Below are 288,358 nucleotides of genomic sequence, written 5' to 3' on the forward strand. Positions count from 1 at the left end.
AGAACCTGCTATCCTCCCCCACCAATGCCGAGATGGTTCAGCCTGTAGCCAGGCATTCTAGGCCCAAAGCTGCTCGAGATTGTCCTCCAAGGCCATCTGCAGTCTCGCTCGCTTAAAGTCAGCAGCCTTTCATCAGCCATGCTGCAGCCACTGAGGGAGCACTGCGTAGGAGCACTAGGTCAGGCAAAGGCACACGGAAACAGGCACCAAGGGAATTCACAAGAGTGATTCGTTGACTTTTGTACATCATTTTGGATGGTTTGATTTATAAATTTGGTTTGCAATGTTTGTTTTGTGGTGGCTTTTATTGTAGTATTGTGGCCAAGAGGATGTTGTAATGGTCAATAACAGAGGGAAGGTAAGGTTTGCTGAATGTGGAATTGGAGTTGCGTTCACTGGTATCGCAGTTGGATGAGTCGATCATGGTCAGCCTGGTCAGACGGGGCTGCGTTGGTTACCACCTCCCTTCCTCCTTATCCTCCTCCTCTTCCTCCTCCTCCTCTTCCACCTCCTCTTCCTCCACCTCCTTTTCCTCCTCATCATCCTCCTCCTCTTCCTCCTCCTCACTTCTCCTTTTCATCTTCCTCCTCATCCTCCTCTTCCTCATCTGTTCCTCCTCCTCTTCATCCTCCTCCTCCTCCTCTTTCCCTCCTCCTCCTCCTCCTCCTCACTTCCTCCTCATCCTGTTCTTCCTCATCTGTTCCTCCTCCTCTTCATCCTCATCCTCCTCCTCCTCATCCCTTCCTCCTCCCTCCTCCTCCTCTTCCTCCTCCTCACTTCCTCCTCATCCTTTTCTTCCTCATCTGTTCCTCCTCCTCTTCATCCTCCTCCTCTTCCCTTCCTCCTCCCTCCTCCTCCTCTTCATCCTCCTCACCGTCATCATCATCTTCCTCTTCCTCGTCTTCCTCCTCCTCTTCCCCCTCCTCCTTGTCTTCCTCCTCTTCATCCTCCTCGTCCTCCTTCTCCCTTCCTCCTCCTCCCTTCCTCCTGAACAACAACTTGTATTTATATCACACCTTTAACGTAGTAAAACGTCCCAAGGTGCTTCACAGGGGTGTTTTAAGAAAAAAACAAATACATTTGACACCTTGCCAGGTAAGAGGAAATTTGCGCAGGAGGCCAAAAGCTTGGTCAAAGTGGCAGGTTTAAAGGAGCATCTTAAAGGGGAAAGAGAGGTAGAGAAGTGGAGAGGTTTAGGCAGGAAGTTCCAGAGCTTGGGGCCTAGGCAGCTGAAGGCACGACCACCAATGGTTGAACAGTTATAATCAGGGATGCTCAAGAGGGCAGAATCTGAGGAGCGCAGATATCTTGTGGGGTTGTGAGGCTGAAGGAGATTACAGAGATAGGGAGGGGCGAGGCAATGGAGGGATTTGTAAACAAGGATGAGAATTTGGAGCCAATGTAGGTCGACGAGCACAGGGGCGATGGGTGAGGGGTCTTGGTGTGAGCTAGGACACAGCAGCCGAGTTTTGGATGGTCTCATGTGTACGTAGGTTAGAATGTGGCAGGCCAGCCAGGAATGCTTTGGAATAGTCAAGTCCAGAGGTAACAAAGGCATGGATGATGGTTTCAGCAGCAGATGAGCTCAGGCAGGGACGGAGACAAGCGACGTTACAGAGGTGGAAATAGGCAATTTTAGCTATGCCGCGGATATCCTCCTCCCTTCCTCCTCTTCATCTCCTCTTCCTCCTAGTCTTCATCCTTCTCCTCCTCTTCTTCCTCAATTCTTCCTCCTCCTCCTCTTCCTCCTCCTCCTTTCCTGCTCCTCTTACCCCTCCTCCTCTCCCTCCTCCCTTCCTCCTCCCTCCTCCTCCTCCTCTTCATCCTCCTTCTCTTCCTACTCCTCCACTTCCTCTTCCTCCTCAGCTCTGCACCATATATCTGGTGGCAAGGGCTGTGCCCTCATGATGGCGAGGTCCAGCATGCAGCAGACCATGACAACTCTTGAGACACGCTCTGGTGCGTACTGCAGGGGTATTCTCTGCAGCTCCCCAGCACTGTGTCGGCCGACTCGAGACTGCCAGTGGTGGTGAAAGTAGTGTTGGTTGAATCGCCATTTTTTTGAACCAAACTTTTCCGGACTTGTAAAAGCTTTTGCAGACTTGTGAAAAGTTTCCCACTCGTCATTTTGACATCAGTGTTGAGTAGTAATGGCCTGGAGGCCTCATTCTGTACTCCACGGAAGCCTCATAGTGAGGGTTGAGCCTGCAGACGCAATGCGCTCAATGTTAGCAGGGCAATGCCTTGTGCACATTGTGTGCGGCAGGGAGACATGCTGGAGAAGGCAGCACCATCAGCAATGGGTCCAGAGGCAGCGGGCAAGGAAGGCCGGACATGACTGCCCAACATAGAGAAGGGCCTGGAAATGGCGACAGACCTCAAGGCAGAGAGATTGGCCAGGAAGGAGCTGGCGTGAGGAGGAGTGTGAGGTAGTGGGCGAGGAGCCAGATGCTTGCCAGCAGCAGCCTGCAGAGGCTGAGGAGCATCAAGAGGATGAGGGAGAAGGCAATCAGCCAGCTGCCATTGGTGGGGCCCAGCACAGACCTGGGAGAAGGAGGCCCTACCGTGCAAGGGTGTACCAACATCAGTTTTCTTTCATGGAGCGCATAGATGAACAATGTCTGCGAAGGCGCCGATTCAGGAAGGACATCCTCAGGGAGCTGTGCAATCTCCTGTGCCCAGATTTGCAGCCTCAGACCAGGCTGAGGACAGCTCTGAGCATTGAAACCAAACTGACCATTTGTTGTGCATGTATAACATAAGTATACTCCTTGTACACTCCATGCACAGTTACATAAGGCTACTGGATGTACCTTCACACTGTACACACTGTGCTTGTACCACCAAAGGATGCAACTGGTGGAGACCTAGGGGTCGCCTGTACATGACAGGTAACCAGGTATAAAAGGGAACTCACCATACTGTACCCTCACTCAGGAGCTGTAATAAATGGACTAAGGTCACCATAGTTGAAGTACAATACCTTACCTCATGGAGTCATTACTAGAGTGCTTACAAACACAACAATTGGCGACGAGATTATGAATTTCAACGCGAAAATGGCTAACCTTGGCACGTTTCAACAATTTGCCGATGGGGAAGATTGGGAGGCCTTTGTGGAAAGGCTCAAGCACTTCTTTATTGCGAACGACCTGGCGGGAGACAACCCGGCCTCGCTGGCTGCTAAGTGCAGAGCTATCCTGCTCAGCAATTGTGGGCCCACCGTCTATGGCCTCGTCAGGGACTTGCTAGCCCCAGAGAAGACAACAACCAAAACATATGTGGAGCTCGCAACGATAATACAGGAACAACTCAAACCTAACGAGAGCATCCTCACAGCCAGACATCGGTTCTATACCCACCGGCGGCCCCAAGGCCAAGAAATCGCAAAATATGCTGCAGACCTCAGACGATTGGCTGCACCGTGTGATTTTTGCGACCACGTCACCGAAGCGCTGAGGGACAGCTTTGTTATTGGAATCGGCCACAAGGGTCTTCTCCACAAGCTGCTCTCTGCGGATACCACGGTCACCCTGCAGAAGGCAATTAACATGAGCCAGGCATTCATGGTCTCGGCCTGTGATTCCAAGCGGATGTCTCACCCCCAGGACTCAAACCCGGCAAGCACTGTGAACCGGCTGGTGCCTTTTAGAGGCAAGGCTGCTGCATGCAGTCTCTCTTAGGGAAGAGAGAAAGAATCCCGAGTCCCGCAATCCTGAGTCCGCCACATGGACCAACCGGCCAACCCCATGCTGGCGCTGTGGAGGAAATCACAGGGCTCACCAGTGCCGCTACAAAGACTATATTGCAAAGGCTGTAACACAAAGGGCCACCTCCAGTAAATGTTCAAGAGATGTAGTACTCACCGAGTCAATGAAGAGTCTGCTGCAATGCCTAGCGAGACACTCATGGAAGTTCCAGAAAAATGGTGTAAACAGCATTTACACCATATTTCTGGGGTTACCTGGGCCTTCTACCAAACTTACAGCAGACAATCAGGAGAATTCACCTCCTAACTATTTGATTATCCTCTTGTGGGAGGTAGGAAGGAACGAAGGCAGAACGTGCAGTTATATATCGCCTTCCACCACCTCAGGATGTCCCAAAGCGCTTTACAGCCCATGAATTATTTTTGAAGTGTAGTCACTGTTGGAAGGTAGAGGTATTGGAGAAGTAATTGGGTCTCTTTGGGTTGTTCTCACTGGTAATGGAAGTGTTGAACAAGTCAACTGGAGACTGCAGTCTTGACAATCTGATACCTGAGCCAGACTGATCCACAGTACGTCAAGGCACAGTTAATGATTGACCAGCCAACTTGGCTCATGAGTGGAATCTGGTGGGATAGACCTGTCACTGAGGGGCTCGCATTCTTTCTACTTGGCTCTGAATCTGCATTGTTGCCTAATTTTGGTCTACACTAATAAAAAAAATCTTTTCTGCAATCATAGCATTGTTTTCTTTGTGTGGCTGATACCATCTTTCAGAAGCGATTTGGAGTGAGTCCCTCAAACAGAAAGTGCAAAAACATTTTATGTTTTAAAGTTTCAAACTCACACACAGAGGACTCATCTGGAGGTTGCAAGTGTCTCATCGTAACTGCTTACTCTAGTTGCAGCAAGACTAGGTCAAAGTCCCTAGGAGCTCCAGTGTGTCATCGAGGGTTAATCACATCCTCTCACATGATGCTATTATGTCCAATGCGTTCTACCTATGTCTGGTTAATATGTGAATACACTCGTCTACTATCTCCTCGCAAAATGACTTTCATTCGGTAATCCCTCTCAATATGTCTGTGCAACGCCAACTGTTCCTTCTTTATTGTTCCCTCTATCCAAGTAACCATGGATATAATTTAAAGCCTTCCCCTCGTATCTCTTCCCTCTGCACATTTTACGAACCGTTAATGAGGGTCCAATGTACTCCTAGCCCAACCTCGTACATTTTGCTATTACTGCAGAATTAGGCCTAGATTGGACAAGACCCAAAAATTAGTGCAGGGATCATGATACACAATTAACCCATGCCCATTCCTTCTGATGCAGACAGGATGTAAACTTCCTGCTAATTTAAATGATAGTAGCATGCAGCCCAGCATTTAATGCACTGTTGACTGGCTTCAGGCCTCAGCAGGGGATCCAAGTTTGTGCAAGGCTAGCAAGACTTAAAGCTAGTCTGCACTTCTTAAAGCCAGCCTGCACCTCTTAAAGGGGAGGTGCATTCTGGCTGGAGCAGGTGCTGGATGTTGCTGGGGAAGACATTCTGAGCAAGAGGAACACTGATTAAAGGCACAAAAGGGCAGAGAGCATGCTCCAAGGTTCTTGGTCGCAGCACTGGAGGGCTTGGTGCAGCAGGTGGATAGGAGGAGACAGGTCCACTATCCACAAGGGGCCAGGAAGCCCTCCATTACAAACTGTGAGAAGGCAATGGGAGAAGATAGCCATCACGGTGAATGCCAGCGGTGTAGCCCCTAGGACCTAGATACAGAGCCGCAAGAAGTGTAATGACCTCACACGAGTGGTCAAGGTCAGTGAATTCATCTTCAAAAGCTATATCCTTACAACCGATTCACGAGCCTCACACACTGCTCAATGCACCGCACCCCCATCGCTGAGCTACCAGCAATTTCTATCAAGCACGATTCATACCTCACATTCATAGCTTCACCTCACCTCACACTGCTGCAAGCCTCACACCCACACCTCACAGCTTTCACACACTGCCAGCTATTTAACCATGACAGGCATATCACCCAAACACATTGCACCACACTCACTGACACACCTCTCGCTCTTTTGCAGGACACGCCAGCTCATAACCGGAGGCAGCCGGGGCTACCCACAGGGACACAGGCGTGCCAGCATCTCCTCAGCCCCATGGAGGAGACGGAGTTAGAGATTATTGAAGCAGTCATCACTGAGCCCTTGTCCAGCGGCAGGGCTGAAACAATCGAAGGTGATGGTATTGTGATATCTAATTCTCACATCCCACTTCCCCCTCATACCACAATCTCTTCGGATTTACAAGCTGCAGTTGGTGTAAGCATGCACCTCTTACTTTCCGACCCTCTCCTCACCACAACCCTTCCCCACAACCTTTCTCCTTTCAGATCACCGAGAACTGCACCCTGGCCAGGCAGTGGTGGAGAAGCAAGAACTGGAAGAGGAAGAAGGCAGTGAGGAAGAAGACACAGCACCGTCATTCGATTTCACACTCACAGCCACCAGCTCAGACACTGACACTCTGCCTACTTTAAAGGATAAGTTAGACGCAGGAACTGAACGTGGTGAGTCACCGGGCATGAGTGGACTGCATCCAGGGCGGGGGGAAAGGGAGGTGCGGGTGGCAGCTTGCTGGATGGCACGGTCAGACACGAGTTCTGCTGAAGAGGACTCAGATGAGGACTTCAATGGGGCGGCCTACAAAAGAAGGCTGATGGGAATGCACAATGAAATGCTTGGTGCATTGGCAAGCCTGCCAGAAACCTGCGTGCAATGTCAAGGAGCATGGAGGAGTCTGGAACCAACCTTGCACAGGGCTTTGCGCAGAGCTTGGAGCCCATCGTTTGCAACATGGAAGTGATGGTCAACTCCATTAGCGTATTTGTGGACCCAACCATGATGCAGCATCTGATGGCCGAAGTTTCAGCTTCCATTGCAGTACAAGCAGAAGCCACCCAACGTCTGGGTGCTGCAGTGGAAGCTCAGATATCTATCCTGCAAGCTCAGACTGCTGCCAGCGTGGCTGTGAACACCAGTGTTGAAAGGGGCTTGCAGGGTGTCACAGACGTCCAGCAAACTGTCCTCCAACAGATTACCAGGATTGCTGAGGAACTGCCCCAGGGAAGTAGCAGTGGCTAAGTGGAGCAAGAACCTGCTATCCTCCCCCACCAATGCCGAGATGGTTCAGCCTGTAGCCAGGCATTCTAGGCCCAAAGCTGCTCGAGATTGTCCTCCAAGGCCATCTGCAGTCTCGCTCGCTTAAAGTCAGCAGCCTTTCATCAGCCATGCTGCAGCCACTGAGGGAGCACTGCGTAGGAGCACTAGGTCAGGCAAAGGCACACGGAAACAGGCACCAAGGGAATTCACAAGAGTGATTCGTTGACTTTTGTACATCATTTTGGATGGTTTGATTTATAAATTTGGTTTGCAATGTTTGTTTTGTGGTGGCTTTTATTGTAGTATTGTGGCCAAGAGGATGTTGTAATGGTCAATAACAGAGGGAAGGTAAGGTTTGCTGAATGTGGAATTGGAGTTGCGTTCACTGGTATCGCAGTTGGATGAGTCGATCATGGTCAGCCTGGTCAGACGGGGCTGCGTTGGTTACCACCTCCCTTCCTCCTTATCCTCCTCCTCTTCCTCCTCCTCCTCTTCCACCTCCTCTTCCTCCACCTCCTTTTCCTCCTCATCATCCTCCTCCTCTTCCTCCTCCTCACATCTCCTCCTTTTCATCTTCCTCCTCATCCTCCTCTTCCTCATCTGTTCCTCCTCCTCTTCATCCTCCTCCTCCTCCTCCTCTTCCCTTCCTCCTCCCTCCTCCTCCTCTTCCTCCTCCTCACTTCCTCCTCATCCTGTTCTTCCTCATCTGTTCCTCCTCCTCTTCATCCTCCTCCTCCTCCTCCTCTTCCCTTCCTCCTCCCTCCTCCTCCTCTTCATCCTCCTCACCGTCCTCATCATCTTCCTCTTCCTCGTCTTCCTCCTCCTCTTCCCCCTCCTCCTTGTCTTCCTCCTCTTCATCCTCCTTGTCCTCCTTCTCCCTTCCTCCTCCTCCCTTCCTCCTCAACAACAACTTGTATTTATATCACACCTTTAACGTAGTAAAATGTCCCAAGGTGCTTCACAGGGGTGTTTTAAGAAAAAAACAAATACATTTGACACCTTGCCAGGTAAGAGGAAATTTGCGCAGGAGGCCAAAAGCTTGGTCAAAGTGGCAGGTTTAAAGGAGCATCTTAAAGGGGAAAGAGAGGTAGAGAGGTGGAGAGGTTTAGGCAGGGAGTTCCAGAGCTTGGGGCCTAGGCAGCTGAAGGCACGACCACCAATGGTTGAACAGTTATAATCGGGGATGCTCAAGAGGGCAGAATCTGAGGAGCGCAGATATCTTGTGGGGTTGTGAGGCTGAAGGAGATTACAGAGATAGGGAGGGGCGAGGCAATGGAGGGATTTGTAAACAAGGATGAGAATTTGGAGCCAATGTAGGTCGGCGAGCACAGGGGCAATGGGTGAGGGGTCTTGGTGTGAGTTAGGACACGGCAGCCGAGTTTTGGATGGTCTCAGATGTACGTAGGTTAGAATGTGGCAGGCCAGCCAGGAATGCTTTGGAATAGTCAAGTCTAGAGGAAACAAAGGCATGGATGATGGTTTCAGCAACAGATGAGCTCAGGCAGGGACAGAGACAAGCGACGTTACAGAGGTGGAAATAGGCAATTTTAGTTATGCCGCAGATATCCTCCTCCCTTCCTCCTCTTCATCTCCTCTTCCTCCTCCTTTACATCCTCCTCCTCTGCTTCTTCCTCAATTCTTCCTCCTCCTCCTCTTCCTCCTCCACCTTTCCTGCTCCTCTTACCCCTCCTCCTCTTTTCCTTCTCCTCCCTCCTCCTCCTCCTCTTCATCCTCCTTCTCTTCCTACTCCTCCACTTCCTCTTCCTCCTCAGCTCTGCACCATATATCTGGTGGCAAGGGCTGTGCCCTCATGATGGCGAGGTCCAGCATGCAGCAGACCATGACAACTCTTGAGACACGCTCTGGTGCATACTGCAGGGGTCTTCTCTGTAGCTCCCCAGCACTGTGTCGGCCGACTCGAGACTGCCAGTGGTGGTGAAAGTAGTGTTGGTTGAATCGCCATTTTTTTGAACCAAACTTTTCCGGACTTGTAAAAACTTTTGCAGACTTGTGAAAAGTTTCCCACTCGTCATTTTGACATCAGTGTTGAGTAGTAATGGCCTGGAGGCCTCATTCTGTACTCCACGGAAGCCTCATAGTGAGGGTTGAGCCTGCAGACGCAATGCGCTCAATGTTAGCAGGGCAATGCCTTGTGCACATTGTGTGCGGCAGGGAGACATGCTGGAGAAGGCAGCACCATCAGCAATGGGTCCAGAGGCAGCGGGCAAGGAAGGCCGGACATGACTGCCCAACATAGAGAAGGGCCTGGAAATGGCGACAGACCTCAAGGCAGAGAGATTGGCCAGGAAGGAGCTGGCGTGAGGAGGTGGGTGAGATAGTGGGCGAGGAGCCAGATGCTTGCCAGCAGCAGCCTGCAGAGGCTGAGGAGCATCAAGAGGATGAGGGAGAAGGCAATCAGCCAGCTGCCATTGGTGGGGCCCAGCACAGACCTGGGGGAAGGAGGCCCTACCGTGCAAGGGTGTACCAACATCAGTTTTCTTTCATGGAGCGCATAGATGAACAATGTCTGCGAAGGCGCCGATTCAGGAAGGACATCCTCAGGGAGCTGTGCAATCTCCTGTGCCCAGATCTGCAGCCTCAGACCAGGCTGAGGACAGCCCTGAGCATTGAAACCAAACTGACCATTTGTTGTGCATGTATAACATAAGTATACTCCTTGTACACTCCATGTACAGTTACATAAGGCTACTGGATATGTCTTCACACTGTACACACTGTGCTTGTACCACCAGAGGGTGCAACTGGTGGAGGCCTAGGGGTCGCCTGTACATGACAGGCAACCAGGTATAAAAGGGAGCTCACCATGCTGTACCCTCACTCAGGAGCTGTAATAAAGGACTAAGGTCACCACAGTTCAAGTACAATACCTTACCTCATGGAGTCATTACTAGAGTGCTTACAGACACAACAACTGGCGACGAGATTACGAATTTCCACACGAAAATGGCTAACCTTGGCACGTTTCAACAATTCGCCGATGGGGAAGGTTGGGAGGCCTTGGTGGAAAGGCTCAAGCACTTCTTTATTGCGAACGACCTGGCGGGAGACAACCCGGCCTCGCTGGCTGCTAAGTGCAGAGTTATCCTGCTCAGCGGTTGTGGGCCCACCGTCTATGGCCTCGTCAGGGACTTGCTAGCCCCAGAGAAGACAACAACCAAAACATACGTGGAGCTCGCAACAATAATACAGGAACAACTCAAACCTAACGAGAGCATCCTCACAGCCAGACATCGGTTCTATACCCACCGGCGGCCCCAAGGCCAAGAAATTGCAAAATATGCTGCAGACGTCAGACGATTGGCTGCACCATGTGATTTTTGCGACCACGTCACCGTGGGACAGCTTCGTTATTGGAATCGGCCAAAAGGGCCTTCTCCACAAGCTGCTCTCTGCGGATACCACGGTCACCATGCAGAAGGCAATTAACAAGAGCCAGGCGTTCATGGTCTCGGCCTGTGATTCCAAGCGGATGTCTCACTCCCAGGACTCAAACCCGGCAAGCACTGTGAACCGGCTGGTGCCTTTTAGAGGCAAGGCTGCTGCAAGCAGTCTCTCTCAGGGAAGAGAGAACAGAACCCCGAGTCCCGCAACCCTGAGTCCGCCACATGGGCCAACCGGCCAACCCCATGCTGGCGCTGTGGAGGAAATCACAGGGCTCACCAGTGCCGCTACAAAGACTATATTGCAAAGGCTGTAACACAAAGGGTCACCTCCAGTAAATGTTCAAGAGATGTAGTACTCACCGAGTCAATGAACAGTCTGCTGCAATGCCTAGCGAGACACTCATGGAAGTTCCAGAAAAATGGTGTAAACAGCATTTACACCATATTTCCGGGGTTTCCTGGGCCTTCTACCAAACTTACAGCAGACAATCAGGAGAATTCACCTCCTAACTATTTGATTATCCTCTTGTGGGAGGTAGGAAGGAACGAAGGCAGGACGTGCCGTTATATATCGCCTTCCACCACCTCAGGATGTCCCAAAGCGCTTTACAGCCCATGAAGTACTTTTGAAGTGTAGTCACTGTTGGAAGGTAGAGGTATTGGAGAAGTAATTGGGTCTCTTTGGGTTGTTCTCACTGGTAATGGAAGTGTTGAACAAGTCAACCGGAGACTGCAGTCTTGACAATCTGATACCTGAGCCAGACTGATCCACAGTACGTCAAGGCACAGTTAATGATTGACCAGCCAACTTGGCTCATGAGTGGAATCTGGTGGGATAGACCTGTCACTGAGGGGCTCGCATTCTTTCTACTTGGCTCTGAATCTGTATTGTTGCCTAATTTTGGTCTACACTAATAAAAAAAATGTTTTCTGCAATCATAGCATTGTTTTCTTTGTGTGGCTGATACCATCTTTCAGAAGCGATTTGGAGTGAGTCCCTCAAACAGAAAGTGCAAAAACATTTTATGTTTTAAAGTTTCAAACTCACACACAGAGGACTCATCTGGAGGTTGCAAGTGTCTCATCTTAACTGCTTACTCTAGTTGCAGCAAGATTGGGTCAAAGTCCCTAGGAGCTCCAGTGTGTCATAGAGGGTTAATCACATCCTCTCACATGATGCTATTATGTCCAATGCGTTCTACCTATATCTGGTTAATATGTGAATACACTCGTCTACTATCTCCTCGCAAAATGACTTTCATTAGGTAATCCCTCTCAATATGTCTGTGCAACGCCAACTGTTTCTTCTTTATTGTTCCCTCTATTCAAGAAACCATGGATATAATTTAAAGCCTTCCCCTCGTATCTCTTCCCTCTGCACATTTTACTAACCGTTAATGAGGGCTCAATGTTCTCCTAGCCCGACTTCGTACATTTTGCTACTACTGCAGAATTAGGCCTAGATTGGACAAGACCCAAAAATGAGTGCAGGGATCATGATACACAATTAACCCATGCCCATTCCTTCTGATGCAGACAGGATGTAAACTTCCTGCTAATTTAAATGATAGTAGCATGCAGCCCAGCATTTAATGCGTTGTTGACTGGCTTCAGGCCTCAGCAGGGGATCTAAGTTTGTGCAAGGCGAGCAAGACGTAAAGCTAGCCTGCACTTCTTAAAGCCAGCCTGCACCTCTTAAAGGGGAGGTGCATTCTGGCTGGAGCAGGTGCTGGATGTTGCTGGGGAAGACATTCTGAGCAGGAGGAACACTGATTAAAGGCACAAAAGGGCAGAGAGCATGCTCCAAGGTTCGTGGTCGCAGCACTGGAGGGCTTGGTGCAGCAGGTGGATAGGAGGAGACAGGTCCACTATCCACAAGGGGCCAGGAAGCCCTCCATTACAAACTGTGAGAAGGCAATGGGAGAAGATAGCCATCACGGTGAATGCCAGCGGTGTAGCCCCTAGGACCTAGATACAGAGCCGCAAGAAGTGTAATGACCTCACACGAGTGGTCAAGGTCAGTGAATTCATCTACAAAAGCTATATCCTTACAACCGAATCACTAGCCTCACACACTGCTCAATGCACCGCACCCCCATCGCTGAGCTACCAGCAATTTCCATCAAGCACGATTCATACCTCACATTCATAGCTTCACCTCACCTCACACTGCTGCAAGCCTCACACCCACACCTCACAGCTTTCACACACTGCCAGCTATTTAACCATGACAGGCATATCACCCAAACACATTGCACCACACTCACTGACACACCTCTCGCTCTTTTGAAGGACACGCCAGCTCATAACCGGAGGCAGCAGGGGCTACCCACAGGGACACAGGTGTGCCAGCATCTCCTCAGCCCCATGGAGGAGACGGTGTTAGAGATTATTGAAGCAGTCATCACTGAGCCCTTGTCCAGCGGCAGGGCTGAAACAATCGAAGGTGATGGTATTGTGATATCTAATTCTCACATCCCACTTCCCCCTCATACCACAATCTCTTCGGATTTACAAGCTGCAGTTGGTGTAAGCATGCACCTCTTACTTTCTGACCCTCTCCTCACCACAACCCTTCCCCACAACCTTTCTCCTTTCAGATCACCAAGAACTGCACCCTGGCCAGGCAGTGGTGGAGGAGCAAGAACTGGAAGAGGAAGAAGGCAGTGAGGAAGAAGACACAGCACCGTCATTCGATTTCACACTCACAGCCACCAGCTCAGACACTGACACTCTGCCTACTTTAAAGGATAAGTTAGACGCAGGAACTGAACGTGGTGAGTCACCGGGCATGAGTGGACTGCATCCAGGGCGGGGGGAAAGGGAGGTGCGGGTGGCAGCTTGCTGGATGCCATGGTCAGACACGAGTTCTGCTGAAGAGGACTCAGATGAGGACTTCAATGGGGCGGCATACAAAAGAAGGCTGATGGGAATGCACAATGAAATGCTTGGTGCATTGGCAGGGCTGCCAGAAACCTGTGTGCAATGTCAAGGAGCATGGAGGAGTCTGGAACCAACCTTGCACAGGGCTTTGTGCAGAGCTTGGAGCCCATCGTTTGCAACATGGAAGTGATGGTCAACTCCATTAGCGTATTTGTGGACCCAACCATGATGCAGCATCTGATGGCCGAAGTTTCAGCTTCCATTGCAGTACAAGCAGAAGCCACCCAACGTCTGGGTGCTGCAGTGGAAGCTCAGATATCTATCCTGCAAGCTCAGACTGCTGCCAGCGTGGCTGTGAACACCAGTGTTGAAAGGGGCTTGCAGGGTGTCACAGAAGTCCAGCAAACTGTTCCTCCCAACAGATTACCAGGATTGCTGAGGAACTGCCCCAGGGAAGTAGCAGTGGCTAAGTGGAGCAAGAACCTGCTATCCTCCCGCACCCGCAATGCTGAGATGGTGCAGTCTGTAGCCAGGCATTCTAGGCCCAAAGCTGCTCGAGATTGTCCTCCAAGGCCATCTGCAGTCTCGCTCGCTTAAAGTCAGCAGCCTTTCACCAGCCATGCTGCAGCCACTCAGGGAGCACTGCGTAGGAGCACTAGGTCAGGCAAAGGCACACGGAAACAGGCACCAAGGGAATTCACAAGAGTGATTCGTTGACTTTTGTACATCATTTTGGATGTTGATTTATAAATTTGATTTGCAATGTTTGTTTTGTGGTGGCTTTTATTGTAGTATTGTGACCAAGAGGATGTTGTAATGGTCAATAACAGAGGGAAGGTAAGGTTTGCTGAATGTGGAATTGGAGTTGCGTTCACTGGTATCGCAGTTGGATGAGTCGATCATGGTCAGCCTGGTCAGACAGGGGCTGCGTTGGTTACCACCTCCCTTCCTCCTTATCCTCCTCCTCTTCCTCCTCCTCCTCTTCCACCTCCTCTTCCTCCACCTCCTTTTCCTCCTCATCATCCTCCTCCTCTTCCTCCTCCTCACTTCTCCTCCTTTTCATCTTCCTCCTCATCCTCCTCTTCCTCATCTGTTCCTCCTCCTCTTCATCCTCCTCCTCCTCCTCCTCTTCCCTTCCTCCTCCCTCCTCCTCCTCTTCCTCCTCCTCACTTCCCCCTCATCCTGTTCTTCCTCATCTGTTCCTCCTCCTCTTCATCCTCCTCCTCCTCCTCCTCTTCCCTTCCTCCTCCCTCCTCCTCCTCTTCATCCTCCTCACCGTCCTCATCATCTTCCTCTTCCTCGTCTTCCTCCTCCTCTTCCCCCTCCTCCTTGTCTTCCTCCTCTTCATCCTCCTCGTCCTCCTTCTCCCTTCCTCCTCCTCCCTTCCTCCTGAACAACAACTTGTATTTATATCACACCTTTAACGTAGTAAAACGTCCCAAGGTGCTTCACAGGGGTGTTTTAAGAAAAAAACAAATACATTTGACACCTTGCCAGGTAAGAGGAAATTTGCGCAGGAGGCCAAAAGCTTGGTCAAAGTGGCAGGTTTAAAGGAGCATCTTAAAGGGGAAAGAGAGGTAGAGAAGTGGAGAGGTTTAGGCAGGAAGTTCCAGAGCTTGGGGCCTAGGCAGCTGAAGGCACGACCACCAATGGTTGAACAGTTATAATCGGGGATGCTCAAGAGGGCAGAATCTGAGGAGCGCAGATATCTTGTGGGGTTGTGAGGCTGAAGGAAATTACAGAGATAGGGAGGGGCGAGACCATGGAGCGATTTGTAAACAAGGATGAGAATTTGGAGCCAATGTAGGTCGGCGAGCACAGGGGCGATGGGTGAGGGGTCTTGGTGTGAGTTAGGACACGGCAGCCGAGTTTTGGATGGTCTCATATGTACGTAGGTTAGAATGTGGCAGGCCAGCCAGGAATGCTTTGGAATAGTCAAGTCCAGAGGTAACAAAGGCATGGATGATGGTTTCAGCAGCAGATGAGCTCAGGCAGGGACGGAGACAAGCGACGTTACAGAGGTGGAAATAGGCAATTTTAGTTATGCCGCGGATATCCTCCTCCCTTCCTCCTCTTCATCTCCTCTTCCTCCTCCTCTTCATCCTCCTCCTCCGCTTCTTCCTCAATTCTTCCTCCTCCTCCTCTTCCTCCTCCTCCTTTCCTGCTCCTCTTCCCCCTCCTCCTCCCTTCCTTCTCCTCCCTCCTCCTCCTCCTCTTCAACCTCCTTCTCTTCCTACTCCTCCACTTCCTCTTCCTCCTCAGCTCTGCACCATATATCTGGTGGCAAGGGCTGTGCCCTCATGATGGCGAGGTCCAGCATGCAGCAGACCATGATAACTCTTGAGACACGCTCTGGTGCGTACTGCAGGGGTATTCTCTGTAGCTCCCCAGCACTGTGTCGGCCGACTCAAGATTGCCAGTGGTGGTGAAAGTAGTGTTGGTTGAATCGCCATTTTTTTGAACCAAACTTTTCCGGACTTGTAAAAACTTTTGCAGACTTGTGAAAAGTTTCCCACTCGTCATTTTGACATCAGTGTTGAGTAGTAATGGCCTGGAGGCCTCATTCTGTACTCCACGGAAGCCTCATAGTGAGGGTTGAGCCTGCAGACGCAATGCGCTCAATGTTAGCAGGGCAATGCCTTGTGCACATTGTGTGCGGCAGGGAGACATGCTGGAGAAGGCAGCACCATCAGCAATGGGTCCAGAGGCAGCGGGCAAGGAAGGCCGGACATGACTGCCCAACATAGAGAAGGGCCTGGAAATGGCGACAGACCTCAAGGCAGAGAGATTGGCCAGGAAGGAGCTGGCGTGAGGAGGTGGGTGAGATAGTGGGCGAGGAGCCAGATGCTTGCCAGCAGCAGCCTGCAGAGGCTGAGGAGCATCAAGAGGATGAGGGAGAAGGCAATCAGCCAGCTGCCATTGGTGGGGCCCAGCACAGACCTGGGGGAAGGAGGCCCTACCGTGCAAGGGTGTACCAACATCAGTTTTCTTTCATGGAGCGCATAGATGAACAATGTCTGCGAAGGCGCCGATTCAGGAAGGACATCCTCAGGGAGCTGTGCAATCTCCTGTGCCCAGATCTGCAGCCTCAGACCAGGCTGAGGACAGCCCTGAGCATTGAAACCAAACTGACCATTTGTTGTGCATGTATAACATAAGTATACTCCTTGTACACTCCATGTACAGTTACATAAGGCTACTGGATATGTCTTCACACTGTATACACTGTGCTTGTACCACCAGAGGGTGCAACTGGTGGAGACCTAGGGGTCACCTGTACATGACAGGTAACCAGGTATAAAAGGGAGCTCACCATGCTGTACCCTCACTCAGGAGCTGTAATAAAGGACTAAGGTCACCACAGTTCAAGTACAATACCTTACCTCATGGAGTCATTACTAGAGTGCTTACAGACACAACAACTGGCGACGAGATTACGAATTTCCACACGAAAATGGCTAACCTTGGCACGTTTCAACAATTCGCCGATGGGGAAGATTGGGAGGCCTTGGTGGAAAGGCTCAAGCACTTCTTTATTGCGAACGACCTGGCGGGAGACAACCCGGCCTCGCTGGCTGCTAAGTGAAGAGCTATCCTGCTCAGCGGTTGTGGGCCCACCGTCTATGGCCTCGTCAGAGACTTGCTAGCCCCAGAGAAGACAACAACCAAAACATACGTGGAGCTCGCAACAATAATACAGGAACAACTCAAACCTAACGAGAGCATCCTCACAGCCAGACATCGGTTCTATACCCACCGGCGGCCCCAAGGCCAAGAAATCGCAAAATATGCTGCAGACCTCAGACGATTGGCTGCACCGTGTGATTTTTGCGACCACGTCACCGTGGGACAGCTTCGTTATTGGAATCGGCCACAAGGGCCTTCTCCACAAGCTGCTCTCTGTGGATACCATGGTCACCCTGCAGAAGGCAATTAACATGAGCCAGGCGTTCATGGTCTCGGCCTGTGATTCCAAGCGGATGTCTCACCCCCAGGACTCAAACCCGGCAAGTACTGTGAACCGGCTGGTGCCTTTTAGAGGCAAGGCTGCTGCAAGCAGGGAAGAGAGAACAGAACCCTGAGTCCCGCAACCCTGACTCCGCCACATGGGCCAACCGGCCAACCGCATGCTGGCGCTGTGGAGGAAATCACAGGGCTCACCAGTGCAGCTGCAAAGACTCTTTTGCAAAGGCTGTAACACAAAGGGCCACCTCCAGTAAATGTTCAAGAGATGTAGTACTCACCGAGTCAATGAAGAGTCTGCTGCAATGCCTAGCGAGACACTCATGGAAGTTCCAGAAAAATGGTGTAAACAGCATTTATACCATATTTCCGGGGTTACCTGGGCCTTCTACCAAACGTACAGCAGACAATCAGGAGAATTGACCTCCTAACTATTTGATTATCCTCTTGTGGGAGGTAGGAAGGAACGAAGGCAGAACGTGCAGTTATATATCGCCTTCCACCACCTCAGGATGTCCCAAAGCACTTTACAGCCCATGAAGTACTTTTGAAGTGGAGTCACTGTTGGAAGGTAGAGGTATTGGAGAAGTAATTGGGTCTCTTTGGGTTGTTCTCCATGGTAATGGAAGTGTTGAACAAGTCAACTGGAGACTGCAGTCTTGACAATCTGATACCTGAGCCAGACTGATCCACAGTAAGTCAAGGCACAGTTAATGATTGACCAGCCAACTTGGCTCATGAGTGGAATCTGGTGGGATAGACCTGTCACTGAGGGGCTCGCATTCTTTCTACTTGGCTCTGAATCTGCATTGTTGCCTAATTTTGGTCTACACTAATAAAAAAAATGTTTTCTGCAATCATAGCATTGTTTTCTTTGTGTGGCTGATACCATCTTTCAGAAGCGATTTGGAGTGAGTCCCTCAAACAGAAAGTGCAAAAACATTTTATGTTTTAAAGTTTCAAACTCACACACAGAAGACTCATCTGGAGGTTGCAAGTGTCTCATCTTAACTGCTTACTCTAGTTGCAGCAAGACTAGGTCAAAGTCCCTAGGAGCTCCAGTGTGTCATAGAGGGTTAATCACATCCTCTCACATGATGCTATTATGTCCAATGCGTTCTACCTATGTCTGGTTAATATGTGAATACACTCGTCTACTATCTCCTCGCAAAATGACTTTCATTAGGTAATCCCTCTCAATATGTCTGTGCAACACCAACTGTTTCTTCTTTATTGTTCCCTCTATCCAAGAAACCATGGATATAATTTAAAGCCTTCCCCTCGTATCTCTTCCCTCTGCACATTTTGCTAACCGTTAATGAGGGCCCAATGTTCTCCTAGCCCAACTTCATACATTTTGCTACTACTGCAGAATTAGGCCTAGATTGGACAAGACCCAAAAATGAGTGCAGGGATCATGATACACAATTAACCCATGCCCATTCCTTCTGATGCAGACAGGATGTAAACTTCCTGCTAATTTAAATGATAGTAGCATGCAGCCTAGCATTTAATGCGTTGTTGACTGGCTTCAGGCCTCAGCAGGGGATCCAAGTTTGTGCAAGGCGAGCAAGAATTAAAGCTAGCCTGCACTTCTTAAAGCCAGCCTGCAGCTCTTAAAGGGGAGTTGCATTCTGGCTGGAGCAGATGCTGGATGTTGCTGGGGAAGACATTCTGAGCAGGAGGAACACTGATTAAAGGCACAAAAGGGCAGAGAGCATGCTCCAAGGTTCTTGGTCGCAGCACTGGAGGGCTTGGTGCAGCAGGTGGATAGGAGGAGACAGGTCCACTATCCACAAGGGGCCAGGAAGCCCTCCATTACAAACTGTGAGAAGGCAATGGGAGAAGATAGCCATCACGGTGAATGCCAGCGGTGTAGCCCCTAGGACCTAGATACAGAGCCGCAAGAAGTGTAATGACCTCACACGAGTGGTCAAGGTCAGTGATTTCATCTTCAAAAGCTATATCCTTACAACCGAATCACGAGCCTCACACACTGCTCAATGCACCGCACCCCCATAGCTGAGCTACCAGCAATTTCTATCAAGCACGATTCATACCTCACATTCATAGCTTCACCTCACCTCACACTGCTGCAAGCCTCACACCCACGCCTCACAGCTTTCACACACTGCCAGCTATTTAGCCATGACAGGCATATCACCCAAACACATTACACCACACTCACTGACACACCTCTCGCTTTTTGCAGGACACGCCAGCTCATAACCGGAGGCAGCAGGGGCTACCCACAGGGACACAGGCGTGCCGGCATGTCCTCAGCCCCATGGAGGAGACGGTGTTAGAGATTATTGAAGCAGTCATCACTGAGCCCTTGTCCAGCGGCAGGGCTGAAACAATCGAAGGTGATGGTAGTGTGATATCTAATTCTCACATCCCACTTCCCCCTCATACCACAATCTCTTCGGATTTACAAGCTGCAGTTGGTGTAAGCATGCACCTCTTACTTTCCGACCCTCTCTTCACCACAACCCTTCCCCACAACCTTTCTCCTTTCAGATCACCAAGAACTGCACCCTGGCCAGGCAGTGGTGGAGGAGCAAGAACTGGAAGAGGAAGAAGGCAGTGAGGAAGAAGACACAGCACCGTCATTCGATTTCACACTCACAGCCACCAGCTCAGACACTGACACTCTGCGTACTTTAAAGGTTAAGTTAGACGCAGGAACTGAACGTGGTGAGTCACCGGGCATGAGTGGACTGCATCCAGGGCTGGGGGAAAGGGAGGTGCGGGTGGCAGCTTGCTAGATGGCACGGTCAGACACGAGTTCTGCTGAAGAGGACTCAGATGAGGACTTCAATGGGGCGGCCTACAAAAGAAGGCTGATGGGAATGCACAATGAAATGCTTGGTGCATTGGCAAGCCTGCCAGAAACCTGCGTGCAATGTCAAGGAGCATGGAGGAGTCTGGAACCAACCTTGCACAGGGCTTTGTGCAGAGCTTGGAGCCCATCGTTTGCAACATGGAAGTGATAGTCAACTCCATTAGCGTATTTGTGGACCCAACCATGATGCAGCATCTGATGGCCGAAGTTTCAGCTTCCATTGCAGTACAAGCAGAAGCCACCCAACGTCTGGGTGCTGCAGTGGAAGCTCAGATATCTATCCTGCAAGCTCAGACTGCTGCCAGCGTGGCTGTGAACACCAGTGTTGAAAGGGGCTTGCAGTGTGTCACAGAAGTCCAGCAAACTGTCCTCCAACAGATTACCAGGATTGCTGAGGAACTGCCCCAGGGAAGTAGCAGTGGCTAAGTGGAGCAAGAACCTGCTATCCTCCCCCCCGCAATGCTGAGATGGTGCAGCCTGTAGCCAGGCATTCTAGGCCCAAAGCTGCTCGAGATTGTCCTCCAAGGCCATCTGCAGTCTCGCTCGCTTAAAGTCAGCAGCCTTTCACCAGCCATGCTGCAGCAACTCAGGGAGCACTGCGTAGGAGCACTAGGTCAGGCAAAGGCACACGGAAACAGGCACCAAGGGAATTCACAAGAGTGATTCATTGACTTTTGTACATCATTTTGGATGGTTTGATTTATAAATTTGGTTTGCAATGTTTGTTTTGTGGTGGCTTTTATTGTAGTATTGTGACCAAGAGGATGTTGTAATGGTCAATAACAGAGGGAAGGTAAGGTTTGCTGAATGTGGAATTGGAGTTGCGTTCACTGGTATCGCAGTTGGATGAGTCGATCATGGTCAGCCTGGTCAGACAGGGGCTGCGTTGCTTACCACCTCCCTTCCTCCTTATCCTCCTCCTCTTCCTCCTCCTCCTCTTCCACCTCCTCTTCCTCCACCTCCTTTTCCTCCTCATCATCCTCCTCCTCTTCCTCCTCCTCACTCCCTCCTCCTTTTCATCTTCCTCCTCATCCTACTCTTCCTCATCTGTTCCTCTTCCTCTTCATCCTCATCCTCCTTCTCCTCTTCCCTTCCTCCTCCCTCCTCCTCCTCTTCATCCTCCTCACCATCCTCATCATCTTCCTCTTCCTCGTCTTCCTCCTCCTCTTCCCCCTCCTCCTTGTCTTCCTCCTCTTCATCCTCCTCGTTCTCCTTCTCCCTTCCTCCTCCTCCCTTCCTCCTGAACAACAACTTGTATTTATATCACACCTTTAACGTAGTAAAACGTCCCAAGTTGCTTCACAGGGGTGTTTTAAGAAAAAAACAAATACATTTGACACCTTGCCAGGTAAGAGGAAATTTGCGCAGGAGGCCAAAAGCCTCCTCTCCCTCCTCCCTTCCTTCTCCTCCCTCCTCCTCCTCCTCTTCATCCTCCTTCTCTTCCTACTCCTCCACTTCCTCTTCCTTAACAGCTCTGCACCATATATCTGGTGGCAAGGGCTGTGCCCTCATGATGGCGAGGTCCAGCATGCAGCAGACCATGACAACTCTTGAGACACGCTCTGGTGCGTACTGCAGGGGTATTCTCTTTAGCTCCCCAGCACTGTGTCGGCCGACTCGAGACTGCCAGTGGTGGTGAAAGTAGTGTTGGTTGAATCGCCATTTTTTTGAACCAAACTTTTCCGGACTTGTAAAAACATTTGCAGACTTGTGAAAAGTTTCCCACTCGTCATTTTAACATCAGTGTTGAGTAGTAATGGCCTGGAGGCCTCATTCTGTACTCCACGGAAGCCTCATAGTGAGGGTTGAGCCTGCAGACGCAATGCGCTCAATGTTAGCAGGGCAATGCCTTGTGCACATTGTGTGCGGCAGGGAGACATGCTGGAGAAGGCAGCACCATCAGCAATGGGTCCAGAGGCAGCGGGCAAGGAAGGCCGGACATGACTGCCCAACATAGAGAAGGGCCTGGCAATGGCGACAGACCTCAAGGCAGAGAGATTGGCCAGGAAGGAGCTGGCGTGAGGAGGAGGGTGAGATAGTGGGCGAGGAGCCAGATGCTTGCCAGCAGCAGCCTGCAGAGGCTGAGGAGCATCAAGAGGATGAGGGAGAAGGCAATCAGCCAGCTGCCATTGGTGGGGCCCAGCACAGACCTTGGGGAAGAAGGCCCTACCGTGCAAGGGTGTACCAACATCAGTTTTCTTTCATGGAGCGCATAGATGAACAATGTCTGCGAAGGCGCCGACTCAGGAAGGACATCCTCAGGGAGCTGTGCAATCTCCTGTGCCCAGATCTGCAGCCTCAGACCAGGCTGAGGATAGCTCTGAGCATTGAAACCAAACTGACCATTTGTTGTGCATGTATAACATAAGTATACTCCTTGTACACTCCATGTACAGTTACATAAGGCTACTGGATATGTCTTCACACTGTACACACTGTGCTTGTACCACCAGAGGGTGCAACTGGTGGAGGCCTAGGGGTCACCTGTACATGACAGGTAACCAGGTATAAAAGGGAGCTCACTATGCTGTACCCTCACTCAGGAGCTGTAATAAAGGACTAAGGTCACCATAGTTCAAGTACAATACCTTACCTCATGGAGTTATTACTAGAGTGCTTACAGGCACAACAACTGGCGACGAGATTACGAATTTCCACGCGAAAATGGCTAACCTTGGCACGTTTCAACAATTCGCCGATGGGGAAGATTGGGAGGCCTTTGTGGAAAGGCTCAAGCACTTCTTTATTGTGAACGACCTGGCGGGAGACAACCCGACCTCGCTGGCTGCTAAGTGCAGAGCTATCCTGCTCAGCGGTTGTGGGTCCACTGTCTATGGCCTCGTCAGGGACTTGCTAGCCCCAGAGAAGACAACAACCAAAACATATGTGGAGCTCGCAACGATAATACAGGAACAACTCAAACCTAACGAGAGCATCCTCACAGCCAGACATCGGTTCTATACCCACCGGCGGCCCCAAGGCCAAGAAATCGCAAAATATGCTGCAGACCTCAGACGATTGGCTGCACCGTGTGATTTTTGCGACCATGTCACCGAAGCGCTGAGGGACAGCTTCGTTATTGGAATCGGCCACAAGGGCCTTCTCCACAAGCTGCTCTCTGCGGATACCACGGTCACCCTGCAGAAGGCAATTAACATGAGCCAGGCGTTCATGGTCTCAGCCTGTGATTCCAAGCGGATGTCTCACCCCCAGGACTCAAACCCGGCAAGTACTGTGAACCGGCTGTGCCTTTTAGAGGCAAGGCTGCTGCAAGCAGTCTCTCTCAGGGAAGAGAGAACAGAACCCCGAGTCCCGCAACCCTGAGTCCGCCACATGGGCCAACCGGCCAACCCCATGCTGGCGCTGTGGAGGAAATCACAGAGCTCACCAGTGCCGCTACAAAGACTATATTGCAAAGGCTGTAACACAAAGGGTCACCTCCAGTAAATGTTCAAGAGATGTAGTACTCACCGAGTCAATGAAGAGTCTGCTGTAATGCCGAGCGAGACACTCATGGAAGTTCCAGAAAAATGGTGTAAACAGCATTTACACCATATTTCTGGGGTTTCCTGGGCCTTCTACCAAACTTACAGCAGACAATCAGGAGAATTCACCTCCTAACTATTTGCTTATCCTCTTGTGGGAGGTAGGAAGGAACGAAGGAAGAACGTGCAGTTATATATCGCCTTCCACCACCTCAGGATGTCCCAAAGCGCTTTACAGCCCATTAATTATTTTTGAAGTGGAGTCACTGTTGGAAGGTAGAGGTATTGGAGAAGTAATTGGGTTGTTTGGGTTGTTCTCACTGGTAATGGAAGTGTTGAACAAGTCAACTGGAGACTGCAGTCTTGACAATCTGATACCTGAGCCAGACTGATCCACAGTACGTCAAGGCACAGTTAATGATTGACCAGCCAACTTGGCTCATGAGTGGAATCTGGTGGGATAGACCTGTCACTGAGGGGCTCGCATTCTTTCTACTTGGCTCTGAATCTGCATTGTTGCCTAATTTTGGTCTACACTAATAAAAAAAATGTTTTCTGCAATCATAGCATTGTTTTCTTTGTGTGGCTGATACCATCTTTCAGAAGCGATTTGGAGTGAGTCCCTCAAACAGAAAGTGCAAAAACATTTTATGTTTTAAAGTTTCAAACTCACACACAGAAGACTCATCTGGAGGTTGCAAGTGTCTCATCTTAACTGCTTACTCTAGTTGCAGCAAGACTAGGTCAAAGTCCCTAGGAGCTCCAGTGTGTCATAGAGGGTTAATCACATCCTCTCACATGATGCTATTATGTCCAATGCGTTCTACCTATGTCTGGTTAATATGTGAATACACTCATCTACTATCTCCTCGCAAAATGACTTTCATTAGGTAATCCCTCTCAATATGTCTGTGCAACGCCAACTGTTTCTTCTTTATTGTTCCCTCTATCCAAGAAACCATGGATATAATTTAAAGCCTTCCCCTCGTATCTCTTCCCTCTGCACATTTTACGAACCGTTAATGAGGGTCCAATGTACTCCTAGCCGAACCTCGTACATTTTGCTACTACTGCAGAATTAGGCCTAGATTGGACAAGACCCAAAAATGAGTGCAGGGATCATGATACACAATTAACCCATGCCCATTCCTTCTGATGCAGACAGGATGTAAACTTCCTGCTAATTTAAATGATAGTAGCATGCAGCCCAGCATTTAATGCGTTGTTGACTGGCTTCAGGCCTCAGCAGGGGATCCAAGTTTGTGCAAGGCGAGCAAGACTTAAAGCTAGCCTGCACTTCTTAAAGCCAGCCTGCACCTCTTAAAGGGGAGGTGCATTCTGGCTGGAGCAGGTGCTGCATGTTGCTGGGGAAGACATTCTGAGCAGGAGGAACACTGATTAAAGGCACAAAAGGGCAGAGAGCATGCTCCAAGGTTCTTGGTCGCAGCACTGGAGGGCTTGGTGCAGCAGGTGGATAGGAGGAGACAGGGACACTATCCACAAGGGGCCAGGAAGCCCTCCATTACAAACTGTGAGAAGGCAATGGGAGAAGATAGCCATCACGGTGAATGCCAGCGGTGTAGCCCCTAGGCCCTAGATACAGAGCCGCAAGAAGTGTAATGACCTCACACGAGTGGTCAAGGTCAGTGAATTCATCTTCAAAAGCTATATCCTTACAACCGAATCACGAGCCTCACACACTGCTCAATGCACCGCACCCCCATCGCTGAGCTACCAGCAATTTCTATCAAGCACGATTCATACCTCACATTCATAGCTTCACCTCACCTCACACTGCTGCAAGCCTCACACCCACGCCTCACAGCTTTCACACACTGCCAGCTATTTAGCCATGACAGGCATATCACCCAAACACATTACTCCACACTCACTGACACACCTCTCGCTTTTTGCAGGACACGCCAGCTCATAACCGGAGGCAGCCGGGGCTACCCACAGGGACACAGGCGTGCCGGCATGTCCTCAGCCCCATGGAGGAGACGGTGTTAGAGATTATTGAAGCAGTCATCACTGAGCCCTTGTATAGCGGCAGGGCTGAAACAATCGAAGGTGACGGTATTGTGATATCTAATTCTCACATCCCACTTCCCCCTCATACCACAATCTCTTCGGATTTACAAGCTGCAGTTGGTGTAAGCATGCACCTCTTACTTTCCGACCCTCTCCTCACCACAACCCTACCCTTGCACCTTTCCCCTTTCAGATCACCAAGAACTGCACCCTGGCCAGGCAGTGGTGGAGGAGCAAGAACTGGAAGAGGAAGAAGGCAGTGAGGGAAGAAGACACAGCACCGTCATTCGATTTCACACTCACAGCCACCAGCTCAGACACTGACACTCTGCCTACTTTAAAGGATGAGTTAGACGCAGGAACTGAACGTGGTGAGTCACCGGGCATGAGTGGACTGCATCCAGGGCGGGGGGAAAGGGAGGTGCGGGTGGCAGCATGCTGGATGGCACGGTCAGACACGAGTTCTGCCGCAGAGGACTCAGATGAGGACTTCAATGGGGCAGCCTACAAAAGAAGGCTGATGGGAATGCACAATGAAATGCTTGGTGCATTGGCAAGCCTGCCAGAAACCTGCGTGCAATGTCAAGGAGCATGGAGGAGTCTGGAACCAACCTTGCACAGGGCTTTGTGCAGAGCTTGGAGCCCATCGTTTGCAACATGGAAGTGATAGTCAACTCCATTAGCGTATTTGTGGACCCAACCATGATGCAGCATCTGATGGCCGAAGTTTCAGCTTCCATTGCAGTACAAGCAGAAGCCACCCAATGTCTGGGTGCTGCAGTGGAAGCTCAGATATCTATCCTGCAAGCTCAGACTGCTGCCAGCGTGGCTGTGAACACCAGTGTTGAAAGGGGCTTGCAGGCTGTCACAGAAGTCCAGCAAACTGTCCTCCAACAGATTACCAGGATTGCTGAGGAACTGCCCCAGGGAAGTAGCAGTGGCTAAGTGGAGCAAGAACCTGCTATCCTCCCCCCCACAATGCCGAGATGATGCAGTCTGTAGCCAGGCATTCTAGGCCCAAAGGTGCTCGAGATTGTCCTCCAAGGCCATCTGCAGTCTCGCTCGCTTAAAGTCAGCAGCCTTTCACCAGCCATGCTGCAGCCACTGAGGGAGCACTGCGTAGGAGCACTAGGTCAGGCAAAGGCACACGGAAACAGGCACCAAGGGAATTCACAAGAGTGATTCGATGACTTTTGTACATCATTTTGGATGGTTTGATTTATAAATTTGGTTTGCAATGTTTGTTTTGTGGTGGCTTTTATTGTAGTATTGTGACCAAGAGGATGTTGTAATGGTCAATAACAGAGGGAAGGTAAGGTTTGCTGAATGTGGAATTGGAGTTGCGTTCACTGGTATCGCAGTTGGATGAGTCGATCATGGTCAGCCTGGTCAGACAGGGGCTGCGTTGGTTACCACCTCCCTTCCTCCTTATCCTCCTCCTCTTCCACCTCCTCTTCCTCCACCTCCTTTTCCTCCTCATCATCCTCCTCCTCTTCCTCCTCCTCACTTCTCCTTTTCATCTTCCTCCTCATCCTCCTCTTCCTCATCTGTTCCTCCTCCTCTTCATCCTCCTCCTCCTCCTCTTCCCTTCCTCCTCCCTCCTCCTCCTCCTCCTCCTCACTTCCTCCTCATCCTGTTCTTCCTCATCTGTTCCTCCTCCTCTTCATCCTCATCCTCCTCCTCCTCATCCCTTCCTCCTCCCTCCTCCTCCTCTTCCTCCTCCTCACTTCCTCCTCATCCTTTTCTTCCTCATCTGTTCCTCCTCCTCTTCATCCTCCTCCTCTTCCCTTCCTCCTCCCTCCTCCTCCTCTTCATCCTCCTCACCGTCATCATCATCTTCCTCTTCCTCGTCTTCCTCCTCCTCTTCCCCCTCCTCCTTGTCTTCCTCCTCTTCATCCTCCTCGTCCTCCTTCTCCCTTCCTCCTCCTCCCTTCCTCCTGAACAACAACTTGTATTTATATCACACCTTTAACGTAGTAAAACGTCCCAAGGTGCTTCACAGGGGTGTTTTAAGAAAAAAACAAATACATTTGACACCTTGCCAGGTAAGAGGAAATTTGCGCAGGAGGCCAAAAGCTTGGTCAAAGTGGCAGGTTTAAAGGAGCATCTTAAAGGGGAAAGAGAGGTAGAGAAGTGGAGAGGTTTAGGCAGGAAGTTCCAGAGCTTGGGGCCTAGGCAGCTGAAGGCACGACCACCAATGGTTGAACAGTTATAATCAGGGATGCTCAAGAGGGCAGAATCTGAGGAGCGCAGATATCTTGTGGGGTTGTGAGGCTGAAGGAGATTACAGAGATAGGGAGGGGCGAGGCAATGGAGGGATTTGTAAACAAGGATGAGAATTTGGAGCCAATGTAGGTCGACGAGCACAGGGGCGATGGGTGAGGGGTCTTGGTGTGAGTTAGGACACAGCAGCCGAGTTTTGGATGGTCTCATGTGTACGTAGGTTAGAATGTGGCAGGCCAGCCAGGAATGCTTTGGAATAGTCAAGTCCAGAGGTAACAAAGGCATGGATGATGGTTTCAGCAGCAGATGAGCTCAGGCAGGGACGGAGACAAGCGACGATACAGAGGTGGAAATAGGCAATTTTAGCTATGCCGCGGATATCCTCCTCCCTTCCTCCTCTTCATCTCCTCTTCCTCCTCCTCTTCATCCTCCTCCTCCTCTTCTTCCTCAATTCTTCCTCCTCCTCCTCTTCCTCCTCCTCCTTTCCTGCTCCTCTTACCCCTCCTCCTCTCCCTCCTCCCTTCCTCCTCCCTCCTCCTCCTCCTCTTCATCCTCCTTCTCTTCCTACTCCTCCACTTCCTCTTCCTCCTCAGCTCTGCACCATATATCTGGTGGCAAGGGCTGTGCCCTCATGATGGCGAGGTCCAGCATGCAGCAGACCATGACAACTCTTGAGACACGCTCTGGTGCGTACTGCAGGGGTATTCTCTGTAGCTCCCCAGCACTGTGTCGGCCGACTCGAGACTGCCAGTGGTGGTGAAAGTAGTGTTGGTTGAATCGCCATTTTTTTGAACCAAACTTTTCCGGACTTGTAAAAACTTTTGCAGACTTGTGAAAAGTTTCCCACTCGTCATTTTGACATCAGTGTTGAGTAGTAATGGCCTGGAGGCCTCATTCTGTACTCCACGGAAGCCTCATAGTGAGGGTTGAGCCTGCAGACGCAATGCGCTCAATGTTAGCAGGGCAATGCCTTGTGCACATTGTGTGCGGCAGGGAGACATGCTGGAGAAGGCAGCACCATCAGCAATGGGTCCAGAGGCAGCGGGCAAGGAAGGCCGGACATGACTGCCCAACATAGAGAAGGGCCTGGAAATGGCGACAGACCTCAAGGCAGAGAGATTGGCCAGGAAGGAGCTGGCGTGAGGAGGTGGGTGAGATAGTGGGCGAGGAGCCAGATGCTTGCCAGCAGCAGCCTGCAGAGGCTGAGGAGCATCAAGAGGATGAGGGAGAAGGCAATCAGCCAGCTGCCATTGGTGGGGCCCAGCACAGACCTGGGGGAAGGAGGCCCTACCGTGCAAGGGTGTACCAACATCAGTTTTCTTTCATGGAGCGCATAGATGAACAATGTCTGCGAAGGCGCCGATTCAGGAAGGACATCCTCAGGGAGCTGTGCAATCTCCTGTGCCCAGATCTGCAGCCTCAGACCAGGCTGAGGACAGCCCTGAGCATTGAAACCAAACTGACCATTTGTTGTGCATGTATAACATAAGTATACTCCTTGTACACTCCATGTACAGTTACATAAGGCTACTGGATATGTCTTCACACTGTACACACTGTGCTTGTACCACCAGAGGGTGCAACTGGTGGAGGCCTATGGGTCGCCTGTACATGACAGGTAACCAGGTATAAAAGGGAGCTCACCATGCTGTACCCTCACTCAGGAGCTGTAATAAAGGACTAAGGTCACCACAGTTCAAGTACAATACCTTACCTCATGGAGTCATTACTAGAGTGCTTACAGACACAACAACTGGCGACGAGATTACGAATTTCCACACGAAAATGGCTAACCTTGGCACGTTTCAACAATTCGCCGATGGGGAATGTTGGGAGGCCTTGGTGGAAAGGCTCAAGCACTTCTTTATTGCGAACGACCTGGCGGGAGACAACCCGGCCTCGCTGGCTGCTAAGTGCAGAGCTATCCTGCTCAGCGGTTGTGGGCCCACCGTCTATGGCCTCGTCAGGGACTTGCTAGCCCCAGAGAAGACAACAACCAAAACATACGTGGAGCTCGCAACAATAATACAGGAACAACTCAAACCTAACGAGAGCATCCTCACAGCCAGACATCGGTTCTATACCCACCGGCGGCCCCAAGGCCAAGAAATTGCAAAATATGCTGCAGACCTCAGACGATTGGCTGCACCGTGTGATTTTTGCGACCACGTCACCGTGGGACAGCTTCGTTATTGGAATCGGCCACAAAGGCCTTCTCCACAAGCTGCTCTCTGTGGATACCATGGTCACCCTGCAGAAGGCAATTAACATGAGCCAGGCGTTCATGGTCTCGGCCTGTGATTCCAAGCGGATGTCTCACCCCAAGGACTCAAACCCGGCAAGTACTGTGAACCGGCTGGTGCCTTTTAGAGGCAAGGCTGCTGCAAGCAGGGAAGAGAGAACAGAACCCTGAGTCCCGCAACCCTGACTCCGCCACATGGGCCAACCGGCCAACCGCATGCTGGCGCTGTGGAGGAAATCACAGGGCTCACCAGTGCCGCTGCAAAGACTATATTGCAAAGGCTGTAACACAAAGGGCCACCTCCAGTAAATGTTCAAGAGATGTAGTACTCACCGAGTCAATGAAGAGTCTGCTGTAATGCCTAGCGAGACACTCATGGAAGTTCCAGAAAAATGGTGTAAACAGCATTTACACCATATTTCTGGGGTTTCCTGGGACTTCTACCAAACTTACAGCAGACAATCAGGAGAATTCACCTCCTAACTATTTGATTATCCACTTGTGGGAGGTAGGAAGGAACGAAGGCAGAACGTGCAGTTATATATCGCCTTCCACCACCTCAGGATGTCCCAAAGCGCTTTACAGCCCATGAACTATTTTTGAAGTGGAGTCACTGTTGGAAGGTAGAGGTATTGGAGAAGTAATTGGGTCTCTTTGGGTTGTTCTCACTGGTAATGGAAGTGTTGAACAAGTCAACTGGAGACTGCAGTCTTGACAATCTGATACCTGAGCCAGACTGATCCACAGTACGTCAAGGCACAGTTAATGATTGACCAGCCAACTTGGCTCATGAGTGGAATCTGGTGGGATAGACCTGTCACTGAGGGGCTCGCATTCTTTCTACTTGGCTCTGAATCTGCATTGTTGCCTAATTTTGGTCTACACTAATAAAAAAAATGTTTTCTGCAATCATAGCATTGTTTTCTTTGTGTGGCTGATACCATCTTTCAGAAGCGATTTGGAGTGAGTCCCTCAAACAGAAAGTGCAAAAACATTTTATGTTTTAAAGTTTCAAACTCACACACAGAGGACTCATTTGGAGGTTGCAAGTGTCTCATCTTAACTGCTTACTCTAGTTGCAGCAAGACTAGGTCAAAGTCCCGAGGAGCTCCAGTGTGTCATAGAGGGTTAATCACATCCTCTCACATGATGCTATTATGTCCAATGCGTTCTACCTATGTCTGGTTAATATGTGAATACACTCGTCTACTATCTCCTCGCAAAATGACTTTCATTAGGTAATCCCTCTCAATATGTCTGTGCAACGCCAACTGTTACTTCTTTATTGTTCCCTCTATCCAAGAAACCATGGATATAATTTAAAGCCTTCCCCTCGTATCTCTTCCCTCTGCACATTTTACGAACCGTTAATGAGGGCCCAATGTTCTCCTAGCCCGACTTCGTACATTTTGCTACTACTGCAGAATTAGGCCTAGATTGGACAAGACCCAAAAATGAGTGCAGGGATCATGATACACAATTAACCCATGCCCATTCCTTCTGATGCAGACAGGATGTAAACTTCCTGCTAATTTAAATGATAGTAGCATGCAGCCCAGCATTTAATGCGTTGTTGACTGGCTTCAGGCCTCAGCAGGGGATCCAAGTTTGTGCAAGGCGAGCAAGACTTAAAGCTAGCCTGCACTTCTTAAAGCCAGCCTGCACCTCTTAAAGGGGAGGTGCATTCTGGCTGGAGCAGGTGCTGGATGTTGCTGGGGAAGATATTCTGAGCAGGAGGAACACTGATTAAAGGCACAAAAGGGCAGAGAGCATGCTCCAAGGTTCGTGGTCGCAGCACTGGAGGGCTTGGTGCAGCAGGTGGATAGGAGGAGACAGGTCCACTATCCACAAGGGGCCAGGAAGCCCTCCATTACAAACTGTGAGAAGGCAATGGGAGAAGATAGCCATCACGGTGAATGCCAGCGGTGTAGCCCCTAGGACCTAGATACAGAGCCGCAAGAAGTGTAATGACCTCACACGAGTGGTCAAGGTCAGTGAATTCATCTTCAAAAGCTATATCCTTACAGCCGAATCACGAGCCTCACACACTGCTCAATGCACCGCACCCCCATCGCTGAGCTACCAGCAATTTCCATCAAGCACGATTCATACCTCACATTCATAGCTTCACCTCACCTCACACTGCTGCAAACCTCACACCCACACCTCACAGCTTTCACACACTGCCAGCTATTTAACCATGACAGGCATATCACCCAAACACATTACACCACACTCACTGACACACCTCTCGCTCTTTTGCAGGACACGCCAGCTCATAACCGGAGGCAGCAGGGGCTACCCACAGGGACACAGGCGTGCCGGCATCTCCTCAGCCCCATGGAGGAGACGGTGTTAGAGATTATTGAAGCAGTCATCACTGAGCCCTTGTCCAGCGGCAGGGCTGAAACAATCGAAGGTGATGGTATTGTGATATCTAATTCTCACATCCCACTTCCCCCTCATACCACAATCTCTTCGGATTTACAAGCTGCAGTTGGTGTAAGCATGCACCTCTTACTTTCCGACCCTCTCCTCACCACAACCCTACCCCACAACCTTTCTCCTTTCAGATCACCAAGAACTGCACCCTGGCCAGGCAGTGGTGGAGGAGCAAGAACTGGAAGAGGAAGAAGGCAGTGAGGAAGAAGACACAGCACCGTCATTCGATTTCACATTCACAGCCACCAGCTCAGACACTGACACTCTGCCTACTTTAAAGGATAAGTTAGACACAGGAACTGAACGTGGTGAGTCACCGGGCATGAGTGGACTGCATCCAGGGCTGGGGGAAAGGGAGGTGCGGGTGGCAGCTTGCTGGATGGCACGGTCAGACACGAGTTCTGCTGAAGAGGACTCAGATGAGGACTTCAATGGGGCGGCCTACAAAAGAAGGCTGATGGGAATGCACAATGAAATGCTTGGTGCATTGGCAAGCCTGCCAGAAACCTGCGTGCAATGTCAAGGAGCATGGAGGAGTCTGGAACCAACCTTGCACAGGGCTTTGTGCAGAGCTTGGAGCCCATCGTTTGCAACATGGAAGTGATGGTCAACTCCATTAGCGTATTTGTGGACCCAACCATGATGCAGCATCTGATGGCCGAAGTTTCAGCTTCCATTGCAGTACAAGCAGAAGCCACCCAACGTCTGGGTGCTGCAGTGGAAGCTCAGATATCTATCCTGCAAGCTCAGACTGCTGCCAGCGTGGCTGTGAACACCAGTGTTGAAAGGGGCTTGCAGGCTGTCACAGAAGTCCAGCAAACTGTCCTCCAACAGATTACCAGGATTGCTGAGGAACTGCCCCAGGGAAGTAGCAGTAGCTAAGTGGAGCAAGAACCTGCTATCCTCCCCCCCGACAATGCCGAGATGGTGCAGCCTGTAGCCAGGCATTCTAGGCCCAAAGCTGCTCGAGATTGTCCTCCAAGGCCATCTGCAGTCTCGCTCGCTTAAAGTCAGCAGCCTTTCACCAGCCATGCTGCAGCCACTGAGGGAGCACTGCGTAGGAGCACTAGGTCAGGCAAAGGCACACGGAAACAGGCACCAAGGGAATTCACAAGAGTGATTCGATGACTTTTGTACATCATTTTGGATGGTTTGATTTATAAATTTGGTTTGCAATGTTTGTTTTGTGGTGGCTTTTATTGTAGTATTGTGGCCAAGAGGATGTTGTAATGGTCAATAACAGAGGGAAGGTAAGGTTTGCTGAATGTGGAATTGGAGTTGCGTTCACTGGTATCGCAGTTGGATGAGTCGATCATGGTCAGCCTGGTCAGACAGGGGCTGCGTTGGTTACTACCTCCCTTCCTCCTTATCCTCCTCCTCTTCCTTCTCCTCCTCTTCCACCTCCTCTTCCTCCACCTCCTTTGCCTCCTCATCATCCTCCTCCTCTTCCTCCTCCTCACTTCTCCTCCTTTTCATCTTCCTCCTCATCCTCCTCTTCCTCATCTGTTCCTCCTCCTCTTCATCCTCCTCCTCCTCCTCCTCTTCCCTTCCTCCTCCCTCCTCCTCCTCTTCCTCCTCCTCACTTCCTCCTCATCCTGTTCTTCCTCATCTGTTCCTCCTCCTCTTCATCCTCCTCCTCCTCCTCTTCCCTTCCTCCTCCCTCCTCCTCCTCTTCATCCTCCTCACCGTCCTCATCATCTTCCTCTTCCTCGTCTTCCTCCTCCTCTTCCCCCTTCTCCTTGTCTTCCTCCTCTTCATCCTCCTCGTCCTCCTTCTCCCTTCCTCCTCCTCCCTTCCTCCTGAACAACAACTTGTATTTATATCACACCTTTAACGTAGTAAAACGTCCCAAGGTGCTTCACAGGGGTGTTTTAAGAAATAAACAAATACATTTGACACCTTGCCAGGTAAGAGGAAATTTGCGCAGGAGGCCAAAAGCTTGGTCAAAGTGGCAGGTTTAAAGGAGCATTTTAAAGGGGAAAGAGAGGTAGAGAAGTGGAGAGGTTTAGGCAGGAAGTTCCAGAGCTTGGGGCCTAGGCAGCTGAAGGCACGACCACCAATGGTTGAACAGTTATAATCGGGGATGCTCAAGAGGGCAGAATCTGAGGAGCGCAGATATCTTGTGGGGTTGTGAGGCTGAAGGAGATTACAGAGATAGGGAGGGGCGAGGCAATGGAGGGATTTGTAAACAAGGATGAGAATTTGGAGCCAATGTAGGTCGGTGAGCACAGGGGCGATGGGTGAGGGGTCTTGGTGTGAGTTAGGACACGGCAGCCGAGTTTTGGATGGTCTCATATGTACGTAGGTTAGAATGTGGCAGGCCAGCCAGGAATGCTTTGGAATAGTCAAGTCCAGAGGTAACAAAGGCATGGATGATGGTTTCAGCAACAGATGAGCTCAGGCAGGGACAGAGACAAGCGACGTTACAGAGGTGGAAATAGGCAATTTTAGTTATGCCGCAGATATCCTCCTCCCTTCCTCCTCTTCATCTCCTCTTCCTCCTCCTCTTCATCCTCCTCCTCCGCTTCTTCCTCAATTCTTCCTCCTCCTCCTCTTCCTCCTCCACCTTTCCTGCTCCTCTTACCCCTCCTCCTCCCTTCCTTCTCCTCCCTCCTCCTCCTCCTCTTCATCCTCCTTCTCTTCCTACTCCTCCACTTCCTCTTCCTCCTCAGCTCTGCACCATATATCTGGTGGCAAGGGCTGTGCCCTCATGATGGCGAGGTCCAGCATGCAGCAGACCATGACAACTCTTGAGATACGCTCTGGTGCGTACTGCAGGGGTATTCTCTGTAGCTCCCCAGCACTGTGTCGGCCGACTCGAGATTGCCAGTGGTGGTGAAAGTAGTGTTGGTTGAATCGCCATTTTTTTGAACCAAACTTTTCCGGACTTGTAAAAACTTTTGCAGACTTGTGAAAAGTTTCCCACTCGTCATTTTGACATCAGTGTTGAGTAGTAATGGCCTGGAGGCCTCATTCTGTACTCCACGGAAGCCTCATAGTGAGGGTTGAGCCTGCAGACGCAATGCGCTCAATGTTAGCAGGGCAATGCCTTGTGCACATTGTGTGCGGCAGGGAGACATGCTGGAGAAGGCAGCACCATCAGCAATGGGTCCAGAGGCAGCGGGCAAGGAAGGCCGGACATGACTGCCCAACATAGAGAAGGGCCTGGAAATGGCGACAGACCTCAAGGCAGAGAGATTGGCCAGGAAGGAGCTGGCGTGAGGAGGTGGGTGAGATAGTGGGCGAGGAGCCAGATGCTTGCCAGCAGCAGCCTGCAGAGGCTGAGGAGCATCAAGAGGATGAGGGAGAAGGCAATCAGCCAGCTGCCATTGGTGGGGCCCAGCACAGACCTGGGGGAAGGAGGCCCTACCGTGCAAGGGTGTACCAACATCAGTGTCCTTTCATGGAGCGCATAGTTGAACAATGTCTGCGAAGGCGCCGATTCAGGAAGGACATCCTCAGGGAGCTGTGCAATCTCCTGTGCCCAGATCTGCAGCCTCAGACCAGGCTGAGGACAGCCCTGAGCATTGAAACCAAACTGACCATTTGTTGTGCATGTATAACATAAGTATACTCCTTGTACACTCCATGTACAGTTACATAAGGCTACTGGATATGTCTTCACACTGTACACACTGTGCTTGTACCACCAGAGGGTGCAACTGGTGGAGGCCTAGGGGTCGCCTGTACATGACAGGTAACCAGGTATAAAAGGCAGCTCACCATGCTGTACCCTCACTCAGGAGCTGTAATAAAGGACTAAGGTCACCACAGTTCAAATACAATACCTTACCTCATGGAGTCATTACTAGAGTGCTTACAGACACAACAACTGGCGACGAGATTACGAATTTCCACACGAAAATGGCTAACCTTGGCACGTTTCAACAATTCGCCGATGGGGAAGATTGGGAGGCCTTTGTGGAAAGGCTCAAGCACTTCTTTATTGCGAACGACCTGGCGGGAGACAACCCGGCCTCGCTGGCTGCTAAGTGAAGAGCTATCCTGCTCAGCGGTTGTGGGCCCACCGTCTATGGCCTCGTCAGGGACTTGCTAGCCCCAGAGAAGACAACAACCAAAACATACGTGGAGCTCGCAACGATAATACAGGTACAACTCAAACCTAACGAGAGCATCCTCACAGCCAGACATCGGTTCTATACCCACCGGCGGCCCCAAGGCCAAGAAATTGCAAAATATGCTGCAGACCTCAGACGATTGGCTGCACCGTGTGATTTTTGCGACCACGTCACCGTGGGACAGCTTCGTTATTGGAATCGGCCACAAAGGTCTTCTCCACAAGCTGCTCTCTGCGGATACCATGGTCACCCTGCAGAAGGCAATTAACATGAGCCAGGCATTCATGGTCTCGGCCTGTGATTCCAAGCGGATGTCTCACTCCCAGGACTCAAACCCGGCAAGTACTGTGAACCGGCTGGTGCCTTTTAGAGGCAAGGCTGCTGCAAGCAGTCTCTCTCAGGGAAGAGAGAACAGAACCCTGAGTCCCGCAACCCTGACTCCGCCACATGGGCCAACCGGCCAACCCCATGCTGGCGCTGTGGAGGAAATCACAGGGCTCACCAGTGCCACTACAAAGACTATATTGCAAAGGCTGTAACACAAAGGGTCACCTCCAGTAAATGTTCAAGAGATGTAGTACTCACCGAGTCAATGAGGAGTATGCTGTAATGCCTAGCGAGACACTCATGGAAGTTCCAGAAAAATGGTGTAAACAGCATTTACACCATATTTCCGGGGTTTCCTGGGCCTTCTACCAAACTTACAGCAGACAATCAGGAGAATTCGCCTCCTAACTATTTGCTTATCCTCTTGTGGGAGGTAGGAAGGAACGAAGGAAGAACGTGCAGTTATATATCGCCTTCCACCACCTCAGGATGTCCCAAAGCGCTTTACAGCCCATGAATTATTTTTGAAGTGGAGTCACTGTTGGAAGGTAGAGGTATTGGAGAAGTAATTGGGTTGTTTGGGTTGTTCTCACTGGTAATGGAAGTGTTGAACAAGTCAACTGGAGACTGCAGTCTTGACAATCTGATACCTGAGCCAGACTGATCCACAGTAAGTCAAGGCACAGTTAATGATTGACCAGCCAACTTGGCTCATGAGTGGAATCTGGTGGGATAGACCTGTCACTGAGGGGCTCGCATTCTTTCTACTTGGCTCTGAATCTGTATTGTTGCCGAATTTTGGTCTACACTAATAAAAAAAATGTTTTCTGCAATCATAGCATTGTTTTCTTTGTGTGGCTGATACCATCTTTCAGAAGCGATTTGGAGTGAGTCCCTCAAACAGAAAGTGCAAAAACATTTTATGTTTTAAACTTTCAAACTCACACACAGAGGACTCATCTGGAGGTTGCAAGTGTCTCATCTTAACTGCTTACTCTAGTTGCAGCAAGACTAGGTCAAAGTCCCGAGGAGCTCCAGTGTGTCATAGAGGGTTAATCACATCATCTCACATGATGCTGTTATGTCCAATGCGTTCTACCTATGTCTGGTTAATATGTGAATACACTCATCTACTATCTCCTGGCAAAATGACTTTCATTAGGTAATCCCTCTCAATATGTCTGTGCAACGCCAACTGTTTCTTCTTTATTGTTCCCTCTATCCAAGAAACCATGGATATAATTTAAAGCCTTCCCCTCTTATCTCTTCCCTCTGCACATTTTACTAACCGTTAATGAGGGCCCAATGTACTCCTAGCCCGACTTCATACATTTTGCTACTACTGCAGAATTAGGCCTAGATTGGACAAGACCCAAAAATGAGTGCAGGGATCATGATACACAATTAACCCATGCCCATTCCTTCTGATGCAGACAGGATGTAAACTTCCTGCTAATTTAAATGATAGTAGCATGCAGCCCAGCATTTAATGCGTTGTTGACTGGCTTCAGGCCTCAGCAGGGGATCCAAGTTTGTGCAAGGCGAGCAAGACGTAAAGCTAGCCTGCACTTCTTAAAGCCAGCCTGCACCTCTTAAAGGGGAGGTGCATTCTGGCTGGAGCAGGTGCTGGATGTTGCTGGGGAAGACATTCTGAGCAGGAGGAACACTGATTAAAGGCACAAAAGGGCAGAGAGCATGCTCCAAGGTTCGTGGTCGCAGCACTGGAGGGCTTGGTGCAGCAGGTGGATCGGAGGAGACAGGTCCACTATCCACAAGGGGCCAGGAAGCCCTCCATTACAAACTGTGAGAAGGCAATGGGAGAAGATAGCCATCACGGTGAATGCCAGCGGTGTAGTCCCTAGGACCTAGATACAGAGCCGCAAGAAGTGTAATGACCTCACACGAGTGGTCAAGGTCAGTGAATTCATCTACAAAAGCTATATCCTTACAACCGAATCACTAGCCTCACACACTGCTCAATGCACCGCACCCCCATCGCTGAGCTACCAGCAATTTCCATCAAGCACGATTCATACCTCACATTCATAGCTTCACCTCACCTCACACTGCTGCAAGCCTCACACCCACACCTCACAGCTTTCACACACTGCCAGCTATTTAACCATGACAGGCATATCACCCAAACACATTGCACCACACTCACTGACACACCTCTCGCTCTTTTGCAGGACACGCCAGCTCATAACCGGAGGCAGCAGGGGCTACCCACAGTGACACAGGCGTGCCAGCATCTCCTCAGCCCCATGGAGGAGACGGTGTTAGAGATTATTGAAGCAGTCATCACTGAGCCCTTGTCCAGCGGCAGGGCTGAAACAATCGAAGGTGATGGTTGTGTGATATCTAATTCTCACATCCCACTTCCCCCTCATACCACAATCTCTTCGGATTTACAAGCTGCAGTTGGTGTAAGCATGCACCTCTTACTTTCCGACCCTCTCCTCACCACAACCCTACCCCATAACCTTTCTCCTTTCAGATCACCAAGAACTGCACCCTGGCCAGGCAGTGGTGGAGGAGCAAGAACTGGAAGAGGAAGAAGGCAGTGAGGAAGAAGACACAGCACCGTCATTCGATTTCACACTCACAGCCACCAGCTCAGACACTGACACTCTGCCTACTTTAAAGGTTAAGTTAGATGCAGGAACTGAACGTGGTGAGTCACCGGGCATGAGTGGACTGCATCCAGGGCTGGGGGAAAGGGAGGTGCGGGTGGCAGCTTGCTAGATGCCACGGTCAGACACGAGTTCTGCTGAAGAGGACTCAGATGAGGACTTCAATGGGGTGGCCTACAAAAGAAGGCTGATGGGAGTGCACAATGAAATGCTTGGTGCAATGGCAAGCCTGCCAGAAACCTGCGTGCAATGTCAAGGAGCATGGAGGAGTCTGGAACCAACCTTGCACAGGGCTTTGCGCAGAGCTTGGAGCCCATCGTTTGCAACATGGAAGTGATGGTCAACTCCATTAGCGTATTTGTGGACCCAACCATGATGCAGCATCTGATGGCCGAAGTTTCAGCTTCCATTGCAGTACAAGCAGAAGCCACCCAACGTCTGGGTGCTGCAGTGGAAGCTCAGATATCTATCCTGCAAGCTCAGACTGCTGCCAGCGTGGCTGCGAATACCAGTGTTGAAAGGGGCTTGCAGGGTGTCACAGAAGTCCAGCAAACTGTCCTCCAACAGATTACTAGGATTGCTGAGGAATTGCCCCAGGGAAGTAGCAGTGGCTAAGTGGAGCAAGAACCTGCTATCCTCCCCCCCGCAATGCCGAGATGATGCAGTCTGTAGCCAGGCATTCTAGGCCCAAAGCTGCTCGAGATTGTCCTCCAAGGCCATCTGCAGTCTCCCTCACTGAAAGTCAGCAGCCTTTCACCAGCCATGCTGCAGCCACTCAGGGAGCACTGCGTAGGAGCACTAGGTCAGGCAAAGTCACACGGAAACAGGCACCAAGGGAATTCACAAGAGTGATTCGTTGACTTTTGTACATCATTTTGGATGGTTTGATTTATAAATTTGGTTTGCAATGTTTGTTTTGTGGTGGCTTTTATTGTAGTATTGTGGCCAAGAGGATGTTGTAATGGTCAATAACAGAGGGAAGGTAAGGTTTGCTGAATGTGGAATTGGAGTTGCGTTCACTGGTATCGCAGTTGGATGAGTCGATCATGGTCAGCCTGGTCAGACAGGGGCTGCGTTGCTTACCACCTCCCTTCCTCCTTATCCTCCTCCTCTTCCTCCTCCTCCTCTTCCACCTCCTCTTCCTCCACCTCCTTTTCCTCCTCATCATCCTCCTCCTCTTCCTCCTCCTCACTCCCTCCTCCTTTTCATCTTCCTCCTCATCCTACTCTTCCTCATCTGTTCCTCTTCCTCTTCATCCTCATCCTCCTTCTCCTCTTCCCTTCCTCCTCCCTCCTCCTCCTCTTCATCCTCCTCACCGTCCTCATCATCTTCCTCTTCCTCGTCTTCCTCCTCCTCTTCCCCCTCCTCCTTGTCTTCCTCCTCTTCATCCTCCTCGTCCTCCTTCTCCCTTCCTCCTCCTCCCTTCCTCCTGAACAACAACTTGTATTTATATCACACCTTTAATGTAGTAAAACGTCCCAAGTTGCTTCACAGGGGTGTTTTAAGAAAAAAACAAATACATTTGACACCTTGCCAGGTAAGAGGAAATTTGCGCAGGAGGCCAAAAGCCTCCTCTCCCTCCTCCCTTCCTTCTCCTCCCTCCTCCTCCTCCTCTTCATCCTCCTTCTCTTCCTACTCCTCCACTTCCTCTTCCTCCTCAGCTCTGCACCATATATCTGGTGGCAAGAGCTGTGCCCTCATGATGGCGAGGTCCAGCATGCAGCAGACCATGACAACTCTTGAGACACGCTCTGGTGCGTACTGCAGGGGTATTCTCTGTAGCTCCCCAGCACTGTGTCGGCCGACTCGAGACTGCCTGTGGTGGTGAAAGTAGTGTTGGTTGAATCGCCATTTTTTTGAACCAAACTTTTCCGGACTTGTAAAAACATTTGCAGACTTGTGAAAAGTTTCCCACTCGTCATTTTAACATCAGTGTTGAGTAGTAATGGCCATGAGGCCTCATTCTGTACTCCACGGAAGCCTCATAGTGAGGGTTGAGCCTGCAGACGCAAGGCGCTCAATGTTAGCAGGGCAATGCCTTGTGCACATTGTGTGTGGCAGGGAGACATGCTGGAGAAGGCAGCACCATCAGCAATGGGTCCAGAGGCAGCGGGCAAGGAAGGCCGGACATGACTGCCCAACATAGAGAAGGGCCTGGCAATGGCGACAGACCTCAAGGCAGAGAGATTGGCCAGGAAGGAGCTGGCGTGAGGAGGAGGGTGAGATAGTGGGCGAGGAGCCAGATGCTTGCCAGCAGCAGCCTGCAGAGGCTGAGGAGCATCAAGAGGATGAGGGAGAAGGCAATCAGCCAGCTGCCATTGGTGGGGCCCAGCACAGACCTTGGGGAAGAAGGCCCTACCGTGCAAGGGTGTACCAACATCAGTTTTCTTTCATGGAGTACATAGATGAACAATGTCTGCGAAGGCGCCGACTCAGGAAGGACATCCTCAGGGAGCTGTGCAATCTCCTGTGCCCAGATCTGCAGCCTCAGACCAGGCTGAGGATAGCTCTGAGCATTGAAACCAAACTGACCATTTGTTGTGCATGTATAACATAAGTATACTCCTTTTACACTCCATGTACAGTTACATAAGGCTACTGGATGTACCTTCACACTGTACACACTGTGCTTGTACCACCAGAGGGTGCAACTGGTGGAGGCCTAGGGGTCACCTGTACATGACAGGTAACCAGGTATAAAAGGGAGCTCACCATGCTGTACCCTCACTCAGGAGCTGTAATAAAGGACTAAGGTCACCATAGTTCAAGTACAATACCTTACCTCATGGAGTTATTACTAGAGTGCTTACAGGCACAACAACTGGCGACGAGATTACGAATTTCCACGCGAAAATGGCTAACCTTGGCACGTTTCAACAATTCGCCGATGGGGAAGATTGGGAGGCCTTTGTGGAAAGGCTCAAGCACTTCTTTATTGTGAACGACCTGGCGGGAGACAACCCGACCTCGCTGGCTGTTAAGTGCAGAGCTATCCTGCTCAGCGGTTGTGGGTCCACTGTCTATGGCCTCATCAGGGACTTGCTAGCCCCAGAGAAGACAACAACCAAAACATATGTGGAGCTCGCAACGATAATACAGGAACAACTCAAACCTAACGAGAGCATCCTCACAGCCAGACATCGGTTCTATACCCACCGGCGGCCCCAAGGCCAAGAAATCGTAAAATATGCTGCAGACCTCAGACGATTGGCTGCACCGTGTGATTTTTGCGACCACGTCACCGAAGCTCTGCGGGACAGCTTTGTTATTGGAATCGGCCACAAGGGCCTTCTCCACAAGCTGCTCTCTGCGGATACCACGGTCACCCTGCAGAAGGCAATTAACATGAGCCAGGCGTTCATGGTCTCGGCCTGTGATTCCAAGCGGATGTCTCACCCCCAGGACTCAAACCCGGCAAGTACTGTGAACCGGCTGGTGCCTCTTAGAGGCAAGGCTGCTGCAAGCAGTCTCTCTCAGAGAAGAGAGAACAGAACCCCGAGTCCCGCAACCCTGAGTCCGCCACATGGGCCAACCGGCCAACCCCATGCTGGCGCTGTGGAGGAAATCACAGAGCTCACCAGTGCCGCTACAAAGACTATATTGCAAAGGCTGTAACACAAAGGGTCACCTCCAGTAAATGTTCAAGAGATGTAGTACTCACCGAGTCAATGAAGAGTCTGCTGCAATGCCTAGCGAGACACTCATGGAAGTTCCAGAAAAATGGTGTAAACAGCATTTACATCATATTTCCGGGATTTCCTGGGCCTTCTACCAAACTTACAGCAGACAATCAGGAGAATTCACCTCCTAACTATTTGATTATCCTCTTGTGGGAGGTAGGAAGGAACGAAGGCAGGACGTTCCGTTATATATCGCCTTCCACCACCTCAGGATGTCCCAAAGCGCTTTACAGCCCATGAAGTACTTTTGAAGTGTAGTCACTGTTGGAAGGTAGAGGTATTGGAGAAGTAATTGGGTCTCTTTGGGTTGTTCTCACTGGTAATTGAAGTGTTGAACAAGTCAACCGGAGACTGCAGTCTTGACAATCTGATACCTGAGCCAGACTGATCCACAGTACGTCAAGGCACAGTTAATGATTGACCAGCCAACTTGGCTCATGAGTGGAATCTGGTGGGATAGACCTGTCACTGAGGGGCTCGCATTCTTTCTACTTGGCTCTGAATCTGCATTGTTGCCTAATTTTGGTCTACACTAATAAAAAAAATGTTTTCTGCAATCATAGCATTGTTTTCTTTGTGTGGCTGATACCATCTTTCAGAAGCGATTTGGAGTGAGTCCCTCAAACAGAAAGTGCATAAACATTTTATGTTTTAAACTTTCAAACTCACACACAGAGGACTCATCTGGAGGTTGCAAGTGTCTCATCTTAACTGCTTACTCTAGTTGCAGCAAGACCAGGTCAAAGTCCCGAGGAGCTCCAGTGTGTCATAGAGGGTTAATCATATCCTCTCACATGATGCTATTATGTCCAATGCATTCTACCTATGTCTGGTTAATATGTGAATACACTCATCTACTATCTCCTCGCAAAATGACTTTCATTAGGTAATCCCTCTCAATATGTCTGTGCAACGCCAACTGTTTCTTCTTTATTGTTCCCTCTATTCAAGAAACCATGGATATAATTTAAAGCCTTCCCCTCGTATCTCTTCCCTCTGCACATTTTACTAACCGTTAATGAGGGTCCAATGTACTCCTAGCCCAACCTCGTACATTTTGCTACTACTGCAGAATTAGGCCTAGATTGGACAAGACCCAAAAATGAGTGCAGGGATCATGATACACAATTAACCCATGCCCATTCCTTCTGATGCAGACAGGATGTAAACTTCCTGCTAATTTAAATGATAGTAGCATGCAGCCCAGCATTTAATGTGCTGTTGACTGGCTTCAGGCCTCAGCAGGAGATCCAAGTTTGTGCAAGGCAAGCAAGACTTAAAGCTAGCCTGCACTTCTTAAAGCCAGCCTGCACCTCTTAAAGGGGAGGTGCATTCTGGCTGGAGCAGGTGCTGGATGTTGCTGGGGAAGACATTCTGAGCAAGAGGAACACTGATTAAAGGCACAAAAGGGCAGAGAGCATGCTCCAAGGTTCTTGGTCGCAGCACTGGAGGGCTTGGTGCAGCAGGTGGATAGGAGGAGACAGGTCCACTATCCACAAGGGGCCAGGAAGCCCCCCATTACAAACTGTGAGAAGGCAATGGGAGAAGATAGCCATCACGGTGAATGCCAGCGGTGTAGCCCCTAGGACCTAGATACAGAGCCGCAAGAAGTGTAATGACCTCACACGAGTGGTCAAGGTCAGTGAATTCATCTTCAAAAGCTATATCCTTACAACTGAATCACGAGCCTCACACACTGCTCAATGCACCGCACCCCCATCGCTGAGCTACCAGCAATTTCTATCAAGCACGATTCATACCTCACATTCATAGCTTCACCTCACCTCACACTGCTGCAAGCCTCACACCCACACCTCACAGCTTTCACACACTGCCAGCTATTTTACCATGACAGGCATATCACTCAAACACATTACACCACACTCACTGACACACCTCTCGCTCTTTTGCAGGACACGCCAGCTCATAACCGGAGGCAGCCGGGGCTACCCACAGGGACACAGGCGTGCCGGCATCTCCTCAGCCCCATGGAGGAGATGGAGTTAGAGATTATTGAAGCAGTCATCACTGAGCCCTTGTCCAGCGGCAGGGCTGAAACAATCGAAGGTGATGGTAGTGTGATATCTAATTCTCACATCCCACTTCCCCCTCATACCACAATCTCTTCGGATTTACAAGCTGCAGTTGGTGTAAGCATGCACCTCTTACTTTCCGACCCTCTCCTCACCACAACCCTACCCTTGCACCTTTCTCCTTTCAGATCACCAAGAACTGCACCCTGGCCAGGCAGTGGTGGAGGAGCAAGAACTGGAAAAGGAAGAAGGCAGTGAGGAAGAAGACACAGCACCGTCATTCGATTTCACACTCACAGCCACCAGCTCAGACACTGACACTCTGCTGACTTTAAAGGATGAGTTAGACGCAGGAACTGAACGTGGAGAGTCACCGGGCATGAGTGGACTGCATCCAGGGCGGGGGGAAAGGGAGGTGCGGGTGGCAGCTTGCTGGATGGCACGGTCAGACACGAGTTCTGCCGCAGAGGACTCAGATGAGGACTTCAATGGGATGGCCTACAAAAGAAGGCTGATGGGAATGCACAATGAAATGCTTGGTGCATTGGCAGGACTGCCAGAAACCTGCGTGCAATGTCAAGGAGCATGGAGGAGTCTGGAACCAACCTTGCACAGGGCTATGCGCAGAGCTTGGAGCCCATCGTTTGCAACATGGAAGTGATAGTCAACTCCATTAGCGTATTTGTGGACCCAACCATGATGCAGCATCTGATGGCCGAAGTTTCAGCTTCCATTGCAGTACAAGCAGAAGCCACCCAACATCTGGGTGCTGCAGTGGAAGCTCAGATATCTATCCTGCAAGCTCAGACTGCTGCCAGCGTGGCTGTGAACACCAGTGTTGAAAGGGGCTTGCAGGGTGTCACAGAAGTCCAGCAAACTGTCCTCCAACAGATTACCAGGATTGCTGAGGAATTGCCCCAGGGAAGTAGCAGTGGCTAAGTGGAGCAAGAACTTGCTATCCTCCCCCCCCAATGCCGAGATGGTGCAGCCTGTAGCCAGGCATTCTAGGCCCAAAGCTGCTCGAGATTGTCCTCCAAGGCCATCTGCAGTCTCGCTCACTTAAAGTCAGCAGCCTTTCACCAGCCATGCTGCAGCCACTGAGGGAGCACTGCGTAGGAGCACTAGGTCAGGCAAAGGCACACGGAAACAGGCACCAAGGGAATTCACAAGAGTGATTCGTTGACTTTTGTACATCATTTTGGATGGTTTGATTTATAAATTTGGTTTGCAATGTTTGTTTTGTGGTGGCTTTTATTGTAGTATTGTGGCCAAGAGGATGTTGTAATGGTCAATAACAGAGGGAAGGTAAGGTTTGCTGAATGTGGAATTGGAGTTGCGTTCACTGGTATCGCAGTTGGATGAGTCGATCATGGTCAGCCTGGTCAGACAGGGGCTGCGTTGGTTACCACCTCCCTTCCTCCTTATCCTCCTCCTCTTCCTCCTCCTCCTCTTCCACCTCCTCTTCCTCCACCTCCTTTTCCTCCTCATCATCCTCCTCCTCTTCCTCCTCCTCACTTCTCCTCCTTTTCATCTTCCTCCCTCCTCCTCCTCTTCCTCATCTGTTCCTCCTCCTCTTCATCCTCCTCCTCCTCCTCCTCTTCCCTTCCTCCTCCCTCCTCCTCCTCTTCCTCCTCCTCACTTCCTCCTCATCCTGTTCTTCCTCATCTGTTCCTCCTCCTCTTCATCCTCCTCCTCCTCCTCCTCTTCCCTTCCTCCTCCCTCCTCCTCCTCTTCATCCTCCTCACCGTCCTCATCAGCTTCCTCTTCCTCGTCTTCCTCCTCCTCTTCCCCCTCCTCCTTGTCTTCCTCCTCTTCATCCTCCTCGTCCTCCTTCTCCCTTCCTCCTCCTCCCTTCCTCCTGAACAACAACTTGTATTTATATCACACCTTTAACGTAGTAAAACGTCCCAAGGTGCTTCACAGGGGTGTTTTAAGAAAAAAACAAATACATTTGACACCTTGCCAGGTAAGAGGAAATTTGCGCAGGAGGCCAAAAGCTTGGTCAAAGTGGCAGGTTTAAAGGAGCATCTTAAAGGGGAAAGAGAGGTAGAGAAGTGGAGAGGTTTAGGCAGGGAGTTCCAGAGCTTGGGGCCTAGGCAGCTGAAGGCATGACCACCAATGGTTGAACAGTTATAATCGGGGATGCTCAAGAGGGCAGAATCTGAGGAGCGCAGATATCTTGTGGGGTTGTGAGGCTGAAGGAGATTACAGAGATAGGGAGGGGCGAGGCAATGGAGGGATTTGTAAACAAGGATGAGAATTTGGAGCCAATGTAGGTCGGCGAGCACAGGGGCGATGGGTGAGGGGTCTTGGTGTGAGTTAGGACACGGCAGCCGAGTTTTGGATGGTCTCATATGTACGTAGGTTAGAATGTGGCAGGCCAGCCAGGAATGCTTTGGAATAGTCAAGTCCAGAGGTGACAAAGGCATGGATGATGGTTTCAGCAGCAGATGAGCTCAGGCAGGGACGGAGACAAGCGACGTTACAGAGGTGGAAATAGGCAATTTTAGTTATGCCGCGGATATCCTCCTCCCTTCCTCCTCTTCATCTCCTCTTCCTCCTCCTCTTCATCCTCCTCCTCCGCTTCTTCCTCAATTCTTCCTCCTCCTCCTCTTCCTCCTCCTCCTTTCCTGCTCCTCTTCCCCCTCCTCCTCCCTTCCTTCTCCTCCCTCCTCCTCCTCCTCTTCATCCTCCTTCTCTTCCTACTCCTCCACTTCCTCTTCCTCCTCAGCTCTGCACCATATATCTGGTGGCAAGGGCTGTGCCCTCATGATGGCGAGGTCCAGCATGGAGCAGACCATGATAACTCTTGAGACACGCTCTGGTGCGTACTGCAGGGGTATTCTCTGTAGCTCCCCAGCACTGTGTCAGCCGACTCGAGATTGCAAGTGGTGGTGAAAGTAGTGTTGGTTGAATCGCCATTTTATTGAACCAAACTTTTCCGGACTTGTAAAAACTTTTGCAGACTTGTGAAAAGTTTCCCACTCGTCATTTTGACATCAGTGTTGAGTAGTAATGGCCTGGAGGCCTCATTCTGTACTCCACGGAAGCCTCATAGTGAGGGTTGAGCCTGCAGACGCAATGCGCTCAATGTTAGCAGGGCAATGCCTTGTGCACATTGTGTGCGGCAGGGAGACATGCTGGAGAAGGCAGCACCATCAGCAATGGGTCCAGAGGCAGCGGGCAAGGAAGGCCGGACATGACTGCCCAACATAGAGAAGGGCCTGGAAATGGCGACAGACCTCAAGGCAGAGAGATTGGCCAGGAAGGAGCTGGCGTGAGGAGGTGGGTGAGATAGTGGGCGAGGAGCCAGATGCTTGCCAGCAGCAGCCTGCAGAGGCTGAGGAGCATCAAGAGGATGAGGGAGAAGGCAATCAGCCAGCTGCCATTGGTGGGGCCCAGCACAGATCTGGGAGAAGGAGGCCCTACCGTGCAAGGGTGTACCAACATCAGTTTTCTTTCATGGAGCGCATAGATGAACAATGTCTGCGAAGGCGCCGATTCAGGAAGGACATCCTCAGGGAGCTGTGCAATCTCCTGTGCCCAGATCTGCAGCCTCAGACCAGGCTGAGGACAGCCCTGAGCATTGAAACCAAACTGACCATTTGTTGTGCATGTATAACATAAGTATACTCCTTGTACACTCCATGTACAGTTACATAAGGCTACTGGATATGTCTTCACATTGTACACACTGTGCTTGTACCACCAGAGGGTGCAACTGGTGGAGGCCTAGGGGTCGCCTGTACATGACAGGTAATCAGGTATAAAAGGGAGCTCACCATGCTGTACCCTCACTCAGGAGCTGTAATAAAGGACTAAGGTCACCACAGTTCAAGTACAATACCTTACCTCATGGAGTCATTACTAGAGTGCTTACAGACACAACAACTGGCGACGAGATTACGAATTTCCACACGAAAATGGCTAACCTTGGCACGTTTCAACAATTCGCCGATGGGGAAGATTGGGAGGCCTTGGTGGAAAGGCTCAAGCACTTCTTTATTGCGAACGACCTGGCGGGAGACAACCCGGCCTCGCTGGCTGCTAAGTGAAGAGCTATCCTGCTCAGCGGTTGTGGGCCCACCGTCTATGGCCTCGTCAGGGACTTGCTAGCCCCAGAGAAGACAACAACCAAAACATACGTGGAGCTCGCAACAATAATACAGGAACAACTCAAACCTAACGAGAGCATCCTCACAGCCAGACATCGGTTCTATACCCACCGGCGGCCCCAAGGCCAAGAAATTGCAAAATATGCTGCAGACCTCAGACGATTGGTTGCACCGTGTGATATTTACGACCACGTCACCGTGGGACAGCTTCGTTATTGGAATCGGCCACAAAGGCCTTCTCCACAAGCTGCTCTCTGTGGATACCATGGTCACCCTGCAGAAGGCAATTAACATGAGCCAGGCGTTCATGGTCTCGGCCTGTGATTCCAAGCGGATGTCTCACCCCAAGGACTCAAACCCGGCAAGTACTGTGAACCGGCTGGTGCCTTTTAGAGGCAAGGCTGCTGCAAGCAGGGAAGAGAGAACAGAACCCTGAGTCCCGCAACCCTGACTCCGCCACATGGGCCAACCGGCCAACCGCATGCTGGCGCTGTGGAGGAAATCACAGGGCTCACCAGTGCCGCTACAAAGACTATATTGCAAAGGCTGTAACACAAAGGGCCACCTCCAGTAAATGTTCAAGAGATGTAGTACTCACCGAGTCAATGAAGAGTCTGCTGTAATGCCTAGCGAGACACTCATGGAAGTTCCAGAAAAATGGTGTAAACAGCATTTACACCATATTTCCGGGGTTTCCTGGGACTTCTACCAAACTTACAGCAGACAATCAGGAGAATTCACCTCCTAACTATTTGATTATCCTCTTGTGGGAGGTAGGAAGGAACGAAGGCAGAACGTGCAGTTATATATCGCCTTCCACCACCTCAGGATGTCCCAAAGCACTTTACAGCCCATGAAGTATTTTTGAAGTGCAGTCACTGTTGGAAGATAGCGGTATTGGAGAGTAATTGGGTCTCTTTGGGTTGTTCTCACTGGTAATGGAAGTGTTGAACAAGTCAACTGGAGACCGCAGTCTTGACAATCTGATACCTGAGCCAAACTGATCCACAGTACGTCAAGGCACAGTTAATGATTGACCAGCCAACTTGGCTCATGAGTGGAATCTGGTGGGATAGACCTGTCACTGAGGGGCTCGCATTCTTTCTACTTGGCTCTGAATCTGCATTGTTGCCTAATTTTGGTCTACACTAATAAAAAAAATGTTTTCTGCAATCATAGCATTGTTTTCTTTGTGTGGCTGATACCATCTTTCAGAAGCGATTTGGAGTGAGTCCCTCAAACAGAAAGTGCAAAAACATTTTGTTTTAAACTTTCAAACTCACACACAGTGGACTCATCTGGAGGTTGCAAGTGTCTCATCTTAACTGCTTACTCTAGTTGCAGCAAGCCTAGGTCAAAGTCCCGAGGAGCGTCATAGAGGATTAATCACATCCTCTCACATGATGCTATTATGTCCAATGCGTTCTACCTATGTCTGGTTAATATGTGAATACACTCATCTACTATCTCCTCGCAAAATGACTTTCATTAGGTAATCCCTCTCAATATGTCTGTGCAACGCCAACTGTTTCTTCTTTATTGTTCCCTCTATTCAAGAAACCATGGATATAATTTAAAGCCTTCCCCTCGTATCTCTTCCCTCTGCACATTTTACTAACCGTTAATGAGGGTCCAATGTACTCCTAGCCCGACTTCGTACATTTTGCTACTACTGCAGAATTAGGCCTAGATTGGACAAGACCCAAAAATGAGTGCAGGGATCATGATACACAATTAACCCATGCCCATTCCTTCTGATGCAGACAGGATGTAAACTTCCTGCTAATTTAAATGATAGTAGCATGCAGCCCAGCATTTAATGCACTGTTGACTGGCTTCAGGCCTCAGCAGGGGATCCAAGTTTGTGCAAGGCAAGCAAGACTTAAAGCTAGCCTGCACTTCTTAAAGCCAGCCTGCACCTCTTAAAGGGGAGGTGCATTCTGGCTGGAGCAGGTGCTGGATGTTGCTGGGGAAGACATTCTGAGCAAGAGGAACACTGATTAAAGGCACAAAAGGGCAGAGAGCATGCTCCAAGGTTCTTGGTCGCAGCACTGGAGGGCTTGGTGCAGCAGGTGGATAGGAGGAGACAGGTCCACTATCCACAAGGGGCCAGGAAGCCCCCCATTACAAACTGTGAGAAGGCAATGGGAGAAGATAGCCATCACGGTGAATGCCAGTGGTGTAGCCCCTAGGACCTAGATACAGAGCCGCAAGAAGTGTAATGACCTCACACGAGTGGTCAAGGTCAGTGAATTCATCTTCAAAAGCTATATCCTTACAATCGAATCACGAGCCTCACACACTGCTCAATGCACCGCACCCCCATCGCTGAGCTACCAGCAATTTCTATCAAGCACGATTCATACCTCACATTCATAGCTTCACCTCACCTCACACTGCTGCAAGCCTCACACCCACACCTCACAGCTTTCACACACTGCCAGCTATTTAACCATGACAGGCATATCACCCAAACACATTACACCACACTCACTGACACACCTCTCGCTCTTTTGCAGGACACGCCAGCTCATAACCGGAGGCAGCAGGGGCTACCCACAGGGACACAGACGTGCCGGCATCTCCTCAGCCCCATGGAGGAGACGGTGTTAGAGATTATTGAAGCAGTCATCACTGAGCCCTTGTCCAGCGGCAGGGCTGAAACAATCGAAGGTGATGGTAGTGTGATATCTAATTCTCACATCCCACTTCCCCCTCATACCACAATCTCTTCGGATTTACAAGCTGCAGTTGGTGTAAGCATGCACCTCTTACTTTCCGACCCTCTCCTCACCACAACCCTTCCCCACAACCTTTCTCCTTTCAGATCACCAAGAACTGCACCCTGGCCAGGCAGTGGTGGAGGAGCAAGAACTGGAAGAGGAAGAAGGCAGTGAGGAAGAAGACACAGCACCGTCATTCGATTTCACACTCACAGCCACCAGCTCAGACACTGACACTCTGCCTACTTTAAAGGATAAGTTAGACGCAGGAACTGAACGTGGTGAGTCACCGGGCATGAGTGGACTGCATCCAGGGCGGGGGGAAAGGGAGGTGCGGGTGGCAGCTTGCTGGATGCCACGGTCAGACACGAGTTCTGCTGAAGAGGACTCAGATGAGGACTTCAATGGGGCGGCCTACAAAAGAAGGCTGATGGGAATGCACAATGAAATGCTTGGTGCATTGGCAGGGCTGCCAGAAACCTGCGTGCAATGTCAAGGAGCATGGAGGAGTCTGGAACCAACCTTGCACAGGGCTTTGTGCAGAGCTTGGAGCCCATCGTTTGCAACATGGAAGTGATAGTCAACTCCATTAGCGTATTTGTGGACCCAACCATGATGCAGCATCTGATGGCCGAAGTTTCAGCTTCCATTGCAGTACAAGCAGAAGCCACCCAACGTCTGGGTGCTGCAGTGGAAGCTCAGATATCTATCCTGCAAGCTCAGACTGCTGCCAGCGTGGCTGTGAACACCAGTGTTGAAAGGGGCTTGCAGGGTGTCACAGAAGTCCAGCAAACTGTTCCTCCCAACAGATTACCAGGATTGCTGAGGAACTGCCCCAGGGAAGTAGCAGTGGCTAAGTGGAGCAAGAACCTGCTATCCTCCCCCACCAATGCCGAGATGGTGCTGTCTGAAGCCAGGCATTCTAGGCCCAAAGCTGCTCGAGATTGCCCTCCAAGGCCATCTGCAGTCTCCCTCACTGAAAGTCTGCAGCCTTTCACCAGCCATGCTGCAGCCACTGAGGGAGCACTGCGTAGGAGCACTAGGTCAGGCAAAGGCACACGGAAGCAGGCACCAAGGGAATTCACAAGAGTGATTCGTTGACTTTTGTACATCATTTTAGATGGTTTGATTTATAAATTTGGTTTGCAATGTTTGTTTTGTGGTGGCTTTTATTGTAGTATTGTGGCCAAGAGGATGTTGTAATGGTCAATAACAGAGGGAAGGTAAGGTTTGCTGAATGTGGAATTGGAGTTGCGTTCACTGGTATCGCAGTTGGATGAGTCGATCATGGTCAGCCTGGTCAGACAGGGGCTGCGTTGGTTACCACCTCCCTTCCTCCTTATCCTCCTCCTCTTCCTCCTCCTCCTCTTCCACCTCCTCTTCCTCCACCTCCTTTTCCTCCTCATCATCCTCCTCCTCTTCCTCCTCCTCTTCCTCCACCTCCTTTTCCTCCTCATCATCCTCCTCCTCTTCCTCCTCCTCACTTCTCCTCCTTTTCATCTTCCTCCTCATCCTCCTCCTCTTCATCCTCCTCCTCCTCCTCCTCCTCTTCCCTTCCTCCTCCCTCCTCCTCCTCTTCCTCCTCCTCACTTCCTCCTCATCCTGTTCTTCCTCATCTGTTCCTCCTCCTCTTCATCCTCCTCCTCCTCCTCTTCCCTTCCTCCTCCCTCCTCCTCCTCTTCATCCTCCTCACCGTCCTCATCAGCTTCCTCTTCCTCGTCTTCCTCCTCCTCTTCCCCCTCCTCCTTGTCTTCCTCCTCTTCATCCTCCTCGTCCTCCTTCTCCCTTCCTCCTCCTCCCTTCCTCCTGAACAACAACTTGTATTTATATCACACCTTTAACGTAGTAAAATGTCCCAAGGTGCTTCACAGGGGTGTTTTAAGAAAAAAACAAATACATTTGACACCTTGCCAGGTAAGAGGAAATTTGCGCAGGAGGCCAAAAGCTTGGTCAAAGTGGCAGGTTTAAAGGAGCATCTTAAAGGGGAAAGAGAGGTAGAGAATTGGAGAGGTTTAGGCAGGAAGTTCCAGAGCTTGGGGCCTAGGCAGCTGAAGGCATGACCACCAATGGTTGAACAGTTATAATCAGGGATGCTCAAGAGGGCAGAATCTGAAGAGCGCAGATATCTTGTGGGGTTGTGAGGCTGAAGGAGATTACAGAGATAGGGAGGGGCGAGGCAATGGAGGGATTTGTAAACAAGGATGAGAATTTGGAGCCAATGTAGGTCGGCGAGCACAGGGGCGATGGGTGAGGGGTCTTGGTGTGAGTTAGGACACAGCAGCCGAGTTTTGGATGGTCTCATGCGTACGTAGGTTAGAATGTGGCAGGCCAGCCAGGAATGCTTTGGAATAGTCAAGTCCAGAGGTAACAAAGGCATGGATGATGGTTTCAGCAACAGATGAGCTCAGGCAGGGATGGAGACAAGCGACATTACAGAGGTGGAAATAGGCAATTTTAGTTATGCCGCGGATATCCTCCTCCCTTCCTCCTCTTCATCTCCTCTTCCTCCTCCTCTTCATCCTCCTCCTCCGCTTCTTCCTCAATTCTTCCTCCTCCTCCTCTTCCTCCTCCTCCTTTCCTGCTCCTCTTCCCCCTCCTCCTCCCTTCCTTCTCCTCCCTCCTCCTCCTCATCTTCATCCTCCTTCTCTTCCTACTCCTCCACTTCCTCTTCCTCCTCAGCTCTGCACCATATATCTGGTGGCAAGGGCTGTGCCCTCATGATGGCGAGGTCCAGCATGGAGCAGACCATGATAACTCTTGAGACACGCTCTGGTGCGTACTGCAGGGGTATTCTCTGTAGCTCCCCAGCACTGTGTCGGCCGACTCGAGACTGCCAGTGGTGGTGAAAGTAGTGTTGGTTGAATCGCCATTTCTTTGAACCAAACTTTTCCGGACTTGTAAAAACTTTTGCAGACTTGTGAAAAGTTTCCCACTCGTCATTTTGACATCAGTGTTGAGTAGTAATGGCCTGGAGGCCTCATTCTGTACTCCACGGAAGCCTCATAGTGAGGGTTGAGCCTGCAGACGCAATGCGCTCAATGTTAGCAGGGCAATGCCTTGTGCACATTGTGTGCGGCAGGGAGACATGCTGGAGAAGGCAGCACCATCAGCAATGGGTCCAGAGGCAGCGGGCAAGGAAGGCCGGACATGACTGCCCAACATAGAGAAGGGCCTGGCAATGGCGACAGACCTCAAGGCAGAGAGATTGGCCAGGAAGGAGCTGGCGTGAGGAGGAGGGTGAGATAGTGGGCGAGGAGCCAGATGCTTGCCAGCAGCAGCCTGCAGAGGCTGAGGAGCATCAAGAGGATGAGGGAGAAGGCAATCAGCCAGCTGCCATTGGTGGGGCCCAGCACAGACCTGGGAGAAGGAGGCCCTACCGTGCAAGGGTGTACCAACATCAGTTTTCTTTCATGGAGCGCATAGATGAACAATGTCTGTGAAGGCGCCGACTCAGGAAGGACATCCTCAGGGAGCTGTGCAATCTCCTGTGCCCAGATCTGCAGCCTCAGACCAGACTGAGGACAGCTCTGAGCATTGAAACCAAACTGACCATTTGTTGTGCATTTATAACATAAGTATACTCCTTGTACACTCCATGTACAGTTACATAAGGCTACTGGATGTACCTTCACACTGTATACACTGTGCTTGTCCCACCAGAGGGTGCAACTGGTGGAGACCTAGGGGTCGCCTGTACATGACAGGTAACCAGGTATAAAAGGGAACTCACCATACTGTACCCTCACTCAGGAGCTGTAATAAATGGACTAAGGTCACCATAGTTCAAGTACAATACCTTACCTCATGGAGTCATTACTAGAGTGCTTACAGACACAACAATTGGCGACGAGATTATGAATTTCCACGCGAAAATGGCTAACCTTGGCACGTTTCAACAATTCGCCGATGGGGAAGATTGGGAGGCCTTTGTGGAAAGGCTCAAGCACTTCTTTATTGCGAACGACCTGGCGGGAGACAACCCGACCTCGCTGGCTGCTAAGTGCAGAGCTATCCTGCTCAGCAATTGTGGGCCCACCGTCTATGGCCTCATCAGGGACTTGCTAGCCCCAGAGAAGACAACAACCAAAACATACGTGGAGCTCGCAACAATAATACAGGAACAACTCAAACCTAACGAGAGCATCCTCACAGCCAGACATCGGTTCTATACCCACCGGCGGCCCCAAGGTCAAGAAATCGCAAAATATGCTGCAGACCTCAGACGATTGGCTGCACCGTGTGATTTTTGCGACCATGTCACCAAAGCGCTGAGGGGCAGCTTTGTTATTGGAATCGGCCACAAGGGCCTTCTCCACAAGCTGCTCTCTGTGGATACCATGGTCACCCTGCAGAAGGCAATTAACATGAGCCAGGCGTTCATGGTCTCGGCCTGTGATTCCAAGCGGATGTCTCACCCCCAGGACTCAAACCCGGCAAGTACTGTGAACCGGCTGGTGCCTTTTAGAGGCAAGGCTGCTGCAAGCAGTCTCTCTCAGGGAAGAGAGAACAGAACCCCGAGTCCCGCAACCCTGACTCCGCCACATGGACCAACCGGCCAACCCCATGCTGGCGCTGTGGAGGAAATCACAGGGCTCACCAGTGCCGCTACAAAGACTATATTGCAAAGGCTGTAACACAAAGGGCCACCTCCAGTAAATGTTCAAGAGATGTAGTACTCACCAAGTCAATGAAGAGTCTGCTGCAATGCCTAGTGAGACACTCATGGAAGTTCCAGAAAAATGGTGTAAACAGCATTTACACCATATTTCTGGGGTTTCCTGGGCCTTCTACCAAACTTACAGCAGACAATCAGGAGAATTCACCTCCTAACTATTTGATTATCCTCTTGTGGGAGGTAGGAAGGAACGAAGGCAGAACGTGCAGTTATATATCGCCTTCCACCACCTCAGGATGTCCCAAAGCACTTTACAGCCCATGAAGTATTTTTGAAGTGGAGTCACTGTTGGAAGGTAGAGGTATTGGAGAAGTAATTGGGTCTCTTTGGGTTGTTCTCACTGGTAATGGAAGTGTTGAACAAGTCAACTGGAGACTGCAGTCTTGACAATCTGATACCTGAGCCAGACTGATCCACAGTAAGTCAAGGCACAGTTAATGATTGACCAGCCAACTTGGCTCATGAGTGGAATCTGGTGGGATAGACCTGTCACTGAGGGGCTCGCATTCTTTCTACTTGGCTCTGAATCTGCATTGTTGCCTAATTTTGGTCTACACTAATAAAAAAAATGTTTTCTGCAATCATAGCATTGTTTTCTTTGTGTGGCTGATACCATCTTTCAGAAGCGATTTGGAGTGAGTCCCTCAAACAGAAAGTGCAAAAACATTTTATGTTTTAAACTTTCAAACTCACACACAGAAGACTCATCTGGAGTTTGCAAGTGTCTCATCTTAACTGCTTACTCTAGTTGCAGCAAGACTAGGTCAAAGTCCCTAGGAGCTCCAGTGTGTCATAGAGGGTTAATCACATCCTCTCACATGATGCTATTATGTCCAATGCGTTCTACCTATGTCTGGTTAATATGTGAATACACTCGTCTACTATCTCCTCGCAAAATGACTTTCATTAGGTAATCCCTCTCAATATGTCTGTGCAAAGCCAACTGTTTCTTCTTTATTGTTCCCTCCATCCAAGAAACCATGGATATAATTTAAAGCCTTCCCCTCGTATCTCTTCCCTCTGCACATTTTACTAACTGTTAATGAGGGCCCAATGTTCTCCTAGCCCGACTTCATACATTTTGCTACTACTGCAGAATTAGGCCTAGATTGGACAAGACCCAAAAATGAGTGCAGGGATCATGATACACAATTAACCCATGCCCATTCCTTCTGATGCAGACAGGATGTAAACTTCCTGCTAATTTAAATGATAGTAGCATGCAGCCCAGCATTTAATGCGTTGTTGACTGGCTTCAGGCCTCAGCAGGGGATCCAAGTTTGTGCAAGGCGAGCAAGACTTAAAGCTAGCCTGCACTTCTTAAAGCCAGCCTGCACCTCTTAAAGGGGAGGTGCATTCTGGCTGGAGCAGGTGCTGCATGTTGCTGGGGAAGACATTCTGAGCAGGAGGAACACTGATTAAAGGCACAAAAGGGCAGAGAGCATGCTCCAAGATTCTTGGTCGCAGCACTGGAGGGCTTGGTGCAGCAGGTGGATAGGAGGAGACAGGTCCACTATCCACAAGGGGCCAGGAAGCCCTCCATTACAAACTGTGAGAAGGCAATGGGAGAAGATAGCCATCACGGTGAATGCCAGCGGTGTAGCCCCTAGGACCTAGATACAGAGCCGCAAGAAGTGTAATGACCTCACACGAGTGGTCAAGGTCAGTGAATTCATCTTCAAAAGCTATATCCTTACAACCGAATCACTAGCCTCACACACTGCTCAATGCACCGCACCCCCATCGCTGAGCTACCAGCAATTTCTATCAAGCACTATTCATACCTCACATTCATAGCTTCACCTCACCTCACACTGCTGCAAGCCTCACACCCACACCTCACAGCTTTCACACACTGCCAGCTATTTAACCATGACAGGCATATCACCCAAACACATTGCACCACACTCACTGACACACCTCTCGCTCTTTTGCAGGACACGCCAGCTCATAACCGGAGGCAGCCGGGGCTACCCACAGGGACACAGTCGTGCCGGCATCTCCTCAGCCCCATGGAGGAGACGGTGTTAGAAATTATTGAAGCAGTCATCACTGAGCCCTTGTCCAGCGGCAGGGCTGAAACAATCGAAGGTGATGGTAGTGTGATATCTAATTCTCACATCCCACTTCCCCCTCATACCACAATCTCTTCGGATTTACAAGCTGCAGTTGGTGTAAGCATGCACCTCTTACTTTCTGACCCTCTCCTCACCACAACCCTTCCCCACAACCTTTCTCCTTTCAGATCACCAAGAACTGCACCCTGGCCAGGCAGTGGTGGAGGAGCAAGAACTGGAAGAGGAAGAAGGCAGTGAGGAAGAAGACACAGCACCGTCATTCGATTTCACACTCACAGCCACCAGCTCAGACACTGACACTCTGCCTACTTTAAAGGATAAGTTAGACGCAGGAACTGAACGTGGTGAGTCACCGGGCATGAGTGGACTGCATCCAGGGCTGGGGGAAAGGGAGGTGCGGGTGGCAGCTTGCTGGATGCCATGGTCAGACACGAGTTCTGCTGAAGAGGACTCAGATGAGAACTTCAATGGGGCGGCCTACAAAAGAAGGCTGATGGGAATGCACAATGAAATGCTTGGTGCATTGGCAGGGCTGCCAGAAACCTGCGTGCAATGTCAAGGAGCATGGAGGAGTCTGGAACCAACCTTGCACAGGGCTTTGTGCAGAGCTTGGAGCCCATCGTTTGCAACATGGAAGTGATGGTCAACTCCATTAGCGTATTTGTGGACCCAACCATGATGCAGCGTCTGATGGCCGAAGTTTCAGCTTCCATTGCAGTACAAGCAGAAGCCACCCAACGTCTGGGTGCTGCAGTGGAAGCTCAGATATCTATCCTGCAAGCTCAGACTGCTGCCAGCGTGGCTGTGAACACCAGTGTTGAAAGGGGCTTGCAGGGTGTCACAGAAGTCCAGCAAACTGTTCCTCCCAACAGATTACCAGGATTGCTGAGGAACTGCCCCAGGGAAGTAGCAGTGGCTAAGTGGAGCAAGAACCTGCTGTCCTCCCCCCTCCCAATGCCGAGATGGTGCAGTCTGTAGCCAGGCATTCTAGGCCCAAAGCTGCTCGAGATTGTCGTCCAAGGCCATCTGCAGTCTCGCTCGCTTAAAGTCAGCAGCCTTTCACCAGCCATGCTGCAGCCACTCAGGGAGCACTGCGTAGGAGCATGAGGTCAGGCAAAGGCACACGGAAGCAGGCACCAAGGGAATTCACAGAGTGATTCGTTGACTTTTGTACATCATTTTGGATGGTTTGATTTATAAATTTGGTTTGCAATGTTTGTTTTGTGGTGGCTTTTATTGTAGTATTGTGGCCAAGAGGATGTTGTAATGGTCAATAACAGAGGGAAGGTAAGGTTTGCTGAATGTGGAATTGGAGTTGCGTTCACTGGTATCGCAGTTGGATGAGTCGATCATGGTCAGCCTGGTCAGACAGGGGCTGCGTTGCTTACCACCTCCCTTCCTCCTTATCCTCCTCCTCTTCCTCCTCCTCCTCTTCCACCTCCTCTTCCTCCACCTCCTTTTCCTCCTCATCATCCTCCTCCTCTTCCTCCTCCTCACTCCCGCCTCCTTTTCATCTTCCTCCTCATCCTACTCTTCCTCATCTGTTCCTCTTCCTCTTCATCCTCATCCTCCTTCTCCTCTTCCCTTCCTCCTCCCTCCTCCTCCTCTTCATCCTCCTCACCGTCCTCATCATCTTCCTCTTCCTCGTCTTCCTCCTCCTCTTCCCCCTGCTCCTTGTCTTCCTCCTCTTCATCCTCCTCGTCCTCCTTCTCCCTTCCTCCTCCTCCCTTCCTCCTGAACAACAACTTGTATTTATATCACACCTTTAATGTAGTAAAACGTCCCAAGGTGCTTCACAGGGGTGTTTTAAGAAAAAAACAAATACATTTGACACCTTGCCAGGTAAGAGGAAATTTGCGCAGGAGGCCAAAAGCCTCCTCTCCCTCCTCCCTTCCTTCTCCTCCCTCCTCCTCCTCCTCTTCATCCTCCTTCTCTTCCTACTCCTCCACTTCCTCTTCCTCCTCAGCTCTGCACCATATATCTGGTGGCAAGAGCTGTGCCCTCATGATGGCGAGGTCCAGCATGCAGCAGACCATGACAACTCTTGAGACACGCTCTGGTGCGTACTGCAGGGGTATTCTCTGTAGCTCCCCAGCACTGTGTCGGCCGACTCGAGACTGCCAGTGGTGGTGAAAGTAGTGTTGGTTGAATCGCCATTTTTTTGAACCAAACTTTTCCGGACTTGTAAAGACATTTGCAGACTTGTGAAAAGTTTCCCACTCGTCATTTTAACATCAGTGTTGAGTAGTAATTGCCTGGAGGCCTCATTCTGTACTCCACGGAAGCCTCATAGTGAGGGTTGAGCCTGCAGACGCAAGGCGCTCAATGTTAGCAGGGCAATGCCTTGTGCACATTGTGTGCGGCAGGGAGACATGCTGGAGAAGGCAGCACCATCAGCAATGGGTCCAGAGGCAGCGGGCAAGGAAGGCCGGACATGACTGCCCAACATAGAGAAGGGCCTGGCAATGGCGACAGACCTCAAGGCAGAGAGATTGGCCAGGAAGGAGCTGGCGTGAGGAGGAGGGTGAGATAGTGGGCGAGGAGCCAGATGCTTGCCAGCAGCAGCCTGCAGAGGCTGAGGAGCATCAAGAGGATGAGGGAGAAGGCAATCAGCCAGCTGCCATTGGTGGGGCCCAGCACAGACCTTGGGGAAGAAGGCCCTACCGTGCAAGGGTGTACCAACATCAGTTTTCTTTCATGGAGCGCATAGATGAACAATGTCTGCGAAGGCGCCGACTCAGGAAGGACATCCTCAGGGAGCTGTGCAATCTCCTGTGCCCAGATCTGCAGCCTCAGACCAGGCTGAGGATAGCTCTGAGCATTGAAACCAAACTGACCATTTGTTGTGCATGTATAACATAAGTATACTCCTTGTACACTCCATGTACAGTTACATAAGGCTACTGGATGTACCTTCACACTGTACACATTGTGCTTGTACCACCAGAGGGTGCAACTGGTGGAGGCCTAGGGGTCACCTGTACATGACAGGTAACCAGGTATAAAAGGGAGCTCACCATGCTGTACCCTCACTCAGGAGCTGTAATAAAGGACTAAGGTCACCATAGTTCAAGTACAATACCTTACCTCATGGAGTTATTACTAGAGTGCTTACAGGCACAACAACTGGCGACGAGATTACGAATTTCCACGCGAAAATGGCTAACCTTGGCACGTTTCAACAATTCGCCGATGGGGAAGATTGGGAGGCCTTTGTGGAAAGGCTCAAGCACTTCTTTATTGTGAACGACTTGGCGGGAGACAACCCGACCTCGCTGGCTGCTAAGTGCAGAGCTATCCTGCTCAGCGGTTGTGGGTCCACTGTCTATGGCCTCGTCAGGGACTTGCTAGCCCCAGAGAAGACAACAACCAAAACATATGTGGAGCTCGCAACGATAATACAGGAACAACTCAAACCTAACGAGAGCATCCTCACAGCCAGACATCGGTTCTATACCCACCGGCGGCCCCAAGGCCAAGAAATCGCAAAATATGCTGCAGACCTCAGACGATTGGCTGCACCGTGTGATTTTTGCGACGACGTCACCGAAGCTCTGCGGGACAGCTTCGTTATTGGAATCGGCCACAAGGGCCTTCTCCACAAGCTGCTCTCTGCGGATACCATGGTCACCCTGCAGAAGGCAATTAACATGAGGCAGGCGTTCATGGTCTCAGCCTGTGATTCCAAGCGGATGTCTCACCCCCAGGACTCAAACCCGGCAAGTACTGTGAACCGGCTGGTGCCTTTTAGAGGCAAGGCTGCTGCAAGCAGTCTCTCTCAGGGAAGAGAGAACAGAACCCCGAGTCCCGCAACCCTGAGTCCGCCACATGGGCCAACCGGCCAACCCCATGCTGGCGCTGTGGAGGAAATCACAGAGCTCACCAGTGCCGCTACAAAGACTATATTGCAAAGGCTGTAACACAAAGGGTCACCTCCAGTAAATGTTCAAGAGATGTAGTACTCACTGAGTCAATGAAGAGTCTGCTGTAATGCCGAGCGAGACACTCATGGAAGTTCCAGAAAAATGGTGTAAACAGCATTTACACCATATTTCTGGGGTTTCCTGGGCCTTCTACCAAACTTACAGCAGACAATCAGGAGAATTCACCTCCTAACTATTTGATTATCCTCTTGTGGGAGGTAGGAAGGAACGAAGGAAGAACGTGCAGTTATATATCGCCTTCCACCACCTCAGGATGTCCCAAAGCGCTTTACAGCCCATGAATTATTTTTGAAGTGGAGTCACTGTTGGAAGGTAGAGGTATTGGAGAAGTAATTGGGTTGTTTGGGTTGTTCTCACTGGTAATGGAAGTGTTGAACAAGTCAACTGGAGACTGCAGTCTTGACAATCTGATACCTGAGCCAGACTGATCCACAGTAAGTCAAGGCACAGTTAATGATTGACCAGCCAACTTGGCTCATGAGTGGAATCTGGTGGGATAGACCTGTCACTGAGGGGCTCGCATTCTTTCTATTTGGCTCTGAATCTGCATTGTTGCCTAATTTTGGTCTACACTAATAAAAAAAATGTTTTCTGCAATCATAGCATTGTTTTCTTTGTGTGGCTGATACCATCTTTCAGAAGCGATTTGGAGTGAGTCCCTCAAACAGAAAGTGCAAAAACATTTTATGTTTTAAAGTTTCAAACTCACACACAGAGGACTCATCTGGAGGTTGCAAGTGTCTCATCTTAACTGCTTACTCTAGTTGCAGCAAGACTAGGTCAAAGTCCCTAGGAGCTCCAGTGTGTCATAGAGGGTTAATCACATCCTCTCACATGATGCTATTATGTCCAATGCGTTCTACCTATGTCTGGTTAATATGTGAATACACTCGTCTACTATCTCCTCGCAAAATGACTTTCATTAGGTAATCCCTCTCAATATGTCTGTGCAACGCCAACTGTTTCTTCTTTATTGTTCCCTCTATCCAAGAAACCATGGATATAATTTAAAGCCTTCCCCTCGTATCTCTTCCCTCTGCACATTTTACGAACCGTTAATGAGGGTCCAATGTACTCCTAGCCCGACTTCATACATTTTGCTACTACTGCAGAATTAGGCCTAGATTGGACAAGACCCAAAAATGAGTGCAGGGATCATGATACACAATTAACCCATGCCCATTCCTTCTGATGCAGACAGGATGTAAACTTCCTGCTAATTTAAATGATAGTAGCATGCAGCCTAGCATTTAATGCGTTGTTGACTGGCTTCAGGCCTCAGCAGGGGATCCAAGTTTGTGCAAGGCGAGCAAGAATTAAAGCTAGCCTGCACTTCTTAAAGCCAGCCTGCAGCTCTTAAAGGGGAGTTGCATTCTGGCTGGAGCAGATGCTGGATGTTGCTGGGGAAGACATTCTGAGCAGGAGGAACACTGATTAAAGGCACAAAAGGGCAGAGAGCATGCTCCAAGGTTCTTGGTCGCAGCACTGGAGGGCTTGGTGCAGCAGGTGGATAGGAGGAGACAGGTCCACTATCCACAAGGGGCCAGGAAGCCCTCCATTACAAACTGTGAGAAGGCAATGGGAGAAGATAGCCATCACGGTGAATGCCAGCGGTGTAGCCCCTAGGACCTAGATACAGAGCCGCAAGAAGTGTAATGACCTCACACGAGTGGTCAAGGTCAGTGATTTCATCTTCAAAAGCTATATCCTTACAACCGAATCACGAGCCTCACACACTGCTCAATGCACCGCACCCCCATAGCTGAGCTACCAGCAATTTCTATCAAGCACGATTCATACCTCACATTCATAGCTTCACCTCACCTCACACTGCTGCAAGCCTCACACCCACGCCTCACAGCTTTCACACACTGCCAGCTATTTAGCCATGACAGGCATATCACCCAAACACATTACACCACACTCACTGACACACCTCTCGCTTTTTGCAGGACACGCCAGCTCATAACCGGAGGCAGCCGGGGCTACCCACAGGGACACAGGCGTGCCGGCATGTCCTCAGCCCCATGGAGGAGACGGTGTTAGAGATTATTGAAGCAGTCATCACTGAGCCCTTGTCCAGCGGCAGGGCTGAAACAATCGAAGGTGATGGTAGTGTGATATCTAATTCTCACATCCCACTTCCCCCTCATACCACAATCTCTTCGGATTTCCAAGCTGCAGTTGGTGTAAGCATGCACCTCTTACTTTCCGACCCTCTCTTCACCACAACCCTTCCCCACAACCTTTCTCCTTTCAGATCACCAAGAACTGCACCCTGGCCAGGCAGTGGTGGAGGAGCAAGAACTGGAAGAGGAAGAAGGCAGTGAGGAAGAAGACACAGCACCGTCATTCGATTTCACACTCACAGCCACCAGCTCAGACACTGACACTCTGCATACTTTAAAGGTTAAGTTAGACGCAGGAACTGAACGTGGTGAGTCACCGGGCATGAGTGGACTGCATCCAGGGCTGGGGGAAAGGGAGGTGCGGGTGGCAGCTTGCTAGATGGCACGGTCAGACACGAGTTCTGCTGAAGAGGACTCAGATGAGGACTTCAATGGGGCGGCCTACAAAAGAAGGCTGATGGGAATGCACAATGAAATGCTTGGTGCATTGGCAAGCCTGCCAGAAACCTGCGTGCAATGTCAAGGAGCATGGAGGAGTCTGGAACCAACCTTGCACAGGGCTTTGCGCAGAGCTTGGAGCCCATCGTTTGCAACATGGAAGTGATGGTCAACTCCATTAGCGTATTTGTGGACCCAACCATGATGCAGCATCTGATGGCCGAAGTTTCAGCTTCCATTGCAGTACAAGCAGAAGCCACCCAACGTCTGGGTGCTGCAGTGGAAGCTCAGATATCTATCCTGCAAGCTCAGACTGCTGCCAGCGTGGCTGTGAACACCAGTGTTGAAAGGGGCTTGCAGTGTGTCACAGAAGTCCAGCAAACTGTCCTCCAACAGATTACCAGGATTGCTGAGGAACTGCCCCAGGGAAGTAGCAGTGGCTAAGTGGAGCAAGAACCTGCTATCCTCCCCCCCGCAATGCTGAGATGGTGCAGCCTGTAGCCAGGCATTCTAGGCCCAAAGCTGCTCGAGATTGTCCTCCAAGGCCATCTGCAGTCTCGCTCACTTAAAGTCAGCAGCCTTTCACCAGCCATGCTGCAGCCACTGAGGGAGCACTGCGTAGGAGCACTAGGTCAGGCAAAGGCACACGGAAACAGGCACCAAGGGAATTCACAAGAGTGATTCGATGACTTTTGTACATCATTTTGGATGGTTTGATTTATAAATTTGGTTTGCAATGTTTGTTTTGTGGTGGCTTTTATTGTAGTATTGTGGCCAAGAGGATGTTGTAATGGTCAATAACAGAGGGAAGGTAAGGTTTGCTGAATGTGGAATTGGAGTTGCGTTCACTGGTATCGCAGTTGGATGAGTCGATCATGGTCAGCCTGGTCAGACAGGGGCTGCGTTGGTTACCACCTCCCTTCCTCCTTATCCTCCTCCTCTTCCTCCTCCTCCTCTTCCACCTCCTCTTCCTCCACCTCCTTTTCCTCCTCATCATCCTCCTCCTCTTCCTCCTCCTCACTTCTCCTCCTTTTCATCTTCCTCCTCATCCTCCTCCTCTTCATCCTCCTCCTCCTCCTCCTCCTCTTCCCTTCCTCCTCCCTCCTCCTCCTCTTCCTCCTCCTCACTTCCTCCTCATCCTGTTCTTCCTCATCTGTTCCTCCTCCTCTTCATCCTCCTCCTCCTCCTCCTCTTCCCTTCCTCCTCCCTCCTCCTCCTCTTCATCCTCCTCACCGTCCTCATCAGCTTCCTCTTCCTCGTCTTCCTCCTCCTCTTCCCCCTCCTCTTTGTCTTCCTCCTCTTCATCCTCCTCGTCCTCCTTCTCCCTTCCTCCTCCTCCCTTCCTCCTGAACAACAACTTGTATTTATATCACACCTTTAACGTAGTAAAACGTCCCAAGGTGCTTCACAGGGGTGTTTTAAGAAAAAAACAAATACATTTGACACCTTGCCAGGTAAGAGGAAATTTGCGCAGGAGGCCAAAAGCTTGGTCAAAGTGGCAGGTTTAAAGGAGCATCTTAAAGGGGAAAGAGAGGTAGAGAAGTGGAGAGGTTTAGGCAGGAAGTTCCAGAGCTTGGAGCCTAGGCAGCTGAAGGCATGACCACCAATGGTTGAACAGTTATAATCGGGGATGCTCAAGAGGGCAGAATCTGAGGAGCGCAGATATCTTGTGGGGTTGTGAGGCTGAAGGAGATTACAGAGATAGGGAGGGGCGAGGCAATGGAGGGATTTGTAAACAAGGATGAGAATTTGGAGCCAATGTAGGTCGGCGAGCACAGGGGCAATGGGTGAGGGGTCTTGGTGTGAGTTAGGACACAGCAGCCGAGTTTTGGATGGTCTCATGCGTACGTAGGTTAGAATGTGGCAGGCCAGCCAGGAATGCTTTGGAATAGTCAAGTCCAGAGGTAACAAAGGCATGGATGATGGTTTCAGCAACAGATGAGCTCAGGCAGGGATGGAGATAAGCGACGTTACAGAGGTGGAAGTAGGCAATTTTAGTTATGCCGCGGATATCCTCCTCCCTTCCTCCTCTTCATCTCCTCTTCCTCCTCCTCTTCATCCTCCTCCTCCGCTTCTTCCTCAATTCTTCCTCCTCCTCCTCTTCCTCCTCCTCCTTTCCTGCTCCTCTTCCCCCTCCTCCTCCCTTCCTTCTCCTCCCTCCTCCTCCTCCTCTTCATCCTCCTTCTCTTCCTACTCCTCCACTTCCTCTTCCTCCTCAGCTCTGCACCATATATCTGGTGGCAAGGGCTGTGCCCTCATGATGGCGAGGTCCAGCATGCAGCAGACCATGATAACTCTTGAGACACACTCTGGTGCGTACTGCAGGGGTATTCTCTGTAGCTCCCCAGCACTGAGTCGGCCGACTCGAGACTGCCAGTGGTGGTGAAAGTAGTGTTGGTTGAATCGCCATTTCTTTGAACCAAACTTTTCCGGACTTGTAAAAACTTTTGCAGACTTGTGAAAAGTTTCCCACTCGTCATTTTGACATCAGTGTTGAGTAGTAATGGCCTGGAGGCCTCATTCTGTACTCCACGGAAGCCTCATAGTGAGGGTTGAGCCTGCAGACGCAATGCGCTCAATGTTAGCAGGGCAATGCCTTGTGCACATTGTGTGCGGCAGGGAGACATGCTGGAGAAGGCAGCATCATCAGCAATGGGTCCAGAGGCAGCGGGCAAGGAAGGCCGGACATGACTGCCCAACATAGAGAAGGGCCTGGAAATGGCGACAGACCTCAAGGCAGAGAGATTGGCCAGGAAGGAGCTGGCGTGAGGAGGAGGGTGAGGTAGTGGGCGAGGAGCCAGATGCTTGCCAGCAGCAGCCTGCAGAGGCTGAGTAGCATCAAGAGGATGAGGGAGAAGGCAATCAGCCAGCTGCCATTGGTGGGGCCCAGCACAGACCTGGGAGAAGGAGGCCCTACCGTGCAAGGGTGTACCAACATCAGTTTTCTTTCATGGAGCGCATAGATGAACAATGTCTGTGAAGGCGCCGACTCAGGAAGGACATCCTCAGGGAGCTGTGCAATCTCCTGTGCCCAGATCTGCAGCCTCAGACCAGACTGAGGACAGCTCTGAGCATTGAAACCAAACTGACCATTTGTTGTGCATTTATAACATAAGTATACTCCTTGTACACTCCATGTACAGTTACATAAGGCTACTGGATATACCTTCACACTGTATACACTGTGCTTGTCCCACCAGAGGGTGCAACTGGTGGAGACCTAGGGGTCGCCTGTACATGACAGGTAACCAGGTATAAAAGGGAACTCACCATACTGTACCCTCACTCAGGAGCTGTAATAAATGGACTAAGGTCACCATAGTTCAAGTACAATACCTTACCTCATGGAGTCATTACTAGAGTGCTTACAGACACAACAATTGGCGACGAGATTATGAATTTCCACGCGAAAATGGCTAACCTTGGCACGTCTCAACAATTCGCCGATGGGGAAGATTGGGAGGCCTTTGTGGAAAGGCTCAAGCACTTCTTTATTGCGAACGACCTGGCGGGAGACAACCCGACCTCGCTGGCTGCTAAGTGCAGAGCTATCCTGCTCAGCAATTGTGGGCCCACCGTCTATGGCCTCGTCAGGGACTTGCTAGCCCCAGAGAAGACAACAACCAAAACATACGTGGAGCTCGCAACGATAATACAGGAACAACTCAAACCTAACGAGAGCATCCTCACAGCCAGACATCGGTTCTATACCCACCGGCGGCCCCAAGGCCAAGAAATCGCAAAATATGCTGCAGACCTCAGACGATTGGCTGCACCGTGTGATTTTTGCGACCACGTCACCGAAGCGCTGAGGGGCAGCTTTGTTATTGGAATGGGCCACAAGGGCCTTCTCCACAAGCTGCTCTCTGTGGATACCATGGTCACCCTGCAGAAGGCAATTAACATGAGCCAGGCATTCATGGTCTCGGCCTGTGATTCCAAGCGGATGTCTCACCCCCAGGACTCAAACCCGGCAAGTACTGTGAACCGGCTGGTGCCTTTTAGAGGCAAGGCTGCTGCAAGCAGTCTCTCTCAGGGAAGAGAGAACAGAACCCCGAGTCCCGCAACCCTGAGTCCGCCACATGGACCAACCGGCCAACCCCATGCTGGCGCTGTGGAGGAAATCACAGGGCTCACCAGTGCCGCTACAAAGACTATATTGCAAAGGCTGTAACACAAAGGGCCACCTCCAGTAAATGTTCAAGAGATGTAGTACTCACCGAGTCAATGAAGAGTCTGCTGCAATGCCGAGCGAGACACTCATGGAAGTTCCAGAAAAATGGTGTAAACAGCATTTACACCATATTTCCGGGGTTTCCTGGGCCTTCTACCAAACTTACAGCAGACAATCAGGAGAATTCACCTCCTAACTATTTGATTATCCTCTTGTGGGAGGTAGGAAGGAACGAAGGCAGAACGTGCAGTTATATATCGCCTTCCACCACCTCAGGATGTCCCAAAGCACTTTACAGCCCATGAAGTATTTTTGAAGTGGAGTCACTGTTGGAAGGTAGAGGTATTGGAGAAGTAATTGGGTCTCTTTGGGTTGTTCTCACTGGTAATGGAAGTGTTGAACAAGTCAACTGGAGACTGCAGTCTTGACAATCTGATACCTGAGCCAGACTGATCCACAGTAAGTCAAGGCACAGTTAATGATTGACCAGCCAACTTGGCTCATGAGTGGAATCTGGTGGGATAGACCTGTCACTGAGGGGCTCGCATTCTTTCTACTTGGCTCTGAATCTGCATTGTTGCCTAATTTTGGTCTACACTAATAAAAAAAATGTTTTCTGCAATCATAGCATTGTTTTCTTTGTGTGGCTGATACCATCTTTCAGAAGCGATTTGGAGTGAGTCCCTCAAACAGAAAGTGCAAAAACATTTTATGTTTTAAACTTTCAAACTCACACACAGAAGACTCATCTGGAGGTTGCAAGTGTCTCATCTTAACTGCTTACTCTAGTTGCAGCAAGACTAGGTCAAAGTCCCTAGGAGCTCCAGTGTGTCATAGAGGGTTAATCACATCCTCTCACATGATGCTATTATGTCCAATGCGTTCTACCTATGTCTGGTTAATATGTGAATACACTCGTCTACTATCTCCTCGCAAAATGACTTTCATTACGTAATCCCTCTCAATATGTCTGTGCAACGCCAACTGTTTCTTCTTTATTGTTCCCTCTATCCAAGAAACCATGGATATAATTTAAAGCCTTCCCCTCGTATCTCTTCCCTCTGCACATTTTACTAACCGTTAATGAGGGCCCAATGTTCTCCTAGCCCGACTTCATACATTTTGCTACTACTGCAGAATTAGGCCTAGATTGGACAAGACCCAAAAATGAGTGCAGGGATCATGATATACAATTAACCCATGCCCATTCCTTCTGATGCAGACAGGATGTAAACTTCCTGCTAATTTAAATGATAGTAGCATGCAGCCCAGCATTTAATGCGTTGTTGACTGGCTTCAGGCCTCAGCAGGGGATCCAAGTTTGTGCAAGGCAAGCAAGACTTAAAGCTAGCCTGCACTTCTTAAAGCCAGCCTGCACCTCTTAAAGGGGAGGTGCATTCTGGCTGGAGCAGGTGCTGCATGTTGCTGGGGAAGACATTCTGAGCAGGAGGAACACTGATTAAAGGCACAAAAGGGCAGAGAGCATGCTCCAAGGTTCTTGGTCGCAGCACTGGAGGGCTTGGTGCAGCAGGTGGATAGGAGGAGACAGGTCCACTATCCACAAGGGGCCAGGAAGCCCTCCATTACAAACTGTGAGAAGGCAATGGGAGAAGATAGCCATCACGGTGAATGCCAGCGGTGTAGCCCCTAGGACCTAGATACAGAGCCGCAAGAAGTGTAATGACCTCACACGAGTGGTCAAGGTCAGTGAATTCATCTACAAAAGCTATATCCTTACAACCGAATCACTAGCCTCACACACTGCTCAATGCACCGCACCCCCATCGCTGAGCTACCAGCAATTTCTATCAAGCACGATTCATACCTCACATTCATAGCTTCACCTCACCTCACACTGCTGCAAGCCTCACACCCACACCTCACAGCTTTCACACACTGCCAGCTATTTAACCATGACAGGCATATCACCCAAACACATTACACCACACTCACTGACACACCTCTCGCTCTTTTGCAGGACACGCCAGCTCATAACCGGAGGCAGCAGGGGCTACCCACAGGGACACAGGCGTGCCGGCATCTCCTCAGCCCCATGGAGGAGACGGTGTTAGAGATTATTGAAGCAGTCATCACTGAGCCCTTGTCCAGCGGCAGGGCTGAAACAATCGAAGGTGATGGTAGTGTGATATCTAATTCTCACATCCCACTTCCCCCTCATACCACAATCTCTTCGGATTTACAAGCTGCAGTTGGTGTAAGCATGCACCTCTTACTTTCTGACCCTCTCCTCACCACAACCCTTCCCCACAACCTTTCTCCTTTCAGATCACCAAGAACTGCACTCTGGCCAGGCAGTGGTGGAGGAGCAAGAACTGGAAGAGGAAGAAGGCAGTGAGAAAGAAGACACAGCACCGTCATTCAATTTTACACTCACAGCCACCAGCTCAGACACTGACACTCTGCGTACTTTAAAGGTTAAGTTAGATGCAGGAACTGAACGTGGTGAGTCACCGGGCATGAGTGGACTGCATCCAGGGCTGGGGGAAAGGGAGGTGCGGGTGGCAGCTTGCTGGATGCCACGGTCAGACACGAGTTCTGCTGAAGAGGACTCAGATGAGGACTTCAATGGGGCGGCCTACAAAAGAAGGCTGATGGGAATGCACAATGAAATGCTTGGTGCATTGGCAAGCCTGCCAGAAACCTGCGTGCAATGTCAAGGAGCATGGAGGAGTCTGGAACCAACCTTGCACAGGGCTTTGTGCAGAGCTTGGAGCCCATCGTTTGCAACATGGAAGTGATAGTCAACTCCATTAGCGTATTTGTGGACCCAACCATGATGCAGCGTCTGATGGCCGAAGTTTCAGCTTCCATTGCAGTACAAGCAGAAGCCACCCAACGTCTGGGTGCTGCAGTGGAAGCTCAGATATCTATCCTGCAAGCTCAGACTGCTGCCAGCGTGGCTGTGAACACCAGTGTTGAAAGGGGCTTGCAGGGTGTCACAGAAGTCCAGCAAACTGTCCTCCAACAGATTACCAGGATTGCTGAGGAACTGCCCCAGGGAAGTAGCAGTGGCTAAGTGGAGCAAGAACCTGCTATCCTCCCCCCTCCCAATGCCGAGATGGTGCAGTCTGTAGCCAGGCATTCTAGGCCCAAAGCTGCTCGAGATTGTCCTCCAAGGCCATCTGCAGTCTCGCTCGCTTAAAGTCAGCAGCCTTTCACCAGCCATGCTGCAGCCACTCAGGGAGCACTGCGTAGGAGCACTAGGTCAGGCAAAGGCACACGGAAACAGGCACCAAGGGAATTCACAAGAGTGATTCGTTGACTTTTGTACATCATTTTGGATGGTTTGATTTATAAATTTGGTTTGCAATGTTTGTTTTGTGGTGGCTTTTATTGTAGTATTGTGGCCAAGAGGATGTTGTAATGGTCAATAACAGAGGGAAGGTAAGGTTTGCTGAATGTGGAATTGGAGTTGCGTTCACTGGTATCGCAGTTGGATGAGTCGATCATGGTCAGCCTGGTCAGACAGGGGCTGCGTTGGTTACCACCTCCCTTCCTCCTTATCCTCCTCCTCTTCCTCCTCCTCCTCTTCCACCTCCTCTTCCTCCACCTCCTTTTCCTCCTCATCATCCTCCTCCTCTTCCTCCTCCTCACTTCTCCTCCTTTTCATCTTCCTCCTCATCCTCCTCTTCCTCATCTGTTCCTCCTCCTCTTCATCCTCCTCCTCCTCCTCTTCCCTTCCTCCTCCCTCCTCCTCCTCTTCCTCCTCCTCACTTCCTCCTCATCCTGTTCTTCCTCATCTGTTCCTCCTCCTCTTCATCCTCATCCTCCTCCTCCTCTTCCCTTCCTCCTCCCTCCTCCTCCTCTTCATCCTCCTCACCGTCCTCATCATCTTCCTCTTCCTCGTCTTCGTCCTCCTCTTCCCCCTCCTCCTTGTCTTCCTCCTCTTCATCCTCCTCGTCCTCCTTCTCCCTTCCTCCTCCTCCCTTCCTCCTGAACAACAACTTGTATTTATATCACACCTTTAACGTAGTAAAACGTCCCAAGGTGCTTCACAGGGGTGTTTTAAGAAAAAAACAAATACATTTGACACCTTGCCAGGTAAGAGGAAATTTGCGCAGGAGGCCAAAAGCTTGGTCAAAGTGGCAGGTTTAAAGGAGCATCTTAAAGGGGAAAGAGAGGTAGAGAAGTGGAGAGGTTTAGGCAGGGAGTTCCAGAGCTTGGGGCCTAGGCAGCTGAAGGCACGACCACCAATGGTTGAACAGTTATAATCGGGGATGCTCAAGAGGGCAGAATCTGAGGAGCGCAGATATCTTGTGGGGTTGTGAGGCTGAAGGAGATTACAGAGCTAGGGAGGGGCGAGGCAATGGAGGGATTTGTAAACAAGGATGAGAATTTGGAGCCAATGTAAGTCGGCGAGCACAGGGGCGATGGGTGAGGGGTCTTGGTGTGAGTTAGGACACGGCAGCCGAGTTTTGGATGGTCTCATATGTACGTAGGTTAGAATGTGGCAGGCCAGCCAGGAATGCTTTGGAATAGTCAAGTCCAGAGGTAACAAAGGCATGGATGATGGTTTCAGCAACAGATGAGCTCAGGCAGGGACAGAGACAAGCGACGTTACAGAGGTGGAAATAGGCAATTTTAGTTATGCCGCAGATATCCTCCTCCCTTCCTCCTCTTCCTCCTCCTCTTCATCCTCCTCCTCCGCTTCTTCCTCAATTCTTCCTCCTCCTCCTCTTCCTCCTCCACCTTTCCTGCTCCTCTTACCCCTCCTCCTCCCTTCCTTCTCCTCCCTCCTCCTCCTCCTCTTCATCCTCCTTCTCTTCCGACTCCTCCACTTCCTCTTCCTCCTCAGCTCTGCACCATATATCTGGTGGCAAGGGCTGTGCCCTCATGATGGCGAGGTCCAGCATGCAGCAGACCATGACAACTCTTGAGATACGCTCTGGTGCGTACTGCAGGGGTATTCTCTGTAGCTCCCCAGCACTGTGTCGGCCGACTCGAGATTGCCAGTGGTGGTGAAAGTAGTGTTGGTTGAATCGCCATTTTTTTGAACCAAACTTTCCCGGACTTGTAAAAACTTTTGCAGACTTGTGAAAAGTTTCCCACTCGTCATTTTGACATCAGTGTTGAGTAGTAATGGCCTGGAGGCCTCATTCTGTACTCCACGGAAGCCTCATAGTGAGGGTTGAGCCTGCAGACGCAATGCGCTCAATGTTAGCAGGGCAATGCCTTGTGCACATTGTGTGCGGCAGGGAGACATGCTGGAGAAGGCAGCACCATCAGCAATGGGTCCAGAGGCAGCGGGCAAGGAAGGCCGGACATGACTGCCCAACATAAAGAAGGGCCTGGAAATGGCGACAGACCTCAAGGCAGAGAGATTGGCCAGGAAGGAGCTGGCGTGAGGAGGTGGGTGAGATAGTGGGCGAGGAGCCAGATGCTTGCCAGCAGCAGCCTGCAGAGGCTGAGGAGCATCAAGAGGATGAGGGAGAAGGCAATCAGCCAGCTGCCATTGGTGGGGCCCAGCACAGACCTGGGGGAAGGAGGCCCTACCGTGCAAGGGTGTACCAACATCAGTTTTCTTTCATGGAGCGCATAGATGAACAATGTCTGCAAAGGCGCCGATTCAGGAAGGACATCCTCAGGGAGCTGTGCAATCTCCTGTGCCCAGATCTGCAGCCTCAGACCAGGCTGAGGACAGCCCTGAGCATTGAAACCAAACTGACCATTTGTTGTGCATGTATAACATAAGTATACTCCTTGTACACTCCATGTACAGTTACATAAGGCTACTGGATATGTCTTCACACTGTACACACTGTGCTTGTACCACCAGAGGGTGCAACTGGTGGAGGCCTAGGGGTCGCCTGTACATGACAGGTAACCAGGTATAAAAGGCAGCTCACCATGCTGTACCCTCACTCAGGAGCTGTAATAAAGGACTAAGGTCACCACAGTTCAAGTACAATACCTTACCTCATGGAGTCATTACTAGAGTGCTTACAGACACAACAACTGGCGACGAGATTACGAATTTCCACACGAAAATGGCTAACCTTGGCACGTTTCAACAATTCGCCGATGGGGAAGGTTGGGAGGCCTTGGTGGAAAGGCTCAAGCACTTCTTTATTGCGAACGACCTGGCGGGAGACAACCCGGCCTCGCTGGCTGCTAAGTGCAGAGCTATCCTGCTCAGCGGTTGTGGGCCCACCGTCTATGGCCTCGTCAGGGACTTGCTAGCCCCAGAGAAGACAACAACCAAAACATACGTGGAGCTCGCAACAATAATACAGGAACAACTCAAACCTAACGAGAGCATCCTCACAGCCAGACATTGGTTCTATACCCACCGGCGGCCCCAAGGCCAAGAAATCGCAAAATATGCTGCAGATCTCAGACGATTGGCTGCACCGTGTGATATTTACGACCACGTCACCGTGGGACAGCTTCGTTATTGGAATCGGCCACAAGGGCCTTCTCCACAAGCTGCTCTCTGTGGATACCATGGTCACCCTGCAGAAGGCAATTAACATGAGCCAGGCGTTCATGGTCTCGGCCTGTGATTCCAAGCGGATGTCTCACCCCAAGGACTCAAACCCGGCAAGTACTGTGAACCGGCTGGTGCCTTTTAGAGGCAAGGCTGCTGCAAGCAGGGAAGAGAGAACAGAACCCTGAGTCCCGCAACCCTGAGTCCGCCACATGGGCCAACCGGCCAACCGCATGCTGGCGCTGTGGAGGAAATCACAGGGCTCACCAGTGCCGCTACAAAGACTATATTGCAAAGGCTGTAACACAAAGGGCCACCTCCAGTAAATGTTCAAGAGATGTAGTACTCACCGAGTCAATGAAGAGTCTGCTGTAATGCCTAGCGAGACACTCATGGAAGTTCCAGAAAAATGGTGTAAACAGCATTTACACCATATTTCCGGGGTTTCCTGGGACTTCTACCAAACTTACAGCAGACAATCAGGAGAATTCACCTCCTAACTATTTGATTATCCTCTTGTGGGAGGTAGGAAGGAACGAAGGCAGAACGTGCAGTTATATATCGCCTTCCACCACCTCAGGATGTCCCAAAGCACTTTACAGCCCATGAAGTATTTTTGAAGTGCAGTCACTGTTGGAAGATAGCGGTATTGGAGAGTAATTGGGTCTCTTTGGGTTGTTCTCACTGGTAATGGAAGTGTTGAACAAGTCAACTGGAGACCGCAGTCTTGACAATCTGATACCTGAGCCAGACTGATCCACAGTACGTCAAGGCACAGTTAATGATTGACCAGCCAACTTGGCTCATGAGTGGAATCTGGTGGGATAGACCTGTCACTGAGGGGCTCGCATTCTTTCTACTTGGCTCTGAATCTGCATTGTTGCCTAATTTTGGTCTACACTAATAAAAAAAATGTTTTCTGCAATCATAGCATTGTTTTCTTTGTGTGGCTGATACCATCTTTCAGAAGCGATTTGGAGTGAGTCCCTCAAACAGAAAGTGCAAAAACATTTTATGTTTTAAACTTTCAAACTCACACACAGAGGACTCATCTGGAGGTTGCAAGTGTCTCATCTTAACTGCTTACTCTAGTTGCAGCAAGCCTAGGTCAAAGTCCCGAGGAGCGTCATAGAGGATTAATCACATCCTCTCACATGATGCTATTATGTCCAATGCGTTCTACCTATGTCTGGTTAATATGTGAATACACTCATCTACTATCTCCTCGCAAAATGACTTTCATTAGGTAATCCCTCTCAATATGTCTGTGCAACGCCAACTGTTTCTTCTTTATTGTTCCCTCTATTCAAGAAACCATGGATATAATTTAAAGCCTTCCCCTCGTATCTCTTCCCTCTGCACATTTTACTAACCGTTAATGAGGGTCCAATGTACTCCTAGCCCGACTTCGTACATTTTGCTACTACTGCAGAATTAGGCCTAGATTGGACAAGACCCAAAAATGAGTGCAGGGATCATGATACACAATTAACCCATGCCCATTCCTTCTGATGCAGACAGGATGTAAACTTCCTGCTAATTTAAATGATAGTAGCATGCAGCCCAGCATTTAATGCACTGTTGACTGGCTTCAGGCCTCAGCAGGGGATCCAAGTTTGTGCAAGGCAAGCAAGACTTAAAGCTAGCCTGCACTTCTTAAAGCCAGCCTGCACCTCTTAAAGGGGAGGTGCATTCTGGCTGGAGCAGGTGCTGGATGTTGCTGGGGAAGACATTCTGAGCAAGAGGAACACTGATTAAAGGCACAAAAGGGCAGAGAGCATGCTCCAAGGTTCTTGGTCGCAGCACTGGAGGGCTTGGTGCAGCAGGTGGATAGGAGGAGACAGGTCCACTATCCACAAGGGGCCAGGAAGCCCCCCATTACAAACTGTGAGAAGGCAATGGGAGAAGATAGCCATCACGGTGAATGCCAGCGGTGTAGCCCCTAGGACCTAGATACAGAGCCGCAAGAAGTGTAATGACCTCACACGAGTGGTCAAGGTCAGTGAATTCATCTTCAAAAGCTATATCCTTACAACCGATTCACGAGCCTCACACACTGCTCAATGCACCGCACCCCCATCGCTGAGCTACCAGCAATTTCTATCAAGCACGATTCATACCTCACATTCATAGCTTCACCCTCACCTCACACTGCTGCAAGCCTCACACCCACACCTCACAGCTTTCACACACTGCCAGCTATTTAACCATGACAGGCATATCACCCAAACACATTGCACCACACTCACTGACACACCTCTCGCTCTTTTGCAGGACACGCCAGCTCATAACCGGAGGCAGCAGGGGCTACCCACAGGGACACAGGCGTGCCGGCATCTCCTCAGCCCCATGGAGGAGACGGTGTTAGAGATTATTGAAGCAGTCATCACTGAGCCCTTGTCCAGCGGCAGGGCTGAAACAATCGAAGGTGATGGTAGTGTGATATCTAATTCTCACATCCCACTTCCCCCTCATACCACAATCTCTTCGGATTTACAAGCTGCAGTTGGTGTAAGCATGCACCTCTTACTTTCCGACCCTCTCCTCACCACAACCCTTCCCCACAACCTTTCTCCTTTCAGATCACCAAGAACTGCACCCTGGCCAGGCAGTGGTGGAGGAGCAAGAACTGGAAGAGGAAGAAGGCAGTGAGGAAGAAGACACAGCACCGTCATTCGATTTCACACTCACAGCCACCAGCTCAGACACTGACACTCTGCCTACTTTAAAGGTTAAGTTAGACGCAGGAACTGAACGTGGTGAGTCACCGGGCATGAGTGGACTGCATCCAGGGCTGGGGGAAAGGGAGGTGCGGGTGGCAGCTTGCTGGATGGCACGGTCAGACACGAGTTCTGCTGAAGAGGACTCAGATGAGGACTTCAATGGGGCGGCCTACAAAAGAAGGCTGATGGGAATGCACAATGAAATGCTTGGTGCATTGGCAGGGCTGCCAGAAACGTGCGTGCAATGTCAAGGAGCATGGAGGAGTCTGGAACCAACCTTGCACAGGGCTTTGCGCAGAGCTTGGAGCCCATCGTTTGCAACATGGAAGTGATGGTCAACTCCATTAGCGTATTTGTGGACCCAACCATGATGCAGCATCTGATGGCCGAAGTTTCAGCTTCCATTGCAGTACAAGCAGAAGCCACCCAACGTCTGGGTGCTGCAGTGGAAGCTCAGATATCTATCCTGCAAGCTCAGACTGCTGCCAGCGTGGCTGTGAACACCAGTGTTGAAAGGGGCTTGCAGGGTGTCACAGACGTCCAGCAAACTGTCCTCCCAACAGATTACCAGGATTGCTGAGGAACTGCCCCAGGGAAGTAGCAGTGAATAAGTGGAGCAAGAACCTGCTATCCTCCCCCCCCCCACCAATGCCGAGATGGTGCAATCTGAAGCCAGGCATTCTAGGCCCAAAGCTGCTCGAGATTGCCCTCCAAGGCCATCTGCAGTCTCGCTCGCTTAAAGTCAGCAGCCTTTCACCAGCCATGCTGCAGCCACTGAGGGAGCACTGCGTAGGAGCACTAGGTCAGGCAAAGGCACACGGAAACAGGCACCAAGGGAATTCACAAGAGTGATTCGTTGACTTTTGTACATCATTTTGGATGGTTTTATTTATGAATTTAGTTTGCAATGTTTGTTTTGTGGTGGCTTTTATTGTAGTATTGTGGCCAAGAGGATGCTGTAATGGTCAATAACAGAGGGAAGGTAAGGTTTGCTGAATGTGGAATTGGAGTTGCGTTCACTGGTATCGCAGTTGGATGAGTCGATCATGGTCAGCCCGGCCAGAAAGGGGCTGCGTTGGTTACCACCTCCCTTCCTCCTCATCCTCCGCCTCCTCTTCCTCCTCCTCCTCTTCCTCCTCCTCCTCCTCCTCTTCCACCTCCTCCTCTTCCACTTCCTCCCTTCCTCCGCCACCTCTTCCTCCTCCTCCCTTCCCCCTCCTCTTCTGCCTGCTCCTCTTTCTCCTCCTCCTTTTCCTCCTCCTCTTCTACCTCCTCTTCCTCATCCCTTCCGCCTCCTCTTCATCCTCATCCTCCTCCTTCTCCTCCCTTCCTCCTCACACCTTCTCCTCCTCCTCTTCCTCTTCCTCTACCTCATCATCTTCCTCTTCCTCGTCTTCCTCCTTCTTCCTCCTCCCTTCTTCCTCCTCCTCTTCCTCCTCCTCCCTTCCTCTCTTCCTTCTTGTACCACCAGAGATAGAGAGGGTCGAGGCCATGGAGGGATTTGTAAACAAAGATGATAATTTTGAAATAGAGATGTTGCTTAACCGGGAGCCAATGTAAGTCGGCGAGCACAGGGGTGATGGGTGAGGGGGGGTTGGTGAGAGTTAGGACATGGGCAGCCAAGTTTTGGATGGCCTCACATTTACGTAGGTAGAATGTGGCAGGCCAGTCAGGAGTGGGTTGGAATAGTCAAGTCTAGAGGTAACAAAGGCATGGATGAGGGTTTCAGCAGCAGATGAGCTGTGGCAGGGACAGAGTCGGGCGATGTTACAGAGATGGAAATAAGCGATCTTAGTTATGCCACGGATATCCTCCTCCTCTTCCTCCTCCTCCCTCCCTCCCTCCTCCACCTCTTCATCCTCCCTTCCTCCTCTTCATCTCCTCTTCCTCCTCCTCTTCATCCTCCTCCTCCTCTTCTTCCTCAATAATTCTTCCTCCTCCTCCTCCTCCTCCTCCTCTTCCTCCTTTCCTGCTCCTCTTCCCCTCCTCCTCTTCCTTCTCCCTTTCCTCCTCCTCCCTTTCATCCTCCTCTTCCTCCTCCCTTCCTCCTCCTCTACATCCTCTTTCTCTTCCTCCTCCTCCACTTCCTCTTCCTCCTCAGCTCTGCACCATATATCTGGTGGCAAGAGGTTGAACGGGATTTAGCACAGAATACAGGTAGGGCTATTGTGAATCAGTTGGAGTTTGTGGAGGGTGGGTAGCTAGAAAGAAAGGTGGCAACCTCATGATGGCGACGTTGTCTAGCATGCAGCGGACCTTGACAAATCGTGAGACAAGCTCTGGTGCGTACTGCAGGGGCATTCTCTGTAGCTCCCCGTCAATGCCAGCATAGACCAATCGGGCTGAATGGCCGGCCTGTTTCTCAGTTGTACACTCGATGTAACTTGATGTCATTGTTACCTCGCGGCTCAATTATTCCAATGGCTTCCTTTCTCGCTACCCATCCTCCACAAGCTCCAATAGATCCACAATGGCCCTATCTGTATTCTGTGCTAAATCCCGTTCACCCATTACTCCCATCCTCACTGTTCTATATTGACTCCATGTTTCCCTCCCCCGCACCACCTCTCCCCTCCAAATTGCATCTTCAAATCTCTCCACATCCTATCCCCCTTCTCCAGCCTCACATCTTCTGTTATATCTTTGGTCCCAGACTCTGGACTTTTTGATAGTTTTCCTGTCACTTCACTTAACTATTGATGGCAGAGTCTTCAGTCGCCTTGGCTCCACTCTCTGGGTCTCTCGCCCTAAACCCCTTTGCTGCTCCACTTCTCTGTTCCTCCTTTAAAAGCCTTCATAAAATCCATCTCTTTGACCAGGCTTTCGGCCATCGAATCTGTGCATACACGGCTCGGCCTCCTTTTCCATGTTTAGTTCCATTTGTGAACCTTGTTGGTATATTTTTTTACATTAAAAGTGCCATTTAAATGTAAATTATTGTGTTGATGTTGACAAGTATGAAACATTAATTGTGTAAAATTCTGTTTTTCAGACTTTTCTATGTAAGGAACCCACTCCAAGTATTAACACAGTTCCAAGGACCCTCTTTACGAACTTCTGAATGATGGTATTAGCCACACAAAGAAAATAATAGTATCATTGTGGAAAATATTTTTTATTTTAGTGTAGAGCAACAGAAATAACATCAAAATTAGTCAAAAATACAGATTCTTTCCCAGTAAGAATACACAAAATGACCCAGATCCAGGGAACTTAGACGTAGGCTGGTGAGAGCCAAAGTTTAGGTACCCTGGAGTGCGTCCGGGGTACTACTGGTGTTTAACCAGCTAAAACCGTGCAGCCTTTCTACCGTCCCCAAGAGGATAAGCAGGTATTTAGGGGATAAATTTCCACAGTGGTTCTCCCGATTGCCCGCCGTAACTTTGGTGGAACAGCCGTGGAAACCCGGAAAAATGTGGTAAATGCTGGAGAATTCCTGTGGATTTTCACCCCCCTCCCTCACCCGCCCGCCCACCAAGTCAATGGGGCTGAACTTGGTGGACTTACTATCCACTGCCGCCGAGTTTTCTGGGCGGTCTCCCCACCGAGCGAGTTTGGTGGAGGCCTCCCGCTGGCGGGGAGGGAAGACCGCTGGGTACCGCCCGCTGACGTCCGCTGGCGTGCAATGCGCGTAAGTGTCCTGCCACCCACCTAGCTGCCAGCTTGGTCCGGGCGGGAGTCCACTGCAGCAGGGGGCAGGACTGACACGTGGAGGCAGGTCTAACCTCAATGGTAAGTATGAAGACCTGCAAAAAAAAAGGAGAGTACACTTCTTTTCTTAAATTTTTTTTCCAGCGATTCAGATGGATGGGGTCCCTGAAGATTTTCTAGTCTTTTGTTTTTTATTTTTTGGAAATTTTTACTTTTATCTGTTCTTCCCCCTCCCTGCGGTACTCTGCCGAGGATTGATTTGCTGCCGAGAGCGGGAGTTCACGCCCGCTGCCACCCAGATTCAGGGCGTAAGTCCTTTTTTTTTTGGGCCGCCGGGCAGTCTTTCCAGGACTTTTTCATGAAACTCCCGCCCAAAGTACCGTCAGGATCTCAGCGGTTCTTTGAGTGGTATTTGGGCGGAACTTTGCTTCCACCAAGTTCGGGGCCTTTTTGTGCATAAAGTGTAATCTGATGAAGTGTTTGGATTATTAGCCTCATTAACTACATGCTACCTGTTCATTCCTACTGCGAGGACGTTACGCACCGACAGAAATTCTCTTCATGCTTTTTATGTGCATAATGTAAGCAGTGATCCCAGAGACCAAACACACAGTCATTGTGACAACCACCACACTGCAAACAATCTTCGCTATATTATTGTCTTTTAGGTGCTCGATCAAAGGCACAAAGAAAGAAACCTTGGCCACATTAGACATTTCAGAAGACTGATTGCCTTTATCGTACGCATAGAGAGCGAAGTAGACAGTTATTCCATTGTTCAGTTCTGTATTCTCAAAAACAATTATAACTGTTTCCCTGGAGCCATATGGTTGTGGAATCAAGTTGGTCAAATTAACCAGCGTAGCTTTTGAGAAATTGTCCCGCAGCTGTAGCAGCCTGTCACTCATTCTCATCTCATAGCGAGAGACTAAGAAAAGGAGACATAAAAAATTGGAAATAAATTAACGCATTCACATATGATTGAAAAAGGCTCTTTGGCTTTATAAATAGAGGCATAGAGTACAAAAGCTAGGAAGTTATGATGAACCTTTATAAAACACTGGTTTGGCCCCATCTGGATTATTGTGTCCAATTCTGGGCACCACACTTTAGGAAGGATGTCAAGGCTTTGGAATGGGTGCAGACGAGATTTACCAGGATGGTCTCAGGGATGAGGGACTTCAGTTATATGAAGAGACTAGAGAAGCTGGTATTGTTCTTCTCAGAACACAGAAGATTACGGGGAGAAATAACTGAGGGGAGACCTGATATAGGTCTTTAAGAGTTTGCAAGAGTTTGATAGGATAGACATAGGGAGGATGTTTCCACCTACAGGCGAGACCAGAAGCAGGGGCCAAAGATATAAGATAGTCAGTGATAAATCCAATGGCGAATTGAGGAGAAACTTCTTCACCCAAAGAATGGTTAGAATGTGGCACTCGCTACCACAAGGTGTTGTGGCGAATAGCATCGATGCATTTAATGGGAAGCTAGATAACCATACGAGGGAGAAAGAATATAAGGATTTGTTGTTGGGATTAGATGAAGAAAGATGGATGGAAGCTGATGTGGGGCATGGACATGATGGGCCGAATGGCCTGTTTCTGTGTCGGTAACCAGAGGACATAGATTTAAGATCATCGGCAAAAGAACCGGGAATGGGGCGGGTGATGAGAAAAAAAAATTATGCAGCAGGTTGTTGTGATCTGGAACGCACTGTTTGAAAGGACGGTGGCAGCAGATTCAATAGTAACTTTCAACAGGGAATTAGGTATATTCTTGGCAAGGAACATTTTGCAGTGCTATGGGGAAAGAGCAGAGGAGTGGGACTAATTGGATCGCTCTTTCAAAGAGCCAGCACAGGCACAATGGGCCGAATGGCCTCCTTCTGTGCTGTGCAGCAGCTCAGAGTGGGAAAACAGAGTTTGGTAAGTGGGAGAGTTCGGTGAAGTGGGGGCAGGAGGTGTTGCTTTAGCTTGTTTTTCCTAACTTTTTCCATAGATCGGGAGCAGACCGAGGCCCGAGAGTGAGGATAAAAGCCACAGCAGACCACAGCAGACGGCCAGTGTGATCTCCTGGACTAGTTTCGATCGCTTGGTTGGGTCGCAGAGGAATTTTCCCAGATTTTTTTTCCCCAATTGGCCAGGATTTTTATCTGTTTTTTTGCCTCTCCCAGGAAATCGCACGGCTCCGGGTGAGGAGAACTCTGCTGTATGACATCACAGGTAAGGCAGGTAAGTGATTGGTAGTGATTGTGGGCTAAGTTTTTCTTTAAATTAACATATAGCATATAACTGAATACTAAAAACGAACTTTTATTTGTTTAACTAACTAGAGTAACTAGAGTAAATACTTGATTAACGCTAAACTAATTAATTAAATAAAATAATGGGAGAACAGGAGATGTGTTGCTGCTGCAATACTTGGGAGCTTCTGGTCGTTTTGGTCCAGGGCGACTACATCTGTGGTAAGTATCTGCGGCTCGATGAACTTCGGCTCCGAGTTGAGGAGCTGGACTCCAAGCTGCAGACATTGCGAGGCATCAGAGAGGGAGAAAGTTACCTGGACCTTTTGCTCCAGGAGGCTGCCACCCCCTCTAGATTAAATACTTTAAAATTGACACGTGGTCAGGGACAGGAGGGTGTGACTGCGAGTGAAGCAGGTAAGAGGATCCAGGAGGTAATATTGCAGGAGCCTCAGTCCCGGCACTTGCCCACAAGGGTTGCAAGAACCTCAAATCTATTGGTCAAGTGTGTCGAGTGCGGGGTGGACGAGCAGACTGACCAAGGCACCGTGGTGCAGAAAGCTTTTCAAGCGGGGAGAGTAAAGAGGCAGGTGTTGTAGTAGGGGACAGTATAGTTAGGGAGATAGATAGGGTTCTCTGCAGCCGAGAGCGTGCATCCCAAAGGCTGTGTTGCCTACCCGGTGCCAGGGTAAAGGACAGACTGGAGAAGAACTTGGAGTGGGAAGGGGAAGATCCAGTTGTCGTGGTGCACGTAGATACCAATGACATAGGTAGGACTAAGAAAGAGGTTCTGCTGAGAGAGTTTGAACAGCTAGGGACCAAATTGAAAAGCAGAACCACAAAGGTAATAATCTCTGCATTATTACCTGAGCCAGGAGCAAATTGGCATAGGGTCAATAGAATCACTGAGATGAATGCGTGGCTCAGAGGTTGGTGTGGGAGAAGTGGGTTTCAATTCGTGGAGCGCTTGCACCAATATTCGGGAAAGAGAGAGCTGTTCCGTGGGGACGGACTACACCTGAACTATGCTGGGACCAGAGTTCTAGCGAACCGAATAACTAGGGAGGTACACAGGGCTTTAAATAAGCGGGTGGTGGGGGGGGGGGGGGGGGGGGGGAGAGGGGCGAGGACGGTTGCAGTGGAGAGAAATCTAGAGAAAAGAAAAGGAAGCAATGTAGGAAAGTGATTGTGGTAAGGATAACCAGATTATGTCAGGAAAGGACAGAGCATACAAACAAAAGAGTGCATTAACAAATAGGGTCCAGGTAAGAAAAAATAGCAATAAGACAAATAGGGCTATTGTATATAATAATGTTAAAAAGGCAATTCTAAAAGCATTGTATCTGAATGCACGAAGCATCTGTAATAAGGTAGACTAATTAACAGCGCAAATAGATGTAAACGGATACGATATAGTTGCAATTACGGAGACATGGTTGCAGGATGACCAGGGTTGAGAACTGAATATCCAAGGATGTTCGATATTTAGGAAGGACAGGCAAAAAGGAAAAAGGAGTGGTGTGGCGTTGTTAGTAAAGGATGAAATCAGAGCAATAGTGAGAAAGGATATTGGCTCAGAAAATCAAGATGTAGAATCAATCTGGGTGGAGCTAAGGAGTACCAGGGGGCAGAAAACATTGGTGGGAGTTGTCTATAGGCCTCCAAACAGTAGTGGTAGTGTAGGGGACGGCATCAAACAGGAAATTAGAGATGCATGTAACAAGGATACTACAGTAATCGTAGGTGACTTTAATCTACATATAGACGGCCAAATCAAATTAGTAATAATACTGTGGCAGATTCATTCCTGGGGTGTGTACGAGATGGTTTTTTAGACCAGTATGTTGGGGAGCCTACGAGGGAATAGGCTATCCTAGATTGGGTATTGTATAATGAGAAGGGGTTAATTAACAGTCTTGTTGTGTGGGGTCCTTTAGGGAAGAATGACCATAACATGATTGAATTCTTTATTAAGGTGGAAAGTGAAGTAGTCCAATCCGAAATGAGGGTCCTAAATCGAAACAAAGGAAACTACGAAGGTATGACAAATGAATTGGCTATGATAGATTGGGAAGATTTATTAAAAGGTATGACGGTGGATAGGCAATGGTTAACATTTAAGGAACGAATGCATGAATTGCAACAGTTATACATTCGTTTCTGGCGTAAAAACACAAAAGGAATAGTGGCTCAACCATGGCTAACAAAAGAAATTAAGGATAATATTAGATTCAAAGAGGAGTTATACAAAGTTGCCAGAAAAAGTAGCAAGCCTTAGGATTGTGAGCAGTTTAGAATTCAGCAAAAAAGCACCAAGAGATTGATTAAAAGGGGAAAAATAGAATATGAGAGTAAACTTGCAAGGAACATAAAAACCAACTGCAAAAATGTCCACAAGTACGTAAAAAGAAAAAGATTAGTGAAGACAAATGTAGGTCCTTTACAGGCAGAAACGGGAGAATTTATAAAGGGGAACAAGGAAATGGCAGAACAATTAAATAAATACTTCAGTATTGTCTTCACAGAAGAGGACACAAATAACATCCCAGAAATGCTAGGGAACCAAATGTCCAGTGAGCAAGAGGAGTTAAAGGAAATGATTATTAGTAAGAAATACTGCTGGAGAAATTAATGGAACTGAAGGCCGATAAATCCCCAGGGCCTGATGATCTGCATCTTCCAAAATTCTATAGATTATGGAACAGCTCCTGCAGATTGGAGAGTGGCAAATGTAACCCCACTATTTAAAAAAGGAGGGAGGGAGAAAACAGGGAACTACAGACCGGTTAGCCGAACATCAGTAGTAGGGAAAATGCTAGTGTCAATTATACAGGATGTGATAACGGCACACTTAGATAATACCAACGGGATTAGACAAAGTCAACATGGATTTATGAAAGGAAAATCATGTTTGACAAACCTACTGGAGTTTTTTGAGGATGTAACTGATAGAATTGATAAGGGAGAACCAGTGGATGTAGTGTATTTGGATTTTCAGAAGGCCTTTGATAAAGTCCCACATAAGAGGTTAGTGTGCAAAATTAAAGCACATAGGTCTGGGGTTAATATACTGGCATGGATTGAAAATTGGTTAACTGACAGGAAAAACAGAGTAGGAATAAACGGGTCTTTTTCGGGGTGGCAGGCAGTGACGAGTGGGGTACCACGGGGATCAGTGCTTGGGCCCCAGCTATTCACAATATATATAAATGATTTGGATGAAGGAACCAAATGTAATATTTCTAAGTTTGCTGACAACACAAAACTAGGTGGGATTGTGAGTTATGAGGAGTATGCAAAGATGCTGCAATGTAGTTTAGATAGGTTGAGTGAGTGGGTAAAGACATGGTAGATGCAGTGTAACGTGGATAAATATGAAGTTATCCACTTTGATAGGAAAAACATAAGGACAAAGTATTATTTAAATGGTGATGGCTTGGGAAGTGTCGATGTACAGAGGGACCTGGGTGTCCTTATACACCAGTCATTGAGAGCAAACATGCAGGTGCAGCAAGCAGCTAGGAAGGCAAATGGTACGTTGGCCTTCACTGCAAGAGGATTTGAGTACAGGAGCAAGGATGTCTTACTACAGTTATACAGGGCCTTGGTGAGACCGCACCTGGAGTATTTTGTGCAGTTTTGGTCTCCTTACCGAAGAAAGGATATACTTGCCATAGAGGGAGTGCAGCGAAGGTTCACCAGACTGATTCCTGGGATGGCAGGACTGTCGTACGAGGAAGATTGGGTTGACTAGGCTGTATTCACTAGAGTTTAGAAGGAAAAGAGGGAATCTCATTGAAATGAATAAAATTCTGACTGGGTTGGATAAACTGGATGTGGGAGGATGTTTCTGGCTGGGAAGTCTAGAACAAGGGGTCACAGTCTCAGGATACAGGGTAGGAAATTTAGGACCGAGATGGGGAGAATTTTTTTCACTCAGAGGGTGGTAACCTGTGGAATTCTCTACCACAGAAGGCTGTGGAGGCCAAGTCACTGAATATATTTAAGAGGGAGATAGATAGATTTCTAGAAACAAAAGGCATCAAGGGGTATGGGGAGAAAGCAGGAATATGGTGTTGAGATAGAGGATCAGACATGAACACATTGAATGGCGGTGCAGACTCGAAGGGCCGAACGGCCTACTACCACTTCTATTTTCTATGTATCTATGCTTCTATGTAAGATTCCGTGATTCTACAAAAGTGGCTGAACCTTTTCCGACTGCAATAATCCACTGTAGATTGCACTGAAATGTAGCTCACAAATGGACAAATATCAAATTTGGTGGCGAGTGCGGCATTGCTGTTATCCGTATATCTGCTGCTGTACACCTCTCCGCCTCTCTCTCCTCCTTTATGATGCTCCGTAAAACAGACCTCTTTGACCGGGCTTTTGGTCACCTGCCCTAATAGCTCCTTATTTGAATTGGTGTCAAATATTTAACTGCCAGTCAGCTGAAATCGTTTGTCTTGAATAGGTGTTGATCATAGAAACATAGAAACATAGAAAATAGGTGCAGGAGTAGGCCATTCGGCCCTTCGAGCCTGCACCACCAATCAATATGATCATGGCTGATCATTCCCTCAGTACCCCTTTCTTGCTTTCTCTCCATACCCCTTGATCCCTTTAGCTGTAAGGGCCATATCTAACACCCTCTTGAATATAGCCAATGAACTGGCATCAACAACTCTCTGCGGTAGGGAATTCCACAGGTTAACAACTCTCTGAGTGAAGAAGTTTCTCCTCATCTCAGTTCTAAATGGCTTACCCCTTATCCTAAGACTGTGTCCCCTGGTTCTGGACTTCCCCAATAATGGGAACATTCTTTCCGCATCTAACTTGTCCAGTCCCGGCAGAATCTTAGATGTTTCTATGAGATTCCCTCTCATCCTTCAAACTCCAGTGTATAAAGACCCAGTTGATCCAGTCTCTCCTCATATGTCAGTCCAGCCATCCCGGGAATCAGTCTGGTGAACCTTCGCTGCACTCCCTCAATAGCAAAACTGAACACAATATTCTAGGTGAGGCCTCACCAAGGCCCTGTACCACTGCAGTAAGACCTCCCTACTCCTATACTCAAATCCCCTAGCTATGAATGCCAACATACCATTTGCCTTCTTCACCGCCTGCTGTACCTGCATGCCAACTTTCAATGACTGATGAACCATGACACCCAGGTCTCATTGCACCTCCCCTTTTCCTAATCTGCCGCCATTCAGATAATATTCTGCCTTCGTGTTTTTGCTCCCAAAGTGGATAACCTCACATTTATCCACATTATACTGCATCTGCCATACATTCTTCTTGCTCACTCAAACTTCTTCACTCAGAGAGTTGTTAACCTGTGGAATTACCTGCCGCAGAGAGTTGTTGAGGACAGTTAATTGGATATATTCAAGAGGGAGTTAGATATTGCCCTTACGGCTAAAGGGATCAAGGGGTATGGAGAGAAAGCAGGAAAGGGGTACTGAGGTGAATGATCAGCCATGATCTTAATGAATGGTGGTGCAGTCTCGAAGGACCGAATGGCCTACTCCTGCACCTATTTTCTATGTTTCTATGTTTCAATTTGCCCACTCACCTAACCTGTCCAAGTCACCCTACAGCCTCTTAGCGTCCTCCTCACAGCTCATACTGCCACCCAGTTTAGTGTCATCTGCAAACTTGGAGATATTACACTCAATTCCTTCATCTAAATTATTAATGTATATTGTAGAGAGTTGGGATCCCAGCACTGAGCCCTGCGGCATTCCACTAGTCACTGTCTGCCATTATCAAAAGGACCCGTTTATCCCGACTCTCTGCTTCCTGCCCGCCAACCAGTTCTCTATCCATGTCAGTACATAACCCCCAATACCATGTGCTTTGATTTTGCACACCAATCTTTTGTTTGGGACCTTGTCAAAAGGCTTTTGAAAGTCCAAATACACCACATCCACTGGTTCTCCCTTGTCCACTCTACTAGTTACATCCTCAAAAAATTCCAGAAGATTTGTCAAGCAAGATTTCCCTTTCATAAATCCATGCTGACTTGGACCGATCCTGTCACTGCTTTCCAGATGCGCTGCTATTTCATCCTTAATAATTGATCCCAACATTTTCCCCACTACTGATGTCAGGCTAACTAGTCTATAATTACCCGTTCTCTCTCTCCCTCCCTTTTTAAACAGTGGTGTTACATTAGCTACCCTTCAGTTCATAGGAACTGATCCAGAGTCGATAGACTGTTGGAAAATGATCACCAATGCATTCACTATTTCTAGGGCCACTTCCTTAAGTACTCTGGGATGCAGACTATCAGGCCCCAGGGATTTATCGGCCTTCAATCCCATCAATTTCCCTAACACAATTTCCCACCTAATAAGGATTTCCTTCAGTTCCTCCTTCTCACTAGACCCTCGGTCCCCTAGTACTTCCGGAAGGTTATTTGTGTCTTCCTTCGTGAAGACAGAACCAAAGTATTTGTTTAATCGGTCTGCCATTTCTTTGTGCCCCATTATAAATTCACCTGAATCCGACTGCAAGGGACCTACGTTTGTCTTCACTAATCTTTTTCTCTTCACATATCTATAGAAGCTTTTGCAGTCAGTTTTTATGTTCCCTGCAAGCTTCCTCTCATACTCTATTTTCCCCCTCTTAATTAAACCCTTGTCCTCCTCTGCTGAATTCTAAATTTCTCCCAGTCCTCAGCTTTGCTGCTTTTTCTGGCCAATTTTTATGCCTCTTCCTTGGATTTAACACTATCCTTAATTTCCCTTGTTAGCCATGGTTGAGCCACCTTCCCTGTTTTACTTTTACACCAGACAGGGATGTACAATTGTTGAAGTTCATCCATGTGATCTTTAAATGTTTGCCATTGCCTAGCCACCGTCAACCCTTTTAAGTATCATTTGCCAGTCTATTCTGGCCAATTCACCCCTCATACCATCGAAGTTACCTTTCCTTAAGTTCAGGACCCTAGTTTCTGAATTAACTGTGTCACTCTCCATCTTAATAAAGAATTCTACCATATTATGGTCACTCTTCCCCAAGGGGTCTCGCACAACAAGATTGCTAATTAGTCCTTTCTCATGACACATCACCCAGTCTAGGTTGGCCAGCTCTCTAGTTGGTTCCTCGACATCTTGGTCTAGAAAACCATCCCTAATACACTCCAGGAAATCCTCCTCTACTGCATTGCTACTAGTTTGGTTAGCCCAATCAATATGTAGATTAAAGTCACCCATAATAACTGCTGTACCTTTATTGCACGCATCCCTTATTTCTTGTTTGATGCTGTCCCCAACCCCACTACTACTTTTTGGTGGTCTGTACACAACTCCCACTAGTGTTTTCTGCCCTTTGGTATTCTGTAGCTCCACCCATAACGATTTCACATCATCCAAGCTAATGTCCTTCCTTACTATTGCATTAATTTCCTCTTTAACCAGCAACGCCACCCCGACTCCTTTTCCTTTCTGTCTATCCTTCCTAAATGTTGAATACCCCTGGATGTTGAGTTCCCAGCCTTGGTCACCCTGGAGCCATGTCTCCGTGATGCCAATTACATCATACCTGTTAACTGTTTTCTGCGCATTTAATTCATCCACCTTATTCTGAATACTCCTTGCATTGAGGCACAGAGCCTTCAGGCTTGTCTTTCTGACACACTTTGCCCCTTCAGAATTTTGCTGTAATGTGGCCCTTTTTGCTTTTTGACTTAGGTTTCTCTGCCCTCCACTTTTACTTTTCTTCTTTCTATCTTTTTCTTTTGCCCCCATTCTACCTCCCTCTGTCTCCCTGCATAGGTTCCCATCCCCCTGCCATATTAGTTTAACTCCTCCCCAGCAGCACTCGCAAACACTCCCCCTCAAAAGGTGTGCTGAGTCAACACTTGTAAATTGGGTGTAACTCCTAAGGGTACAAAAGTCAACAGTTCAGAGCACAGAGTGATCAGCACAGAGAGGTCTTAAACGGAGTGGAGTTAAACAGTGGTTTATTCGGGAATTTGGAAAGAGTGGGAACTCAGAGAAGAGGGGAAGATTAATTTAAAAATTACAAATAGGTAAGTGATATTTCACAGAGGCAGCGGACCTCTGTGGAGCAGCAGCAGGAGCTAACATAGAAAATAGGTGCAGGAGTAAGCCATTCGGCCCTTCAAGCCTGCACCACCAATAAGATCATGGCTGATCATTCACCTCAGTACCCCTTTCCTGCTTTCTCTCCATACCCCTTGATCCCTTTCGACATAAGGCGGAGGCTAAAAAGTCAAGGCTCAACAGGCAATATTCAAGAGGGACGTCAGAGTTTAAAAATGAGGTCAACACAAGAGAAGTAGCTGATTGGTGAGTGTTTTTTCTCTCTATTAAGCTAAAGCAGTGGCGGCGGCTAGATACTCCAGGGAGCAGCGCGAGCTGGTTGGTGACTGCGACAAAGTGGAACTGCGCGACTACAATAGACGTCACAGGAAAGCAGGGAAGTGATTGGTTGGTGAGTTCTCTCTCCTTTGTTGCTTTTCTTGCTTAATTATTTAATCAACTGTTTTCTAAATAGCAGTAGTGTGTGTTTTAATAAGGGTTAAAATTTTGAGGCACTGGTGGGACTAAAAATGAAACTTAATGAATGAATTAAATACATTAAGATGGCAGGACGGGTGATGTGTCACTGCTGCAACATGTGGGAGCTGATGGACCCCATTGAGGTCCACAATGGCCACTTCTGCCACCGTGGACCTCAATGGGGTCCATCAATGAGGTTAACTAACTCAGACTTGGCTAGCGGTCAAGGACAGGAAGGTGTGACTATGAGTCAGGAAGGTATGGGGATCCAGGAGGTAGTGATGGAGGAGCCTTGGCCCTTGCTCTTGTCCAACAGGTTCAAGGCTCTTACTCGCTGTGTGGACGAGAGAAGGGACTGCAGGGAGAATGAGCAAACTGACCACAAGACCATGGTATGGGAGGCCATTCAAGCGGGGCGAGTAAAAAGAAACGTTGTAGTGGTAGGGGACAGTATCATTCGGGGGAATAGATACAGTTTTCCGCAGCCATGAGCATGAGTCCCGAAGGTCTTGTTGCCTGCCTAGTGCCAGGCTTAAAAGAAGATCTCCAGGGCTGGAGAGGAACTTGCAGTGGAAGTGGTAGGTCCAGTTGTCGTGGTCCACATGGGTACCAACAACATAGATAGGACAGACAAGAAGGTTCTACTAAGGGATTATGAGCAGCTAGGGGCCAAATTAAAAAGCAGAACCACAAAGGTAATAATCTCTGGATTACTAGCCGAGCCATGAGCAAATTTACATAGGTTAAATAAGATCAGAGAGCTAAACTCATGGCTCAAAGACTGGTTGGGAGAAATGGGTTTTGGTTTCTGGGGCACGGGCACCAGTACTGGGCTAAGATGGAGCTGTTCCGTTGGGACGGACTCCACTTGGAACGTGCTGGGCTAGGGTCCTAGCGAACCGGATAACTAGGCTGCAGAGAGAGCTTTAAACTAATTAGTGGGGGGGGGGGGGGGGGGGGGGGGAGGATTCCAGTGGCAGAAACCTTAAAGCTCAAAGAACAAGGTGAAGGCAATAGAACAGGGTAGCATTGGAGGAAACAAAAACCAGAGCGTGACAGGAAAGGACAGAATCTATAAACGTAAGAGTGTATCAGAAACTGGGACCATAGTAGGAGAAAATGGTAAGAAATCACATTTAAAAGCTCTTTATCTGAACACATGCAGCATTTGTAACAAATTAGATGAGCTGTCGGCACAAATAGTTACAAATGGATATGATCTGATAGCCATAACAGAGATGTGGTTGCAAGGTGACCAAGACTGGGAACTAAGCATTCAGGGGTACGTGACAATTCGGAATGACAGACAGAAAGGAAAAGGAGGTGGGGTAGCTCTGTTGATAAAGGATGGAATCACTGCAATAGTGAGAAACGATATTGGCTCAAATGATCAGGATGTTGAAACAGTTTGAGTGGAGATAAGGAATAATAAGGAGAAAAGTCACTGGTTGGCATAGTCTATCGGCAGTAGCAACTCTGTTGGTCGGAGTATAAACCAAGAAATAGTGGGGGCTTGTAAAAAGGGAACAGCAATAACCTCCATATTGATTGGACAAATCACATTGGTCTGGGTAGCCTTGAGGAAGAGTTCATAGAGTGCATAGGGATGGGTTCCTTGAGCAGTATGAAACGGAACCAACCAGGGGGCAAGCTATCTTAGATCTGGTCCTGTGCAATGAGACAGGATTAATAAACAATCTCCTCATAAAGGATCCCCTTGGAATGAGTGAATGGTTGAATTTCAAATTCAGATAGAGGGTGAAAAAGTTGGATCTCCAACCAGCATACTAAGCTTAAATGAAGGAGACTACAAAGTTATGAGGGCAGAGTTGGCTAAAATGGACTGGGAAAATAAATTAAAGTGTAGGACGGTTGATGAACAGTGGCGTACATTTAAGGAGATATGTCACAACTCTCAAGAAAAATATATTCCAGTTCGGAGAAAAGGGTGTAAAAGAAAAGATAGCCATCTGTGGCTAACTCAAGAAATAAAAGTTGGTATCCAATTTAAAACAAGGGCATACTAAGTGGCCAAAACTAGTGGGAGGACAGAAGACTGGGAAGCTTTTAAAAGCCAGAAAAGAATGACTAAAAAAATGATCAAGAAAGGGAAGATAGACTATGAAAGTAATTTACATGAAATATAAAAACAGATAGCAAGAGTTTCTACAAGTACATAAAAAGGAAAAGAGTGGCTAAAGTAAATGTTGGTCCCTTAGAGGACGAGACCAGGGAATTAGTAATGGGGAACATGGAGATGGCAGAAACTCTGAACAAATATTTTGTATCAGTCTTTATGGTAGAGGACACAAAAAATATTCCAACAGTGGATAGTCAAGGGGCTATAGAGGGGGGAGGAACTTAACCCAATCACAATCACTAAGGAGATGGTACTCAGTAAGATAATGGGACTAAAGGCAGATAAATCCCCTGGACCTGATGGGTTGCATCTTAGGGTCTTAAGAGAAGTAGTGGCAGGGATAGTGAATGCATTGTTTGTAATTTACCAAAATCCCTGGATTCTGAGGAGGTCCCAGCAGATTGGAAAACTGTAAATATAATGCCCCTATTTAAAAAATGAGGCAGACAAAAAGCGGGAAACTATAGACCTATTAGTTAGCCTAACATCTGTGGTTGGGAAAATGTTGGAATCCATTATTAAAGAAGCAGTAGCAGGACATTTGGAAAAGCATAATTCAGTCAGGCAGAGTCAGCATGGATTTATGAAGGGAAAGTCATGTTTGACAAATTTGCTGGAATTCTTTGAGGATGTAACGAACAGGGTGGATAAAGGGGAACCAGTGGATGTGGTATATTTGGACTTCCAGAAGGCATTTGACAAGGTGCCACATAAAAGGTTACTGCATAAGATAAAGTTCATGGGGTTGGGGGTAATATATTAGCATGTAGAGAGGATCGGCTAACTAACAGAAAACAGAGAGTCGGGATAAATGGTTAATTCTCTGGTTGGCAACCAGTAACTAGTGGGGTGCCGCAGGGATCAATGCTGGGACTCCAACTATTTACAATCTATATTAACGACTTGGATGAAGGAACCGAGTGTAATGTAGCCAAGTTTGCTGACTATACAAAGATGGGAGGAAAAGCAATGTGTGAGGAGGACACAAAAAACCTGCAAAAGGACATAGGCAGGCTAAGTGAGTGGGCAAAAATTTGGCAGATGGAGTATAATGTTGGAAAGTGTGAGGTTATGCACTTTGGCAGAAAAAAAAATCAAAGAGCAAGTTATTATTTAAATAGAGAAAAATTGCAAAGTGCTGCAGTACAACAGAACCTGGGGGTCCTGTTACATGAAACACAAAATGTTAGTATGCAGGTACAGCAAGTGATCAGGAAGGCCAATGGTATCTTGGCCTTTATTGCAAAGGGGATGTACTATAAAAGGAGGGAAGTCTCGCTCCAGTTGTATAGGGTATTGGTGAGGCCACACCTGGAATACTGTGTGCAGTTTTGGTTTCCATATTTGCGAAAGAATATACTTGCTTTGGAGGCAGTTCAGAGAAGGTTCACTAGGTTGATTCCAGAGATGAGGGGTTGATTTATGAGGTGAGGTTGAGTAGGTTGGGCCTCTACTCATTGGAATTCAGAAGAATAAGAGGTGATCTTATCGAAACGTATAAGATTATGAGGGGGTTTGACAAGGTGGATGCAGAGAGGATGTTTTCACTGATAGGGGAGACCAGAACTAGAGGGCATTATCTTAGAATAAGGAGCTGCTCATTTAAAACTGAGATGAGGAGGAATTTCTTCTCCCAGAGGGTTGTAAATCTGTGGAATTCGCTGCCTCAGAGAGCTGTGGAAGCTGGGACATTGACGCTGGCACAGTGGTTATCAAGGGAAATCAGGGATAGTATTAAAGCCAAGGAAGTGGCATACAAATTGGCCAGAAATAGCAGTGAACCTGGGGACTGGGAGAAATTTAGAACTCAGCAGAGGAGGACAAACGGTTTGATTAGGGCAGGGAAAATAGAGTACGAGAGGAAGCTTGCAGGGAACATTAAGACGGACTGCAAAAGTTTCTATAGCTATGTAAAGAGAAAAAGGTTAGTAAAGACAAACGTAGGTCCCCTGCAGTCAGAATCAGGGGAAGTCATAACGGGGAACAAAGAAATGGCAGACCAATTGAACAAGTACTTTGCTTCGGTATTCACTAAGGAGGACACAAACAACCTTCCGGATATAAAAGGGGTCAGAGGGTCTAGTAAGAAGGTGGAACTGAGGGAAATCCTTATTAGTCACGAAATTGTGTTGGGGAAATTGATGGGATTGAAGGCCGATAAATCCCCAGGGCCTGATGGACTGCATCCCAGAGTACTTAAGGAGGTGGCCTTGGAAATAGCGGATGCATTGACAGTCATTTTCCAACATTCCATTGACTCTGGATCAGTTCCTATCGAGTGGAGGGTAGCCAATGTAACCCCACTTTTTAACAAAGGAGGGAGAGAGAAAACAGGGAATTATAGACTGGTCAGCCTGACCTCAGTAGTGGGTAAAATGATGGAATCAATTATTAAGGATGTCATAGCAGCGCATTTGGAAAGAGGTGACATGATATGTCCAAGTCAGCATGGATTTGTGAAAGGGAAATCATGCTTGACAAATCTTCTGGAATTTTTTGAGGATGTTTCCAGTAGAGTGGACAAGGGAGAACCAGTTGATGTGGTATATTTGGACTTTCAGAAGACTTTCGACAAGGTCCCACATAAGAGATTAATGTGCAAAGTTAAAGCACATGGGGTTGGGGATAGTGTGCTGAAATGGATTGAGAACTGGTTGGCAGACAGGAAGAAAAGAGTAGGAGTAAATGGATACTTTTCAGAATGGCAGGCAGTGACTAGTGGGGTACCGCAAGGTTCTGTGCTGGGGCCCCAGCTGTTTACATTGTACATTAATGATTTGGACGAGAGGATTAAATGTAGTATCACCAAATTTGCGGATGACACTAAGTTGGGTGGCAGTGTGAGCTGCAAGGAGGATGCTATGAGGCTGCAGTGTGACTTGGATAGGTTAGGTGAGTGGGCAAATGCATGGCAGATGAAGTATAATGTGGATAAATGTGAGGTTATCCACTTTGGTGATAAAAACAGAGAGACAGACTATTATCTGAATGGTGACAGATTAGGAAAAGGGGAGGTGCAACGAGACCTGGGTGTCATGGTACATCAGTCATTGAAGTTTGGCATGCAGGTACAGCAGGCGGTTAAGAAAGCAAATGGCATGTTGGCCTTTATAGCGAGGGGATTTGAGTACAGGGGCAGGGAGGTGTTGCTACAATTGTACAGGGCCTTGGTGAGGCCACACCTGGAGTATTGTGTACAGTTTTGGTCTCCTAACTTGAGGAAGGACATTCTTGCTATTGAGGGAGTGCAGCGAAGGTTCACCAGACTGATTCCCAGGATGGCGGGACTGACATATCAAGAAAGACTGGATCAACTGGGCTTGTATTCATTGGAGTTCAGAAGAATGAGAGGGGATCTCATAGAAACGTTTAAAATTCTGATGGGTTTAGACAGGTTAGATGCAGGAAGAATGTTCCCAATGTTGGGGAAGTCCAGAACCAGGGGTCACAGCCTAAGGTTAAGGGGTAAGCCATTTAGGACCGAGATGAGGAGAAACTTCTTCACCCAGAGAGTGGTGAACCTGTGGAATTCTCTACCACAGAAAGTTGTTGAGGCCAATTCACTAAATATATTCAAAAAGGAGTTGGATGTAGTCCTTACTACTAGGGGGATCAAGGGGCATGGCGAGAAAGCAGGAATGGGGTACTGAAGTTGCATGTTCAGCCATGAACTCATTGAATGGCGGTGCAGGCTCGAAGGGCCGAATGGCCTACTCCTGCACCTATTTTCTATGTTTCTATGTTTCTATGAATAAATTTAAGACAGAGATATAGACAGTTTCTTAACCAATAAAGGAATAAGGGGTTATGGGGAGCGAGCAGAGAAGTGGACCTGAGTCCATGATCGGATCAGCCATGATCGTATTAAATGGCAGAGCAGGCTCGAGGGGCCGTATGGCCTACTCCTGCTCCTATTTCTTATGTTCTTATTGTTTGATAATCGCTCCTGTAAAGTGCCTTGGGACATTTTACTACATCAAAGGCACTGTATAAATGCAGGTTGTTGTTGTATATTAGAACAACATGCTCAATGTCAGATGTCAATTTAAATTTTTTGTGCACCCATTTAATTTTCACCTGTTCATCTTCAGTATTTTCCACGGTCACATTCCAACAAAAGGGTGTGTGAGTTTGTGTGTGGGACTTTCTATTGGGTGTATGTATGTATGTGTGGTGTGTGGTGTGTATGTGGTGTGTGTGGGAGTGTGTGTGTGTGGGAGTGTGTGTCTGGTGTGAGTGTGTGTGTGTGGTGTGTATGTGTGGGAGTGTGTGTGTGTGTGTGTGGGAGTGTGTATGTGGGATGTGTGTGTGTGTGGTAGTGTGTGTGTGTGTGGGAGTGTGTGTGTGGGGGGGAGGGGTGAGTGTGTGTGTGAGAGTGTATGTGGGAGTGTGTGTCAGTGTGTGTGTATGGTAGTGTGTGTGTATGTGGTAGTGTGTGTATGTGTGTGTGTGGGAGTGTGTGTGTGGGAGAGTGTGTGGGTGTGTGGGAGTGTGTGTGTGGGGGGAGGGGGTAGTGTGTGTGTGTGAGTGTGTGTGTGTGGGGTGGGGGGAGAGTGTGTGTGGGATTTGTGTGTGTATGGTAGTGTGTATGTGTGTGTGTGGGAGTGTGTGTGTGAGGGGAGAGGTGAGTGTGTGTGTGAGAGTGTATGTGGGAGTGTGTGTGTATGGTAGTGTGTGTATGTGTGTGTGCGGGAGAGTGTGTGGGAGAGTGTGTGGGTGTGTGGGAGTGTGTGTGTGTGGGGAGGAGGGACAGTGTGTGTGGGAGTGTGTGTGTGTGGGGGGGGTGTGTGTGTGGGAGTGTGTGTGTGTGGGTGTGTGTGTGAGTGTGTATGTTTGAGGGAGTGTGTGTGTGTGTATATGGGAGTGTGTGTGTGTATGTGTGTGTGTGTGAGAGAGTGTGTATGTGGGAGTGTGTGTGTGGGGGTTTGTGAATTCAAGTCCCATCTCAGGTCTTGGGCATATGATCAAGGCTGACACTTCGGTGCACTACTTAAGCTGTGCTGCATTGACAGAGAGGTTATATTTCAAATGATAGATCCTGCCTGTTCAGGTGGATAACATTATGCAGTGGTACTATCTGAAGAAGGGCAATCAATTTCCCTAGGTGTCCTGAACAACATTTATTACTCAACACCACCAATATTAATCAATTATTTCACTGTTATTGGTCAAACTTTGCCATGTGCATTGCTCCCATCATACACCATAAATAATTCATTGAAACAGAACTCAAGCTTGCATAGCCATTGGTTTGTCTGCCAATGCTATACTTAAATTCACCAAATCACTTCTTGCCCTTCAATATTCCCTGGTCCCTCTCTTCCTGTGGGTAGGTGCTTTTCTTCAATGTGTGATATCTCCGCTGGTCAGCAGAATTCAACAACTATCTGTTCAGTTCACTCTTAGAAAGAAAGATTCCTTATAAGTAACTTGAATTCAGCAACAGTTACCTGTTCCTTGATCATAGTCCTCTCCTGGTGCTGTCCATTCCAGCTTAACTTTATCTTTAACTATTGTTGCTTGAAGGTCTGTGATTTTACATGGTGGAAAATCAACAATGGGTGTTCCCATGGGAACTGAAATTGCTCCTCCTGATTGGACTCTGCTGAAGTCTCCTAATTTAGCGTCAAGATCTTCCTCATTGATTGGAGGTCTTGGTGGATTTGTTTGATTATCATCTACATGGAAAGAAAGACATGCATCTCTTAGATCCAAACTACATAGACTTAACTAGCACCAGTATAGTTCGGGGGATAGATACTGTTCTCTGCAGCCAAGAGCTTGAGTACTGAAGGCTGTGTGGATTGGAAAAATAGATTAAAGGGTAAGATGGTAGATAAGCAGTGGCAGACATTTAAGGAGATATTTCATAACTATTAGCAAAGATATATACCAGTGAGAAAGAAAGACTCTAAGAGAACCATCCGTGGCTAACGAAGGAAGTTAAGGATGGTATCAAATTGAAAACAAAGGCATACAATGTTGTGAAGATTAGTGGTAGGCCAGAGGATTGGGAAATCTTTAGAAACCAGCAAAGGACGACTAAAAGAATGCTAAAGAGAGCAAAGATAGATTATGAGAGTAAATCAGCAAGAAATATAAAAACAGACAGTAAGAATTTCTACAGGTATATAAAAAGAAGAGAGTAGCTCAAGTAAATGTTGATCCCTTAGATGATGAGACTGGGGAATTAATAATGGCAGAGACTTTGAACAAATATTTTGTATCAATCTTCATGGTAGATGACACTAAAACATCCCAATAATGGATAATCAAGGGGCTATATGGAGGGAGGAACTTAAAACAATCACTATCACTAGAGAACAAGTACTAGGCAAACTAATGGGACTAAAGATGGACAAATCCCCTGGACCTGATGGTCTGCATACGAGAGTCTTAAAAGAAGTGGCTGCAGAGATAGTGGATGCATTGGTTGTAATCTACCAAAATTCCCTGGCTTCTGGAGAGATCCCAGCAGATTGGAAAACTGGAAATATAACACCCCTATTCAAGAAAGGAGAGAGACAGAAAGCAGGAAACTATAGACCAGTTGGCCAAACATCTGTCATTAAGAAAATGCTGGAGTCCATTAAGGAAGTAGTAGCAGGATAATTAGAAAATCATAATACAATCAAGCAGAGTTTGACAAATTTGCTAGAGTTCTTTGAGGCTGTAACGAGTAGGGTTGATAAAGGGGAACCAGTGGATGTGGTGTATTTGGATTTACAGAAGGCATTCGATAAGATGCCACATAAAAGGTTACTGCACAAGGGGCTACGGCATCATTAATTAATCCTATCTCATTACACATTACCAGATCTAAAATAGCCTGCTCTCTGGTTGGTTCCACAACATATTATTCTAAGATACCATCCCGAATGCACTCTACGAACTCTTCCTCAAGGCTACCTTTGCCAATTTAATTTGTTTAATCTATATGAAGATTAAAATTGGCCGTGATTATTGCAATACCTTTCTTACAAGCCTCCATTATATCTCGATTTATACTCTGTCCTACAGTGTAGACTACTCCCACCAGTGACTTCTTTCCCTTATTATTTCTTATCTCCACCCAAACTGATTCTACATCTTGATCTTCTGAGCCAATATCATTTCTCACTACTGCACTGATCTCATCCTTTATTAACAGAACACCCCACCTCCTTTTCCTTTCTGTCTATCCTTCCGAAATGTCAAATATCCCTGAATATTTATTTCCCAGCCTTGGCCATCTTGCAACCACGTCTCTGTAATGGCAATCAGATCATACCCATTTATTTCTATTTGTGCCGTCAACTCATCCATCTTGTTACGAATGCTGCGTGCATTCAGATAAAGAGCTTTTAAATATATCTTTTTACCATTTTTCCCTACTCTGACCCCACTTTCTAATGCACTCTTATGTTTATATGCTCTGTCCCTCCCTGTTACACTCTGGTTATCATTAGCACTATCGCTACCCTGCACTATTGCCTTCTCCTTTCTCTTTAACTTTATTAATTTCCACACCCCTGAACCCTCCCCCATTAGCATTGATAGAGGATTGGCTAACTAACAGAAAACAGAGAGTCAGGATAAATGGGTCACTTTCACGTTGGCAAACAGTGACTAGTGGGGTGCCACAGGGATCAGTGCTGGGACCTCAACTATTTACAATCTATATTAATGACTTGAATGAAGGGACTGATTGTAATGTAGCCAAATTTGCTGATGATACAAAGATAGGTGGGAAAGCAAGTTGTGAGGAGGACACAAATAATCTGCAAAGGGATATAGATAGGTTAAATGAGTGGGCAAAAATTTGGCAGATAGAGTATAATGTGGGAAAATGTGAGGTTACCCACATTGATAGGAAGAATAAAAAAGCAAATTATTACTTAAATGGAGAGAGACTACAAAATGCTGCGGTACAGAGGGATCGGGGGTCTTTGTACATGAAACACAAAAAGTTAGCACGCAGGTACAGCAAGTAATTAGGAAGGCAAATGGAATGTTGGCCATTATCACAAGGGGGATGGTGTATAAAAGCAGAGAAGTCCTGCTACAACTGTACAGGACATTGGTGAGACCACACATGGAGTACTGCGTACAGATTTGATCTCCTTATTTAAGAAGGGATATGCTTGCATTGGAGGCTGTTCAGAGAAGATTCACTCGGTTGATTCCTGAGATGAAGGGGTTACATAAGAACATAAGAACATAAGAATTAGGAACAGGAGTAGGCCATCTAGCCCCTCGAGCCTGCTCCGCCATTCAAAAAGATCATGGCTGATCTGGCCGTGGACTCAGCTCCACTTACCCTTAATTCCCTTATTGATTAAAAATCTATCTATCTGTGATTTGAATACATCCAATGAGCTAGCCTCAACTGCAGAGAATTCCACAGATTCACAACCCTCTGGGAGAAGAAATTCCTTCTCAACTCAGTTTTAAATTGGCTCCCCCGTATTTTGAGGCTGTGCCCCCTAGTTCTAGTCTCCCCCACCAATGGAAACAACCTCTCTGCCTCTATCTTGTCTATCCCTTTCATTATTTTAAATGTCTCTATAAGATCACCCCTCATCCTTCTGAACTCCAACGAGTAAAGACCCAGTCTACTCAATCTATCATCATAAGGTAACCCCCTCATCTCCGGAATCAGCCTAGTGAATTGTCTCTGTATCCCCTCCAAGGCTAGTATATCCTTCTTTAAGTAAGGTGACCAAAACTGCACGCAGTACTCCAGGTGCGGCCTCACCAATACCCTATACAGTTGCAGCAGGACCTCCCTGCTTTTGTACTCCATCCCTCTCGCAATGAAGGCCAACATTCCATTCGCCTTCCTGATTACCTGCTGCACCTGCAAACTAACTTTTTGGGATTCATGCACAAGGACCCCCAGGTCCCTCTGCACCGCAGCATGTTGTAATTTCTCCCCATTCAAATAATATTCCCTTTTACTGTTTTTTTTCCCAAGGTATATGACCTCATATTTTCCGACATTGTATTCCATCTGCCAAACCTTAGCCCATTCGCTTAACCTATCTAAATCTCTTTGCAGCCTCTCGTTGTCCTCTACACAACCCGCTTTCCCACTAATCTTTGTGTCATCTGCAAATTTTATTACACTACACTCTGTCCTCTCTTCCAGGTCATCTATGTATATTGTAAACAGTTGTGGTCCCAGCACCGATCCCTGTGGCACATCACTAACCATCGATTTCCAACCTGAAAAGGATCCATTTATCCCGACTCTCTGCTTTCTGTTAGCCAGCCAATTCTCTATCCATGCTAATACATTTCCTCTAACTCTCCGTACCTTTATCTTCTGCAGTAACCTTTTGTTTGGCACCTTATTGAATGCCTTTTGGAAATCTAAATACACCACATCCATCGGTACATCTCTATCCACCATGCTCGTTATATCCTCAAAGAATTCCAGTAAATTAGTTAAACATGATTTCCCCTTCATGAATCCATGTTGCGTCTGCTTGATTGCACTATTCCTATCTAGATGTCCCGCTATTTCTTCCTTCATGATAGCTTCAAGCATTTTCCTCACTACAGATGTTAAACTAACCGGCCTATAGTTACCTGCCTTTTGTCTGCCCCCTTTTTTAAACAGAGGCGTTACATTAGCTGCTTTCCAATCCGCTGGTACCTCCCCAGAGTCCAGAGAATTTTGGTAAATTATAACGAAAGCATCTGCTATAACTTCCGCCATCTCTTTTAATACCCTGGGATGCATTTCATCAGGACCAGGGGACTTGTCTACCTTGAGTCCCATTAGCCTGTCCAGCACTACCTCCCTAGTGATAGTGATTGTCTCAAGGTTCTCCCTTCCCACATTCCTGTGACCAGCAATTTTTGGCATGGTTTTTGTGTCTTCCACTGTGAAGACCTAAGCAAAATAATTGTTTAAGCTCTCAGCCATTTCCACATTTCCCGGGACTAAATCCCCCTTCTCATCTTCTAAAGGACCAACATTTACTTTAGTCACTCTCTTCCGTTTTATACATCGGTAAAAGCTTTTACTCTCTGTTTTTATGTCTTATGAAGAAAGGTTGAGCAGATTGGGCCTATACGCATTGGAGTTTAGAAGAATGAGAGGGGATCTTCTTGAAACATATAAGATTCTGAGGGGGCTTGACAGGGTAGATGCAGAGAGGATGTTTCCCCTTGTGGGGGAATCTAGAACTAGGGGGCATAGTTTTTAAAAAAGGAGTCACCCATTTAGAACAGAGATGAGGAGGAATTTCTTCTCTCAGAGGGTCGTGAATCTTTACAATTCTCTGCCTCAGAGAGCTGTGGAGGCTGGGTCATTTAAGGTGGAGACAGACAGATTTTTTAACTATAGGGGAATCAAGGGTTATGGGGAGCAGTCAGGGAAGTGGAGTTGAGGCCAAGATCAGTTCAGCCATGATTTTATTGAATGGTGGAGCAGGCTCGAGCGGCCAAATGGCCTACTCCTGCTCCTATTCCTTATGTTCTTATGTTCTAACGTACCCTTTAACAAAAAGGTGCATTAGAGGTCTTGGTCTACAGGATTGGCCTGCAATTTCCCACAGGATAAGTTCCTGATCTTGGCTGAACAGTGTGGGGGAGGTCATGAGTAGAAGCTCATGGCTTCCTCACAAGGGGAGGGACAATCACAGCTTGACTGGCCCCAGGATCCTCTTGTAGTTGGGGAACAGCAGGCAGAAGGTCGAAAGATCTGTTGTTTTATTCTGACGTGCCCGTTTCCGGGCACGATCTGCCGCGGATTCAACAATTTAGCAGCGGGTTAATGTTAGCGCCAGAGCGAGCAACTTTCACCAAATGGAAGTTCAGGAGGAACGTTAGCGCTCACTCCAGCGTTGCACTACAAAATTTGTGCGCCGGAGCCGAAAGTTCCTGTGGTAAAATAAAAATCGGCCGTTCTGCTCATTTATTTAACCCTTGATTCCCCTATAGTTATTATTCTGCAATTTATTTATTTTTTCTCCCCGTGCTTCTGGTCTGCTGTCCAGTCGCAAACACTAATGCAGGGCGCAGCCACGCAGTATACCCGGGGCGGAATCAGCCATTTTACATTTGGATTTTGATGATGGAGGATGACGATTGGCGACAGCATGCCAGGCAATTCAGCCACGAGGCTAATGAAGCTCTAGTGGGGGCTGTGGAGAGAAGTTGGCTGGAGTTGCATCGCAGGGGTGGATCTCGACCACTGCCATCCATTTTTTAAAGTATTTGGAGGGAAATCGCTGAGGAGGCCTCTACCTCAGTCACTGTGATCAGGATTGGCACACAGCGCCAAAAGAAGTTTAATGATCTTTCAAGGGTTGTTAGAGTGAGTACAATTTTAATTCATGCACTCCTTCAGTACTTAAATTATAAATCTGACACACTATTTCTTCTCATGCTATTACTGTCTCTCAGCACTCTGTGGGTTGCCTCCTAAAATGCATGAGACATATGTAGGTTTAGTTTGGCACCCTATTTGCCATGAGTGATCTTTACACATTATTAAGATTGCTTTCTGAGATCTCATAAGATGTCTCCGCACTTTGATGTCCTCCTGATGAACCACGTGCAACTTCCAAGGCCATTAAACAAAGGACTGTATACCATCCAGACAGTATGGTATAACTGCTTTGGTAGCTATCTGTGCCACAAGAGCAGATGGACCCTCTTGCAACCATTCTCATTTTCATCTTTGCAGGCCAAGAAGTCACACAATTGCCGGGAGCAGGTGCGGACAGGCGGCAATCCGCCTCAGACCTTGCCACTCACAGATATTGAGGAGAGAGTGGCAGGAGTCATCGGCAGCTCAGGTTGGGCAACCAGTGGGGGCGCTGAGCCCCGCTCAGATACTGAGGGTAAGTCCTGCACACTCCCTGAGCTGGGTTGGGGTAATGTCTTGCAGTGCCTCTGGACTAGGATTGGGGCAATGTCCTGCAGTGTGTCTCAACGAGGGTTGGGGCAATGTCCTGCAGTGTCTGTGGACTAGGGTTGGGGCAATGTCCTGCACACTCCCTGGGCTGGGTTGGAACAATGTCATGCAGTGTCTCTGCACTAGATATAATGGAGTAGCGGTGGTCCTTCAAATGAGTTTATGCTATGCGACCTTCCTCATGTTACCCTACCCCCAGCCCTGCTGTTAACCTCTCGTCTGTTGCTTTTTACTTCCAGGTGACCAGTCACAGGTGCAGCATCCCTCGAGGGACCACTCCACATCAGGCCATCATATGGAGGAGGAGGATACTAATCAGCTGACTCCTGCATGGATACAATCCACCCCTGTTCTACCATCGGCACTCACTCGTCTGAGGACCACGACGTGACGTTCTCAGGGTTTGACAACTCCGTGACTCCTGGGAGCAGTGGCGTGCAGCAACACGGTGCTGGGGTTGAATCCCGTTTGCCATCTCTCCGGAGGGTGAGTCGGCAAAGTCAGTCTGCTGACAGACAGGCAGACGTGGAACTGGACATGGTGGGAATGTCCAGGGAGAGCATCCAGATCACCCATCAGCTCCTTGATGTCTTGGGTAGGATTATGGTGACCATCGACTGTCTGAAAGCGACCGTTACAGAGCCATACTCTCTGCGTTCCCCACTGTCACACCCAAACCCAAACCACCTGTGACTGTCGACGCCGATGAAGAGACTCACCAGTCAGAAGCCGGGCCTTCCATGCCACAAGCTGGTCCAGTGTGTCCCCAGGTGGCGTCTCCATTGTCTCTGTCCCCAACACAGCAGCACTCTGGCAACCTTGCTGCACGCCATCTTGGTGCCACTTGGATTAGGAGCAGCAAGCAAGAGAGGGGGATAAGGAGAAGCCGGTGGGAAAAAATAGTGGGACAGGGGTTGCTGCATTATGTTGTTGATGCTGGATGTATCCGATGTTTAATAGAAACATAGAAACTTAGAAATTTACAGCGCAGAAGGAGGCAATTTCGGCCCATTGTGTCCGCGCCGGCGGACAAAGAGCCACACCGCCCTCGGTCAGCAGTCATAAAGGTGACATATAAACCTATGAACAATGACGGAAAGGCAAAGGACACCCAGCCCAACCAGTCCGCCCCACACAACTGTGACACCCCTTATACTGAAACATTCTACACTCCACCCCAACTTGTGATCTCCTTGGAGAGGTGAAAACCAGATAAAATAACCAGGCCAATTTTGGGAGAAAAAATCTGGGAAAATTCCTCTCCGACCCATCCAGGCGATCAAAACTAGTCCAGGAGATCACCCTGGCTGTATTCTATTCCCTGCAGTACTTACCATTGTATCTGAGCCGTCCAACAAAAGGTCATCCAGTCTAATCCCAATTACCAGCTCTAGGTCCGTAACCCTGCAGGTTATTGCACTTTAAGTGCCCATCCAACCATCTCTTAAACGTGGTGAGGGTTTCTGCATCCACCACTCTTCCAGGCAGCGAGCCCCAGATCCCCACAATCGTCTGCGTAAAGAAGCCCCCCCCCTCAAATCCCCTCTAAACTGTCCACCAACCACCTTAAAACTATGCCCCCTCGTAATAGACCCCTCCACCAATGGAAATAGACCCTTACTATCCACTATGTCCAGGCCCCTCAAAATTTTGTACACCTCAATGAGGTCTCCTCTCAACCTCCTCTATTCCAATGAGAACAACCCCAGCCTATTCAATCTGTCATAACTAAGATTCTCCTTTCCAGGCAGCATCCTAATAAATCTCCTCTGCACCCTCTCTAGTGCAATTACGTCCTTCCTATAATACGGCAACCAGAACTGCACGCAGTACTCCAGCTGTGGCCTAACCAAAGTATTATACAATTTAAGCATAATCTCCCTGCTCTTGTATTCTATGCCTTGGCCAATAAAAGCAAGCATTCCATATGCCTTCTTAACCACTTTATTCACCTGGCCTGCTGCTTTCAGGGATCTGTGGACAAGCACTCCAAGGTCCTTTTGTTCATCTACACTATTAAGTGGCCTATCGCTTAATGTGCATACCCTTTCCTTATTAGCCCTCCCAAAGTGCATCACCTCACACTTCTATGAATTAAATTCCATTTGCCACTGCTCTGCCCACCTAACCAGTAAATTGATATTCTCCTGCAGCCCATGACTTTCCTCTTCATTACCACATAGCCAATTTTAGTGTCATCTGCAAATTTCTTAATCATACTCCCTATATTCAAATCTAAATCGTTGATATATACCACAAAAAGCAAGGGACCCAGTACTGAGCCCTGCGGAACCCCACTGGAAACATCCTTCCAATCACAAAAACATCCATCAATCAGTACCCTTTGCTTCCTACCTCCAAGCTAGTTTTGGATCCAACTTACCACTTTGCCTGTTTCTCATGGGCTTCAACCTTCATGTCACACTGTTATTATGTTAATGATTATGTTGTTGATAATGTTGTTGAATGATCACACTGCTGGATGTAACTAATTATTTTATGTTATTTTGTTAAAGTTTCACAATGAAGGTCACATTTCAAAGTTTACAATGTTACAATGTTTAATAAATTATTTTGTTCACCTTAACCATTCCTGTGTAGTGTCTGAGTTGCAGAATAAGAGGGGAAATAGTCAATATGGTGGGATAGAGTGGCCAGGCAACGGTCAAACATGCCGTTCCATCTTCAAGCAAAGCGTTCAATTATGAGTTGCCGACGAAAGGTATTTGCAGCAGCAAAATCTCCACGATGCCTCCCCTGTGGTTGTGGTGGGGCTGGTCGTGATGGCATGGGTTTCTAACCAGGCTCCTCTTCCTCCTCCTCCTCTTCCTCCACCTCCCTCCCCTCTCTCCTGAGGTGGTCCAGCAATCCCCATTGGCAATTCATGTCCCCTCATGATGGCTAAGTCATGTAGCATGCAGCGCACCACAATGAACTCAGAGACTTGCTGAGGGGAGTATTGCAGGCAGCCTCCAGAGTGATCCAGGCATCAGAAGCGTTGCTTGAGCACTCCAATTGTCTGTTCGACGATGTTGCGTGTGGCTGCATGGCTCCCATTATAGCGATGCTCGGCTTCTGTCTGAGGGTTCTGGAGTGGGGTCATGAGCCAGGTGGTGAGGCCGTAACCTTTGTCCCCGAACATTCAGCTCTGGCCTTGTGGTTAATACTGGAACATGCGTGAAACACTGCTCTCACGCAAGATGAAAGCATCATGGATGCTCCCTGGATATTGGACATTGATTGTTATGATGCACTGAGTATGGTCACTGACGATCTGTATGTTCATGGAGTGGAATCCCTTTCGGTTTCAGAAAACCTCTGGATTCTGTAAAGGTGCTCGTAGAGCGATGTGCGTACAGTCAAGGGCACCCTGAACCTTGTGGAATCCAGCAAATCATCCAAAACCTACAGCCCTCTCACTTTGGATCTCTCTGGTCATTGGGAAGTTTATGAAGTCCATCATGTATGCGTAAAGTGCAGTAGTCACCTGGCCAATGCAGCAATGTGTAGTGTGCTGCGAGATGGAGCATATGTCCCCCGCTGATGCCTGAAAGGAGCCGGAGGCATAGAAGCCAAGTGCCACAGTCACCTTCACCTCAATGGGCAGTGCAGTCCTGTTGCCACTGGTAGGCTGTAGGTCTGCCTGTAGGAGCGGGCATATCTCTGTGACCACCTCTTTTCGGAAGCGCAGCCTTTTAACGCACTGTGCCTCAGCGAGCTGGAGGTATGAGCGATGTTCCCTGTAAACTCGTGGGGGGTAAGGCCTCCTCCCCCTATATCTGCAACCTCTTCGATTACGTTGCAAATGATCAACAATAAGCCTTCTTCCAGCTCGATGCCGTATGAATATAGCAGCGAGAATTATTGGCCCCCGACATAGCATGGCCCCATCTTTTAAAATGTCCTTTTTAAAACAAACTAGAAACTCACACAAACTTCATAATCTAAAGTATGCAGTAATGCAGTGTTCTTCTCCCAATGCTTTTAATCGCTCACAACTGCGATTTTTCTCCTCCATTTTCAACAAGGCACCGTTAGCGCTTGGTGCGCCCTGGGTCTGACTGTTTTTTCTGGGCGGATTCTCAGACGGACGCTAAACCAGGTGAAATGCTCGGGGTGCTAGCACAGCGATGCACGACGATTTACGTCATCCAAACGGTCAAAACAGCGGCGGGGCGATAAATTATAGCACTGCTGCAAAACCATTGCCAAAAATTCTGCCCGGGCACAAAATGTTGTGCGCCTCGTTTCACGTTCAAAAAAAGAATTTTTGTGCCCCGCCGAGGCGCTAAATGGGGTGCAAATGAGCCGAAAATCCCGCCCTTCCTCTCTACTTTTTTTTCTGAAATTTAATATCGATTAATATTTTGCTGTTTTGGCTCTAGCTTGGGTCAAACCCCTTATAAAAGGAATGGAACACGTGAGCATTCCCAGATAGTTCTGTGTAGCAAATGCAGTACCTTCATGGGACACGTTACTTTTATAGTACAGTAAATGTTTAGATAGGGATTATAAGACATACTGGTTTTGATTATTAACATTATAAACCTAACCACAAATATTTGACGCTATGACTTCTGAAATTACTGCAGTGCTCCACGGTTCAAAATTAGCTGAAGGACAGTAAGTTCTTACAATGATAATACAAAAGCGAAATACTGCGGATGCTGGAAATCTGAAATAAAAACAGAAATTGCTGGGAATACACAGCAGGTCAGGCAGCATCTGTGGAGCGAGAAACAGGGTTAACGTTTCAGGTCGATGATCTTTCTCTGTTTCTCTCTCCACAGACGCTGCCTGGCCTGCTGAGTAGTTCCAGCAATTGCTGTTTTTATTTCTTACAACGATGACTGTCTAAGGAAAGGTGCAGAGAGATTATTAAATAGAATAGGCCATTTGGCATTATATAAAATTATACAATATTGAGCAAGAGTTGTGTTAAAACACAGGTCAGAAAGACACGCAGCTGTAGCAGGCAGGCTTCAATCACAAGGAACTTACTGCAGTGTGGATAAGGGAATATGTTGCTTTTGCAATAAAAATTGGACGAGATAAGATATCAAAGGTGTGTTCTGGTACAGTCATAATAAAGGATGAAACTGAATACTGTGTATAATGAGCAAGTATGACCTTAGCTCCTTTAATGAGACTCCAGAGTGAGGTACCTCGTGGGTGGCATGCTTATGTACCGTGCTCCCAAGGAATGCTGGGATCCCTTGGGACTCCAACAGGTGTGCCCTCTGGTAGTCAGATGTCATACAGGTTACAAGGGGTTAAATACATAACATCACTCCCCTGTGAAGTCAACAGTACACTTATTTACAAAGTGAGACGATCTTTACGCTCCCATGTCGATTGTCTCATTACAAATGCGGGTGTGGGTGGCTTGGTCAATTCTTCACTGGGCTGATGGGCAGCTGGCCTTGCCGGGCTGCTGGGGATGATGAGTTTGGCTTTGTGGTCAACCATGATGTCAGTTGCCACTTGTGTGTGTTGTGGGGGGTAAAAGTTGGTGGTGTCCTCTTCGGGTTGTTCGTAGCTGTAGGTGAACCTCAATTTGATTTGGTCCAAATGTTTTCTGTGAGTTTATCCATCGATCAATTCGACCTGAAACACCCTACTCCCCTCTTTGGCTGTGACCGTGCCAGCGAACCATTTGGGACCATGTCCATAATTGAGCACAAACACAGGATCATTGATCTCAATATCGCGTGACAAATTTGCGCGGTCATGGTACACACTTTGTTGATGTCGTTTGCCCTCCACGTGATCATGGAGATCAGGGTGGACAAGAGAGAGCCTTGTTTTAAGCGCCCTTTTCATGAGCAGCTCAGCTGGGGAAACTCCAGTGAGTGAGTGGGGTCTGGTGCGGTAGCTGAGCAACACTCGGGACAGCCGGGTCTGCAGGGAGCCTTCCGACACGTGTTTCAAGCTTTGCTTGATGGTCTGAACTGCCCATTCTGCCTGGCCGTTGGATGCGGGCTTGAACGGGGCAGATGTGATGTGTTTGATCCCGTTGTGAGTCATGAATTCCTTGAATTCAGCACTGGTGAAGCACAGCTCATTGTTGTTGACTAGGACATCAGGCAAACCGTGCGTGGCAAACATGGCTCGTAGGCTTTCAATAGTGGCCGTGGACGTGCTTACAGACATTATTGCACATTCAATCCATTTTGAGTAAGCGTCCATGACAACCAAAAACATTTTGCCTAGAAATGGGCCCGCATAGTCTACGTGGATTCTCGACCACAGTTTGGAGGGCCACGATCACAAACTTAGCGGTGCCTCTCTGGGTGCATTGCTCAGCTGAGAGCAAGTGTTGTACTGGCGCACGCATGACTCTAAATCTGAGTCGATGCCGGGCCACCACACATGGGATCTGGCTATGGCTTTCATCATTGCAATGCCTGGGTGGGTGCTGTGTAGTTCGCATATGAACGTATCTCTGCCTTTCTTGGATAAGACCACGCAATTGCCCCACAATAGACAGTCCGCCTGCAGGGACAACTCGTCTTTGTGTCTGTGGAATGACTTAATTACCTCCTGCATCTCCACTGGGACACTAGACCAGCTCCCATGGAGGACACAGTTTTTTAGCCAGGACAGTAAAGGATCCTGGTTGGTCCAGGTCCTGATCTGGCGGGCCGTAACGGGGGATTTCTCATTCTCGAATGCCTCCATGACCATGAGCAAGTACACTGGCTGTGCCATTTCCACCCCGGTGGTGGGCAATGGCAGCCAACTGAGAGCATCTGCGCAGTTCTCTATGCCCGGTCTGTGGCGGATTACATACTTGTATGCCGACAGCATGAGCGCCCATTTTTGGATGCGGGCAGAGGCATTGATATTAATCCCTTTGCTCTCAGAGTACAGCGATATGAGCAGCTTGTGGTCAGTTTCAAGCTCAAATTTGAGGCCAAATAAATACTGGTGCATTTTTTTCACCCCGTAGACGCACGCCAGAGATCTTTTTCAATCATGCTGTAGGCCCTTTTGGCCTTGGACAAACTCCTAGACACATAAGCGACCGATTGCAAAATCCCCGATCCATTAGCCTGTTGTAACACACACCCGACCCCGTATGACGACACATCGCAAGCTGGCACTAATCATTTACAAGGGTTATACAGGGCAAGCGGTTTGTTTGAACACAACAGATTTCTGGCTTTCTTAAAGGCAGCCTCTTGTGAATTCCCCCATACCCAGTCGTCTCCCTTGCGCAGTAGCGCATGTAAGGGTTCGAGCAGGGTGCTTAACCCAGGTAGGAAATTACCGAAATAGTTAAGGAGACCCAGGAACGACCGCAGCTCCGTCACGTTCTGTGGTCGCGGCGCGTTCTTGATGGCCACCATCTTGGCGTCGGTGGGTCTGATGCCATCTGCTGCGATTCTTCTTCCCAAGAACTCGACGTCCTGTGCCAGGAAAACACACTTCGAGCGTTTCAACCTGAGCCCCACGCGATCCAACCAACTAAGAACCTCTTCCAGATTCTTCAAGTGCTCCATGGTGTCCAATATGTCGTCCTGGAAAACCACTGTGCAACGACCTTAGCAGGCTCTCCATGTTCCGCTGGAAGATAGCCGCAGCCAACCGAATCCCGAATGGGCACCGGTTGTAGATAAACAGACCTTTGTGCGTGTTGATGCAGGTGAGGCCTTTCGAAGATTCCTCCAGCTCCTGCGTCATGTAGTCCAAGGTCAGGTCCAGCTTGGTGAATGTCTTCCCTCCAGCAAATAGGTCGTCGGCCTTGGGTAGCAGGTACTGGTCCTGCTGCGAAAAACGGTTAATCGTTACTTTATAGTCCCCACAAATTCTAACCGTGCCATCCTCCTTGAGTACCGGGACAATCGGATTGGCCCAGTCAATGAATTCCACCGGCGCGATGATGCCTGCATGTTGCAGCCTGTCCAGCTCAATTTCCACTTTCTCACGCATCATATATGGTACCGCCCATGCCTTGTGGTGGATGGGTCACGTACCGGGAACCAAATGGATCTGCACTTTTGTCCCTGAGAAGCTTCAATGCCTGGCTCGAACAACGATGGGAACTTGCTCAGAACCTGGGCACATGAGGCATCATCGACGGACGAAAGCGCTCGGACGTTTTCCCAGTTCCAGCGGATATTTCCCAGCCAGCTTCTGCCAAGCAATGTGGGGCCATCCCCTGGCACAATCCACAGCGGGAGTTCATGTACTGCTCCATCATAGGAGACTTTGACTTCTGCACTGCCAATTACAGGGATTAGTTCCTTGGTGTAAGTCCTTAGTTTGGTGTGAATGGGGCTGAGCTTGGGCCTGTGTGCCTTTTTGCCCCACAGCCTGTCGAAGGCCTTTTTACTCATTATGGACTAACTTGCCCCCCCCCCGTGTCCAGTTCCATAGATACTGGAATACCGTTCAGTTCAACTTTCAACATTATTGGTGGACATTTTGTAGTGAATGTATGTACCCCGTACACTTCTGCCTCCTCGGTACGAGTCTCCAATTCAGCCTGATCCACAGTGGATCGATCTTCCTCTGCAACATGGTGGTTTGCAGGGTTTGCAGCTCGCCTACACATTCGTTGGAGGTGTCCCATTGTTCTGCAGCCATTGCATGCATAGTGCTTAAAGCGGCATTGATGGGGCCGATGATCACCTCCGCAGCGCCAACAAGGTGTTACCTGCCTCGCATTAATGGTTGATGGCGGACTCCGGGTCAACTGACGTTGGGCCGCAGCAGCCGGCGTGTACGTTCTGCCATGTATATTCCTGCTCGAAACCGACGTTACTTTATGCACAGTACTGGCCGAAACTTCTTTACTTTGCGAAATCTGTTTGGTGTTGTCGCTGGTGGACATAAATGCCTGGGCTATCGTTATGACTTTACTTAGATTCGGAGTTTCTACAGTCAACAGTTTGCGAAGGATTGTCTCATGTCCAATGCCCAATACAAAAATGTCTGAGCATTTGTTCTCGGAATCCCTCAAACTCACAATGTCCTGCGAGGCACCTTAGTTCGGTGATGTAGCTCGCCACTTCCTGGCCCTCCGATCGTTGACACGTGTAGAACCGATATCTCGCCATCAAAATGCTTTCCTTAGGATTTAGGAACGCTCCCGGACCAGCGTGCACAATTCTTTGTAGGATTTCTCTGTTGGTTTTGCCGGGGCCAGGAGATTCTTCATGAGGCCATAGGTTGTTGCCCCACAGACAGTTAGGAGGATCGCCCTTCGTTTGGTAGCGTTCTCGTCCCGTTCCAGCTTGTGGCCACGAAGTATTGGTCGAGACTCTCCACAAAGGCCTCCCAATCATCCCCTTCTGAGAACTTCTCCAGGATACCAAATGTTCTTTGCATTTTCGTGCGGTTGTTCGTTACCTCGTCGCCAATTGGTACACTCATAATAAAGGATGAAACTGAGTACTGTGTACAATGAGCAAGTGTGACCTTAGCTCCTTTAATGAGACTCCAGAGTGCAGGTACCTCGTGGGTGGCCTGCTTATATACCGTGCTCCCAAGGGATGCTGGGATCCCTTGGGACTACAACAGGTGGGCCCTCTGGTGGTCAGGTGTGATGCAGGTTACAAAGAGTTCAATACATAACATGTTCAGCAAAGGGTATCAGCTAGCAGCGGTATCAACATACACACAGAACCTGATGATATATGATGCCCACATTGTTCCTGCATAATGAAAATACAACACACAAATCCTCGTCAGCACTTTTTGATTTAGTCTTGATGAGCTTCGCATAAGCAGTCAAGACAACACATTTGCAATCTCCTGAAGAAAGTCCTCCTTGAGTATGTGGTTATAATTGTTACCTATCATCTCCGAGACACTGCATGTAAGGGGTTGTGTTTTATTATCTCAATGACGATTTAAAAAAGATAATTCTCTGCCCCACTCCCAATCTGACCTCTCTGTGCTCGGCCTCCTTCACTGATCTAATGAAGCCTAACGAAAGCTCGAGGAACAACACCCCATCTTTTGATTACACACTTTGCAGCCTTCAGGACTCAACATTGAGTTCAACAATTTCAGAGCATAATCACTGCTCTCATTTTTTCGGACACAGCTGCTTTTGATGATTCTGCTATTCCTGGCCTCCCACTCGGAACTCCAACAGACAACTGACCTTCCTAATGCCCGCCCCCAACCAAGCCTCGGGCCACCTACCATCAAGGGCGCTACTTGGCACCGAGCTTGCGGCCAATATCTCGCCATAGGCAATTAGGCTCATACAGCAGTGCCTGGTCTCCAGTCGTCTTGGACCCCCTTGCCACAGAACCAAGACCTTGCTCAGCTATGTGGCCAGGTCCTCCTCCGTTTCGAATGCCCCCAAAAGTTTGTCAACATCCTTCGCCTGCTCCATGATGACATGCAGGCCGTGATCCTCACTAACGGATCCATTACAGACCCAATCCACGTCCGGACCAGAGTCAAACAGGGCTGCGTCATCGCTCCAATCCTCTTCTCAATCTTCCTCGCTGCCATGCTCCACCTCACAGTCAACAAGCTCCCCGCTGGAGTGGAACTAAACTACAGAACCAGTGGGAAGCTGTTTAACCTTCGCCACCTCCAGGCCAGGTCCAAGATCACCCCAACTGTAAAGTCCTGTCCCCTCAGTACAGATTCACACGAGGCATGTAGTGAAGTCAAGGTCACTCTGGACCTGCACCTTTATTTCACAGCTCTGGAATGCTGCACTTGCCTGAGACCTGCCCTTATATACCTGTCTCTTGCAAGTGCAGCCCTGGTGGTAAGGTATGCTGGTGGTTACAGGTCATATCTTATTACAGTCATGTATAGCATGTTATGATACAGTTATATATAATAATGTAAGATACATGACATCACCCTCCCCCAAGGTCTTATTGTCTTTATAGATTCAGTCTCTCAGTTGGTCTATGCTCTCGCGTGGAGCGTTCTGAGTTGTGGTTCAGTTGTTTGCCTTGGTGTCTGTTTATCTTTGGGTATGGTTGCTGGTATCTCGCCTGGGCTGTCTGTTTCGATTGGTGTGATTGTTGTTGACTCGCCTGGGCTGTCTGTTGGGATTGCCCTTTCCTCAGGTTGTTCCCTCTATCTGTCCACCAGGTGTGGTGCGAGTTCCACATTGTAGTCTGCCTCTGGTTCTGCAGTGTTGTTGGTAAATCTGCTTTTGACTTGGTCTACATGCCTCCGACAGGTTTTGCCATTGTCCATTTGCACTAGCAGTAGCCTGTTTCCTTCCTTGCCCGTTACTGTCCCTGCAAGCCATTTGGGACCCCTGCCATAGTTTAGTAAAAACACTTTGTCCCCCATCTCATTCCATCTCCCCTCGAATTTCTGTCATGGTACTCAGTCAGCTTACGGCACTTTGCCTCAACGATTTCGTGCATGTCTGGGAGGATTAATGAGAGCCTTGTTTTTAAGTCCTTTTCATCAACAGTTGCGCGGGGGGGATCCCAGTCAGTGAGTGCGGACGAGATCTGTATGCCAGCAGCAGTCGCAACAGGCGACCCTGCAGCATGGGACCTTGGATTTTAAGCATGCCTTGTTTAATGATTTGAACTGCTCTCTCCACCTGGCCGTTGGAGGCCGGCTTGAACGGTGCCGTATTGACGTGATTTATGCCGTGGTCAATTATAAAGTCTTGGAATTTTGCACTGGTGAAGCACGGACCATTGTCACTGACCAATATGTCAGGGATTCCGTGCGTTGCAAACATGGTTGCGAGGCTCTCCATGGTGGTGGAGGTTGTGCTCGAGTTTAAAATGGTGCATTCGATCCACTTTGAAAATGCATCTACAACTACGAGGAACATTTTGCCTATGAATGGGCCCGCATAGTGTACGTGCATCCACGACCATGGTTTGGTAGGCCAGGGCCAGAGGCTCAGTGGAGCCTCCCTGGGGGCATTGCTGAGTTGGGCACAAATGGTGCACCTTCGGACGCAGAGCTCCAGGTACACGTCAATACCAGGCCACCAGACGTGGGATCTGGCTATGGCCTTCATGAGAACGATCTCCGGGTGCTCGCGGTGGAGCTCCCGGACAAATGCCTCTCTGCTTCGCAGAGGCATGACTACTCGGCTGCCCCACATCAGGCAGTCTGCTTGTAGTGATAGCTCATGCATGTGCCTGTGAAAGGGTTTTAATTCCTTGGTCAATTCTTGCGTCATATACGCAGATGTGAGGTCTAATTTTGAGAAAAGTTTACCTCCAGCCAATGTGGCAAATAAGTCCTCCGCTCTGGGCAGTGGGTACTGGTCCTGTAGGGAGACTCTGTATATGGTAGATTTGTAGTCCCCACAGATTCGTACGGATCCATCAGGCTTCATGACTGGGACGATGGGACTTGCCCAGTTGCTAAATTCCACAGGTGATATAATACCTTCCCGCAGAAGCCTGTCTAGTTCGTGTTCAATCTTTTCCCTCATCACACAGGGTACAGCTCTGGTATTGTGATGGACCGGTCTAGCATCCTGTGTGATGTAGATTTTGACTTTGGCCCCTTTGAAAGTGCCCACACCTGGCTGAAAGAGATGTTCAAATCACTTTATAACTGTTGAGCAGGAGGTCCGTTCCTCTAATGACATGGCATGGACATCATCCCATTTCCAGTTTAGTTTTGCCAGCCAGCTTCTCCCCAGCAGTGCTGGGGGGTCTCCGGGGACAATCCACAGGGGAAGTCGTCCCTTTGTGTGTGACAGAGAGCATGGCGCTGCTGAGGACCGGTACGATTTCTTTGGTATAGGTCCTTAGTTTGGTGTCAACCCTTGTGAGTTTTGGTCTGTCTCTTTTATGCGGCCACAGTTGATCAAATTGTTGAGCGCCCATGAGAGATTGACTCACTACCGTAACCAGCTCCATATTGACAGATATCCCTTTGAGTAGGACCCTCATCATTGTAGGAGGCATCCTGTTGTAGGAGCAGCGGCCATGGATCGTGTTGACCCGCTGTACATCGGTGTCCCGGGTACTGTCCCCACCATCTTCTGGTCCGCTTTCCAACCCATCCGATTCGTATACCAGCCGAGCTGCCGTTTTTTTGCACATGCGGGCCAAATGCCCTGTATATTCACAATTTCTGCAAACAGCCTGCTGAAATCGACATCCCCTTGCCGAGTGCCCACCCCCACACCTCCAGCACAGACCTGTTCCATTGTTCAAAGAGTTTCCAAAGAATGAGCTGCGTCTGGCTGATCTCTCTTGAGCGTCTCTCAGTTTGTAGTTGATTGCCCGCATTGTGGGTTGATGAGGTGTGAACGGCCATTCCTGTGGCCCTTGATGGCTTCTGCCTGCTGTCGAGAACCTGTTCTCCCAGTTTTGTCTGTGTGTGGGGGTAGCAGCTTGTTTAGTGCTGTGAACTTCTTGTTCCGCTATTTCGTTAGTTGTCGTACCTGCATTGTAAATCAACCTCGTTTCTTCTTCCCCTACCAAGAATGTCTGTGCAACCAGTGCTGCTACCTTTAAGGTCAGGTTCTTGGTCTCTATGAGCTTTCGGAATATGCCTGCGTGGCCTATTCCTTCAATGAAAAAGTCTCTCAGCATTTCTCTCCTCAGTTCATCGGAGAACTCACGTAAACTAGCCAACCTCCGAAGTTCCGCCACGAAGTCGGGTATGCTCTGGCCCACACAGCGTCTGTAGTTGTAGAACCTGTGTCTGACCAGGTGTAGGCTGCTCACTGGCTTCAGGTGGTCTCTTACCAGTGTACTCAATTCTTCAAACGACTTGCTTGCTGGTTTCTCGGGTGCCAACAGATCCTTCATTAAAGCGTATGTTTTCAAGCCACAGCTGGTCAAGAGATTGGCTCTTCTCTTGTCTGCCTTATCGTCACCTAACCAGTCTTTGGTTACAAAGCTTTGCTGGAGCCTTTCTATAAAGTCCTCCCAATTGTCTCCCGCATTGTACTTTTCATCTGATCCGTTGTTCGCCATTCTGTGGATTCTGTAATCCCATAATCCGTCGCCACTGTAAAGTCCTGTCCCCTCAGTACAGATTCACACGAGGCATGTAGTGAAGTCAAGGTCACTCTGGACCTGCACCTTTATTTCACAGCTCTGGAATGCTGCACTTGCCTGAGACCTGCCCTTATATACCTGTCTCTTGCAAGTGCACCCATGGTGGTAAGGTATGCTGGTGGTTACAGGTCATATCTTATTACAGTCATGTATAGCATGTTAGGATACAGTTATATATAATAATGTAAGATACATGACACCAACCTCTGTCGTTGAGCTACAGTATGCGGACGACGCCCGTGTCTGCACACATACGGAGGCTGAACTCCAGGATACAGTCGACGTATTTACTGAGGCATACGAAAGCATGGGCCTTACGCTAAACATCCGTAAGACAAAGGTCCTCCACCAGCCTGTCCTCGCCGCACAGCACTGCCCCCCAGTCATCAAGATCACGGCGCGGCCCTCGACAACGTGGACCATTTCTCATACCTCGGGAGCCTCTTATCAACAAAGCAGACATTGATGAGGAGATTCAACACTGCCTCTAGTGCGCCAGTGCAGCCTTCGGCCGCCTGAGAAAAAGAGTGTTCGAAGGCCAGGCCCTCAAATCTACCACCAAGCTCATGGTCTACAGGGCTGTAGTAATACCCGCCCTCCTCTATAAGAACATAAGAACATAAGCACATAAGAATTAGGAACAGGAGTAGGCCATCTAGCCCCTCGAGCCTGCTCCGCCATTCAAAAAGATCATGGCTGATCTGGCCGTGGACTGTATGACTCAGAGACATGGACCATGCACAGTAGACACCTCAAGTCGCTGGAGATATATCACCAACGATGTTTCCGCAAGATCCTACAAATCCCCTGGGAGGACAGGCGCACCAACATCAGCGTCCTCGTCCAGGCTAACATCTGCAGCCTTGAAGAACTGACCACACTCGATCAGCTCCGCTGGGCAGGCCACATAGTGCACATGCCAGACACGAGACTCCCAAAGCAAGTGCTCTATGTGGAGCTCCTTCACGGCAAACGAGCCAAAGGTGGGCAGCGGAAACGTTACAAGGACACCCTCAAAGCCTCCCTGATAAAGTGCGACATCACCACTGACACCTGGGAGGCCCTGGCCAAAGACCGCCCTAAGTGGAGAAAGCACTTCGAGTCTCAACGCCGAGAGCGTGCAGAAATCAAGAGCAGAAGTCAAACCAGTCCCACTTACCCCTTCCCTCAACGACTATCTGTAGCTTTCGTATTGGACTGTTCAGCCATCAAAGAACTCACTTCAGGAGTGGAAGCGAGTCTTCCTCGATTCCGAGGGACTGCCTATGATGATGATGATGATTCTGCTATTCCCATTAACACCTGTCCTTGATCCATCTTGTCCCATTACCATCTCCTTTTGCCTTGCACCATCATCTCTTTTGTCACTGAATCACTTCTGCCTTCCACCCTATCACAGACCTTCCCTTTAGTTCTTCCTCCCCTCCCCCTTTTCTATGCCTCTGTACTTGCTGTTACATTTCTAACTGTTGCCCGTTCTGATAAAAAGTCAACGTCCTGAAACATCGGGGGGAATTTTAACCTGTCAGGGCCAAAAGATGCACGCAGTGGAGTTAAAACCTTCGCAGCATTCGGGGAAATCCAGACTTCTGGGTTTCCCGTCTGAAACTCTGCCCTGCCACCACTGTCTATGGGTATAGCAACATAGTGGTTATGTTACTGGACTAGTAATCCAGAGGCCTGGACTAATAATACGGAGTCATGAGTTCAAATCCCACCATGGCAGCTGGGGAATTTAAATTCAGTTAATTAAATAAATCTGGAATAAAAAGCTAGTATCAGTAATGGTGACCATGAAAATATTGGATTGTTGTAAAAACCCATCTGGTTCACTACTGTCCTTTAGGGAAGGAAATCTGCCGCCCTTACCCGGTCTGGCCTATGTGTGATTCCAGACCTACAGCAATATAGTTGACTCTTAACTGCCCTCTGAAATGGCCTAGCAAGTCACTCAGTTGCAACAAACAGCTACAAAGAAGTATCACGGACTGCAGCAGTTCAAGAAGTTACCTTCTCAAGGGCAACTAGGGATGGGCAATAAATGCTGGCCTTGCCAGCAAAGGCCACATCCCGTGAACGAGTAAAAAAAAAAATCCACCCCAGTAAATATCAAGACCATTAACTCAGTTTCTCTCTCCACAGAGGCTGCCTGGCCTGCTGAGTATTTCCAGCATGTTCTGTTTTTATTTTGCATCTCCAGCATCCGCAGTATTTTGCATTTATAAGAGAATTCACCAGGCGTTTTCAGAATTTCCTACTCCTGAAACTTGTTTCAGAGGTAAAGAATGTATGACAATATCCTAAAATACCTCCACATAAAGGCAGTACAAATATATGATAATATCGTATATAAGCCCAACACTTTGCTGCTCATTATTGTTAAGTCCTGACTCTAATGTACTGACTTACACAAGACACATGCTGAAGTCAAGATCACTCAGGACCTGCACCTTTAATTCCAGCTCTCTCCAATGATATTGTCATACATTCTTTACCTCTGCACTTGCCTGAGACCTCCTTTTATATACCACAGTGGGACAGGTATGGAATGTCTCCTGCAAGTGCACACCTGGTGGTAAGGTATGCTTATTGTTACGGGTCATATCCAGTTACAGTCATGTATAGCATGATATAATACAGTTATATACAGTAATGTGAGATACATGACAATTATCACTCTCGCTCTGTAATGGGCATAAACCCCAACAGAAAAGGCCTCAACAAATGTACCTTTGTGTGAAGCTAACATGTCCAGGAAGCATACAACGTCAGTTGGCATTGGAAGTATAGAGAGGGACAGATTTCTGTCAGAAAGAGAAGTAACACATATCCTCCCCCCCTCCCCCACCCCCACCCCCCAAAACGCGCACACCATTATTTACCTTATAAGGGCTGTAAGGATGATTTGAATTCCTGCGCTTTATTGCGAAGAACTATAAGCATTATGCAAGTTCTCCAGGTGGCTGCAGGTAGGAGCCCAGAGTGATAGCGCTCAGTTCATATCGCGAACTTGCAACTCAACAGTTCACCCTGTTATAAGTTCATACACCACTACGATGGCAGCTCTACATATTCTTCTTTGCCACTGGCAGATATGTATTACCATTTTTTGTGCATCCTGGTATGTTCAAGGCATTTCCCCCTGTAGTGATTGCCATCCTTGTCGACCCTTCCTTTCCCTGTACACGCACTTTAAGGTTGTATCTTCCATATCCAGTAATGTTGAGGAAATACTTAGTGTAAACACCATCATTCCTGATAATATCAGCACCTAAAATCAACAAATGGTAGACTGAGAGGAACATGTAATACTAATACTGTTCAACATTAGCACTTGTTAAATCCTACAAAATGGAGTTCCTACTCTCACCATATTGGTATTCACTGATGACAAGTGCAAATAAAGTGATAAGGTAGGACGTAATTTCAAAACCTAGAACTCTTTCAATGTTCTATGAATTGCCATATATATGACTTATTGGCCCCGATATTAATGTACAGACAGCTTCCAAGCAAGGCCGGATTAAGGTTGTGCGGGGCCTAAGGCTAATAGGAGGGAAGGGCCTATATATGTACTGGCGCACATATATGAATATGAATAACCTAATCATAGTTACATGAACTGCAAAATTAAAAATTTAGAAAGCCAGGCTGGAAAGTATTTTAGTGAATCAGTTTTTCCCAAAGAAAACTGTATTGAGATGACTATCTTGACTCAAAAACGACTTGATTTGAGAACACAGGTCAGAATAAAATACGAATATAGGAAAAAGAGAGCAGCCAAGGGTCACACGGGCTTATCGAAGCTGCCCCCCCCCCAAATAACAAATGCATAATTCCAATATCGTCTTTCAAACGTAATTTATAATATTTAAGTTTTACACCTAGTAGCTTCAAGAAGGATATCTAGGGGTATTTATGAGGACTTACATACTCTACTAAATACTTTTGACATTTGACTTTGACATCTACGTTTCCACTTTCAAAAGATAAATGAAAATTCTTCATCCTTTCGTAAGCATTCACAATGATCAAACATGATATTATTTATGCATTTATCCCATGAGCAGCATACATAACTCTCCAGGTGATTTTTGGGGGGATATTTATACATGTTTCACGATTGTCACAGAATTTCATACACACTTTGGGCCATAAAGACACAATATTTTGCACCTCTGAAGATATAATTATGTAGTTTGGTATGATATTGCTTAACCTTGTGACAAAGATTTAGGGTTAATGATATAAAATTTAGGGCCTAAAGTCGAGGGGGGGGAGTGGGTGTGCGGGTATGGTGGGGGGCTCGTGGCATTGTGTGGAGGAAACCCGGGAGTCGACTCAGTGGTTCAGAATCTGAAATCTAAACTCAATTGTACAATTAATTTTGACTTACAGGTTTTGCATCGCCAAGCTGCACAGTGGGCATGATGCGCATCTGTATCTCAGCTGTATTTAAAGCGACAATATACAGGTGGAAATTGGGGGTGTTTAGCATGGATGGTGCTAACAGAGCAAGGGCAACACCAGGATTCAATGATGCATCACTTGAATTACTGCTGGGTACAGTCAGGAAGAGAAGGAGGGACATACTTTTCCCCAGCAATTTGAAGAAGAAACCTACTGCTCGCACCAAGCAGGCATGGTTGGGGATAGCTGAGGAGGTGAGCAGCAGGAGCATTGTGCCCAGGTCATGGACGTCCAGGTCAGGTCATGGATCTTCAACCTCAACTCCACTTCCCTACCCGATCCCATATCTCTTAAGCCCCTTAGTTCCCAAAAAATAGTAGTTCTGTTATTGGACTGGTAATCCAGAGGCCTGGACTAATGATCTGAGGACATGAGTTCAAATCCCACCATGGTAGCTGGAGAATTTAAATTCAGTTAATTAAATTTTAAAACTCTAGAATTTAAAGCTAGTAGCAGAAATGATGACTATGAAACTATCGGATTGTCGTTAAAAACCCCAAATGGTTCATTAATGTCCTTTAGGGAATCAAATCTGCTGCCCTTACCTGGTCTGGCCTATATGTGACTCCAGACCCACAGCAATGTGTGGTTGACTCTTAACTGCCCTCTGAAATGCCCAGCAAGTCACTTAGTTGTATGAAATGGCTCCCCACCACCATCTCAAAGGCAATAAGGGATGGGCTATAAATGTTGGCCTTGCCACCGACGCCCGCATCCCATGAATGAATACATTAAAAACAAATGTTTGTGTAGATAGTCACAGCGATATTCGAGGCAAAAGTCCTGGAGGCTCCTTTAGTATAGTCATTGATTTTTGAAAAGCCTCAGTAGCAGGCTCAAGCTTGGGCAGCAACGGCAGCAGCTCCAGGCTCAGTAACGTGGCTTGGCCCCACTCCCGGCTTCCTCATATATTGCACTGCGCCTATGCGACTGGATTGAGTGCACATGCGCAGCACCAAAAACGGCCGCCAGCACAGAGGGAGTCAAAAAACGCCGTGAAAATAGTCACTCCATTTAATTTCAGAAGCCTTCTCAAAGACCTGCGAACGAGCGCAATTAGTGGAAACTCCCAATGGTGATTGATTCGATCAGGGGGCGTGGCTAGATTGGTGGGCGGGTCCGGCCTCTAGCGCAATGTTTTTGAAACTAGCAAAAGATCGCAAAAAGCTCCATTTGCACCGAACATAATTTGTGCTTAAAATTCCGCGCACTTTCGTGGAGGTTATGGTGATTTCAGGCGAATTACACCATAAAAAAACAGCACAACTGAACGGAAAGTCTATCTATTGTTTTTGGTTCTTATCTCAGAAAGCAGAGAGATTTATGTTATTGTGCAGTCCATCTCTGAGCAATAACCATCTAATTTCCCGCATCACAGTTCCTAGCAGGAGTGAAAACGGGGGAAATTCTGCACCACTGTTATTTGTTTGGTTTAATTTCTCTGCTCGGGGTAGTTTTTGCATGAATTTATACAATTTGCATAATCCCAATTAATATCAAGGTAAACCTGCCAATGATAGTAAAATGTTGCACATCCCGAAATAACTTAACTCAGCAAATTAAATGTAACTATAAAGCAATCTGAGGGAGATATAGAATCTGTAACGTTTTCTCATTCTATTTTTCCTTTTGCATCATTCCTCTGTTTTGTTTATGATCGGTCTCTGTCTCTTAACAGCATAAGAAATAGGAGCCGAGTAGGCCATTTGGCTCTTCAAACAAGATCATGGCTGATCTTCTACCTCAACTCTACCTTCCCATATTATCCCCATATCCCGCAATCCCCTTAGTTCCCAAAGATTTATCTATCTCAGCCTTGAATATACTCAGAGGCTCAGCATCCACAGCCCTCAGGGGTAGAGAATTCCAAAGATTCACCACCCACTGAGTAAAGAAATTCCACCTCATCTCAGTCTTAAATGGCCGACCCGTTCTCCTAAAACTGTGCCCTCTAGTTCTAGAGTCTTCTGCCAGGGGAATCAACCTCTCAGCATCTACCCTGTCAATCCCCCTCAGAATCCTATATGTTTCAGTGAGATCTCCTCTCATTCTTCTAAACTCCAGAAAGTATAGGCCCAATCTACTCAATCTCTCCTCATAGGCAACCCTCTCCTCCCAGGGATCAATCCAGTGAACCTTCATTGCACCGCCTCCAAGGCGTGTATGTCTTTTCTCAGATAAGGAGACCAAAACTGTGCACAGTACTCCAGGTGTGGTCTCACCAAAGCCCTATACAATTGTAGCAAGACTTCCTTACTCTTGTATCCCAATTCCCTTGCAATAAAGGCCAACATGCCATTTGCCTTCTTAATTGCTTGCTGTACCTGCATGCTAACTTTCTGTGTTTCCTGTATAAGGACACCACTCCTCACACCCACTCAAATGTTACCATCACCCAGCCTCCACTTTCTATTCATTTCATCACCTCCCCATTTATCCATCCATCATTGACACTCACCCCAATCTTTATATAATGTGATGCATCAGTCTCATATTCACCTACACCGAATACACTGCATCCCTCGAGTGAATAACTCACCTTCACTCACTCACAGGTTCGTTTCTTTGCCCCTTGTAGGAGAACAGAGCACAAAACATAAGGGAGAGGGACAGGACTGGAGGTGGGCTGCCACAAATAGAAACATAGAAACATAGAAAATAGGTGCAGGAGTAGGCCATTCAGCCCTTCGAGCCTGCACCGCCATTCAATAAGATCATGGCTGATCATTCCCTCAGTACCCCTTTCCTGCTTTCTCTCCATAACCCTTGATCCCCTTAGCCATAAGGGCCATATCTAACTCCCTCTTGAATATATCTAATGAACTGGCATCAACAACTCTCTGCAGCAGGGAATTCCACAGGTTAACAACTCTCTGAGTGAAGAAGTTTCTCCTCATCTCAGTCCTAAATGGCCTACCCCTTATCCTAAGATTGTGTCCCCTGGTTCTGGACTTCCCCAACATCAGGAACATTCTTCCCGCATCTAACCTGTCCAGTCCCGTCAGAGTCTTATACGTTTTTATGAGATCCTCTCTCATCCTTCTAAACTCCAGTGAATAAAGGCCCAGTTGATCCAGTCTCTCCTCATATGACAGTCCAGCCATCCCTGGAATCAGTCTGGTGAACCTTCGCTGCACTAGTCCAGCTAACAGATGCAGAGGAGGAGGCCCTGGTGATGAATGACACATCTGCGTCACTCTCAGTCGGTGATGGAGAGACAGGTAGCTGGTGACAGAATTACAAATATCTCTGACACACATATGCTGACTTTATTTAATCAAAGACGGAACTATGAGAAGACCGAGGGGCGAACGGTAGCGTCTTGCTTGGGGCGGTAATTTTTTACTTCGAGAAAGTTTAGCGCCCAGCGAGCTGCTTTGCCAAATTGTAGAAGATTGGGCGTTTTCACCCCAGGAGTGAAGGGGGCAGTAAATGAGGTGCTAATGGCCTCGGCTGGGTGCTGCAGGGGCACTGTTCACAGCCACTTACCCAATTTCTGCTGAGTTCCATTCTGCAATCTGCCTTCAGTCCTTGACTCCAGCTCTATCTGGCTCTTAAAGGGGAGGTCATTTGAACCTGCTGCTGCTCATTTTCAGCATTGCTGAAGTTCAGTCACTCATCGCAGGAACTGAGGAAGCTTGTAAAATGGCTGCTGGTAATCGCCCTTCAAGGGAGAGGGCCACAACATTCAACAATGTGGCTCTGGAGGCATTGGTGGGGGCACTGGAGACCAGGAGGGAGTCCTTGTTGCCTGCATCGGGAAGGAGGCCATCAGCGCAGGTTTTCAGTGCCATGTGGCAAGAAGTGGTCCAGGAGGTGTCGGCCAGCACAGTGGTGCAGTGAAGCCTCACCCAGTGCAGAAAAAAATTCAATGACCTATGTCGGGTGGTGAAGGTGAGTACAAGCTTCCACACCTTCTCCATACCAGCCTCTCAACCTCTGTCTGTGCTCACTGAGCAAACCACCATTTCCTCACCACTCAACCACTGAGCATCTGCCGATACTCACACTCACATCCTCATCTCACGCCTTGCCTACAGTCACAGCTATTCAACTACAGCAGGCATATCTTCCACATGCATAGCTGGACTCTTACTCTCACGAGTTCCTTTCTTTTGCAGGCCAAGATGGCACATAATAGAAGGAAGCAGCAGAGGACTGGAGGAGGGGAACCTGAACTGCGACCGTTGAGTGACCTTGAGGAGTGAGTGCTGGGGCTCATTGGCCCGCAGGTGGTGGGCACCGTGGCCGGCGGAGACGTTGATCCTGCTGGGGGCAACAACGGTATCTTTATCTCCTCTCCTTCTCTCATCCCACTTCCCCCAACACCAGAAGGCTTTATCCGTTTCCAGCTCCTGCTATTGTCCGCATTCCTTGCTCCATTCCTGCCCCGTTGCCTCCACCTTAATGCGAGTCTTGTGCCATTCATGCTTTCAGATAACCAGGCAGAAGCTGACTATCCTGCAACTGAGCATCCCCAAGACATTCTGGAGGGAGAGGGGGAGGAGGAGGAGCCAAACACTGCGTCATTGCTTCTCTCACCCGCAGGCACCAGCTTAGAGACTGGCACTATGTGTTCGGTAGTGGTTAGGTTAGTAGAGGGGTCTGCAGTGGGTGATGCACCGGGCCCTAGTGGGCTGCAGCAAGGCCAAGGGGAAAGGGAACTTGGGGAGCCATTTCCCCAGAGGGCGAGTTCGCGTGCGAGTTCTGTGTCACAGACTCAGATGAGGACCTCGATGGGGAGGCATTCACGCAAAAGGTGATGACCATGCACTCTGGCATCATAGGTACAATGGCAAGGGTGCCCAAGAGCATCTCAGCAGTGGTACAGAGCACGGAGGAGTCCACCTCCAACATTGCACAGTGCTCTGTGCACACCATCGATCCCAACATTGCCAGTCTGCAGATGATGGTGGACTCCCGGAGAGATCATGGGGATCCAGACCTCATGACACGTGTCATGACGACGTGGCAACTTCCATTGCAGCACAGGTGGAAGCAACTCCACATCTCAGGGCTGCAATGCAGACAATAGTTGGTGGCATCGAAGCTCAGGCTGCTCTCATGCAGTCTCAGGTTGATGCCACGCAACATCGTGGTGCTGTCATGCAGTCAGTGAGTGCTGGCATCGAGCCTCAGAGTACTCTCGTGCAGTCTCAGCTGGATGCCACACGGGCTCTGACTGCTGCCATCGCCGCTGGGTCCACCACATTCCAGCGGGGATCTCACGGTGTCGCAGCAGCCCACCAAACTGTGCTCCAGCAGATTGGTGGGGATGCTGAGCTGCTGCCCTGGGGGAATGGCACTGGGTCAGTGGAGCAGGAACCTACTGTCCTCTCGCAGGATGACAGCTTTCCCGAGCCCACCACTTCCATTCCGCCATTGCACTTGTCGCTGGCCGTCACTCAGCCAGCCCAGACTGCCACCCGTCGCCCAGCACTTTGAAACGATAAATAAAAATTCTGAGTTACTGATGTTGTTTGGCATGAGTTTATTTGTGTTATGGACAGGGAAGGATGTTCATGATGAAGTCAGTGGGGGAGATTAATGAGGCATTTTAATGCTTCGCAACAAATTCACCGTGGAACGTAAGGGAAAGAAAAAAAAAGGTCAGACTTTGCTGCCTCCCCGAGACAGGATTGGTGCCCTCGAAGTGCACTTCTTCTGGCCAGTGGCAGGAATTGTGGAATTTATGATCCTGGCCAATTTACACGGCATATCTCCAGTTTAGATAGTGGGACATTCTGACTGATAAGGCAGTCCGGCAATCATAAGGTCCTGACTGAACTTTAATATTCTGAGGGGGAGTACTTTAAATTCCGAAAACATGCCTCATCTGGAATTCTTCAGCCTGCTCCTGGGATCTCGACAGGCCAGAGCACTTTATTCACTAATCCTGCCCTGAGGCACCTGTAATATAGAAGCTCCACTAGTGGACTAATTTGCTAATGCAATTGCTGCTGAAAATACAATAAAAGTCAATAAAAGTCATATTGGAGCCATCTTGTAGAGTCCGTATGTTAGTGATGTCATAAAGATATATCACATTGACGACGAAGATAGGATAATCGGATTTCCCAGCTGAAATTTTTGTTGGTGGCTGTTCCTGCCAACCAAGAGAGAGACTTTGAGAGGTTCTATGTTTTGCAGAACAGCTAACAATCCAAGGTAAATTACAAGCATGCTTGGCTGAACTGAAGAGTCCAGATGGCCATGCCTATGGGAATAATAGGGCGCTTGGGTGAGTTCCATCGCGACCAAGAGACCCTCGAAGTGTATGTGGAACGGCTAGAAATGTTTTTCACTGCAAATAGTATCATCGAAATCCCCGATGGTGAAAACTGTAACCGGGTGGTGTTAGAAAGAAAACGGGCTATTTTCCTGACTGAAGCAGGCCCCGAGGTGTAAGAAACTTTGAAAAATGTGCTTGTTCCCATCAAGCCAAAGGACACGCCACTGAAGGAGATTCTAACAGCGCTACAGTCCTGAGCCCCTGGAAATTGATGAAAGTTATTGTTTTGGAACACAATTTCAATTGAATGATATGAGTATCAGTGAGTACATTGTCGCATTAAAAAACCTATCCATTCACTGTCATTTTGGAAACTTTCAGGACCAAGCATTACGTGACCGCTTTGTTTGTGGGATGAAAAATGAAGCAATCAGAAGAAAGTTGTTGACAACCCCGAACTTGACTTTTGATTTAGCTTATCAGACAGCGAAACCGATGGATATGGCCGACCAAAACTCGCAAGAGTTTTGTCCCATTTCCAGTTGTCAGACAAACGAGTTGAATCGCCTGCATGTTAAAAGTAAAGGGCAGTTAGACCCCAAGGCTGGCCATGGTAACAGAGCACTGAAGTCATGCTATCGGTGTCTGGGACAACACATCACTCACAGTTGTCCATATGTAAAGGCACAATGTTTCTTCTGCAAGAAAACTGGGCATCTTGCGAAGGCATGCTGACTGAAGAGTAAACCGCTGTTAAATGCTAGAAGTAGAAATCACCAGACACTACATAGCAATAAAGAGAAGCAACAGGATGAGGAGGTTCTGGAGATACACGTCATCAGGAGCACAAAGGTACTTAACAGCGATTCGGGAAGTATCATCATCCAAGTAGATGTTGCAGGAACCAGGATACTCATAGAAATCGACACTGGTGCATCCGTGAGCGTAGTACCAGAATCACTATATCTCAACAAGTTGAGTTATTTTCCAACGGAAAATCGAAGATAGAGCTGCTAGGCTACTCAGGAGAGCAAATCCCTGTGATAGGACGTATCACCATGCTGGTGAAATACAAGGATCAGTTTTAGAGCTTGCCTCTCTTAGTAGGGTCAGGAGACAAGGCTGCCTTAATAGGTAGAAATTGGTTGGAATCACTGAAGTTGGATTGGAATGAGATTTTTCGTGTTGAAATGAGATTTGCATTAAAGGATGATGTCATTAAGCAATATCCGAAGGTGTTCCTTGAAACTGGCAGTCTGATCCAAGGTTTCAAGGTGAGTGTCAGGATACAGAAGGATGCTAGACTAGCTTACTGCAAGCTACATCCCATACCATATGCACTAAGGAGAAAGTTGAGCAAGAACTCAAAACACTAAAACATCATCTCTAAGGTAGATCTAATCGGGCTACACCCATTGTAGTTGTACCTAAGTCAGATGGTAAGGTAAGATTGTGTGGTGATTGTAAAGTTGATTAACCAAGTTCTAGAAGGTAATCTACCCAATACATTGCCAAATGTAGAAGATTTGTTCACAACACTGACAGGTGGCCAGATCTTCTTAAAGTTAGATCTGACAAATGCCTACTTATGGAGTCCAAGTCATGCTTGACTATAAACACTCATCTAGGCCTATATCAATTTAATAGGTTACCATTTGGAGTGTCTTCAGACCCCACCATATTCCAAGGAGTGATGAACCACATTTTGCAAGTCATTGAAGGGGTAGTATGTTAATTAGATGACATACGCATTTCAGCAGCAAACAGGCAAATCCATAATAATGTTTTGAATTAAGTGCTGGAGAAGCACGAAGTACGAGTGACTGCTCATAAGTGTGAGTTATTTCAAAACTCAGTGGAGTACTTGGGGCACAGAGTTGTCAAAGATGGTTTACATCCAACCAAAGGAAAGCTGGATGCAATCAGAAATTTACCCACTCCCAAGAATGTCTCTGAACTTCAATAATTTTTGGGTCTTTTGAACTATTATGGGAAATTCCTACTAAATTTGGCTACAGTGTTACATCCACTGAATGAGCTGTTGAAAAAACAGGTCCATTGGAAGTGGTCAGAAGAATGCAACACAGCATTCAGTTGTTAGTTCACTAACTAAGGAGATCAAGCTAGCATGTGATGCCTCTCTGTATGGAATTGAGGCAGTGATCTCTCATGTACTAGGTAGTGGGGAGGAGAGACCAATTGCTTTTGCTTCATGCACTCTCAGTGCCAGTGAGCATAATTATGCAAATCAAAAGAAAAGCTTTGGAATTGATGATTGGGGTCAAAAAGTTCCACAAATACGTGTATGTCGTATGTCGTAAGTTCACCATCATTATTGACCACAAGCTCATGACAGCAATCCTCTATCCAACCTTAGCTGCAGCCCAAATGCAGACATGGGCTTTGATTTTTCAGCATATACGTAAGACATTGAGTATAGATGATCAGCTGATCACAGTAATGCTGATGCTATGTCCAGGTTGCCATCCCCATCACAAGTTACACCAAATAGGGAAGAAGTGTTCTATTTTTCATACATTGATGAACTGTCAAATCACAGCTGAAGATATTGATAGAGCATCCAAACGTGACGCAGTTATGTCAAAGGTGTATGATTACATCGCAAATGGCTGGCCAAACCATGTATGAGAGGAAGATATTCATCCATGCTTTGTTAATAGGAATGAATTATCAGTGGATAAAATTGTATCATGTGGAGTGCAAGAATAGTTATAAATTATTCGGAGATCTTCATGTTCAACATCTAGGAATATGCTTGACCAAGAGTTTTGCACGCAGTTACTTATGATCACCAGGTCTAGGTAAAGATATAGAGTACATCATTAGTCAGTGTACAACATGTCAATCAGTGAGCAAGAAACCACCAGCAGTATCATTACAGCCATGGAAATGGCCTCCCAGGGTGTGGCAAAGGTTACATGTAGATTTTACTGAGCTAGAAAGAAAACAATTGCTCATTGTGATTGATAGCCATTCGAAGTGGTTAGATGTGTTTCCGACGCAGAAAATAACAATAAGTAAAACACTAGACAATTTGTGAAGATTTCTTTCTTCATATGGCTTCCCAGAAGAAATTGTGTCTGAGAATGGGCCACAATTTTGTTCAGAAGAATTTGCACAATTCATGAGCAAAAACAGTGTGAAACATACCAAAGTTCCACTGTACCACCCTACTTCAAATGATGCAGCAGAGTGCATAGTACAAATTGTAAAACGTGCCCGCATCAAGCAAATTTTGGATCCAAATCCAAAGAAACGGCAATTGTCATTGGACCACAAACTAGCAAATTTTCTAATTACTTATCATAATACTCCTCCTACAATTACTGGGAGAACACTAGCAGAGTTGTTTCTCAAACGACAGCCATGAACCAAGATCTCGTTGTTAAAACCAAACTTAACACAGTCAGTAGAAGAGAAACAATTAAGATAGAAAGAGAATCATGATAGAGGTAGAGTAAGAGACAGAAGTTTGAAATTGAATCAGAAGGTTAGAGTGAAGAACCATCGCCATAAATGAGCCAGCAAGAATAATGAAGATATGTGGCCCTCACGCATATTTGATCAAGATGTTTGATCATGGACAGGTTAGGTTTGTTCACATTGATCATATTTTACCTACAAATGTGGAAGGAGTTGAAAGTTGGAATGGTTCGATTATTTCTGATGAGTCAGATAGTCTTGTTACAAGTAGAGTACAAGTCACAAATCCTACATCAGATGTACTAGAAACAATTCCAAGAGAAAGTCAGAAACATAGAAACATATTAACCTGTGGAATTCCCTGCTGCAGAGAGTTGTTGATGCCAGTTTATTGGATATATTCAAGAGGGAGTTAGATATGGCCCTTACGGCTAAAGGGATCAAGGGATATGGAGAGAAAGCAGGAAAGGGGTACTGAGGGAATGATCAGCCATGATCTTTTTGAATGGTGGTGCAGGCTCAAAAGGCCGAATGGCCTACTCCTGCACCTATTTTCTATGTTTCTATGTTTCTATCAGCATGGGTGGGGGTGGAGGTGGATAGCTGAGCAGCCTCACCCCTGTGACAAGGATCAGAGGCTGCCCCACCAACCCTGTGTCAGGGAGCTTGCTGCAACATCACAAAAACACATTTTTCCATCATCTTAAATTCTGATCTGGACCCTCAGGTGGGCCCCACTTCCACCAGTTGTCAGGGAGATGCGACTGGTGAGAGCAGACATACTTCCGCTGATGTTACACCAGATTCTAACTGAGAACTGGGGCACAAGAATTCCTAATGTACAGGGATTCGCTGCTCTTCAATCCTGCCTCACTCCTTATGTTGATGCCTGTGTCAGTGCCGGCTAAAAAGTCATCATCATAGGCAGTCCCTCAAATCGAGGATGACTTGCTTCCACGTCAAAAAGTTCACAGGTGTTTCAATGAAGGACCTAAAATTCCAGGTCCGAACTAAATCTTGAAGGGTAGAAGATGCCTGTGCTTGGATTTTTTTTAACCGTTGCACACCAGCCACCACACGGGCTTGACAGAGCTAGGTCTTGGTCCAGTAGCAAGGATTAACCAAGACGACTGGAGACCAGCTGTGCTGCACGGACCTAGTGCGCACACATATCGCAGTGTGGGCTGGCCAGTGCTGACCCTGGGCCCTTGCCTCTTCTGGGCCCCGAACTCACGTGTCTCCTGGACTCCGATCACGTCCCTCTACAATCTCTCACCGCTCCTTCGCCCCGACCTCACTGCTCCTTCGTTCCGACCTCACCGCTCCTGCTGTACCTGCCCATGCTCCAATCACCGACCTGGACCTTGATGACTTCTCTTTTCACTGCCATTGTTCTCCTGCTCCAGCACGTGCTGCTCCCTGGAGTGGCATGCCGCCACACTGCTCCTTCTGCTCCCCGGCCTGCTCCAATGGTGCTCGAGGCCAGGGGCTTGCGCAGACGTGCGTGTTGGCAGCTCACGCTGCGGGTATATAAGGAGCGCGAGAGCTCTCTTATAAGTGAAAAAGTGCTATCCCTCTTGGTCCACAGCCTTGTAGGTTACACCACTTCAAGTAAATATCCAAGTACTTTTTAAATGCAATGAGGGTTTCTGCCTCTACTACTCTTTCAGGCAGTGAGTTCCAGAACGCACCAACCTTAATTCCTTTCTAATCCTTCCATTTTAAATCTATGCCCCCTGGTTATTGACCTCTCTGTAAGGGATCAAGGGATATGGAGCTCTCTTAATTTTATGCACCTCCATTGGATTGGCAATAAAAAATGCAAAGACCTTCCAAGGCTAACACAGGTCATAAAACCTTTCTGTACTTTCTTTGATATATTCATGGAAAGGAAGCTAAAATGAGATATTCCCACATACTTACAATACAAGTACACTTTCTATTTCACAAGAATCATGCACCCTACCTAGGCCGTTATCAGTAAGATCCTGTTTAACCAGAGGACCAGTGGGTTGTTCAATAATTGCTGTCACTTCCGCAAACAGGACTGGTAAAAATCCATGACTGACTTCCGCATAGATTATCATCGGGCTAGTTGAATCCTTTTTGGCGATATAAGCGTTGACTGTGATTGGGGGAACATTCTCATCTGCTGCTCGGGATGTTACCGTGATAGTTATAACCTGTTCGGTTCCAGGATTTAGGATTCTGTAGAGCCAAGTTCCTGTCTGGGAAACAAATATTCAATGTTAATTTTCGTTCATTTTCCCTTAATGACTTCCATCCAGTCCAGGAAAGTCCCAAATTCAATTGCTGGTCCGGGCTGACTGAGCTGATCTCAGCCGAGGCTCTACACTTGGCCTCAGTGCCGCTTGTTGGGGAAGGAAGGAATGGTCAAGGCAACTACTCTTGAGTGCTTTCCAGCCAACATCACTGGAAATATTTCTGTGTGAAAGTCAGCTGAACTCAGGACTTAACCATGTGCCTCCCCATGGCTTAAGTCCCAAGGCTGTCATTCAGATGAAATGAATGATCCCTAGTTACCCAGCTTTCTCACCAATGCACTGGAAGATGTACCAAGCAGAAGTGATACATTTCACATTGTAAGAATAGGCAGGAAAAAAAAACAGTTGCTTCATTCCATTTACACTGCGTCATCATAATAGGCAGTCCCTCGGAATCGAGGATGACTTGCTTCCACTCTAAAAGTGAGTTCTCAGGTGATTGAAGAGTCCAATGCAGGTCCTACAGTCTCTGTCACAGGTGGGGTAGACAGTGGTTGAAGGATCGGGTGGGTGGGGAGCCTGTGATGACGCACGTTCCTTCCGCTGTCTAATCTTGGTTTCTGCTTGTTCGCGGCGATGGGACTCCCGGATGCTCTTCGTCCACTTTGGGCGGTCATGGGTCAGGAATTCCCAGGAGTCAGTGGGGATGTTGCACTTTATCAAGGAGTCTTTGAGGGTGTTTCCTCTGCTCACCTGGGGCTCGCTTGCCGTGTCGAACATAAGAACATAAGAAATAGGAGCAGGATTAGGCCATTTGGCTCATCGAGCCTGCTCCGCCATTCAATAAGATGATGGCTAATCTGATGATGACTCAGTTCCATTTCCCTGCCCGCAACCCATAACCTTTTATTCTTTGATCGCTCAAAAATCTGTCTATCTCCACCTTAAATATATTCAATAACCCAGCTTCCATAGCTCTCTGGGGTAGAGAATTCCATAGATATACAACCTCTGAGAGAAGAAATTCCTCCTCATCTCAGTTTTAAATGGGCGGCCCCTTATTCTGAAACTATGTCCCCTAGTTTTAGATTCCCTTCTGAGTGGAAATATAATTTCTGCATCCACCTTGTTGAGCCCCCTTATTATCTTGTATGTTTTGATAAGATCACCTCTCATTCATTTGAACTCCAATGAGTATAGGCCCATCCTACTCAACCTATCTTCATAAGTCAACCCCCTCATCTCTGGAATCAACCTAGTGAACCTTCTCTGAACAGCCTCCATTGCAAGTATACCCTTCCTTAAATACGGAGACCAAAACTGTACGCAGTACTCTAGGTGTAGCCTTACTAATATCCTGTACAGTTGTAGCAGGACTTCCTTGCTTTTATACTCCATCCCCCTTGCAATAAAGGTCAATATTCCATTTGCCTTCCTGATTACTTGCTGTATCTGCATACTAACTTTTTGTGTTTCATGCACAAGGACCCCCAGGTTCCTCTGTACTGCAACACTTTGCAATTTTTCTCCATTTAAATTGTAATTTGCTTTTCTATTATTTCTGCCAAAGTGGATAACCTCATATTCTCCATCAGCCAAATGTTTGCCCACTCACTTAGCCTGTCTATATCCCTCTGCATATTTTTTGTGTCCTCCTTACAATTTGCTTTCCCACCCATCTTTGTATCATCAGCAAAATTGGCTGCATTACACTCGGTCCGTTCATCCAAGTCATTAATATATAATGTAAATAGTTGAGGACCCAGCACCGATCCCTGTGGCACCCCACTAGTCACTGTTTGCCAACTGGAAAATGACCCATTTATCCCAATTCTCTGTTTTCAGTTAGTTAGCCAATCCTCTATCCATGCTAATATATTACCCCCAACCCCATGAACTTTCATCTTGTGCAGTAACCTCTTATGTGGCACCTTATCGAATGCCTTCTGGAAATCCAAATACACAACATCCACTGGTTCCCCCTCATCCACCCTGCTCATTACATCCTCAAAGAACTCCAGCAAATTTGTCAAACATGATTTCCCTTTCATAAAACCATGCTGGCTCTGCTTGATTGAATTATGCTTTTCCAAATGTCCCTCTACTGCTTCCTTAATAATGGACACTAGCATTTTCCCAACGATAGATGTTAGGCTAACTGATCTATACTTTCCTGCTTTTTGTCTGCCTCCATTTTTAAATAGGTGCGTTACATTTGCAGTTTTTCAATCTGCTGGGACCGCCCCAGAATCCAAGGAATTTTGGTAGATTACAACCAATGTATCCACTATTTCTGCAGCCACCTCTTTTAAGGCCCTAGGATGTAAGCCATCAGGTCCAGGGGACTTGTCCGCCTTTAGTCCCATTATTTTACCGAGTGCTACTTCATTAGTGATAGTGATTGTATTAAGTTCCTCCCTCCCTATAGCCGCTTGATTATCCACTATTGGGATGTTTTTAGTGTCTTCTACCGTGAAGACCAATACAAAATATTTGTTCAACGTCTTTGTCATTTCCCTGTTCTCCATTATTAATTCCCCAGTCTCATCCTCCAGGGGCCCAACATTTAATTCAGCCACTCTTTTCCTTTTTATGTACCCGTAGAAACTCTTACTATTTGTTTTTATATATCGTGCTAGTTTACTCTCATAATCTATCTTCCCTCTCTTTAGCATGTTTTTAGTCTTTCTTTGCTGGCTTTTAAAAGTTTCCCAATCCTCTGGCCTCCCATTATTCTTGGCCACATTGTATGCCCTTGTTTTCAATTTGATACCCTCTCTTATTTCCTTTGTTAGCCACGGATGGTTATCCCTTCTTTTACAGTCTTTCCTTCTCATTGGGATATATTTATGTTGCGAGGTATGGAATATCTCGTTAAATATCTGCCACTGCTTATCAACCATCCCATACTTTAATCCATTTTCCCAGTCCACTTTAGCCAACTCTGCCCTCATACCTTTGTAGTCTCCTTTATTTAAGCTTCGGACCCTGAGAATCAATTTTCTCACCCTCCAACTGAATTTGAAATTCAACCATGTTATGGTCACTCATTCCTAGAGGATCCTTTACTACGAGATCATTTATTAATCCTGTCTCATTACACAGTACCAGATCTAAGATAGCCTGCTCTGGATATCAAAGCTTTGCGTAGACCGTTTGCTTTGGGAGTCTTGTGTCGGGCATGCAGACAATGTGGCCTGCCCAACGGAGCTGATCGAGCGTGGTCAGTGCTTCAATGCTGGCCTGAGCAAGAACACTGACGGTGCGTTTATCCTGCCAATGGATTTGCAGGATCTTGCCGAGGCAGCGTTGGTGGTACTTCTCCAGTATTTTGAGGTGTCTGCTTTATATAGTCCACGTCTCTGAGCCATATAGGAGGGCGGGTCTCACTACTGCCCTTGCACTGTGTACTCAACAGGTCAATGACAGACAGATCAAGAAAAACTGCTGTGTAGAATGGGGTTTTGTCTGAATAGAAGATGGATGGCAGTAAGTATGCTGCTCCTGGATAATACTATCAGAAAAAGGTTAGACTGATAGGAAATAGGCTGCAAAACATAAACAATTAATTGAAGCATGTATTTTGATCCATACCTGTGCGGTGCCATTTATCTTAAGGCGAGCTGTATGTACAATTTGATCTATCTTAAAGTCATCATTGTACATCTTTCCACTGGGGTCCTGTACAGATATATTCGGTGTCTGGCTCTCCCATGTAACTACAAAAAATGTGTCGTTCCCAACAGTCTTATCGATGACAACTGTACCATTCAACCAACTGTCGTTAACAATCCTCTTTCCAGAACTTTCAAGCTGGGACCAAACAAATAGAATTTTTTTTTATCGTTAAAAAACATGTTTAGCACAAGAATAATTGGAAAGTCATTCTCTGAAAGGTGATCAAACCTGGATTGACTGTTGGCTGATGTCGCCATTTCCTGATACTAATCCAGTGAAAGCATCGATTAATCCATTTGAATCCAGTTCATCAGTGGCTGCAAACTGTAAACCTCCTATAGAATGAAGAGGAAAAAATATCATAAACACAGATAATACCCATGGCCAATGAAGAAATACATTGGGGAATAGATACTATAGATTTTTGCAATTTGACAGAATCTGTCTGTGTTGCCGTCATCAGCAATCTTAACTGGAAGTCTGAGGACTTAGTTGTGACAGTTATATGCATAACTGGAACATCGGAACATTGGAAAAGGAATACGCCATTCAGCCCATCGAGTCTATTCCAACATTCAGTCAGGTCATGGATGATCTATGGCCATAGATTAAAGCCTGTAGCATCTGACGGTAAGTTTGGAAGAAAAAATGGCGGTCACCTCGCTTCCGCCTGCTTCTGGCGGCTTCCGGCGACTCCCGCGGCGGCCATCATTTTGGGGAGGTCAGCAGCGCTGCCATTGCCTGTGCTCGTTGCCGATAGTTAGATGAGGCAGATTGTGACATCAATGAGTGCGCAACACTGATTTGATGAACAATCTGCCATTTTGGATGTCGCCGCTCCATTTAACGCCCCCTCCTAATCATGGTTCAGCCACAGGAAGGACCCCCCCCACCTCCAGCAGTGCTATTTAAAGGGATAATGACCAACTTGCAGCTGACTTGATTTTTTATTTCTACTGGCTCTGTGTAAGTTTGTGCAAGTGTTGGAGCTTTCTAGAGTTGTTTAAAATTGCTGAGGTGATAGGGAGTGTTGCTCCAAGTGGAGAAAGCCTTGCTTCTTATTGACCACCACTTGCTCCCCGTCATGGGGCTCTACTTGCAGTCCCCCTCGCATTCAATTATGACAGGGAGATGGAGCGGAGGCTATGAAGAAGAGTACAAGATGCTTGCAGATGGAGGAGGAGGAGGAGTGGCAGGAAGGCTCTCAGCAGGAGGCCTTACCCACCTCGGGTCTTCTGACAGCACTTCTCCCACCTGCACTTAAGCCAGGAGCAGTGTATTAGGAGGCTCTGCTTCACCAAGAAAATGGCCGCAGAGCTCTGCTACCTCCTGCAACTAGACCCGCAGCCTGACAGTAAGGCAACGACGGTGCTGCCAATGGCCCTCAAGGTCACCGCCTCCCTCAATTTCTTATCCACCCGAACCTTCCAGTCTGGAGCAGGAGACACAGCTAACATCCCCCAGTTGGCCGTCCATCGCTGCACCCGGGAGGTGACGGAGACGCTCTACTCCAGGAGAAGGGACATCACTGTCTCCTGTCTGCACAGAGAGAAGCAGGAGGAGCACTCATGTGGCTTTGTCAGGATATTGGGTTTCACCATGCTGTAGTGCGTCACTGACCGCAGAAACAAGACTTTGCGGGCACCGCATACCAATCCTGAGATGCTCTGAGACACTCAAAGGCGACCACGCACTTAATGTAAAATTGTTGTGTGACCTCATGATGACCATCATGATGATCAATGCCCGCTATCCGGGCAGAAATCATGATGCCTTCGTCTTGCAGGTGTGCCAGTAATCTTTCAGCCACCATGTCAAACCAGAGGGTGGCTGCTCGGAAACCAGGGCTATCTGCTCTGCACCTGGCTGATGACTCCCCTCTGAAACCCCACCACTCGTGGCCAGCACTCATATAACGAGAGCCATGCTGCCCTATGGAACGTCATCGAGCGAACTATCAAGGTGCTAAAGTAACGGTTCAGCTGCCTTAACTGCTCGGGAGAAGCCCTCCAGTTCATGCCGAGGAGGAGGCGGAGGAGGAGGAGGAGGAGGAGGAGGAGGCAGGCAGCAGAACCTATGCCGGACGGGCTGTCTGTGAGCACCTCATCAGACTCTAGTTCCAGTGAATGAAATCCCAGATCCCCGTTGCTCACCACTTCACCATCTCTCTGTCACGTCCCCCTGGGCACAAAGCTGAAATGAGAGCCACCACAAAACAAATATTCCAAATATAATTTATAAATTTATCAAACACAAATCAAAACAACAACGTCAAGTAATCACCCTTGTGCATTCCCTTAGTGTCTGTCTTTCGTGTTTCCTTTCCTATTCTAGTGCTTCTCCGAAGTGCTCCCCCAGTGGCTACAGTACGGCTGGTAGAAGGCTGCTGACCTTCGGTGGGGGAGACTAAAGATGGCCTTGCAGGATGGCCCCGAGCAGCTCTGGGCTGAGAAGACTCGGCTGTAGACTGCACCACTTCGGTATGGCCGGCAACATTCTGGACTAGCTGGATGACAGACAGTAGCAAGGGCATGGGTAAAGTGGCAGTGGTGGGAGTAGGAATGCCGTCATCCCGAGAGAGCACAGCAGGTTCTCGCTCCATCCCCCGGAACGGCACCTCAGTATTCCCAGCCATCAGTTGGGGAACAGAGTGCTTTGCCCCATTTAGACACTTGTAAACCCAGCTACGATGGCACCAGTCTGAGCTTCCACTGCGCCAGTGTTGCCTGTGTTGTAATGGAGGCTGTGACATCGCCCATCACACGCAGCATCATGGTTGGGAGCACAAGGTCTCTAATGGAGCTGCCCATTACCTAATTTCCATCCTAGAAATCACGGGCTCCAAGCTCTGCACAAAGCCCAGTGCAATGTTGGAGGAGACCCTTCTATACACCTTCACACTGACAACAGGCTCTCTGGCAGGCCTGCCATTGCACCAAGCCCATCACGCTTCTCTGAAGGCTGCCCCATCGGTCATCATCTGAGTCGTGTGCGGCGGAACTCATGTTCAAACTCGCCTTCCGGGGCGCTGGCCCCCGAGCTATCCTTTCCCCCGGCCTGGCTGCAGACCACTCAAGAACTGGTTGGACGGGTTGGAGTTATTGAGTATTGTAAGGTCTGTAGCTCCACACTGTGGACTCCTCTGTTACTGCGGGAATGTCTGTAGCTCCACACTGTGCACGCCTGTGTTACTGCAGCCAGTGCTGTTTAATAAAGAGACAGGTCACCAGACTCGAAGCAGACTTCCAGAGATTTTTGGAAGCTGCTGCCATCTTAAAGCTGTGTGTGCTGTGTGCTCTATGAATCTATCACAAATGGCGACGATGAATGGGATTAATCGGATCGAATAAGCTGCAATTTTTGTTGGTGAAGGATTCAGCCAGCCGACAGAGAGACTTTGAGAGCTTCTTTGTTTTGATAACAGCTACAAATCTGAGGTAAATTACATGCATACTTGTTTGAACTGCTAGAATCAAAATGGCTGCGCCTATGGGAGTAATTGGGCATTTGGGGGGCATTTCAACGTGACCGTGAAAGTTTCAAAGCGTATGTGGATCAGCTAGAAATGTATTTCACTGTGAATAATACAATAGAAGTCCCTGAGAATGACAACCAGAACCAGGCGGTGTTGGAAAGAAAAAAGGTGATTTTCTTAACTGAGGCCGGGCCCGAGTTGTATGAAACGCTGATAAATTTACTTGTGCCTGACAAACCGAAGGATACAGCTCTGAAACAGATTCTGATTAAGCTAGAACAGCACTATAGCCCCGTGCCTTTAGAAATTGCTGAAGGCTATCATTTCGGAATACAAAATCAGAAGGCCGATGAAAATATCAGTGAGTACATTGTAGTATTAAAAAAGCTATCTATTCACTGTAATTTCGGAGACTTTCAGAACCGAGCATTGCGTGACCGCTTTGTTTGTGGGATGAAAAATGATACAATCAGAAGAAAGTTATTGATGAGCCCTAACTTGACTTTTGATTTAGCTTGTCAGACAGCTAGATCGATGAGCATGGCCGACCAATATTCCCAAGAATTTCATATTAATTTCAGTCATCAGACAACTGAGGTTCAAAGTAAAAGGCAGTGGGGGCCGAAAGTCTCAGAAACTGGAAATGGTAACAGAGCATTGAAGTCCTGCTATCGGTGCCTGGGACAACACATTGCTCAAAGTTGTCCATATTTGAAGGCAGAGTGTTTCTTCTGCAAGAAAACTGGGCATCTTGCGAAGGTATGCCGATTGAAGAGTAAACCAGCTTTCAAAGCTATGAGTAGAAATCCCCAGAGACTACATAGCATGGAGGAACAACAACAGGTCGAGGAGATGTTGGAGTTAAACGTCATCAGGAGCATGAGGTTAACGGACAGCGATTTGAAAACTATCATAATCCACATAGATGATGCAGGATTCAAAATACCCATGGAAATTGACACTGGTGCATCCATGAGCGTAGTACCAGAGTTGCTATACCTTGACAAATTACATGATTTCCCATTGGAGAAATCCAAGATAGAGCTGCGAGGCTACTCGGGAGAGAACATTCCGGTGGTAGGTCGTATCACCGTACAGGTGAAATACAAGGATCAAGTTCAGAGCTTGCCTCTAGTAGTACTGGCAGAGGACAAGCCTGCCTTATTGGAAGAAATTGGTTGCTATCACTAAAACTCGATTGGAGTGAGATTTTTCGTGTTGAAATGAGATTTTCATCAAAGGATGATGTCGTCAAGAATTATCCGAAGGTGTTCTGCGAAACGGGCAGTCCGATCCAAGGCTTCAAGGCGAGTGTCAGGGTACAGAAGGATGCAAGATCGGTTTACTATAAGCCACGTTCTGTACCATATGCACTCAAGGAGAAAGTTGAGCAAGAACTCAAAAGACTAGAGACTGAGAACATTATTTCTAAGATAGATCGATGTAATTGGGCTACACCCATTGTTGTTGTACCTACATCCGATGGTAAGGTAAGACTGTGTGGTTATTATAAAGTAACCGTAAACCAGGTTCTAGAGGGTAATGTCCCCAATACACTGCCAAATGTAGAAAAATTGTTCACAACACTGACAGCTGGTCAGATCTTCTCAAAGTTGGATCTTACGAATGCCTACTTACAGCTTGAACTAGATGAGGAGTCCAAGTCATGCTTGACTATAAATACTCATCTAGACCTATATCAAGTTAATAGGCTACCATTTGGAGTGTCATCGGCCCCTGCCATATTCCAAGGGGTGATGAACCAGATTTTGCAAGGTATTGAAGGGGTAGTATGTTATTTAGCTGACATACTAATTTCAGCACCGAACAGGCAAATTCATAATAACATATTTAATGAAGTCCTTAAACGGCTAGAGATACACAGAGTATGAGTGGCTGCTCGCAAGTGTGAGTTATTTCAAAACTCAGTGGAGTACTTAGGGTACAGAGTAGACAAAGATGGTTTACATCCAACCATGGGAAAGCTGGATGCAATCAGAAACACACCCACTCCCAAGAATGTCCCCGAATTTCGATCATTTTTGGGTCTTTTGAACTATTATGGGAAGTTCCTACCAAATTTGGCTACAGTATTATATTCACTGAATGAACTACTGAGAAAACAGATCCATTGGAGTTGGTCAAAAGAATGCGATACAGCATTCAAGGAGTGTAAAAGCAAATTGGTAGAGAGCACCGTGTTAGTTCACTATGAGTTATCAAAGGAGATCAAGCTAGCATGTGATACCTCTCCATATGGAGTTGGGGCAGTAATCTCTCATGTATTACGTAGTGGGGAGGAGAGACCAATTGCTTTTGCTTCATGCATTCTCAGTGCCAGTGAGCGTAATTATGCGCAAATCGAAAGGGAAGCTTTGGCATTAACTTTTGGGGTCAATAAATTCCATAATTACTTGTATGGTTGTAAGTTTACCATTGTTACGGACCATAAGCCCCTGACAGCAATCCTCCATCCAAATTCCCCAGTTCCAATGTTAGCTGCAGCCCGAATGCAGAGATGGGCTTTGATTTTGTCAGCACATACATATGATATTGAATACAGACGATCAGCTGATCACAGTAATGCTGATGCTATGTCTAAATCATCACAAGTTACACCCGATAGAGAAGAAGTGTTCTATTTTTCATACATTGATGAACTGCCAGTCACAGCTGAAGAGATTGGTAGAGCAACTAAATCTGACCCAGTTATGTCAAAAGTGTCTGATGATATTGCAAATGGCTGGCCAAACCAGATAACAGACAAAGATATTCATCCATTCTTCATTCAAAAAGGAGTTAGATGTAGTCCTTACTACTAAGGGGATCAAGGGGTATAGTGAGAAAGCAGGAATGGGGTACTGAAGTTGCATGTTCAGCCATGAACTCATTGAATGGCGGTGCAGGTTAGAAGGGTCAAATGGCCTACTCCTGCACCTATTTTCTATGTTTCTATGTAGGAATGAATTATCAGTCGATAAAGCTTGTATCATGTTGGGTGCAAGAAACACAGAAACATAGAAACATAGAAAATAGGTGCAGGAGCAGGCCATTCAGCCCTTCTAGCCTGCACCGCCATTCAATGAGTTCATGGCTGAACATGAAACTTCAGTACCCACTTCCTGCTTTCTCGCCATATCCCTTGATCCCCGGAGTAGTAAGGACTTCATCTAACTCCCTTTTGAATATATTTAGTGAATTGGCCTCAACAACTTTCTGTGGTAGAGCATTCCACAGGTTCACCACTCTCTGGGTGAAGAAGTTTCTCCTCATCTCAGTCCTACATGGCTTACCCCTTTTCCTTAGACTGTGACCCCTGGTTCTGGACTTCCCCAACATTGGGAACATTCTTCCTGCATCTAACCTGTCTGAACCCATCAGAATTTTAAACGTTTCTATGAGGTCCCCTCTCATTCTTCTGAACTCCAGTGAATACAAGCCCAGTTGATCCAGTCTTTCTTGATAGGTCAGTCCCACCATCCCGGGAATCAGTCTGGTGAATCTTCGCTGCACTCCCTCAATAGCAAGAATGTCCTTCCTCAAGTTAGGAGACCAAAACTGTACACAATACTCCAGGTGTGGCCTCACCAAGGCCCTGTATAACTGTAGCAACACCTCCCTGCCCCTGTACTCAAATCCCCTCGCTATGAAGGCCAACATGCCATTTGTTTTCTTAACCGCCTGCTGTATCTGCATGCCAGCCTTCAATGACTGATGTACCATGACATCCAGGTCTCGTTGCACCTTCCCTTTTCCTAATCTGTCACCATTCAGATAATAGTCTGTCTCTCTGTTTTTACCACCAAAGTGGATAACCTCACATTTATCATAGAAACATAGAAACATAGAAAATAGGTGCAGGAGCAGGTCATTCAGCCCTTCTAGCCTGCACCGCCATTCAATGAGTTCATGGCTGAACATTCAACTTCAGTACCCACTTCCTGCTTTCACGCCATACCCCTTGATCCCCCGAGTAGTAAGGACTTCATCTAACTCCCTTTTGAATATATTTAGTGAATTGGCCTCAACTACCTCCTGTGGTAGAGAATTCCACAGGTTCACCACTCTCTGGGTGAAGAGGTTTCTCCTCATCTCGGTCCTAAATGGCTTACCCCTTATCCTTAGACTGTGACCCCTGGTTCTGGACTTCCCCAACATTGGGAACATTCTTCCTGCATCCAACCTGTCCAAACCCGTCAGAATTTTAAACGTTTCTATGAGGTCCCCTCTCACTCTTTTGAACTCCAGTGAATACAAGCCCAGTTGATCCAGTCTTTCTTGATAGGTCAGTCCCACCATCCCGGGAATCAGTCTGGTGAATCTTCGCTGCACTCCCTCAATAGCAAGAATGTCCTTCCTCAAGTTAGGAGACCAAAACTGTACACAATACTCCAGGTGTGGCCTCACCAAGGCCCTGTATAACTGTAGCAACACCTCCCTGCCCCTGTACTCAAATCCCCTCGCTATGAAGGCCAACATGCCATTTGTTTTCTTAACCGCCTGCTGTATCTGCATGCCAACCTTCAATGACTGATGTACCATGACATCCAGGTCTCGTTGCACCTTCCCTTTTCCTAATCTGTCACCATTCAGATAATAGTCTGTCTCTCTGTTTTTACCACCAAAGTGGATAACCTCACATTTATCCACATTATACTTCATCTGCCACGCATTTGCCCACTCACCTAACCTATCCAAGTCACTCTGTAGCCTCATAGCATCCTCCTCGCAGCTCACACTGCCACCCAACTTAGTGTCATCCGCAAATTTGGAGATACTACATTTAATCCCCTCGTCTAAATCATTAATGTACAATGTAAACAGCTGGGGCCCCAGCACAGAACCCTGCGGTACCCCACTAGTCACTGCCTGCCATTCCGAAAAGTACCCATTTACTCCTACTCTTTGCTTCCTGTCTGACAACCAGTTCTCAATCCACGTCAGCACACTACCCCCAATCCCATGTGCTTTAACTTTGCACATTAATCTCTTGTGTGGGACCTTGTCGAAAGCCTTCTGAAAGTCCAAATATACCACATCAACTGGTACTCCTTTGTCCACTTTATTGGAAACATCCTCAAGAAATTCCAGAAGATTTGTCAAGCATGATCTCCCTTTCACAAATCCATGCTGACTTGGACCTATCATGTCACCATTTTCCAAATGCGCTGCTATGACATCCTTAATAATTGATTCCATCATTTTACCCACTACTGAGGTCAGGCTGACCGGTCTATAATTCCCTGCTTTCTCTCTCCCTCCTTTTTTAAAAAGTGGGGTTACATTGGCTACCCTCCACTCGATAGGAACTGATCCAGAGTCAATGGAATGTTGGAAAATGACTGTCAATGCATCCGCTATTTCCAAGGCCACCTCCTTAAGTACTCTGGGATGCAGTCCATCAGGCCCTGGGGATTTATCGGCCTTCAATCCCATCAATTTCCCCAACACAATTTCCCGACTAATAAAGATTTCCCTCAGTTCCTCCTCCTTAATAGACCCTCTGACCACTTTTATATCCGGAAGGTTGTTTGTGTCCTCCTTAGTGAATACTGAACCAAAGTACTTGTTCAATTGGTCTGCCATTTCTTTGTTCCCCGTTATGACTTCCCCTGATTCTGACTGCAGGGGACCTACGTTTGTCTTTACTAACCTTTTTCTCTTTACATACCTATAGAAACTTTTGCAATCCGCCTTAATGTTCCCTGCAAGCTTCTTCTCGTACTCCATTTTCCCTGCCCTAATCAAACCCTTTGTCCTCCTCTGCTGAGTTCTAAATTTCTCCCAGTCCACAGGTTCGCTGCTATTTCTGGCCAATTTGTATGCCATTTCCTTGGCTTTAATACTATCCCTGATTTCCCTAGATAGCCACGGTTGAGCCACCTTCCCTTTTTTATTTTTACACCACATTATACTTCATCTGCCATTCATTTGCCCACTCACCTAACCTATCCAAGTCACTCTGCAGCCTCATAGCATCCTCCTCGCAGCTCACACTGCCACCCAACTTAGTGTCATCCGCAAATTTGGAGATACTACATTTAATCCCCTCGTCTAAATCATTAATGTACAATGTAAACAGCTGGGGCCCCAGCACAGAACCTTGTGGTACCCCACTAGTCACTGCCTGCCATTCTGAAAAGTACCCATTTACTCCTACTCTTTGCTTCCTGTCTGACAACCAGTTCTCAATTCACGTCAGCACACTACCCCCAATCCCATGTGCTTTAACTTTGCACATTAATCTCTTGTGTGGGATCTTGTCGAAAGCCTTCTGAAAGTCCAAATATACCACATCAACTGGTTCTCCTTTGTCCACTTTACTGGAAACATCCTCAAAAAATTCCAGAAGATTTGTCAAGCATGATTTCCCTTTCACAAATCCATGCTGACTTGGACCTATCATGTCACCATTTTCCAAATGCGCTGCTATGACATCCTTAATAATTGATTCCATCATTTTACCCACTACTGAGGTCAGGCTGACCGGTCTATAATTCCCTGCTTTCTCTCTCCCTCCTTTTTTAAAAAGTGGGGTTACATTGGCTACCCTCCACTCGATAGGAACTGATCCAGAGTCAATGGAATGTTGGAAAATGACTGTCAATGCATCCGCTATTTCCAAGGCCACCTCCTTAAGTACTCTGGGATGCAGTCCATCAGGCCCTGGGGATTTATCGGCCTTCAATCCCATCAATTTCCCCAACACAATTTCCCGACTAATAAAGATTTCCCTCAGTTCCTCCTCCTTAATAGACCCTCTGACCACTTTTATATCCGGAAGGTTGTTTGTGTCCTCCTTAGTGAATACTGAACCAAAGTACTTGTTCAATTGGTCTGCCATTTCTTTGTTCCCCGTTATGACTTCCCCTGATTCTGACTGCAGGGGACCTACGTTTGTCTTTACTAACCTTTTTCTCTTTACATACCTATAGAAACTTTTGCAATCCGCCTTAATGTTCCCTGCAAGCTTCTTCTCGTACTCCATTTTCCCTGCCCTAATCAAACCCTTTGTCCTCCTCTGCTGAGTTCTAAATTTCTCCCAGTCCACAGGTTCGCTGCTATTTCTGGTCAATTTGTATGCCATTTCCTTGGCTTTAATACTATCCCTGATTTCCCTAGATAGCCACGGTTGAGCCACCTTCCCTTTTTTATTTTTACGCCACATTATACTTCATCTGCCATTCATTTGCCCACTCACCTAACTTATCCAAGTCACTCTGCAGCCTCATAGCATCCTCCTCGCAGCTCACACTGCCACCCAACTTAGTGTCATCCGCAAATTTGGAGATACTACATTTAATCCCCTCGTCTAAATCATTAATGTACAATGTAAACAGCTGGGGCCCCAGCACAGAACCTTGTGGTACCCCACTAGTCACTGCCTGCCATTCTGAAAAGTACCCATTTACTCCTACTCTTTGCTTCCTGTCTGACAACCAGTTCTCAATCCACGTCAGCACACTACCCCCAATCCCATGTGCTTTAACTTTGCACATTAATCTCTTGTGTGGGACCTTGTCGAAAGCCTTCTGAAAGTCCAAATATACCACATCAACTGGTTCTCCTTTGTCCACTTTACTGGAAACATCCTCAAAAAATTCCAGAAGATTTGTCAAGCATGATTTCCCTTTCACAAATCCATGCTGACTTGGACCTATCATGTCACCATTTTCCAAATGCGCTGCTATGACATCCTTAATAATTGATTCCATCATTTTACCCACTACTGAGGTCAGGCTGACCGGTCTATAATTCCCTGCTTTCTCTCTCCCTCCTTTTTTAAAAAGTGGGGTTACATTGGCTACCCTCCACTCGATAGGAACTGATCCAGAGTCAATGGAATGTTGGAAAATGACTGTCAATGCATCCGCTATTTCCAAGGCCACCTCCTTAAGTACTCTGGGATGCAGTCCATCAGGCCCTGGGGATTTATCGGCCTTCAATCCCATCAATTTCCCCAACACAATTTCCCGACTAATAAAGATTTCCCTCAGTTCCTCCTCCTTACTAGACCCTCTGACCCCTTTTATATCTGGAAGGTTGTTTGTGTTCTCCTTAGTGAATACTGAACCAAAGTACTTGTTCAATTGGTCTGCCATTTCTTTGTTCCCCGTTATGACTTCCCCTGATTCTGACTGCAGGGGACCTACGTTTGTCTTTACTAACCTTTGTCTCTTTACATACCTATAGAAACTTTTGCAATCCGCCTTAATGTTCCCTGCAAGCTTCTTCTCGTACTCCATTTTCCCTGCCCTAATCAAACCCTTTGTCCTCTTCTGCTGAGTTCTAAATTTCTCCCAGTCCCCGGGTTCGCTGCTATTTCTGGCCAATTTGTATGCCACTTCCTTGGCTTTAATACTATCCCTGATTTCCCTAGATAGCCACGGTTGAGCCACCTTCCCTTTTTTATTTTTACACCAGACAGGAATGTACAATTGTTGTAATTCATCCATGCGGTCTCTAAATGTCTGCCATTGCCCATCCACAGTCAACCCCTTAAGTATCATTCGCCAATCTATCCTAGCCAATTCACGTCTCATACCTTCAAAGTTACCCTTCTTTAAGTTCTGGACCATGGTCTCTGAATTAACTGTTTCATTCTCCATCCTAATGCAGAATTCCACCATATTATGGTCACTCTTCCCCAAGGGGCCTCGCACAATGAGATTGCTAATTAATCCTCTCTCATTACACAACACCCAGTCTAAGATGGCCTCCCCCCTAGTTGGTTCCTCGACATATTGGTCTAGAAAACCATCCCTTATGCACTCCAGGAAATCCTCCTCCACCGTATTGCTTCCAGTTTGGCTAGCCCAATCTATGTGCATGTTAAAGTCACCCATTACAACTGCTGCACCTTTATTGCATGCACCCGTAATTTCCTGTTTGATGCCCTCCCCAACATCACTACTACTGTTTGGAGGTGTGTACACAACTCCCACTAACGTTTTTTGCCCTTTGGTGTTCTGCAGCTCTACCCATATAGATTCCACATCATCCAAGCTAATGTCTTTCCCAACTATTGCATTAATCTCCTCTTTAACCAGCAATGCTACCCCACCTCCTTTTCCTTTTATTCTATCCTTCCTGAATGTTGAATACCCCTGGATGTTGAGTTCCCAGCCCTGATCATCCTGGAGCCACGTCTCCGCAATCCCAATCGCATCATATTTGTTAACATCTATTTGCACAGTTAATTCATCCACCTTATTGCGGATACTCCTTGCATTAAGACACAAAGCCTTCAGGCTTGCTTTTTTAACACCCTTTGTCCTTTTAGAATTTTGCTGTACAGTGGCCCTTTTTGTTCTTTGCCTTGGGTTTCTCTGCCCTCCAATTTTCCTCATCTCCTTTCTGTCTTTTGCTTTTGCCTCCTTTTTGTCTCCCTCTGTCTCCCTGCATTGGTTCCCATCCCCCTGCCATATTAGTTTAACTCCTCCTCAACAGCACTAGCAAACACTCCCCCTAGGACATTGGTTCCGGTCCTGCCCAGGTGCAGACCGTCCGGTTTGTACTGGTCCCACCTCCCCCAGAACCGGTTCCAATGCCCCAGGAATTTGAATCCCTCCCTGCTGCACCACTGCTCAAGCCACGTATTCATCTGCGCTATCCTGCGATTCCTACTCTGACTAGCACGTGGCACTGGTAGCAATCCCGAGATTACTACTTTTGAGGTCCTACTTTTTAATTTAGCTCCTAGCTCCTTAAATTCGTTTCGTAGGACCTCATCCCTTTTTTTACCTATGTCGTTGGTACCAATGTGCACCACGACAACTGGCTGTTCTCCCTCCCATTTCAGAATGTCCTGCAGCCGCTCCGAGACATCCTTGACCCTTGCACCAGGGAGGCAACATACCATCCTGGAGTCCCGGTTGCAGCCGCAGAAACACCTATCTATTCCCCTCACCATTGAATCCCCTATCACTATCACGCTCCCACTCTTTTTCCTGCCTTCCTGTGCAGCAGAGCCAGCCACGGTGCCATGAACTTGGCTGCTGCTGCCCTCCCCTGATGAGTCATCCCCCCCAACAGTACTCAAAGCAGTGTATCTGTTTTGCAGGGGGATGACCACAGGGGACCACTGCACTACCTTCCTTGCACTACTCTTCCTTCTGGTCTTCCATTCCCTAGCTGGCTGTGGACCCTTCTCCTGCGGTAAGACCAACTCACTACACGTGATACTCACGTCATTCTCAGCATCGTGGATGCTCAAGAGTGAATCCACCCTCAGCTCCAATTCCGCAACGCAGACCGTCAGGAGCTCGAGGCGGATACACTTCCTGCACACGTAGTCGTCAGGGACACCGGAAGTGTCCCTGAGTTCCCACATGGTACAGGAGGAGCATAACACCCGACGGAGCTCTCTTGTCATGACTTAACCCTTAGATACACTTAAATTGGCAATAACAATGTTAAAAGTTACTGACTGATATAAAAAAGAAAAAGAAAAACTACTCACCAATCACCAGCCAATCACTTACCCCCTAGGCTGTGACGTCACCTTTCTGTTTCTTTCTACTTCTTTTTTGCCCTCTCCAAATAAATTCAAGCCCAATTATTAGAAGACTTCCATGACCAGCACCTGGGAATGCGCTTAACCAAGAATTTTGCACAGTTACTTATCAAGACAGTTGCCAGGTCTTGATAAAGATATAGAGTACATCATGAGTCAGTATCAATCAGTAAGCAAGAAACCACCATCAGTACCATTACAGCCACGGAAATAGCCTCCCAGGATATGGCGAAGGCTACATATCGATTTTGCTGAGCTGGAAGGACAACAATTGTTCATTGTGATTACTAGCAATTCAAAGTGGGTCGAGGTGTTTACAATGTGGAAAATAACAACAAGTAAAACATTAGACATTTTACGAAGTTTATTTTCTTCATTTAGCCTCCCAGAAGAAATTGTTTCTGATAATGGACCACAATTTCATTCAGAAGAATTTGCACAGTTCACGAGCAAAAATAGTGTGAAACATACCAAGGTTCCAACGTACCACCCTGCTTCAAATGGTGCAGCAGAGCACACTGTACAAATTATAAAACGTGCTCTCATCAAACAGATGTTGAATTCAAATTTAAAGAAACAACAGTTGTCATTCGATCACAAATTGGCTAATTTTCTAATTACGTATCGTAATACTCCTCCTACAACTACTGGTAGAACACCAGCAGCGTTGTTTCTCAAACGACAGCCACGAACCAGATTCTCGTTGTTAAAGCCAAACTTGGCACAGTCCGTATAAGAGACACAATTAACACAGAAAGAGAATCATGATAGAGGTAGAGTAAAAGAGAGAAGTGTGAAATTAAATCAGATGGTGAGAGTGAAGAACCATCACCATAAATGGGTAAAGTAGTTATCAGGAAGAGTGGTGAAGATATGTGGTCCTCGCACATATTTGGCCAAGATGTTTGATCATGGACAGGTTAGGTTTGTTCACATTGATCATATTTTAACCACAGACATGGAGGTAGTTGAAGGTGGGAATGATTTAGCTATTCCTGATTCATAAGATAGTTTTGATACACCAGTAGCATATCCTACATCCAGTGTACTGGAAACAAATCCAAGAGAAAGTCAGAATTTAAGTCAGAGTCCGAGTCCGGCAAACAAACAGTCTGAAGTTAGAGATAGTTCAATTGGAAATCAAAGGCATCCCTTGGAGGAAAACTTTCCTCAGGGTCATCCTCAAATGGGTTTAAATTCAACACCATGTTTGGAAGGTTCTGTTCGAGAGCGAAGGTATCCTCTTTGAAACAGAAAACATGTGGTTAAGCTGAATTTGTAAATATGGCAAAATAAGTCCATATCTTTTGCAAGTTATGTATGATGATTGTTGTCATAAAAACTTCTTCATTAAGGAGGGAGAAGTGTAATGTCTATAGCTCCACACTGTGGACTCCTGTGTTACTGTGGTAATGTCTGTAGCTCCACACTGTGGACGCCTGTGTTACTGCAGCCATTTAAAAAAGAGTCAGATCACCTGACTCGAAGTAGACTTCAAGAGAGTTCCAGAAGCTGCTACGTGCTCTATGAATCTATCACAGGTATCTGAAAGGAGAAAAGCACAAGGGTGGGGTTGTGTTGAGGGGACGGGGGGAAGTAAGATATCCATGCATACTTGTAAGTGAGAAGAGATTGTGGGCTGAGGGGGAAGTGGGATGTGAGAAGAAAGATTAGGTATAGGCAGACCATCATCATCAACAAAGCTTTCAACTTTCCTGCTCGCCACAGACTCTGTGACTGCCCCTCTATTTATGTCCATAAATGATGCATTCACTCACCTTGACCATTCGTGAGGTCATAAAAAATTTTGCGACACTGGTATATAAAAAGGAAGAGAGTAGCTAAGGTAAACGTTAGTCCCTTAGAGGATGAGACTGGGGAATTAATAATGGGGAACAGGGAAATGGCAGAGTCTTTGAACAAATATTTTGTATCGGTTTTCAGTGTAGAAGACACTAAAAACATCCGAATAATAAATAATCAAGGGGCTATAGGGAGGGGTACCTTAAAACAATTACTATCACTAAAGATAAAGTACTCAGTAAAATAATGGGACTAAAGGTGGACAAGTCCCCTGGAGCTGATAGCCTGCACCCTAGGGTTTTAAAAGAAGTGACAGCAGAAATAGTGTATGCATTGGTTGCAATCCACCAAAATTCCCTAGAATCTGGAGAGGTCCCACCGGGTTGGAAAACCCCAAATGTAACGCCCCTATTTATAAAAGGAGGGAGACAGAAAGCATGAAACTATTGACCAGTTAGCTTAACAGCAGTAGCAGGACATTTGGAAAAGCATAATACAGTCAAGCAGAGTCAGCATGGTATTATGAAAGGGAATTCATGTTTGACAAATTTGCTGGAGTTCTTTGAGGATGTAATGAGCAGGATGGATAAGGGGGAACCAGTGGATGTGGTGTATGTGTATTTCCAGAAGGCATTCGATAAGGTGCTGCATAAAAGGTTACTGCATAAGATAAGAGCTCACGGGGTTAGGGGTAATATATTAGCATGGATAGAGGATTGGTTAACTAACAGAAAGTCAGGATAAATGGGAGATTTTCCGGTTGGCAAACGGTAACTAGTGGGGTGCCACAGGGATCGTTGCTGGGGCCTCAACTATTTACGATCTATATTAATGACTTGGATGAAGGGACGAGGGTAATGTAGCCAAGTTTGCTGATGATACAAAGATGGGTGGGAAAGCAAGTTGTGAGGAGAATACAAAGAATCTTCAACGGGACATAGACAAGCTAAGTGAGTGGGCAAACATTTGGCAGATGGAGTACAATATGGGAAAGTTTGAGATTATCCACTTTGGCAGGAAAAATAAAAAAGCAAATTATTATTTAAATGGAGAGAGATTACAAAATGCTGCCGTACAGAGGGACCTGGGGCTCCTTGTGCATGAATCACAAAAAGTTAGTATGCAGGTGCAGCAAGTAATCAGGAAGGCAAATGGAATGTTGGCCTTTTTTGCAAGGAGGATAGAGTGTAAAAGTAGGGAAGTTCTGCTACAAGACCACACCTAGAGTGCTGCGTACAGTTCTGGTCTCTTTCTTTAAGGAGGGATATACTTGCATTGGAGGCAGTTAAGAGAAGGTTCACGAGGTTGATTCCTGAGGTCAAGGGGTTGACTTATGAAGGAAGGTTGAGCAGGTTGGGCCTATACTCATTGGAGTTTAGAAGAATGAGAGGATCCATGACGAGACCTTGGACAATGTGGACCATTTCCTATACCTTGGGAGCCTAATAACAGCAAGGACAGACATCGATGACAAAGTCCAACACTGCCTTCAATGTGTCAGTGTGCCTTCGGTCGCCTGAGGAAAAGAGTGTTCGAAGACCAGGATCTCAAACTCGGCACCAAGCTCATGGTCTACAGTGCAGTGGTGATACCCTCCCTCCTATATGCACGGCCAGATCAGCCATGATCTTGTTGAATGGTGGAGCAGGCTTGAGGGGCTGGATGGCATACTCCTGTTCCTAATTCTTATGTTCTTATGTTCATAGACATGGATTATATACAGTAGGCACCTCAAAGCACTGGAGAAGTACCACCAGCGCTGCCTCCGCAAAATCCTGCAAATTCATTGGCAGGAAAGGCGCACCAACATCAGCGTTATCTCTCAGACCAATATCCCCAGCATCGAGGCATTAACCACGCTCAATCAGTTCCAATCGATGGGCCACATTGTCCACATGCCCGATACTAGACTCCCGAAACAAGCAATTTACTCCGAGCTACGTCACAGCAGGCGAGCTCCAGGGGGACAGAGAATATGCTTCAAGGATACCCTCAAAACATCCTTGAAAAAATGTAACATCTCCAACAACTCTTCGCAATCCCTGGCCCAAGACCACTCAAAATGGAGAAGCATCCGAGAAGGCGCCGAACATTTCGAGTCACTTTGCCGGGAGCACGCGGAAGTCAAGTACAAACAGCGGAAGGAGCATATGACAAATCAAGTAACCCACCTACCCATCCCTCCAGCCACCATCTGCCCCACCTGTGACAGAGACTGTAGATCCCTCATTGGCCTCATCAGTCACCTTAGAACTCATTTTAGTGTGGAAGCAAGTCATTCTTGACTCCGGGGAGTGCCTAAGAAGAGAAGATATCCCTTAATAGCGTTAGCTAACAGAAATCTATCAATCTCAGATTTAAAATTATTAATTGAGCTAGCAGCTATTGCTTTTTGTGGGGGAGAGTAGCACATTTCTACCACCTTTCACGTAAAGAGGGGTTTACTAACATCTCTCCTGAATGGCCAGGCTCTGATTTTAAGGTTATGTCCCCTTGTCCTAACCTCTTGCACCAGTGGAAAAGGTTTCTCTCTATCTACTCTATCAGTTCCTTTCAAAATCCTACAAAATCTCAATCAAATCACCCCTTAACCTTCTATATTCCAGGGAATACAAGTATGGTTTATGTAATCTCACCTCATAATCCAACCTCTGGGGTCCTGGTGACATTTAGTGGATCAGCACTGCACTGCTTCCAAGGCCAATATATCCTGTCTAAGTTGCTGTGCCCAGAACTGTAAACAGTGCTCCATGTGTAGTCTATCTGGGGCTTTGTAAAGCTGTAGCAAACCTTGCTTGCCTTTATATTCCAGTCTTCTAGTTATAAAGGCTAACATTCCATTAGCCTTTTTGATTATTTTTTATACCTGGCTACTACACTTTAGTGATCTGTGTACATGGACCGCTGAAATATCTGGATTTCCACTGCTCCTGGCTTTTCACTATTTAAAAACTATCTTTTTTGGTCCAAAATGGATGACCTCAAAACTGGCTATGTTGAAATCCATCTGGCATTGTTTTGTCCACTCACTTAATCTATCAATGTCTCTTTGTAATTTGAAGTTTCTGTTTGTAATATATTTGTTACAACAACACTAACAACACACTCAATAAGATGGCTCTACTCAGGAACTAGTCATCATGTGACTTGTCACATAACCCTTTTATTGTATTTACAGCAGCAGTTGCATTCCCACAGGAGTCCACTCGGTGGAGCAATAATCCACTAGGTGGAGTTCCATATTACATTTCTCCATCCTTCATGAAGAAGTAATCATCACAAAATAATCATTATACATAACTTGCATGGTTATACACAACAAAAGATATGGACTTATTTTGCCATATTTACAAATTAAATTTAATCACTTCTTTTCTGTTTCGAAAAGGATACTTTCGCTCTCGAACAGAACTTTCCAAACTTGTTGTAGGAGTTAGAGTCATTCTAGGCTGATCCTGAGGAGAGTTTTTCTCCAAGGGCAGCCCTTGATCTACATTTCAACTCACTACAACTTCAGACTGTTTGACTGCCTGACTCAGACTCAGACATAAATTCTGACTTTCTCTTGGACTTGTTTCTAGTACACCTGATGTAGGATTTGCTACTGGTACTCTAGTTGTAGCACTACTATCTTACTCATCAGAAATAATCAACTCATTCAAATTTTTAACTCCTTCCACATCAGTAGGTAAAATATGAACAAACCTAACCTTTCCATGATCAAACATCTTGACCAAATATGTGCGATGGCCACATATCTTCATTACTCTTCCTGGTAACCACTTTAACCATTTATGGCGATGGTTCTTCACTCTAGCCTTCTGATTCAATTTCATACTTCTCTCTCTTACTCTACCTCTAACATGATTCTCTTTCTGTCTTAATCGTTTCTCTTCGACTGACTGCCAAGTTTGGCTTTACAACGAGAACCTGGTTCATGGCTGTCGTTTGAGAAACAACTTTGCTGGTGTTCTACCAGTAATTGTATGAGGAGTATTACGATAAATAATTAGAAATTTGCTAGTTTGTGATCCAACGACAACTGCCGTTTCTTTGGATTTGGATCCAACATTTGCTTGATGAGGGTACATTTTACAATTTGTACTGTGCGCTCTGCTGCAGCGTTTGAAGCAGGATGGTACGGTGGAACTTTGGTATGTTTCACACCGTTTTTGCTCATGAACTGTGCAATATCTTCTGAACAAAGTTGCAGCCCATTATTAGACACAATTTGTTGTGGGAGGCCATAAGAAGAAAACAAGCTTCGCAAGTTGACTAGTGTTTCACTTGTTATTCTTTTCCGCATCAGAAACACCTTTACCCACTTCGAATGGCTATCAATCCCAATGGACAATTGTTTTCTTCCTAGCTCAGCAACATCTACATATAATCTTTGCCACACCCTGGGAGGTCATTTCCATGGCTGTAATGATGGTGTCATGCTTTCCAATTGGCATGTTGTACACTGAATAATGATGTACTCTATGGGGCCGATTTTTATCAGCCCACCGCCCGTTGCTGTCGACTCCCGTTGACTGGAAGGATGTTTCCAGTGGGGTTCCACAAGGCTCAGTATTGGGTCCCTTGCTTTTTGTGGTATATAGCAATGATTTAGATTTGAATATAGGGCGTATGATTAAGAAGTTTGCAGACGACACTAAAATTGGCTCAGTGGTTAATAATGAAGAGGAAAGTCATGGGCGGCAGGAGAATATCAATCTACTGGTCAGGTGGGCAGAACAGTGGCAAATGGAATTCAATTCAGAGAAGTGTGAGGTGATGCACTTTTGGAGGGCTAATAAGGAAAGGGTATACACATTAGGCGGTAGGCCACTTAATAATGTAGATGAACAAAGGGACCTTGGAATGCTTGTCCACAGATCACTGAATGTAGCAGGCCAGGTGAATAAGGTGGTTAAGAAGACATACGGAATGCTTACCTTTATTGGCCAAGGCATAGAATATAAGAGCAGGGAGGTTATGCTTAAATTGTATAATACTTTGGTTAAGCCACAGCTGGAGTACTGCGTGCACTTCTGGTCACCGTTTTATAGGAAGGACATGATTGCACTAGAGAGGGTGCAGAGAAGATTTACTAGGATGCTGCCTGGAATGGAGAATCTTAGTTATGAGGACAGATTGAATAGGCTGGGTTTGTTCTCATTGGAACAGAGGAGGTTGTGAGGAGACCTCATTGAGTGTACAAAATATTGAGGGGCCTGGACATAGTGGATAGTAAGGGCCTATTTCCATTGGTGGAGGGGTCTATAATGAGGGGGCATAGTTTTAAGGTAGTTGGTGAAAGGTTTAGAGGGGATTTGAGGGGGGGGGACCCTTTACGCAGAGGGTTGTGGGGATCTTGAACTCGCTGCCTGGAAGAGTGGTGGATACCGAAACCCTCACCACTTTTAAGAGATGGTTGGATGGGCACTTAAAGTGCAGTAACCTGCAGGGTTACAGACCTAGAGCTGGTAATTGGGATTAGACTGGATGACCCTTTGTTGGACGGAGCAGATATAATGGCAAGTACTGCAGGGAATAGAATATGGCCAGGGTGATCTCCTGGACTAGTTTCGATCACCTGGATGGGTCGGAGAGGAATTTTCCCAGATTTCTTCTTCCTAAATTGGCCTGGGTTTTTATCTGGTTTTTGCCTCTCCCAGGAGATCACATGGCTCTGGTTGGGGTGGAGTGTAGAATGTTTCAGTATAAGGGGTGTCACAGTTGTGTGGGGTGAACTGGTTGGGTTCGGTGCTCTTGGTCTTTCCGTCATTGATCATAGGTTTATATGTAACCTTTAGTGCTGCTGACCAAGGGCCCTGCGGTTCTTTGTCGGCCAGCGCGGACATGGTGGGCTGAAATGGCCTTCTTCAGCGCTATAAATTTCTATGTTTCTATGTTTCTATGTAATCACACATCTTTGACAGAACTGGGCCATGCTTGGTTGCTCTACCAATCTCTTCAGCTGTGTCTGGCAGTTCATCAATGCATGAAAAATAGAACACTTCTTCCCTATTGGGTGTAACTTGCGATGGAGATGGCAACCTGAAATACCAACAGCATTACCATCTGACTTAGGTACAACAACAATGATTGTTAGAGATAATAGAGACTCTGGATCAGTTCCTATGGAGTGGAGGGTAGCCAATGTAACCCCACTTTTTAAAAAAGGAGGGAGAGAGAAAACAGGGAATTATAGACCGGTCAGCCTGACATCGGTAGTGGGTAAAATGATGGAATCAATTATTAAGGATGTCATAGCAGTGCATTTGGAAAGAGGTGACATGATAGGTCCAAGTCAGCATGGATTTGTGAAAGGGAAATCATGCTTGACAAATCTTCTGGAATTTTTTGAGGATGTTTCCAGTAGAGTGGATAAGGGAGAACCAGTTGATGTGGTATATTTGGACTTTCAGAAGGCGTTCGACAAGGTCCCACACAAGAGATTGATGTGCAAAGTTAGAGCACATGGGATTGGGGGTAGTGTACTGACATGGATTGAGAACTGGTTGTCAGACAGGAAGCAAAGAGTAGGAGTAAATGGGTACTTTTCAGAATGGCAGGCAGTGACTAGTGGGGTACCGCAAGGTTCTGTGCTGGGGCCCCAGCTGTTTACACTGTACATTAATGATTTAGATGAGGGGAATAAATGTAGTATCTCCAAATTTGCGGATGACACTAAGTTGGGTGGCAGTGTGAGCTGCGAGGAGGATGCTGTGAGGCTGCAGAGCGACTTGGATAGGTTAGGTGAGTGGGCAAATGCATGGCAGATGAAGTATAATGTGGATAAATGTGAGGTTATCCACTTTGGTGGTAAAAACAGAGAGATAGACTATTATCTGAATGGTGACAGATTAGGAAAAGGGGAGGTGCAAAGAGACCTGGGTGTCATGGTACATCAGTCATTGAAGGTTGGCATGCAGGTGCAGCAGGCGGTTAAGAAAGCAAATAGCATGTTGGCCTTCATAGCAAGGGGATTTGAGTACAGGGGCATGGAGGTGTTGCTACAGTTGTACAGGGCATTGGTGAGGCCACACCTGGAGTATTGTGTACAGTTTTGGTCTCCTAACCTGAGGAAGGACATTCTTGCTATTGAGGGAGTGCAGCGAAGGTTCACCAGACTGATTCCCGGGATGGCGGGACTGACCTATCAAGAAAGACTGGATCAACTGGGCTTGTATTCACTGGAGTTCAGAAGAATGAGAGGGGACCTCATAGAAACATATAAAATTCTGACGGGGTTAGACAGGTTAGATGCAGGAAGAATGTTCCCAATGTTGGGGAAGTCCAGAACCAGAGGTCACAGTCTAAGGATAAGGGGTAAGCCATTTAGGACCGAGATGCGGAGGAACTTCTTCACCCAGAGAGTGGTGAACCTGTGGAATTCTCTACCACAGAAAGTTGTTGAGGCCAATTCACTAAATATATTCAAAAAGGAGTTAGATGAGGTCCTTACTACTAGGGGGATCAAGGGGTATGGCGAGAAAGCAGGAATGGGGTACTGAAGTTGAATGTTCAGCCATGAACTCATTGAATGGCGGTGCAGGCTAGAAGGGCCGAATGGCCTACTCCTGCACCTATTTTCTATGTTTCTATGTTTCTATGTTTCTATCTTCTCAGTTTCTAGTCATTTGAATTCTTGCTCAACTTACTCCTTGAGTGCATATGGTATGGTGCATACGGGACGTGGCTTGCAGTTATCTGGTCTAGCGTCCTTCTGTACTCTGACACTTGCTTTGAAGCCTTGGATCAGACTGCCTGTTTCACGGAACACCTTTGGATACTGTTTGATGACATAATTCTTCAATGCAAATTCCTTTTCAATACAAAAAAATCTCATTCCAATCCAGCTTCAATGATCCCGACCAATTTCTACCTATTAAGGCAGGCTTGTCTCCTGCCACTACTATGAGAGGCAAGCTCTGAAACTGAACTTTGTATTTCACCAGCACTGTGATACATCCTACCACAGGGATTTGTTCTCCTGAGTAGCCTCGCAGCTCTATCTTCGACTTCTCCGGTGGAAAATCACTCAACTTGACGAGATATAGCGATTCCGGTACTACGCTCATGGATGCACCAGTGTCGATTTCCATGGGTATCCAGGTTCGTGCAACATCTACTTGGATGACAATACTTCGCAAATCGTTGTTGGGTACCCTTGTGCTCCTAATGACACGTATCTCCAGAAACTCCTCACCCTCTTGCTTCTCTTCAATGATATGTAGCCTCTGGCGATTTCTATTATAGCATGGAAAATTGGTTTACTTTGCATGCCTTTGTAAGATGCCCAATTTTCTTGCAGAAGGAACACTCTGCCTTCACATATGGACAGCTTTGAGCAATGTGTTGTCCCAGGCACCAATAGCATGACTTCAATGCGTTGTTACCTTGTCCAGTTGCTGAGGCCTTGGGGTCCAACTGCCTTTTACTTCTAACCTGCAGGTGATTCACCTCGGTTGTCTGACAATTGGAAATGGTACAAAATTCTCGGAATATTGGTCAGCCATATCAATTGATGTAGCAGTCTGACAAGCTAAATCAAAGTCAAGTTAGGGGTTGTCAACAATTTCCTTCTGCTTGCTTCATTTTTCATCACACAAACAGCGGTCACGCAATGCTCGATCCTGAAAGTTTCCGAAATGACAGTGAATGGATAACTTCTTTAAAGCTACACTGTACTCTCATCATTCAACTGATTTCGTGTTTCAAAACTTTCAGCAATTTCCAGGGGCTCAGGACTGCAGTGCTGTTCTCCGTCAGTGATGTGTCCTTTGCTTTGACGGGAACAAGCACATTTTTCAGGGTTTCACACACCTCGGGGCCTGCTTCAGTCACAAAATTGCCCATTTTCTTTCAAAAATCGCCCGGTTGCGGTTTTCATCAGTAAGGACTTCAATGATACTATTTGCAGTGAAAAACATTTCTAGCCACTCCACATATGCTCCGAAAGTCTCTCGGTCATGATGGAACTCACCCAAGTGCCCTATTATTCCTGTAGGCATAGCCGAGAGTACCAGTAGCAAATCCTATATCAGATGTACTAGAAACAAGTCCAAAAAATAGTCAAAATTTAAGTCTGAATCCGAGTCAGGCAGACAAACGGACTGAATTGTAAAGAGTCAAAACGTAGATCAAGGGTTACCTTTGGAGGAAAGCTCTCCTCGGGCTCAGCCTAGAATGAGTCTAAGTTCCACACTAAGTTTCTTAGAAACATAGAAACATAGAAAATAGGTGCAGGAGTAGGCCATTCGGCCCTTCGTGCCTGCACCAGCATTCAAAAAGATCATGGCTGATCATTCCTTCAGTATCCCGTTCCTGCTTTCTCTCCATACCCCTTGATCCCTTTAGACGCAAGGGGCATATCTAACTCCCTCTTGAATATATCCAATGAACTGGCATCAACAACTATCTGCGGTAGGGAATTCCATAGATTAACAACTCTCTGAGTGAAGAAGTTCCTCCTCATCTCAGTCCTAAATGGCTTACCCCTTATCCTAAGACTATGTCCTCTAATTCTGGACTTCCCCAACATTGGGAACATTCTTCCTGCATCTAACCTGTCCAGTCCCGTCAGAATTTTATATGATTCTATGAGATCCCCTCTCATCCTTCTAAACTCCAGTGAATCCAGTCGATCCAGTCTCTCCTCATATGTTAGTCCTGCCATCCCAGGAATCAGTCTGGTGAACCTCCGCTGCACTCCCTCAATAGCGAGAACATCCTTCCTCAGATTAGGAGAACAAAACTGAACACAATATTCCAGGTGGGGCCGCACCAAGGCCCTGTACAACTGCAGTAAGACTTCCCTGCTCCTGTACTCAAATCCCCTTCCTATGAAGGCCAACATACCATTTGCCTTCTTCACCGCCTGCTGTACCTGCAAGCCAACCTTCAATGACTGATGAATCATAACACCCAGGTCTCGTTGCACCTCCCCTTTTCCGAATCTGCCGCCATTCAGATAATATTCTGCCTTCGTGTTTTTTCCCCCAAAGTGGATAACCTCACATTTATCCACATTATACTGCATCTGACATGTATTTTCCCTCACCTAACCTGTCCAAATCACCCTGCAGCCTCTTAGCGTCCTCCTCACAGCTCACACTGCCACCCAGTTTAGTGTCATCTGCAAACTTGGAGATATTACACTCAATTCCATCATCCAAATCATTAATATATATTGTAAAGAGCTGGGGTCCCAGCACTGAGCCCTGCGGCACTCCACTAGTCACTGCCTGCCATTCTGAAAAGGACCCGTTAATCCCGACTCCCTGCTTCCTGTCTGCCAACCAGTTCTCTATCCACGTCTGTACATTACCTCCAATACCATGCGATTTGATTTTGCACACCAATCTCTTGTGTAGGACCTTGTCAAAAACCTTTTGAAAGACCAAATACACCACATCCACTGGTTCTCCCCTGTCTACTATACTAATTACATCCTCAAAAAATTCCAGAAGATTTGTCAACCATGATTTCCCCTTCATAAATCCATGCTGACGTGGACCTATCCTATCACTGCTTTCCAAATGTGCTGCTATTTCATCCTTAATGATTGATTCCAACATTTTCCCCACTACTGATGTCAGGCTAACCGGTCTATAATTACCCGTTTTCTCTCTCCCTCCTTTTTAAAAAAGTGCCGTTACATTAGCAACCGTCTAGTCCATAGGAACTGATCCAGAGTTAATAGACTGTTGGAAAGTTATCATCAATGCATCCACTATTTCTCGGGCCACTTCCTTAAGTACTCTGGTATGTAGACTATCAGATCCTGGGGATTTATCGGTCTTCAATCCCGTCAATTTCCCTAACACAATTTCCCGCCTAATAAGGATATCCTTCAATTCTTCCTTCTCACTTGACCTTCGGACCCCTAGTACATCGGGAAGGTTATTTGTGTCTTCCTTTGTGAAGACAGAACCAAAGTACTTGTTCAAATGGTTTGCAATTTTTTGGTTCCCCATTATAAATTCACCCGAATCCAACTGCAAGGGACCAACATTTGTCTTCACTAATCTTTTTCTCTTAACATTGCAGTCATTTTTTATGTTTCCGGCAAGCTTCCTCTCGTACTCTATTTTCCCCTTCTTAATTAAACCCTTTGTCCTCCTCTGCTGTATTCTAAATTTCTCCCAGTCCTCCGGCTTGCTACTTTTTCTGGCTAATTTGTATGTCTCTTCCTTGGATTTAACACTATCCTTAATTTCCCTTGCTAGCCACGGTTGAGCCACCTTCCCCATTTTATTTTTACTCCAGACAGGGATGTACAATTGCTGACGTTCATCCATGTGATCTTTAAAGGTTTGCCATTGCCTATCAACCGTCAACCCTTTAAGTATCATTTGCCAGTCTATTCTAGTCAATTCGCACCTTATACCATCAAAGTTACCTTTCCTTTAGTTCAGGGCCCTAGTTTCTGAATTAACTGTGTCACTCTCCATCTTAATAAAGAATTCTACCATATTATGGTCACTCTTCCCCAAGGAGCCTCGCACAACAAGATTGTTAATTAGTCCCTTCTCATTACACATCACCCAGTCTAGGATGGCCAGCTCTCTGGTTGGTTCCTTGACATATTGGTCTAGAAAACCATCCCTAATACACTCCAGGAAATCTTCCTGCACCGCATTGTTACCAGTTAGGTTAGCCCAATCAATATGTATATTAAATTCAATATTCAATATGCCCATGATTACTGCTGTACCTTTATTGCACACATCCCTTATTTCTTGCTTAATGCTGTCCCCAACCTCGCTACTACTATTTGGTGGCCTGTACACAACTCCCACTAGCGTTTTCTGCCTTTTGGTATTCCGTAGCTCCACCCATACCGATTCCACATCATCCAAGCTAATGTCCTTCCTTACAATTGCATTAATTTCCTCTTTAACCAGCAACACCACCCCGCCTCCTTTTCCTTTCTGTCTATCCTTCCTAACTGCTGAATGCCCCTGGATGTTGAGTTCCCAGCCTTGGTCACCCTGGAGCCATGTCTCCGTGATGCCAATCACATCATACCCGTTAGCTGCTATCTGCGCAGTTAGTTCGTCCACCTTATTCCAAATACTCCTCGCATTGAGGCACAGAGCCTTCAGGCTTGTATTTTAAACACACTTTGACCCTTTAGAATTCTGCTGTAAAGTGGCCCTTTTTGTTTTTTGCCTTGGGTTTCTCTGCCCTCCAATTTTACTATTCTCCTTTCTATCTTTTGTTTCTGTCTCCATTTTATTCCCCTCTGTCTCCCTGTATAGGTTCCCATCCCCCTGCCATATTAGTTTAACTCCTCCCAAACAGAACTAGCAAACACTCTCCCGAGGACATTGGTTCCGGTCCTGCCCAGGTACAGACCGTCCGGTTTGTACTGGTCCCACCTCCCCCAGAACCGGTTCCAATGTCCCAGGAATTTGAATCCCTCCCTTCTGCACCACTGCTCAAGCCACGTATTCATCTGAGTTATCCTGCGATTTCTACTGTGACTAGCACGTGGCACTGGTAGCAATCTTGAGATTACTACCTTTGAGGTCCTACTTTTTAATTTAACTCCTAGTTCCCTAAATTCGACTCATAGGACCTCATCCCGTTTTTTGCCGATATCGTTGGTACCTATATGCACCATGACAACTGACTGCTCACCCTCCCTTTTCAGAATGTCCTGCACCCGCTCCGAGACATCCTTGACCCTTGCACCAGGGAGGCAACATACCATCCTGGTGTCTCAGTTGCGGCCGCAGAAACGCCTATCTATTCCCCTTACAATCGAATCCCCTATCACTATTGCTCTCTCACTCTTTTTTCTGCCCTCCTGTGCAGCAGAGCCAGCCACGATGCCATGAACCTGGCTGCTGCTGCTCTCCCCTGATGAGTCATCCCCCCAACAGTACCCAAAGCGGTGTATCTGTTTTGCAGGGGGATGACCGCAGGGGACCCCTGCACTACCTTCCTTGCACTGCTCTTCATGTTGGTCTTCCATTCCCTATCTGGCTGTGGACCCTTTACCTGCGGTAACACTAACTCACTAAATGTTCGAAAGTTCTGTTCGAGAGCGAAGGTATCCTCTTCGGAGTGGTTAAGTTTGATTCGTAAATATGGAAAAATAAGTCCATATCTTTTGTTGTGTATAACCATTCAAGTTATGTATGATGATTATTTGTTATGATTATTTTTTCATTAAGGAGGGAGAAGTGTAATATAGAGTTCCACCTAATGGACTACTGTGGTAATGCAACTACTCAGGATACAATAAAAAGATCATGTGACAAGGTCACCTGACAAGTTCCTGTAGAGCCATCTTGTATGTGTGTGTTTGTGATATCGTAAAGAATATGTCACATTGACTCAATCCCTCTCCCCAACTTCTGTCTGAGGCTGAACTGACTGTTCACAACCTTGATCTCATATTTGACCCTGAAATTAACTTTCGATCACATATATACAGCACAACTATATATATTTCCACCTCTGTAACATCACCCGTCTTCGCCCTTGCCTCAGCTCATCCACTGCTGAATTCCTCATCCATGCCTTTTTTACCTCTAGACTTGATTTTTCCAAAGCATTCCTGGCTGGCCTCCCTGATTCTACCCTACATAAACTAAAGGTGATGTAAAACTCGGCTGCCCGTGTTCTAACTCACACTAAGTCCCACTCATCCATCACCCCTGTGCTCGCTGACCTACATTGGCTTCCGTTTATTTTCATCATTATTTTCAAATCCCTCCATGGCCTCGCCCCCCCCCTCCCTATCTCTGCAATCTCCTCCAGCCCAACAACCCCCTCGAGATGTCTGCGCTCCTCTAATTCTGCTCTCTTGAGCATCCCTAATTATAATCACTCAACCATTGGTGGCCGTGCTTTCTGTTGCCTCGGCCCCAAGCTCTGGAACTCCCTGTCTAAACCTCTCCGCCTCTCTATCACTTTTTCCTCCTTCAAGACGCTCCTTATAACATACCTCATTGGCCAAGCTTTTAGTCACCTGCACTAATTTGTATATATGCAGCTCAGTGTCCAATTTTTTATCTCGTAATACTCCTATGAAGCGCCTTGGGATGTTTCATTATGTTAGAGGTGCTATATAAATACAAGTTGTTGTTGAAGGGGTGAGATGAAGAAGGTGGGAGGAGGACCGTGTGAATGGCCTGTTTCTGTGCTGTAAATACTATGGAAAGCTATGCCACTAATCTATGGATATATAGCACCATTATGTTAGCTGCATACTGTTTTTATTATGCTATTATTGAATCTTGTGTGACATCACTTATGATAAATTAAATAATACACTGAGGACAAGTTCCTTCTTGTTATAGTTGGCCTTTTGACTAAAGCGGGGCAGCATCAGGAACAAATTCAGCTTTAAAAAAGTCCCACCAACTTCCCGTTGGATGTCTGCCCAACATTTGGAATGCGTTCATCTGAAATTCCTTTGTCCACTATTTCAGTTGAAATGCTGGCCAAATGATTTTAAACCTGTTAATGCCTCCACCACAATAAAATAGGGAAGAACTTCAACAAACACGTGAAATGTCCTCATGCTGGTCACCCAAGTATCATTGCAGGGATTTCAGTGCTAATTACCTGTCATAGTTGATAGCTGTTCTAATTCTCTGGCTGCACGTGGTCCTAATGCTATGGTGTGGATAACAGCTCCACTTATTTCCACCTCTGGAAAGCAATAGCGTATTCTACTATCCTTTCCATCGGTCAGCAAAACAATTTCATCACCACTTGTAGCACCGTCATCACCACGAAGTACCTGCAAAGTAGTCAGTTAGCATCAATGCTGGAAAATGTAATAACTGAAAATAATGGATTATTAATGATTCCTTAAGCTTTTACAGTCTTGCCTCAAAACCAGACTGAACCCCTGCGCAGATATTTGTTCCACCGCCAGCAGATGTAGGTAGCAGTTGTACAAGTTCATTCCTCACATCATCATCAATCGTTTTCAAACTTGTTTCAACAGTTGCACCACTGTTAAAAGTGACAATTCCAACTTGTGATCTTGCTTCAATGATCTGCAGTAAGAATATCTCGGCTGCTTGTCGGAGTCTATCAATGCGATTCATCTATTTACCAAAAGGAACACAATGCAATGTTTAGCAAACAACCATTTAATTGATTTCTTTATACTCTGTATTTAAAAAAAAAAATAAGATTTTGAAATTCCATCACATTCCTGACTTGTGGATTGTAGGTGGTGGAGAGGATTTGGGGAGTCAGGAAGTGAGCCACTCGCCACAGGATACCCAACCTTTGACCTGCTCTCGTTTGCTGTGTGAAGCCACACAACAACAGGGACTTGTGTATTAATCAACATTTTCTGTGAAATAAATGACCCTGAAATTCCGGTCGGAGGCATCTTTCGGACGAACGCCTCCCACCGGAGAACTTTTACGAATTTACCTGGTGATGCCGGAGGAGCCTGCGAATCCGGTGGGGAGGCCTTCTCTTCCCGTGCTGCAAAGCGCATTCCCATCCTTGAGGTTCAGAAGCAGAAGGTGCAGTCATGTGTGACTGCACAACCAATCAGATAGAATATTGCACAGCTTTCTCATTAATAGCAATGAGAACTCCGTATCTACGAGTTCTCATTGCTATTAATGAGAAAAAAACCCACACTAAACACCATAATAAAAAATAAAAAAACACACCTCACATCATTAAAGTTCATTGAAATTAAAGTCTTCGAAAAAAAAATCCAATATTTTAAAAAGTTTTTTTAATTATGGTTTAAAATAAACTTACTGTAGTGAGCAGGGTTTTTAACAATAAAATGTATTTTTAAAATGTTATTATATTATGTTTTTGTATTTTTTTAAACTTTTATGCCTGTAAAACTAGGCTATGTGCCTGCTTTTATCAGGCGCAAGAGTTTTCAGGAGTTTTGCTGGGCAAGATATGGGTAAATACTGCAATATTTCCCATGCGAATGTCCTCACTCCCGAGATATGGAGGATTTGTCAAGGTGGAGCTTGACAGATCGGAAAAGTCGGTTTTCAGCACACGCGCATTGCGCGCTGAAAACCGTTTTATGCGATGCCTTCCCGGGTCCGTACACACTCCATATGGACCCAGGGAGGCTAGGATTTCCAGGCCAATATCACAAAAAGCCTTACCGCACCCATGCTTCCGGAAACATCAAGGACTAAGCACAGCACGCGGTCTTTGGCCTGTAGGAGTGCAAATGTCGGCATCACTGAACCATTATGTGGTGGGGAACTGTTCCTGAAATCATCTGATTTGCTGATCACGTCCCAAGTACTCCTGTAATTACATATTTTGTTTTGCATGTTCGGTGCTTCAGGATTGTGAGTCTTATTGTTGCAGAATTCAACCACCTGGATATTTGAAAAAAAATTGGTGCCATGAGTTAAAGGGCTTGTGGCTAGAACAAGGGAAAAAACAGCTCTAATTAAAAACACGAAGCAAAGTCTTGCAAAATGTACAATTCGGAATATATTCAAAATCTTAGTGAGGCTTGGATTTATGACCTTCTGAGTCATGAGTGCTGCATTGAACCAAGTTGACACAAAGGGTAGATCATTTGTACCTTCACCCCTGGGCATTAAACTGATGGAGCCATCACCCGCCCGTTGTAGAACCCGCCTGATTGGTATCCCATTGATTCTGATGGAAATTGGGTTGGTTCTGCTGTAATAGAGCTCCAGCTGGTGGAATATTGATGTAGTAACAACTACTGATGTAATAACACTAAAAACGTCATGTGGCAAAGTCATGTGACCCAGTTCTGTTCAGAGCCATCTTGTTGTGTGTGTGCTTGTGTAGTGGTGTTTAAAGATATCACAGATTGGCGTCGAGGATGTGATTTTTGGATTCCCTAGCTGCTATTTTTGTTGGTGGATAATCCTGCCAAAAGACGGAGAGACATTGAGAGGTTATTTATTTTGCAGAACAGCTAAAAATTCAAGGTAAATTTTAAGCACACTTGGCTAAACTGTCGACATTGCCAGAGTCCAGACGGATACGCCTATGGGAATAATAGGGTGCTTGGGTGAGTTCCAGCGTGACCAAGAGACTTTTGGAGCGTATGTAGAGTGGCAAGAAATGTTTTTCACCGTGAATAGTATTGTCGAAGTCCCCGATGATGAAAACCATAACTGGGTGGTGTTAGAAAGGAAACGGGCTATTTTTTTGACTGAAGCAGGCCCCGAGGGGTATGAAACCCTGAAAAATGTGATTGCTCCCACAAGCCAAAGGATGTGCCACTGACGGAGATACTAACCAAAATAGAACAGCGCTACAGTCCTGAGCCCATGGAAATTGCTGCAAGTTATGGTTTTGGAAAACAAAATTAATTAAATGATGAAGGTAGTACATCAGTGAGTACATTGCTTTAAAACAAACCAACCATTCACTGTCATTTCGGAAACTTTCAGGACCGACCATTATGTGACCGTTTTGTTTGTGGGATGAAAAATGAAGGAATCAGAAGGAAGTTGTTAACAACCCCTAACTTGATTTTTGTTTTAGCTTGTCAGACAGTTATGTCGATGGATATGACCGACCAATACTCCCGAGAATTTCGCACCATTTCCAATCACCAGACAACCAAAGTGAATTGGCTGCAGGCTAAAAGTAAAAGACAGTTGGGCCCCAAGGCCTAAACAACTGGCCAAGGTAACAATGCTTTGAAGTTGTGCTATCGGTGCCTAGGACAACACATCACTTAAAGCTGTGCATATGTGAAGGCAGAGTGTTTCTGCTGCAGGAAAACTGGGCATCTTGTAAAGGCGTGCCGACTGAAGAGCAAACCAACTTTCAATGCTAGAAGTAGAAATTGCCAGACACTACATAGCTTTGAAGAGAAGCAACAGAATGAGTAGGTTCTGGAGATACATGTCAGCAGGAGCACGAGGGTATTGAACAACAATTCACAAAGTATCGTCATCCAGGTAGATGTTTCAGAAACCAGGATAACCATAGAAATCGACACTGGTGCATCCAGAAGGTATTATTGGAATCGCTATCTCTCGACAAGTTGCATGATTTTCAATTGAAGAAATCGAAGCTGGAGCTGCGAGGCTACTCAGGAGAACAAATCCCTGTTGTAGGAAGTATCGCCATACCAGTGAAATATAAGGATCAGTTTCAGAGCTTGCCTCTCAGAGTAGTGACAGGAGACAAGCCTGCCTTGATAGGTAGAAATTGGTTGGGATCACTGAAGCTGGATTGGAATGAGATTTCATGTGGAAGCGAAATTTGCATTGAAAGATGATGTCATCAAGCACTATCCAAAGTTGTTCCGCGAAACAAGCAGTCTGAACCAAGACTTCAAGGCGAGTGTTAGAATGCTGAAGGATGCTAGACCAGTTTACTGCAAGCCACATCCACTCAAGGAGAAAGTTGCACAATAACTCAAAAGACTAGAAACTGAGAACATTATCTCTAAGGTAGATCTAAGTAAGTGGGCTACATCCATTGTTGTTGTACCTAAGTCAGATGGTAAGGTAAGGTTGTGTGGTGATTATAAAGTAACCATCAACCAGGTTCTAGAGGTAATCTCCCCAATACATTGCCAAAAGTAGAAAATTTGTTCACAACGCTAACAGGTGGCCAGATCTTCTCAAAGTTAGATCTCACAAACGCCTACCTACAACTTGAACTAGATGAGGAGTCCATGCAATGCATGACTATAAATACTCATCTGGGCCTATATTAATTTAATAGGCTACCAAAGGATGATAAACCAGATTTTGCAAGGGATTGAAGGGGCAGTGTGCTATTTAGATTTCAGAATCATTTCAGTACCAAACAGCAAATTCATAACAGCATATTGAATGAAGTGCTCAAACAGCTAGAGAAGCACAGATTATGAGTGACTGCTCACATGTGTGAGATAGTTCAAAACTCAGTGGAATATTTAGGGCACAGAGTAGAAAAAGATGGTTTACATCCAACCAAAGGAAAGCTGGATGCAATCAGAAATGCACCCACTCCCAAAAATATCTCTGAACTTCGATCATTTTTGGGTCTTTTGAACTATTATGGGAAATTCCTACCAAATTTAGCTACAGTGTTACATCCAGTGAATGAGCTGTTGAGAAAACAGGTCCATTGGAAATGGTCAAAAGAATGCAACACAGCACTCAAAGAGTGCAAAAGCCAGTTGGTAGAGAGTACCATGTTCGTTCACTATGAAGTATCTAAGGAGAACAAGCTAGCATGTGATGCCTCTCAGTATGGAGTTGGGGCAGTGATCCCTCAGGTGCTGCATAGTGGGGAGGAGAGACCAATTGCTTTCGCTTCAAGCACTCTCAGTGCCAGTGAGTGCAATTATGCGCAGATCGAAAGGAAAGTCTTGGCATTGATCTTTGGGGTCAAGAAGTTTCACAAATACTTGTTTGGTCATAAGTTTACCATAGCTACTGATCATTAGGCCATCCTCCATCGAAAAGCCCCGAGTTCCAACCTTAACTGCAGCCCAAATGCAGAGATGGGCTTTGATGTTGTCAGCATATACGTATGCCATTGAGCACAGATGATCAGCTGATCATCATCATCATCATAGGCAGTACCTCGGAATCGAGGAAGACTTGCTGCCACTCTTGAAGTGAGTTCTTTGGTGGCTGAACAGTCCAATACAGGAGCCACAGACTCTGTCACAGGTGGGACAGATAGTCATTGAGGGAAGGGGTGGGCGGGACTGGTTTGCCGCAAGCTCTTTCCGCTGCCTGAGCTTGATTTCTGCACGCTCTCAGCATTGAGACTCGAGGTGCTCAGCGCCCTTTCAGATGCACTTCCTCCACTTAGGGTGATCTTGGGCCAGGGACTCCCAGGTGTCAGTGGGGATGTCGCCCATTATCAGGGAGGCTTTGAGGGTGTCCTTGTAGCGTTTCCGCTGCCCACCTTTGGCTCGTTTGCCGTGAAGGAGCTCCGAGTAGAACACTTGCTTTGGGAGTCTCGTGTCTGGCATGCGAACTATGTGGCCTGCCCAGCGGAGCTGATCGAGTGTGGTCAGTGCTTCAATGCTGGGGATGTTAGCCTGGTCGAGGACACTGATGTTGGTGCGCCTGTCCTCCCAGGGAATTTGTAGGATCTTGCGGAGACATCGTTAGTGATATTTCTCCAGGAGCCTGTGGTGTCTGCTGTACATAGTCCATGTCTCTGAGCCATACAGGAGAGAAGGTATTACTACAGCCCTGTACACCATGAGCTTGGTGGCAGTTTTGAGGGACTGGTCTGCAAGCACTCTTTTTCTCAGTTAGCCGAAGGCTGCACTGGCACACTGGAGGCGGTGTTGGATCTCATCGTCGATGCCTGCTCTTGTTAATAGGAGGCTCCCGAGATATGCGAGATATCACAGACCCAATCCACTTCCAAACCAGGGTCAAACAGGGCTGCGCCATTGCCCCAATCCTCTTCTCAATCTTTCTCGCTGCCATGCTCCACCTCACAGTCAACAAGCTCCCCACTGGAGTGGAAATAAACTACAGAACCAGTGGGAACATGTTCAACCTGCGGCGTCTCCAGGCCAGGTCCAAGACCACCCCAACCTCTGTCGTCGAGTTACAGTAAGCAGAAGATGCCTGCTTATGTGCAGATACAGAGGCTGAACTCCAGGACATAGTTGACATATTTACTGAGGTGTACGAAAGCAAGGGCCTTCCGCTAAACATCCATAAGACAAAGGTCCTCCATCAGCCTGTCCTCACCACATAGCACTCCCCCCCCCCCGCCCCCCCCCCCAACAGTCATCAAGGTCCACGGCGCGGCCTTGGACACCATGGACCACTTCAACTGATCACAGTAATGCTGATGCTATGTCCAGGTTGCCATCCCCATCACAAGTTACACGAAATAGGAAAGAAGTGTTCTATTTTTCATACATTGTTGAGCTGCAAGTCACAGCTGAAGAGATTAGTAAAGCAACCAAACATGACCCAGTTATGTCAAAGGTGTATGATTACATAGCAAATGGATGACTAAACCTGATATGAGAGGAAGATATTCATCCATACTTCGTTAGTAGGAATGAATTATCAGTGGATAAAGATTGTATCATGTGAGGAGCAAGAGCAGTTATCCCAAATAAGTTCAGGTCCAAATTATTAGAAGATCTTCGTGACCAGCACCTAGGAATGTGCTTGACCAAGAGTTTTGTATGCAGTTACTTATGGTGGTCAGGTTTAGATAAAGTGACAGAGTACATCGTCAGTCAGTGTAAAACATGTCAATCGGTAAGCAAGAAACCACCATCACTACCATTACAGCCATGGAAATGGCCTCCCAGGATGTGGCAAGGTTACATATAGATTTTGCTGAGCTAGAAGGACAGCAGTTATTCATTGTGATTGATAGTCAATCGAAGTGGGTAGAGGTGTTTCCGATGCGGAAAATAACAAGTAAAACACTAGACAATTTGCGATGATTGGTTTCTTCACATGGCCTCCCAGAAGAAATTGTGTTTGATAATGGGCTGCAATTTTGTTCAGAAGATTTTGCACAGTTCATGAGCAGAAATGGTATGAAACATACCAAAGTTCCACTGTACCACCCTGCTTCAAATAGTGCAGCAGAGCACACAGTACAAATTGTAAAACATGCCCTCATCAAGCAAATGTTGGGTCCAAATCCAAGGAAACGGCAGTTGTCGCTCGACTACATACTGGCACATTTTCTGATTACTTATTGTAATAATCCTCATACCACTACTGGTAGAACACTAGCAGAGTTGTTTCTCAAATGTCAGCCACAAAGCAGGCTCTCGTTGTTTAAGCCAAACTTGGCACAGTCAATAGAAGAGAAACAATTAAGTCAAAAAGAGAATCATGATAGAGGTAGAGTAAGAGACAGAAGTGTGAAATTGAAACAGAAGATTAGAGAGAAGAACCATCACCGTAAATGGTTAAAGTGGTTACCAGGAAGATATATGGCCTTCGCACATATTTGGTCAAGATGTTTGATTATGGAAAGGTTAGGTTTGTTCATGTTTATCATATTTTACCTACAGATGTGGAAGGAGTTGAAAGTTGGAATGATTCGATTATTTCTGATGAGTCAGATAGTCTTATTACAAGTAGAGTACCAGTAGCAAATCCTACATCAGATGTACGAGAAACAAGTCCAACAGAAAGTCAGAATTTAAGTATGAGTCCGAGTCAGGCAGCCACACAGTCTGAAGTTGTAGAGAGTCCAAATGTAGATCAAGGTCAGCTCTTGGAGAAAAACTCTCCTCAGGCTCAGCTTAGAATGAGTCTAAGTCCTACAACAAGATTGGAAATTCTGTTCAAAAACAAAGGTATCCTGTTCAAAACAGAAAACCAGTGGTTAAGTTTGATTTGCAAATATGGCAAAATAAGTTCATATCTTGTTGTGTATACCATGCAACTTGTGTATAATGATTATTTTTTTATGATTAACTCCTTCAATAGGAGGGAGAAGTGTAATAGAGCTCCACCTATTGGCCTACTGATAAAATGACAACTACTGATGTAATAATAATAAAAATGTCATGTGGCAAGGTCATGTGACACAGTTCTGTTCGGAACCAGCTTGTAGTGTCCGTGCTTGTGTAGTGGTGTCCAAAGATATCACAACGGCAGGTTTACACCTGATGGCAAAGTTGGAAACTAACCTCATAATGTGTTGATAACATCATAACATGTGTTTGCAAAAGACAAAATGCTTTTTCATGATATCCCTCTTTATAGTAGATAACTTGGGCAAACATTTGGCAGATGGAGTATAATGTGGGAAAGTGTGAGTTTATCCACATTTTACAGGAAAAATAAAAAAACAAATTATTATTTAAATGGAGAGAAATTACAAAATGCTGCAGTACAGAGGGACCTGGGGGTCCTTGTGCATGAAATACAAAAAGTTAGTTTGCAGGTACAGCAAGTAATCAGGAAGGCAAATGAAATGTTGGTCTTTATTGCAAGGGTAATGGTGTATAAAAGCAGGGAAGTCCTGCTACAGCTGTACAGGGTACAGGTGTGGCCACATCTAGAGTACTGCGTCCAGTTTTGGTCCCCTTATTTAAGGTGGGATATACTTGCATTGGAGGCAGTTCAGAGAAGATTCACTAGGTTGATTCCTGAGATGAAGGGGTTGACTTATGAAGAAAGGTTGAGCAGGTTGGACCTATACTCATTGGAGTTTAGAAGAATGAGAGGTGATCTTATTGAAACATGTAAGATTCTGATGGGGCTCGACAGGGTAGATGCAGAGAGGATGTTTCCCCTCGTGGGGAAATCTAAAACTAGGGGGCATAGTTTCAGAATAAGAGGTCGCCCATTTAGGATAGAGATGAGGAGAAATTTCTTCTATCAGAGGGTCATAAATCTGTGGAATTCTCTGCCCCAGAGAGCTGTGGAGGCTGGGTCATTGAATATATTTAAGTTGGAGATAGACAGATTTTTGAACGATAAGGGGAGCAGGCAGGGAAGTGGAGCTGAGCCCAAGATCAGATCAGCCATGATCTTATTAAATGGCAGACCAGGCTCGATGGGCCAAATGGCCTACTCCTGCTCTTATTTCTTATGTTGTTATACGGTGCATACTGCCCTCCCCCTATCAATGTCATCCAATAATATAAAGAAGGCAAACTCAGCACTTTCACCATTCTCCAGGGCCTGACTCTATGTATCCCGAGACAGGAAACTGGAGGTGTGGAAAATGCAAGTATTTTCTATTAGTGCTCCAATGGAGACTGGTCACTCCCAACCTGCTGTAAAAAGGCGAGAGCGGTGCTCAGAGATTGCAGGTCTCCAATAAAGTTAAACTCTCCCAGTTTAATATATGTTCATGTTCATTCTCGGTGTGTGGATGTCACTGACAAGGCCAGCATTTATTGCCCATTCCGAGCTGTCCTTGAGAAGGTGGTGGTGAGCTGCAGTCCATGTGTGAAGCTGCTCCCACAGTGCTGTTAGGGAGGGAGTTCCAGTATTTTGACTCAGCAAAGATGAAGGAACAGTGATATATCGGCAAGTCGGGTTGGGTATGTGACTTGGAGGGGAACTTGAAGGTGATAATGTTTCTCTGCACCCGCTGTCCTTGTCCTAGATGCTTGATATCACAGGTTTGGGAGCTGCTGTTGAAGAAGCCTTGGCGAGATGCTGCAGTGCAACCTGTAGATAGAACACACTGCAGCCACGGTGCGGTGGTGGTGGAGGGAATGGATGTTTAAGGTGGTGTACAGGCTGCCGATCAAGCAGGCTGCTTTGTCCTGTATAGTGTCGAGCTTCTTGAATGTGTTTGCAGCTGCACTCAAGCAGGCAAGTGGAGAGTATTCTATCACAATCCTGACTTGTGTCTTGTAGGTGATGAAGAGGCTTTTGGGAGTCAGGAGGTGGGCCATTCACTGTAGAATACCCAGCCTCTGACCTATTCTAGGAGCCACAACATTTATGTGACTGATCCAATTGAGTTTCTGGCTAATGGCGACCCTCAGGATATTGGTGGTGAGGAACTCCGATTGTAACGTAGCCAAGTTTGCTGATGATACAAAGATGGGTGGAAAAGCAATGTGTGAGGAGGGCACAAAAAATCTGCAAAAGGACATAGGCAGGCTAAGTGAGTGGGAAAAAATTTGGCAGATGGAGTATAATGTTGGAAAGTGTGAGGGCATGCACTTTGGCAGAAAAAAAATCAAAAAGCAAGTTATTATTTAAATGGAGAAAGATTGCAAAGTGCTGCAGTACAGCGGGACCTGGGGGTACTTGTGCATGAAACACAAAATGATAGTATGCAGGTACAGCAAGTGATCAGGAAGGCCAATGTAATCTTGGCCTTTATTGCAAAGGGGATGGAGTATAAAAGCAGGGAAGTCTTGCTACAGCTATACAAGGTATTAGTGAGGCCACACCTGGAATACTGCGTGCAGTTTTGGTTTCCATATTTACGGAAGGATATGCTTGCTTTGGAGGCAGTTCAGATAAGGTTCACTCGGTTGATTCCGGAGATGAGGGGATTGACATGAGGAAAGGTTGAATAGGTTGGGCCTCGACTCATTGGAATTCAGAAGAATGAGAGGTGATCTTATCGAAACGTATAAGATTATGAGGGGGTTTGACACGGTGGATGCAGAGAGGTGTTTCCACTGATGGGGGAGACTAGAACTAGATCTTGTAATAAGGGGATGCCCATTTAAAACTGAGCTGAGGAAAAATGTCTTCTCTCAGAGGGTTGTTAATCTGTGGAATTTGCTGCCTCAGAGAGCTGTGGAAGCTGGAACATTTAATAAATTTAAGACAGAAATAATTTAAGGCAGTTTCTTAAACGGTAAGGGGATAAGGGGTTATGGGGAATAGGTGGGGAAGTGGAGCTGAGTCCATGATCAGATCAGCCATGATCTTATTGAATGGCGGAGAAGGCTCGAGGGGCCGTTTGGCCTGCTTCTGTTCCTATTTCTTATGTTCTTATGTTCTTATTTTAATGCTATTGAATACCATGTGGAAGTGGTTAGACTCTCTCTTATTGGAGATGGTCATTGCCTGGCACTTGTGTAGTGTAGATTTTATTTGCCACTTATCAACCCAACCCTGCATGTTGTCCAGGTCTTGTTTCATGCGGTCATGGACTGCTTTAATATTTAAGAATTACAAATCGAGCTGAACACTTTGCAATCATCAGCAAACTACCCCACTTCTGACCTTATACTGAAAGGAAGGTCATTGAAGAAACAGCTGAAGATAGTTGGATCTAGGAGGCTGCCATAGGATATCCTGGAATGATGTCCTGCTGCTAATATGATAAACTAAGTAACAGTTGAGAAAAGCACCTTCTGGTGACTCCACTTACATTTGACAGTCCCTGTAGGTACATTATTGAAGATGATGAACTCTGACCCTTCTCTGGGAAAAATTTACAATCGCCATTCGGCAACCTTGTGCTTGCATCAATGTAACATGGTGAACAGGAACTGCCTGTGCAATCAGCAGTCTTTCCTTTTATTTCTTTTGAACACCTGAATTCAAAATAATAATAAAAAATGTATTTGATTCCGGATAATATTTCTATAACAAGAAACCATTTAACGAGATTAGATCTGTTTATTTAGAAAAGATCAAGGAGTGGAAATTCATTTAGGCCCATTTTGCATTTTCATCATATATAGCCCACTCTTCTGTTGAGATACATTGCCACCCCCCTCCAATCCACTGCCCCCTGCCCCCACCCCCACCCCACACCCCAGTCTGCTCCAAAAGGTTGAACAACTCTGTACTAGTTAGGAATAATTTTACCACCTTTGTTGGCACGCTGCCAGAAACACAAGTCCTTCCAGTCCATGACTGAGCGACACCACCAAGCTACCTGAGCAACGTGCTGGCTGAACTGTGTCAACACACCTACTGCAGCAGGTTACAAAAACAGAAATGCATTTCTCTTTCAGATGACACACTAAACCAAGGCCCCGTCTGTTCAGATTGACATGAAAGATCCCATGGCAATATTTCAAAGAGGGGAGTTCTCCGCGGTGTCCTGGACAATATTTATCACTCAATCACTCAAAACAGGTTTCCTGGTCAATAACAAATTACTGTTAGTTGGAGCTTGCTGTGTGAAACATTGGCTGTCGCGTTTCCTGCATTACAACAGTGACTGCACTTCAAAAAGATCAGCGGTGGCTGTAAAGTGCTTTGGAACGTCCTTAGGTCATGAAAGATGCTATATAAATCCAAGACTTTATTAATCTTTCAGGTATCGTAGCCTTATCTAGAAATCTCACAAAACTATGTTCACTGAACATTAGAATTGTCATACCTCGTTGCTTCAGAGATCCCATCGCTGGATATATAAAAGGGCACCAAATCGTTATATTCATCAAACACTCCCCACTGGAGATGGGCCCATTCATGAACAAATACTCTACCTGTAGAAACAGAAGCATTTTTGTTCAAAATAATGAAACCAATGCTTTCACTTTCTGTGAAATATAAAAGGTACTTCTGCTTGACATTTCAGAAAGTTTAAATATTGGCACAATTCTCTCATGTATTCCAAACATAGTGCCATGAAATTATTTTGTGGCATCACAATAATTAATAATATTCTGATCCCCCATGGTACTGGCAGTACTGGGTTCTGCTGCATTTTCTCTGAAAAAGGCATAGAATTAATGCGCCAAAGTATTTAGCTGAAAACATTAGGGCCGAGCAATTGGCCCCCATAGCGCCTCCCATATGTAAAGAGAAAAAGGTTAGTAAAGACAAACGTAGGTCCCCTGCAGTCAGAATCAGGGGAAGTCATAACGGAGAACAAAGAAATGGCAGACCAATTGAACAAGTACTTTGGTTCGGTATTCACTGAGGAGGACACAAACAAACTTCCGGATATAAAAGGGGTCAGAGGGTCTAGTAAGGAGGAGGAACTGAGGGAAATCCTTATTAGTCGGGAAATTGTGTTGGGGAAATTAATGGGATTGAAGGCCGATAATTCCCCAGGGCCTGATGGACTGCATCCCAGAGTACTTAAGGAGGTGGCCTTGGAAATAGCGCATGCATTGACAGTCATTTTCCAACATTCCATAGACTCTGGATCAGTTCCTATCAAGTGGAGGGTAGCCAATGTAACCCCACTTTTTTAAAAAAGGAAGGAGAGAGAAAACAGGGAATTATAGACTGGTCAGCCTGACATCGGTAGTGGGTAAAATGATGGAATCAATTATTAAGGATGTCATAGCAGTGCATTTGGAAAGAGGTGACATGATAGGTCCAAGTCAGTATGGATTTGTGAAAGGGAAATCATGCTTGACAAATCTTCTGGAATTTTTTGAGGATGCTTCCAGTAGAGTGGACAAGGGAGAACCAGTTGATGTGGTGTATTTGGACTTTCAGAAGACTTTCGACAAGGTCCCACACAAGAGATTAATGTGCAAAGTTAAAGCACATGGGATTGGGGGTAGTGTGCTGACATGGATTGAGAACTGGTTGTCAGACAGGAAGCAAAGAGTAGGAATAAATGGGTACTTTTCAGAATGGCAGGCAGTGACTAGTGGGGTACCGCAAGGTTCTGTGCTGGGCCCCAGCTGTTTACATTGTACATTAATGATTTAGACGAGGGGATTAAATGTAGTATCTCCAAATTTGCAGATGACACTAAGTTGGGTGGCAGTGTGAGCTGCGAGGAGGATGCTATGAGGCTGCTGAATGACTTGGATAGGTTAGGTGAGTGGGCAAATGCATGGCAGATGAAGTATAATGTGGATAAATGTGAGGTTATCCACTTTGGTGGTAAAAACAGTGAGACAGACTATTATCTGAATGGTGACAGATTAGGAAAAGGGGAGGTGCAACCAGACCTGGGTGTCATGGTACATCAGTCATTGAAGGTTGGCATGCAGGTACAGCAGGCGGTTAAGAAAGCAAATGGCATGTTGGCCTTCATAGCGAGGGGATTTGAGTACAGGGGCAGGGAAGTGTTACTATAGTTGTACAGGGCCTTGGTGAGGCCACACCTGGAGTATTGTGTACAGTTTTGGTCTCCTAACTTGAGGAAGGACATTTTTGCTATTGAGGGAGTGCAGCGAAGGTTCACCCAGGATGGCGGGACTGACCTATCAAGAAAGACTGGATCAACTGGGCTTGTATTCACTGGAATTCAGAAGAATGAGAGGGGATCTCATAGAAACGTTTAAAATTCTGATGGGTTTTGACAGGTTAGATGCAGGAAGAATGTTCCCAATGTTGGGGAAGTCCAAAACCAGGGGTCACAGTCGAAGGATAAGGGATAAGCCATTTAGGACCGAGATGAGGAGAAACTTCTTCAGCCAGAGTGTGGTGAACCTGTGGAATTCTCTACCACAGAAAGTTGTTGAGGCCAATTCACAAAATATATTCAAAAATGAGTTAGATGTAGTCCTTACTACTAGGGGGTCAAGGGGTATGGCGAGAAAGCAGGAATGGAGTAATGAAGTTGCATGTTCAGCCATGAGCTCATTGAATGGTGGTGCAGGCTAGAAGGGCCGAATCGCCTACTCCTGCACCTATTTTCTATGTTTCTATGTTTCTATGATCACCTCTGGGGGGAGCGAAAACAGGCGCTAACCAGGTTGTGACTGGACGTGGCGATAACATTGACTCCCGCCATATTCGGCGGGAGTTTTGCAGCGGTAATACGGCGTTGCTCCCTGATATCCTTCGCCCGTAGATCGTGATGTTATCACCGTGCGCATCACCCCGGTAGTGCCCCAGACTTGAACTTGCGTTCTGGACCCTGCAGCAACTCCGGCTGAAAACACCGACAGCTAGAGGAGGCAGCCATCGGGAGATCAGGCACTTCGGGGGCGTACCTTCAAGGCAAGGTGGGCGAGGTAAGTAAAAACAAAAATATACCCTCTCTCTTGCAGGTTTTTTAGTGGGTTCCTTCCCGGGATCGATCAGCCGAGTGCCGGGCTGACCGGGCGGGAGCGCGACCGCTGTCGTGGAGAAGGTAAGTTTGTGTTCTTCGCAGAGCCTGCCGCGATGGCCTTTCCCTTTAAGGGAGGGAAGGAGCCTTTCAACGCGGCAGCGCTGCACGGCCCAGTGTTCAGCGCTGCTCCACTCACTGGCCCCGCCCGCTGCCGATCACGCTCCAGGAAGGACCTGGAGCGGCTGATTTTGTGTTCCAGTTCCTCCCACTTCCTTCCTGGAGCGCAACTGCTGAATTTTTTAAAAGTTTGAAAACATTAGCGCCTGGCATTAATTTTTCAGACTTTTAAAAGTTAGTGCCCCAAATTGGGTGCTCCCGAATTTCTCCCCCTAGTGCTCTACTGACCTGATGGGAGAGGAGCTTAAAAATGTGCTGTTTAGTTTGTACGATTGCTGTGTGCAGTCAGGAGCTGGAGGGACATACGTTTCCCCATCAATGAGAGGAAGAAACCTGCGGGTCTCACCAAGAAGGTATGGTTGTAGGTGACTGAAGAGTTAAGTAACAGGAGCATTGTGCCCTGGTCTTGTTGGATGCAGTGCAGGAAGCAGTTTAATGACAAAATCAGGTCAGGAAAGGTGGGTACATTTGATGGTTCAACTGCCTGAGCTATAAACCCCACCCCTTCACTCTATCTTTCTAAGCATACTCCATCACTTCACTCCTCAGACCCTTTAGTTTCATCACCACCCATCCTTCGCTTTCTAGGCACTTCCTCAACTTCCCATTTATCTAACTACTGCTAGAACTCCCCCCAATCCTTACACAATGTGATGTATCTGTCTCATAGCCACGCCCACCGGATGCGCTGCACGCATTGGGTGAATAACCATGACCTTCATTCACTCACAATGTTGTACCACCATGCACCAGTGCAAATGGTCGCACACGTGGGTCCAGTTAGACAGTCAGTTGAGTTTTCACCTGGCGATTCACAAGTGAACACGAGCAGACACTGGTGGCAGGGACTGCTGTGGAGAGCTTGCATTGCGAGGGGGGGGGGCGGGGTCTCAATCCTATCCAAGCTATGGTTAGCTGGATGCGGATGCCTAACCCCGGAGACCATCACTGAGAAAGAAAATGATAGAGATAAATCAGCAAGTTTGGGAGGTATTGAGAGACGCGATACGCACATTCTCCACAATAGCGAAGAGGATGGAGTCCAACTCAAACAGTAAAGGATTGGTGGTGCAGATAATTGCCAGACTGTCTGCCATGGAGAGAGTGGCCGCCTCCATGGAGCTTCACGCCTGGCTGGCAAATGAATCCATGCAGGCCATGGTCACGGTCGTGCAGACTTTGGATTCTAACTGTTCTGCTGCCTTAAACAGGATGGTGGATATCTTATCCGAGGCCTTACATAAGAAGATAAGAAATAGGAGCAGGAGTAGGCCATTCGGCCCCTCGAGCCTGCTCCATATTCAATAAGATCATGGCTGATCTGATCTTGGCCTCAACTCCACTTCCCTGCCTGCTCCCCATAACCCTTGACTCCCTTATCTTTCAAAAATATGTCTATTCCCATCTTAAATATACTCAAAGATCCAACCTCCACAGCTCTCTGGGGTAGAGACTTCCAAAGATTCACGACCCGCTGAGAGAAGAAATTCCTCCAAATCTCTACTTTAAATGGGCGACTCCTTATTCTGAAACTATGCCCTCCAGTTCTAGATTCCCCCACGAGGAGAAACATCCTCTCTGCATCTTCCCTGTCAAACCCCCTCAGAATCTTATACGTTTCAATAAGATCACCTCTCAGTCTCCTAAACGCCAATGAGTATAGGCCCAACCTGCTCAACCTTTCTTCATAAGACAACCCCTTCATCTTACAATGTGTCACTGATCTTCACCAAGCTAGTCTGCAGCAGAGTGGCAGGAGTGATGAGGCACTGGCCTAGGAGAGGGATGATGGTGAAAGGGAACATGGAAGTGGGAACTCCGCTCAAAGTGCTCCCTCTTCTCACCTGTTGCCCCCGCCCACCCCCAGCCAGTACCCTACATGCTGCCTCATCTCCCGACAGTAAAGTCTCCCCCTACACAGGTGGAGCAGTCTTTGGTGGGGCTCCAAAACCCAGAGGCATAGGCCAAAAGCATCTCAGCAGTCAGGGCAGGGATCTGAACAGCCTGCCCCTACCTCGCTGAAGCCACATGGGATGCAGCATCTCGAAGCAATTGGAAGCATAAGTTTAAGAAACTATAATTCACCAAGGGTAGGCACATGGGTGTTTGACAACATGTAATGTTGTTAAGTTTCCTTTTTTTATAATGCCACATAAAATTTATTGAATAGCACCACTTTCACGTCTTTCCCATTAATCCATCCTGAGTGGCAACTCGCCCTTTCACTTGTTTGATGACGATCGGCGATTCATGGCGGGACCCATTGGGCAGATGTGCAATGTGTATGGGTGATTGAAGGACTGTTTAGAGAAAGGGGCCGCTCGCCGCTCCATGCCGCCTGGAGGCCCCGACCTGCGTGAGAACACCAGCGGCAGGTCGGGGCCATAAAAGGAATGGCGAGCGGCCTTCGGAGCAGCGTGGAGGCCTCGGGAGCGGTGTGGAGGCCCCGGGAGCGGCGTGGAGGCCCCGGGAGCAGTGTGGAGGCCTCGGGAGCAGTGTGGAGGCCTCGGGAGCAGTGTGGAGGCCCCGGGAGCAGTGTGGAGGCCCCGGGAGCAGTGTGGAGGCCCCGGGAGCAGTGTGGAGGCCCCGGGAGCAGTGTGGAGGCCCCGGGAGCAGTGTGGAGGCCCCGGGAGCAGTGTGGAGGCCCCGGGAGCAGTGTGGAGGCCCCGGGAGCAGTGTGGAGGCATGCTACTTCAGGGAGCAGCGCGAGCTGGTGCAGGAGGGTGACGGCAGCGAAGAGTGACGTCAGCAAGGTCCAGGTCAGTGATTGGAGCGTGGGCAGGTACAGCAGGAGCGGCGAGGTCAGGGCGAAGGAGCAGTGAGAGATTGTAGAGGGACGTGATCGGGGCCCAGGAGAGGCGTGAGTTCGGGGCCCAGGAGAGCGAGGGCTCAGAGGCAACCCACACTGCGATATGTGTGCGCAGTAGGTCCATGCAGCAGAACAGGTCTCCAGTCGTCTTGGTTATCCCTTGCCACTGGACCAAGACTGAGCTCTGTCAAGCCCGTGTGGTGGCTGGTGTGCAAAGACCACCACACATTAACAAAATCCACGCACAGGCATCTTCCACCCTTCAGGATGCAGTTCAGGACCTGGAATCTTAGGTCCTTCCTTAAAACACCTGTGAACTCATCTTTTTTTAGCGTGGAAGCAAGTCATCCTCGTTTCGAGGGACTGCCTATGGTGATGATGATGATGATAGCAAGGGGGGGTTGTGGGGGCAGGTCGTTGGTGCTGGTGGTGGGAGCGGGCCGCAGGATTTAATTTCTTACGTTTCACACTAGGTGAACCTTCAGGATATGAGGAAATCCCTGGCATCTCGAGCAGCAAGGTAAGCGGCTGACTCCTCCTCCACCTCCTCCTCCTCCTCCTCTTCCTGCTCCTCCTGCTCTATGTTCTCCTCATCTAAAGATGAGTGCAGCGCCCTTCGTCCTGCTCCAGCTGCAATCCTGGCCACTGTGCAATGTTGTGCAGGGTGCAGCACACCACTCTCATTCTGGACACCCTCGCTGGTGCCTCCACACCTATCCAGGCACCTAAAGTGCCTCTTCAACAATCCAATGGCTTGCTCGGTGAAACACCTAGTAATCATGTGGCTTTAGTTGCAGCGCTCCTGTGCCTCACTTGGTGGGGGTTCCTCACAGGTGTCACGAGCCAAGTTTGAAGGAGCTAATTCTTGCCTCCTATTAGCCACCCCTTAAGTCTGCTTCCTGGAACAAAAGGGCCTGGAATGTCAGACTGCCACTGTAGCAAGGCATCAAGACATCTCCCAGGTAATTTGGCGCACATCTGCATGAACCCCTTCTAGTGCGTGCACACCAGCTGCACTTTGTTGGAATAAAATCCCTTGCGGGTGATAAAAACTCCTGGTTGCTGTGGGGGTCTTCGGATTTCCACGTGTGTGCAGTCGATGGCACCCTGTGCATGTGGGAAGCCAGCCTGAGAGGCAAATTTGAGTGCCCGCTTATTCTGGCTATTGTCGTCACGGAGAAGTTGACTGGGAAACAACCCATCTGTGACCTGTCGTATATATTGATGGACAGCCGACTGAGAGACCCTCGACATATCTCTGGTGGCGCATTGGAAGGAGCCAGAGGCAAAGAAATTGAGGGCAGTGGTCACTTTTACAGCAGTGGGCAATACATGGCCAGCAGGCCCAGCTGGGAGCAGCTCTTTTGCAGATGTCGGCAGCCACCTGCCAATAGATTTAGGAAGCTCAGCCTCTGCGGTTACACCCACATATGGGGATAGCGCCTCCTGCAACCTCAGCACCTCTATTGTTCTCTGCTGTTCTGCACCTCTATCCTGTGCACCTCTATCCTAAGAACATAAGAACATAAGAAATAGGAACAGGAGTAGGCCATACAGCCCCTCAAGCCTGCTCCGCCATTCAATAAGATCATGGCTGATCTGATCATGGACTCAGCTCCACTTCCCCGCCCGCTCCCCATAACCCCTTATCGTTTAAGAAACTGTCTATTTCTGTCTTAAATTTATTCAATGTCCCAGCTTCTACAGCTCTCTGAGGCAGCGAATTCCACGATTTACAACCCTCTGAGAGAAGAAATTTCTCCTCAGCTCTGTTTTAAATGGGCGGCCCCTTATTCTAAGATCATGCCCTCTAGTTCTAGTCTCCCCCATCAGTGGAAACATCCTCTCTGCATCCACCTTGTCAAGCCCCCTCATAATCTTATACGTTTCGATAAGATCACCTCTCATTCTTCTGAATTCCAATGAGTAGAGGCCCAACCTACTCAACCTTTCCTCATAAGTCAACCTCCTCATCCCCGGAATCAACCTAGTGAACCTTCTCTGAACTGCCTCCAAAGCAAGTATATCTTTTCGTAAATATGGAAACCAAAACTGCACGCAGTATTCCAGGTGTGGCCTCACCAATACCTTATATAGCTGTAGCAAGACTTCCCTGCTTTTATACTCCATCCCCTTTGCAATAAAGGCCAAGATTCCATTGGCCTTCCTGATCACTTGCTGTACCTGCATAATATCCTTTTGTGTTTCATGCACAAGTACCCCCAGGTCCCACTGTACTGCAGCACTTTGCAATCTTTCTCCATTGCTCTTTGATTTTTTTTCTGTCAAAGTGCATGACCTTGCACTTTCCAACATTATAATCCATCTGCCAAGTTTTTGCCTACTCACTTAACCTGTCTATGTCCTTTTGCAGATTTTTTTGTGTCCTCCTCACACATTGCTTTTCCTCCCATGTTTGTATCGTCAGCAAACTTGGCTATGTTATACTCAGTCACTTCTTCCAAGTTGATAATATAGATTGTAAATAGTTGGGGTCCCAGCACTGATCCCTGCGGCACCCCACTAGTTACTGATTGCCAACCTGAGAATGAACCATTTATCCCAACTCTCTGATCTCTGTTAGTTCGCTAATCCTCTATCCATGCTAATATATAACCCCCAACCCCGTGAATATTTATCTTGTGTATAACCTTTTATGTGACACCTTGTTAAATGCCTTCTGGAAGTCCAAATACACCACATCCACTGATTCCCTTTTATCCACCCTGTTTGTTACCTCCTCAAAGAACTCCAGCAAATTTGTCAAACATGACTTCCCCTTCATAAAACCATGCTGACTCTGCCTGACCGAATTTTGCTTTTCCAAATGTCCTGCTACTGCTTCTTTAATAATAGACTCCAACATTTTCCCAACCACAGATGTTAGGCAAACTGGTTTATAGTTTCCTGCTTTTTGTCTGCCTCCTTTTTTAAATAGGGGCGTTACATTTGTAGTTTTCCAATCTGCTGGGACCTCCCCAGAATCCAGGGAATTTTGGTAAATTACAACCAATGCATCCCAAATCCCTGCCGCTACTTCTCTTAAGACCCTAGGATGCAAGCCATCCGTCCAGGGGATTTATCTGCCTTTATTCCCATTATCTTACTGAGTACCACATCCTTAGTGATTGTGATTGTGTTATGTTCCTCCCCCTCTATACCCCCTAGACTATCCACTGTTGGAATATTGTTAGTGTCCTCTACCGTAAAGACTGATTACAAAATATTTATTCAGAGTTTAGAAACATAGAAACATAGAAACATAGAAAATAGGTGCAGGAGTAGGCCATTCGGCCCTTCTAGCCTGCACCGCCATTCAATGAGTTCATGGCTGAACATGCAACTTCAGTACCCCACTCCTGCTTTCTCACCATACCCCTTCATTCCCCTAGTAGTAAGGACTTCATCGAACTCCTTTTTGAATATATTTAGTGAATTGGCCTCAACAACTTTCTGTGGTAGAGAATTCCACAGGTTCACCACTCTCTGGGTGAAGAAATTCCTCCTCATCTCGGTCCTAAATGGCTTCCCCCTTATCCTTAGACTGTGTCCCCTGGTTCTGGACTTCCCCAACATTGGGAACATTCTTCCTGCATCTAACCTGTCTAACCCCGTCAGAATTTTAAACGTTTCTATGAGGTCCCCTCTCATTCTTCTGAACTCCAGTGAATACAAGCCCAGTTGATCCAGTCTTTCTTGATAGGTCAGTCCCGCCATCCCGGGAATCAGTCTGGTGAACCTTCGCTGCACTCCCTCAATAGCAAGAATGTCCTTCCTCAGGTTAGGAGACCAAAACTGTACACAATACTCCAGGTGTGGCCTCACCAAGGCCCTGTACAATTGTAGCAACACCTCCCTGCCCTTGTACTCAAATCCCCTCGCTATGAAGGCCAACATGCCATTTGCTTTCTTAACCGCCTGCTGTATCTGCATGCCAACCTTCAATGACTGATGTACCATGACACCCAGGTCTCTTTGCACCTGCCCTTTTCCTAATCTGTCACCATTCAGATAATAGTCTGTCTCTCTGTTTTTACCACCAAAGTGGATAACCTCACATTTATCCACATTATACTTCATCTGCCATGCATTTGCCCACTCACCTAACCTATCCAAGTCGCTCTGCAGCCTCATAGAATCCTCCTTGCAGCTCACACTGCCACCCAACTTAGTGTCATCCGCAAATTTGGAGATACTACATTTAATCCCCTCGTCTAAATCATTAATGTACAGTGTAAACAGCTGGGGCCCCAGCACAGAACCTTGCGGTACCCCACTAGTCACTGCCTGCCATTCTGAAAAGTCCCCATTTACTCCTACTCTTTGCTTCCTGTCTGACAACCAGTTCTCAATCCATGTCAGCACACTACCCCCAATCCCATGTGCTTTAACTTTGCACATTAATCTCTTGTGTGGGACCTTGTCGAAAGCCTTCTGAAAGTCCAAATATACCACATCAACTGGTTCTCCCTTGTCCACTCTACTGGAAACATCCTCAAAAAATTCCAGAAGATTTGTCAAGCATGATTTCCCTTTCACAAATCCATGCTGACTTGGACCTATCATATTACCTCTTTCCAAATGCACTGCGATGATATCCTTAATAATTGATTCCATCATTTTACCCACTACCGATGTCAGGCTGACCGGTCTGTAATTCCCTGTTTTCTCTCTCCCTCCTTTTTTAAAAAGTGGGGTTACATTGGCTACCGTCCACTCCATAGGAACTGATCCAGAGTCAATGGAATGTTGGAAAATGACTGTCAATGCATCCACTATTTCCAAGGCCACCTCCTTAAGTACTCTGGGATGCAGTCCATCAGGCCCTGGGGATTTATCGGCCTTCAATCCCATCAATTTCCCCAACACAATTTCCCGACTAATAAGGATTTCCCTCAGTTCCTCCTCCTTACTAGACCCTCCGACCCCTTTTATATCCGGAAGGTTGTTTGTGTCCTCCTCAGTGAATACCGAACCAAAGTACTTGTTCAATTGGTCCGCCATTTCTTTGTTCCCCGTTATGACTTCCCCTGATTCTGACTGCAGGGGACCTATGTTTGTCTTTACTAACCTTTTTCTCTTTACATATCTATAGAAACTTTTGCAATCCGTCTTAATGTTCCCTGCAAGCTTCTTCTCGTACTCCATTTTCCCTGCCCTAATCAAACCCTTTGTCCTCCTCTGCTGAGTTCTAAATTTCTCCCTGTCCCCGGGTTCTCTGCTATTTCTGGCCAATTTGTATGCCACTTCCTTGGCTTTAATGCTATCCCTGATTTCCCTTGATAGCCACGGTTGAGCCACCTTCCCTTTTTTATTTTTACGACAGACAGGAATGTACAATTGTTGTAGTTCATCCATGCGGTCTCTAAATGTCTGCCATTGCCCATCCACAGTCAACCCCTTCAGTATCATTCGCCAATCTATCCTAGCCAATTCACACCTCATACCTTCAAAGTTACCCTTCTTTAAGTTCTGGACCATGGTCTCTGAATTAACTGTTTCATTCTCCATCCTAATGCAGAATTCCACCATATTATGGTCACTCTTCCCCAAGGGGCCTCGCACAACGAGATTGCTAATTAATCCTCTCTCATTACACAACACCCAGTCTAAGATGGCCTCCCCCCTAGATGGTTCCTCGACATATTGGTCTAAAAAACCATCCCTTATGCACTCCAGGAAATCCTCCTCTACCGTATTGCTTCCAGTTTGGTTAACCCAATCTATGTGCATATTAAAGTCACCCATTATAACTGCTGCACCTTTATTGCACGCACCCCTAATTTCATGTTTGATGCCCTCCCCAACATCACTACTACTGTTTGGAGGTCTGTACACAACTCCCACTAACGTTTTTTGTCCTTTGGTATTCTGCAGCTCTACCCATATAGATTCCACATCATCCAAGCTAATGTCCTTCCGAACTATTGCCTTAATTTGCTCCTTAACCAGCAATGCTACCCCACCTCCTTTTCCTTTTATTCTATCTTTCCTGAATGTTGAATACCCCTGGATGTTGAGTTCCCAGCCCTGATCATCCTGGAGCCACGTCTCCGCAATCCCAATCACATCATATTTGTTAACATCTATTTGCAGTTAATTCATCCACTTTATTGCGGATACTCCTTGCATTAAGACACAAAGCCTTCAGGCTTGTTCTTTTAACACCCTTTGTCCTTTTAGAATTTTGCTGTACAGTGGCCCTTTTTGTTCTTTGCCTTGGGTTTCTCTGCCCTCCAATTTTCCTCATCTCCTTTCTGTCTTTTGCTTTTGCCTCCTTTTTGTTTCCCTCTGTCTCCCTGCATTGGTTCCCATCCCTGCCATCTCTATGTTCCCCGGTCTCATCCTCTAAGGGACTAACATTTAATTTAGCCACCCTTTTCCTTTTTATATACCTATAGAAACTCTTGCTATCTATTTTTATATTTTGTGCTAGTTTACTTTCATAGTCTATCTTCCCTTTCTTAATCATTTTTTTAGTCGTTCTTTGCTGGCTTTTAAAAATTTCCCAGTCTTCTGTCCTCCCACTAGTTTTGGCCACTTTGTAAGCCCTTGTTTTTAATTGAATACCGTCCTTTATTTCTTTAGTTAGCCATGGATGGCTATCTTCACTCTTACACCACTGGAATATATTTTTCTTGAGAGTTGTGAAATATCTCCTTAAATATACACCAGTGTTCCTCAACCGTCCTACACTTTAATCTATTTTCCCAGTCCACTGTACCCAACTCTGCTCTCACACCTGCATAGTCTCCTTTATTTAAGCTTAGTACGCTGGTTAGAGATCCAACTTTCTCACCCTCCATCTGAACTTTAAATTCAATCATGCTATGATCACTCATTCCGAGGGGATCCTTCACTAGGAGATTGTTTATTAATCCTGTCTCATTACACAGGACCAGATCTAAGATAGCCTGCCCCCTGGTTGGTTCCATTACATACTGCTCAAGGAACCTGTCCCTTACACACTCTCTGAACTCCTCCTCAAGGCTACGCTGACCAATTTGATTTGTTCAATCAATATGGAGTTTAAAATCACCCATGATTATTGCTGTACCCTTTTTACAAACCCCCACTATTTCCTGGTTTATGCTCCGACCAACAGAGTTGCTACTGTTAGGGGGCCTATAGACTGCACCCACCGGTGACTTTTTCCCCTTATTGTTCCTTATCTCCACCCAAACTGTTTCAACACCCTTATCATTTGCGCCAATATCATATCGTTTCTTACTATTGCAGTGATTCTATTGTTTATCAATAGAGCTACCCCACCTCCTTTTGCTTTCTGTCTGTCCTTCCGGATTGTCAAGTACCCCTGCATATTTAATTCCCAGTCCTGGTCACCTTGCAACCTGTAATGGCTATCAGATCATACACATTTGTCTCAATTTGTGCCATCAACTCATCTATTTTGTTACAAATGCTACGTGCATTTAGACAAAGTGCCTATAAGTTTGTTTTTTTACCCTTTTTTCCTGCTTGCATCCTCTCTCCTTCAAACTCATTTTCTTTATTTTTTCTTTCTAATTCCAGCTTTACTCCCCTCCCTATTGAATCTATTTTCAAGTTCGCATACCCCTGCCAAGCTAGTTTAAATCCTCCCCAACAGCACTAGCAAACCCCCACCCCCCCGCCCGCGAGGATATCGGTCTCAGCTCTGTTGAGGTGCAACCTGTTCGGCTTGTACAGGTCCCACCTCCCCCGGAAGTGCTCCCAATTCCTTGGGAAACTAAAGTCCTCCCGCCTGCACCATCTCTCCAGCTATGTATTCATCTGCTCTATCCTCCTACTTCTGTACTCACTAGCGCGTGGCACTGGGAATAATCTGGAGATTACTACCTTTGAGGTCCCAGATCCTGTGCACCTCTATCCTGTGGAACCCTATCCTGTGCACCTCTATCCTGTGTACCTCTCCCCTGTACACCTCCCTCCTGTGAACCTCCCTCCTGTGAACCTTGTAATATATATAGCTCCACCTAGTGGACTACTGTGGCATTACAGCCATTGCTATTTACAACAATAAAGAGGGAACAAGTCACGTGACTGGCTTCCTGAAGTTATTAGCCATCTTAAAGCCTGTGTGTGTTTATGAATTTGTACCGAAAACATAACATTGGAGACAAGGATGAGATAATCGGATAACCTAGCTGAAATGTTTGTTGGTGGATGATTCAGCCAACCAACAGAAACACTTTGAGGGCTTCTCTGTTTTGATTAACGGCTAAAAATCCAAGGTAAGCTACAAGCACACTTGGCTGAATGGCCAGAGTCCAGATGGCCGCGCCTATGGGAATAATACGGCGCTTGGCAAAGTTTCAATGTGACCGTGAAAGTTTTGGAGCATATGTGGAGTGGCTAGAAATGTTTATCATTGCAAATAATATTCAGGTGGCTTTGGAAAGAAATCGGGCTATTTTCTTAACTGAAGCAGACCCAGAGGTGTAGGAAACCCTGAAAAATGTGCTTGTGCCTGTCAAGCCAAAAGACACATCAGATAAGCAGATTCTAACGAAGTAAGAACAACACTACAGTCCTGAGCCCTTGGAAATTGCTGAAAATTATCGTTTCGGAATACGAGATCAGTTAACCGACAAAAGTATCAGTGAGTACATTGTAGCATTATAAAAGCTATCTATTCACTGTAATTTCAGAAACTGTCAGGTCAGAGCACTGTGTGACCGCTTTGTTTATGAGATGAAAAATTGTGCAATCAGAAGAAAGTTATTGACAACTCCTAACTTGACTTTTGTTTTAGCTTGTCAGACAGCTACATCAATGGACACGGCCGACCAATATTTCCGAGAATTCCTCACCATTTCCAGTCGTCAGACAACCGAGCTGAATTGCCCGCAGGTTAAAAGTAAAAGGCAGTTGGGCCCCAAGGTCTCAGCAACTGGCCAAGGTAACAGAGCATTGACGTCCTGCTATCGGTGCCTGGGACAACACATTGCTCAAAGTTATCCCTATGTGAAGGCAGAGTGTTTCTTCTGCAGGAAAATTGGGCATCTTGTGAAGTCATGCCGACTGAAGGGTAAACCAGCTTTCAAAGCTATGAGTAGAAATCCCCAGAGACTAGATAACATGGAAGAAAAACAACAGGACGAGGAGGTTTTAGAGCTACACATCATCAGGAGCATGAGGGTATCTAACAGCGATTCGAAAAGTATCATCATCCACATAGATGTTGCAGGAACCAAGATACCCATGGAAATCAACATTGGTGCATCCGTGAGTGTAGTACCGGAATCGCTATACCTCGACAAATTGTGTGATTTCCCATTGGAGAAATCCAAAATAGAGCTGCGAGGCTTCTCGGGAGAGAACAATCCTGTGGTAGGTCGTATCACCGTACCGGTGAAATACAAGGATCAATTTCAGAGCTTGCCTCTATTAGTAGTGGCAGAAGACAAGCCTGCCTTACTAGGAAGAAATTGATTGGGATCACTGAAGCTGGATTGGTGTGAGATTTTTCGTGATGAAATGAGATTTGCATCAAAGAATGATGTCATCAAGAAATATCCGAATGTGTTCTGCGAAACAGGCAGGGCGATTCTAGGCTTCAAGGCAAGTGTCAGGGTACAGAAGGACGCTAGACCAATTTAATTTAAACCACGTCTCGTACCATATGCACTCAAGCAGAAAGTTGAGCAAAAGCTCAAAAGACTAGAGATTGAGACCATTATCTCTAAGATAGAAATATAGAAACATAGAAAATAGGTGCAGGAGTAGGCCATTCGGCCCTTCGAGCCTGCACCACCATTCAATAAGATCATGGCTGATCATCACCTCAGTACCCCTTTCCTGATTTCTCTGCATACCCGTTGATCCCTTTAGCCATAAGGGCCATATCTAACTCCCTCTTGAATATATCCAATGAGCTGGCATCAACAACTCTCTGCGGTAGGGAATTCCACAGGTTAACAACTCTCTGAGTGAAGAAGTTTCTCCTCAGCTCAGTCCTAAATGGCTTACCCCTTATTCTTAGACTATGTCCCCTGGTTCTGGACTTCCCCAACATCGGGAACATTCTTCCTGAATCTAACTTGTCCAGTCACGTCAGAATTTTATATGTTTCTATGAGATCCCCTCTCATCCTTCTAAACTCCAGTGAATACAGGCCCAGTTGATCTAGTCTCTCCTCATATGTCAGTCCTGCCATCCCGGGAATCAGTCTGGTGAACCTTCGCTGCACTCCCTCAATAGCAAGAATGTCCTTCCTCAGATTAGGAGACCAAACCTGAACAGAATATTCCAGGTGAGGCCTGACTAAGGCCCTGTACAACTGCAGTAAGACCTCCCTGCTCCTATACTCAAATCCCCTAGCTATGAAGGCCAACATACTATTTGCCTTCTTCACCGCCTGCTGTACCTGCATGTCAACTTTCAATGACTGATGTACCATGACACCCAGGTCTCGTTGCACCTCCCTTTTTCCTAATCTGCCGCCATTCAGATAATATTCTGCCTTCGTCTTTTTGCCACCAAAGTGGATAACCTCACAGATCTATGTAATTGGGCTACACCCATTATTGTTGTACCTAAGTCAGATGGTATGGTAAGGTGGTGTGGTGATTATAAAGTAACCGTAAACCAGGTTCTTGAGGGTAATCTCCCCAATACATTGCCAAATGTAGAAGATTTGTTCACAACACTGACAGGTGGTCAGATCTTCTCAAAGTTGGATCTTATGAATGCCTATTTACAACATGAACTAGATGAGGAGTCCAAGTCATGCTTGATTATAAATACTCATCTAGGTCTATATCAATTTAGTAGGCTGCCATTTGGAGCGTCTTCCACCCCTGTCATTTTCCAAGGGGTGATGAACCAGATTTTGCAAGGTATTGAAGGGGTAGTATGTTATTTGGATGACATACTAATTTCAGCACCAAACAGGCAAATTCATAATAACATGTTGAATGAAGTCCTCAAACGGTTAGAGAAGCACAGAGTACGAGTGGCTGCTCGCAAGTGTGAGTTATTTCAAAACTCAGTGGAGTACTTAGGGTACAGAGTAGACAAAGATGGTTTACTTCCAACCAAGGAAAAGCTAGATGCAATCAGAAATGCATCCACTCCCAAGAATGTCACTGAGCTTCGATCATTTTTGGGTCTTTTAAGCTATTATGGGAGGTTCCTACCAAATTTGGCTACAGTATTACATCCACTGAATGAACTACTGAGAAAACAAGTCCATTGGAAGTGATCAGAAGAATGCGACACAGCATTCAAGGAGTGTAAAAGCCAATTGGTGGAGAGCATCATGTTAGTTCACGATGACGTATCTGAAACGATCAAGCTAGCATGTGATACCCCTCCATATGGAGTTGGGGCAGTAATCTCTCATGTACTACATAGTGGGGAGGAGAGACCAATTGCTTTTGCTTCACGCACTCTCAGTGCCTGTGAGCGTAATTATGCGCAAATTGAAAGGGAAGCTTTGGCATTGATTTTTGTGGTCAAGGTGTTCCACAAATACTTGTATGGTCATAAGTTTACTATCGTTACGGACCATAAGCCCCTGACAGCAATCCTCCATCCAAAGTCCCCAGTTCCAACATTAGCTGCAGCCCGAATGCAGAGATGGGCTTTGATTTTGTCAGCATATATTTATGATATTGAATACAGACGATCAGCTGATCACAGTAATGCTGATGCTACGTTTAGATTGCCTTCCCCAACACAAGTTACAACCGTTCATACATTGATGAACTGCCAGTCACAGCTGAAGAGATTGGTAGAGCAACCAAACGTGACCCAGTTATGTCAAAGGTATATGATTACATCACAAATGGCTGGCCAAACCAGGTAACAGGCAAAGATATTCATCCGCTCTTCATTGGTAGGAATGAATTATCAGTCGATAAAGATTATATCATATGGGGTGCAAGAGCGGTTCTATCAAATAAGTTCAGGTCCAAATTATTAGGAGACCTTCATGACCAGCACCTGGGAATGTGCTTGACCAAGAGTTTTGTGTGCAATTACTTATGACAGCCAAGTCTAGATAGAGTACATCGTCAGTCAGTGTACGACATGTCAATCGGTAAGCAAGAAACCACCATCAGTACCATTACAGCCATGGAAATTGCCTCCTAGTGTATGGCAAATGTTACATGTAGATTTTGCTGAGCTAGAAAGAAAACAATTGCTCATTGTGATTGATAGCCATTTGAAGTGGTTAGATGTGTTTCCGATGCAGAAAATAACAATAAGTAAAACACTAGACAATTTGTGAAGGTTGTTTTCTCCATATGGTCCCGCAAAAGAAATTGTGTCTGAAAATGGGCCACAATTTTGTTCAGAAGAATTTGCAAAGTTCATGAGCAGAAATGGTGTGAAACATACCAAAGTTCCATTGTACCACCCTGTTTTAAATGTTGCAGCAGAGCGCATAGTACAAATTGTAAAACGTGCCCGCATCAAGCAAATTTTGGATCCAAATCCAAAGAAACGGCAATTGTCATTGGACTACAATCTAATAAATTTTCTAACTACTTATCGTAATACTCCTCATACAACTACTGGTAAAACACTAGCAGAGTTGTTTTTCAAATGGCAGCCACAAACCAAGTTCTCGTTGTTAAAACCAAACTGAGCACAGTCAGTAGAAGAGAAACAATTAAGATAGAAAGAGAATCATGATAGAGGTAGAGTAAAAGACAGAAGTATGAAATTGAATTAGAAGGTTAGAGTGAAGAACCACCACCATAAATGATTAAAATGGTTACCAGGAAGAGTGGTGACTATGGGCTCAATTTTGGCCGAGCCCGGTTTTCAACGTACTTAGCCGAGTTGCGCCACTTAAGTACGTCCGGAGATGCTCTGGAAACAAATGTTCCAACTTTGGTCGCCGTCTGGCCTCTTTACTGCAGCCGCGCAGCGTGGCCAGTCGACTCGGGGGGTGGGGTCTGCGTTCTGCGCTGGAAAATGTGCCGGGACTTCTGCACGTGCGCAGTGGAGAATATTGATGTCCGCACATGCGCAGTAGCATTGCGAGATGGCAATCAGCCATTACAGATCGGGCACTGTTCTGAAAACAATAGCCACCTCCTCCCATGAGGAAGGTTATTGAGGCACAGCACTGAACAGAGACAGATAAAGACTTTTAATAAGGAGAGGTCAGATGAAATGAGTTTTGTCTTTACCCAGCAATTCTTCCGCTGCCAAATGACATCAAGGTAAAATACATTATACAGCGTTGATAATAAGGAACCTCTATAAGTTTTACCTGATATTTTATTACTATAAGAAATAAATTATTTTCTGGAACTAAGAAACCTTTTGTTCTAAAAGTAATATGACAGGAATCTTGGGAGATTTAAAATTCAAATGCAATCTCGGAGTAATTACAAGCCAGGCCCAAGAATAAAAGATTTATGCTATATAAAAGAGGCTTTGTATACCAAAAGCTCACTGCTCGTAATGAAACTATATCGTGCAGCATGACCTTTATGAGATTAAAGAACTTTAAGGATGGGGACTGGATGGTGCAGTGAATTAAGGCACTGTCCTTTCACTTCATGAGCTTAGTTTCAATCCAGCCCAGGCCGATGGGTTGACAGTGCCCTCTCTCCTTGTCAGCTATTATAAGAAATGAACCCGGGTACCTGAGCATGAGTTCACTGCACAAAACCGTCGACAATTCAGCACAAATCAGTAACCACACTAGTTCATAGTTCTGAGTAAAGGGAGCTTTTTATATTATATTTAATTTTGCTAATCCTCATTTGGCAGTGCTTTTTTCTGACACTGGATGCCCAAAATGTAGAAGTTGTTTTCCCTTTCCCAGCACCAAACAGAAAGTTTTACAACAAAACAAAATCAGCTGGAAAAGCAGCACATTGTTTTCTGGAATTTAGGATGAAGATTCCAAGCAATAAATAAGGTGGATTTTAATGATAACATTTTGAAGGCTTGATACTGCCCCGATGCTGGCCAGTTCGATCGCTCCTGCCCCTAGCCCAGACCGAATGGCCTCCTATACTGGTCCGCTATCTTCCCGGGCTGGGTGCAGAAAGGTGAATTGCAATTTGAAAATGAAGGTAGGACTTTAATTTTTTATTTCTTCTTATTTTAATTGTGCGAAGGAAGGATGATTTTGCAAGTCTATTCCCTAAGTTTGGTTGGTTCAGCTCCAGGTCCTCTCCTCTTCCTGTCCCTATATCAGGCCAGTTGGCCTCCGATGTACCGATTTCCTTTAACTCTCCGCAAAGATTTTCCCAAGTGGACACATACGCCGGCCTAAGTAGAAATGAAATAACTATTAGCTGGCCAAAGTTGCCTAAATGGCCAGAACTGGCCTAGGTGGCTGGTAACGCCCCCTTTTGAGAAAAATAAACTAACCTAAAAAAAACGTAACTAAGTGAATTACGCTGCTGCAAATTGATTGGAGAAACTCGGGATTTTTAAGTTAGGCCATAAAAAACAACCTACTCCAAAAAAAAACGGAGCAACTCCTGGCCAAAATTGAGCCCAATATGTGGTCCTCGCACATATTTGGTCAAGACTTTTGATCATGGACAGGTTAGATTTGTTCACATTGATCATATTTTAACTAGACGTGGATGGAGTTGAAGGTTGGAATGATCTGATTATTTCTGACTCATCAGATAGTTTTGATTCAAGTAAAGTACCAGTAGCAAATTCTACATCAAATGTACTGGAACCAAGTCCAAGAGAAAGTCAGAATTTAAGTCTGAGTCTGAGTCAGGCAGACAAACATTCTGATGTTAGAGAGAGTTCAAATGTAAATCAAAGGCATCCCTTGGAGGAAAACTTTTCTCAGGATCAGCCTAGAATGAGTCTAAGTTCGACACCATGTTTGGAAGGTTCTGTTCTAGAGCGAAGGTATCCTCTTCGAAACAGAAAACAAGTGGTTAAATTTGATTTGTAAATATGGCAAAATAAGTCCATATCTTTTGTTATGTATAACCATGCACGTTATGTATGATGATTGTTTGTTATAATAACTCTTCATTAAGGAGGGAGAAGTGTAATATATATATAAGCTCCACCTAGTGGACTACTGTGGCATTGCAGCCATTGCTGTTTACAACAATAAAGACGGAACAAGTCATGTGACTGGCTTCCTGAAGTTATCAGCCATCTTAAAGCCTGTGTGTGTTTGTGAGTGTGTACTGAAAACATAACACATCTCTCCCCTGTGTTCCTCTCTCCTCCGCACCTCCCTCCTGTACACCTCCCTCCTGTGAACCTCGCTCCTGTGCACCTCCCTCCTGTGCACCTCCCTCCTGTGCACCTCTCCCCTGTGCACCTCTCTCTCCTGTGAACCTCGCTCCTGTGTTCCTCGCTCCTGTGCATCTCCCTTCTGCACCTCTCCCCTGTGCATTTCTCCCCTGTGTACCTCTCCCCTGTGCACCTCCCTCTCCTGTGAACCTCGCTCCTGTGTTCTTCGCTCCTGTGCATCTCCCTTCTGCACCTCTCTCCTGTGCACCTCTCCCCTGTGTTCCTCTCTCCTCCGCACCTCCCCCCTGTGCACCTCCCTCCTGTGTTCTTCCCTCCTGTGTACCTCCCCCCTGTGCACCTCTCCCCTGTGCACCTCTCCCCTGTGCACCTCTCTCCTGTGCACCTCCCTCCTGTGCACCTCTCTCCTGTGCACCTCCCTCCTCTGCACCTCTCCCCTGTGCACCTCTCTCCTGTGCACCTCTCCCCTGTGCACCTCCCTCCTGTGTTCTTCCCTCCTGTGCACCTCCCTCCTCTGCACCTCTCCCCTGTGAACCTCTCCCCTGTGCACCTCCCTCCTGTGTTCTTCCCTCCTGTGCACCTCCCTCCTCTGCACCTCTCCCCTGTGAACCTCTCCCCTGTGCACCTCTCTCCTGTGCACCTCCCTCCTGTGCACCTCCCTCCTGTGCACCTCTCTCCTGTGCACCTCTCTCCTCTGCACCTCTCCCCTGTGCACCTCCTACTGTGTACCTCCCCCCTGTGCACCTCTCCCCTGTGCACCTCCCTCCTGTGCACCTCTCTCCTGTGCACCTCTCTCCTCTGCACCTCTCCCCTGTGCACCTCCTACTGTGTACCTCCCCCCTGTGCACCTCTCCCCTGTGCACCTCTCTCCTGTGCACCTCTCTCCTGTGCACCTCCCTCCTGTGCACCTCCCTCCTGTGCACCTCCCTCCTGTGCACCTCTCTCCTGTGCACCTCTCTCCTCTGCACCTCTCCCCTGTGCACCTCCTACTGTGTACCTCCCCCCTGTGCACCTCTCCCCTGTGCACCTCCCTCCTGTGCACCTCTCTCCTGTGCACCTCTCTCCTCTGCACCTCTCCCCTGTGAACCTCTCCCCTGTGCACCTCTGTCCTGTGCACCTCTCCCCTGTGCACCTCCTACTGTGTACCTCCCCCCTGTGCACCTCTCCCCTGTGCACCTCTCTCCTCTGCACCTCTCCCCTGTGCACCTCCTACTGTGCACCTCCCCCCTGTGTACCTCCCCCCTGTGCACCTCCCCCCTGTGTACCTCCCCCCTGTGCACCTCCCCCCTGTGTACCTCCCCCCTGTGCACCTCCCTCCTGTGCACCTCTCTCCTGTGCACCTCCCTCCTGTGAACCTCTCCCCTGTGCACCTCTCCCATGTGCACCTCTCTCCTGTGAACCTCTCTCCTGTGCACCTCTCTCCTGTGAACCTCTCCCCTGTGAACCTCTCCCATGTGCACCTCCCTCCTGTGCACCTCCCTCCTGTGAACCTCTCCCCTGTGCACCTCTCTCCTGTGCACCTCTCTCCTGTGAACCTCTCCCATGTGCACCTCTCTCCTGTGCACCTCTCTCCTGTGAACCTCTCCCATGTGCACCTCTCTCCTGTGCACCTCCCTCCTGTGCACCTCCCTCCTGTGAACCTCTCCCCTGTGAACCTCTCCCCTGTGCACCTCTCTCCTGTGCACCTCTCTCCTGTGAACCTCTCCCATGTGCACCTCTCTCCTGTGCACCTCCCTCCTGTGCACCTCCCTCCTGTGAACCTCTCTCCTCTGCACCTCTCTCCTCTGCACCTCTCCCCTGTGAACCTCTCCCCTGTGCACCTCTTACTGTGCACCTCTCCCCTGTGAACCTTTCCCCTGTGCACCTCCTACTGTGCACCTCTCCCCTGTGCACCTCTCCCCTGTGCACCTCCCACTGTGAACATCTCCCCTGTGAACCTCTCCCCTGTGAACCTCTCCCCTGTGAACCTCTCTCTTGTGCACCTCCCACTGTGCACCTCTCCCCTGTGCACCTCTCCCCTGTGCACCTCCCACTGTGAACCTCTCCCCTGTGAACCTCTCCCCTGTGAACCTCTCCCCTGTGAACCTCTCTCTTGTGCACCTCCCACTGTGAACCTCTCCCCTGTACACCTCCCTCCTGTGCACCTCTTCCCTGTGCACCTCTCCCCTGTGCACCTCTCCCCTGTGCACCTCCCTCCTGTGCACCTCTCTCCTGTGCACCTCTCCCCTGTGAACCTCTCCCCTGTGCACCTCCTACTGTGCACCTCTCCCCTGTGCACCTCTCCCCTGTGCACCTCCCACTGTGAACCTCTCCCCTGTGAACCTCTCCCCTGTGAACCTCTCCCCTGTGAACCTCTCTCTTGTGCACCTCCCACTGTGAACCTCTCCCCTGTACACCTCTCCCCTGTGCACCTCTCCCCTGTGCACCTCTCTCCTGTGCACCTCTCCCCTGTGCACCTCTCCCCTGTGCACCTCTCCCCTGTGCACCTCCCTCCTGTGCACCTCTCTCCTGTGCACCTCTCCCCTGTGAACCTCTCCCCTGTGAACCTCTCCCCTGTGCACCTCCCTCCTGTGCACCTCTCCCCTGTGCACCTCTTCCCTGTGAACCTCTCCCTTGTACACTTGCTGATCCCACCACACCACATCGCCGCTGCCATGGATGGAGATTGACTTCCTTTACCGATGTAATCTCAAAGACATCCATTCTGGCTGATGTCCATTTGAAAGCCTCCAAACTTTTGCACGACACCAGTTGCAGGAAATGAGTTGGAGTTACCTACAGTTCTCAGAAGGCGTCTGTTGCTGAAGATGAACTTTAAAGAACAATAACTTCTCAAAAACCCCTATGTTGGCAAGAACTATCTGCTAAATATTTGCCAGAGGGAACTGGCCAAGCAGTTGCAAGTTTAGGCAATTTGAAGTTTAAAGGACCACCGTGACGTGCACCTCAGTCTCACCTCTTTTTCACTGGCAAGTTCCCTGAGCCCGGAAAACTTGTGCTGGAGGTGTTAAATTCAAAAGGATATTTAAATCAACTGAAAATCCCCTCATTTTCCTGTAATTATGCTGTAAAATGATGCGCTATTGATCGCCCCGACACCGGCGAGCAGGTCATTCGCGTGTTGACAGTTAAACCTGCATTCGCCACATTCAAGCCGCATTCTATTTTCACTTCCTGTTCTCGGGTGTTAAAATTCCCCCACAGAAAACCAGGAAATTATAGTCCTGATAGTTTAATATCTTTTGTGAAAAGTTTCTTAAACGATACGGGGATAAGGGGTTACGGGGAGCGGACAGGGAAGTGGAACTGAGTCCATGATCGGATCAGCCATGATTTTATTGAATGGCACAGCAGGCTCGAGGGATCGTATGGCCTACTCCTGTTCCTATTTCTTATGTTCTTATGTTCTTATTGGAATCTATAATTTAAGGACAAAGCGACTGAGCACTTAGAGAAATTTGAGCTGTTTACAGTGAGCCAACATGGATTTATAAAGGGTAGGTCATGTCTAATGAAATTAATTGAACTTTTTAATGAAGTAAGGAAGCAACAACAACAACTTGCATTTAAATAGAACATTTAACATGTCCCAAGTCCCTTCACATGAGTCTATCGCACAAAATTTGACATCAAGCCACATAAGGAGATATTGGGACAGGTGACCAAATCCTTGGTGAAAGAGGTAGGTTTTAAGGAGCATCTTAAAGGAGGTGAGAGAGGTAGAGAGGTGGAAAGGTTTGGGGCGGGGATTCCAGAGTTGAGACCTTAGGCAGCTGAAGGCACGGCCGCCAATGGTGGAGCAATTACAATCAGGGATGCATAAGAGGCCAGAACTGGAGGAGCACAGAGATCTTGGAGGGTTGTAGGACTGGAGGGGGTTACAGAGATGGGGAGGGGTGAGGACCTGGAGGGATTTGAAAACAAGAATGAAAATTTTAAAATCGAGCTGATGCCGAATTGGGAGCCAATGTACGTCAGTGAACACAGGGATGATGGGTGAACGGGACTTGGTGCAAGTTAGGCTGACCAGGAGAGCATTTGAATAGTCAAGACTAGAGGTAACAAAGTCATGGATGAGGGTTTCAGCAGCAGATAAGCCAATGCAAGGGGCAGAGACAGATGTTGTTACCGAGGTGGAAGTAGGCAGTCTTGGTGATGGAGAAGATATGGGATCGGAAGCTCGTTTCAGCGTTAAATAGGATGCGAATAGTCTGTTTCGGCCTCAGACAGTAACCAGGGATGGAATCAGTGGCGAGGGAACAGAGTTCATGGCGAGGACCAAAGTCAATGACTTTAGTCTTACCAATATTTAGTTGGAGGAACTTGTTGCTCATCCAGTACCGAGTGATAATCAGTCAGTATTAGACAGGGGAATGTCTATGGATGTAGTTTATATGGACTTCCCAAAGACATTCAATAAGGTTCCACATAAGAAACTGTTAGCTAAAGTTAAAGCTTATGGAATTGAAGGCAAATTATTGATCTGGATGGGAGATTGGTTAGGCGGTAGAAGACAGAGAGTAGGGATAATAGGTATGTACTCGAATTGGAAGGAAGGGACTAGTGGTGTTCCACAAGGATCTGTGCTGGGACCTCAACTATTCACTATATTTATTAATGACTTAGATGACACAATAGAGAGCCATATTTCCAGGTTTGCTGATGACACAAAGATAGTTGCCATGGTAAATAGTGTAGATGGGAGCATAAAGTTACAAAGAGATATTGATAGACTGAGTGGGCAAAACTGTGGCTTTCACTGCAGGTAAATGTGAGGTCATTTATTTTGGACCAAAAAAGGTAGATCCAAGTACTTTTTAAATGGTGAAAGGCTGGGATGTCCAAAGAGATTTAGGGGTCCATGAATACAGACCACGAAAATGTAGTGGTCAGGTACAAAAAACAATCAAAATGGCTAATGAAATGTTTGCCTTTATAACTAGAGCATTAGAATATAAAGGGGAGGGTTTTGCTACCTTGATGCAAAGCTCTGGTTAGACCACATCTGGAGCACCGTTCTGGGTATCGCACCTTAGGATATATTGGCCTTGGAAGGAATGCAATGCAGATTCAACAGAATGTTACCAGGGCACCAAGGGGTAAATTATGAGGAGAGTTTACATAAACTAGGCTTGTATTCCCTTGAATATAAAAGGTTAATGGGTGATTTGATTGAGATTTTTAAGGAATTGATAAGATAGATAGAGAGAAACTTTTTCCGCTGTTGGGGTGGGAGGGAGGCGGGATTAGGACAAGGGGACATAACCTTAAAGTGAGACTTCGGCCATTTAGGAGAGAATTTTGATCACAATGCTTCACACAAAATGTGGTAGAAGTGTGGAAAAAAGCAAAAGATGTTAGCTCAATTAATTTTAAATCTGAGGTCTATAGATTTTTGCTGGACAAGCATTTTAAGGGATAGGAAGCCAAGGTGGGTAAATTGAGTTAGAATACAGATCAGTCACGATCTTATTAAATGAAGGTACATACTTGAAGAACTGAATGGCTTACTCCTGTTCCTGTGTTCCTACATAATTCAATTCTCAAAACACATGCTACATTGGTGTTAAAGTACTTAAATTAATTTACCTTGTGAGCCATAACATGTGGTCAGTCGGTTATTTAGTATAAAGTTCGGGGTGAAGTGAATATACCGCCCCTTCTCACCACATCCGCCATACTGCAAGGTGTACGGGTCATCTCCATACTTACGGTATGGTTCAGCAATGATCACATCTGCCTATGAAGAGACAATTGCATGTTTCCACATGAAAATCACTGCAACACACACACGCACACACACACACCAACACAAACACACACGCACAAACACACAAACACACACACGCACAAACACACATCATACATGCACAAACACACACCACACACGCACAAACACATAAACACACACCACACACGCACACACACACTCACACCACATACACACACGCACTCACGCAAACACACACACACACACACACCACACATGCACAAACACACAAACACACAAACACACACATGCACAAACACACACCACACACGCACAAACACACACCACACACGCACACACACACACACACGTGCACTCACATAAACACACAAATTACAAAAGGAGTGAACTGCCTTCAGCAGAAATGTAAATACTGGTGCAGTACTTGGGGTAGAATTTCTGTGGGGATTCTCCATACCTACTGCCATAACTTTGTCCTGTATTGTCCAATTGTAAACATTCTAATTACAACTGTGTTCATTATAGAATAACAGCAACAATAGTGTTAAAGTCCCTTGTGTGCTCAAAGCTGGCTGGATATGATTCATAATCTGAGTACTATGTACAGGAGTGCCTGGTGGCCTGGACCAGTCCAGGGTCAATCTAAATTGTTTTGGCCCCTCCTCCCCCCTCAAGGCTACCTGACTTTGGCTCCCCGCTCCAGAGGTGCCACATCCCAACTTCTCAATAGTCCTGGATCTTTGGACAGGCCCATCCCTTTGTACTCCTGGACACAAGTATCCTATTCATAATGCCCCAGGGACCCAGTAGTTCATTCCCCATTGCTCAGAGTCCTTCTCCATGTTCCCTGATGTAAGACCCCCCCTCCCAGATCCTAATATCCTTTTCTCAGTGTTCTAAGATCCTGTGATAAACCCCATCTATTGCTCCTAGAATTTGCTCCCATGATTCCAATGCTTCCCAACCCCATGAGCTCCATTCTCATTGCTCCCAGACACAGAACACTCCTAGAGCTACTGGAACCGAGACTCCTTGCCCAGTAATAGATCCTGGTATCTCCCACAGTCAATGCTGCCAGAGCCTGACACCTACTCCCAGTGCGGCCAGACTTCAAGACATCACCTGGAACCCCCTCACCTCCTCACTGCTGCCAAACACCTTATACCTTCCTTCCACCAAATACCAACAGATTGTAAGATTCGCACCATAACATTCCATCCCCTAATGCCATCAAACTGCAGGTTCGCCCTTTACAGTCCTGCAGTCCTGCCAGACCCTAGAACTATCTCCCAATGCTACTAAAACACAACCATCCCTACAACTGCTCGGGAATGCCACAACCCTGTCCCCAGTATTGCTGAACCTGTGTATACTCAGCTTTCAGATAGTTGAGCTAAAAATCTAATACACAGCTAAAGAAATACAATAATATTCTAAGCCACTGAGTTACGGTCTTCATGAAAAAATAGACAGGGTTGTGGAACTCAATCCCCAAAGCACCAGTAATAATTCTGAACTACATTGTAATAAAAACAGAATTGATCTTATTCTGACACCAGTGACTCTGACAAAATAATTGTTCATTACAAAGTATCATTTGCACTTTTGTCATCAATCAGGGTACTCCCTACCTCGTCGTGGGAAAGCTGTTAAGTAATAGATAACTAAGTAAGTAATAAATCATCTTTAGGGTAAAGTAGACATTTAAGAAAATCTTTAGAAAGTGTCACATTTCGCCAGGAATTTCCTCGGAGTTTCTCCTGCTGTACCTTTGGCAGAAATTTGGCACAAAAAAACCACTTACAACTGTAAATGGGGTTTCAGGAAAAGTTACAGCGGCTGAACAGGAGAAGCTTCACCTCTCAGTTCTTACCTTCTCATAGGATTGCACAGTTGATCTCTGAACCAGGCTAGAATTAATTTCCCAATTAGGAGGCAGCAGGATTTTTACCTCTGAAAAATAAACTTGCTGTTTGGTAGCTCGGTGCAGGTAGGAGGAGGCTTCCGTCACCATCTCCTGAAAACAACCACAGGTTTAAAATCAATACCTTGCTGCATTTTAATCAAATGCTGAGGGGAAAGAGGATACAACATATTCCTTTAACTCTCCCTCCTAGCACCAAATCCTAAATTCAAAACAATAAAATACAACATAAAGAACGTACAATGCCACAAAGTAACAGCTATTAGCTCTCTTCGGACACCACATCAGTACCTCACCTTAATGTTGTCAATAAGATTGTCATTATATTGGATTGCAGGGTTAATAGCAATAACTATGTCTGTATATCCATTATTCACCAACTTTACTCCGGAACAGTTTATAATACAAGCACACAGAAGACAGCCGAACAATAAGCCAAAGGTTTTTTGGAGCACCATTGTTGTACCGAGGCTTTGATCTTCTGAGCAGAGCTTCACTGCTGCCTGTCGTTTAGCACAGTTGCCAGTGACTCCCACATCCCGAGAATGAATTTAAAAGAATTAATGGTGGGTGGTACTTATACTAAGAAAAGGGTGTGAAATAGGGCCAGAGGTTCCAGTCTGTTCCAAATGCTCAGTTTGCCAAGCTTAAAATGACCGTGAGTTGGATCAGGGTTAGAGCTGAAACTACCAGATCTGCAAGAAAACACGAGTCCATTCCTGGATTCAATCCTACGAAAAGACCAAAGGAGGCTCTTCATTGAGGGACAAATTGAGTCAAACGGAGTCAACTTAATTTGTGATTTCAGTCCCATCAAACTCAATGTCCTGATTACGAAGGCTTATACAGCCCAGACAGGGTGATACTTACAGGATACCAACAAATCTTTCTATCTTCACATACTCTGCACACCAATACTACATGGAGCAATAATGTGGAAAAGTGTTTTCAGCCTGAAGTTATCCTTTGGAACCCGGGGGAAAAAACAAATTTATATTATGGTTGTCATGTATGTATGCTTGGGGTTACTAGCCACCAAGAGGCGCCACTGACGGAGGTCAATGGGCTGTACGCACGTGTGTGCAGGCGAGGTTTATAAAGCAAGCCACCATGTAATGTGGGCACTTTGGGCCCGAATAAAGTTGAGCCAGGTTTGCACCTGAGTGAGTTTACAGTATTCAGTCTATCGACTTATTACATATATAACATTTGGCGACGAGGTAACTCAAGAACCTTCGCATGCAAAATGAGCACCAATGGAATTCTGGAGAGACTTGTGGAGGGAGAGGACTGGTCGGATTTTATCGATTGCCTGGACCAGCACTTATTGGCCAACTAAATGGAGGAAGCTGCTGACGCAGTTAGGCGCAGGGTGGCTTTCCTCACTGTTTGTGGTCCGAAAATCTATGGCCTCATAAAGAATCTCCTCTCGCCTGCACGTCCAACAGACAAGGACTATGAGGAATTGTGTGCTCTGGTACGTGACCATCTCAAACCAAAAGAAGGCATCATCGTCTCACGCTATCGATGCTACACGCATGTTCGTTCTGAGGGCCAGGATGTGTCGGGATTCGTCGCCAACCTAAGACGTCTTGCTGGGCCATGTAAGTTCGAGGACGCAAGATTTCTTCATAATAGGAATCAACCACGAGGTGGTCCTCCGGAAGTTATTGGCTGCAGAGACGCTGGATTAGAACAAGGCCATCGCGATTGCCCAGGCATGCATGACGACGGATGATAATTTAAGGCAGATATCATCGAAGAGTCAGAGCTCCACAGCAAGTACTGTAAACAAGATTGTGTCATCGTATGGCAGAGCTGCTTATGGCAGGGCCTACTCAACTGCGTATGCGAAACCTGTAGCTGCTCAAAGTCTGCCAACTGGTATGAATCCGATTTCACCATGTTGGTGTTGTGAGGGCAATCATCGGCATCATCAGTGTCAGTTTAAACAGTACATTTGTAAAGGCTGCTTGAAAGTGGGGCATCTTCAGCAAATGTGCCCACAACTGAGCAAGCGTGCTGCGAGTCACCACTTGGATGATGACGACCAGTCCAGCACGGACCTGGATATGCAACCCGAGGTACCCGAGGAGGAAGTGTATGGACTGTATTCGTTCCTGATAAAGAGCCAACCGATAATGGTTAATATGAAACTAAATGGCGTGCCGGTATCAATGGAATTAGATACGGGTACGAGTCAGTTGATAATGAGCCAAAGGACATTCGACAAGCTGGGGACACTAAGGCTGTGAAGCCTAAGCTGAGTCCAGTAAATGAAAAGTTGCGTACTTACACCAAAGAACTCATACCGGTGATTGGCAGTGCAGTAGTCAAGGTGTTGTATGATGGTGTGGGTCATGATCTACCGTTATGGATCATTCCAGGAAATGGTCCAATGCTGTTCAGCAGGAATTGGCTCAAAAAAATCAAATGGAATTGGAATGTTATCAAAGCGTTGTCATCAGTGGATCACATTTCGTGTGCTCAAGTGCTGAGCAAATTTCCCTCGCTGTTTGAACTAGGCAATTTCACAGGAGCCAATGTGCAGATTCACCTGGACTTGGGTGCAAGACCCGTCCATCACAAAGCTCGGGCTGTTCCGTACATGATGAGGGAGAAGGCCGAAATTGAGCTGGACAGACTCCAACATGAAGGGGTCATATCACCGGTCGAATTTAAAGAATGGACCAGTCCCATTCTTCCTGTGTTCAAGAGTGATGGCACTGTCAGGATTTGTGGAGACTACAAGGTTACGATCAACTGATTTTCGAAACAGGATCAGTACCCGTTACTGAAGGCTGATGACCTGTTTGCAACACTAGCCGGCGGGAAGTCGTTCACTAAACTGGATCTCTTGTCGGCCTATATGACACAGGAGCTCGACGACACGTCGACGAAACTTACGTGGATCAACACTCATAAAACTATTTACAACAGCTCGGTTGTAGCCATATTGCAGAAGAACATGGAGAGTCTACTGAAGTCCGTTCCTAGAACCGTCATGTTTCAAATTGACATTCTGGTCACAGGTCGTGACACTGCTGAACACCTGAACAACCTTGAAGAGATTCTACATCATCTGGACAAAGTGGAACTCAGGCTGAAACGTTCGAAGTGCGTCACCAGAAGTCGAATTTCTGGAGAGGAAGATTGCTGCTGATGGCATCAGGCCTACGGAGTCGAAAGCCAAGGCCATCAAAAATGCACCCAGGCCTCAGAATGTGACAGAGCTGCGTCCGTTCCTTGGCCTACTCAACTACTTTGGTAATTTCTTACCTTGATTGAGCACTTTATTAGAGCCACTGCACATGCTGCTAAGAAAAGGCGACAACTGGGTTTGGGGTGTGTCTCAAGATAGAGCTTTCAAGAAAGCTACAAATCTGCTTTACTCTAAAAATTTGCTGGTACATTATGATCCATGCAAGCGTCTAGTATTGGCCTGGGGTTGGCAGCGTGCTCCAACAAGCTAATGTGTCGAGTAAACTACAACCTGTTGCGTATGCTTCGAAAAGTTTGTCAAAGGCAGAAAGAGCCTACAGCATGGCAGAAAAATAAGTTTTAGTCTGTGTGTATAGGGTTAAAAAGATGCATCAGTACCTGTTTGCTCTTCGTTTTGAACTGGAAACAGATCACAAACCACCCATTTCATTGTTTTCGGAAAACAAAGGTATCAATACCAATCCATCGTCCCGCATCCAGAGGTGGGCACTGACATTAACTGCCTATAATTATGTCATTCACCATAGACCTGGCACTGAGAATTGTGCTGATGCACTGAGCCTGTGTATGTGCTAAGAAAGGCAGAGAGAAATGTGTAAGTGATCTACACAGCACTCATCCCGGGATTGTCATAATGAAAGCAATTGCCAGGTCTCACGTATGGTGGTCTGGAATTGACTCTGATCTGGAATCATGTGTCCATCAGTGCAACACTTGCATACAGCTAAGCAAAGTACCAGCGGAATCTCTGCTGAGTCTGTGGTCGTGGCCATCCAAACCATGGTCGAGGATCCACATTGACTTTGCAGGTCCCTTCCTAGGAAAGATGTTTTTTGTTGTGGTGGATGCATATTCCAAGTGGATAGAGTGTAAGATGTCATGTATTCAACCAGCATTGTAACCCATGTATAATCTGGCCTAAGTTGTACATTGTGAGAACAATGACCACTAGGTGGGAGACACTCCTAACCTGGGCCTTCAGGTACAAAAGGGGAAGCTCCACCCACCTTCATCACTTGGAGTGCTAAGGAATAAAGGACAGGTCACAGACTGACCTTCTCTCAAGTATGGGCCTCGTGTGCATTTATACTGTGTAGTAAGGATCTATCAGTCATCCAAACCATGGTCGAGGATCCACATTGACTTTGCAGGTCCCTTCCTGGAAAAGATGCTTTTTGTTGTGGTGGATGCATATTCCAAGTGGATAGAGTGTATGATCATGTCATCCAGTACATCCACAGCTACCATTGAGAGCCTTCGTGTCATGTTTGCTACTCATGGTCTGCCTGACATCGTTGTGAGCGACAACGGATATTGCTTCACAAGTTTGGAGTTTCAAGAGTTCATGAAACTCAATGGTGTTAAACATGTGAGGTCAGCACCATTCAAACCTGCTTCTAATGGTCAAGCAGAGCATGCTGTCCAAACAATCAAGCAGAGTTTGAAACGTGTGACTCAGGATTCACTGCAGACTCGCTTGTCATGCATATTGCTTAGTTACAGAACAAGACCCCACACACTTATTTGGGTCTCCCCTGCTGAACTACTGATGAAGAGAAGTCTCAAAACCAAGCTCTCTCTCGTCCATCCTGACTTGAAAACAGACATCAAAATCAGCAGTGGTATCATGATCGTGCTGCTGTGTCATGCGACATCTCTGTTAACGATCCTGTGTATGTGCTAAATTATGGTCAAGGTCCCAAGTGGGTCGCCTGTACTGTTACAGCCAAGGAGGGTAACAGAGTGTTATTGTCAGGCTCAAGAATGGGAAAACTTGCAGAAAACATGTTGATCAGATAAAGTTGCGGCACACGGATGAACTGGAACAATTTGAGGCAGACACGATCAGTGACCAACCAACTTATATTCATTCATCAGAGGACTCCGCCATTATCAATGAATCTGGATTTTCAATCTCTGACATGGTCATTGCCACTCCCATCAGATCGGCTACCCAGCCTCCAGTCTTAACAGACTCAGAACACTCGCCCAGAACTGGAGTTGAACTGAGACGATCAATTCGTGAGCGGAAAGCCCCGGACCATCTTAACTTGTAAAAAGACTGACACTAAGATCTTGAAGGGGGATGTTGTCATGTATGTATGCTTGGGGTTACTAGCCACCAGGGGGCGCCACTGTCGTCGGTCATTGGGCTGTGCGCATGTTTGTGCGGGCGAGGTATATAAAGCAAGCCACCATGTAATGTGGGCACTTTGAGCCCGAATAAAGTTGAGCCAGGTTTGCCCCTGAATGAGTTTCCAGTATTCTGTTTATCGAGTTATTAAATACATAACAATGGTAATGTAGCAGGTATTCTCCCTGTCACTCACAAGTAGACACACACGCACATAAGATGCAATTATTTTGGAGCTACAGTTTCAGACTGCAAGATGTGTTTTGATGCCAGTTTTAGTCGTGCATTAGAACATAAGAAATAGGAGCAGGGGTAGGCTCTACGGCCCCTGGAGCCTATTCAGCCATGCAATAGGATCATGGCTGATCTGCAACCTCAATTCCACTTTCCCTCCCTATCCCCATATCCCTTGCTTCCCTAAGTGCTCAAAATCTATCAATCCCCGTCATGAATGTTCAACAACTGAGCATTCACAGCCCTCTGGGGTGGCTTTTGTCCTACTGGGCCCTAATTTGCAGCGATAGGGCATCTAACGATGTCTGCTGTTAGGTAGACTTGCTCATGCACATTTAGGTTATCAGATTTGTTGCGTGGCAAGTTTCTGGAAGTGTGAGCTGATAATGACGCAATGAGGGAAACCGGGCATTTGAGATCTGAGTGAACAGGGGAAGCAACTATACATCTCCTGAACCAATCAGTTGGAAGGACTGTGAAATTAACAGCATGTGGACCGAGAAGGAAGTGTGAATTAGAGTGGGTGAATTCAATGTCAAATCAGGTATAGAAAGAGAAATAAGGCGAGAGAAAGAAAGATTGGATTAGAAACATAGAAGCATAGAAATCTACAGCGCAGAAGGAGGGCATTTCGGCTCATCGTGTCTGCACCAGCCGACAAAGAGCCACACGGCCCTCGGTCAGCAGCCCTGAAGGTTACATATAAACCTATGAACAATGAACAATGACAGAAAGATAAAGAGTATCCGGCCCAACCAGTCCGCCCCATACAACTGCGACACCCCTTGCACCGCAACATTCTACACTCCACCCCAACCGGAGCCATGTGATCTCCTGGGAGAGGCAAAAAAAAGATTTAAAAACCCGGGCCAATTGGGGAAAAAAATCTGAGAAAATTCCTCTCCGACCCTTTCAGGTGATTGAAACTAGTTCAGGAGATCACCTTGGTCATATTCGATTCCCTGCAGTGCTTATCATCATCGTATCTGCACCAGCCAACAAGAGGTTATCCAGTCTAATCCCACTTACCAGCTCTAGGTCCGTAACCCTACAGGTTACGGCACTTCAAGTGTCCATCCAAGCACCTTTTAAATGTGGTGAGAGTTTCTGCATCTACCACCCTTCCAGGAAGTGAGTTCCAGACCCCTACAACCATCTGCGTGAAGAAGCCTCCCCTTAAATGCCCTCTGAACCTTTCACCAACCACCTTAAAACTATGCCCCTTCGTAATTGACCCCTCCACCAAGGGAAATAGGCCCTTGCTATCCACTATATCCAGGCCCCTCAAAATTTTATGCACCTCAATGAGGTCTCCTCTCAGCCTCCTCTATTCCAATGAGAACAAACCCAGCCTATCCAATCTGTCCTCATAGCTAAGATTCTCCATTCCAGGCAGCATCCTCGTAAATCTCCTCTGCACCCTCTCTAGTACAATCACGTCCTTCCTATAATATGGTGACCAGAACTGCACACAGTACTTCAGCTGTCTTCCCAGCATCGAAGCACTGACCACACTCGACCAGTTCCATTGGGCGGGCCACATTGTTCGTATGCCTGACACAAGACTCCCAAAGCAAGTGCTCTACTCGGAACTCCTACACGGCAAGCGAGCCCCAGGTGAGCAGAGGAAACATTTCAAGGACACCCTCAAAGCCTCCTTGATAAAATGCAACATCCCCACTGGGAGTCCCTGGCCAAAGACCGCCCTAAGTGGAGGAAGAGCATCCGGGAGGGCGCTGAGCACCTCGAGTCTCATCGCCGAGAGCATGCAGAAAGCGGAAGGAGCATGCGGCAAACCAGTCTTCCCACCCACCCTTTCCTTCAACGACTGTCCCACCTGTGACAGAGACTGTAATTCTCGTATTGGACTGTTCAGTCACCTAAGAACTCATTTTTAGAGTGGAAGCAAGTCTTCCTCGATTTCGAGGGACTGCCTATGATGATGAACCAGAGTATTATACATTTTAAGCATAATCTCCTGGCTCTTGTATTCTATGCCTCAGCAAATAAAGGCAAGCAATCCGTATGTCTTCTTAACCACCTTATCCACCTGGCTTGCTACTTTCAGGGATCTGTGGACAACTCCAAGGTCCCTTTGTTCATCTACACTTTTAAGTGGCCTACCGTTTAATGTGTATACCCTTTCCTTATTAGCCCTCCCCAAGTGCATTACCTCACACTTCTCTGAATTAAATTCCATTTGCCGCTGTTCTGCCCACCTGAACAGAAGATTGATATCCTCCTGCAGTCCATGACTTTCCTCTTCATTATCAACCACACAGCCAATTTTAGTCATCTGCAAACTTCTTAATCATACTCCCTATATTCAAATCTAGATCATTGATGTATACCACAAAAAGCAAGGGACCCAGTACTGAGCCCTGTGGAATCCCACTGGAAACATCCTTCCAAGTCACAAAAGCATCCATCAACCATTACCCTTTACTTCCTACCTCTAAACCAATTTTGGATCCAACTTGCCACTTTGCCCTGGATCCCATGGGCTTTAACCTTCATGACCAGCCTACCATGTGGGACCTTATCAAAAGCTTTGCTAAAGTCCATATACACTACATCATATGCACTACCGTCATCAACCCTCCTGGTTACCTCCTCAAAAAATTCAATCGGGTTCGTCAAACACAATCTTCCCTTAACAAATCCGTGCTGTCTGTCCCTGATTAATCCTTGGCTTTCTAAATGTAGATTTATCCTGTTTTTCAGGATTTTTTCCAATAATTTTTACTGAGGGGAGGCTGACAGGTCTGTAATTACTCAGCCTATCCCTTCCCTTTGATAACCTAGATCTTCCAATAGATGATAATATCTGGTCAAAGTGAATGGCAGTTGGAACATTTTTTATGATGGTATATATTGCCTGGTGTTGGAGATACTGCCAGTTCAAAGCTTCTTTTCAGTGCATTCCCTGACCCTGAATTATTATTTGTTCTCCAACCTGACCACATCAACATTGAAGGCACACCTTTCAGCCATTATGCCCCCTCATTCCGCAATTCTCTTTCAAAACCATTTTTCCTAATTATCTCTGTCTGCCTTCAAAAGGCAGCTGAAACGTTGAACTCTTTCACTGTGCCTTCGTTCCCAAATTCCTTCACTCCCTGCTTGGTGTATATCTCTCACTTCTACAGGGCGTTTTTTTACACGAGGAAAACCACATTTCATTTTACGGCTTTATTCATGGCGGGGCAGTAAGTATAGCGGCCTCTAAAAGTTTGCGCCTCTGACTGGAAAATTTGTTACAAACACAGCTAGATTGAATGGGGAGCGCTACATCAGGCGTTCCACACCTATGCTCGGCCACTCCAACCGTAAACCTCCGCGTAAAAATTCAAGGTTTTATGCGCATGCACAGTTCCAGGAAAATGGAGGAGCAGGAAAGTTGCCATGGAGCACGCTGCTTCTCAACCACAGCCGCTGAAACATTATTAGAGGCTGTAGAGAGAAGGTGGCATGTCTTGTGGTGAATCACAATCCCAGCCCTTTTTGGACTATCCCGGATCAGGCACACCTCTCAGGTGTTCACTCTCAACTTAAGGTTGAGGTAGCCAAATCCTAAAGACACTGAATGGGTCTGAAGGTCTGGTCTACCTCTCCCCAAAGGAAAGGGACAACCCGAGAATGTTACCATCTTCCAGATCGCAATTTTTAGCACGTTTCAGCCAGATTATAATATCCTGGATATTGTGATGGTCCCGGGGTCTCTCCTCAGTAATGTACCTTTTCACCAAAAGAGTGTACGGTTCACGAGTTAGTGATACAGAAGACTATGAGACAATTCTAAAATTTACAGAGATTTATTAAAGAACTGATCTCCAATTTACACCTGGTGAGACAGTCAATTGCAACGTTAACAGTAAAAAAAGGTAAAAAAAAATACAATCTTATTTCTGGTAGAGAATCTACCTTTTAAACTAAATTTCGTTACAGTATTACAGTTCTTAAAATCGTTTAAGCAGGATATCCATCAATTATCAAGGTAGCATTTACTTTAAATCCCTGACTAATAGAAGACTATAGAGCTGGCACGATTCCTCTGCTTTGCTCTGATAGTTGAGAGACGCTTTAGCGAGTCTAAGCGAGTCTGAAAAATCTCATCCGTGCTCTCAATATTGATACGTTTCCCGGTTGTTTTTCATTCTAGCTGCAAGCATTTCTTGTTGATCAAATTAATCAACGCTAGTTATATTTTAGCTGACTTTTGCATCCAACTAACCATTGTGTCAACATATGTCTATTGTGAGGTTACCATCTATGGCCAAAGGGGAGATGACATTTGTTTAGAGCGGTGGGCACTTAACTGTTGTTACAACATGTGTCCCATTTTAAGAAGTTATAAAATAACTATCCAGGGTCACAAGAATTGGTCTTGTTTATGCGATAGGAACCTCAAATTAGTCCATTCAGCTGAACTAACTATTGTTCCAATTGTGTCGATTGTAAAATTACCAAGCTACGGTCAAAGGGAAGATGCCCTTTGTTTACGTGGTAGGCACTCCAAATTAGTCAATTCAGCAGACTACTGTTTCAACAATTGTCTTATTTTAAGAAGTTATAAAGTAACTATCCAGGGTCAGTCCTTCAAGGCTAGAATTCCTTCATAGTCTTGCATCTTCCTGTAGGAAGGAGGCCCGTTCCCAAAGTTTTTCAGAGGCTTTGGAGGGAGGTGGCACAAGATGTTTCAGCAAGAGACACGATGGGGCAAACTGCGACAGAATGTCGCAAGTGGTTTAATGACCTCACGAGGGTCGTCAGAGTGATGCACCCCTGCCATGAGCTCAAGATCACTGTCTCACACAATGTGACGTCTTTGCCGAACATGCCCCTTCTCTCTGTGTTCCAGCCCATGGTGTGGGTTGGTAATGCCACCTGAAAGGTGGAGGCCCAGTTCACCAGCCATGCCCTGCGCATGCAAGCGTCATGCACCCTCTTGTTCCCTAATCAATCTCACCCTTCCTCGCACTACCATTTGACTCTTCATATGCGTTTTCCAAACGTCACCCTGAACCGCAATGTGAGGTTGCTCTCAGCTCATCCCACCCTTCCCACAAGCTCTGTGTGCAGACACGCAGATTGCATCTTTACACTTCCAGACAGTGGCAGCTACTCTACTATGGAAGACAGGGGGGCTCGGCGCTCTGTGCAGGGACTGGGCAGCTCCTCTGTATCCTTGGCTGCCAGTGGTGGTGTTCGCTCCCAGGTCAGGGGGTCATCGGCCAAGGATAAAGAGGAGCAGCCCAGCCCCAGCAGGGAGCAGTGCGAGCAGCTCAGAGAGGGTGACAAAAGCGAAGAGGGCGACTACATTCGACATCACTGGAACTCAGGGAGTGGATTGGTGGGGTGTCATGAAGTGAGGCCGAGCCCAGAGGAGGGGTGGGGACCCTGGAGGAGTCAGAGGTCAGGGCCCCAGAGGAGACGGAGTTTGGAGGTCGGGGCCCAGGAGGACTCAGAGGTCAGGTCCCAGGAGGAGTCGGAGACCGAGTCCAGGAGGAGTCAGAGGTCGGAGGTCAGAGCCCAGGAGCAGTCGGAGGTCGGAGGTCAGAGCCCAGGAGGAGTCAGAGGTCGGAGGTCAGAGCCCAGGAGGAGTCGGTGGTTGGAGGTCAGGACGCATGAGAAACATAGAAACATAGAACATAGAAACATAGAAAATAGGTGCAGGAGTAGGCCATTCGGCCCTTCTAGCCTGCACCGCCATTCAATGAGTTCATGGCTGAACATTCAACTTCAGTACCCCATTCCTGCTTTCTCGCCATACCCCTTGATCCCCCTAGCAGTAAGGACCTCATCTAACTCCTTTTTGAATATATTTAGTGAATTGGCCTCAACAACTTTCTGTGGTAGAGAATTCCACAGGTTCACCACTCTCTGGGTGAAGAAGTTCCTCCGCATCTCGGTCCTAAATGGCTTACCCCTTATCCTTAGACTGTGACCCCTGGTTCTGGACTTCCCCAACATTGGGAACATTCTTCCTGCATCTAACCTGTCTAACCCCGTCAGAATTTTATATGTTTCTATGAGGAGTCGGAGGTCAGGGCCCAGGAGGAGTCAGAGCTCGGGTCCCAGGAGGAGTCGGAGGTCAGGCCCAGGAGGAGTTGGAGGTTGGAGCCCAGGAGGAGTCGGAGGTTGGAGGTCGGGGCCCAGGAGGAGTCAGAGGTTGGGGCCCAGGAGGAGTCGCAGGCCGAGCCCAGGAGGAGTCGGAGTTGGAGGTCGGGGCCCAGGAGGAGTCAGAGGTCGGGGCCCAGGAGGAGTCGGAGATCGGGGCCCAGGAGGAGTCAGAGCTTGGGGCCCAGGAGGAGTCAGAGGTCGGGGCCCAGGAGGAATCGCAGGTTGGAGATCGGGGCCCAGGAGGAGTCAGAGGTCGGGGCCCAGGAGGAGTCAGAGGTCGGGGCCCAGGAGGAGTCAGAGCTTGGGGCCTAGGAGGAGTCAGAGGTTGGGGCCCAGGAGGAGTCAGAGGTCGGGGCCCAGGAGGAGTCAGAGGTCGGGGCCCAGGTGGAGTCAGAGGTGGGGGCCCAAGAGGAGTCAGAGGTCGGGGCCCAGGAGGAGTCGGAGGCCGAGCCCAGGAGGAGTCGGAGGTCGGGGCCCAGGTGGAGTCAGAGGTCAGAGGTCAGGGTGCAGGAGGAGTCGGAGGCTGAGCCCAGGAGGAGTCAGAGGTCGGGGCCCAGGAGGAGTCAGAGGTCGGGGCCCAGGAGGAGTCAGAGGTCAGGGCCCAGGAGGAGTCAGAGGTCGGAGGTCAGAGCCCAGGAGGAGTTGGAGGGCGGGGCCCAGAGCGGGAGGAGAGGAGGTCGGGACCCAAAGCGAAGGTCAGAAAGCCAGGAGCGGCGAGGTCAATGACAAGGAGTGGCCCAGGAAAGGAACAGCATGGGCCAACAGCGAGGTGCCACGAGGACTACACTGTGAATCTCAAGGAGAGAGTTCCTGTGGAAAGGAGGAAGGAGGACAATAGGAGTATGCATGTGTGTACGAACTAGGCTAACAAGGGAAATTAAGGACAGTGTTAAAGCCAAGGAAGAGGCATATAATTTGGCTAGAAAAAGCAACAAACCTGAAGACTGGGAGAAATTTTGAATTCAACAGAGGAAGACTAAGGGTTTAGTTCAGAGGGGGGAAATAGAGTACAAGAGGAAGGTTGCAGGGAACATAAAAACTGACTGCAAAAACTTCTATAAATATGTGAAGAGAAAAAGATTAGTGAAGACAAACGTAGGTCCCTTGCAGTCGGATTCAGATGAATTTATAATGGGGAACAAAGAAATGGCAGACCAATTAAACAAATACTTCGGTTCTGTCTTCACAAAAGAAGACACAAATAACCTTCCGAATGTTCTAGGGGACAGTAGGTCTAGTGACAAGGAGGAACGGAAGGATATCCTTATTAGGCGGGAAATTGTGTTAGAGAAATTGATGGGATTGAAGTACGATAAATCCCCGGGACCTGATAGTCTGCATCCCAGAGTACTTAAGGAAGTGGCCCTAGAAATAGTGGATGCATTGGTGATCATTTTCCAATGGTCTATCAACTCTGGATCAGTTCCTATGGACTGGAGGGTAGCTAATGTAACACCATTTTTTTAAAAAGGAGGGAGAGAGAAAACGTGTAATTATAGACCGGTTAGCCTGACATCAGTAGTGAAAATGTTGGACTCAATCATTAAGGATGAAATAGCAGCGCATTTGGAAAGCAGTGACAAGGTTGGACCAAGTCAGCATGGATTTATGAAAGGGAAATCATGTTTGACGAATCTTCTGGAAATTTTTGAGAATGTAACTAGCAGAGTGGACAAGGGAGAACCAGTGGATGTGGTGTATTTGGACTTTCAAAAGGCTTTTGACAAGATCCCACACAAGAAATTGGTGTGCAAAATCAAATTGCATGGTATTGGAGGTAATGTACTGACGTGGATAGAGAACTGGTTGGCAGACAGGAAGCAGAGAGTCGGGATAAACGGGTCCTTTTCAGAATGGCAGGCAGTGACTAGTGGAGTGCCGCAGGGCTCAGTGCTGGGACCCCAGCTCTTTACAATATACATTAACGATTTAGATGAAGGAATTGAGTGTAATATCTCCAAGTTTGCAGATGACACTAAACTGGGTGGCAGTGTGGGCTTTGAGGAGGACGCTAAGAGGCTGCAGGGTGACTTGGACAGGTCAGATGAGTGGGCAAATACATGGCAGATGCAGTATAATGTGGATAAATGTGAGGTTATCCATTTTGGGGGCAAAAACACGAAGGCAGAATATTATCTGAATGGCGGCAGATTAGGAAAAGGGGAGGTGCAACGAGACCTGGGTGTCATGGTTCATCAGTCACTGAAAGTGGACATGCAGGTACAGCAGGTGGTGAAGAAGGCAAATGGTATGTTGGCCTTCATAGCTAGGGGATTTGAGTATAAGAGCAGAGAGGTCTTATTGCAGTTGTACAGGGCCTTAGTGAGGCCTCACCTGGAATATTGTGTTCAGTTTTGGTCTCCTAATCTGAGGAAGGACATTCTTGCTATTGAGGGAGTGCAGCGAAGGTTCACCAGACTGATTCCCGGACTGGCTGGACTGTCATATGAGGAGAGATTGGATCAACTGGGCCTTTATTCACTGGAGTTTAGAAGGATGAGAGGGGATCTCATACAAACGTATAAGATTCTGATGGGACTGGATAGGTTAGATGCGGGAAGAATGTTCCCGATGTTGGGGAAGTCCAGAACCAGGGGACATAGTCTTAGGATAAGAAGTAGGCCATTTAGGACTGAGATGAGGAGAAACTTCTTCACTCAGAGAGTTGTTAACCTGTGGAATTCTCTACCACAGAGAGATGTTGATGCCAGTTCATTGGATATATTCAAGAGGGAGTTAAATATGGCCCTTACGGCTAAGGGGATCAAGGGGTATGGAGAGAAAGCAGGAAAGGGGGACTGAGGGAATGATTAGCCATGATCTTATTGAATGGTGGTACAGGCTCGAAGGGCCGAATGGCCTATTCCTGCACCTATTTTCTATGTTTATATGTTTCTATACAGCAGAGCCTGGTCTCCAATCATATAAGAGCAGGGAAGTCTTACTGTAGTTGCACAGGGCCTTGGTGAGGCCTCACCTGGAATATTGTGTTCAGTTTTGGTCTCCTAATCTGAGGAAGGACATTCTTGCTATTGAGGGAGTGCAGCAAAGGTTCACCAGACTGATTCCCAGAATGGCTGAACTGACATATCAGGAGAGACTGGATCGATTGGGCCTGTATTCACTGGAGTTTAGAAGGATGAGAGGGGATCTCATAGAAACATATAAAATTCTGACAGGATTGGACAGGTTAGATGCAGGAAGAATGTTCCCGATGTTGGGGAAGTCCAGAACCAGAGGACACAGTCTAAGGATAAGGGGTAAGCCATTTTGGACTGAGATGAGGAGAAACTTCTTCACTCAGAGAATTGTTAACCCGTGGAATATCCTACCGCAGAGAGTTGTTGATGCCAGTTCGTTGGATATATTCAAGAGGGAGTTAGATATGGCCCTTACGGCTAAAGGGATGAAAGGGTAATGATAGCGGTGCGGCGTTCCAGTCTGTTGCTGTTGGGGTTGTCCATGAGGGTGCTGACATTCCAGGTCCCGAACTTCATCTTAAAGCGTGGAAGATAACTGTGCATGAATTCTTTTAACGTGGAGTGGCCGTTGCACACCAGCTACCACACGGGCTTGACGGAGCAAGGTATGGAGAGAAAGCAGGAAAGGGGTACTGAGGTGAATGATCAGCCATGATCTTATTGAATGGTGGTGCAGGCTCGAAGGGCCAAATGGCCTACTCCTGCACCTATTTTCTATGTTTCTATGTTTCTATGTTTATCCCCTTGCCATTGGATTAAGACCTTGCTCCGTCAAGCCCGTGTGGTGGCTGGTGTGCAACAGCCACCCCACGTTAAAAGAATTCATGCACAGTTATCTTCCACACTTTAAGATGAAGTTCGGGACCTGGAATGTCAGGACCCTCATGGACAACCCCTATAGCAACAGACTGGAACACCGCACCGCTATCATTACGCGGGAACTCAGGCGCTTCGACACAGACATTGTTGTCCTGAGCGAGACCCGGCGGGCAGGTGAAGGCCAGCTCAAAGAACAAGGTGGTGGCTAAACCTTCTTCTGGAAAGACAAACCAAAAGCAGAACGCTGCCTCCATGGGATAGGCTTCGCTGTAAAAAACGAGCTAGTGGGTTGTCTCAGAGACTGCCCCTGCGGGATAAACAAACGCCTCATGACCCTTCGGCTCACTCCAGCCCGGAACCAGTGCCCTACGGTCATCAGTGCGTACGCCCCAACACTGGAAGCTACAGTTGAGTCCAAGGAGAAATTCTACTCCAGCCTTGAACAATCCTTGTCCCGAGTCCCAACGGGTGCCAAGCTGATCCTCCTTGGCAACTTCAACGCCAGAGTTGGAAAGGACACTGAACTCTGGGGAGGTGTGATCAGCAGAGAGGGGGTAGGGAAAATCAACTCCAATGGCACCAGTCTCCTGATGAAATGTTTCGAACACAGCTTCATCATAACTAATACCGTGTTCCGTCAGAAGGACAAATATAAAGCCTCATGGCAACACCCTCGCTCCAAGCACTGGCATCTGCTAGACTACATCAACGTCCGAGCGAAGGACCGCAAAGACGTGTGCATCACGCGCGCCATGAGAGGAGCTGACAACTGCTGGATGGATCATCGCTTAATTTACTCTGTCATCACCATCAACATTCCCCAAAACAGCGATGGCAGCAGAAACAATGCCGCAAGAAAATCAACGCCGGAGCACTCATTGATCCTGCTAAGAAAGTCCTATTCAGCCAGTGCCTCGCTACCAACCCGATGACTCCCAGTGACCCAGAGATGCAAAGAGTCCACAGTGCCTGGTCTGCCCTCAAGGCTTCCATAATTAGCACCTGTGAAGAGACGCTCGGTCACTCGACCAGGAAACACCAAGACTGGTTCAACACGAATGACCAGGAGATCCAGGAGCTAATAAGCTGCAAGCGCAAGGTATTCCTGGACTGGAAACAGCAACACAGCTCGAGGGCAGGAAAGCAGCTCTACAGACATCTGAAGGCTGAGGTCCAACAGAAAACCCGTGACCTAAATAATAGATGGTGGGTGGAGAAAGCACAAGAAATCTAGCAGCTAGCCAACAGCCACAACGTGTGAGGATTCTTTAGCGCAGTCAAGACGACCTACGGCCCAAGCACCCAAGGCTTTACACCACTGCTTGCCAAGAACGGAGAGGTGCTCATCAAGGACAGAGAGGTAGTCAGACTCTGTCTTCAACGTGAGTGTCCTCGATTCCACCCCACAGCATGCCACCCACCACCATCTCAGCACAACCCAGCCCTGTACGAGGTTGAAAAGGCCATCCGACAACTGAAGAACAACAAGGCACCAGGAGCAGATGGAATCCCTGCCAAAGTACTAAAACATGGAAGAGAAGCACTACTGGCACGGGATTCATGACCTCATCTCTCTTATCTGGAAGGAGGAGATCATGCCAGGAGATCTCAAAAAACGCTGTAATCGTGACTATCTTCAAGAAAGATGACAAGTCCGACTGGTAACTACAGAGGAGTTTCCCTGCTGTCGACCACCGGGAAAGTCATCGCAAGAATCCTCCTCAATTGCCTTCTCCCTGTGGCTGAAGAGCTCCTCCCAGAGTCGCAATGCGGATTGCCCACTAAAGGGCACAGTGGACATGATCTTCACCGCGCGGCAACTACAAGAGAAATGCAGGGAACAACACCAACCCTTGTACATGGCCTTCTTTGACCTCACAAAAGCCTTCAACACTGTCAACCATGAGGTATTATGGAGTGTCCTCCTCAGATTCGGCTGCCCTCAGAGGCTTTCCACCATCCTCCACCTGCGCCACGATGACATGCAAGGCGTGGTCCTGACCAACAGATCCACCACAGACCCATTCCACGTTCGGACCGGGGTCAAGCAGGGTTGTGACATCGCACCAACGCTCTTCTCGATCTTCCTGCAATGCTCCATCTCACCCTCAGCAAGCTCCCGACTGGAGTGGAGCTAAATTACAGGATGAATGAGAACCTGTTCAACCTCTGCCACCTCCAGGCCAGATCCAAGGTCGTCCCATCCTCCGTCATCAAATTACAGTACACAGAACTCCAAGCCATCGTCAACACCTTCACCGAGGCGTACGAGAGCATGGGCCTTACCCTAAACATCTGTAAGACAAAAGTCCTCTACCAACCTGGCCCCGCAGTACAGCACTGCCGCCCCCCCCCCTCCCCCCCGGTTATCAAGATCCACGATGAGGCCTTGGACAATGTGGACCATTTTCCATACCTCGGGAGTCTACTGTCAACAAGGGCAGGCATCGACGACGAGGTCCAACACCGCCTTCAGTTTCCCAGTGCAGCCTTCGATCACCTGAAGAAGAGAGTGTTTGAAGTCCAGGACCTCAAATCCAGCACCAAGCTCATGATCTACAGAGCAGTAGTGATAACCATCCTCCTATAAGGCTCAGAGATATGGACTATGTACAGCAGGCACCTCAAAACACTGGAGAAGTACCACCAACATTGCTTCCGCAAGATCCCACAAATCCATTGGCAGGATAGACGCACCAACATCAGTGTTCTCGCTCAGGCCAACATCCCCAGCATCGAAGCATTGACCACGCTCGATCAGCTCAGTTGGACAGACTACATCATCCACCTGACTGACACGAGATTTCCAAAACAAACGCTCTACTAGGAACTCCAACACAGCAAGCGAGCCTCAGGTGGGCAGAGGAAAGGCTTCAAGGACACCCTCAAAGCCTCCTTGAAAAAGTGCAACATCCCCATCGACACCTGGGAATCCCTGACCCACGACCGTCCGAAGTGGAGGAGAAGCATCCAGAAAGGCGCTGAACACCTCGAGTCTCTTCGCCAAGAGCAAGCTGAAGCCAAGCGTCGACAGCAGAAGGAGCGCGCGACACCCCAGGCACCTCACCCACCCGTCCCTCCAACCACCGTCTGCCCCACCTGTGACAGAGACTGTAGGTCCTGCATTGGACTCTTCAGTCACCTTAGAACTCAGCTTCAGCATGGAAGCATGTCATCCTTTGCTCCGAGGGACTGCCTAAGAAGATAGACTATGAAAGGAACATGTGCCCTATGATGAGCTGCACACTCACTCATATCTTCTTCTTTTTCTTATTGTAGGTGAAATTGGTGTACAATGGCCGGTAGTAGCAGCAGGGGACCGGAGGTGGAGAGCCTGATCAGGACCTCACTGAGGTGGAGCAGCGAGTGTCGGCCCTCCTGGGCACCCAGTTGGCGTGGTTACGGGCAGCGAGGCAGAGCCCCCTGTGGATAGTGATGTTATGTAAATGGCGTTAGCGATTTATGTGAGTTCCCTGACCCCTGATATCAAGTGGCCTACCTCCTTTACAGATACATGTCCAATGCCACCTTCCTCTTATCTCCCTGGCCCCCTCCTCTGCTGCTAACCACACGTCTGTTGCTTTGCGATTACAGGTGATCAGCCACAAGTGCAGCAGCCTGCCCCTGAACCATCAACATCAGGCGACGGGGGAGATGATGAGGGAGGGGACGACAGTGAGATAACTGAGCAGGATACTCCATCAGTCCCACTGAGTGGGGACACCACAGTCAGGAGGAGCCTGAAATCATGGGTTTTGAAGAGCCTGAGGCTCCTGGCCCCAGTGGCCTACATCAACACCCTGCCGGAGTGGAAGCTCGGAGGCCAATTCCCCGGAGGGTGAGTCGGCCATGGAGACCCATTTAGAGACAGGCAGATGAAGACCTGGACTTGGAGCCTATGTTCAGCGAGACCACACAAATGCACCACGACCTCATGGGTGCATTGGAGAAGGTCCCGCAGAACATAGACGCACTTAGAAACATAGAAACATAGAAAATAGGTGCAGGAGCAGGCCATTCAGCCCTTCTAGCCTGCACCGCCATTCAACGAGTTCATGGCTGAACATGAAACTTCAGTACCCACTTCCTGCTTTCACGCCATACCCCTTGATCCCCCGAGTAGTAAGGACTTCATCTAACTCCCTTTTGAATATATTTAGTGAATTGGCCTCAACTACTTCCCGTGGTAGAGAATTCCACGGTTCACCACTCTCTGGGTGAAGAAGTTTCTCCTTATCTCGGTCCTAAATGGCTTACCTCTTATCCTTAGACTGTGACCCCTGGTTCTGGACTTCCCCAACATTGGGAACATTCTTCCTGCATCCAACCTGTCCAAACCCGTCAGAATTTTAAACGTTTCTATGAGGTCCCCTCTCACTCTTCTGAACTCCAGTGAATACAAGCCCAGTTGATTCAGTCTTTCTTGATAGGTCAGTCCCACCATCCCGGGAATCAGTCTGGTGAATCTTCGCTGCACTCCCTCAACAGCAAGTATGTCCTTCCTCAAGTTAGGAGACCAAAACTGTACACAATACTCCAGGTGTGGCCTCACCAAGGCCCTGTACAACTGTAGCAACACCTCCCTGCCCCTGTACTCAAATCCCCTCGCTATGAAGGCCAACATGCCATTTGCTTTCTTAACCGCCTGCTGTACCTGCATGCCAACCTTCAATGACTGATGTACCATGACACCCAGGTCTCGTTGCACCTTCCCTTTTCCTAATCTGTCACCATTCAGATAATAGTCTGTCTCTCTGTTTTTACCACCAAAGTGGATAACCTCACATTTATCCACATTATACTTCATCTGCCATGCATTTGCCCACTCACCTAACCTATCCAAGTCACTCTGTAGCCTCATAGCATCCTCCTCGCAGCTCACACTGCCACCCAACTTAGTGTCATCCGCAAATTTGGAGATACTACATTTAATCCCTTCGTCTAAATCATTAATGTATAATGTAAACAGCTGGGGCCCCAGCACAGAACCCTGCGGTACCCCACTAGTCACTGCCTGCCATTCCGAAAAGTACCCATTTACTCCTACTCTTTGCTTCCTGTCTGACAACCAGTTCTCAATCCACGTCAGCACACTACCCCCAATCCCATGTGCTTTAACTTTGCACATTAATCTCCTGTGTGGGACCTTGTCGAAAGCCTTCTGAAAGTCCAAATATACCACATCAACTGGTACTCCTTTGTCCACTTTATTGGAAACATCCTCAAAAAATTCCAGAAGATTTGTCAAGCATGATCTCCCTTTTACAAATCCATGCTGACTTGGACCTATCATGTCACCATTTTCCAAATGCGCTGCTATGACATCCTTAATAATTGATTCCATCATTTTACCCACTACTGAGGTCAGGCTGACCGGTCTATAATTCCCTGCTTTCTCTCTCCCTCCTTTTTTAAAAAGTGGGGTTACATTGGCTACCCTCCACTCGATAGGAACTGATCCAGAGTCAATGGAATGTTGGAAAATGACTGTCAATGCATCCGCTATTTCCAAGGCCACCTCCTTAAGTACTCTGGGATGCAGTCCATCAGGCCCTGGGGATTTATCGGCCTTCAATCCCATCAATTTCCCCAACACAATTTCCCGACTAATAAAGATTTCCCTCAGTTCCTCCTCCTTAATAGACCCTCTGACCACTTTTATATCCGGAAGGTTGTTTGTGTCCTCCTTAGTGAATACTGAACCAAAGTACTTGTTCAATTGGTCTGCCATTTCTTTGTTCCCCGTTATGACTTCCCCTGATTCTGACTGCAGGGGACCTACGTTTGTCTTTACTAACCTCTTTCTCTTTACATACCTATAGAAACTTTTGCAATCCGCCTTAATGTTCCCTGCAAGCTTCTTCTCGTACTCCATTTTCCCTACCCTAATCAAACCCTTTGTCCTCCTCTGCTGAGTTCTAAATTTCTCCCAGTCCCCAGGTTCGCTGCTATTTCTGGCCAATTTGTATGCCACTTTCTTGGCTTTAATACTATCCCTGATTTCCCTAGATAGCCACGGTTGAGCCACCTTCCCTTTTTTATTTTTACGCCAGACAGGAATGTACAATTGTTGTAATTCATCCATGCGTTCTCTAAATGTCTGCCATTGCCCATCCACAGTCAACCCCTTAAGTATCATTAGCCAATCTATCTTAGCCAATTCATGCCTCATACCTTCAAAGTTACCCTTCTTTAAGTTCTGGACCATGATCTCTGAATTAACTGTTTCATTCTCCATCCTAATGCAGAATTCCACCATATTATGGTCACTCTTCCCCAAGGGGCCTCGCACAATGAGATTGCTAATTAATCCTCTCTCATTACACAACACCCAGTCTAAGATGGCCTCCCCCCTAGTTGGTTCCTCGACATATTGGTCTAGAAAACCATCCCTTATGCATTCCAGGAAATCCTCCTCCACCGTATTGCTTCCAGTTTGGCTAGCCCAATCTATGTGCATATTAAAGTCACCCATTATAACTGCTGCACCTTTATTGCATGCACTCCTAATTTCCTGTTTGATGCCCTCCCCAACATCACTACTACTGTTTGGAGGTCTGTACACAACTCCCACTAACGATTTTTGCCCTTTAGTGTTCTGCAGCTCTACCCATATAGATTCCACATCATCCAAGCTAATGTCTTTCCTAACTATTGCATTAATCTCCTCTTTAACCAGCAATGCTACCCCACCTCCTTTTCCTTTTATTCTATCCTTCCTGAATGTTGAATACCCCTGGATGTTGAGTTCCCAGCCCTGATCATCCTGGAGCCACGTCTCCGTAATCCCAATCACATCATATTTGTTAACATCTATTTGCACAATTAATTCATCCACCTTATTGCGGATACTCCTTGCATTAAGACACAAAGCCTTCAGGCTTGTTTTTTTAACACCCTTTGTCCTTTTAGAATTTTGCTGTACAGTGGCCCTTTTTGTTCTTTGCCTTGGTTTTCTCTGCCCTCCACTTTTCCTCATCTCCTTTCTGTCTTTTGCTTTTGCCTCCTTTTTGTCTCCCTCTGTCTCCCTGTATAGGTTCCCATCCCCCTGCAATATTAGTTTAACTCCTCCCCAACAGCACTAGCAAACACTCCCCCTAGGACATTGGTTCCGGACCTGCCCAGGTGCAGACCGTCCGGTTTGTACTGGTCCCACCTCCCCCAGAACCGGTTCCAATGCCCCAAGAATTTGAATCCCTCCCTGCTGCACCACTGCTCAAGCCATGTATTCATCTGCGCTATCCTGCGATTCCTACTCTGACTAGCACGTGGCACTGGTAGCAATCCCGAGATTACTACTTTTGAGGTCCTACTTTTTAATTTAGCTCCTAGCTCCTTAAATTCTTTTCGTAGGACCTCATCCCTTTTTTTACCTATGTCGTTGGTACCAATGTGCACCACGACAACTGGCTGTTCTCCCTCCCATTTCAGAATGTCCTGCACCCGCTCCGAGACATCCTTGACCCTTGCACCAGGGAGGCAACATACCATCCTGGAGTCTCGGTTGCGTCCGCAGAAACGCCTATCTATTCCCCTCACCATCGAATCCCCTATCACTATCGCGCTCCCACTCTTTTTCCTGCCCTCCTTTGCAGCAGAGCCACCTACGGTGCCATGAACTTGGCTGCTGCTGCCCTCCCCTGATGAGTCATCCTCCCCAACAGTACTCAAAGCAGTGTATCTGTTTTGCAGGGGGATGACCACAGGGGACTCCTGCACTATCTTTCTTGCACTGCTCTTCCTGTTGGTCTTCCATTCCCTATCTGGCTGTGGACCCTTCTCCTGCGGTAAGACCAACTCACTACACGTGATACTCACGTCATTCTCAGCATCTTGCTGTGAGTGTGGCAGAAGCCACCTCAAGCATTGCCAGTGCCTCTCATCGATCCCATCCTTGGCCACTCACAGAGGGAGATGGGCCCAACGAGTGACAGTGCAGTCCTAGAGGGGATGGCACGTGCCATCGTTGACATGGCAGCAGCTATCGCATCATAGGCCTAGGCCACGCAAGAACTCCCTGATGTAATGCCGTCAGTGATTGCTGGCATGGACTCGCAGAGCGCTGCATTTCAGGCTCAGTGTGATCTGAGTCAGTCGCAGAGTGATGCCATGCAAATACTGACTGCTGCCATCCTCTCTGTGTTCCCCACAGTTCAACGGGGAAGTGACGGTGCTGAAGCAGGTCAGCAAGTTGTGCTCACAAATCTTGATCCGGATGCTGACGCTCTGCCACAGGTGAGTGACAGTGGGCCGCAGGAAATGGAAGGTGCTGTCCTTCCTCAAGATGACAGTATTCCGGCTCCCACCACTGCCACTCCATCTGCACCCGAGCCATCCCAGACTGCTGCCGCCGATGCTGAGGTGGTGCAGACCACAGCCAGGCCTTCCAGGCCCAGAGCTGGTCCAGGGCATCCTGCTAGGCCAACTGTACTGTCTGCTCCACACACACAGCAGCCCTCAAGCAGCCTTGTTGAAAGCACTAAGGCCACATTGAGGAGGAGCTCTAGGTGTGGGAGGGGCGTAAAGGCGAGAGGTGGGAAATGTCAGACAAAGTCTGAGTGAGAACTTTGCCCACCATGGACAGATGTACTCCCAATGTCAATAATGGCTGTAAATATGTTGTTGCATTGTTTGACGCAACCTATTGTTGTGAGTGTGTGCGCCTAATATGCCACATGAATGCTGCGGTGAGATGATTAATGGAAGGGGCCTTTGTCCAGACATTGTTTAAGTTCATTGTGTTTGATGGTCTCTCAATGGGATGTTGGGTTATTGTTTTGTTACTTGCTGGGAGCTGGGTTTTAGTTGTGTTTTTGAGACAACCACGTTAGTGTCGTGATTGTCTCAAAAACACAACTAAAACCCCCAGCCCCGAAATAAAATGTTACTTTGACCATTTCACAGTGGCATCTTGAGTATGATTATGGACTTTAACGGAGATGTGCAATTATGGTGGCACATAGCGCGGTCAGTATTAGTTACATCCCTCAGCTTCCTCCATTCAAGACAGCCCGTTGCATTATGAGCCGCTGACGTGTGGCTGTTGCGCCGACAGCATTGCCACGCTGCCGCCACTGTGGATGGTGCTCCGCCTGGTGTGGCTGGCCATTTGGTGCCTCGCCAGGCTCCTGTTCCTCGTTCTCCTCCTCCCGCTATGAGGCTGCAGGTCTGCCTGTGGGAGATGGCATATCTCTCTCAGCACTTCCTGTTGGAAGCGCATCCTTCGCTCACACTGCTCTTCAGAGAGGTGGAGGTATGAGCGTTGCTGCCTGTAAACTTGTGGGGGGTAAGACCTTCTGTTCAGACGTCCACTGCCTCTCCTCATTCATGACCCTGGATGGCCAACAGCCCTTCAATCTTCACAATGCCTAACCAAAGCATGGAGTAGGTGACGCTGGCGAACTAGTAATGCACCCATTACATTCTTTCACTCAACTTGTTAGAACCCCGTCATTGCAGATCGTTCTTCAGATTTAAAGTCAGGGGTTGACGCAGCGACCTGAGCGGAAACGTTGTGCTCAATGTGCCTCTGATTTAGGATCCTCCCCCATCACTTTAAATAGGCTGCCGATAGTGCCAATGGAGTGTGGAACTGCCTGCTTTTTCTGCCATGATATGGGGCCGATGCGAAATGAGCCATATCCACCCAATTTAGCGACCGGGGCGCTAGCGGGACATTGCTCGACAACTGACATCACGATTGGTCAAATCAAACCGCACAGGGTAGCCTTGGGAAGGAATTCATAGAATACATACGGGATTATTTCTTAGAACAGTATGTTACAGAACCTACAAGGGAGCAAGCTATCTTAGATCTGGTCCTGTGTAATGAGACAGGAATAATAAATGATCTCCTAGTAAAAGATCCTCTCGGAATGAGTGATCACAGTATGGTTGAATTTGTAATACAGATTGAGGGTGAGGAAGTAGTGTCTCAAACGAGCGTACTATGCTTAAACAAAGGGGACTACAGTGGGATGAGGGCAGAGTTGGCTAAAGTAGACTTGAAACACAGACTAAACAGTGGCACAATTGAGGAACAGTGGAGGACTTTTAAGGAGCTCTTTCATAGTGCTCAACAAAAATATATTCCAGTAAAAAAGAAGGGCGGTAAGAGAAGGGATAACCAACCATGGATAACCAAGGGAATAAAGGAGAGTATCAAATTAAAAACCAATGCGTATAAGGTGGCCAAGGTTAGTGGGAAACTAGAAGATTGAGAACATTTTAAACGACAGCAAAGAATGACTAAGAAAGCAATAAAGAAAGGAAAGATAGATTACGAAAGTAAACTTGCACAAAACATAAAAACAGATAGTAAAAGCTTTTGACGATATATAAAACGGAAAAGAGTGACTAAAGTAAATGTTGGTCCCTTAGAAGATGAGAAGGGGGATTTAATAATGGGAAATGTGGAAATGGCTGAGATCTTAAATAATTATTTTGCTTCGGTCTTCACAGTGGAAGACACAAAAACCATGCCAAAAATTGCTGGTCACGGGAATGTGGGAAGGGAGGACCTTGAGATAATCATTATCTCTAGGGGGTAGTGCTGGACAGGCTAATGGGATTCAAGGTAGACAAGTCCCCTGGTCCTGATGAAATGCATCCCAGGGTATTAAAAGAGATGGCGGAAGTTATAGCAGATGCATTCATTATAATCTACCAAAATTCTCTGGACTCTGGGGAGGTACCAGTGGATTGGAAAGCAGCTAATGTAACGCCTCTGTTTAAAAAAGGGGGCAGACAAAAGGCAGGTAACTATAGGCCGGTTAGTTTAACATCTGTAGTGGGGAAAATGCTTGAAGCTATCATTAAGGAAGAAATAGTGGGACATCTAGATAGGAATAGTGCAATCAAGCAGACGCAACATGGATTCATGAAGGGGAAATCATGTTTAACTAATTTACTGGAATTCTTTGAGGATATAACGAGCATGGTGGATAGAGGTGTACCGATGGATGTGGTGTATTTAGATTTCCAAAAGGCATTCGATAAGGTGCCACACAAAAGGTTACCGCAGAAGATAAAGATACGTGGAGTCAGAGGAAATGTATTAGCATGGATATAGAATTGGCTGGCTAACAGAAAGCAGAGAGTCGGGATAAATGGGTCCTTTTCGGGTTGGAAATCGGTGGTTAGTGGTGTGCCACAACTGATTACAATATACATAGATGACCTGGAAGAGGGGATAGAGTGTAGTGTAACAAAATTTGCAGATGATACAAAGATTAGTGGGAAAGCGGGTTGTGTAGAGGACACAGAGAGGCTGCAAAGAGATTTAGATAGGTTAAGCGAATGGGCTAAGGTTTGGCAGATGGAATACAATGTTGGAAAATGTGAGGTCATCCACCTTGAAAAAAAAACTTAAGGAAGGATATACTAGCTTTGGAGGGGGTACAGAGACGATTCACTAGGCTGATTCCGGAGATGAGAGGGTTACCTTATGATGATAGATTGAGTAGACTGGGTCTTTACTCGTTGGAGTTCAGAAGGATGAGGGGTGATCTTATAGAAACATTTAAAATATTGAAAGGGATAGACAAGATAGAGGCAGAGAGGTTGTTTCCACTGGTCGGGGAGACTAGAACTAGGGGGCACAGCCTCAAAATACGGGGGAGCCAATTTAAAACCGAGTTGAGAAGGAATTTCTTCTCCCAGAGGGTTGCGAATCTGTGGAATTCTCTGCCCAAGGAAGTAGTTGAGGCTAGCTCATTAAATGTATTCAAATCACAGATAGATAGATTTTTAACCAATAAGGGAATTAAGGGTTACGGGAGCGGGCGGGTAAGTGGAGCTGAGTCCACGGCCAGATCAGCCATGATCTTGTTGAATGGCGGAGCAGGCTCGAGGGGCTAGAAGGCCTCCTCCTGTTCCTAATTCTTATGTTCTTATGTTCTTATGATCTGAATGAAACTGCAGAGCGAGGCAATACCGGTTGGGCTGGCGCAAAACTCACACCAAATCTCCTGGCGGGGCTGCTGGAAGCTGGCTGCCCAGGTGGTAAGCAATTCGGCACGCATTATCGCCCCTCCGGAGTAGTAACATAGGCGCTAGATAACTGAATTTCCAGCCCCTATTGTTGCTCTATGAATTACCTACTTGTTAGACCCCCCAGCATTGGGACCCAATTAAACCAATAATTATAGGCAAGGTTCCAAAAAGCTGCCCCAGTTACAGTTTAGAAACTTAAACAGCATTACAAATGTGAGATACAAATGCTAATTGAAACTGGATGCAAACCACCCATCCCTTCCCTCAATGACTATCTGTCCCACCTGTGACAGTCTGTGACTCTCGTATTGGACTGTTCAGCCACCAAAGAACTTGCTTCAGGAGTGGAAGCGATTCCGAGAGACGGCCTATGATGATGAGACTAGTACAGAAATGTACTAAGATGTCTCGATATTGTATCATTGTGTTTCTCTGGTTTTCTTGTACACTTCTGAACTTCATATATTTGCCAGGTGTAAGGTGTGACATGCTGTATTGATCCGACAAGCTTTTTACTCACAAATTTTCTTTGTCAATTCTCTTGATTCCCCTTTACCCCTGCAGGCATTGACTCTTTGCTGGATATAGTTTCACAATTGTCCTCTAGTACCTACATGTGGCCATTATTTATGTGTGTGTCTAGTTAGTCAGAGTTGACAGGGTACTCAACCACGGCCAAGGCTGACCTTGTCTTGATGTTATAAATGTGCTTTCGACCACATATCCACGCTGTCACTACGACTGCCTATTTCCACCTCCGTAACCTCGCCCGACTCCAGCTCATCTGCTGCTGAAACCCCCATCCATGCCTTTGTTACCTCTAGCCTTGACTATTTCAATGCACCCCTGGCCGGCCTCCCATTTTCTACTATCTGTAAACTTGAGGTCATCCAAAACTCTGTTGCCCATGTCCTAACTCGCACCAAGTCCCATTCACCCATCACCCCTGTGCTCGCAGACCTACGTTGGCTCCCGGTTAAGCAAGACCTCGATTTTAAAATTCTCCCCTCCATGGCCTTCCCCTTCCCATCTCTGTAATCTCCTCCAGCCCTACAACCCTCCAAAATATCTGCATTCCTCCAATTTTGGCTTCTTGAATATATCCCGTTGTCGTGCTGAAGGCCTGTGTCCCAGAGTTCACTGCGCCTCTAACCAATCTGTGCCAGTACAGCTACAACACTAGCACCTAACGGACAATGTGGAAAATTGCCCAAGTATGTCCTGCGCACAAAAAGCAGGACAAATCCAATCTAGCCAATTACCGCCCCATCAGCCGACTCTCGATGATCAGCAATGTGATGGAAGGTGTTGTCGACAGTGCTATCAAGGAAAGTTTACTCACCAATAACCTGCTCACTGATGCTCACTTTTGGTTCTGCCAGAACGACTTGGCTCCAGGCCTCATTGCAACCTTGGTCCAAACATGGATCCAAGAGTTGAATTCCAGAGGTCAGGTGAAAGCGACTTCGTTGACATCAAGGCAGCATTTGATTGAGTTTAACAGCAAGGAGCCCTAGTCAAACTGAAGTGCATGGAAATCAGGGGATAACTCTCCAGTGGCTGGAGTCACACATAGCACAACGAGAGGTGGTTGTGGTTGTTGAAGTCCAATCATCTCAGCCCCAGGATGTCGCTGCAGGAGTTCCTCAAGACAGTGTCCGAGGCAATATTCCTTTTAAGCTGCGCGCACGCGCAGCCACGCAGTAATCTGCAAGGTACCACGCAGGCTGCTCATAAGTTTTCCATTGGCAATCCACGCATGTGCAGAAATTTAAAGGGGCCACGCACAACACAGACCAGCTTAGAGGGAACATCGGTCCTAGACCCAACTATCTTCAGATACTTTAATGATGACCTTCCCTCCATCATAAAGGTCAGAAGTAAGGCTGTTTTGTAATGATATCACAGCTTTCAGTTCCATTTGCAATTCCTCAGATAATGGAGCCGTCCATGCCCACATGCAGACAACATCCAGTCTTGGGCTGATAATCGGCAAGTAACATTCACACCACACAAGTGTCAAGCAATGACCATTTCCAACAAGCGACAGTCTCACCACTGCCCTTTCACATTCAACAGCATTACCATTGAGTCCCCCAGCATCAACATCCTGGGGGTCACCATTGACCCGAAACGGAACAGGACCAGCCATCTAAATCCTGTAGCTACAATAGCAGGTCAGAGGCTGGGTATTCTGTGGCAAATTGCTCACCTCCTGACTCTCCAAAGTTTCTGTACCACCCACAACGCACAACTCAGGAGTGTGATGGAATACTGTCCACTTGCTTGGATGGTTCATCATCATCATAGGCAGTCCCTCGGAATCGAGGAAGACTTGTTTCCACTCTATAAATGAGTCCTTAGGTGGCTGAACAGTCCAATAAGAGAACCACAGTCCCTGTCACAGGTGGGACAGATAGTCGTTGAGGGAAGGGGTGGGTGGGACAGGTTTGCCGCACCCTCTTTCCGCTGCCTGCGCTTGATAACTGCATGCTCTCGGCGATGAGACTCGAGGTGCTCAGCGCCCTCCCGGATGCAATTCCTCCACTTAGGGCAGTCTTTGGCCAGGGACACCCAGGTGTCAGTGGGGATGTTGCACTTTATCAGGGAGGCTTTGAAGGTGTCCTTGTAACATTTCCTCTGCCCACCTTTGGCTCGTTTGCCGTGAAGGAGTTCCGAGTAGAGCACTTGCTTTGGGAGTCTCGTGTCTGGCATGCGGACAATGTGGCCTGCCCAGCGGAGCTGATCAAGCATGGTCAGTGCTTCAATGCTGGGGATGTTGGCCGGGTCGAGGATGTGAATGTTGGTGCGCTTGTCCTCCCAGGGGATTTGTAGGATCTTGCGGAGACATCATTGGTGGTATTTCTCCAGCAACTTTATGTATCTACTATATATGATACATGTCTCTGAGCCATACCGGAGGGCAGGTATTACTACAGCCCTGTAGACCATGAGCTTGGTGGCAAATTTGAGGGCCTGGTCCAACTCAGTCAACAAGCTCCCCGCTGGAGTGGAACTAAATTACAGAACCAGTGGGAACCTGTTCAACCTTCGCCGTCTCCAGGCCAGGTCCAAGACCACCACAACCTCTGTCGTCGAGCTACAGTACGCGGATGATGCCTGCGTCTGCGCATATACAGAGGCTGAACTGCAGGACATAGTTAACGTATTTACTGAAGCATACGAAAGAATGGGCCTTACGCTAAACATCCATAAGACAAAGGTCTTCCACTAGCCTGTCCTCACCACACAACACTGCCCCACAGTCATCAAGATCCATGACATGGCCCTGGACAACGTGGACCATTTCCCATACCTCGAGAACCTCTTAGCAACAAGAGCAGACATTGACATTGAGATTCAACACCGCCTCCAGTGTGCCAGTGCTGCCTAAGGAAAAGAGTGTTCAAAGACCTGGATGGATAGAGCTCCAACAACACTCAAGAAGCTCGACACTATTCAGGACAAAGCAATCTGCTTGATCCACTGGCTTAAAAATCCACTCCCTCCTCATCAAAGTATTGTAGCAACAGTGTGTACTATCGAGAAGACGCACTGCAGCGACTCGCCAAGGTTTATTTGACAGCACCTCCAAAATACGCAACCTACACTGTGTAGAAGGGCTAGGGCAGTAAATGCATGGGAACACCATCATCTCAAGTTCCCCTCCAAGACAATCACCAGCCTGACATGGACGTATATCACAGTTCCACCATTGTCGCTGGTTCAAAATCCAGGAACCCCACCCCCGCCCCCCCCCCAACCACCGCCCCACAACCTAACAGCACTGTGGGAGTACCTTCACCACATGAACTGCAGCAGTTCAAGAATAAAGCCTATCACCACCTTCTCAAGGGCAACTAGGGATGGGCAATAAATGCTGGCCTTGCCAGCAACATCTACATTCTGAGAATGAATTGCCAGCAATTACTTCTCTTCTTGGTCTCAAACTGTCCCGCTGGGCTACATTAAATTTCTAGCTTATTCCTCCCTCTTTACTCATCCACATGCTGCTGCTTGGTGGAAACATCTATGCTGCAGGATTTGCTGATGACACCCAACGTTACCTCTCCACGACCTCTCTAGACCACATCAGACTGTCAGACTGTCTAACTGACATCTAGTAGTGGAATACAACTTTCCTCAGGAAGGCCGAATCCATCATGTCCAGGCACCGCCATACATAGAGCTGCGTTGCCATGGTTTCCATCCCCCTATCTGACCATTTGTTGAGGCTGAATCAGACCATTGAAAACCTTGACATCCTGTTAAAACCCAAGCTGAGCTTCAAACCCTGAATCCTAACCATCATCAAGGCTACCTAATTTTAGCTGATCAGCAATGCCCACCTCTGCTCCTAGCTGAGACTCTCCACACTGTGACTCTTATTCATGGCTTTTTTACCCAATGGGCTCCTTTCTAGTCTCGCATCTTCCACAAACTCCAACTCATCCTCAATAACTCGCCTTAGACCCTATCACTCATCAACCCCATTCTCACTGTGCTCCCTGCCCTAGTGTATCTTCAAATCCCTTCACATCCTGATACACCCTTTCTCTAAAATCTCCTCCAGCCTTATATCTTCCCTACATCTTTGGTCCTCTAACTCTGACTTTTTTGCATTCCTCTATGTAAGTGTAGATATACCAGGTAGAATTGTCATAGTAAGCTTTTCTTATTATAAAGCAGAAGCACACACATATTAAGGTTTAATTCTGTAGTAGTAGCAAAAATTACGAGGTACATTAGACACGGGGCCAAAATTTATCCCCGCCGAAAATGGGTCGCACCTATCGTTTTTCTTCTGTTTTGACCGCTGCAATAGATGCAGCAGCCTATCTTGTGAAAGTCAATTCTTTGGCATTTTTTTTCGAGCGGGGCGGAAGTCAGTCATAATGGGGTCGGAAGTGGGGGCGGGAGTTGAGTGTCCGCCGCTGTCAGTCATCAGTGCCGGGCTGGTGACATCATCACACTGGTGCATTAACACGTCTCCCCCCTTCAGTTAAAGGGGAGAGCTGCTGTGAGCGCTGCAGCTTTTCAAGTTAGGTCCACAGGGTCACCGGGGAAGGTTTCGGCCAGGCCAAGAGGGGGGGGGGTGGTGCCAGGCTGCCTGTTGGCGGGCCGGCCGAACCCGGGGCCATAATTGTCGGGCTGACCCGGCAGTCTGCTGATAATAAAAAAAGAGATGGCGGCCGCGGCAGTGCGCCCTCCCCTTTAATGGCAGCCGTACCGCCATTTTACACAAACTGCAAACACTCTGCACCGACAGTCGACAGATTTTGTAAGGTGAATTTTGCTTGCGGGGCAGGACATCAGCGGTGCGCGCTTTGATGATGCACTTAGGAGGGTCCGGAAGCAGCGGGGCGGAAGTGCGAACCGCTGCAAAAACCGCCGGAGAGAATTTCGCGAGCATCAGCTATTCGGCTACAATTTGGCGGCATTCGAAACCGCTGTGTGGCTGCTGCATTCTGACGGTAACAGGCTTTATCGGGAGGCTGAATTTCCGATCCATTATCTCAGTAACCATTTGTGGGATCACCAGTGAATTTAGAGATGGTAAAATGTGTATATGTCATGTATCTTACATTATTATATATAACTGTATCCTAACATGCTATACATGACTGTAATAAGATATGACCTGCAACCACCAGCATACCTTACCACCAGGGGTGCACTTGCAAGAGACAGGTATATAAGGACAGGTCTCAGGCAAGTGCAGCATTCCAGAGCTGTGAAATAAAGGTGCAGGTCCAGAGTGACCTTGACTTCACTACATGCCTTGTGTGAATCTGTACTGAGGGGACAGGACTTTACAGTGGTGACGGGTTACAGGATTACAGAATCCACAGAATGGCGGACAACGGAGCAGATGAAAAGTACAATGCGGGAGACAATTGGGAGGACTTTATAGAAAGGCTCCAACAAAGCTTTGTAACCAAAGACTGGTTAGGCGACGATAAGGCAGACAAGAGAAGAGCCCATCTCTTGACCAGCTGTGGCTCGAAAACATACGCTTTAATGAAGGATCTGTTGGCACCCGAGAAACCAGCAAGCAAGTCGTTTGAAGAATTGAGCACACTGGTAAGAGACCACCTGAAGCCAGCGAGCAGCCTACACATGGCCAGACACAGGTTCTACAACTACAGACGCTGTGTGGGCCAGAGCATACGCAACTTCGTGGCGGAACTTCGGAGGTTGGCTAGCTTATGTGAGTTCTCCGATGAACTGAGGAGAGAAATGCTGAGAGACTTTTTCATTGAAGGAATAGCCACGCAGGCATATTCCGAAAGCTCATAGAGACCAAGAACCTAACCTTAGAGGCAGCAGCACTGGTTGCACAGACATTCTTGGTAGGGGAAGAAGAAACGAGGTTGATTTACAATGCAGGTACGACAACTAACGAAATATTGGAACAAGAAGTTCACAGCACTAAACAAGCTGCTACCCCCACACACAGACAAAACCGGGAGAACAGGCTCTCGCCAGCAGGCAGAAGCCATCAAGGGCCACAGGAACGGCCGTTCACACCTCATCAACCCACAATGCGAGCAATCAACTACAAACTGAGAGAAGCTCAAGAGAGATCAGCCAGAAGCAGCTCATTCTTTGGGAACTCTTTGAACAATGGAACAGGTCTGTGCTGGAGATGTGGGGGTGGGCACTCATCAAGGGCTTGTCGATTTCAGCAGGCTGTTTGCAGAAATTGTGAATATACAGGGCATTTGGCCCTCATGTGCAAAAAAAAAGCAGCTTGGCTGGTATACGAATCGGATGGGTCGGAAAGTGGACCAGAAGATGGTGGGGACAGTATCTGGGACACCGATGTACAGCGGGTCAACACGATCAATGGCCGCTGCTCCGACAACAGGACGCCTCCTATAATGATGAGGGTCCTACTCAACGGGATATCTGTCAACATGGAGCTGGATACGGGAGCAAGTCAATCTCTCATGGGCGCTCAACAATTTGAACAACTGTGGCCGCATAAAAGAGACAGACCAAAACTCACAAGGGTCGACACCAAACTAAGGACTTATACCAAAGAAATCGTACCAGTCCTCGGCAGCGCTATGCTCTCTGTCACAGACAAAGGGACAGTGAACCGACTTCCCCTGTAGATTGTCCCCGGACACCCCCCAGCACTGCTGGGGAGAAGCTGGCTGGCAAAACTAAACTGGAAATGGGATGATGTCCATGCCATGTCATTAGAGGAACGGACCTCCTGCTCAACAGTTATAAAGTGATTTGAACATCTCTTTCAGCCAGGTGTGGGCACTTTCAAAGGGGCCAAAGTCAAAATCTACATCACACAGAATGCTAGTCCGGTCCATCACAAGGCCAAATCTGTACCCTTTGTGATGAGGGAAAAGATTAAACACAAACTAGACAGGCTTCTGCGGGAAGGCATTATATCACCTATGAAATTTAGCGACTGGGCAAGTCCCATCGTCCCAGTCATGAAGCCTGATAGATCCATACGAATCTGTGGAGACTACAAATCTACCATAAACAGAGTCTCCCTACAGGACCAGTACCCGCTGCCCAGAGCGGAGGACTTATTTGCCACATTGACTGGAGGTAAACTTTTCTCATAATTAGACCTCACATCTGCGTATATGACGCAAGAATTGACCGAGGAATCCAAGCTACTCACCACCATCAACACATATCGAGGCCTTTTCATGTACAATCGATGCTCGAGTTTAAAATGGTGCATTCGATCCACTTTGAAAATGCATCTACAACTACGAGGAACATTTTGCCCATGAATGGGCCCGTATAGTCTATGTGCACCCGTGACCATGGTTTGGTAGGCCAGGGCCAGGGGCTCAGTGGAGCCTCCCTGGGAGCATTGCTGAGTTGGGCACAAATGGTGCACCTTCGGACGCAGAGCTCCAAGTCCACGTCAATATCAGGCCACCAGATGTGGGATCTGGCTATGGCCTTCATGAGAATGATCCCCGGGTGCTCGCGGTGGAGCTCCCGGACAAATGCCTCTCTGCCTCACAGAGGCATGACTACTCGGCTGCCCCACATCAGGCAGTCTGCTTGTAGTGATAGCTCATGCATGTGCCTGTGAAAGGGTTTTAATTCCTCGGGACAGGCATCGCGAGCCTCTGCCCAGTCACCGGTTAGGACACATCTTTTTACTAAGGATAACGTGGGGTCGCTGGTTGTCCAGGCTCTGATTTGGCGAGCCGTCATGGGCGAACCTGTGGACTCAAAGGCAATGATTGCCATGACTATCTCACAGTCCTGTTCCGTGGTCGCCAGGGGTAGCCTGCTGAGCGCGTCGGCACAGTTGTCTGTGCCTGGTCTGTGCCCTATGGTATAGTCATAGGACGCCAGCATGAGTGCCCACCGTTGAATTCGCGCTGAGGCGTTGGTGTTTATTGCCTTGCTCTCGGATAGGAGGGACGTGAGGGGCTTGTGGTCAGTTTCTAACGTGAACTTGGCCCCGAAAAGGTATTGGTGCATCTTTTTGACACCGTACACGCACGCGAACGCCTTCTTCTCTATCATTCCGTACCCGCGCTCCGCCCGCAAAAGTGACCTGGAGGCATAAGCTATGGGTTGTAATTTGCCCGCACTATTGACATGTTGCAAAACACACCCGACCCCATACGCTGACGCATCGCATGTGAGAACTAGCTTTTTACCTGGGTCAAAGAAAGTCAAAACACTGTTGGAACACAGAAGGTTGCGTGCCTTATTGAAAGCGTGTTCCTGGGTGACCCCCAAAACCAATCGCACCCCTTCCTGAGTAGCACGTGGAGAGGCTCCAGCAGTGTACTTAAGTTCTGCATAAAGTTCCCAAAGTAATTGAGTAGCCCGAGAAAGGCGCGCAGTTCTGAGACATTCCGGGGCCTGGGTGCCAGGCGAATTGCTTCTGTTTTGGACTCTGTTGGGCGGATTCCATCAGCGGCAATCCTTCTGCCCAAAAATTCAACCTCGGGTGCGAGAATCAGGCACTTGGATTTCTTGACTCGTAGGCCTACCCGATCCAACCGTTTTAGTACTTCCTTCAAATTACGGAGATGGGAGTCGGTGTCCCTGCCCGTGATAAGTATGTCGTCTTGAAATACAACCGTCCCCAGGATAGACTTGAGTAGACTCTCCATGTTGCGCTGGAATATGGCAGCTGCCGACCTGATGCCGAATGGGCATCGATTGTACATGAAAAGGCCTCGATGTGTGTTGATGGTGATGAGTAGCTTGGATTCCTCGATCAATTTTTGCGTAATATACGCAGATGTGAGGTCTAATTTTGAGAAAAGTTTACCTCCAGCCAATGTGGCAAATAAGTCCTCCGCTCTGGGCAGCGGGTACTGGTCCTGTAGGGAGACTCTGTTTTTGGTAGATTTGTAGTCCCCACAGATTCGTACAGATCCATCAGGCTTCATGACTGGGACGATGGGACTTGCCCAGTCGCTAAATTCCACAGGTGATATAATGCCTTCCCGCGGAAGCCTGTCTAGTTCATGTTCAATCTTTTCCCTCATCACATAGGGTACAGCTCTCGCCTTGTGATGGACCGGACTAGCATCCTGTGTGATGTAGATTTTGACTTTGGCCCCTTTGAAAGTGCCCACACCTGGCTGAAAGAGATGTTCAAATCGCTTTATAACTGTTGAGCAGGAGGTCCGTTCCTCAATGACATGGCATGGACATCATCCCATTTCCAGTTTAGTTTTGCCAGCCAGCTTCTCCCCAGCAGTGCTGGGGGGTGTCCGGGGACAATCCACAGGGGAAGTCGGTTCACTGTCCCTTTGTGTGCGACAGAGAGCATAGCGCTGCCGAGGACTGGTACGATTTCTTTGGTATAGGTCCTTAGTTTGGTGGCGACCCTTGTGAGTTTTGGTCTGTCTCTTTTATGCGGTCACAGTTGTTCAAATTGTTGAGCCCCCATGAGAGATTGACTCGCTCCTGTATCCAGCTCCATGTTGACAGATATCCCGTTGAGTAGGACCCTCATCACTATAGGTGGCGTCCTGTTGTAGGAGCAGCGGCCATTGATCGTGTTGACCCACTGTACACCGGTGTCCCGTGTACTGTCCCCACCATCTTCTGGTCCGCTTTCCGACCCATCTGATTCGTATACTAGCCGAGCTGCTGTTTTTTTGCACATGCGGGCCAAATGCCCTGTATATTCACAATTTCTGCAAACAGCCTGCTGAAATTGACATCCCCTTGACGAGTGCCCACCCCCACATCTCCAGCACAGACCTGTTCCTTTGTTCAGAGAGTTCTCAAAGAATGAGCTGCGTCTGGCTGATCTCACTTGAGCTTCTCTCAGTTTGTAGTTGATTGCTCGCATTGTGGGTTGATGAGGTGTGAACGGCCGTTCCTGTGGCCCTTGATGGCTTCTGCCTGCTGGCGAGAGCCTGTTCTCCCGGTTTTGTCTTTGTGTGGGGGTAGCAGCTTGTTTAGTGCTGTGAACTTCTTGTTCCAATATTTCGTTAGTTGTCGTACCTGCATTGTAAATCAACTTTGTTTCTTCTTCCCCTACCAAGAATATCTGTGCAACCAGTGCTGCTGCCTCTAAGGTCAGGTTCTTGGTCTCTATGAGCTTTCGGAATATGCCTGTGTGGCCTATTTCTTCAATGAAAAAGTCTCTCAGCATTTCTCTCCTCAGTTCATCGGAGAACTCACATAAACTAGCCAACCTCCGAAGTTCCGCCACGAAGTCTGTACTCTGGCCCACACAGCATCTGTAGTTGTAGAACCTGTGTCTGGCCATGTGTAGGCTGCTCGCTGGCTTCAGGTGGTCTCTTACCAGTGTGCTCAATTCTTGCTGGATTCTTGGGTGCCAACAGATCCTTCATTAAAGCGTATGTTTTCGAGCCACAGCTGGTCAAGAGATGGGCTCTTCTCTTGTCTGCCTTATCATCGCCTAACCAGTCTTTGGTTACAAAGCTTTGCTGGAGCCTTTCTATAAAGTCCTCTCAATTATCTCCCGCATTGTACTTTTCATCTGCTCCGTTGTTCGCCATTCTGTGGATTCTGTAATCCCGTAACCTGTTGCCACTGTAAAGTCCTGTCCCCTCAGTACAGATTCACACGAGGCATGTAGTGAAGTCAAGGTCACTCTGGACCTGCACCTTTATTTCACAGCTCTGGAATGCTGCACTTGCCTGAGACCTGTCCTTATATACCTGTCTCTTGCAAGTGCACCCCTGGTGGTAAGGTATGCTGGTGGTTACAGGTCATATCCTATTACAGTCATGTATAGCATGCTGGATACAGTTATATATAATAATGTAAGACACATGACATTGTTGATGATGACAAGTATTGAAATCTAATTGTATCAAACACTGGTTTTTTAAATTTCTGTGTGCCGGACCCACTCCGAATATTGCCACATTTCCCAGCTTTACGAACTTTTGAAAGCTGGCATCAGCCACCCAAAGTCAACAATACAGATTCCTGCCCTGTAAGGACGCACACATTTACCCAAATCCAGAGAACCTAGACCTAGGTTGGTGAGAGCCAAAGTTTTGGTACCCTGGAGTGTGTCTGGGGTAATACTGGAGTTTAACCAGTTAAAACCGTGCAGCCTACCATGATAAAGCATTAGTAACCTTCTCACTGTTTGTCCAGCCAGAAGCCACTGTTCCTATTGGGGCACTGGCTTGCAGGGTTATCTGAAGCCAACGGGAAAGAATGCGAGCCCGTCAGTGACATGTTGATCCCACCAGATTACACGAATGAGCCAAGCTGACTGGTCAATCGTCAAATTGCTTTGTCGTACTGTGGGTCAGTCTGGTTCAGGTATCAGATTATCAAGACTGCTGTCTCGGGTTGATTTGGTTATACACTTCCATTACCAGTGAGAACTACCCAAAGAGACCCCATTACTTATACGAACAGAGAATTAGGAGCAGGAGTAGGCCATGCGGCCCCTCGAGCCTGCTCCACCATTCAATAAGATCACGGTTGATCTTTGACTGCAACTCCACTTTCCTGCCCGCTCCCCATATCCCTTGATTGCCCTTGAGTTCAAAAATCCTTGAACATGCTCAACGATTCAGCATTCACAGCCCTTTGGGGTAGAGAATTCTGAAGATTTACAACCCTCTGAGTGAAGAAATTCCTCCTCACTTCAATCTTAAATGGCCAACCCCTTATCCTGAGACTGTGCCCCTTAGTTCTAGATTCTCAGCCAGGGGAAACAACCTCTCAGCATCTACCCTGTCAATTCCCCTCAGAATCTTATATGATTCAATGTGATCACCTCTCATTCTTCTAAACTCCGGAGAGTATGGGCAGAATCTACTCAATCGCTCCTAATATGACCACCCTCTCATTCCCGGGATCAACCTAGTGAACCTTCGTTGCACCACCTATGAGGCAAGTATATCCTTCATCAGATAATGAGACCAAAACTGTGCACAGTACTCCAGGTGTGGTCTGACGAAAGTCCTGTACAATTGTAGCAAGACTTCTGGGGGACGAAATTCAGGTCAGCCCGAAACGGGGCGCAGCTGCTACCGTTTGGCCGCCATTACCACCGCAATGGTTGCAGCAGCTTTTCGATTGAAATTCAGCGATTTTTAAAAAAATGGCAGCCAGCGGAATTGGCTGGCAGGAGTCGGCCCTTTGCAGTGGTGTGGGTGGGGAACGTGGAGCGGAGTTTGGACGGGGAAATTCACCTTCTGGTGATTTGGGGGACGATTTTCAGCACCTCACCGCCCGCTGTCGCCGACTGCCTCCTGAAGATCCGCCCAGTGCTACTTTCGGGGCGGCCTGGAGCGGGGGCGGGAGGGGAGAGCCGCTGGGAACCGACCGCTGACATCAGCGGGCGGCCGAGTGGCGCAACTGACCTCCCGCCCACCGAGCTCCCAAATTCCCGCGGGCGGGAGTCGGCGGGACTCAGCGGCAGAATGGAGGTGGACTGCTGGCTGGAGGCTGGTCTGTCCCCGACTGTATGAAGAGCCTGAAAGAAAGATAAGTGAACACTTTTTTTCAACCGCGACTTACCTTTATTGGGTCCCCTGGAGGTCTTCGGAGACTTTTTTTATTTTTTGCTGTTGTTTTTTTTTTCAGGTCTTCGACCCTCCGTGGGCCCGACTCCATCCTCGGCGGCACTTGGGCGGCAAGCGCCTCTGCCGCCGAGAATGCGACCTCCCGCTGACCTTCGAGGGACCTTCTTCCTGAATATCCCGCCCAAAGTACCGTCCGGCACCTCGGCAGCCATCGGCGCCACATTGGGCGGCACTTGGACAGGCGGAAGCCTTGCTGAAAATCGGCCCCTTGGTGTTAATGAGCCAGCTGCTCCCTGGCGTTCTTAAAGGCCAGGGTTTGCACATAGGCCCTGAGGAGGGAAGGCCTTTCAGTGAAGGCTATGGCTGCTGCACCTGTAGCAAGGAGGGCAACCTGTTTCTCACATACCGAGCTGGAGACACTGATGCAGGCTGTGGAGGGAAGGAGGCGAGTCCTTTACTCCGATGCAGGCAGACCGCCTGCAGAGAGATAGCTGTGCAGATCTCAGGTACCACCATTCATGGCCGGACTGCCACCCAATGCCGAAAAAGGCTGAATGACATCATCCGTCTGATGAAGGTGAGTACCTGTTGCACCAACTGTTGACCTTCCATCTGCGAGCCTCTCCTTCATCTCTCATTTCCCCCCTTCACGATATAGTCACTGAAGCAGCATTTAATTGTTGAGGCCTCTATATATGTGTGTGTGTTCTCGTAATGGAGGCTCCCTTTCATAAGAACATACATAAGAACATAAGAAATAGGAGCAGGAGTAGGCCATATGGCCCCTCGAGCCTGCTCTGCCATTCAATACGATCATGGCTGATCCGATCATGGACTCAGGTCCATCTCCCTGCCCGCTCCCCATAACCCCTTATCCCCTTAACGTTTAAGAAACTGTCTATTTCTGTCTTAAATTTATTCAATGTCCCAGCTTCCACAGCTCTCTGAGGCAGTAAGTTCCTCAGATCCACAACCCTCTGAGAGAAGAAATTTCTCCTCATCTCAGTTTTAAACAGCGGAACTTCTAAGATTTTGCCCTCTAGTTCTAGTCTCCCCTATCAGTGAAAACATCCTCTCTGCATCCACCTTGTCAAACCCCCTCATAATCTTATACATTTCGATAAGATCACCTCTCAATCTACTGAATTCCAATGAGTAGAGGCCCAACCTATTCAACCTTTCCTCATAAGTCAATCCCCTCATCTCCGGAATCAACCTAGTGAACCTTCTCTGAACTGCCTCCAAAGCAAATATATCCTTTCGTAAATATGGAAACCAAAACTGCACACAGTATTCCAGGTGTGGCCTCACCAATCCCCTGTACAACTGTAGCAAGACTTCCCTGCTTTTATACTCCATCCCCTTTGCAATAAAGGCCAAGATTCCATTGGCCTTCCTGTTCACTTGCTGTACCTGCATACTAACCTTTTGTGTTTCTTGCACAAGTACCCCCAGGTCCCGCTGTACTGCAGCACTTTGCAATCTTTCTTCATTTAAATAATAACCTGCTCTTTGATTTTTTTCTGCCAAAGTGCATGACCTCATACTTTCCAACATTATACTCAATCTGCCAAATTTTTGCCCACTCACTTGGCCTGTCTATGTCCATTTGCAAATTTTTTGTGTCCTCCTCACACATTGCTTTTCCTCCCATCTTTGTATCATCAGCAAACTTGGCTACTTTACACTCGGTCCCTTCCACTAAGTCGTTAATATAGATTGTAAATAGCTGGGGTCCCAGCACTGATCCCTGTGGCACCCCACTAGTTACTGATTGCCAACCCGAGAATGAACCATTTATCCCGACTCTCTGTTTTCTGTTTGTTAACCAATCCTCTATCCATGCTAATATATTACCCCCAACCCCGTGAACTTTTATCTTGTGCAGTAAGTTCATAGTTACAGTTGCATGTCAGGGACACACACTTGTGCACTCATTTTTGATGCCTCATCACACTGCTCCTCAGCAATCATTCTTTGCAGGCCAAGGTTACACACAACCAAATGAAGCAAAGGAGGACTGGTGGTGGTGAGGCTGAGCTTCAGATCCTTACACCTCTGGAAGAGCGGGTCCAGGCGCTAATGGGCGGACATGCTGCTTTCCCTGTGCCTCCAGTACTGCCGATTTCGCTGTGGCCAGCATGGGTAAGTGAGGCCCTCCTTTAATGCTATCTCTCCCTGAAAGCACCAGTGCCTACTGTGCCTTTCCTTCTGAAAGTGTGTAAGTTGCAGCTTCCATACTTCAATTCCCTACCTCCCCCTCATGGCAGCCCTTGTGCCATTTATGCTTGCAGAGGAGAGGCCGAGTGAGAGCCAAGCCGAGGGTCCTAGCTCTGGAGCGAGTGGGAGGGCAATGCCGACGTCAGCATGAGGGCAGTGGCAGCCGAGGCCAGGGAGAGGATGAAGTAGAGACTGAGAGGCAAGGACTGAAGGACAGCCAAGAGGGCAATGACAGCCACGGCCATCCTGACACCCTGGAGGACATTGGGGACTGGAGCCTGGATGGGAGCCTGGAGCCCACTCCATCTGTTGGTGCCATGTCAGATGAGGCAGAGGATGAGGGGGACACTGCTGTCAGCACCGTGTCACTGCTTCCCACAGTCACACGCGCCAGCTCAGATACTGGGAGTACACAGTCAGGTCTGTTAGACATAACAGAGGGGTCTGCACTGGGTGTTGCACCGGGGCCTAGCGGGCTGCAGCGTGGTGACGGGCAGAGGGAACCTCGGGTACCATCTCTCCGGGGGACTAGTCCAGACGGGAGTGTTGAAGAGGACTCAGACGAGGCCATCGATGTTGGGGCTTATGAAAGAAGGGTAGAGGCCATGCATTCCCAGATGTTGGGGGCAGTGGCAAGGGTGCCGGACAGGCTGTCGGAAGTGGTCAGGAATGTGGGGGAGTCCTCCTCCCGCATTGTGGACAGCTCTGCACACACCATGGAGCCCATCATTGCCAGTGTACAGGCGATGGTGGACTCCCAGAGAGACCGTGTGGATCCACTTTTTGTTGATGTAGCAGCTGTCATTACAGCACAGGCGCGAGGGAGAGGATGGCCGCAGCCCTGGAAGCTCAGAATACTCTTATGTACTCCAGGTAATAGGCCGTGAAGCATCCTACTGCTGTCATCTCTGGTGGCGTTGAGACTGTAGCTGCTCTCATGCAGTCTCAGCTGGATGCCACCTGACACCTCAGTGTTGCCTTCGCGGCTGGGTCCACCACGGGCCACAGGGGACCTTCCGGTGTGGTGCGCAGCACAGACCTGAGCTCCCTCAGATTGGTGCCAGTGGTGGTGTGCTGGCCCCGGGGAGTGACACAGGAGCCTCAGACCAGGATCCTGATGATGTGCTCTCTTAGGATCAGGGCATTCCTAACCCCAGACCTGTCACTCCGCCATTGCCTTTAAGCCATGGATTCGCATGAGCCAAGGCCGACTGACCTCTCCCAGGAAGGTGCTGCCCAGCCTCCAGCCGGCCCTTCCAGGGCCAGAGCTGGTTGAGGGCATCCTAGAAGGACATCTGTTGCTTCCATACAGGAAACACAGCAGCCTTCCCAAACCCATGAGGCAGCCACAGGAGAGACTCTGTGGCGTTGTAGTAGAATAGGTTTGCGTAAGAGGCATTATAAGGAGAAGCACAAGGGTGAGAAATGATTTTGTGTATGTTTATTGCACCTTTCTTTATTATGTAATAAATCTTTATTTTGTGTTCCTATATCTGGGCAGATGTATAATTTGACGGTGGGCAATGATGCCTGAAAGGACTCATTGGGATGGCTATGGAAATGCAAAAATGAAGAGTGATGTGGGCATCAACTCATTGTAAAGGTGCAGCGATGAGACGGGTCTGCACTTCCCTTGCAGGGTTGGGAAGGTGATGACGCCTCCTAGGTGACCAGCGACATGCATCCTGGTCCTCCTCCTACCTCTTCCTCCTGCGCTTCCTCCTGCGGTGCTACTGCTGGATCAACCCTCAGTGGCTGGCCCCTCATGATTGCCGGGTTGTGAAGCATGCAGCAGACGACCATGAATAGGGAGACCCGCTCAGGCGAGTGCTGCAACACTCCACCAGAGCGGTCCAGGCAACGGAACCTCTGTTTGAGGATCTGGATGCAGTGCTCAATTATGCGAGTCGTTCTAAGCATGTTCGCCAGCAGTCCTGGGGCTGCGAAGGGGGGGTCAGCAGCCAAGTGGACAGGGGATATCCCTGGTCACCTAGCAGCCACCCACAATCCTGGTTTGGGCCCGAGGAAACGGCAGGCACCCTGATCTGGTGAAAGATGAAGACATCGTGGCTTCTGCCTGGATACCGGGCATCGACTGCCATGATCTTGCGCTGGTGGTCGCACACCAGCTCGACATTGAGGAAGTGGTATCCCTTTCTGTTTAGTTTCAACGCTCAGAGTTATCCTCAGCCTTGTCTGAGGCTGCAGATCTGGGAGCAGAAGATTGCACAGCTCCCTGAGCATGTCCTTCCTGAATCGAAGCCTTCGCAGACATTGCTCATCTATGCGCTCCATGAAAGAAAACTGGTGCCTGTGGACCCTTGCACGGTCGAGCCTCCTTCCCCCAGCTCTGTGCTGGGCCCTCTCCGCTTGGGTTTGTGGCACCCTCAGTGCGACGTGTGTGCTGTCAATGGCCCCCTGCACCCTGGGGCACCCCGCAATCTGCACAAATCCGGCCTGCCGCTTCACCTGCTTCTCCCTGCTCATCGGGAAACTAATGTATTGCAGTCTTCTTCTGTGGTGAGCATCTGTGACTTGACGGATGAGCAATGGGCGGAGAACTGAGATAGGTTAGATATATCTGCAGTTGCAGACTGGAAAGAGTCAGTTGCGTTAAAGTTGAGTGCAATGGTCAGTTTGGTTTCAACGCTCAGAGTTATCCTCAGTCTTGTCTGAGGCTGCAGATCTGGGAGCAGGAGATTGCACAGCTCCCTGAGCAAGTCCTTCCTGAATCGGAGCCTTTGTAGACATTGTTCATCTATGCGCTCCATGAAAGAAAACTATTGCCTGTAGACCCTTGCACGATAGGGCCTCCTTCCCTCAGGTCTGTGCTGGGCCCCACCAATGGCAGCTGGCTGATTGCCTTCTCCCTCATCCTCTTGATGCTCCTCAGCCTCTGCAGGTTGCTGCTGGCAAGCATCTGGCTCCTCGCCCACTATCTGGTTTGGGGGGTCAGCGTACCGCACCCTCCTCCTCACACCAGCTCCTTCCTGGCCAACCTCTCTGGCCTTGAGGTCTGTTGCCATTTCCAGGCCCTTCTCTAGGGCAGTCATGCCTTCTGCCTTCCTTGCCCGCTGCCTCTGGATCCATTGCTGACGGCGCTGCCTTCTCCAGCGTGCCTTCCTGCCGCACACAATGTGCATAAGGTGTTCCCCTGCTAATATTGAGCCCATTGCATCTGCAGGCTCAACCCTCACAATAAGGCCCCTGTAGGATGCAGAATGAGGCCCCCAGGCCACTAGTAATCACCGCCGATGTCAAAATGATGAGTGGGAAACTTTTCACAAGGCCGCAAAAGATTTTACAAATCCGCAAAAGCTTGGTCCAAAAAAATGGCGATTCGACCAACACTACTTTCACCACCGCTGGCGGTCTCGAGCCGGCCAGCACAGTGCTCTGACACAAAAAGCTATTGGGGGCACCGTCAGGCAGCAGGTTGCATTTTTTATAGTGAATATAGCTTCCGGCGTGGAGAGGCAGCGGTGCACACTCTGATTGCGTCATTAAGGCCTTATCCACAATCCCACGGCGAAAGTGGGGGGCATCGGGGCAGAAGTGAGTACTGCCAGAAAAATACCCGAGGATAATTTCGCTGGCGGCAGCCATTGGACGGGAAGTTGGCGGGCCACTCGACTCCGCCGCTTGGTCGCCGCTTTCCGACAGTAAGAGGCCTTTTCAAGAAGCTGAATTTCGGTCCCCTTTACTTTTGTACTCCAATACCCTTACATTAAAGGCCCAAATGCCATTTGCCCTCCCAATTGCTAACTCACAATATTTCCTGTACGAGGACACTTAAATGTCTCTGAACACCAACATTGAAAAGTTTCTCACCGTTTAAAAAATATTCTGTTTTTCTATTCTTCCGACCAAAGTGAATAACCTCACATTTCCCCACATTATACTCTATCTGCCACCTTATTGCCCAATCACTTAACCTGCATATATCCCTTTGCAGGTTCTTTGTGTTCTCCTTACAGCCTACTGTCCCACCTAGCTTTGTATCATCAACAAGCTTGGATACATTCCACTTCATCCACGTCATAGATATAGATTGTGAATAGCTGAGGGCCCAGCAATGATCCTTGCGGCACACCACTAGTTACAGCCTGCCAACCGGAAAATGACCCATTTATCCCTACTCTCTGTTTTCTGCCTGCTAAAGAATCCTCGATCCATGTTAGTTTATTATCCCCAATCCCATGAGCCCCTATCTTGCATAGCAACTTTTAATGTGGCACCTTATCGAATGCCTTTTGGAAATACAAATATACTACATCCACCAGTTCCCCTTTATCTACCCTGCTAGTTACATCCTCAAAAAACTCTAATAAATTTATTAAGCCACAATTTCTCTTTCATAAAACCATGTTGACTCTGCCTAATCATGTCATGATTTTCTAAGAGCCCTGTTACCATGTCCCTTATAATGGATTCCAGCATTTTACCGACGACTGATGTCAGGCTAATATCATCCCTACATTCCAACAGTGACTACACTTCAAACCTACTTCATTGGCTGTAAAACGCTTTGGGACATGCTGAGGTGGTGGAAGGTGATATATAACTGCAAGTTCTTTCATCGTTCCTTCCTACCTCTTTCAGGCGGATAATCAAATAGTTAGGGGATGAGTTACCGGAATTGACCAATGTAACTCCTCACTTTCCAGGAAAAGACACGTGCAAAACTCACTCTGTAATCTAATGATGTAAATTGGTTGAAACATATCATTACATTGTTTGCATGTGACTTCATCATGATGAAGGCGATTTAAAAAAAAATAATTCCAGGATAAAGGCATTTTGAGTGTTGTTGGAGCTGCACTCATCCAGGCAAGTGGACAGTATTATATCACAATTGTAAGGGATATAAATTGCAGCAGGCAAAAGAGCAGACGGATAGGTGGTCAGAACACAATGCTGAAGGTGATGAACTAATCAGTATTAGGAAGGATCCACGACTGAACCCTCCCTTGCATTTGCTCGAAATAAAGCCGGTTGAACCTAAGGTTTTGTTTGTTTAATTCCGTGGTCGTTATACAGAGGGTGAAGGGCAAGAATGTCGATTATCTATGTCAGGTAGTCCACCCCGAGGAAGAGAAGCCTTCCTTTTACCCCAACAACACACCTGACACGCGTCTTGTAGATGGTGGAAAGGCTTTGGGGAGTCAGGAGGTGAGACACTCACCGCAGAATTTCCAGCTTCTAACCCCCTCTTCTTGCCACAGTATTTATGTGGCTGAATGGTTCTTCTTCCCTGAACTAAGTTGTGTAAAATACTTCTTCATGAAGATAGTTATTCTTTAAGCGGGATGTTGTTTAGTTTAGATTAGTTTATATGCTCCAACTGTAAGCAAAATGCCACATTAATAAGATAAATACCTGAAATGCTTTCATTTGCATAGCGCCTGATCACTTTGTTGAAGCACCTCAATGTGCCTTAGTTTCTCTCTTTTTGTTACAGGTCTTAAGCATTTGTGTTTTATTACCAGGTTCCTATAACAAGTAGGTAGCCCTCCACTACCTGAGATCTTCCACTCCATGAACCACTTTGGCTGGATTTTAGGCTTTTATGTATTCGGGGCGATAATGGCGGCGGGGCGGGAAAGTTACCACCGGAAATATTTTGGGCTTTAGTATTTAAGTTTGGGTATGTGGGCGCTGCGTCAGGGGGTGCAGCGCTGAGGAAGGCGTTGTACACCTCTCGTGGCGCAAGGATGGGAAACTCCCGATTGAAAGAGCTGGGCCGTGTATGCTCCGAGAGACGTCGGGGGAGGGGGGGAGGGGTGGGGGGAGGGGAGGGGGAGGTTGGAAAAAAACTTAAAGAAAAATACAAAAACATTCAAAAAAACATTGCCCACACTACCACAACACAAATAGCTTGAAAAAATATTTAAAAAACAATCACATTTACCTTAGGAGTCCATTACTCACCTCTTCGCCGACGGGATGGTTGGACCACCCTGATTTCTAAGGCGGTCATTGCGGGTACACTTCCAGGCAGACGGTTTGGGCAGGGGCTCAAACTCGCTCCGTTGTCGCAACCAGGGGTTTTGCACACCCGGCGCAGCTCTTCCGGGCGGTGCTGCTCAGCACCACCACAAAACCGGACCGGAGGATCGCCCTGGGGCGCAGGAGACCTCATCACCGCCATTGCCACCGCACAGGGGCGAGTACCATCATCATCATAGGCAGTCCCTCGCAATCGAGGAAGACTTGCTTCCACTCTTAAAATGTCATTAGGTGGCTGAACCGTCCAATACGAGAGCCGCAATCCCTGTCCAAGGTGGGACAGATAGTCGTTGAGGGAAAGGGAGGGTAGGACTGGTTTGCCGCACGCTCTTTCCGCTGCCTGCACTTGATTTCTGCAAGCTCTCGGCGACGAGACTCGAGGTGCGCAGCGCCCTCCCGGATGCACTTCCTCCACTTAGGGCGGTCTTTGGCCAGGGACTCCCAGGTGTCGGTGGGGATGTTGCACTTTATCAGGGAGGCTTTGAGGGTGTCCCTGTAACGTTTCCTCTGCCCACCTATGGCTCGTTTGCCGTGAAGGAGTTCCGAGTAGAGCGCTTGCTTTGGGAGTCTCATGTCTGGCATGCGGACAATGTGGTCTGCCCAGCGGAGCTGATCAAGTGTGGTCAGTGCTTCAATGCTGGGGATGTTGGCCTGGTTGAGGATGCGAATGTTGGTGCATCTGTCCTCCCAGGGGATTTGTAGGATTTTGTGGAAACATCATTGGTGGTATTTCTCCAGCGACTTGAGGTGTCTACTGTACATGGCCTATGTCTCTGAGCCATACAAGTGGACAAGTATTACTACAGCCCTGTAGACCATGAGCAGATTTGGTGGCAGATTTGAGGGCCTGGTCCTCGAACACTCTTTTCCTCAGGCGACCGAAGGCTGCACTGGAGGCAGTGTTGAATCTCGTCATCAATGTCTGCTCTTGTTGATAAGGGGCTCCCGAGGTACCCGGAGCACAGAAAACCGAAAATCCAGTCCAAGGATTAATTTAGCTCGGAATGTCTGTTGGAATTAACTTAATTATGTATATTGCTGAGTTTGTAGCCTTCCAACAAAAATAGTTGTAGCCTGACATACTGATTGATCCTTGTCTCAATAAAGAGCTTTGTTCTATCCAACTGATCAGAATTTAGCAACCAAAACGGATTCGTGCTTGGCCTGAGAGAGTTATATCGGGAAACCTGAAGGAACTGGATACAGTTCAAGAATGGAATAAATAAACAGTTTTGCTGATGACTAATCTGATTAGACTTAGTTATTCAACATCCTGCAATTCTCCAAATGTAACAATGGCCTGGAAATCCCGGTCTCCCCGGGCCAACACTGAGGGCCCAAGTTTAGGATGGAGTTGCTCCAATTTTCTTGGAACAATTAGTTTAGTTTGGAGTATCTTAGAAATCGCAATTCTCGGCACTTAGTTTGCTCCAGTTCTAGTGAGTTAGTTTAGGTTCATTTTCGTTCAGGTATGTTTTTTCAAAAGGGGTGTGTCCAGCCACTCAGGCCTGTTTTGCAAGTTTCGGCAGCGAAAACTTACTTCAAACTAACTAAGAATGGTGGGTGGTGCGTGGGGGGGCGGGGAGGTGGTGGGTGGGGGCCGGAAGGAGGCACCCCTGCTCTCTCCTCCGGCCCTTCGATCATTGAGTGCCCCCCAACCCACGCTCCTCCATCCTTTGCCATGCTCCACCTCCTTCCCTTGCCACGCTCCCCCTCCTTCCCTTTCCATGCTCCTCCCCCACCGATCACCTCCCCAGTGCCCCCCTCCCACGCTCCTCCATCCCTCCCCGGTACCCACACCATTCAAACACAGACTGGGGGAAAAACGCCCTGCTGAGCCATTGCGCAGGCTCCAACGCGCCTGCGCAACGCTGCCGGCACTGACAAGAAGGCTGATCCCTAGCCCCGCCCCCCCCTACAGGCTGCGATCGGCTTGCTCCGCCCCAGGGAGACTACGCCGCGCCACGCCACGCTCCAGGAGGACCGGAGAATTGCTCATAAAGATTGTGGCGCACCTTCGAGCCCAGGCAGGTCACGTGAGTCTCGGAGGTGCGCCGTTTTCACCAGAACCGGAAACTTGGGCCTTGAGTGTGTACGGCCCCAGGAAGGCATCGCAAAAGCCGGTTTTCAGCGCACAATGAGCATGAGCTGAAAACCGGCTTTTCCGATCTGTGAAGCTGCAGCTTGACAGATCCTCCGTATATCGGGAGCCAGCATGTTCGCATGGGCAAGATTGAGGTACTTACCCATATCTTGCCCAACAAATGTCCTGAAAATTCTTGCACCTGTTAAAAGCAGGCACATAGCCTAATTTTGCAGGCGTAAGAGTTTTAAAACACACAAAAACATAATAAAATAAAATTTAAAAACACATTTTATTGTGAAAAATCTTCCCACTAAGGTAAGTTTATTTTAAAACATTATTTAAAAAACCTTTTTAAAAATTGGAAAAATATATATTTTTTTATGACGTAAATAACTTTAATTTAAATATGTGGTGTATTTTTTTCTATTTTATTAGTGCTTTGGGTGTTTGGGGGCTGTTTCTCAATCATAATAATAATAATGGGAACTCCAACTTACGGAAGAAAGAAAAAACTTTACCTTGATTGGCTGCCCAGAGCCATGTGACTGCAGCTCCAACTTGCAGATGTCGACGCGCTCTGACGCACAGTGAGTGGAGGCCTCGGGGCCAGGATCTCTCGTGGGCGCAGGAGGAACAGGTAACTTTTTCACTCGATCGCCCGCGGGAAGCAGCCGACCGGCATTTCTCGGCCCTTATTTAAATAGTGCGATACTAGGAACAGTGGAGATCCAACGAGAATTAGAGGTCTATGTACACAAATCTCTAATATGTGGTAGTCAGTTAAACAAATAATCAAAAAGGCAAATGGAATGTTAGCCTTTATAATGAGAGGATACAAGAACATAAGAAATAGGAGCAGGAGTGGGCCATACAAACCCTCGCACCTGCTCCACCATTCAATAAGATCATGGCTGATCATCGACCACAACTCTACTGTCCCACCGATCTCCAGATCCCTTGATTCCCCTAGACTCCAAAAATCTATCTAGCTCAGCTTTCAATATATTCAGAGACTCAGCACCCACAGCCCTCTGGGGCAGAGAATTCCAAAGATTCACAAAAAGGGATATGGAACCAAGGCGAGTGGATGGATTTAAGATACAGGTCAGCCATGATGTTCTTGAAAGGCTTGAGGGGCTGAATGGCCAATCTTGTTTCTGTTATGTATTGATGCTTGGGGTCACTAGACACCAGGGGGCTTCACTGTCGGAGGTCATCGGGCTGTACGCACGTGTGCGCGGGGCCCTGGTATATAAGGGCGAGTACCATGTCATGTGTGCACTTTGGGCGTGAATAAAGTTGAACCAGGTTTGCACCTGGGTGAGCTTACAGTAACAAATCTTTCCAGTCATTATATACATTACATTTGGCGACGAGGTAACTTAAGAACCTTCACATGCACCAATGGGCACCATTGGAATTCTGGAGAGATTTGTGGATGGCGAGGATTGGGCAGAATTTATTGATCACCTGATCAGTATTTCGTGGACAACAAAATGGAGGAAGCTAGTGACGCAGTTAGGCGCAGGGCGGTTTTCCTCACTGTTGGTGGGCGAAAAATTTATGGCCTCAAAGAATCTTCTCTCGTCTGCACATCCAACGGACAAAGAGTATGGGGATTTGTGCGCTCTGGAGCATGAACATCTCAAGCCAAAAGAGCGGATCATCATCTCACGCTATCGCTTCTGCGCACATGTTCGTGCTGAGGGCCAGGATGTGTCGGGATTTGTCGCTGACCTAAGACGTCTGGCTGAGCCGTGTAAGTTCGGAAACGCGTTGGAAGACATGTTGCGAAATTTCTTCGTGATAGGCATCAACCATGATGTGATCCTTCGGAAATTATTGGCTGCAGAAAAGCTGGATTTGAGCAAGGCCATTGCGACTGCCCAGGCATGCATGACGACTGATGATGATTTAAGGCAGATATCATCGAAGAGTCGGAGCTCCACAGCAAGTACTGTAAACAAGATTGTGTCATTGTATGGCAGAGCTGCTTTTGGCAGGGCCTACTTGACTACTTATGTGAAACCTGTAGCTGCTCAAAGTCCGCCAATTGGTATGAATCTGACATCATCGGCCTCATCATTGTCGGTTTAAACAGTACATCTGTAAAGGCTGTTCGAAAGTGCGGCATCTGATACTCATCACATTGATGATGATGACCAGTCCAGTGCTGGCCCGGATATGCAATCCAAGATACCTGAGGAGGAAGTGTATGGCCTGTATTTGTTCCTGTCAAGGAGCCAACTGATAATGGTTAATGTGAAGCTGGTGTGCCTGTATCAATGGAGCTGGACATGGGTGCGAGTCAATCGATAATGAGCCAAAGGACATTCGATAATGAGGACAAAGGACAAGCTGTGGAACACTTAGGCTGTGAAGCCTAAGCTGAGTCCAGTCAATGTCAAGTTTGGTACTTACACTAAGGAACTCATATCGGTGATTGGCAGTGCAGTAGTCAAGGTGTCGTATGATGGTGTGGTTCATGATTTACCATTATGAATCGTCCCAGGCAATGGTCCAACGCTGTTCAGCAGGAATTGGCTCGAGAAAATCAAGTGGAACTGGAATGACATCAAAGCATTGTCCTCGGTGGATGACACTTTGTGTGCTCAAGTGCTCAAGAAGTTTCCTTCTTTGTTTCAACCAGGCATTGGCAATTTTACTGGAGCCAAGGTGCAGATTCACCTGGATTCTGATACGAGACCTGTCTATCACAAAGCTCGGTCTGTTCCATACATGAAATTGAGCTCGATAGACTCCAATGTGAATGGGTCATAACACCAGTCGAATTTAACGAATGGGCCAGTCCTAACGTTCCTGTGTTAAAGAGTGATGGCACTGTCAGGATCTGTGGAGACTACAAGGTTACGATTAACCAATTTTTGAAACAGGATCAGTATCCGCTACCGAAGGCTGATGACCTGTTCGCCATGCTAACTGGTGGAAAGTCGTTCACTGAACTGGATTTGACTCCGGCCTATATGACACAAGAGCTTGTCGACACTTCGAAGAAACTCACCTGCATCAACATCCATAAAGGACTGTTTGTCTACAACAGGTGTCCTTTTGGAATCTGTTTGGCTTAGCCACATTTCAGAGGAACATGGAGAGTCTACTGAAGTCCGTTACTAGAACCGTCGTGTTTCAAGATTACATTCTGGTCATAGGCCGTGACATTGCTGAACATCTGAACAATCTTGAAGAAGTCCTACACATCTGGACAAAGTGGGACTCAGGCTGAAACTTTAGAAGTGTGCCTTCATGGCACATGAAGTTGAATTCCTGGGGAGGAAGATTGCTGCTGATGGCATCAAGCCTACTGATTCGAAAACCAAGGCCATCAAAAATGTACCTAGACCTCAGAACGTGATGGAACTGCGTTCGTTCCTTGGACTACTCAACTACTTCGGTAATTTCTTACCCAGATTGAGCACTTTATTAGAGCCATTGCACATGCTGCTCAGAAAAGGCGACAACTGGGTCTGGGGTGTATCTCAAGATAGAGCTTTTGAGAAAGCCAAGAATCTGCTCTGTTCGAACAAGCTGCTTGTTCACTATGATCCATGGAAGTGTCTTGTATATGCTTCATCATATGGGGTTGGCTGTGTACTCCAACAAGCAAAGGAGTCGGGTAAGCTACAACCTGTTGCGTATGCTTCAAAAAGTTTGTCAAAGGCGGAAAGAGCTTACAGCATGGTAGAGAAAGAAGCTTTGGCCTGTGTGTATGGGGTCAAAAAGATGCAACAGTACCTGTTTGGTCTTTGTTTTGGACTCGAAATGGATCACAAGCCACTCATTTCATTATTTTCGGAAAACAAAGGTATTAATACCAATGCATCGTCCTGTATCCAAAGGTGGGCTTTGACATTGTCTGCCTATGACTGCGTTATTCGTCGTAGACCTGGCACTGAGAATTGTGCCGATGCACTGAGTCATCTGCCATTGCCCACACCTGAAGTGGAGGTGCCTCAACCTGCAGGTCTACTGTTAGTAATGGATACTTTTGAGAGTGAAGGAACTCCTGTCACTGCTCAACAAGTGAGGATCTGGATCAGCTGCGACCCGATATTATCAGTTGTGAAACGTTGTGTCCTCAGTGGTGATTGGTCTGCAATACCTATTGTTAGCGTTAGTGTTTTCTCAGAAGAATCACTCAACACTCAGAGTCGGTTCCAATGCCGTCGTGGCCTTTATTAACGCTTAGCGGGGAGGAAGTCTCAGGACTGTATCCAGGCTTCTCTCCACAGAACAAAGGGTTACATGCACTTTTATATGTTTCACAACAGTTACAAACAGTTTACTACAGTTACACAGCCCATCACGGATGGACACAAGCCAATCACAATGATTATAGATTACATATAGGTTCTTTTAACCCAATATAATTCCCCTGATGTCTCAGGAACCATATGTTCGGTTATTGTCAGCTTGGGCTGATTGATGACTTTACTATAGGAGATAGGTTCTCTCCCTATTTCTTTCTTCTTGGAGAAATAATTGGTTTATAACCTTGTTTACAGGAGATGGGTTCCCTTCTTATCTCTTTCTTCCTGGGGAATTAATTGGTTTATGGCCTTGTTTACGGGAGATGGGTTCTCTCCTCATTATTCTTATCCTGCATCCAAGGCATTCCTATAGTGGGCCTCACAGGGTTATTGCTCGGTCATTGAACATTCAACCATTCACAGCTTGACTACCTGATTTCCCATCAAGCCTGGGCAGCCATTTTATGTGTGGCCACTTTAAACTTATATGCAGTTAGATAAATCTAGCAGGTGCCTAATGCCTAGTGTTCTGGTATATTCTAAAGGTGCCTACCTCCTACAACAACTCCCCCTTTCAGTAAAGGGACTAGTCCTAGTCCCCTTTTAACCGACCGTTCTACATATATTAGATTTTTGTGCACGGCCCGGTACTCCCTGCCTCAACGTGCTGGCCAGTCACGCGGTTTCAGGATTCTCGGTTGCTTAAATCAAATTGACAAAGACCAAATCCTCCTGCCCCCTTATCAAACAGGCTTGTTTAGTATCCGGAGAACGGTGATTTGTCCCTCTTCGCTGTGCGTGGTGTTGTGAATGTTTAAAAATGTATAGAGACATTGAAGTTGAGAACGTGGGAATTGTATAGGGACAGTATAAGCTAACAAAGAATTCATGGAGGAATAGCCATGACATCTCAGACTCGAGACTGCGAAATGTTACAACACTAACACATATTGAAACAAAACCCACAGCTTGCAGAAAAACCTCAAGGTCTTATTAAATCATGTTATTAACCTGAAACATTAACAGAAGGTCTTTGTTTAAAATCAGACCATACTTAGGTCGGCTTATGAGTGGACAAAGGGAAAGAGGGATCAAAAGAGATAGGCTGAACTAGGATGTCACTCTAGCCCTATCTTGTTATCTTTTGCCGAAAATGTATAACCGTCGTCCCTTTACAATGTAACGTCACTTTGTCCGTAGGAAGTGGGTGCGATCTATCAGAGATGCATTCCTTCTGTCTGATAAGGTCCCTGATTGGGATTTGCTTTTTAAATAAAAGCTTGCTTTGTTTAAAGCACAAACGGTATTCGTTTCAGTAATTTTGCTGAACCAGATTGAGGTAAAAGAATCCAGAAATCAACATTTGGTGTCAGAAGTGGGATCTCAACGGACGACTGCCGAAAACTTGCGAATTAAGAGTCAGACTAGCCTTGGACAAGACGAGGGGAAAGTGGCCACTGGAGTGAGTATGATTTCAATACTGCTCCAGTTTCCCCCGGTTTCAAAAGTCTGAGGAAAGTTTAGCCACTCGCTGGTTCTCAGGTAGTGTCTGAACGAGATCCAGGACAATCTGGTGAATACCTTTCAAACTTAGAATAGGGATAGTGATAGGGAAATTGCGCGATGACGCAAACCAAGCGGCGACTTGGAAAGATAGGTTAGAAGTAGATCCGTGCGGCGACACGGAAAGTAGGGATAGTTAGAGCTAGATAGGGATAGATGATCAATCATGGATCCAAAAGTTAATAGGAAAGAAAAGAGACTCTTGTGAACGTTTGTTTTAAATGAGAAATGCTTGTGTGATTTTTACTGTGTAAAAAAAAAAGCCGGGGAGTTGTGGTTTGTTTTAGCTCCACCCACTTTTTCAAACAGAATGAAAGTTTTTTTTAACCCTTCGTAGTGTTGTCCTGTATGTGGGAAGTTTAAGAGTGTGAACCTTATTGAATTACGTATATTCGGATGATAAGTTACGGAGCCAGGAAATGCACAAAGGATAGGTTTGTTGAGTAAAAAAAAAGAATTTGACATGCTCACTTACTTGTCGAAAGAAAACATTCAGAGAAGGCACAGCAAAACAACTGAGATGGATTCAAAAGGATTCAAAAAAAATATTATATTAAATAACACGACCTTGAGGCTGGAACAATTGAGATAACGAAAAGCAGTCCACAGCCTACGTGCCAGACTTCTCTCTAGTTATGGAAAAGGCAAAAAAAAAGTAACGTACTAAATAGGTGCTGAAAGAAAAAAAAATGTTCTGAGATTTTAAATTATGAGAAAAATTCCACTGCAGTCTAAAAAAAAATCACTCCTGTCGAGTTGGCAGAAAAACTCCATTAAATTAGGGCTTTCATTGACAGAAGGAGGACATATTAAAAACCGTAGACGTCTTAAAGAAAGAGTGCACGCACGAGAAACGTACTCAGAGTTCCACTGGGACCTCTGAGAAAGGTATCGATAGACTACGTAGTTAAAATGGTTGGCTTTGCGTTGACCGAGGCTGAAGACGAAATTGAATTTCAGTAAACAAATGTGTGGTCTCGTTTTAAATCAATTAAAAAAATATATCTTTGGCAAGTACTTGAATAAGAAGTTAAAAAAATATTGGAGTTTAATCAAATGCTGCCTTTCCTGATGAAAAGATTTTTTTTCAGATGGTTACGTGAAGTCACGTAATGACATCAGGTCTTCTTACAAACCTGTAAAGGAGTTAACCCTTTCCATTAAAAGCCGTTTCATATTGAACATTATCAATTTGGATTTCTTAATAGAAAAAAGACTCACCTAACAGAGGAATGGTGCGATAGTCAGAATAAAAATAAAAACAGAACTAGCTTATGTAATAATACTTGCCTGATACAATAAAGAAATAGATACTCAAACAAAACAAATTGCAGAGTTAAAAGGCTAAGATAAATAAGCTGAAAGGGATCCACAAACCCAACTTAACCCTGACCTCCGATTTCACGGAGTGACCTCGACATGCATGGATATAATGCAGAATCAAGGGATCTGTGGGCCCTGGTAAAGCAAACCCTGAGCCCAACTGAGCATGCCCGATTTCTAACTCACCTAGGACGTGCTACTCATGATGCATTGGTGGTTGCTCACCCTAACGATGTCCAGGATCGCCTAAACGCTATCTTTAATGCTCTCACCACGACCCTTCAGAAGCCCATCAGTATGGAGCCGCCTCGGGTGGAAGGACCAAAACCTGACCCAAGGGGATACCAGATGGATACCAGTATTGCGTGCAGGGTTGGGTGGATAAACAGGGGTACGGTTATATCAAACACCCAAATGGCCCGGGCCCTGCTAATTACGGACCGCCCTACTGTCCCCAGCCTGGTATGGGAAGAGGTTGGGGCTGGGAAAGACGAGATGGATGCTTTATTTGTGGGCAAGAAAGACATTGGAATAGAAATTGTCCCTCCCGTCAGCACGAAAAAGGAAGAGGAGGAAGAGGAGGGGGGCAAGGGGGGAGAGGACGGGGATCTTACACTAACTTCTCCCAGAACAACCCCTTTGGCCAACCGTCCCCCGATTCGTATTGACTACGCAGGGACCCTCCCCGGATGACGAACCGATGATATTGTTAAAAATTCGGAATGAGTGGCAACCCTTCTTGATAGATACGGGAGCCTTCATGTCTTCTGTACAATCAAAGCTTAAACTCCCCGCCTTCACTGAAACACAGGGACTGTCAGGATTCCTGGGACAAGTCTCTGCATTCCCGGTGTCAGAACCGGTTAAAATGGGTTACCAGGAAGAATCGGTGGAACATCGATTTGTTATCACAACCAATCTGGACTGTAACTTGATGGCTAGAGACCTCCTCTGCAAATTCCAGTTGCATTTGGAGTGTGGAGATGATGGGATTATTGTAAAACAGGCAACCCTTAAGCGGCAGTATTATACCACTAGAACCCCTCAGTGGTGGTCTCTGGACCTGCCGCAGGCACCCTATCACGTGACCCTAGCATACGATCCCAGTGGAAAGAATCAGGACCTGCAGAACTTTTATCAGGATCACGAAGGGGAAGTGAAGGAAATTCTATTAAGGGCTAGAGTGACTGGACCGGAAGGGAAGGCAGATTTTGTGGAAATGGACAGCCCCCAACAGTGGCACCACATATTACTCGTGAAGTATTACCTCCCCACCACGCTAAAGATTTGGGAGTTATGGTGCACCAGGCTATAGACGAGGCTGACCCTACCAGCCGGGATGTGCAAATTGTAAAACATGGCCGAACAGTCCAATTCCACGGGGACCCCGAGAAGGTCTTAACGACTCTGCAGCATCATACTGGCTCTGGCATACCTGACTATGTGGATCCTCATGTGTGGGCAGAGGACCCCTCCCAAGTGGGTTATACTCCCATTGATCCGATTGAGATCCCAGTGCAGGGCAATGTGGACTGGCCCTTTATCCGACAAAACCCACTGAAATCACAGGCAATCCTAAACTGACCTTTCGGCACTGTACTGCAATTAATCCGGCCTGTTTTCTTACTGAGCCACCCCAAGATGAGGAAGAACCCAGTCATAATTGTTTATCTTTAATTTAAGAGGCCACATCAGTCAGGGAAGATTTAGTTGATGTACCAATGGAAGATCCAGACTGTATTATGTATGTTGACGGAAGTTCTTCTATTAATCCAGAAGGTACACGAATCTCAGGATACGTCATAGTAAAACAGGAGAATCAGGTCTTGGAATCTGCCGCTTTTGAAACCGCCTATTCTGCCCAACAAGCTGAACTATTCGCACTCACCCGAGCCTGTATCTTAGCCAAAGATCTCAAAGTCAATATCTATACCGACTCTAGGTATGCCTTTGGGGTGGCCCATAATTTCGGACAATTATGGAAAAATAGGGGATTCTTAACCTCACAGGGGAATGAGATATCCCATAAGCAACTAGTATCTGATTTGTTGCAAGCCCTCATGCTCCCCAAGCACATTGCCGCTGTTAAATGTACCGCCCACACCACCGGAAAATCCCCGGTTGATATAGGGAACCACTGTGCTGACAAAAAGGCTAAACAGGCCTCTCGTGACCAACAGATGGTAGTGCCCAAAATGATGAGTCAGACTAAAAATCCTGCGAAGGATAAGTTTGCCTCGGAAAAACCAATGCCAACCATCCAAGATGTTATAAAAGCACAGGAGGACGCTCCTGAAAAAGATAAACTGTTGTGGAAAGATTATGGATGTACTTATGACAATGTTTCTAAACTCTGGACCACTCCCGCGGAACAGACTTGCATGTCTGACGAGTTGGCTATATGGGTTATTGACTGTATGCATTTTGCTACCCATTGTGGAGCAAGAACCACGAGTGATACACTTTTGGCTACTGGGTGGCACCCTAGACTCCAGGCGCTCGCCCAGAACATCAGTAGTCGTTGCCTGGTTTGCCAGCAACATAATCCAGGGAAGGGAGTCCCCTGTGATTGGGGTAAAACGTCCCTACCCGAAGGTCCCTTTGAGACATTTCAGTTGGACTACATTGAGTTGCAAAAAGTTCAGTGTTACAAATATGTGTTAGTAATAGTTGATGTGTTTAACAGATGGATTGAAGCCTACCCTACCCTGGACAATAAGGCTCAAACTGTTGTTAAGGTGTTAATGAGGGAAATTGTTCCTAGATATGGTATCTCAGCTCGACTGATGACCACCTATGTTCTTTCTCAGACTCAGGCTCTGCGACTAGCTCACAACCAGGTTCAAGATGCTCATCTCGACCTCCCAGTTTTACCCGAATTGTCCCTTGTGGCACCAGGGAAGTATGGATTCGGAAGGGATTAGAGCCACAATGGGAGGGGCCTTTTCAGGTGTTACTCACTACCCCCACTGCAGCCAAGGTTGAGGGGAAAAGTGCCTGGGTTCACCTGCACCACTGCAAGCTCACCACCCTCTAACAAACCTATTTTACTGGTTATTCTAACTCCTGTTTCTGTTCCAGACTTCCTCTTCTCCATAGCTGAACAAGGCCGTTGGCATCCTAATTGGAATGTGGACCAGTTTGAACTTTTACCCGTAGTGATAGACAGCCAGCTACACCGACGGTGACCTGAGAAGAGAGACGGGAAAACTGAACTCTTTTAATCAGCAAAATAATTGGACGATTTATCTGAATCCTGAGCCATAAGATGTAACTGTGTCTGTATGCCACAGTCTGTATAATAGTGTTGATATATGACAGTTTCGGCGCATGGGAGGGGAGACAGAGACGAGAGCTCCATGTAAACACCTTTTTGTACATGTCTTATGTTTATGCGCAAAATGGGAACTTTTCTAGATGCTGGGTGTGTTCACATTCCCTATACATTCCAAAGGGGGAATTCCTTTGCGCCCCGTTCCACTGACCCTAACTGAGACTGTCAGATGGATTCAGAGCCAAACTATCACGAGAGGAGGGGGGGCCAATACAACTACGAGAGGGGAAAGGCGGGTCAAAAGAGGGATCACAGAGATCAGGAGGAGTATCATACCGTTACCACATGAACGACCACGGGGAGGTCACCAAGTGGGAGAGTGCTGGAGATCCCATTAGTCAGACATTCCAGGGATGGTACCAACCAACCTACAACCGTGAAAACGAACCCCCATTCATAGCCCTGACCAATACCTCAGGGATTGGGAGGCCAACCGGGGACATATGTCTAACCCGAAATGACACCAGTAACAAGGGACATATCGTAGGGTACAGCAATTGCCCACACAGTCTCAACCTCACCACAGGTGCACGAGTCACCATCCACTCTCACGATCCAAATCCTTGGTTGCCTAGGCGATGGACAGGGTTCTGCTATCTGGGATATGTGGTGCCATTTGTGTGGCAAGTACGTACTCTGGCGGAAGCACATGCCTCCAGCCGATACAAGCGAGCCATCACCCCCACCGACAAGTTCTTTGGGGTCTTAATGTTCCCAATCGGGATAGGACGCACCATGGATGAAGTACAGAACCTAGAGAGGGTATTGGAACAGATAGCTAACAATACTGCTGAAGCTCTGGAGGGCATCACAGCTGAAATGGTAGCAATAAGGACCGTAGCATTACAAAACCGAATGGCCCTCAAATACCTGTTAGCTGAGAAAGGGGGAACGTGTGCCCTGATAGGGTCTGAATGTTGCATTTACATTCCTGATAGTTCAGAAAACATAACCAATCTCGCTGATCACATAAGAAGGGAGGTGAAGAAGTTATCCACACCAGCAGAAGGATCTAGCTGGTTTGATTGGCTATCAGATGGATCTTGGAGATCCTATCTAATTGTTGGTTGCCTTAACCTTTGTTGTAAAGTAATGATGGCAAGGTTAGCAAACCCTCTTGTGGTCAAGGGCTCCCGAGTTATGATCCAACGAACTAAAGAACTACTCGACACTAACAACAATATGGATCAGGAAAGAGAGTGCGAACGGCTGAATGCGATACTCCTGGAATAGTCACCAGGGTTATCATGGAATGATAAAAGGGGGGAACGTGAATGTTTAAAAATGTATAGAGACATTGAAGTTGAGAACGTGGGAATTGTATAGGGACAGTATAAGCTAACAAAGAATTCATGGAGGAATAGCCATGACATCTCAGACTCGAGACTGCAAAATGTTACAACACTAACACATATTGAAACAAAACCCACAGCTTGCAGAAAAACCTCAAGGTCTTATTAAATCATGTTATTAACCTGAAACATTAACAGAAGGTCTTTGTTTAAAATCAGACCATACTTAGGTCGGCTTATGCGTGGACAAAGGGAAAGAGGGATCAAAAGAATAGGCTGAACTAGGATGTCACTCTAGCCCTATCTTGTTATCTTTTGCCGAAAATGTATAACCGTCGTCCCTTTACAATGTAACATCACTTTGTCCGTAGGAAGTGGGTGCGATCTATCAGAGTTGCATTCCTTCTGTCTGATAAGGTCCCTGATCGGGATTTGCTTTTTAAATAAAAACTTGCTTTGTTTAAAGCACAAACGGTATTCGTTTCAGTAATTTTGCTGAACCAGATTGAGGTCAAAGAATCCAGAAATCAACAGTGTCTGCATGCCTGGCAGGCCATTATGCCCCATGTTATCGCTAAGATCAATTGTATCCCGACCAGTATGTGTGAAATTATTCGAATCCATGGATGGATGTTCACATTTATTCCCCAGTCCCAGACCTTCCTCCACCAACTCTGACTTTGTAAGTCTACATCGATATCTTCTTCCAGTACTTTGATTTTGGTTTGCAGTTGGTGATATAGTTTTACAGATTGACCCACTCTGAGCCTCAATTCTCGTAATACTTCGGTTAGATGTGGGATAGGGACCTGATCTGGCTCGTCATAATCCTGCAAATGATCATGGAGCTGATCGGTTACCTCAATAACTTCAGGCTTCCGGCGCCTAACCTGGGTGATATGCGCTTGCCCGATCACGACAGGTCGTAGTGATGTAAAGCAAAAGTTTGGCTGTGGTATAGGGCATTGCAGGTAATGCTCTGTGGTAGAAAGGCAGTATCTTCCCTTCCCTCCGTAGCCTGTACACACAACTGTCGCAAAGATGAACTGTCCATTCAGTCAGATTGTCTACTGTGGGGCAATTGTGTTGTTATGCCTAAGAAAGGCAGAGAAAAATTTGTATGTGAACTACATAGCACTCATCCTGGTATGAAAGCCATTGCGAGGTCTCATGTTGGTGGCCTGGAATTGACTCTGATCTGGAATCATGTGTGCATCAGTGCAATACTTGCATGCAGCTAAGTAAAGTACCATTGGAATCTCCGCTGACTCTTTGGTCATAGCCATCTAAACCATGGTCGAGGATACACATCAATTTTGCGGGCCCTTTCCTGGGAAAGATATTTTTTGTTGTGGTGGATGCATATTCAAAGTGGATAGAGTGTATTATTATGTCATCCAGTACGTCCACAGCTACTATTGAGAGCCTTCGTGTCATATTTGCTACTCATGGTTTGCCTGACATTGTTGTGAGCGATAACGGATCTTGCTTCACAAATCTGGAGTTTCAAGAGTTCATGAAACTCAATGGTATCAGACATGTCAGGTCTGCTCCATTCAAACCTGCTTCTAATGGTCAAGCAGAGCATGCGGTTCAAACAATCAAGCAAAGCATAAAACGTGTGACTCAGGGTTCACTGCAGACTCGCTTGTCACGTATATTGCTTAATTGACTACAGGACAAGACCTCACACGCTTACCGGGGTCTCCCCTGCTGAACTACTGATGAAGTCTTAAGACCAGGCTCTTTCTTGTCCACCTTGATTTGAATGATCCTGTTGAAAACAGCCTTCAAAATCAGCAATGGTATCATGATCGTGCTGCTGTGTCACGTGACATCTCTGTCAACAATCCAGTTTATGTGCTGAATTATAGTCAAGGTCCAAAGTGGATCGCCGGTACTGTTACGGCCAAGCAGGGTAACAGAGTGTTTATTTTTGTGCTCTAGAATGGGCAAACATGCAGGAAACATGTTGATCAGATAAAACTGTGGCACACGGATGAACTGGAACCGGTTGAGGAAGAGACAGTCAGTGACCAACCAACCAATGTTCATTCATCAGAAGACTCTGCTGTCATTACTGAATCTGGACTTTCAGTCTCTGATAGGGTCATTACCACTCCCATCAGATCGGTTACTCAGCCTCCAGTCATAACTGACTCAGAACGCTCGCCCAGAATTGGAGTTGAACTGAGACAATCAACTCGTGAGCGAAAAGCCCCAGACTATCTTAATTTGTAAAGAGACTAATACTAAGATCTTGAAGGGGGATGTTGTTATGTATTGATGCTTGCGGTCGCTAGACACCAGGAGGCGCCATTGTCGGAGGTCATCGGGCTGTACGCGTGTGTGCGTGGGTCCCTGGTATATAAAGGCGAGTACCATGTCATGTGTGCACTTTGGACGCGAATAAAGTTGAACCAGGTTTGTACCTGAGTGAGCTTACAGTAACAAGTCTTTCGAGTCATTATATACATTACAGTTTCCATGTAACAATATTGTTACAAATCTCTCATTGTGAAGACTTCAGCCCAGAAATTACCATGTGCCATGTTATAGTACTGCCAGAGATAGGTAATCATCACCTCATCTGCCTGGACTAGATCTCAACCCAAGTCCCTGAAGTAAACGGAGAGTGTATTGTGTAACAAACAAATGCAGTCTACCCTGCTTGCACTCGCATTTTCCATTCAGAAGGAGGCCCAGAAAAGAAATTGCCTCAGACACGAGGATACAAAGAATTTGTGCTCCCAGATTTACATGACATTTCTTTGTCCGTTACTCTAAAAGAAATGTCTTACTTACTTTTGACAAAGTAATGGCTTTGTTAAAATAGCTCTGAAATCAACGTGTGGAAATACATTGGCCTAGAAATCCGGGAGGGGTGGCTCCACCTGTTATCGTCAACAAATGTCGGACAAACGGCGGCCAGCGCTCCTCCACCAGCTGGTGGCAGGTCCGCGGCAGACTCCATCTTCGGAATGTCGGCAGCGCTGCTGACACCTGTTATTAGCGAAAGTATTTTAATGAGTTGGAGCGTGCGTCAATCGCCATGCAACGACGAGTTGATGCCAGCTCATCCATTTTGGAGTTCTACGCTTGCATTGTCACTAAATCACGCCAGTGAATGCTGTCGCTAAATGATCTTTCAGTAACTTTACCGGCCATGAGGAGTCTACAGGACTTATGAGGATGCATGCTGGAATTTCAAACGTCTCCTTTGCCAAGGTTCTTCTTTGATACTTTCATTTTGTTGCCCATCAGTAGGGATGGGAGGGTTGCATTTTCTGGCAGTTTTCCGGGAGGCCTACAGTGTTTGTGGGTCAGTAAATCAATGGGTGAACTCCATTGCAATGATTGAAGATGATCTGCGATAAGATCTCTTTTACCTGCATTCATATCATAAACAAATAAAATATCAACAAAACATCGGGTGGCAGCTAATATTTTTGGAGCACTTATGGCAACATTCCGGGTCGCTCCTTTCTTCCCCGTTCCCTGACATTCCGAGCAGGAGACCGAGGCGACCTGTGGCCTCCTTCTGTGAGTAGCGCTACAAAGAGCGTTTTGCACGAGCAAATCCCCGCCACGCTGACGATAATGAGCAGGCAGGACCAAAATGGCAGTACTGCCGGCGCTCTCTTGGCCTGCAGCCGCTAAAGGGGATGGAGTATAAAAGCAGGGAAGTTTTGCTCCAGTTATACAGGGGATTGGTGAGGCCACACCTGGAATACTGCGTGCAGTTTTGGTTTCCATATTTACGAAAGGATATACTTGCTTTGAAGGCAGTTCAGAGAAGGTTCACTGGGTTGATTCCAGGGATGGGGGGGTTAACATGAGGAAAGGTTGAGGAGGTTGGGCCTCTACTCATTGGAATTCAGAAGAATGAGAGGTGATCTTTTCGAAATGTTTAAGATTATGAGGGGGCTTGACAAGGTGGATGCAGAGAGGATGTTTCCACTGATGGGGGAGACTAGAACTAGAGGGCATAATCTTAGAATAAGGGGCCGCTCATTTAAAACAGAGATGTGGAGAAATTTCTTCTCTCAGTGGGTTGTAAATCTGTGGAATTCGCTGCCTCAGAGAGCTGTGGAAGCTGGGACATTGAATATATTTAAGACAGAAATAGACAGTTTCTTAAAAGATAAGGGGATAAGGGGTTATGGGGAGTGGGTAGGGAAGTGGAGCTGAGTCCATGATCAGATCAGCCATGATCTTATTAAATGGCGGAGCAGGCTCGAGGGGCCAGGTGGCCTACTCCTGTTCCTATTTCTTATGTTCTTATTTCTTATGTTCTAACCATGGCCGCCAACGTTACCGGCAGGTTTTCAGCGTTCCCGATTTCTAGGCCATTATGTGTTTGTATATTAATATGCAGTCATTTCTAGGATCCTGTCATTACAAACCACACGAGACTCCCAAAGTAAGTACTCTACTCGGAGCTCCCTCACGGCAAACGAGCCAAAGGTGGGCAGCGGAAACGCTACAAGGACACCCTCAAATCTCCCTGATAAACATCCCCACTAACACCTGGGAGTCCCTGGCCCAAGACCGCCCTAAGTGGAGGAAGTGCATCCGAGAGGGCGCTGAGCACCTCGAGCCTCAACGCCGAGAGCATGCAGAAATCAAGTGCAGACAGCGGAAAGAGCGTGCGGCAAACCAATCCCACCCACCCCTTCCCTCAACGACTATCTGTCTCACCTGTGACAGAGTCTGTGGCTCTCATGTTGGACTATTCAGCCACCAAAGAACTCATTTCAGGAGGGGAAGCAAGTCTTCCGCGATTCCAAGGGACTGCCTATTTCTGATCCCGGCTAAACTGAAAGACATGAGCTTAAACTTCAAAAAGATAGTATAAGTTGCCGTTAAAGTTTTGTGAGACTGTCTAGATGAGAGTCAAAGGCCTGACAGAAAGTGCTGACAAACAAGCAAGTTGTGTAAAATGAAACTACTTGCTCCGACATTGAAAAATTCTGCTAAATGCTAATGCTTTGCATCACACTACAATAACTGGAGAAGAGAAACATATTGTATAGGTGAACAAGAAGCTAACATAGTTTTGCACAATTAAGCCTCCATGCAAATGTTTCGAAGAAGAACAGGGGTGTTCCTCCCTGCCAATATTTATCCCTCAACCAACATCACTAAAACAGATTATCTTGCCATTATCACATTGCTCTTTGTGGAATTGCAATCGTATAAAGTCGTTCCTGACCTCAGGACGTCCCAAAGCACTTTACAATCAATTAAGTCTTTCTGAAGTGTGGAAGGACATTAGCTTGGATGATGTGGAATCTATATGGGTAGAGCTGCAGAACACCAAAGGGCAAAAAACGTTAGTGGGAGTTGTGTACAGACCTCCAAACAGTAGTAGTGATGTTGGGGAGGGCATCAAACAGGAAATTAGGGGTGCATGCAATAAAGGTGCAGCAGTTATCATGGGTGACTTTAATATGCATAATTGGGCTAACCAAACTGGAAGCAATACGGTGGAGGAGGATTTCCTGGAGTGCATAAGGGATGGTTTTCTAGACCAATATGTCGAGGAACCAACTAGGGGGGAGGCCATCTTAGACTGGGTGTTGTGTAATGAGAGAGGATTAATTAGCAATCTCGTTGTGTGAGGCCCCTTGGGAAAGAGTGACCATAATATGGTGGAATTCTACATTAGGATGGAGAATGAAACAGTTAATTCAGAGACCATGGTCCAGAACTTAAAGAAGGGTAACTTTGAAGGTATGAGGCGTGAATTGGCTAGGATAGATTGGTGAATGATACTTAAGGGGTTGACTGTGGATGGGCAATGGCAGACATTTAGAGACCGCATGGATGAACTACAACAATTATACATCCCTGTCTGGCGTAAAAATAAAAAAGGGAAGGTGGCTCAACCGTGGCTATCAAGGGAAATCAGGGATTGTATTAAAGCCAAGGAAATGGCATACAAATTGGCCAGAAATAGCAGTGAACCCGGGGACTGGGAGAAATTTAGAACTCAGCAGAGGAGGACAAAGGGTTTGATTAGGGCAGGGAAAATAGAGTACGAGAGGAAGCTTGCAGGGAACATTAAGACGGACTGCAAAAGTTTCTATAGATATGTAAAGAGAAAAAGGTTAGTAAAGACAAACGTAGGTCCCCTGCAGTCAGAATCAGGGGAAGTCATAACGGGGAACAAAGAAATGGCAGACCAATTGAACAAGTACTTTGGTTCGGTATTCACTAAGGAGGACACAAACAACCTTCCAGATATAAAAGGGGTCAGAGGGTCTAGTAAGAAGGAGGAACTGAGGGAAATCCTTATTAGTTGGGAAATTGTGTTGGGGAAATTGATGGGATTGAAGGCCAATAAATCCCCAGGGCCTGATGGACTGTATCCCAGAGTACTTAAGGAGGTGGCCTTGGAAATAGCGGATGCATTGACAGTCATTTTCCAACATTCCATAGACTCTGGATCAGTTCCTATGGAGTGGAGGGTAGCCAATGTAACCCCACTTTTTAAAAAAGGAGGGAGAGAGAAAACAGGGAATTATAGACCGGTCAGCCTGACATCAGTAGTGGGTAAAATGATGGAATCAATTATTAAGGTTGTCATAGCAGTGCATTTGGAAAGAGGTGACATGATAGGTCCAAGTCAGCATGCATTTGTGAAAGGGAAATCATGCTTGACAAATCTTCTGGAATTTTTTGAAGATGTTTCCAGTAGAGTGGACAAGGGAGAACCAGTTGATGTGGTATATTTGAACTTTCAGAAGGCTTTCGACAAGGTCCCACACAAGAGATTAATGTGCAAAGTTCAAACACATGGGATTGGGCCCCAGCTGTTTACATTGTACATTAATGATTTAGACGAGGGGATTAAATGTAGTATCTCCAAATTTGCAGATGATACTAAGTTGGGTGGCAGTGTGAGCTGTGAGGAGGATGCTATGAGGCTGCAGAGTGACTTGAATAGGTTAGGTGAGTGGGCAAATGCATGGCAGATGAAGTATAATGTGGATAAATGTGAGGTTATCCACTTTGGTGGCAAAAACAGAGAGACAGACTATTATCTGAATGGTGACAGATTAGGAAAAGGGGAGGTGCAACGAGACCTGGGTGTCATGGTACATCAGTCATTGAAGGTTGGCATGCAGGTACAGCAGGCAGTTAAGAAAGCAAATGGCATGTTGGCCTTCATAGCGAGGGGATTTGAGTACAGGGCCAGGGAGGTGTTGCTACAGTTGTACAGGGCCTTGGTGAGGCCACACCTGGAGTATTGTGTACAGTTTTGGTCTCCTAACTTGAGGAAGGACATTCTTGCTATTGAGGGAGTGCAGCGAAGGTTCACCAGACTGATTCCCGGGATGGCAGGACTGACATATCAAGAAAGACTGGATCAACTGGGCTTGTATTCACTGGAGTTCAGAAGAATGAGAGGGGATCTCATAGAAATGTTTAAAATTCTGACGGGTTTAGACAGGTTAGATGCAGGAAGAATGTTCCCAATGTTGGGGAAGTCCAGAACCAGGGGTCACAGTCTAAGGATAAGGGGTAAGCCATTTAGGACCGAGATGAGGAGAAACTTCTTCACCCAGAGAGTGGTGAACCTGTGGAATTCTCTACCACAGAAAGTTGTTGAGGCCAATTCACTAAATATATTCAAAAAGGAGTTAGATGTAGTCCTTACTACTAGGGGGATCAAGGGGTATGGCGAGAAAGCAGGAATGGGGTACTGAAGTTGCATGTTCAGCCATGAACTCATTGAATGGCGGTGCAGGCTCGAAGGGCCGAATGGCCTACTCCTGCACCTATTTTCTATGTTTCTATATGTTTCTATGTTTCTATATGGTCACTGTTGTGATGTAGGAAACGTGGCAGCCAATTTGCGCACAGCAAGTTCCCACAACAGCAATGTGATAGTGAGCTGATCATCTGTTTTAGTGCTGTTGGCTCAGGGATAAAATATTGGCCAGAACACCAGGATGACCTCCCCTGCTCTTCGAAATATTGACATGGAGGCTGAATTGTGCAAAACTGTAGTAGCCTCATTTGCCCAATTTGATTCTCTTCTCGTGTGTGCAAATTGGCTGCCATGTGCCCTATCTTACAACAGTGACTACACTTTAATAATATTAATTGGCTGTAAAGCACTTTGGGATGTCCTGAGGTTGTGAAAGGCGCTATATAAGTTCTTTCTGTGGTGTATGTAACACACAAATCACTGACTCCACACGGTCTGGTGTAAATGTAACTGCTATGACCTTCGTCCTTTATTGTTCAGCTCCAGAGTGCCTCTCAGGTGTGGTGGTCAGCCTTTTATCGTGCCTGTTGCAGGTACTTCCAGGTTTCCCACCACAGCGCCCTCTGTGGTGTACCATTGTGCCTACATTACATTTAAGGTACCAGGACGATACACACATCAATACATAACATCACACTTGTCCAACGGAAGGCAGGTCGGCATAGACAGTGCGTTAGTATGGTACATGTTTTCTGGTACATTAACTAGTTATTAACTGGTAACGGATCCCTGATTTCCTTGTTAGCCCATATCATTAATTGTACTTCATATCCATTATTTTACACAAATACAGTGGCCATTCAGCATAAAAAAATTCATTCTGGTTATAAATTCGCCATCTTACATTAACATAGCTCATTTTAGACTCGCTCTGCCTTACAGAAGTCCTTTGTGGGGACCACCTCTTGGTAAGGCCCTTTTAAGACTCCCGGGTATATTTCCTTTTTAAGGCGCCATCTTTGATGCAGGACGATTCCACGAGGCTTCTCCTTGGGCGCCGCCATCTTTGATGCTCTGCTGCACTGGACACGATGCCACCGCCATCTTGCTCTCCGCCGCTCCGGATGCCCTCCGCTGTCGCAGCCTCCGCTCCCCTCCACTGCCACCTGACTTGCCGCCTCTCCTGCTGCTGTCGTCATCGCTTCTCCGGCGGCCACCGTAGCCGCCTCCCCCGCGGCCTCCGTAGCGGCCTCCCCTGCAGCCGCCGTGGCCTCCGACCTCCAGCTGCTGCCGCCGCCCGACTCTCCCTCTGCGTGGGCCCCTCTGATCCGCCGGCCATCCTGGATCCCTCGCACCCTGCCGGCTCACCGCTCCCCCACTAGGCCCCTCTCTGCAGGGCTGCTTGCCTGTGGGGGCTAAGGCTGCAGGATCTCTGTGGCTTGAGGTCCGGGGCTGGGGCTTGCTCTGCTTGCCTGTGGGTGGATTGAGGCTGCAGCTCCAGCTCGGTCGGCGCTGCTCTCTGGGGACCCGGGGCACGGCCGCACCCCGGGGAGCAGCAGCCTGTGGAGTCCTCCCAGCTCCCACGGACCGCCCCCATCCACCTCCAGCCGAGGAGCGTCGGCCCATCGCCTGCAATGGCCCACAAAGGTAAACCGTGCATCTCGTCCCCGTGGGATACCTGCTCCGTCGCTCTGCCAAGAACAGGTATCAGTTCCCTGGTGTAGGTACGCAGCTTCGCCGTGACCGGGACCAGCTTGGGTCGTGCAGCTGGGTTAATCCACAAAAGTTCTCTGACTCATCAACGACGGATCCGAGCCCGTGTCCACTTCCATACTCACTGGGACTCCGTTGATTTTTACTTCCCTTATCACTGGGGGCGAATCGTCAGTACACGTGTACAGTCCCAACACCTCATCATCTTCTGCCTGCCCCTCACTGGATGATGGATCATCCCCCATCTCCTCAGCCACATGGTAAGTCCGATTTCTTTTACACAAACGCTGAAGGTGGCCTTTAACATGGCAGGTATTGCACGTGTACTCCGCAAACCTGCACCGGTGAGCCCCATGGCTTCCTCCGTAGCGCCAGCATGGTGCTGCTTGATTGGCCCCCCTCAGCGGACTCTGAGTTCCAGGACCCTGAGGTCCGTGCTCTCTGCCCCGGGCAGAGTCACGTTCTGCAGTTTTGTCCGTGGTGGGCGCTATCCTGTGGACAGTGCCTGCCGGGTTCGAGACTGTGTGGATTTGCTTGGTGCTGCAAATCGAGGTCATATGTGCCCGGCTGATGGCGATGGCCTTTGTCAGAGTGACTGTGGGTTCCATGGCCAGCAGCTTGTGAAGAAGGCCCTCATGGCCAATCCCCATAATGAAAACGTCCCGCAAAGCCTCGTCAAGGTGTGCCCCAAAATCACACGGCGCCGCGAGTCTCCTGAGGTCCACAGCATATTTGGTGACATCCTGGCCCTCAGATCTGCAGTGATGGTAGAATTTGTATCTGGACGTGAGGATGCTCTCCTTCGGTTTCAACAGGTCACGAATGAGTTCAGTCAGCTCCTCGTATGACTTGTCCCTGGCAATCCCAGGTGCCAGCAAATCCCTGACGAGACAGTAAACCTCATCTCCACAACTGGAGAGCAATATCGCCTTACGCTTCTCTCTCATTGCGTCCGTGTCCTCCGTCAGGTTGTTTGCTGTGAAGTAGTACTCGAGCCTTTCCGTGAAGGCCTCCCAATCATTGCCCACGGTAAAATCCTTTAGCGAGCCCAGAGTAGCCATGGTTGCGTGGAGTTCATCCGCTTCCTAGTCGCCAATGTGGTGTATCCAGCACATAAATCACTGACTCCACACGGTCTGGTGTAAGTCTAACTGCTGTGACCTTCGTCCTTTATTGTTCAGCTCCAGAGTGCCTCCCAAGTGTGGTGGTCAGCCTTTTATAGTGCCTGTTGCAGGTACTTCCAGGTCTCCCACCACAGCGCCCTCTGTGGTGTAGCATTGTGCTTACGTTACATTTAAGGTACCAGGACGATACACACATCAATACATAACACTTTCTTTTTCTTTTGAGCCTGATTAGTTCTGTCAATCCAAAATAATGATGAATGAAAGATAGAGGACATTTTAAAGTAAAGAAGCGGGAGATCTTCACATGCTGGGCTGAAGCCCAGACATTGTTATTTTCTGGTAAGAAGTATCAGACAGTCTGTTTGAAAAAAAGAACAACCATTTAATAAACTGTTAGATGTGGAGTCTGGTGGAAGAAGACATGAAATGCTGTAAAAAAAATCATTGAGATTCCTTTCAACAGCTATTTTCCCTGACAAATACATAATTTGACAACATTGAAGTCAGCAACAGTAATGCAATTGGAATAGACTGCTAATGGATGTTCCTAAGGACAAAATACATCTCGGTAGAAGTCAGAGAGGCTTGGGAATGGGTAAAACACAATGGGGTTCACATTTTAATATTTTTTAATGCCTTCACAGGGGCACACAACTTTGCTATGAGATAGGGTAAAAGATCAATAGAAAGAAATATAATGATTAAGGAGAAAAGGTGTTGCAGCAGCTGGTTATGGAAAACAGTAGAAAACAGAAGACTAAAGTGAGGAGCTACATATATATAGATTATTTGAAACAGTTTCTGCTCATATGAAAGCACAACTGGTTTACGTTGCTATAAAGTGAAGCAACTGGACATTTTCTTCCTGTATTAAATTTTAAGTCAACAAACTGCTCCCCTTTGTTTAATGAGATCCTTTTTTTGCTTTGCCTTAATCACACAATGTATAGTGACAGCTTACAAACAGATAAGCATAAATGCAATGACAGCACAGATCGGAGAATTGGGAATGGAGGCCGACCTGCCCCAAAACTCACTCTATAATCTAATGATATCAATTGAGTTGAAACTTATCATTGCACTGTTTGCATGTGGCTTCATCATGATAAAGGTGATGTAATGTTCTTCTTCCCTAAACAACGTTTTGTAAACTACTTCTTCATGAAGATAGTCGCTCTTTAAGTTGGTTAGTTTATATGCTCCAACTATCAGCAAACTGCCACATTAATAAAATAAATACTTGAAATGCTTGCATTTGCATAGCACCTGATCACTTTGTTGAAACACCTCAATGTGTTTTGTTACCAGGTCTTTGTTTGACAGCTCTATAACAAATGGCTGGTCCTGCATAGCTGAGAACTTCCACTCCATGAAACACAAGGGTTTTGTTAAATTAGCTCGGAAAGTCTGTTGCAATGAGCTTCATTATATGTATTGTTGAGTTTGTTTGTAACACAATACGTGACCGGCCACACTGATTGATCTTTGTCTCAATAAAGAGCTGCTCTATCCAACGGATCAAAATGGATTAGTGCTTGGTCTGAGAGAGTTACATAGTGAGGCCTGAAGGACTTTGTTACAGTTTTAGAACAGAATGCATTTAAATTAAACGAACAGCTTGCTGATGACTAATCTAATTGCACTTATTCAAAATCCTGGAATTCTCCCAATGGGCAAGATGTGCTTTCCCATTTACAATTAGCTATGTGGAAGTTACCACCAGTTTCGAAGTGACTCAGTTGGGCTGGATTTTCCATTCTGTTATGCTAAGCAGCGCTACAGACGAGTGGTTAGCAGCAGGGGAGGGGGCAGGGTGATAGCAGGAAGATGGCATTGCACATGTACATGTGGAGGCCTCACAGACACGTCATAATACATCTCAATGAAGTCACATCAGTCGCGCCATCCATTTTCATACCCTCACTACCCGAAGGAGGCTCAGCATCGCCCCCGGCAACTGTCCGAGCTGGTACTCCAATGGGGGCAGACACTCTTTCCTCCACATCTGTCAAGTCCAGGATCTGAGGCGGGCCACCGCCTGCCTGGCACTGCTCACGCCTGTTGTGTGCAATCTTCGCCTGTAATGACAAAAATAGGAAGAGTTCAGAAAGGATACACCTCCTGTTGTGCCACGTATGCCTACCATAGTTCAATAGCTGAGACTGTGGATGTGCAAATGTCTTCACTTCAATCTGTGTGGGTGTTGCATGAACTTTGTGAGCGATTGGGAGGAGGCGAGAGGGAGATAGCATAGGGGCTGCAGGTGATCTTAATGAAACCCGTATCATCAGTGGGAGTGTATTGCGAGGAAAGTTCTCAATGATTACGGAACAAGAGGGTACGTGCATCCTTCATTAAGAGGCAAAGGCTGGAGAAGTCAGCCTTCATCTTTCTGATACATTGTGAAACCCACACCACAGGCTGCAATTTTTGAGATTGGGCAGATACATGAAAGACTTCATATAGTGTTTGACATTCACGTTGGAAGGAAGGTCGTTGAACTTTTTGCGGCATTTGGTGCCAGTTCTGGCAACCGTGTCTGCCACAGACACTTCCTGGACAAATTCACACCATAACCATTTGAAAATAGTTTGGAGCGGTTTCCGACCGCCAACCAGATGGTCGTCACTGCGCGGACTAAGGCTTCAGCATCCTGGCACGCTGCCTGGCCTCCTGCTGCTCCATCTCTGCAGAAGTCGGGCGAGTCATCTGTGCATGCGCGGAGGAACCTGCCACTCCCTGAAATAACGTCTGCTCCCGGGAAAACAATAATGCGACTGTGCCTGTGCAAAATGGCCACCTCCTATAACGTTGTGATTTTTGACTCGCGCGCTCAAAGTCCATTGTGTAACACCTGATTTAACGCCTCCGATCATGGATCCTCACAACTTCCAGACAAAGGCGCAAACTTTTTTCGGGCAGTATCGGGACCGTCCCACACAGATTAACGTCCTGAAATTGGGAAAGCCGTAAATCCAGCCCATGCCATTCTACTGGGGTCATGCCCAGTCTGCTACAACCCCAGCAAAAACCATCCCAATCTCAACAACTTCAGCAAAGAATACTGTCCCAATAATACAATCCCCAGTCTTGATGTTTACCCCATACTTCCTAATTTTTACAAAAAAAAGAATCAAAG

The 288,358-nt window shown here is 47.4% G+C and overlaps 1 protein-coding gene across 1 annotated transcript; it reads right to left on the reverse strand.

Moving 5' to 3' along the window:
• Nucleotides 1–82,779: 82,779 nt before the first annotated feature.
• On the reverse strand, nt 82,780–212,523 carry LOC139269110 (calcium-activated chloride channel regulator 1-like). Its single transcript, XM_070888214.1, has 14 exons — nt 212,362–212,523; nt 212,015–212,158; nt 210,000–210,150; nt 183,632–183,740; nt 182,669–182,834; nt 173,023–173,244; nt 171,751–171,972; nt 171,482–171,659; nt 141,339–141,445; nt 141,027–141,245; nt 137,174–137,435; nt 124,165–124,332; nt 100,616–100,843; nt 82,780–83,171 (listed from the first exon to the last, which is right to left on the reverse strand). Exons 1-14 carry the CDS (start codon nt 212,521–212,523, stop codon nt 82,780–82,782), a joined length of 2,730 nt encoding a protein of 909 aa, XP_070744315.1.
• Between the last annotated feature and the right edge of the window lie 75,835 nt (nt 212,524–288,358).

The sequence above is a fragment of the Pristiophorus japonicus genome, chromosome 8, assembly GCF_044704955.1.
Source record: "Pristiophorus japonicus isolate sPriJap1 chromosome 8, sPriJap1.hap1, whole genome shotgun sequence".
NCBI classification, from domain to species: domain Eukaryota; kingdom Metazoa; phylum Chordata; class Chondrichthyes; family Pristiophoridae; genus Pristiophorus; species Pristiophorus japonicus.

Coding starts and splice junctions, on each gene's coding strand:
- LOC139269110 (XM_070888214.1), bottom strand. CDS start 212,523: ATGGTGCTCCAAAAAACCTTTGGCTTATTGTTCGGCTGTCTTCTGTGT. Junction 141,246..141,338: donor TCAGCCAACAGTCAATCCAG/GTTTGATCACCT, acceptor GTTTGGTCCCAG/CTTGAAAGTTCTGGAAAGAG. Junction 100,844..124,164: donor ACCAGGATGCACAAAAAATG/GTAATACATATC, acceptor CTTTCCATGTAG/ATGATAATCAAACAAATCCA.